At 37.0% G+C, this 251,744-nt stretch overlaps 4 protein-coding genes across 16 annotated transcripts; 2 read left to right on the top strand and 2 right to left on the bottom strand.

Annotated features, from left to right (window-relative positions):
• Positions 1 to 19,074: 19,074 nt before the first annotated feature.
• MTMR2 (myotubularin related protein 2) lies at positions 19,075 to 110,589 on the top strand. 6 transcript variants are annotated; one of them, XM_003923798.4, is made up of 16 exons: positions 19,076 to 19,314; positions 29,096 to 29,166; positions 63,846 to 63,951; positions 80,950 to 81,025; positions 84,544 to 84,638; positions 84,808 to 84,918; positions 87,928 to 88,029; positions 89,266 to 89,349; positions 95,330 to 95,479; positions 96,203 to 96,391; positions 98,477 to 98,662; positions 101,229 to 101,435; positions 104,054 to 104,146; positions 107,520 to 107,633; positions 108,366 to 108,542; positions 109,220 to 110,589. In XM_003923798.4, exons 4-16 carry the CDS (start codon positions 80,980 to 80,982, stop codon positions 109,379 to 109,381), a joined length of 1,716 nt encoding a protein of 571 aa, XP_003923847.1. In that variant the 5' UTR covers positions 19,076 to 19,314; positions 29,096 to 29,166; positions 63,846 to 63,951; positions 80,950 to 80,979; the 3' UTR covers positions 109,382 to 110,589. The 6 variants fall into 6 exon arrangements, with proteins under 6 accessions (XP_003923846.1, XP_003923847.1, XP_074256544.1 ...); XM_074400443.1 differs by lacking the exon at positions 19,076 to 19,314 and adding an exon at positions 22,578 to 26,021; XM_003923797.4 differs by lacking the exon at positions 29,096 to 29,166 and having other exon boundaries at positions 19,075 to 19,314.
• LOC101031417 (elongation factor 1-alpha 1) lies at positions 39,761 to 41,456 on the bottom strand. The gene has a single exon (XM_010349213.3). It carries the CDS (start codon positions 41,439 to 41,441, stop codon positions 40,053 to 40,055), a length of 1,389 nt encoding a protein of 462 aa, XP_010347515.3. The 5' UTR covers positions 41,442 to 41,456; the 3' UTR covers positions 39,761 to 40,052.
• On the bottom strand, positions 70,220 to 155,352 carry CEP57 (centrosomal protein 57). 4 transcript variants are annotated; one of them, XR_012518003.1, is made up of 12 exons: positions 154,702 to 155,189; positions 145,717 to 145,873; positions 138,577 to 138,756; positions 138,099 to 138,220; positions 128,095 to 128,211; positions 127,360 to 127,437; positions 124,312 to 124,419; positions 123,772 to 123,849; positions 118,448 to 118,689; positions 117,475 to 117,619; positions 111,867 to 113,770; positions 70,220 to 70,762 (listed from the first exon to the last, which is right to left on the bottom strand). XR_012518003.1 is itself a non-coding variant. In XM_003923810.4 (12 exons), the coding sequence occupies exons 1-11, from the start codon at positions 154,744 to 154,746 to the stop codon at positions 113,537 to 113,539; spliced, it is 1,506 nt and encodes a 501-aa protein (XP_003923859.1). In that variant the 5' UTR covers positions 154,747 to 155,190; the 3' UTR covers positions 110,842 to 112,008; positions 113,526 to 113,536. The 4 variants fall into 4 exon arrangements, 3 of the variants coding, with proteins under 3 accessions (XP_003923859.1, XP_074256549.1, XP_074256550.1); XM_003923810.4 differs by lacking the exon at positions 70,220 to 70,762 and having other exon boundaries at positions 110,842 to 112,008; positions 113,526 to 113,770; positions 154,702 to 155,190; XM_074400448.1 differs by lacking the exons at positions 70,220 to 70,762; positions 154,702 to 155,189 and adding an exon at positions 155,265 to 155,352 and having other exon boundaries at positions 110,842 to 113,770.
• A 27-nt stretch (positions 155,353 to 155,379) lies between these two features.
• On the top strand, positions 155,380 to 178,783 carry FAM76B (family with sequence similarity 76 member B). Of its 5 annotated transcripts, none has more exons than XM_039471480.2 (10): positions 155,380 to 156,025; positions 156,860 to 156,924; positions 157,753 to 157,807; positions 158,843 to 158,998; positions 161,524 to 161,723; positions 164,865 to 164,912; positions 165,107 to 165,187; positions 165,841 to 165,973; positions 168,814 to 168,915; positions 173,423 to 178,783. In XM_039471480.2, the coding sequence occupies exons 1-10, from the start codon at positions 155,939 to 155,941 to the stop codon at positions 173,510 to 173,512; spliced, it is 1,017 nt and encodes a 338-aa protein (XP_039327414.1). In that variant the 5' UTR covers positions 155,380 to 155,938; the 3' UTR covers positions 173,513 to 178,783. The 5 variants fall into 5 exon arrangements, with proteins under 5 accessions (XP_039327414.1, XP_003923860.1, XP_074256553.1 ...); XM_003923811.4 differs by having other exon boundaries at positions 165,838 to 165,973; XM_074400452.1 differs by lacking the exon at positions 155,380 to 156,025 and adding an exon at positions 156,036 to 156,553 and having other exon boundaries at positions 173,423 to 174,973.
• The last annotated feature ends 72,961 nt before the right edge of the window (positions 178,784 to 251,744 follow it).

Here is a 251,744-nt window from a genome sequence, read left to right as displayed (position 1 = left end):
TCTCATAATTGCTGTGGATCATGAGTCTTGGCAAGATTTGTATGCATGATAACAAAATTATCACAAAAGACTGTAAAAACTGCAAACATGCACAAAGGCCATCCCAATCTTGCACAAAAAATACTTCCGTGAAAACATCTGCCCAGCAACTGCCTGTCCAAACTCAGAATGATGTTATTGTTGTTGATCTTTGTAGCCAAAGACGTTATCTCAAAATAATTATGTAATCTTCCTTATCTTTTCTTCTTCTTGTCTTTCTTTTTTTTGAGACAGAGTCTTTCTCTGTTACCCAGGCTAGAGTGCAGTGGTGAAATCTTGGCTCACTGCAACCTCTGCCTCTCTGGTTCAAATGATTCTCATGTCTCAGCCTTCCCAGTAGCTGGTATTATAGGCATGTGCCACTACGCCCAGCTATTTTTTGTATTTTTAGTAGAAACAGGTTTTCGCCATGTTGGCCAGTCTGGTCTCAAACTCCTGGCCTCAAGTGATCCAACTGCCTCAGCCTCCAAAAGTGCTGGGATTACAGACAAAAGCCACTTCACCTGGCCTCTCCATATTTTTTCTTTAAAAAGCTTTGTCTTTCTTTACCTCCTTGAATTTGTACATAGTTTACTGTGGCATGCCTATTCTCGTTGCACTTCCCTGTTCCCAAGTAAATATTATTTCCTTTTATGGAGTTTCTCTTTGTTATTTATGCTGACACATCTTATTGTGCAATGTCTCTAGAACTTTTTCATCTTGCAAAACTAAAACTCTATACCCACTGAACATCAACTCCCCTTTTGCCCTTCTCCCAGCCCCTGGTAACCACCATTCTATTTTCTGGGGTTTTTTAATTTGTTTGTTTGAGACAGTCTTGCTCTGTCACCAGGCTGGAGTGCAGTGGCAAGGTCTCGGCTCACTGCAACCTCCGCCTCCTGGGTTCAAGCAATTCTTTTGCCTCAGCCTCCCCAGTAGCTGCAGATGTATGCCACCATGCCTGGGTAATTTTTGTATTTTTAGTAGAGACAGGGTTTCACCCTGTTGGCCAGGATGGTCTCAATCTCTTGACCTCATGATCTGCCTGCCTCAGCCTCCAAAAGTGCTGGGATTACAGGTGTGAGCCACTAGGTCTGGCTTTTTTTTCTTTCTTTCTTTTTCCATGAGACAGAGTCTTGCTCTGTCACCCAGGCTGGAGTTCAGTGGCACCATCTGTGCCACTGCAACCTCTGCCTCCCCAGTTCAAGGGATTCTCCTGTCTCGCTCTGCTGAGTAGCTGGGATTACATGTACATATCACCATGCCTGGTTAATTTTTGTATTTTTTAGTAGAGACAGGGTTTCACCATTTTGGCTAGGCTGGTCATGATCTATTTTCTGTTTCTAAGAGTTTGATTATTTGAGATACTTATGTAAGTATAATCACACAACATTTTTGTATATGCCTGACTAGCTTCTTTAACTTAGTATAATGTCATCCAGGTTGTCTCAAATGGCAGGATTACCTTCTTTATAAAGGCTGAATTAAATATTCCATTGTATGTATGTACCACATTTTGTTTGCCGCTCATCTGCCAGCACCTCTTGTCTATGATGCACAGTGCTGCTGTTAACACAGGTGTGCTTTCAGTTCTTTTGGATACATATCCAGATGGGAGATTGCTTGATCATATGGTTGTTCCATTTTTAATTTTTTTAAGAAACTCCCTACTGTTTTCAATACCAGTTTCACTGTGTAAAATTCTACTAACAGTGCACAAAGGGATTATAATTTTTTCCATGTACTCACCAACACTTGTACTTTCTTGTTTTCTTTTTTTTTCTTTATAGTGCCCATCCTAATGAGTGTAAGATGATATCTCATTGCAATTGTACTTTGCAATTCTATGATAATTAGCTATATTGAACATCTTTTCATATGCTTGTTGGCCATTCATATATCATCCTTTTTTTTTTTCTTGAGAAAGAGTCTCGCTGTATTGCCCCAGCTGGAGTGCAGTGGCATGATCTCAGCTCACTGCAACCTCTGCCTCTCAGGTTCAAGCAATTCTGCCTCAGACTCTCATGTAGCTGGGATAACAGGCTCCAGCCACTACACCCAGCTAATTTTTGTATTTGGGTAGAGGTGGGGTTTCACTATGTTGGCCAGGCTGGTCTTGAACTTCTGGCCTCAGGTGATCCACCTGCCTCGGCCTCTCAAAGTGCTGGGATTACAGACATGAGCCATTGTGCCTGGCCCATTTGTGTACCATCTTTGGAGAAATGTATAATCAAGCTGCCCATTTTTTAATTGGATTGTTTGGTTTTTGGTTATTGAGTCATATGAATTCTCTATGTATTCTAAACATTAACTTCTTATCAGGTATATAATTTGCAAATATTTTCTTCTATTGTGTATGTTGATTTTTCACTCTGTTTATTGTGCACAAAAGGTTTTAAGTTTGATTTGTCTCTTTTTGCTTTGGTTGCCTGTGCTTTTGTTGTTATAGTCAAGAAATCTTTGTCAAATATAATGTCATGATGCTTTTCCTCTATGTTTTTTTTCCTAGTTAAGAGTCCAACTTCATCTTCTTCTTCTTTTTTTTTTTTTTTTAATCTGGATATCCAATTTTCCCAACACCATTTGTTCTTTCCCTGTTGAGTGGTCTCAGCACCCTTGCTGAAAATTATTTCACCATACATACAAGGGTTATTTCTGGACTGTCTATTCTATTCCATTAGTCTACATGTCTGTCTTTTAATAGCACCATTCTGTTTTGATTGCTGTAGCTATGTAATATGTTTTGAAAACAGGAAGTATGGGTCTTCCAACTGTTTTTTGTTTTTGAAATTGTTTTGGCTATTCTGGATCGCTTGAGATTTCATCAGTATTAGGGTGAATATTTCTACTCCTGTGAAAAATGCTCTTGGATTTTGATAGGCATTGCTCTGAATCTATAGATCACTTTGGGTAATATGAACATCTTAATGATACTAAGTATTCCAAAGCATGATCACAAATGTCTTTCTCTTTATTTGTGTCTGCTTTAATACCTTTCAACATTGGTTTGTTTTCAGTATACAAATGTTTAATCTCCTCAGCTAGTTAAAATATTTAGTTTTATATTTAATATTAATTTTAATATTTAATATTAAATATTGTAATATTTTAGATATTAAAATATTAAATATCTCCTTGGCTAGTTAAAATATTTCGTTAATTCCTAAATATTTTATTCTTTTCAGTAGTGTTGTAAATGGAATTGTTTTCCTAATTTCCTTTTCAGATTGTTCATTACCCATGTACAGAAATGCAAAACATTTTTGTATGTTTTGTCATGCAACTTTGCTAATTTCATTTATTTGTTCTAACAGTTTTTTGTTGTTTTGTTTTCCTTGTGTTTTTTTTTGTTTGTTTGTTTTCTTGAGATGGAGTTTTGCTCTTGTTGCCCAGGCTGGAGTGCAATGGTGTGATCTTGGCTCACTGCAACCTCTGCCTTCCAGGTTCAAGCAATTCTCCTGTCTCAGCCTCCCAAGCAGCTGGGATTACAGGCATGCACCACCGTGCCTAGCTAATTTTTTGTATTTTTAGTAGAGGCAGGGTTTCTCCATGTTCGTCAGGCTGGTCTTGAACTACTGACCTAAGGTGATCCACCCACCTCAGCCTCCCAAAGTGCTGGGATTACAGGCATGAGCCACCACACCCGGCCTGTTTGTTTGTCTTTTGAGATGGAGTGTCACTCCATTGCCTAGGCTTGAGTGCAGTGGCACAATATCAGCTTACTGCAGCCTCTGCCTCCCAGGTTCAAGCAATTTTCTTGCCTCATCCTCCCAAGTAGCTGGGATTATAGGTGTGTTCAACCACACCTAGCTAATTTTTGTATTTTTAATAGAGATGAGGTTTCATCACCTTGCCCAGGCTGGTCTCAAACTCCTGACTTTAAATGATCCACCCTTATAGGAAATAAGATAAAATAAAAGGTTCCTTCTTAGTTCATTACAAATAGTTTCCTCAAAGGTTAATTTGTTTTAGAGCTTTCGCTAATAATCTTAAAGTAGCTGTTAGTCATAATGAAGAAATAAGTGTATCCAGTGTTCTTAGTTTGTACACTTTAGCCTAGCTAAATATTTGCCCAGACATGCCTGGACAAGCCCAGGCATGGCTTGTTTCCCTTCCTTATTTGGAAATGTTATTGTTTCTCTAAGCATTCCTCAAGTTACTTCCTCTTTCCTTTGTTCTCCTCTGCCTTTACCTCTTTAGGAAAATTTTGTTAGCCAACTGGGTGCAGCCTAGACTGTGAAGTCTAGTTCCAGCCAATGGAATCAGAAGACAGCAGTAGGGCAGATGCATTGGACATAAATGGCCCTACCTCCTTTGTTCAGGGTCCTCTTGTGGCAAGATGGCAAACAGGAACACCCTTTCTGCAGAAAGTAAAGTTACCTTGCTGAGAAAATTAAATTTATATTTGAGTGCAATTTATATATTCTTTTGTGGCACTGAAAATTCATATATAACAACTTGGGGGCTTGTCCAGGATTGCCATTTCCCTCTGGAGTGGTTTCTGGTCCTCTCTCATGAGTAGGCATCACACTGCCTCTTTGCAGTGGCCTTGGGGGTAGAGAGCAGGGTCCCACTGGTGCAAGGAATAAACCCAGATTCTCAGCAACAAAGTGGAAAGAGATTACAAACCATAGTGATGAGGGGCCTCGGCCAGGCAACCTTGTGCATGAGCCAAGGTAGGAAACATTGCAATGGGGCAACAAAGTACTTCCTTGGTGGTCAAATTCTGGAGCGTGGAGTGCGAATGCCAATGAATGTCGTGTTGTTTGTGTGAATGGTGACAAGTCCTACTGCTGAGGAGTGACCAAGGAGAACAAATGAGAAGAGCATAAGGGACCCTCAGAAGGAGGAAGGAAGGAAACAGGGCAACCTCCCAGGACAGCAAAGGCAAGAAATTCCTAGCTTGAGGAGTTCAATCTTCTGTAACCTTGTTTTTACAATGGAATAGGCAAGGGATTCCCAGCTTGGGGTGTTGAGCCTTCCATAAACAGAATAGGCAAGAGATTCACAGCTTGGTGGGTGGGGAGGCGATGGTGGTTGGGCCTTCTGAAAACAAACAAAAAATGGAATAGGAGAGAGATTTCTAGCTTGAGGTGTTGAGTCTTCCTTAACAAATGATAAAGTATTGCTGATTTATTTGGAGTCAAGAACTGATCCTCTGCCCAAAATTTGGGTCAGATGAGGATTAGGTCTGTCAACTCTTAATGTATGTCAACAACAAATGTCTTGTCTCATAAGAAGAAATAAACTATGCTGTCTGTTGGTAGCAGGGGTCAGTTCTCCTCTACCCATTAAGAGAAGAAAGGAAAACAAGAGTAAAGTCAGGAGCAGTCTAACTTAAAAAAGGTGGAGCTTTTACCTGTGAGCAATCTACATGAAAACAGGACCCTTTAGGCCATCTCTTCTCCTATCTGACTCCAGCTCCTGCTCCTTCCATCCCCAGGACACTGCCTCTTCCTCCCCAAGCCACAGCTGCTGTCCCGAACCCAACCCAGAATTTCCTACTCTCTTGTATAACTGAGGCTCTTGGGAGCTAGCGTCTCAAAGGCCTGATCATTGCCAGCTGGAGTCTTCTTCCTTGAAGAAAGGGCTCCGACGGGAGATAGAGTAATGCAAAAGATATATTCAAAGTTTTCCTTTCCCCTATTCTTACGAGGAATCAGCTTCAGCTCCAAAGATTTTTTTTTTTTTTCCTCTAAAGGAGATGCCTTGAGGAGGAGGCACAGTTAGTTTTGTGAAGCCTCAAGGAGGAGGTGCGGTTGGTTTGGGGAATGCTCCCTTAAGTGCTTCTAAGGTCCGGCGTCTAAAGAGAGAACTTAAGCCATTATTAGATGACCCTGATGGGGTAGCAGAACAGATTGATCAGTTTTTAGGCCCCCAGTTATATACTTAGACTGAGTTAATGTCCATTCTTAGTATTCTCTTTTCAAGGGAAGAAACAGTAGATGTAGAAAGCCAGAGAGAGAGAGAGAGAGACAGAGTCAGAGAGAGAGAGAAACAGAAAGTCAGAGAGAGAGAGAGAGAGAGAGAGAGAGAGAGAGAGAGAGAGACAAAGACAAAGAGTAAGAGAGAGAAAGAGAGAGTCAAAGAGAGAGAGAGAAGGAGGCAAAGAGAGAAGGAGAAACAAAGTAGATTAGGAGGAAGAGAAAGAAATATTAAAGTTATAGATATAAGAATACTCCTTTAGTAAGGAAAGTTGTAGAACAAAGTTAGAAAGTTAAGATTGTCTGTGATAGTTGTGAAAAATGTTATAAAAATAAATTTATGCAAGAAAATTATAATTTTTGTTTTGAAACTTTAAGCAAGTTTTGAAATGTTAATTGTAAAAGAAATTCTGTGTGTAAAAATATTAGCTAAAGTATCATCCAGCTTTTCCATAACCTGGACATTAAAATAAAAGCACAACAGGTTTTTTTTTCTTTAAGCACTAACCTACCCTTTAACAAAGATTATAGACGGTCTCTTAGCACAGGCACCACTCCTAGAAATCCAGCACACCAGCACCAGCCCGGAGACCACTCTATCTTGTGCTACTAACCACCAAGACTGCCATTCATACAGCAGAAAAGAGATGGACACATCACATCCGAGTCAAGAAAACACCATCACCGTTAGAATCGTGGTCTATTGTTCCGGGATCTGACCCTACCAAGTTAAAGCTAAGAAAACTTATCTGTCTATCTACCTTTTCTTTTTCTTTTCTTCCCCTTAACGACTCCTATCTTATTATTAATATGATTAGATCTGGCTCACCTCAGGTTGTTGCTTTTGATGTCTGTTTAGTTATGCCTTGTAAGGATTTGCATAACCAAGGACAGCTTGCTGCTTCAGAAGGATGTCTCTGTTCCTCTTAGACTTCCTCTGATTAGGAAGACATAATGAGTTCCTCTAAGGATACTAGTAATCCAAGGAATAGTAGCTGTATTAATTGGTAGGAATCAGACTTTTGTCCCTCTAAAACAGAATCTCTATGTTCTGCTTAGTCTAATGTCATATGGAACACTAAAGGTTTAAGATAGACTGCTTCCACAGGTCTTTGTCAGTCCTTAAAATTATATATCCATTTGACCAAAGGAATTAGTCCTTTTAACTGTCAATATAACTAGTGTAATCCTATGAAGCTTACTATTGTTATTGCAGCATCTGAAAACTCTTCCCTTTCATTAAGTCATGTTTACGGTATAAGAGTCGACATTTCAGGAAAGGATCCTAAAGAAATTATTGAAATATACTTTATTGCTCCTTCAGCCTCTTAATAGCTTAGTTCCCTTCCTTATTTGGAAATGTTTTTGCTTCTCTAAGCATTCCTCAAGTTACTTCCTCTTTTCCTTTGTTCTCCTCTGCCTTTACCTCTTTAGGACAGTTTTGTTAGCCAACTGGGTACAGCCTAAACTGTGAAGTCCAATTCCAGCCAATGGAATCAGGACACAGCAGTATGGCAGATGTGTTAAGATATAAATGGCCCTGCCTCCTTTGTTCGGGGTCCTCTCATGGCAAGATGGCAAATAGGAGCATGCTTTCTGCAGAAAGTAAAGTTGCCTTGCTGAGAAAATTAAATTTATATTTGAGTGCTACTTCTTTTGTGGCACTGAAAATTCACATATGACAACCCAGCTTGGCCTCACAAAGTGCTGGGATTACAGCCATGAGCCACTATGCCCAGCCGTTGTTGTTGTTTTGTTTTTCAGACAGGGTCTCTCTCTGTTGCCCAGGTTGGAATGCAGTGGCACATAACAATTCACTGCAGCTTCAACCTCCTTGGCTCAAGTGATCTTCCCATTTCAGCCTCTTGAGTAGCTGGAACCACTAGTGTGCAACACCATGCTTGTTGAATATTTGTATTTTTTTGTAGAGATGGGGGTCTCACCTTGTTTCTCAGGCTATTCTTGAACTCTTATACTCAAGCAATCTTCCCAATTCAGTCTCACAAAGTGCTGGGATTACGTGTGTGAGCCACCATGCTTGGCCCTAACAGTTTTATTGTGGAATTTTTAGTGTTTTTACTTATAAGATAATGTCACCTGGAAGAAGAATAATTTTGCTTCTTCCCTTCCAATTTCAATAACGTTTATTTATTCTTCTTGCCTAATTGCTCTAGCTAGTACTTCTGATATTATACTAAGTAGAAGTGATTAGAGCAGGCATCATTGCCTTGCTTCTGTTCTTAGAGGATAAGCTTCAAGTCTTTCACCACTAAGTATGATGTTAGATATGGGCTTTTCATAAATCTTCATTATCTTGATGTAATTTCCTTCTATTCCGAGTTTGTGGGTGTTTTTATAACGGAGGGCATTGACTCTTGCCAAATGCTTTTTCTGCAATGTATTACTTTGATTTTTTCTTTCTTTCTTTCTTTCTTTCTTTCTTTCTTTCTTTCTTTCTTTCTTTCTTTCTTTCTTTCTTTCTTTCTTTCTTTCCCTCTCTCTCTCTCTCTCTCTCTCTCTCTCTCTCTCTCTCTCTCTCTCTCTTTCTTTCTTTTTGAGACAGAGTCTTATTCTGTCACCCAGGCTGGAGTGCAGTGGCATGATCTTAGCTCACTGTAACCTCCCCCTCCTGGGTTCAAGCAATTCACCTGCCTCAGCCTCCCAAGTAGCTGGGATTACAGGCATGAGCCACGGCGCCCAGCTGATTTTTTTTATTTTTTGTAATTTTAGTAGGAAGGGGGTTTCACCATGTTGGTCAGACTGGTCTTAAACTCCTGACCTTGTGCTCTGCCCATCTCGGCCTCCCAAAGTGCTGGGATTACAGACGTGAGCTACCCTGCCCAGCCTACCTTGATTTTCATATGTTAAACCAGTCTTGCATTCAAGGAATAAACTCCCCTTGATTATGAAATATAATCCTTTGAATGTGTTCTTGAATGTGGTTTGCTGATATTTTGTTAAGATTTTTGCAACCATGTTTATTAGAAAATGTAGTTCACCAGGTCTGTAGTTTTTGTGTGGTGTCTTTGTCTGGCTTTGGTTTCAGGGTAAAAATGCTGGCATCACAGAATGGGCTTGGAGGTACTCTTGTCTTCAACTATTTTGGAAGCATTTCAGAATTAGTGTTAATTTTTCTTGAAATGTTTGATAGAATTCACCAGTGAAGCCATCTGATTTTGTGCTTTTCTTTGTTGTTGGTGGGGGAGGGGTCTTTGATTAATTATTCAGTCTCTTCACTCATTAATTATGTATTCAGATTTCCTATTTCTTTATTATTTACTCTTGGTAGGTTGGTGTTTCTAGGAACTTACTAATTTCTTCTAGGTTATCCAATTTTTTGGCTTACAATTGTTCATAGTACTCTCTTATCCTTTTTATTTCTTTGGTATCACTTGTAATGTCTCTTCTTTCATCTCTGATTTTAGTTGAGTCTTCTATTTTTTTCTTTTTCTTTTTTTCTTTTTTTTTTTGAGATGGAGTTTCACTCTTGTAACCCATGCTGGAGTTCAATAGTGCGATCTTGGCTCACGGCAACCTCTGCCTCCTGGGTTCAGGCAATTCTCCTGCCTCGGCCTCCTGAGTAGCTGGAATTACAGGCATGCGCCACCATGCCCAGCTAATTTTTTTGTATTTTTAGTAGAGACGGGGTTTCACTGTGTTGACCAGGATGGTATCGATCTCTTGACCTCGTGATCCACCCGCCTCGGCCTCCCAAAGTGCTGGGATTACAGGCTTGAGCCACCGCACCCGGCCCTCTATTTTTTTAGTTAATCCTTGTGCTATTGATTTCTAGTTTTATTCTCTTGTTATTGGAAAATATACTTATTACTGGAAAATCATACAGATACTGTATGATTTCTATATTCTTTAATTTTTTAAGACTTGTACTGTGACCTAACATATGGTCTATCCTGGAGAACATTCCATGTGCACTTGAGAAGAACACATTCTGCTGTCATTTAGTGGAGGGTTTTATGTCTGTCTGTTAGGTCCAGTTGATCTGTACTATTGTTCAGGTCTTCCATTTCCTTATTGACCTTCTGTCTTGTTGTTCTATCCATTATTGAAAGGGAATTGTTAAAGTGCCCTACTATTATTGTGGTGCTGTCTATGTCTCCCTTCAATTCTGTCCAATTCTGCTTCAAATATTTAGAATCTCTGAGGCTTAATATGTAAGTATTTATAGTTGTTATATCGTCTTGCTGAATTGAGCCTCATTATTGTGTAACAGGCTTCTTCATCTCTTATAACAGTTTTTGGTATAGTCTATTTCACCTAGGACTAGTAGAGGCACCCCTGATCTCTTTTGATTACCATTTGCATGAAATGTCTTTTTTGCATCCTTTCACTTTCAGACTATGAATGTAGTCTTAAAGTAAGTCTCTTCTAGATGATATATACTTGTATCTTGTTCTTTTAATCCATTCATCCAATCTATGTCTTTGATTGGCAAGTTTAATTCATTTACATTTAAAATGATTACTGATAGGGAAGGACTTACCATTGCCATTTTGTTGTTTTCTGTGTTTTGTAGACTTTTTTCCCTTCTTTCCTCTTTTACTGCCTACCTTTATGTTTCATTGATTTTTTTTATAGTTATATGCTTTGATGTCTGCTCTTTTTGTGTATGTTCTATAGATATTTTCTTTATGAATACCATTACAATTACATAAAATGTATTTAAATGATAGCATTCTATTTTAAATAATAACCTCAATCATATACCAAAACTCTGTTTCTAGCTCCACTCCACCCCCACTTTATGTTACTTATATTACATTACATCTTTATATATGGTAAACCCATTAACATAGATTTATAGTTCTTAAAATGTCTTTGTAATTTAAATGCGATGCATCGAAAATACAGTGGGACAGGTTACCATGTTTGTTCATATATGTACCTTTATGGAAAAAGTTACGTTTTCATATGGCTTTGTATTGCTGTCTACAATCTTTTCATTTCAACTTGAAGGACTCTTGTTAGCATTTCTTGTTCTAGAGGTAATGAATTCTTTCAGTGTTTATTTACCTGAGAAAGTCTAAATTTCTCCATAATCTTTGAAGAATGGTGTAGCCAAACACAGTGTTCTTCTTTGACAATATTTTTCCTCAGCACTTTGAACATATCATCTCATACATTTATGGCCTGTAAAGTTTCTGCTGGAAAATCTGATCATCTTATAGATACTCCTTTATATGACAAATTGCTTTTCCTTCCTGTTTTCAAGATTCTCTCTTTGTCTTTGATTTTAGACAATTTGAGTATACTGTGTGTGGGGTGATTCCTTACTGAATTTATCCTAGTTGAAATTCTTTGACTTTCTTGAATCTTACTGTTCATTGTTTCTTTTGATGTGGGAAGTTTTCAGCCAATATTTCTTCAAATAATCTCCTTGCCTCTTTCTCTCTCTTTTCACCTTCTTTAATTTCTATAATGCATATATTGATCTACTTGATAGGGTCCCATAATTCCCTTATACTCTTGAGATAGTTTGGATATGTGTCCCCTCTAAAAATTATGGTGAAATTTAATTCACAGTGTCAGAGGTAGGGCCTGGTGGGAGGGCTTTGGGTCATGGGGGAAGATCCCTCATGGTTTGGTGCTATCCTTGTGATAGTGAATAGGTTCTCATGAAATCTGATTGTTTGAAAGTGTAGGCACCTCCCCCCTACTCTCCCTCTTGCTCCCATTTTTGTTATATGAGACCCCTGCTCCACCTTCACTTTCTGCCACAAGCAAAAGCTCCCTGAGGTCTTCCCTGAAGTGAAGCAGATGTGCACAATATGATTCCTGTACAGCCTGCAGAACTGTGAGCCGATTAAACCTTTTTTCTTTATAAATTACCCAGTCTCAGATATTTCTTTATAGAAATGCAACAACAGCCTAATACAGCTTTCTTTACTTTTCTTCCTGTTTTTCTTCTAGCTTTTCTGACTCAATGGTTTCAAATGACCTGTCTTCAAGTTCAATAATTATTTCTTCTGCCTGATCAAGCTTGCTGTTCAATTCCTTTAATGAATTTTCAGTTGTTTTTTCCAGCTCAAGAAATTTTTTCCTTTTTAAAAAAGCTTCTATCACTTTGTTGATACTCACATTTTGTTAATTCATTGTTTTTGTGATTCATCTATTGATATTCTGTATTAGCTCATTGAGCCCCTTTTTTTTTTTTCAATTTTATTTATTAATTTTTTTGAGATGGAGTTTCACTCTCATTGCCCAGTCTGAAGTGCAATGGTGCTATCTTGACTCACTGCTCTGCCTCCTGGGTTCAAGTGATTCTCCTGCCTCAGCCTCCCAAGTAGCTGGAATTACAGGCAGGGGCCACAACACCTGGCTAATTTTTTTGTATTTAGTAGAGACAGGGTTTTACCATGTTGGTCAGGCTGGTCTCAAACTACTGACCTCAGGTGATCCACCTATTTTGGCCTCCCAAAGTGCTTGGATTACAGGTATGAGCCAGTGTGCCTGGCGTCACTGAGCATCTTATAACAGTTATTGTAAATTCTTTTTCAGGCAACTCATAAATCTGAATTTCTTCAGAGCTTGTTTCTGGAGTTGTATTTATTTCTTTGGTTGGGCTATGTTTTATACTTTATTTTTATGATTTGTAACTTTTTTTATGGGATTTAAAAGAAACAACTATTTCTTTCAGTCTTTGCATATTAGTTTTGTGCAAGAGAAGACCTTGACTAATCAGCTGGGCTGGAAGTTCTAGGACCTTTAACATCTTTTCTTATCTCTGGCTTCTTTTGGTGTCTGCCTGTAGAAATGCAGCTATAACATGCTGCTCACCTCTATTACAGGCTCCAAGCTCTGGCATCAATACCATCAGTGGTCAGAGTCGGGCAAGACCAAAACCAGCCCCAGAAAGGCCAAAACATTTTTCTTTAAAAGTCCTCCTTCTTGCTTTCATCCACAGGAATAAGCCCTAATAAAGAGCATGGAGTGTTCCCCACAACTGTTGCTCCACAATATGCCTTCTAGGGAAAGGATAATAAACAGGTATGCCAAATGCTATAAATTTTTCTACCCTTTTCTCTGGAATCCCCTCTTGGTTTAACCTGCTTTAACTTCTCAACTGATCTCTAAAATTCTCACACAGGTTTTCTTGTCTGTACTTTTGTTTTGTTTTGTTTTTTGAGACGGGGTCTCATTTTGTCACCCAGGATGGAGTGCAGTGGCATAATCACGGCTCACTGCAGCCTTGACCTCCTGGGCTCAAGTAATCCTGCTTTCACAGCCTCCCAAGTAGCTGGAACTACAGGCACATGCCACCACACCCAGCTAGTTTTTTGTATATTTTGTAGAGGTGGGATTTTATCATGTTGCCCAGGCAGGACTCAAACTCTTGGGCTTAAGTGATCCACCCATCTTAGCTTCCCAAATGCTGGGATTACAGGAGTGAGCCATTGTGCCCAGTTTGTACATTGTTTGTAAGTCAACATCTGTGTGGGTAAAGAAGAGCCTACATCTTCCAGTTTATGGATTGTTTTTAAGTTGACATCTGTGTGGGAAAAGAAGAGCCTGAATCTTCCAAGTCTGGCCTCTTGTTGACATCACCCTATTTTAAGTAATATTTCATTTAGAATTTCGTTCATGTTTATATATGTTCACAAAGGAAAGGCCTATGTGAAACAGACCTCATAAAACGGGTTCAGCGGCTTTCTTTTTCTGTTTCTTAATAATTCATAATCTGTTAAGACTTGATCCATAAAAATATTTGAGGAAGAGGTTTTTATTATTTTTTTAAACTTTTTTTTTCAATTTCTTATTTAGTAAATTTTGGCATGTTTCTCTTTCAAAACATGTATTTATTTATTTATTTATTTAAGATTATAAACATTTGGTGTAAAGATGTCCATAAAATTATTCTATTTTAATTATTTCTCCCTGGTCATTCAATGTGTTTATCATTTTCATTTTCTCTCCTTTCTTTCAAGTTGATACGTAAGATTTGTACATATCTATGGGGCACATGTGATATTTTGCTGCATGCATAGAATGTGTAATGACCAAGTCAGAGTAGTTAGAGAATCCATCACCGTGAGTAATTACCATTTCTATGTGTTGAGAACATTTCAAGTCCTCTGCTCTATTTTTTGTTTTTTTGAGATGAAGTATCATTCTGTCATCCAGGCTGCAATGCAGTGGTGCAATCTCAGCTCACTGCAACTGCCTCCTGGGTTCAAGCAATTCTCCTGCCTTAACCTCCCAAGTAGCTGGAATTACAGGTGCTTGCCACCACATCTGACTAATTTTTGTACTTTTAGTGGAGATGGGGTTTCACTGTGTTGGCCAGGCTGGTCTCAAACTCCTGACCTCAAGTGATCCACTTACCCTTGCACTCCCAAAGTGCTGAAATTATGTGAGCCACTGCGCCTGGTACTCAGTAACCAACTTCTCTTCATCCTTCTTCTACACAGTCTTCCTAGCGTCTGGTGTCCATCATTCTACTCTCTACTTCCATGAGATTGACTTTTTGAGCTCCCGTATATGAGAGATGTTGAACATGTGATTTTTGTCTTTCTATGCCTAGCTTAGTTCACTTAACATAATGACCTGTAATTCTATTTATGTTGCTTCAAATGACATGATTTCATTCTTTTTATGGCAGAATGGTATTTCATTGCATATATATTTTTTCTTTATTCATTTGACCATTGATGGACATGTAGGTTGGTTCCATGTCTTTATGACTGTGAATAGTGCTGCAAAATAAACATGGGGTGCAGGTATCTTTTTGACAACTAATTTATTTTCCTTTGAATAAACACCCAGGAATGGGTAATGGTGGATCATATGGTAGCTCTATTTTTAGTTTTCTTTTTTCTTTTCTTTTCTTTTTTTTCAGAAATCTCCAGACTGTTTTCCATACTGGCTGTACTAATCTACATTCCCACCAACAGAGTATAAGAATTCCCTTTTCTTCACATCGTCACCAGCAACTGTTTTCTATCTTTTTGACAACAGTCATTCTGACTGGGATAAGATGATATCTCACCGTGGTTTTGACTTATATTGTCCTGATGATTAGTGATATTAAGCATTTTTTCATATACTTTTTGGCTATTCTTGTGTCTTCCTTTGAGAAATGTCTGTTTATGTCCTTTGCCTCTTTTTTTTTTTTTTTTTTTTTTGAGACAGAGTCTCACGGTCTCCCAGGCTGAAGTGCAGTGGTACACTCTAGGCACACTGTGACCGCCACCTCCCAGGTTCAAGGATTCTCCTGCCTCAGCTTCCCGAAGCTGGGATTACAGGCACCTGTCACCATGCCCAGCTAATTTGTTTGTTTGTTTCTTTGTATTTTTGGTAGAGGTGGGATTTTGTGCTGTTGGCCAGGCTGGTCTTGAACTCCTGGTCTTGAACTCCTGCCCACCACTGCTTCCCAAAGTGCTGGGATTACAGTCATGAGCCCCTTTGCCTTTTTTTTTTTTCTTTTTCTTTTCTTTTCTTTTTTTTTTTTTTTGACAGTCTTACTCTGTTGTCCAGGCTGGAGTGCAGTGGTGCAATCTTGGGTCACTGCAACCTCTGCCTCCTGGGTGCAAGACATTCTCCTGCCTCAGCCTCCCAAGTAGCTGGGATTACAGGCATGTGCCACCACACCCACCTAAGTTTTTTACTTTTTAGTTGAGATAGGGTTTCACCATTTTGGCCAGGCTGGTCTGAAACTCCTGACCTCAAGTGATCTGCCCACCTCAGCCACCCAAAGTGCTTACAGGCATGAGCCACTGTGCCCGGCCTGCCTATTTTTTAATGAGATTATTTGTTTTTATACTGTTCAGATTTTTTAGTTCATTATATATTCTAAATATTATTCTTTTGTCAGATAGTTTGCAGATATTCTCTGCCATTCAACAAGTTGTCTCTTCACTTTGTTTTTTTTCCTTACTGTGAAGAAGTTTTTTACTTTAATGTAGTCCCATTTGTCTATTTGTGTTTTTGTTACCTGTGCTTTTGATGTTTTAGCTGTAAAACATCGCCTAATGTACTGAAGTATTACCCTAATATTTTATTGTGGTTATTTTACAGCTTTAGGTGTTACATTTTAGTCTTTAATCCATCTTAAGTTGATTTGTGTATGTGGTAAGATACAGGGGTCCAGTTTTACTCTTCTGAATGTGGATAACCAATATTCCTAGCACAATTTATTAAAGAGATTATCCTTCCTCTAGTGTAAGGATAATCTTGATGTCTCTCCAAAGTCAGTTGGCTGTAAATGCATGTATTTATTTCTGGATGCTCTCTAATGTTTCTTTGGTATGTGTGTGTGTTTTTATACCAATACCCTGCTGTAGGTATAGCCTTATATTTATTTATATTTTGAAGTCGGATAGTCTGATGCCTCCAGCTTTGTTCTTCTTGCTCAGGATTGCTTTTGCTATTCAGGCTGTTTTTTTAGTTTGATGTGAATTTTAGAATTTTTCTTCTTTTTTTGTGAAAAAGGACACTGATATTTTGATAGACATTGAATTGAATTTGTAGATTGCTTTGTGTAGATTGGTCATTTTAATAATGTTAAATTGTTCTGTTCCATGACCATGAAATGTCTTTCCATTTGTTTGCATCTTCTTCAATTTCTTTAATCAGTTTTATAGTTTTCTTTGAGGAGGTCTTTCATTTCCTTGGTTAAACTTATTCCTGTGGGTTTTTTTTTTTTTTTTTTTTTGTAGTATTTGTAAATGGGATTGCTTTCTTGATTTTTTTTTTTTTTTTTTGGCCATTTCATTATTGATGTATAGAAATGCAACTAAGTTTGGATGTTGATTTTGTATTCTGCAACTTTATTATCAGATCTCAACAGTTTTTTGGTGTAGTATCCACACATGAACTGTTGTCAGTCTATGATGAGATAAAGGCAATATGAGAATAAATGTTTAGAAAGTTTTATGAAACGTTCATGGAGTAGTGTCTGTTAAATCTAATAAACAATTTGGCCTTGTATTTTGCATACCTTTTACTTAAATTTAATTTTCCTAGTACAGTTATTTCTTAGTATCTTCAGGTTATTGGTTTCAGGAGCCCCAACAATAGCAAAATCTAAGGATGCTCAAGTCCCTTATATAAAATGGCACACTATCCACAAATAACCTATGTATATCCTCCTGTATACTTTAAATCGACTCTAGATTACTTGTAACATCTAATACAATGTAAATGTTATATAGTTGTTACACTGTATTATTTTCTATGTGTATTATTTTTATTGTTAATTTTTACAATTTAAAAAAATTTTTCAATCTGTGGTTGGTTGAATCTGAGGACATGGAACCCATGGGTATAAAGGGCCAACTGTAATTAATTTTTCTTATATTTTAAAAAGGTATTGGTTGGTGATGGTTTAGAAATTAAAAAAAAAACAACAACACTGTTCCTTCCTGCAGATAGTTTGAGAAGAAATAGCCCAGATTACAAATTGAAAATTAATAACTTTTGGTAAGGTCTCCAGTTAATCAGTTTTTTCATTTTTCTTTCACTTACAGTTCATTAATTAATTAGAGTTCACTAACTAATTTTCAGCTGATATTCTTTGCTTGTGTTTTCATTCTGAGAAGTTACCATTTTACCAGCCAGGTTAGAAGTAAAGCAGTAAGTTCAGTGGAAAAACGAGTAATAATAGATCTAATTACTGAGACCATACTGTGCAACCGACTCTGTATAGAGGAAAACAACCTATTATATAGGTATTTTTATTCCCATTTTAGAGATGAGAAACAACTTAACCACAAACATACAAATACAGCAAATGTAGCAAATGTAGTGACAGAACCAGGATTCCGATGCAGGTTTATCTGGTTCCAACATCTCTACATTTTTAACTACACTGTTTTTTATTAATCACTAGGTAGAACCATACACACATTGTTACAACAGGCAGAAGTTTCTGGGGGTTCTATTAACACAATGCTAGGAATGAAGTGGGTAGAAGAAAGTACATGGGTCTCCCATTCAAGGGTTCATCAGTCTTCACCATACTTAGGAAATCTAAGTAGCTGACAGTGAGTCAGCATTTTGGAAGGCAGATAAGAGATGGTAAAGAAATAAAGAAATTATTCTATGAGTCATTACAGATATTTAAGTTTGTTAAAAAATGTTTCTGACTATCGACTCCCTTTGCCTACAGAGTACAGTAAACGTCTCTTAAAAATTATGGAAATAAAAACAATCAGTGGTTGTCAGTCCTTGCCAAACTGAAAAAAGGAACAGAACGGCTAAGCCTTTTGTGCTTAAACACATACTCATTCATCAGTAACTACTCTGGCTTATACTGAGCACAACTAAGCTAGGTTGTTCTTCTGGGGAATGTACTTGCAAGTTAACACTGCACGGCAACTATAAGGTTTCTTAAAAGACATCAGTTGTACATTGTAAATTAAATCTAATTTAAATTAATATAATTTTATTTATCCTAGCAAAAAATTTTTTTGTTTTAAGGATGAGATTTTTTTTTTAAAGGAATAATCTTAGCATAATTTTACACCCCATACATGAAACGATTGGGATCCAATCTCAACCAGAAAAAGTCTTTTATTGTGTTCCTAGGGCCTTCCTGTGTCCTCTGTAACACAAAAATCCAGCAGAAGCATTTCCCCTTTACCCAGTTCTTTTTCTCTTATCACAGTTCTATCCCTCCACACTCCCTTACTGCTAGGCAGGGAATTTGAAAGGGCAGGGAAAAATCGGTAAAAGTTTGCCTTCTACTTGGGTAGTATATCCAATGCCACCGCATCCTGTAGTATATGTGTATAATTCTTTTTGTATCTTTATCAGTTTCCTCCCCATTCCCTCTTCCATACCTGTTTCCCTCACGTTTCTCTCATTATCCCGTCCTCATGTTTTCCTTCATCTCCACATTCCTGTCTCAATCAGCCTCCTGGCCTCAGGTCTTTATCTCCTTCCTGAGACCCTCATGCCTAATGTTCCCTCATTCCTCTTACACCTAGGATTTCTCCTCCTTCCCCAAGGGTCTGATCCTCCATCCCTCCCGCTTCGCCAGACGCTCTCACTCTGGAAGCCCCCACCTCCCTTTCCCCAAGCCCAGAGGTCGCGCGGCCGCACACAGCGAGTACCGCGCGTCGGGGAAGGCGTCTGAGCCGCGCCGTGGGGTCTTCCCGCTCCCCCGCAGCCTCCAGGCGCGGTGCACTCTGGGGGAACATGGCCGCTTCCGGTCTCCTTCTCTGGCCGGCGCTGGCTTGACTGCGGTCCCTGCCGAAGCACTCCGCCCTCTGCTTCTCCCGCCCCGCAGACGCCAAGACCGCTTCAGCCTTCTCCTCTGCTGCCCCTGCCGCGCCATGGAGAAGAGCTCAAGCTGCGAGAGTCTTGGCTCCCAGCCGGCGGCGGCTCGACCGCCCAGCGTGGACTCCTTATCCAGGTAACCAGGACGCCCAGGGCCCCGCCCAGCAGCCGAAGGGGATGGAGAGGGGCCGGGGACCCGCTGGACGTTGCCCCAACTCGCGGATTGTGGTTTCTGAAGGCTGCGCCGGAATTCCTTTCCCGGGACTTGGGAACCACTTCTGCTCCCCTCTTTGGGGCGTGGAGGCTGAGGAAAAGGAGGTTAAACTCGCTGCTTCTCTGTAGATTCCTCTACCTTTCATATTCCGATCTTGTGTTCTCCCCGATGGAGGTGGTCTCAGTTAATTACTTTCTCCTGTCTCTCATTCCCTCTCAGTGTTTTTTTTTAGACAGCCCCCCCCATCCTTTCATTCTTTCCCCCTCATTTCCTGTCTTTCTGTATCACTTTTTCCAAAACCATCCTTCAGTCAATCTCTCTTCTTCCACCCTTTCTTATGTCTTTGGTTTCGGGGTTCATGCCCAACCCTTTTCTCTCTTTCATAGCTTCACTTTCTTAATTTCTTTCAAGCTTATCTTCACACTCTGATTTTCTTCTCACCTCTCCTTTTGCTTAAATATGTAAATAAAAGTGTCTCCTGTGCTTCTCTTTCCTAATTCTTCCAGCTGAAAGTCAGTATCAAGGAATCTGAGTGGTTTGCATCCCCAGTGATAGGTTTAAGAAAACAAAATAAGTGGTAGTTTTCTTCCGTCTTGGGCTACTGGTTCTCCAGGTTGTCATTTCTCTTGTAACAGATGGGAATTGTATCTTGGAATTTTGAGGAGGACTTTATGTAGCTTTGCAGAGAGCTTCCACGAATATTAACTACACGTGTTTTGGATGCAGTCTTTTTCTTTGATTTTAAAATAATGATTTAAAATTTTACCAAAAAATAAGACCTGTGTTTTGCTTTTTATACAACCACAATGCAATCTGGTTCTTTTCCACTGAAAAATAGTCTAATTGTTATTAGCGAGTTATTCGATAACTGCTGTGTGAAAACGCAGTTTTCATTTTCTCCTCGAATCAATTGAAGTGGCTCCACTATAATTCATTTTGGACTCTGCTAAATATGGGTAGTTATTGCCTTTTTTTCCTATTGTTCAGCACCTCATTGGGGAACCACTGTCTGATCCCATCATTCTAAATCTCTATCTGCATCCATAGGTTCCTGCCCAGTCCTTTTTCAGTCCCTAACAAGCACACTATAATTGTTAGCTTAAAGTTTTTTTCCTCCCAGGCTATAAGCTATTATACTTGAGGGCAAGGGCCATGTCTTAATCATCTTCATATCTCCAGCACTTAACATAGTCTCAGCATGTGATAGTTGTAAACTGAATTATCTAGGAGAGGAGGATTTTTCTTTGCAGTTTGATTATATATATTGCACGTGTGAATCAAGTGTTTTTTAAATTTTGTATTTATTGCTTGGAAATTTAGAAAGCTGAGGATTAACATGTTCAGTTGTAAAATTATTCATTCAGAAAACAGGTTGGAAAATTCTAATTTTATGGGAAAGTTACAAATGACAGCTATGCCTCAGAATAGAATAAGAGGCAACCAGTACGCTCATCCAAGGCAGAGGAGTTAGAACCACAAGAGGCAGCCTACTGTTAGAAGGAGGTACTGGACGTTAGGAAGCTCCCATGCTGAAGTCTCTTGCTGAGCTAGCTCTTTGGCCTTTATCATTTAACCTTTTTAGTCTACAGTTTTCTCATCTTTTAAAACAAGAGGCTTGATTTAGAAAATCTGTAAGGTCCCTTTGAACTCTAAAATTCTTATTTTTTTAATTTTAATGAAAATACATATTAAGATAAATACATTCTTACTAATTTTAAAGATAATTCCTTTGCAAATAACTTTGGTTTGGATTTTTGCAATTACACTAAATAAGTGCCTTTTGTTATTACAAACGAATATACCTAAAGGTGCCACTTTTGCATACTTACTTTCTAAAAAAGCCCAGCAAGTTTAAAGTTTATATATGTATATTAACTTCTTCATAAAAAATTATGTTACTCGCGTGAATTTGAGAAAATTAAGTATTCCTCAAAAGAATTGTGACTATATTAGATTAGCCTCATCCTCTCTGGACAAAAATATAAGTGTGTCTCCTATTTTTCATAACAGAATGCCAGCTTGCATTACTCTTTTCTGGAAGGTAGAAAATAACATTTACTTAATGTCAACTGTATCGAAGTTTCCCTGCTAAATTCTATATATCTCTTATTTCATTAATCATCATACCTGTTTGTGACACTTTCTTTAATCAATAGTAATAGTTACATTATAGACACTAATTACAAAGCTTAATTTTAAACTTATATAACACTTCATCGCAGGTGATTCTAATGCATTGCCAGTGTGTCTGTCTAGATTTTTTAAGTTATTTCTTTTGTTTTATTAGCCTTCGAGAAAGCAAAATTATTGCTGTTTGGCCTATAGTGTCTCAGTCTTTGCAGAAATGATGCCCTTAAATTGTAGTTTATTTTTATGCTTGCTGTTTTTATACAGAGGCCTAATTGAGAAACTGCCTTGTGAATTTGTTTTGATGTCTCTGGCAAAATAATAGTTAATTATATTGCTAAATGTGTCACAGAAGGTTTTTCACACATGGATTGACATAAATTTCTGCTGAGTTTAGCTACAAGAAAAATTGTTTATGGAAATAATTATGTATGCTCCTTGTTTGTTAGTAAATGGTAACTACATAACTGCATCTTTCTCTGTAGCTTAGTAAAACATTTTAGTCAAATTTTTATCTGAAGTTGGTAATATACTTATCTCTAATTTCTTTAAGTCCTTTTATTATTACATGAACTCAAGTTAAATATTATGTGTTATGTTTAAATGTATTGATTAGATGTCTTAAGCCCTTCTAATACAGTAATCTATGTCATTGCCCATTGTTTTTTGAAAATGGCATTGTTGGCTGGGCACCGTGGTTTGTGCCTGTAATCTCAGCACTTTGGGAGGCCAAGGTGGGAGGATCATTTGAGCCCAGGAGTTTGAGACCAGCCTGGGCAACATAGTGAGACCCCCCATCTCTAAAAAAGGAAATGTTTTTTAAATAAAAATTTTTTTTTAAAATGAAGGCCCGGTGCAGTGGCTCACGCCTATAATCCCAGCACTTTGGGAGGCCAAGGTGGGTGGATCATGAGGTCAAGAGATCGAGACTATCCTGGTCGACATGGTGAAACCCCGTCTCTAATAAAAATACAAAAATTAGCTGGGCATGGAGTCGTGTGCCTGTAGTCCCAGCTACTAGGGAGGCTGAGGCAGGAGAATTGCTTGAACCCAGAAGGCGGAGGTTGCGGTGAGCCAAGATTGTGCCATTGCACTCTAGCCTGGGTAAAGAGCGAAACTTAGTCTCAAAAAAAAAAAAAAAAAAAAAATAGAAAATGACATACTTCATTGAAGTTGGATGAAAGGACCGTTGTGCAATCTGTGGTTCACACTAAACATGTGAGTCTTATTAAGTATCTGTAGTCATTTCAGAGTTGCTCTTGTTTCCAGTTACGCCTTCTAGGTCATCATAGGCCTAATGCCTTTGCCCACAAAAGAGCAATTTCATTCTTCATATGATATACAGAAAGTAACTTCCTAATCAGCTATATTTATTTCATCCTGCATCTTTAAAAAACAAAAAAGTAATTATCAACTGGGTGTGGCGTGTGCCTGTAATTCTAGCTACTCGGGAGGCAGAGGTACAAGAATCACTTGAACCTGGGAGTCAGAGGTGGTTGCAGTGAGCTGAGATCACACTACTGCACTCCAGCCTGGGCAACAGAGTGAGACTGTGTCTCAGAAATAGAGAAAAAGAATTGTTCTTTGGTGAGTCCTGCTTAATATTGCCATACTTTAGTAAAGTGTTCAGCAACTCTTATATATCTTGCTGTTGGCCATTTTTCATGCATGTCTATCCCCACAGAAAGAGGATGTTATGGAAAAATTCACTTCAGCATCCTGATAATCTACCTATAATCTGTAATTTTATTCTCGTTAGGTGTGCTGTGATTCTTGATATAAGTGTGACTTTATAGAATATAGATAAAATAATACTGTAGGTCAGATGTGATAAGAGTAGGCCTGAGCCTCAGAACTGTAATGAGTTACACAGCAGAATTTGACCTTATATTGGTAATAATTTGCCATCTTAGTCTGGTTTTCCATTTTTCAGTTTATACACTGTTATGAAGTGTACTGCTTTAGTGATTTTCTTTGATTATTTTGTATTGTGCGTAATCAAATGGTAAGATATCTAGTGCCAAATAAGTGCCCAATGAACAACTAAATAAAAGAATGTTGACAGAATGTTCACCACTGGTTTTATTTGTTGTTCCCATTCAAAGGATTAAAAAGGATTTCTTCTGTTGAATTTGGCCTGAACATTTGGAATTTCAGGTCTAAGCTAAAGTTATTTTTATGGGAGACTCTGGACATCTTGAGCTGATTTTACTGGCTGCATTATCTGTTCTGTGTCCAGTCCTATACATATTGAGGTTATTACATCCTCTGCAACTACCTATTTATCCATCTGCTACTCTTGATTACTTTAGACCCTTTTGCTCTAACTTAGGTTGTTAGTTGTTTTATTTAATGTATATTCCTGTCATCCTTTATGTACCCTCAGGCTTTATTTATTCTGGGTACCATACTTGTTTATCCCAGATTATTTTGGTTCTGTCAGTTTCTAGTATATAATTTCATTAGCATTGATGAGCATCTTATAGTTACATTTAAATTCCATTAAAAAAAATCAAAGGGGAGGTACACATACTCAAAGTAGTTCTCAACTAAATGAATTTCTAAATTGCATGCCTGCCTTAAGATGATCATCATTTGAAAACAGCAGTTCCTGGATTTCTGTTTCCATGGATTTTGATTATACTTAGCCTGAAGAAGTAGAAGTGTTTTGTAGATTTCTAAAACACATTTTGTTGCAAGGTCTCATCTTGAGTTTTAGCTTCAAGGTCACTTAAGAGTGATGTGTTGGAGACCAAGAGCAGTGGCTAAGGCCTGTAATTCTAGCACTTTGGGAGGTCAAGGCTGGAGGATCGCCCAGGAGTTCCAGACCAGCCTGGGTCACATGGCAGAGCACTGTCTCTACAAAAAATAAAAAGTTAGCTGGGCATGGTAGTGCATGCCTGTAGTCCCATAGTCCAAGCTGCTTGGAAGGCTGATGTGAGAGGATCACCTGAACCGGGGGATGTTGAGGCTACAGTGGGTCATGATGGTGCCACTGTACTCTGGCTTGGGCAAGACAGACCCTGTCTCAAAAAGATAAAAAGTGATATGTTGGTAGGAAAGATGCTTTTATGTTGTTTTTCTAGTAGTGGTGATGGATTTGTGTACAATCACACGTTTTTACCCATTCCCTTTGTCATTCTTGGCATGTCTTCTCAGCTGGCAAGATTAGAGGTAGAAATTATAGCTGTAGAACAGAGTAATGCTACCAGGTTGAACCTATAATCTTGGCATTATTAGTAGCACCTTGCATCAAACATTAAACATGTTAGACTAAAAATGACTTACTTTGGATTCCATTATTTAAAAACCATCAAAGATCTAAGTTCTTTTAGATAAGAACCAATATTGCTCTGAAATAATTAGTAATTGTCTAGCTTTTCAGAAAGTACATGTTTAAAGAAAGCAAGTTGATATGGAACCTGAGATGGGGTCCTGTATGTATTTTTCCTTATGCTATTATCAATAGTTTTCTATTAATGTAGATCAGTAGTTCCCAAAGTTTCATCTCCAGACCAGTAGCATCAATGTCTCTTCAGAATTTGTTAAAAATGCAAATTATTGGGCCCTTCCTTGAACCTAATTGAATTAAAACTTTAGGAGTTGAGTCCAGATGTTAATGTTTTAGGAATCTTTCCAGGTGATCCTGATGGACACTAACGTTTGAGAACTACTGCCTTGGATCTTCTGCTAATTGGTGCCTTTTATAATGCAATCAACATTAGTTAAAACTAAGTTAAGGTCTGTGTTAGAGCTACTGTAAAGCTATTACTTGAGAGCATTTTTGTAAAACTGTTGACTAAAGTAGTACAAGTAAAAGTCACCTCCTGTAGATTTATTATATTTGATTTCTAGGCCATTTCCTAAGGCATTTTTCTTTCTCAGCCGTAAGTAACACAAAACAAGAATACGTGTTTTAGGCTTTTTCTTAAAAATAGATTCTTAGAAAGATTAGTGGAAACAAGCATTTAACAAAGGTACAGTTGACCCTCGAATCACATGGGTGTGAACTGTTTGGATCTACTTTTGTGTGGATTTTCTTCTGCCTCTGCTACCCCTGCCACAGCAAGACCAACCTCTCTCCTCTTCCTCCTCAGCCTGTGCAACACAGTGAGGATAACAAACTTTATGACCCACTTCCACTTAAAGGGTGGTAAATATATTTTCTCTTCCTTATGATTGTCTTAATAACATTTTTTTCATTGTTAGAATACAGTATATTGGTGTGCAGCCTGAAATATGTTTTGATAGACTATTTATATTATCAGGGAAGCTTCCAGTCAACAGTAGTCTATCAGTAGTTAACTTTAGGGAATAGTCTGGAGAGTTAAAATTACATGTGGATTTTCAACTGCAATGAAGGTCAGCACACCAACTCCTGTGTTGTTCAAGGGTCAACTGTATTATGAAGAAGTAATTCCAGGAGGCCATCACCTGAACTGGTAAAGCTTGGATTATGCTCAAGGGAAGGAGATAATCTGGATACAGATGACCAGAAAGCAGTAAGTTTATTTTGGAAAGCTGCCAAGTTAATGCTGTTCTATTCAAAATCACCAGAGCCAAAGATTGCATGTGATTCAGGATTTGAGTAATGGAAATTCTCCAGATTTTAGTGTGGAATATTTTTCCTTTGTAAGGAAGATGGTTTTGAATATGTAACGTACTTGCTATCTTTGTGTCTACTGCATGATTTAGTTAAATCAGTGGATAATAATTAAACACTCTTAGAGGCAATAGTCAAGGATAGGAAACGATTTTATAAACCTGCTTTCCACAGGAAGTCAAGTTAAAAACGGAACCGTATAAGAAGATAAGCTTGGTAGAAGGTTATTAAAAGGGACTGTGGAACATGCCTTCTTGAAAATAATAATTTCAATTCCCTTTCCTGTAGCTTTATTACACAAAACTAATTGTGCCTGTCCCTCCTAATATGTTTCTGTATATGTACCAATGTTGTCATTAATATAAACTATAAATAAGCTTTATAATTCTTCCCTTCCCCAAGTACGTAGGACCTATGGCAATAATCACTGGTGAAGATTCATTCTTTCAAAGACTCTTACTTTGTATGAATAACTCTTGGGCTCTTTAAATATTTTTAGTCTTAAGTAAATAAGAGCAGATGCTATGTATTAAATGTATTAAAATTAACTGTAAAATATGTTTTACAATATATACTTAAAAATGTAAACACTGTTAATTGGAAAACTCTTTTTTTTTTTAAAATTACACTTTAGGTTTAACAGAGCCTCACAGGAAATCCAAACTGACAGTGGCTGAATACAGGAGATGTTAATTTTTTTTTCCCACATACAAGCCTGGAGGTAGTTAATACAGATCTGATATGGTGGATCTGAAATATCAAGAACCCAGATTCTCTTACATTCCAGGGTTATCCCATGAACCCAAATTATTGTTGGAACTCTAGCTATTATATCTTCCGGAGGAAGGGAAGAAGAAAAGTATACTCTCTCTCTTTAAAGGAAACTTTTTGACAGTCACATGTCTTTTTTTTTTTTTTTTTTTTAGCTTACATCCACTTGGCTAGAAGATGGTCCCATGGCCATACGTAGGTACAAGAAAGGCTGGGATAGGCAGTCTCTTCTGTGAGGCCTTTGAGATGAGCTAAATTTGGAGGTCTGTCACTAAGGTATAGGAGAGAATGGGTATTGGAGACATAGCAGCTTTTCCCATTGTATACACAAATGTATTATTGAAAAGAAAGCTATTTTCCACTGAAAGTCTGCAGTACTTCACTATGCCAGAGACACTTCTTAGAGTTGCAAATGCAATGACCAAAATAGAAAACACTGAAAGAGAGGAGGTAATATATTATTGCAGACCCAGAAAGAGAACTGTATCTTGGAGCACTCTGAACTCTTAAGTTTAACTTTCTATTTTTTTGTGTCTTGTCTTGGATCAGATTTTTATAATCTTAATTTAGAAACATAAAATCAAAGTGATACATTTAATAATTTCAGGATTATTAAGTGATGGAGAAATAGAAATCAAATGAATTATTTTTATGCTATTTTATTTTATATTTCACTTGAAGAGCTCAAGGAATTACATGTTAAAGTAGTAGTGGTAATGAGATTGATGGCCTACTCTGCTTACTTCCAGTTTGACATCTAAGCCATGTATTGATGTATTTTATCATCTTCTAGAATATTGCATCAGGTTCTACTTAGGTATTTTCTCTCATTTCAGTTGTAAGGATGTGGTTTCCATAAGGGAAATAAATAAAGCTGACCATTTTAGTTTATGAATGCTTTTGCCAATATTCATTTTGTTTTTTATATCCTTCACTGAAACATTTTATTAAAAATCCAGAGATATTTGTCTTACATAATCTTTTTTCACCTAACTTAAATATTAATATTTTAAGCATATAATTGCAAACATAAGGAGCTTGATAATTTGGAATTGAATAGAAGGGGGTATGTATATATGTCTCTGGATTGCTAAAACATTTATTCATCAGGCTCAGAGGATTTAATAGGCATTAAGTCAGAAATATATCCATTTCACTTCTCGGGAGAATTGCTTTTATTGATAGCAGCAAATGAGCAGTTGTTGAGGTAGGGAGGAGGCCTTGTCTAGAAGTTATGCATTAGCAAAAGGGAAAATAACTGGCTGATGATGGGCTGGTGATTACAAGTCTTAATATTCTTGAGCTGAGCCAAGAAACCCAGTAAAGTTCAAAAATAAAATTTTGTATGGTACAGATGTTCTCTGTTACCAGTATAAGATAACATTCTTATGTTATAACCCAAAGCATTTCCTCAAAATAGAAACACCTGAGACAAGCCTTGCTTTCCTAGTGGTAGACAGTTACAGTAATAAATTAATAGTATTAATATTAAACACAATAATAATATAAATAGCACAACATTTGTTGCATGCTTACTATGTGCTGGGCATGCTGCTCCATTTCTTCTATACATTTTCTCATATAATCCTTATAACTGTATAGAGAGTGTTAATGTTTTCATTTTACAGAGAAGAAAACTGAAGATTAAAGAGGGCACCTTGGCATTTGAATTCAAATCTGTTTCACTTCAGGTTCTGTGTGCTATAAAGAACACACATGCCTGAAGGTCTGGTGCCTCAGGTCCAGACTAAAGCTTTGTAGTTAGAGGGCAGTCCCAGGGTAGATTGATTGGGTGGTAGTGATGAGGGCATGAGTGTCCTTGATCTGCTATTTTGCTGGAGAAGGATAAAAATACACTGTACATTCACCAAGTGAGAGTGTTTGTATTTGGAGAGAATTTTCTTTACCTTTGAATGCTTTTTTCCTTCTGACAGAAAATAGGGTCTTTTTTTCTTTGCCTAATGTTTCAGAGGATAGTATCATTTCATTCATTGCCTGATGACTAAGAGGGTAGTATTGGTAGTATCATTTCATTCAAAAGAACAATTTAAAATTTTGAAGATCATATAAAATATGAAGCAAGTAACTGCCAAAGCCTCTTCCCCACCACTCCCTTCCCTACAACTTTGCACAGTGATCTACAATACTTTAGGGTTCCTTAAATTTCCGAATTCCCCTAAGTTCCTTTGTGTTTGTTTACAGTTAATGTGTTAAGAGCCATTGACATTTGAAGATCATCAGAAGTGAAGATAAAACACCTCAAAAATTATAATGTAAGTGAATGGGAAAATGCAGATAAAAAATGGACAAAAGTTAATATTGCCAACAATATTTCTGGATTATTCAAATGAATGAAATTTGCACGTATGAGTAACCAGTAACTTCAAACTTCAGTTCCAATTCCAAATCCCTGTCTTTAAAATTCTGTGTGTTATCTTCTACTTGGGGAAAATAGCCACTTAGTTTTAGTCATCCAGTATCCAGTAGTTTTCCATTAGAATTCTCTTGGCATCCATATTCTGTTTCCTTCCTTTTTCCTTCTTAGCATTTTGCAGTTTGACTTGAGAAGAGGATAAGGGTTCATGTTATATGCAAAATGTAATAGATACTGAGGTCTTTGTTTTCCAGCTATTGATGTGTGTTGTGTATGTTATTCAAGTATAATTTTACTACTGTTTCGTTTCTTGGCCAAAAATATGACCAGTTAGCTAGCTGCCTTCCTTCCCTTTCTCTCTTCTTTCTTTACTCTTTCCCTCCTCTTTTCCTTCCTTTCTTTCTTTCTATAAATAATTGTTTAACATCTATACCCTGCACACTGTGCTACATTCTGAATTCCTAAAAGCTTGGTGCTGAAATGAATCATACCATTTTTTAATACTCTTAAAGGCATTAGAGATCATCCAATTAGTGTTTTTCAAGTGTTGCTGTGGACCACCTGTGTATTTCAGTTAACTGAGCTTGGTGAACTTTTAACTTCCTAGTTTACAACGTGGACATTCTGAATCACTAAGGGTGACATTAGAAGTCTGCATTTAAAAATTGGAGAACCACCAATCCAGATGCTTTTGGATTCTAGTCTAGTTCCAAAAATTTTCAAATGTGGAAATAGATCTACAGAACTCTAATAATTTACCCAAAAGCACAGTAAATGTCAGAGGGCCAGGAAAGGTGGTGGTTTCCTCTAAGATCACAGAGCTGTTTAGTGTCAGAGATGATCTCCTAATTCCCAGTTCTAGACTTTACCATAATAGTTTCAAGCTTTTTTTGCAGGGCCATATATTTTCACTGTATTTCATGTCTATAGAACCCTCTGCTTATAGCATATATAAGATTATAACCAATCCATCGCTGTTCCTGAAAAAAAAACAACTAAGAGGGCATGTGCGTTATGTAAATGAAAAACATACTGTTTCTTCATATTTAGTCAGATATGTGACTGATTCCGGTTTTGAAATCATTGGATGATAGACTTGGTGAAGGAAAGAAAAAACTTTTTTTATATCCACGATATTATTCCTACCTGTATTTAAGTTTTATGCTTACAAAAAGGAGGATCTGATTTTATTTTTTGAATGAAATAGTAGGTACAAGTTTTACCGTGTTTTGCATATAGTAGGTGCTCGATAAGCTATACTATGAGCAGTTTACTGTTAAAACTTTTATTTCTTTGAATTCTGTGAAGTACACTAGTTAGGAGTCATTTTATTTGCTTTGTACAGAATCTGATGCTTTATATACCAAGCCAGAAACTTTAAAAAGTTGAAATAATTTTATTATATTTATAATACTATACAGTTGATATTCACAGTGTCTCTGAGGGACTGACATTTAAAAAGTATTTTTGAACTATATGAATTTGAATTAATTTTAGTATTGTGTATATTTCATATTGTATTGTGTATAGTATATTGATAGTTACTGATTTGTAACTTCATATTAGTAAATCTAGTTATCTTAATTTTGGAAATACTCTGTAATTCTCAAATTACTAGAAAGTTTAATGATGCAATGCCATCATTTTTTTTAATAATTTGAGATACATTTTAATTATATGATTTTTTAAAAGGTCATTTTAAAATAGCTTATTGATTTCTAATAAATTTATTATATTTTACAATTATACATTTTCTTTCCATTAAAAAACTTTGTTCTTTACATAACCATGGAATCAAAATTGTATCTATAAATAGCTCTGAAAAGGAATCTTTTATGTGGTTTTCTAGTTTATGATTTCTAACAACTGATCTGGTAAATAGGGAAGAGTATTCAAAATTAGGGACAGATTGCCCTTGGCAGGCATGGATCACTGAGTAATATCAACATTTTGATTTTTAGCTTAAGCTTTCTCGACTACAAAGAGAAAGGCATTGAATGTTCTACCTTTCCTACTGAGTGTTTTAACTTAGTAACTGAAAAAAACACCCCATCTGTGTTAACTTCACTTATATGACTTTGAAGTTTGTGCAGAAAAATTGCATCCCATTACTTTGAAAGGGTATTGAAAGATTAATTGTATAATAATCAGTTTGCTTGTCTTGGAAAACAAAATATATTTATCTAGAGAGCAAAAATAATGGATTTATGACTTTCTAATTTTAATAATGAACTCAGGTTTGCAAGGTAGAGTGAGAAAATTACATGAGAGATCATTTTTCAAGTATAAATTTCCATGTTTTCTATACTGGTCCAAGTAAAATGTTTGTTGAGCAAGTATTTAGGGAATAAATACCTCCTCTCAGTGTTTCTGCCGGTATACTTCAGTTTGGGATCAAAGTGTTTATTTCAGAGCTCTAATAATCTGACAAGTTTTCAGTTTAGTTTGATTCTTCTCTCAGTTAAGTGATATTTAAATAACTTTTTCCCTCTAGGCTACTTGTGAATCTATATGTTTTAATTTGAGCTATCATCTTAATTTGAATGGGAGGTTTTTGAACAGATTCTGAAAAGCTTCTTAAATGGGATGCTGTGGCTGTGGGACTGGTGCTGGAACTCAAGGTCCTTCCTGCCCTCCAGTCCTCACCCCTGTCTCCCAGGGACACATTCATTTTGAGCAGATTGCTTTGGCTTTCATTTGTTTATTTATTTAAATTTCCCAGTAAGTTCTTTGAAGAAGCAATACTCTGGAGAAAAAGACATAGGTAAACTATTTTCTATAGAAACTGTTTGTCCAGAGTTTCTGCTGCATTATTAAATCATATGCCTGTGTTTTCGTTTGGGAAATGTAATTGGTAGACCGGAAATAAATTGATAACTGTTTCCAGGGTCACATGTACCTTAGAACCTTGGGATTTTCCAAACTAAGTGCCAACATGCACCAGTTGGAAGGCTGTCCCAGAGCTCAAATCCCCTTTGTTTCTCTGAAGAATACATGTCTCTCATTTCTGTCAATCAGATGCCGTGATGATCGTTTATATTATCTTTTTTATCTTATGAATTGGTTAAGTTGAATGCAGGGTTCTGGCATAGCATTTTTAAACATAATTAAAAATTATAAATTAATTTGTTTTGTGGGGGTTGTTTTTCTGTTTTGGGGATCCTGCAAATATTCTGACAGTAAGTCTTTTGTGTCTCAAATGCTTTATACACACTGCAGGCATTTTATTATTTTTTAAAATAAAATCTTCAACAGAATGACTAATAGAGCATGAACAGTGCTTATGATACTGTAGTGCATTGTGTAAGTATTGAGAGCAAAATTTGCATTCCTAGAAAAGCTTGTTCACAGTCAGAATATAGAAGGCATTCTTTAATGTTCTTGGGCAAACATGCTGTGTATGTGCTCAGGACATTACTTACAAGAAAATAACTTTTTAAAAAGAATCTTTTCTTTCTATGGAACACTGAAGAAAAGTTGAATTGGCGGTCACAGTGAAACAGTTTAAGGCAAGTGGTTTAGATCTTATTGTAATGGACTATGGTCAGTAGAAATGTAGCCTCTCCTAAATCCTCTAGAGGCATTTGTTTACTGGGATATGTGAAAAGGTAGATTATTTGTTTATAAATTTCTAGCTTGCTTTCACTTTAGAGTATATACTGTTGGTATGTTTATCTACATCTTTAATTTTCAGAAATACTTTTTTTCACTTTTACAAGAAATATTTTTGTTGAATTATAATATTAGATTCTGTTGATTATTGTGAAGTACCTTCAGGTGTTGGTATGATTGACAGTAAAGTAATGATACTTCCATTAACGGTCTAGCAAACCAGTGGAGCCAGAAAGGGTCAATACTTTTCTTTCTAACAGTTCCATTGAAAAATACTGGTGGTGAAATTGGTTTTGTGATTGAAGTTTTGTGTCTGGCTTCTGATTGAATATATAAAAAATCATGTAGGGGGTGTGTGGGTGTGTGTTTATATATATGTATTTTAATATTTCTCCCCAATATTTGTGTTATGTGATTCATCACTTAACTAAAACGTTTAAGTTTAAAAGTATGTATATTCAATTTTCCTAGTGCACATGAAAACATTTTATAGTATAGAGCTGAATGAAAAGTACTTATAGGGCCTGATGCTTTGCTTAATTTTAATTTAATTAATGGATGCCTTCTTAAAAGTAGACCTCCTGTTCTATTCTTGTATTTTCACAATGCTATTTGTTGAACACTTTCTACCTGTTCACTATTTAACACTAAGAACTTTCTATAGATCTTGCTTTTTGATCCTTATTACAATCTTGTATCATTATCATTTTATAAATTAAGAGAGAACTCTATCCACAGTATTTAGTTCATTGACAGTATCAGTAAATGTTTGTGGAATGGAGGGGAGGTTTAAAAAAAAAAGGTGATTTAGAAGTTCCTGCTCTGCAGAGGGCAGGAGGGAAGATGGCTGAGGCCTTTAGTTGGAGGTGGAAGACCTCAGTCTCTTCTTCCAAGGAAGCTTGAGATGTGGAATATTTGGATGTGATAATTGATCCCCTGCTATCTGGAGACAGATTTTTCTGCCTTTGTGGCATTAAAAGGGATTTTTATAACTCCAGAGTTTGAGTCAAATTATACTTCTGTAGTAGGTACCAAAATTCATTTGTTTAGACAAAATCTTCTTAATTTGCAAGTTTTTAAGAAATATTTGTAACTAAAAACAAAATCTAAATGAAAACAACAGCAAGAAAATAAACAAGAGTGCTTTGTCTTATTTATTGGTTCTGTGTTGAAAAGCATATAGAGAGTAATTCCTTTTCCCCCACCAATAATTAGTTTGTATTACTCTGTTCACCTAAATGCTATACTTCTTTGAAATAATAGAATTTTTGAGACCAAATGGGTGAAGCGTTATTTTTAAGCATAGTGTAACCAAGGAGAAAAACCCTTTGTTATAATAACAGCAGAGAAGTAAATGTGTGGGAATGACTAAGAATCAGATGGTGGGATTACTGTTTTGATCTTGTGGTGGAAAGATACCTCTTTGGCTGAGATGGTGGCAGGGCTTTTAGAAAACCAAGGCAGACTAGTGCTGCACTATGTTATTCTGTTACTGTAAACCTAAGTCTTATTATTTCATGTGCCTGCATGTATGTATATATTTCAGAGTGCTGGTTATACTCTGATAAGTTCTGTTGTTTTTGAGAAAATATTTTCTTTATCACCACTTCATTAATTTGTAAGGGTTGTGTTTTGTTTATACATATCTTTTCACATAGCATATACAACTTATTTGGATAAAGATGTTAATGCTCTTGAGGGAAGGTATGATTGTTTTTGTTATAAGGTACATTTAATTCTCCATTATTTTGAATCTTATTAATTCAGGTTATCCTGAAAGTAATTAATATTTATTTATGGCTTAGATATTTGAGCCTTGTGCTTTTCTTTTTTTTTTTTTTTTTTTTGTACCTCTATTGAAGAATTCATAGGAACAGACGGGAATAGTGACTGTAATTTAATTTCTTAATGCTGGTTAATGGTTTGGGCAGAAGTGTTCATGCTAATTGAGAATGAGGAAAAGATTTTTATGATGTGGCTATGTAAGAGGCCTTTCTATGGGAAAGTTTACGCAGTATAATTAAATGATGTTGAAAGGCAAGACTCTTAATCACATTTTTTTTTTTTGAGACGGAGTTTCGCTCTTGTTACCCAGGCTGGAGTGCAGTGGTGCGATCTCGGCTCACCGCAACCTCCGTCTCCTGGGTTCAAGCAATTCTCCTACCTCAGCCTCCCTAGTAGCTGGGACTACAGGCACGCGCCACCATGCCCAGCTAATTTTTGTATTTTTAGTAGAGATGGTGTTTCACCATGTTGACCAGGATGGTCTCGATCTCTTGACCTCGTGATCCACCCATCTTGGCCTCCCAAAGTGCTGGGATTATAGGCGTAAGCCACCACGCCCGGCCAATCAGTATTTAGAACTGCGATTCTTCACTCATCTGGGATTGTAGAATTTTGTGTTTGTACTCTGAGTCGTAGCATCTTAGATTTGAACTTTGAGACCATCTTGTATAGTGATTCCACCTCTCAAGTCTTCCTTATGGCCTTTGAATGTCATCATTTCTTCTCTGCTCAAAACTTCCTGCTCCATTTTGGAGACCATTCTCATGATGACAGAGGCCTCATAGGACATAAGAAATAAGTATGTATGTAGCCTATCAATTAAATGAAATATAGATACATAGCTGTGTTTCTTAGTTAAACATACATTGAGAAAAATCTGTTTTTGGCAGGAGAGGTGGCCTTATAGCGATTTAAAAAGTATATTTGGACCATGAACCATGTATTTTTATATATAATCTTTTCATTTTTGTGCACAAATTCTATCCAGTTAGGCTTTTGTGAAAAATAAAATTATGTGGGCTTTTTTTTTTTTTGACATTTTTTGATTTTTCCATAAGTCTTTAATTCTTTCTAGTGATTTAATATTTTCAAATATTTCTTTCTTTAATGTTTGTTCCCTATAAATAATTTATCTCCCTATTGTATTTATTTATTTTTAAACTTTTAGTTTCAGGAATACATGTGCAGGTGTGTTATATAGATACATTTTGTGTCATGGGTGTTTGGTGTACAGATTATTTCATCACACAGGTAATAAGCATAGTACTTGATAGGTAGCTTGTTCATACTTGCCCTCTTTGTACCCTCAAGTAGGCCCTGGTATCTGTTGTTTCCTTCTTTAAATATACATTGAGTTCCATGTGTACTCAGTGTTTATAAGTGAGATCATGTGGTATTTGGTTTTCTGTTCCTGCATTAGTTCACTTAGGATAATGAACTCTCCAGGGTCCATCCATGTTGCTGCAAAGGACATGGTCTTGTTCTTTCTTATGTGTAGTATTCCATGGTGTGTGTGTACCGCATTTTCTTTATTCAATCTACTGTTGATAAGCCTCTAGGTTGATTCCATGTCTTTTCTATTGTGAATAGTCCTGTGAAGAATATACATGTGCATGTGTCTTTATGGTAGAATGATTTATATTCCTTTGGGTATATACCCAGTATGGGATTGCTGTGTCAAATGATAGTTCTGTTTAAAGTTCTTTGAGAAATTGACACACTGCTTTTTACAGTGGCTGAACTAATTTACATTCCCACAAGCAGTGTATAAGCATTGCTATTTTTCCACAAGCTCACCAGCATTTGTTATGTATTGACTAATAATAGCCATTCTGACTGGTACAAGATGGTGGTATCTCATTGTGGTTTTTATTTGCATTACCCTAGTGAGGTTAAGCATTTCTTCATATGCGCTTGTTGCTGTGTGTATATATATTTTTTAAATGGTGTCTAATCATGTCCTTTGCCAATTTTTTTTTTTTTCTTTTTTGAGGCAGAGTCTTGCTCTGTCACACGGGCTGGAGTGCAGTGGCATGATCTCGGCTAACTGCAACCTCTGCCTCTCAGGTTCAAGCAATTCTTGTGTCTCAGCCTCCCTAGTCACTGGGACTACTGGCAAGTGCCATATGCCCAGCTAATTTTTGTATTTTTAGTAGAGACAAAGTTTCACCATGTTGGCCAGGCAGGTCTCGAACTTCTGACCTCAGGTGATCCACCTGCCTCCGCTTCCCAAAGTGCTGGGATTACAGGCATGAGCCACTGTTTCCAGTCCTTTTCTTACTTTTTAATGGAGTTGTTTGTTTTTTTGCTTAATTTGTTGAAGTTCCTTATAGATGTTGGATACTGGACCTTTGTCAGATAGATAGTTTACAAGTATTTTCTCCCATTTTGTAGGTTGATAGGTTTTGTGTGTGTGTGTGTGTGTGTGTGTGTGTGTGTACGTGTGTGTACGAGCGTGCTGTGCAAAAGCTCTTTAGTTTAAGTAGGCCCCATTTGTCAGTTTTTGTTTACGTTGCAATTGCTTTTGATGTCTTCATCATGAAATCTTTTCCAGGGCCTGTGACCAGAATAGTGTTTCTGAGGTTTTCTTCAAGTGTTTTAATAGTTCTGGGTTTTACATTTAAGTCTTTAATTCATCTTGAGATGATTTTTATATGTGATATAAGGAAGGGTTCCAGTTCCAATCTGCACATAGGTAGCCAGTTATCCCAGCACCATTAACTGAATAGAGTCTTTTCCTCATTGCTTGCATTTGTCGACTTTGTTAAAGATCATATGATTGTAGGAGGGCAGCATTATGTCTGGGCTCTCTATTCTGTACTACTGGTCTGTGTGTCTGTTTTTGTATCAGTGCAATGCTGCTTTAGTTACTGTAGCCTTGTAGTATAGTTTGAAGTTGGGCAATGTGATACCTCCAGACTTGTTCTTTTTATTTAGAATTGCTGTGAGTATTTGAGTTTCTTTTTGGTTCCAGATGAATTTTAAAATAGTTTTTTCTAATTTTGTGAATAATATAGTTGGTAATTTGGTAGGAATAGCATTGAATCTGTAAATTTCTTAGGGCAGTATAGTCATTTTAACAATATTGATTCTTCCTATCCATGAACATAGAGTGTGTTTCAATTTGTTTGCAACATCTTTAAGTAGTGTTTTGTAATTCTCATTGTAGAGATCTGTCACCTTCCTGGTTACCAGTATTCCTAGGTATTTTATTTTATTTTTGTATAGGTATTATGAATGGGATTGCACTCTTGATTTGGCACTCAGCTTGGATTTTGTTTGTGTATAGGAATACTACTGACTTTTGTGCATTGATTTTTGTATCCTGAAACTTTGCTGAAGTTGTTTATCAGATCTAGTAACTTTTGGGCAGAGACTGTTGGGTTTGCTAAGTATAAAATACATCATCTGCAAACAGAGATGGTTTGGCTTCCTCTCTTTTTATTTGGATGCTTTTTATTTCTTTCCCTTATCTGTTTGCTCTTGCTAGGACTTACTGTGTTATGTTGAATACGAGTGGTGAGATTAGGCATTCTTGTCTTTTTATGTTTCTTAAGGGGACTATTTCTAGCTTTTACACATTCAGTCATTCAGTGTGATATTGGCTATAGCTCTTATTATTTTGAGGTATGTTCTTTCAATCCTTAGTTTGTTGAGGGTTTTCAACATGAAGGGATGTTGAATTTTATTGAAAGCCTTTTCTGCATCTATTGAGATGATCGTATAGTTTTTATTTTCAGTTCTGTTTATGTAATGAATCACAATTAACTGCTTTGTGGACCAGCCTTGCATCCCAGGGAGAAAGCCAACTTGATCATTGTGAATTAAGTTTTTGTTGCACTGCTTGATTCGATTTGCTAGTATTTTGTTGAGTACTTTTGCAGCTATGTTCATCAGGGATATTTGTCTGAATTTTTTTTTTTTTTTTTTTTTTTTTTTTTGGTTGTTGTTGTCTTTCTGCCAGGTTTTTGTATCAGAGTGATGCTGGCCTCAAAGTGAGTTAGGGAGTCCTTCCACCTCCTTTTCTGGTGGGGGGTGGGATACTTTTCATAGGAATGGTACCAGCTCTTTTTTATGCATCTAGTAGAATTTGTCTGTTGCCTGTGCATTCATATGGTCCTGGGCTTTTTCTTGTTGGTAGGCTTTTTATTACTGATTCAGTTTTGGAACTTGGAATTAGTCTCTTCAGGTTTTCAGTTTCTGGTTCAGTCTTGGGAGGTTGTATGTTTCCAGGAATTTTTGTTTGTGTCTAAGAGGAGGTATTCATAGTAGTCACTGAGGTTTTTTTGTATTTCTTTGGAGTTGGTGGTAATGTCCCCTTTGTCATTTCTGATTGTGTTTATTTGAAGCTTCTCTATTTTTATTAGTCTAGCTAGTGGTCTATCTATATTATTCTTTCAAAGAACTAACTTCTGCTTTCATTGATCTTTTGTATGTTTTTTGTGTGTCGCAGTTTCATTCAGTTCAGCTCTGATTTTGGTTATTCTGCTAGCTTTGGGGTTGGTTGCTCTTGGTTGTCTAGTTCCTCTGGGTGTGATGTTAGGTGGTCAATTTGAGTTCTTTCTCATTTTTCAATGTGGTGGTATAGTGCTATAAAAACTCTTAACACTGCTTTAGCTGTCTCAGAAATTCTAGTATGTTGTATCTTTGTTCTCATTAGCTTTAAAGAATTTCTTGATTTCTGTTTCAGTTTCATTGTTTATTCAGGAGCAGGTTGTTAAATTACCATGTCATTGTATGGTTTTGAGTGATTGTCTTACTATTGATTTTTATTTTTATTGCACTGTGATCCAAGAGTATGGTTAGTATGGTTTCTTTGAATTTGTTGAGTATTTTTTTATGGCTCATTGTGTTGTAGATTTTAGGGTATGTGCCATGTACATATGAAAAGAAAGTTTTTGGGTGAAGAGTTCTGTAGATGTGTGTTAGGTCCGTTTGATCAAGTGTTGAGTTAAGGTCTTGAATATCTTTTTTAGTTTCTTGCCTCAGTGATCTAATATTGCCAGTGAGGTGTTGAAGTCCCTCACTATTACTGCATGGTTATTTAAGTCTCTTTGTAAGTCTCTAAGAACTTTTTTTTTTTTTTTTTTTTCTCATTAAACTTTTTTTAATGGGTCTCAAAATTCTGTGACAAATTTTTGGTCAAGTTGTTTCCATTAAAAAGTACTGATTTTAAAAACTAATAACTTAAAACTGCCACAAGCAAAAAAGAAAACCAAAGTGGTCCACAAAACATTCTCCTTTCCTTCTGAAGGTTTTACGATGCATTGTTATCATTAACCAGTCTTTTACTACTAAACTTAAATGGCCAATTGAAACAAACAGTTCTGAGACCCTTCTTCCTCCACCACTGATTAAGACTGAGGTGGCAGGTATTAGGGATAATATTCATTTAGCCTTCTGAGCTTTCTGGGCAGACTTGGTGACCTTGCCAGCTCCAGCAGCCTTCTTGTCCACTGCTTTGATGACACCCACTGCAACTGTCTGTCTCATATCACGAACAGCAAAGCGACCGAGAGGTGGATAATCTGAGAAGCTCTCAACACACATGGGCTTGCCAGGAACCATATCAACAATGGCACCATCACCAGACTTCAAGAATTTAGGGCCATCTTCCAGCTTTTTACCAGAACGGCGATCAATCTTTTCCTTCAGCTCAGCAAACTTGCAGGCAATGTGAGCTGTGTGGCAATCCAGTACAGGGGCATAGCCAGCACTGATTTGGCCTGGATGGTTCAGGATAATCACCTGAGCAGTGAAGCCAGCTGCTTCCATTGGTGGGTGGTTCTTGCTGTCACCAGCAACGTTGCCACGACGAACATCCTTGACAGACACGTTCTTGACATTGAAGCCCACATTGTCCCCAGGAAGAGCTTCACTCAAAGCTTCATGGTGCATTTCAACAGATTTCACTTCAGTTGTAACGTTGACTGAAGCAAAGGTGACCACCATACCAGGTTTGAGAACACCAGTCTCCACTCGGCCAACAGGAACAGTACCAATACCACCAATTTTATAGACATCCTGGAGAGGCAGGCGCAAGGGCTTATCAGTTGGACGAGTTGGTGGTAGGATGCAGTCAAGTGCCTCAAGCAGTGTGGTCCCACTGGCATTGCCATCCTTACGGGTGACTTTCCAACCCTTGAACCAAGGCATGTTAGCACTTGGCTCCAGCATGTTGTCACCATTCCAACCAGAAATTGGCACAAATGCTACTGTGTCGGGGTTGTAGCAAATTTTCTTAATATAAGTGCTGACTTCCTTAACGATTTCCTCGTATCTCTTCTGGCTGTAGGGTGGCTCAGTGGAATCCATTTTGTTAACACCAACAATAAGTTGTTTCACACCTAGTGTGTAAGCCAGGAGGGCATGCTCTCGGGTCTGCCCGTTCTTGGAGATACCCGTTTCAAATTCACCAACACCAGCAGCGACAATCAGGACAGCACAGTCAGCCTGAGATGTCCCTGTAATCATGTTTTTGATGAAGTCTCTGTGTCCTGGGGCATCAATGATAGTCACGTAGTACTTGCTGGTCTCGAATTTCCACAAGGAGATATCAATGGTGATACCACGTTCATGCTCAGCTTTCAGTTTATCCAAGACCCAGGTATACTTGAAGGAGCCCTTTCCCATCTCAGCAGCCTCCTTTTCAAATTTTTCAATGGTTCTTTTGTCAATGCCCCCGCATTTGTAGATTAGATGGCCAGTAGTGGTGGACTTGCCGGAATCTACACGTCCAATGACGACAATGTTGATATGAGTCTTTTCCTTTCCCATTTTGGCTTTTAGGGATAGTTTTCACGACACCTATGTTCTGGCGGCAAACCCGTTGCGAAAAAGCAGAACTTGTTTTATCAACCTAGATGAGCTCCTGTGTTGGGTGCATATATATTTAGAATAGTTAAGTCTTCTTGTTGATTTGAACCCTTTACCATAATATAATGCCCTTCTTTCTCTCTTTTGATCATTGTTTGTTTAAAGTCTGTTTTGTTTGTTAGTTTTTGAGATGGAGTCTTCCTCTGTTGCCTAGGCTGGAGTGCAGTGGCACCATCTTGGCTCACTGTGGCCTTCTCCTCCGCCTCCTGGGTTCAAGCAACTCTTGTGCCTCAGCCTCCTGAATAGTAAGATTACAGGCGTGCACCACCACACCTGGCTGGCTTTTGTATTTTTAGTGGAGACAGGGTTTCACCATGTTGGCCAGGCTGGTTTCAAACTCCTGGCTTCAAGTGATCTACCTGCCTCAGCCTCTCAAAGTGCTGATATTACAGGTGGAACCACTATGCCCGGCAAAATCTGTTTTGTCTGAAATTAGAATAGCAAGCCATAGTTTTTTTTTTTTTTTTTTTTCTTCCATTTGCTTGGTAGGTTTTTCTCTATCCCTTTACTTTAAGCCTATATATTATCCCCTTACTTTAGTACGAATAGATCTGGCCTACTATTTTTATTGCTGTTGTTTTTAATATGGTGGATATGTTGTAAATGCTAATCTCTAAAAGAGTTGTGATTTTACTTGAGAAAGATTTCTGAGTAAACAAGTATTTATTGAGTCTGTATATTTTACCAAACTAGAAAACATAAATTTGCTTGAAAACATTAGCAAAGAACTAGTTTTAAATAGCTATGAATTAAAGATGAATGTGCTGAGGGAAGTGTATATCCAGAAGGAGTTGGAATAATCTGGAAAGTTTTCCTGCAAAAATTACTGTTGTTTCTTAGCCCAATACATATTTGTTTTTTGCTCCGAATTTGCATCTTACGCATTTTAACAGTAACTTCATTTATTTCATTTTAGCACTATTGTCAATTACAGGACAATAGTGGTCCCCTTTACCCAACCTGCACTTTTGTTTTTAAGCAATGGTATGTGTTGTGGGGTGTGTGTGTGTGTACGTGTGTGTGTAAGAATATTACAGTTTAGACAGCAGTTTCACATCAGAGAACTGTGAGGCTGGGTGAGATTATTAAGGAGAGGTGGAGTACATGGAAAAGATAAGTTCATGGACTGAGAGGGTTTAGGGACTCTCAAGTGTTACCAGGTTAAGGACTTGAGAAGGATTCATTACCGGAGACCTGAGAGGATTGGTTAGGGAACAGGAGAAAAACCCTGAGAGTATAGTGTTCTGGAAGTCAAGTGTAGAAAGTGTTTCAGGGAGGAAGGTATGATCAACTATGCTAAATGCTGCTGATAGATGAGGAGGAAGTATTAATAGGTTTAGTAAAGTGGAGATTATTGATAACCTTGACAGTAGCATTTTTGTTGGTGTGATGGAGGCAAAGGCCTCACTGAAGTGGGTTTAGGAGAAAATGAGAAGTGAGGAATTGGAAGCTCTGCATATATGTTACTAAAAAGGGGTCCTGATCCAGACCCAAAGAGAGTGTTCTTAGATCTTGCTCAAGAAAGAATTTGGGGCAAGTCTGTTAAGTGAAAGCAAGTTTATTAAGAAAGTAAAGGAATAAAGAACAGCTAGCTACTCCATAGGTAGAGCAGCCCCAAGGGGCTGCTAGTTGCCTATTTTTATCATCATTTCTTGATTATATACTAAACAAGAGATGGGTTATTCATGATTGTCCTGGCATTTGTAAACTGTCATGGTGCTGGTGGGAGTGTAGTAGTAAGGACAAGCAAAGGTCACGTCTTATCTTGGTTTTGGTGGGATTTGGCCAGCTTCTTTACTGCATGCTGTTTTATCAGCAAGGTCTTTAAGACCTGTGTCTTGGTGCTGACCTCCTATCTCATTCTGTGACTCAGAATGCTTTAACCTCCTGGGAATGCAGCCCAGCAGGTCTCAGCCTTATTTTACCTACCCCAATTCAAGATTGAGTTGCTCTGACTCAGACATCTCTGACATATACGTAATCATTTCTTTTTTTTTGAGATGGAGTCTTGGTCTGTTGCTCAGGCTGGAGTGCAATGGCGCTATTACAGCTTACTGTAACCTCCACCTCCCAGGTTCAAGCAGTTCACCTGCCTCAGCCTCCCAAGTAGCTGGCATTACAAGAGCATGCCGCCATACCCGGCTAATTTTTTTATTTTTAGTAGAGACGAGGTTTCACCATGTTGGCCAGACTGGTGTTGATCTCCTGACCTCATGATCTGTTCCTCTTGGCCTCTGAAAGTGCTGTGATTACAGGCGTGAGCGACTGCTCCCAGCCATAGACATCTCTTTCAGTGAGTTTTGCTATAAAGAAGCTCAGAGAAATGAAGCACTATCTGGAGGGATTAAGATGAGAGAAATAATTTGTTTCTGTGCCAATTAGAAAGATTGAGTAGAGGGGGAAAACTTTATGATGCGGTAACTGGAGGGAAGAATTGCTGGACAGATTTTCTTGTGTAAACGAGAGGAGATAGAGTTTAATAAGGGGTTTTTAGATAACAGTATGGATGATTTCTCCATAGTAGGAGAAAGCAAGGCAGAATATGTGTACACAGATGCACACAGGTTGTATTTGGAGAGCTAGTGGAAAACCTTCTGTATTTGCTTCTGTATTTTTGAGTGAAACAGGAAGTCAGATCATCTAGGAAATTCAGGGTGGAGAGGGTGATAGAGGGTGAGGAAAGCAAAGAATATATGAAATAGTTATCAAGATAATGAGAGAGTGAATGAACTAGAGAAATGTGTGATATCCAGGCAGTATTAAGGGTCTAGTTGAGGTAAGTGGCCATGAACTCAAAGTGTGTCCATGCTCTGTGGTGGTGTTTTTCTCTAGACTCATTCAACTGTGTGGGTACAGGTCTGGAATAGCCAGAAAGTTGGCTTTAACCAGTTTCCATGTTGCCATTTAAATACTATGAAGTAAGCAAGAGCAAAGGAATGATTGTAGTAACAGCCATGGAATTTTAAAAGCCAGGAAAAGCAAGAAGTGAGGACATGAAATAGATACAATGGAGGGTAGTAGGAACACTGGAGGTTTTGGTGAAATTCAGCAATTTTAGGTGTTGGTGGGGGTACTAGAGAAAGTGAGCTGGTGATCTGACAATAGAGTGTTTAAAATTTAAATTAGGGAATGATTGTAGTTAATTCCAGTCCTGAGGGTATGATCATTGAGGTGAATGACTGAGGTAGAATGGAAGACTAGATCATTGCAGAAGAAGAGTTCAAGGAACTGAATAGCCAAGGTGTTTAAATGCTCATTTATGTGAAATTGGAATCAGTAAGAATTACAGCAGTTGGTAGTACTAGAAAGTATGATGGTGTGCCTGAAGCTAAAGCCTTAAGGAGTGAGAGTGACTTAGAGACAGATAAATGACCTCAGCAAAGAGGGTGGTACATGCCGTAGGCTGATGGCATGAGGTCGAATACTTGGGGTTTCGAGAGACAGAGGTGGAAGAATCTGAAAGTGGCAGTGAGGGACGAGGCCTGGTTTCTAGGCCTAGTAGTGGAAGAGGAGTATAGGAGAGAAAACAAAAAGGCTTATTTTTCTGTTTGAGAAGGCTGTTGGGGAAGTGTCCTGAGGTAAAAACTAGCCTTTAGTAAGCATAAAAGGTAAAAAGACCATTTCAGAAGAGCTAAAGGTCATTTTGCTGATGATTAACCTTAAAATCCAGAAACAAAGGAATAGGGAGTAAATGGGAGGTAGAGGCAAAAAGGGGATTAGAATCTGGTAGTTCTGATTACTTGTGAGAACTGTTGAAAATAGAGATAAAGGGTATAATGATGTTAGCCCTTACAGTTTTAAACAAGGACTGTGGTAAGATTGTCCATGTTAAAACACAAATGATGTTGAAGGGAGGGAAGGGTAATATTGTACAAGGGACTCTCACAATCTGGGGACTCCACTTTTGCTAGTGGTATTGGAGAGGCTAACAGAAATATGGAAGGATGGCCTTAATTCTTCAGAGCACATGGATTTCCAATGCCCTTTTTAAACTCCTGCTGATGGAGGCTTGGGGATAGGGAAATGAGTTGGCCTGTCTGGAGCATAAGGAGCTAAGTAAATAACCAATTATATGAAGTATGTATTTCATTGCCATTTTACATATAAATAAACCGAGATTCAGAGATGTAGAACACCCTGCCCATGGTCTTATAGCTGCTAAGTAGTGGGGTAAAAGACAATGAAGCAGTCTTTTACAGTGGATGAGGAGTCAAGGAACAGTAAAATTCTATGAGATAATATCATATTGTTATGAACCCTTATCTTCATTTACTATCAGATCTTATAGTATCACATAGATAGTGAATTCTAAATGGGGGATTAAACTGCTAATCCAGCTTTCTCATGTGGATCGCATTCTTTGTTTCTTATTGTTCAAAAACTATAAAAATATTTATGGGAAATAGGCTTAAAGATAGTTACTGTCTGGTATTTCATTCTTAATCTGTTTCCAAATCCAGTTAAGCTTTATCTGCTCCAAGGAGCATTCTCTTATTGGTCTCAACTGAACTTCATCTTGATGAAGTGAGTTTATATAATAAAAATAAATATTGGGGTATATGTTTGTGTTCTGTCTCCTCAGTTAGATTATAAGCACTTTGAGGGCATTTCTCCCTTTTAGTTCTGTACTCCATATTAGAAGCAATATGAGTTAGTCAAAAGGAGATCCAAATCTGTATCTGCTTATCTGTCTGTCTCTCTCTTTCTCTCTCTGGCTGCACCACTAATTTGATACTATATTTGAAACCATTTACTTCACTTCTCTGGGTTATACTTTATTTGTAAATAGGGAAGGGATGGAGTTTCACTAGCATGATCTCAGAGGTCCCTTACATTTTTAATATTCTGTAATTTCTTGATTGGCTGTCAGGATAGCTGGCTACTAATGCTATAGTTGCATGTGAAAGGGACAGTTTTAAAAAAAATGTTTGTTATAATTCTAGGTATTTTACAGCTTAGTGTCATTGAAAGATGTGGGCAGTAGCCAAGCAGAATCAGAGTGAGAAATAAGGCTGGAAGGAGAGTGTGGGGCCAGTTAGTTGAATGCTTTGACTAGTAATGGGTATTTGTGAATGTGGGACTGAGAAGATTAAAGATAGAGGCTTGAAAATCATTTGCACAGATGTGATAACTGAAGCTGTAGGAATTCATGATATTTCAGAGAGAAATTAAAAAGAGAGAACAGGGGCAAGATCAGAGCTTTCAAGATCATCTATATTTAGGGAGCAACTGGAAGAAAAAAACCTAGAAAAGGAGAGAGTAAAAGCAAAGCTAGTACATCTTAATGACAAGGGAAGCTTAGAGAGCAAAGAATTTCAAGAGGGAGGTAGTGATGATAGTATCAAATAATGCACAGAGGTTAAGGAAGGTGAGAACTGAGAGAAACAAGGCCCCTGGATTTATTTCTGAGGTCATTAATCACATCTAGAAAACAGTCAATAGAGTAGTTGAGGGTAGAGTTCAATTTGAATGTTACTAATAATTCTCACATAGATTCAGGTAATCACTATTGAGTTTCTACTAAATGTCCAGTATTGTGTAAAGTTTATGCATGTGAGTGTGCATGCATGGGCACACACACACGCACACACGCCCCTCTTCCAAAGTAGAGGAGACGGGTCAGAATGATGCACATGAGACTGGCTTTGAACCTGAACAGGGAAATGTTATCTATAATAGGAAGGAGGGGTGCCTTTGGATAGAGTTAAGTGTATTGAAGAAAGGGCAAGAAGTTGAGGCGGTTCATGCCTCCATACCTTAACTTTTTCAATCATCAAATATGTATTTCTAAAACATTATAGAGACTGTGTTGACATTGTAATTAATTTAACATTTTATTAATTAGCCCAATGGAATTTTCTCTTATTTTCCTTGACTGCTTTGTAGTATTAGGTAGTGTTAACTACTTATTTTGAATAGTTCCATTTGCTAAATCTTAAATCTTATTTTATATCCTGTCTCTGGGCTACATAATTCAATTTTATGGATTTGATTTAGCTGTCACCTAGCTGTAACCTCTCCATTGAATTTTGAAGCTGTATTTCTGCTTGCTTAATGAATATATCTACTTTGATATTTTGCAAGAACCTCAAATTCAATGATGTCAAAATATTTTGCACTATTTCCACATACCACATCCTAGTCAAACCTGCTCACTCTTCTGTATTTTCTATCTTTGTCATTATGTGGCCTCATTCTGTTGTCTATTACAGTAACTTATTAACTGACCCAAGTTCCTCTAGAATTTTTCTCCCAGTTGATGCTGCATAACCTGAGCAAAATGTTTCTGCCTATAGAACTATTTGACACTTCTGCTCAGAAATGTTTGATGGCTTCCCATTGTCCTCAGAATATTATACGAACTTTTAGCATGGTATCTAGGTTTTTTCACAGGACATAACTTGAACCTTTCTTGCCTCCACAAAGCCTAGTCACATAGGTTTCCCCAAATGATTTATTTAAGCTGTTCTCTGTCAGGAATGTTTTTTTTTCTTTTTTCTTTTTTTTTTTTTTTTTGAGACGGAGTTTCGCTCTTGTTACCCAGGCTGGAGTGCAATGGCGCGATCTCGGCTCACCGCAACCTCTGCCTCCTGGGTTCAGGCAATTCTCCTTCCTCAGCCTCCTGAGTAGCTGGGATTACAGGCACGCGCCACCATGCCCAGCTAATTTTTTGTATTTTTTTTAGTAGAGACGGGGTTCACCATGTTGATCAGGATGGTCTCGATCTTTTGACCTCGTGATCCACCTGCCTCGGCCTCCCAAAGTGCTGGGATTACAGGCTTGAGCCATCGCACCCGGCCAGGAATGTTTTTACTCTTCTGCTTTACCATCAAATCCTACTAACAGGTCACTGGCCAGCAAATATGATATCTTTCAAGTTTGTGTAGCTTTTACCAGTCATCATATTTATTACTTTTCTCCTCTGTGCTCCTGCATTTTTTTTCTTTTTTGAGCATACTGTCTACAAAGTTTTATCTTTGTATTTTTCAAATAATATGAGAAATTAACCTCATTTTAAAGACTATTGTATTTCTGACACAGTTTAGTTTTTTTTTTTTTAAAGAGAGAAAAAAAAAAGAATAATAAGAAAGAATAAAGAAGAGGAAGAAAGAGAAAGAGGAAGAGGGAGAAAGAATGGGGGTATTGCTTTATTGCCTGGGCTAGAATGCAGTCTAAATATGGGTATGCCTGTAATTGTGCTTAATAATGGAGACATGAAAGAAAATGAGGGAAGAGAATAACAAACAAGGAGCCAACCAATATTTCGTTTAAACTTCTAAGTTGATATGATGTGGTACTCATAAGAGTGTATATTTTGTGTATTTAAAGTGGAGCGTTCTATAAATGTTAATTAAGTTTACTTGCTCCAGATCTGAGTTCAAGTCCTGGATATCATTGTTAATTTTCTGTCTCATTGATCTGTCAAATATTAATGTTGAAGTCACCCACTATTATTGTGTGGGAGTCTAAGTCTCTTTATAAGTCTTGTATGTCTGGGTATTCCTGTATTGGGTGCGTATATATTTAGGATCTTTAGCTCTTCTTGTTGTTGCATTGATCCTTTTATCATTATATAATGTCCTTCTTTGCTTCTTTTGATCTTTGTTGCTTTAACGACTATTTTATCAGAGGCAAAAATTGTAATTTCTGCTTTTTGTTTATTTATTTTTGCTCTCTGTTTGGTCGGTAAATCTTTCTCCATCCCTTTTGTGTATCCTTGAATGTGAGATGGGTCTGGATGCAGCATACCAATGGGTTTTAGTTTTTTATCCAAATTGCCTGTCCATCTTTGGATTGGGGGATTTAGTCAATTTAAATTTAGAATTAATAATGATATATGTGAGTTTAATACTGCCATTTAATATTAGCTGGCTGTTTTGCCCATTAGTTGATGTAAATTCTTCATTATATTGATGCTCTTTACTTTTTGGTATTTTTTAGAAAGGCTAATACTGTTTCTTCCTTTCTATGTGTAGTGGTTCTTTCAGAAGCTCTTGTAAAGCAGGCCTGGTGGTGATGAAATCTCTGAGTGCTTGCATGTTCACAAAAAACTTTATTTTTCCTTCACTTATGAAGCTTAGTTTGGCTGGATGTGAAATTCTTGGTTGAAAGTTCTTTTCTTTAAGGATGTTGAATATTGGTCCCCACTCTCTTCTGGCTTGTAGGGTTTCTGCTGAGAGATCTGCTGTAAGTCTGATACGCTTCCCTTTGTGGGTAACCTGACCTTTCTCTCTGGCTGCCCTTGGTATTTTCTCCTTCATTTCAGCCCTGGTGAATCTGACGATTATGTGCCTTGGAGTTGCTCTTCTTGAGGAATATCTTTGTGGTGTTCTCTGTGTTACCTGGAGTTGAATATTATCCTGCCTTACTAGGTTGGGAAAATTTTCCTGAATAATATCCTGAAGCGTATTTTCCAGTTTGGATTCCTTCTCTTCGTCACATTCAGGTACACCTATCAAACGTAGATTAGTTCTTTTCACATAGTCCCGTATTTCTTGGAGACTTTGCTCGTTCCTTTTTATCCTTTTTTCTCTAATCTTGTCTTCTCGTTTTATTTCATTGTTGATCTTCGACCTCTGATATCCTTTCTTCTACTTGATCAGTTCGGCTGTTAAAACTTGTACATACTTCACGAAGTTCTCGTATTGTGTTTTTCAGCTCCATCAATTCACTTATATTGCTCTCTAAATTGTGTATTCTTGTTAACATTTCATCAAACCTTTTTTCAAAGTTCTTAGTTTCTTTGGATTGGGTTAAAGAAGTTCTTCTAATTCACAGAAGTTTCTTATTATCCACATTTTGAAGCCTGCTTCTGTAATTGGAACACACTCATTCTCCATCAAGCCTTGTTCCATTACTGATGAGGAACTGTGATCCCCTGCTGAGGGACAGGCGTTCTGATCTTGGGTATTCTCAGCCTTTTTTGGCTGTTTTCTTCCCTTCGTTATAAATTTATTCATCTGTGGTCTTTCTATTTACCGTCTTTGTAATTGGGTTTCTGAGTGGACGTCCAACTTACTGATTCTCAGCGCCGAAATCTGAGCAACCCACTGCACTGACTAAATCAGTAGCGTTAAGATTGATGGTGCTTTTCTGACTCTGCACCAAGAACCGACGCTCCAAAGTGCCAGCAAAACTGCCTTGCTGGTTACAAGAGTTGCGCTGGCAACCCGTGGGGCTTCTCCGCTGGGAATCTCCTGGTGCGTGAGCAACAAGAATTCATGTGAAGGTGTGGCGTCCTCTCGTTCTCTGAGCTTTCACTGAGAGCTACAATCCCGAGCTGCTAGTGATCAGCCATCTTGGATCTCTCTCATCGCTCCTGCATTTTTTTAAAACCACTCTTACAGCATGCATCACAATCAGATTCATAGACAGTTAAAAAGGAGTCTGCCTCTCCCATGAGGCTGTAATTTGGGAGCACATATAACGTTGTATTACATATATATCTTGTTTTTTTTTGGGGGGGGGGATGGAGTTGCCCAGGCCGGAGTGCAGTGTGGTGCAATCTCAGCTCTGCGCAACCTCTGCCTCCCGGGTTCAAGTGATTCTCCTGCCTCGGCTTCCCAAGTAGCTGGGATTACAGGCATGTGCCACTACACCCGGCTAATTTTTTGTATTTTTAGTAGAGACGGGGTTTCTCCATGTTGGTCAGGCTGGACTCGAACTCCTGACCTCAGATGATCCGCCAGCCTCAGCCTCCCAAAGTGCTGGGATTACAGGCGAAAGCCATTGTACCTGGCCTTACCTATATATCTTTATAAAGCACTCATATAACACTGATAAGCAGTAAATTAACATTACCTAAATGAATGAATGAACAAATATATGATCAAGTAAAATCTAAAATGCTTTGGCCTTGTACCACCTCAGTTTTAAAAAAAATTTCAAGACAGAAATCAGCAGCTCCTGAAATGACCTATTTTCTTCTTTACTGTCTAATTTGGCATAATGATTTCTCAGTCAGCAAGATTGGGTATCATATTTTGATCCTTTCTTCTCCCTTGTTTTTCATGTCAAGTCAGCTGCTAAATTCTATTGATTCTGTTTCCAAAGTGTCCCATATGTCCACTCCTATTTTATTTTTACTGCTATTTTAGGCTCTCAGTACCTCTGACTTGAGAAGATCTCCTAATAGTCTTCTAACAGATTTTCCTTCTCTTGTAATCCATTCTTTGACTTATTGTTAAAAGTCTTTCTAGAATCAGGAATTTTCAGAGGTCTGTCAGTGCTTACAGAAATATCAACTTATTATTCAGCACTTTCTACACTGTAATCCAAACCTACCTTTTCAGGCTTATCTTCTAATTGTGCCTTTTAAGTACTCTGTACTCCAACAAAAGTCATCTGACTCCTCCAGTAACTTTAACATGCTTTTAATTTCCTACTTTGTCCTTTTTCATGCTGTTCCTTTGGTTAGTGAAATTGTTGAGAGGTGTTGACCCTCTTTTATTTTCTGGCTAACATCAGATACTACCTCTTTCATAAAAGCGTTTCTTGAGCCTCTTAAGTAAAACTTCATATGAACTTTTCATATACAGTATTGTTAGGTGGTCTGTCTCCTTGATATTATTATGGATATATTTTGAAATGTAAGATATTTAAGAATCAATACTTAGCTAAATAGATAATAGTTTCCGGTAAAATCACATAATATAAACAATGCCCAAGGGTCATATTTATCTCTGTATCTCTAAGGGTTCCTAGATGAGTAATATCTTGCATATTGTAGGCACTAAAACATTGGTTAAACTGAGAAATGGGGTAACCAAAATAATATGCTGCTGAGGGGAGATGAGCATTTATAGAATCAGAACTAAGAAAAAAAACATTTTTTTAAAAAACCAATCAGTTTATTAATAATTATAGAAAGAACGATTTCAGGGCATCACTTGATGGTGGCAGAAGCTAGATTCCAAGATATTAAGCAGTGATTGGGCATTGAGAAATGGAAGCAATGATGATAGACACTTTGCCAAAATATGGAAGATGGCTAAACTCTAAGAATGAAATATAGTCTACAGATTTGAGAAGAGACTTGTCAAGTAAAACCATATGTTATATTTGAAAGAAAAATGAGTTTGCTGTAAGAAATGCAAGTACCAAGATTACTCCAAGTCAAGTGTTTCCATTTTTTCAGGTTGGAAGAAAAGTACTCCAGGTGAGTCAGGCAGGCCACTGAAGCAAATAGCCAGCTCCAGTGTGCTGTGGTCACAAGGTTAGAGTAAGTATGTGAATTACAGAATAAGAAGACTTGTAAACATAACCTTGTTGAACACCGGCAAGGGTGATATCCTGGAGTCATTTGAGTTTATGTTAATCTGGTCCAGTTTAGTCGGATTATTTATTTAGAAGAGTTACTGAGCCAAGTGTATATGTGTTGTTAGGGTATCTCTCTCCCCAGAATTATTGTGGATATATTTTGAAATGTGAGACATTTGAAATAGAATCACTAGTTAGCTAAATAGGTATAGTTTCTGGTAAAATCACATAATATAAACAATGAAAATATTTAAAGGAATTGTGGCTAACATTTGTTGATAGATGTCATTTCTATTGTAAGTAAGGGTGTCGAATTTGCACAGCGATAGTCCAGAGCTCCTGAAATATATGTAGTTGTTGGATTTAGTTTCCCTTTGACTCTATTATACATAAATATTCTCTTAAAGACTTTATTGTAAGAAACACAATATTGAATTCTGTTTAGTCTTTGTGTCTTAACTTTATATTTAAGACTGTGATTACATACTTAAAATATTAAAAATGTTCAAATATGAAGCTATTTTAGCACACATGCATGTGTGCCTGTGTGTGTATATAAAAAGTTTATTTAATTTTTTTTTAGCATTTATCTGCATAGTGTATGGATGTTACAAAAGATAGAAGAATCATTTCAGAAGCTCTGGACCAACCTTAGAATTAAAAGGGATCATCCGGGCCAAGATTCTTAACCTTCAAATCCCCAACATTATGAGCAATTCAGAAAATAGCTTCATGAGATTTTCAAAGAGGTCTATGACTACCAAAAAAGTTAAGAACCACTAACAGTGTAATTGGCACTTTTCACAGAGTGACGATGTAATGGGCCAAGGATACCGCTGTTAGCTAGATAGGATTAATCCTGGTTTCTCAATTCCCAACTACATATTTAACCACTTCAGTGGAAATAACACAGTCAAAAACCAATTCCCACCAGTTGTTTTTTTTTTTTTTAAAGATTGTCATTCTTTTAAGCTGACCTCTTAAAATAAATGTTTGTCTCAATATCTTAGGAAGTCTTTTGATGAGAACGGGACATGATATATGGTATGCAGAATAATATGTACACAATAACAACTCCAGAAGGAAAACTAGACTTTCCATCTTCCCCTACCCATGTTTCACTTCTCTCCCTTCTTTAACAGATTTTTTTGTTTTGTCTTGTATGCTGTAGTGATGACCTCTAGTGAATTTCATTAGAATAATTCAATCTTCTGATGATTCTCATGCAGTTCTTAACAAATATTTCCTGAGTGTCTACTTTACACCAGGTGCTATGCTAGGTCCTAGGAATAGAATGTTGAGCAAAACCAATAGGATCCCTTCTACTTGAAGTTTGATGTCTTAGGAAGCATGGTTGTTAATAAGATAGGCATGGTGTCTTGTGTCTATAATTCCAGCTTCTTGGGAGGCTGAGTGGGAAGGATCACTTGAGCCCAAGAGTTTGAGGCTGCACTGAGCTATGACTGCACCACTGCACTCCAGCCTGGGTGACAGAGCAAGACCCTGCCTCAAAAAAAAAAAAAAAAAAAAAAAGACATTAGTCAAACATTTGCAAAGATATGTAAAGAAGAGACTGGTGCTAAGTGGAAAGAATAAAAAGCACAGAGTGCTATAAGAGTGGCTATGGGGACACTGGTTTTGTTTGGAACATCTGATTGGATTTTCCCAAGGAGGTGATATTTCAGTTGCCAAGTTTGGCAGAACCATGCTCCCTGCAGAGGGCCAGCTAATTTTAGAATCTCTGAGAAGACTAGTGTGGTTGAACTGGGCAGAGCAAGGGGAGAGAGAGATACACAAGAGGAACTGGAGAAGGCAGCAAGGATTAGATTATGTAGCAACTCGAGGCTGTGGTAAGGTACTCATCTTTATCTTGGGAGCAGTAGGGAGCCATTGAAGGATTTTAAGTAGGGGAATGACATGGGTTGTTTCCACTTTTTGGCTATTGTGAATAATGCTGCTGTAAACATTCATGTACATATTCATGTACATTCATGTGATATATATATATATATAGTTTTTCTCTGGTAAATCAAGTGTGTTTGTGTGTGGAAAAATATTTTCATTTCTCTTGGGTTTATTTTTAGGAGTGAAATTGCTAGGTCATAGGGTAATTCTGTGTTTCACCTTTTAAGGAACTACCAGACTGTTTTCCAAAGTGGCTATAGCATTTTACATTCCCACAAGCAGCCCATGAGTGCTCCAATTTTTCCACATCTTTGCCACCACCTGCTATTGTCTGTTTTTTAAAACGGTTTATTATAGACAGTATAGTGTGTGTGAAGTAGTGTCTCATTGTATGCCCCTTGCCTTTTATTAGCCAGGCTTTTAAGCCTGGCATTTAGAATTCACCAAATTATAGCCTTTTATCTGTTTAGTTTGCAGAAACTACTTATTTACAAAATATGCCTTGTAGTTTCTCAAGCCTTTATTTTTGCTTTTTTTTTCCTTTGCGTTTGTGTGATTTCCAAAGCCTTGATCTGATTCATTCATTCATTAAAGGCCCAACCTCAGTTTTTTCTGTTTCCTTCATTAGCACGTGGAACCATCTAAAACAGTTGATATTTGGCCATCTGACCTATAAAAATAGCAATTTCAAATGGCTCAGCTTTATACATTTCTTGGCTTCCTCTAGTTATAATTGTTAACCATTTCCTTTGTCTTTTTTTCCCTCCTACTGGCCCTTGTTTGTACCTCTTGTGGTATTATTGATATGTGTGTGTGGTATAATGTCTCTTATTGGGGAGAAATTTCAAGTGCAGAGATTATTTCATAACCCAGTGTTTTATATATAGAAAGGAGTAGTAATTGTTAAAATTTTTTTCAAGGAATATATACACTGCTATATAATAAATCAATATAAACATAGTGAATCAATGTAAACATCACTACGGCTGAATACAAATGCATAGGTTCTTGAAATGACTAAATTCATTAGAAAGAATCAGTAACATTAACTTGGGACTGGTTTCTTGTGGAAAAAGAAACTGTAATAGATGTTTTAGGTGGCAAAACCACAGTTGGTCCAAAGGGAAGAGTGTTATGGAGACTAAATTAAATGACTTTCAAAGTAGAAAGTAAGGGGTTTGATTCTCAGGGCCAGTAGTAAGGGACAGGTTTACCTAGTAGGAGTAAAATGTAAGCTAGAATTAGGAAATGGTGATCATTAGTGGGGATCCTTGTCACTCTGAAAGCTGTGATTATCACATTTCATTTGATTCTGAAGCAACTGGGTGTCAATACAAGTATCTTCATCATAATCAGTACAAGTGCTAAAGAATTGTTGGTATGATGCTTGAAAAAAGTTATTCTTGTATATTTTAATATAATTGGTTAGACCTGAGACTGAAATTCCTGAGTGAATCCAAGTAAGAGCTGATTTTGGCCATACTCAGTCAAGTCTTGTTGAGCTAGAGAGAGAAGAATTAGACATGAAACTGGGAAAGCAGAGTGATATTCAGGTTTCAAAGAAAGGAAAGGAAGAAGAAAACAACATGAAAATGGTTTCTTGATGGAAATTATCTTATGTAATTGGAGTGTCTGTCAGTGGGAGTAAACAGTTTTGGGAAATGTAATGTAGAAAACAGTAACAGGCAAAAGGAACATTCAATTTCTATTCTTATTTTCTCAGAGAAAAATTATTGATGATATAATCATGTACCCTCTTCCATTGGTACTATCTTCTTTTTTGTCCTTTTTAGAACTTAAGAGCTTTCTTTATATAGAAGAAAAGTAATTTTAAGCAATCAATTTCAAATTGGAGTTCTTTTTCCTTAAAATTTCAAGAGAAACTCTCTTGATAACTTTAATCTTCTATGATAGTTTCACTTTTAAACTGCATTTGCAGTGCCAAGACACATGCTTCCATAATGGGAATTTCTGTTTTCTTTTCTTTTTTTTGAGATGGAGTCTTGCTCTGTTGCCCAGGCTGGAGTGCAGTGGCGCAATCTCGGCTCACTGCAACGTCCACCTCCCGGATTCAAGTGATTCTCCTGCCGCAGCCTCCTGGGTAGCTGGGATTACAGGCACTGGTCGCTACACCCAGCTAAATTTTTGTATTTTTAGTAGAGATGAGGTTTCACCATATTGGCCAGGCTGGTCTTGAACTCCTGACCTCATGATTTGCCCCCCCCTTGGCCTCCCAAAGTGCTGGGATTACACGGGTGAGTCACCACGCCCTGCCAGTATTTCTTTTTCTAATACTTCTAACATAATGCCATCCAAGAGACATAATTTTTTGTTTTGTAAATGTTAGTCCACAAATTATAGTTCTTGCCTTCAAACTTTTGCCATTAAAATTTTATTTATGTAACTAATGTGACTTGAGGATAATATGTGTGCAGTAACAGTTGTCATAAATAAATAATAATAGCTATATGTGCCACATTTTTTTTTTTTTTTGAGATGGAGTCTTGCTCTGTCACCAGGCTGGAGTGCAGTGGCTCGATCTCACCTCACTGCAACCTCCACCTCCCAGGTTCAAGTGATTCTCCTGCCTCAGCCTCCCAAGTAGCTGGGACTACAGGTACTCACAACCACAACCAGCTAATTTTTGTGTTTTTTAGTAGTGACAGGGTTTCACCATTTTGGTTGGGATGATCTCAATCTCCTGACCTTGTGATCTGTCCGCCTTGGCCTCCCGAAGTGCTGAGATTGCAGGCATGAGCCACTGCACCTGGCCCACATATTCTTTTTTCAATGTTTTACATGTTTTATTTTGAGAAGGTTGTTTCTTCACAGAAGATTATAGTAAAGAAAGAATCTTGAAGTAGTAAATAATAACAAAAATATGTTGGGAGAGGAGCTTTTAGGTGAGTAAATGTAGTAAAAAGTTACAGGTATTATGATAGAAATATGTACAGTATACAGTAAAGGAGGCAGTAGTTATATCTACAAGATAGATGAGACAAAGGGCATGGAAGATGATGAAGGACATTAGAGGCAGAGACAATAGGGTTATCAGGCACAGAGGCATGAAATGGCTAGAGAACTTAAGAAATCTGCAGGCCATTCCTAGTGGCTCCAAATGAGTAAGAACTGCAGCTGGATATGTAGAACAAGGACCAGATCTTGGAAAACTGAGTGTTATACTGAGGAGTTTTGGCTTGATTCTGCAAGCAGTGAGGAATCAATGAAGATTTAAGCAAGGGATTGATATGATCAGATTTGGGTTTTGGAAAGATCACTTTGGTTTTGGTTTGGGATGATATAGTGGATGAGTAGGAGAAAAGATACAAGTAATTTGCAGTAGTCCAGAGAAGAGGTGTTAGGATGGTAAATATTGAGAGAAGATACACCCAAGGGATAGTAGGGAAGTAGACTGTACAGGACTTTGGATTGATTGGTTGTGATAGCTGTGTGTGTGGAAAAGATGGTTATTATTTTAAAAAGTCACTTAGGAAATGGGAGAATCATTGAGTACTGTGTTGGGCCTAGGTGATGTTTTTAATCTTAAGTGGCCCCAGTTTGAAGATTAGATTTACTAGTAGCCAAGAAGGATGGTTATGTTGGTCCACATTTAGGGATTAGCAGGGCAGTTGTGACTAATGGATATGGATATAAGGACACTGATGGTTAGGAAGTGAAGTAGGCAAGGGAGGGCAATGAATCATGAAGGATAAGAAAAAATGGAGGGGTTGAGTGTCTGGGTATCTCTGTTAGGTTGAAGATGAGATGTAGGGGAAGTTAAGAAAGTTAAATATTTAGAAAGAGTCAGCATCTGGTCAAAGATTAATTTCCTCAATTTTAAGATTATAGTGGCAGGGTAATTCCCAGAAATTTGGATAAAGTCCAAGGTGTCATGACAAGATGCACATTGCTGAAGTGGGAATATGTATGAGGGATGTAAGAATTGAGGAATTTTGAGCTAGGTTGTTGATAGTTTATGGATAATAGAATTCTCGTAGAGATGGTAGCTTTGGAGTAGAAAGAAATGTTGGAGAAGAAAGTAAGCCAAATGAAAAAACCCTTAGTGAGTGAGGAGGAATGATTAAAGGTGGGTAGGTGATAGTAACAATGAGGCTGTATTCTGAGAAGCCATGAACCTTAGAGGAAGAAGTCTTTTATATGTGAAGATGCAAAAATAATACTAATATAGAAGCCTGAGGGTTAAGCTGGGAAAATGCTTATTTCATCTTTGGGCTTTGTTAGATGTGGGCAAAGAAAAGAGTCTTTTATTAAAGGCTGCAGGGAAGTGAATTCCTGTGAGGGGAGGTCAGCTGAGGCAGAGGTGAAGGAGAGAATACTGTTGAAGATGTAGGAGAGTTTATTCACTGTGGACTAAAGAGTTCAGATAAAGATGAGGAAGAGAGTTAGTAGTTGAAGAAAGACTTAGAGAAAAGTGGGTATAGGAAACACACATAACATGGTAATGAACATATGCGACAGAGTTGACTAGAAGTTTTAGCATTTGGAAGAGAGGCCCAGTTTGACAAGGAATATTTGGATGGACTGGGGTGAAGTGTGTAGGCATAAGAAATCTGAGGACCAAAACGGTATTGGTTACTTACTGAGATTAGGGACTGCATACTTTGCTCCAAGTTCAAATGCCTTGCCAATGACTAGATTCTTATTCTTTAGCAGTTTGTAATTTACAAAGGAGGTGGCCGTGTAACCAAAGTTCTCTAGTCTAATGTGGAAAGTGTTAAGTGTGGTTATAGACAAAGTCTTATGAAAGTGTAGAAGACTGAGAGTTTAGTTCCAACTGGAAGACCTGGGGAAGACTTCTTAGAGAAGCTAGTTTTTTAAACCAGGTCTTAAAGGGTAGGTAGAATGGTATTAAATAGATTGGGGTAAAGGAACATTCTATTTTGGAAAGGCCTGAAGCAAATCCATGAATTTTGGGAAATTCAGAGCTTGTTTGTGGAACAGTTCATAAAAAACAAACAGAGAGAGCTTGACTTCAAGATGAGCAGGGAGAAATGGAAAAAAAGCAATGGAAATTAGAGTGTGTTATACCAGTAGCTATGGTGACTACAAGCATGCACAGAGCCAGTATGACAGAAGAAAAAAAAACAACTACGGAAAAGAGAACTATGCATCCTAGTGTGCCCACGGCCACCTTGAGTCTGAGTTGCTGCTAGAGGCAGCATTTACATTTATACCAGAAGTTTTAACAGGTCTACTGCGTTCTTGTATGCCTGTGTGCGTTCTTGCTCAAGGTCTTGCTTTCTCTTTCTTGCTCTTGCTCTCTTTCTCTGTCCCTCTCTCCTGTGCACTCTCTCTCCTTCCCTCTCTCTCTTCTCTCTCTCGCTCTCTCTGTTACTGCTGTAATCACAAGAATCGTACTGTGATGTATTCCCACTGCTGTGCCCCTCAGCTCCTCAGTATTTGCCTAGAGAGTAAAACCGTTTGTAGACTGGTTATATGGAAATATACATTAGTGCTTATTCAACTGTAACATTGTGGATCATAATATATACTTATGTTTGTGTGTGTCTGAAAAGCGAAGTTAATAATTAAAGGCTATTTACCACATTTTTGCTTGAAAGACTGATTCTTTGAATCTGAGACTGCAAAGCTTAAGGTTCAGTACCTGGATTTGTTTATTTTATTTCTCTTAGATTTATTTACTTTATACTTTCGTGCTAAAGAGCCATTTGGTTTCTTTTTTTTTTTTTTGGAGACAGAGTCCCACTATCTTGCCCAGGCTAGAGTGCATTGATGCTATCTCAGCTCACTGCAACCTCTACCTGCCAGGTTCAAATGATTCTCATGCCTCATCCTGTCAAGTAGCTGGTACTACAGGCATGTAATACCACACCTGGCTAATTTTTGTATTTTTGGTAGAGAGGGGGTTTCCATGTTGCCCAGGCTGGTCTTGAACTCCTGGGCTCAAGCCATCTAACCCGTCCTTGGCCTCCCAAAGTGCTGGGATTGCAGGCATGGGCTACCACATCCATCCAGAGAGCCATTTGGTTTCTTGATGCTATGTACTACAATATTCTTTCTGTCAATATTATTTTTAGAAAATACACTATTTATAATTTCAAATTATACTTGACTGCCTTTTTCTCTTCTCCCAGAAGGGCATATGCATATAAAATAGCATTATACATTTGAACTTGCCCTGATAGACTTCATGAGATGTTGATTGCTATATTGTGTTTGACTGTATAGAACAGACTCTACTGCATTGATTTAAAAAAATTAGGTTCATTTATTTTATTTTAAAAAACTTAATTTTATTTAATATTATTAATTTTTTGAGACGGGGTCTTGCCATGTTGCCGAGGCTGGTCTCAAACTCCTGGGCTCAAGCGATCCTTGTCTCAGCCTCTCGAGCAACTTGGACTACAGGCACACACAGCTGTGCTTAGCCGTTTATGTTACATAACAAGAATTCCAGAGGTAGACAGTTGTTGGCCAGTGATGCTACAAGAATGTATGCTCATCCTATTCTTTGGCTCCCTGTCCTCAGCAGGCCTAATGTTGCTAATGTTTGTAAGATGGCTCTTGTATTTCCAAACTTAACATTCTTGTTTCAGGCAAGAGAAATGGGAAAGGATAAAGACTTCCCTGCTGTTTCTGCCCTTACTTTATTAAGAAAATAAAAGGTTTCCATAACCATTAGCAGACTTTCCACTAAATCCCACTGACCAGAATTGACTCACATGGCTCTCCTAGCCACAAGGAAGAGAATAACAAGCCTCTTATCTTTGTCAGGGCACAAACTACCCTGATCAAAGTCAGGGAGAAAGGGGAATCATTTGAAGTAGGGAGCTAACAATGTCTGTCAAAGTACTGTGCCTAAAGTTTAATTATTTTACCTGTTATTTTAATGGAAATGACATTCAATCAAAATTTAGCTACAAAGAAAAAGGAAAATATTCACAGCCTGTCACTTTTTCTTTCCTTACATTATAAAACTATGTAATACAATTTCTTATGGAGTACATTGGAGTACACTGGAGTACCATTTTCTGTTCATTTAAATGAAGTGACAGTTTCTTTTTTGGGGAGACGATTTTCACATTGTATAAGTAGTTTAGTTATTCTTGTTATAGACAGGTTTGTAGTGCATATATGGAGTTTATTTTAAAGGTAAATGGGTCTTAAATATCACAACTCTAAGGTAAAGTATTTCATCAAAATCTAGTGAAAAAATTTTGACTTCTGGTGTAAGGAAGACTCTTTTTTTTTTTTTTTTTTTTGAGACGGAGTTTCGCTCTTGTTACCCAGGCTGGAGTGCAATGGCGCGATCTCGGCTCACGGCAACCTCCGCCTCCTGGGTTCAGGCAATTCTCCTGCCTCAGCCTCCTGAGTAGCTGGGATTACAGGCACGTGCCACCATGCCCAGCTAATTTCTTGTATTTTTAGTAGAGACGGGGTTTCACCATGTTGACCCAGATGGTCTCGATCTCTTGACCTCGTGATCCACCCGCCTCGGCCTCCCAAAGTGCTGGGATTACAGGCTTGAGCCACCGCGCCCGGCCCGTGAGGAAGACTCTTAATATGCTTTAGAAAAATACATTTTTAAAAATCTGAACTTTAAGACTCAATTCAAAATATTTGACCTTTTCCCACCATTCATCTACCTTAATTAATTTTAACTTTCTTTTACTAAGAGGAAATTATATCAATTATTCAGCTGTGGCATACTGTCATCGTTTTTTTTTAAATTTAACAAACATAACGCCTTTTAACAGTGTACACAGGTCCTGAAATAGATTTTGTGGAAAATAAAAAAGAAGTAGGTTTGTGCATTGTAGCCCATGTGTGAAATCCCAACACTTTGGGAAGCTGAGTGAGAGGACTGTTTGAGGAGGCCAGGAGTTCGAGGAGAACAGCCTGGATAACATAGACCTCATCTCTTGCCCCCACTCCCCACCAAAAAAAAGGCATAATTTTTGTTTTTGGGACACTAGTTGATGAGACAAAATAATAAAAGATAGTATGTGATCAGGTAAAAAAGTTTGGTTGGGCATGGTGGCTCATGCCTGTAATCAGCACTTTGGGAGGCCAAGGCAGGTAGATAACCTGAGGTCAGTAGTTTGAGACTTGCCTGGCCAACATGGTGAAACCCATCTCTACAAAAAATACCAAAAAAATTAAGCGAGATGTGGTGGTGGGCACCTGTAATCCCAGCTACTTGGGAGGCTGAGACAGAAGAATTGCTTGAACCTAGGAGGCGGAGGTTGCAGTGACCCAAGACTGCACAATTGCACTTCAGCCTGGGTGACGAAGAGTAAAATTCTGTCTAAAAAAAAAAAAAAAAGTTTTATAGGAATTTAAGAAAGTAAAACTGCAGATTGATTACTTATAATGGAAGAAGTAGATGTTCAACACAGGGTTGTTTGATGTGGTAGGAAGGTACAAAGAAGAGCCTTTCTTTCCATCCTCATCTGCTGTTTTATTCACTCACCCTTGTTCAACTATTTATAGTGTCTGAGATGTTCTATCGACTTTGATACTTCCATACTTGCCTTTTGTTTGTTTTTGAAATTTCCTTGTTTGTTGGGTCTAATAATCTCCTACCTTTGAAGACTCAGTTTGAATATCATCTCCTCTTTCAGTGAAATCTTCCTGAACTTCCTGGCCAGAGTTGGCTGCTTCCTTTTCTTTTCTCCCAAAGATGTCTGTATGTATGTGGGGTTTGTGCGTGAGTATATGTGTGTGTGTATGTGGGTGTATTTAGAGTGATCACATTGCACTGCTTATTTACTTGTCTGTCACAAGCTTTTGAGCTTCATGAACATGGGGAGGCTATCATATTTATTTCCAAATCACAGTGCGTGGTGTAGTGGTTTTGTACATTGGCCCACTCAATGAATGTTCTTTGGATGAATGGATAAAAAGAAGGAATTAGCCTGGAGTGTCTTCATGAGTATTGGGAGTCTGTCCAGAGGGAACTTAGATCATAAGAATACTTGACCCAGCAGGAATCGTTTATAATTTGTTAAGATTTAGAGATAAGATTGAATAGGCAAAGCAGAATTTAGGTGGCAGTGGAAATTCTAATGAATAATGGAGTTATATTAAATACAATGTCTGAAATTGGTCTTTGATGCACCCATTTTTCCAACATACTATCCTTTTGTATTTTTGTAGTGCCTCCACTTCTCATTCAGAGAATTCAGTGCATACAAAATCAGCTTCTGTTGTATCATCAGACTCCATTTCAACTTCTGCCGACAACTTTTCTCCTGATTTGAGGGTATGTATACTATTTTAAATTTCTGATGAAGTACTTTCTGTTAGATATTTGTTGCCAACACTATCAGTATAACTAATTTAGCAGGAAATATTGATGGAGTATTCTCATAGATCCCAGTCTACAAAATATCCCAGAATAGGCCAGCAAATTTGGAATGCTTACTTATTTGTAAAGAAAAATGTGTAATTCATCTCTGAGGCTGATCACCTCTAAGTTCTTTGCCAAAAGATGATTAATGAATTTTTTTGTGGTATAAAGGATTTTTATGATTATTTATGTAACAGCCAATAATAGCTAACATTTATTGAATACATACTGTGTGCCAAGCATTGTTCTAAGTGCTATACATGAATTATCTCTTGTAAGACTCTCACCAATTCTGTCAGCATTCTACAGATGATAATAACTTGTAGAGATTAAGTAATGTGTCCAAGATCTCATAGCTAATAAATTCTATTGCCAGTGTTCCAGCCCATGCAGTCCAGTTCGGGAGCTAAGTCACTTAAACACTGTGTGATAGTTCCTACACATCTCATTGTAGTTTGTAAGTATTCCTCTATTTATTAAAGGTCTCATTTCTATGAAATTAACCACATTAGCAATACCCTGTAGAACTCTGCATTTCTGGATTCATCTGCTTTTCTATAACTGCTTGTCCATGAATGATTGAGAAAACGAATTATATGTGTAGTGCCAACCCTTTACCCTTACTTCATAATCATTATTTTTCTAAAAAACACAAAACAATAAACATTTATATCTCATGTTTCTGGAAGGTGGGAAGTCCAAGATCAAGGCATTGGCAAATCCATAATCTGATGAGGGTATGTCTTCTTGTATTCTGACATGATGGACAGCATGTCAGAATCTTTTTATTCCAAACAACTGGCTGATTTCTCACTGGTTACACTTACACAGTTTTAGCTAAAACATTATGCAGTCATTTGCTGTTGAGCATATGTTGAAGATACTTATATCTTTTTCAGCCATTTCATTGTCAGAACAACAAGACAACATCTGGAAAATCTTCTGCATATTTCTTTTTCTTTTCATTATTATTATTTTTTATTTCTTATTACCTTTTGTGATATTTCATAAAATATTAGATGGGGAATATCGTGGTTTAAAACATCACTAAAAATTAGAAGGGCTTATCCTCATAATCTGAATATATATTGTGATAATTATGAAGGCTTCATGATATCATTAGACATTATCTTGAAGCATACAAAGAACAGGGTTCATTGTTAACAAGAATGGTTATAAATCCATTGTTGCTTCTCGGGTTGTTACTGCTTTAAAATATATGTATGTATCTAATATTTCCTTATTCATTACATTAATAAAAATCCACCAAAGGCCTATGGGCTTCTTAATAATTTTGAAATGTCTTGGCCTAATTTTGGTCAGATTTTATTAGGTAAAAGCGTCATTAAACAATGACTAACCTCATACTGTGACTGAAAGAATTTATACTAGGAATGAAGGAATGTTACTTTTGCTAGTTGCTTATGCCTGTATCTTATTTTCTACCTGCTGTTTCTTATCTGAAACATTTTAAACCATTTATGTATAATTGTGAGTGTTAAACTACTTAACTCGACATACATGTGAGGTACAGTATATTACAGGGTGCTGAAAATGGGCAGACGAAGGAGGATTCTCCACTATCAGCTTATCTCTGCGTGTAGACCTCCATCTTTTCCTCAGGACACCTGAGGAAATAAATAAATATTGAATGACTGGCTTACATTTGGACAAAATGAGGGCTATAGTACATCTGTTAATCTGTATAGAAAATATTGTAAGGTTTTCTAATTTTTCTTAAACTTTTAATTCTAGAACAATTTTAGATGCATAGAAAAATTGCAAAGATAATAGAGTTCTTATATACTTCACCTCCAGTTTCATCCATTATAACATCTTACGTTAGTATACTACATTTGTTCCACATAATGAACTGATATTGATAGGTTAGTTTTAGCTAAAGTCCATACTTTATTCAGATATCCTTAGTTTTTACCTAATGTTCTTTTTGTTCCAGAATCCCACCCAGCATGATGCCATATTACATTGAATAGTTATGTCTCCTTAGGTTTCTCTTGACTGGGACAGTTTCTCAGACTTTTCTTGTTTTTGATGACTTGATGGTATTTTATAGACCATGTGACATTTTACTCATTCAAGTAGTGTTATGTGTTTTGGGTAGGAAGATCACAGAGGTAAAGTGCCATTTTATCACATTTTATTAAGGGTACATATTACCAACATGATTTATCACTGTTGATGTTAACCTTGATCTCTTGGTTGAGGTGATGTTAGTTTTTTTCACTGTAATTATTCCCTGTGCCCCTCACCCATCCACATACTGTACTTTCTGGAAAGAAGTTGCTATGCATAACCCAAACTTAAGGAGTAGGGCATTATACTTTACCTCCTTTAAGGTGGAACATCTATTAACATTTTTTTTTCAATTCTGCATGGGAGATTTTTTCTCCCATTTATTGATTTGTTTAAGCTTTATTTTATTATGGACTCATGGATATTCGTTTTATACTTTTTGTTACAACCATAACTACTTTATTGATTCCAGCTTCAGATTGAGAGTTCTTTCAGTCAGTTCTTTTGTTCCTTTGCCATACTCTCATCACTGTGCTGTTTTTTGAGCATTTCCTTACTTTCTGGCATGACAAGATGTTCCTGACTCATAATATATGTTTCCTCCCTCAGTTCTCGAATCATCATCTAGTTTTCATGGGAGTCCTGGTTCTTTTTTTTGGAAACCAAGATCTAGCCACTAGGTATGTTTAGTTACTACTTTTTTACGAAAGAAAAAGTAAGAAAGCCTTTTCCTTCTGAAACAAAAGATCATTTTGCACCTGTACAATTTGGAGATAATATGATGGGTAGGGTGATTATAAATACAAATTTTTTGGAATAGACTTATTTATGCCTGTCCCTTCAGGTTAAATGTTAGACATAAATGTCCTCAATTACATGACTAGCTTAGCACCAGGTTACAAAGGGAGTCTGTCAAATTTATACATCACTTCTGTTTGCAGGAATTGTTTCAATGTATCCCATTAGTACCTTACCTAATTTAGCATCTTTCACAATTTAGGAGGACCCTCAGATAATTTTTATTTGCTGAATAAGCAGATAGCTATTAAATTAAGCAGATGGTTTTAGGCAACAAAGGTTAACTGTTCTTCCCTAGGACAGTGCCTAAAGGGGCAGAGAAAAAAAGAAAAGTAATATGGTGTTAAGCTGCATGTTACCCAGTTTACTCATTTTTAAAGGTATCTTTAATTGTTCGATATATCTTTACTTGAATTACAGTCTTCAGCTGCTAGAGGGAGATGAATGACTAACATTAAATTAAGTGTTAGTATCATTTAAAAATGCAGCCTGATTTCAAATCTATTAGGTAGATTTCTTTTAGAAAGAAGGTTGGGTTAGACGGCATGTGCTTCTAATAATTAAAAAAAAAAAAAGTCTAGCCTGCTACTGTGATAGATATTCATACATGCCTCATCTCTTTTAGCTTTCTCAACAGTCCTGTGATCCAGTTATTATTCCCATTTAACAAATGAGAAACCTGACAGTCAGAAAGGGTGAGCTAAATCATATACTTAGTGGCACAGTTGGCTGTTGCCCTTATTTTATCTCAGGTCATTCATACTCTTGTAAGGTACATTTACAAGGAGAGACCCCTCCCATGATTTAAAAAATTTTAAAAATTTAGTATTTTTTAAAATACTAAGTGAGATTTTCTTAATTAATAAGGAATATCTTTTATATATTTGGGGAATGAAAATAGTAGATTTCAGTATTACTTTCTTAATAAATATTTGAGAAGTGCTTTTCTAGTAACCAGAAAAGGAGAGTTTTATAATAAAATTTGATTTCCTCTCTCAATTTTGTTAAGTGATGATGATTGCGTTTCATGTGTGTATCTTTAGCAACCATAAAATAGTAGTGTTTGAATTATAGGCAAAACTAACTACAGACAGCTATGTGTTGCATTTTGACTATGGTTTGGCTGCTAGGTGTGGATGAAGGGTTTGGTGTAGTGTTTTTGAAAATTATAATTCACAGATGATTTAAAGCTGGTTAACCTCTAGAATTCCAGTTCTTCACAAAGCCTCATTGCTTCTTCACATCCTGAGACTTCACATTTTAGAAGCTCCTTTTTAGTAACAGCTTTTACATAGAAAGTATGGAGAACATTATACATTGAAAAGCTAATCCAGTTTCATTTAAAATATTAAATTGTAAAGGTTTTTTGCTATAGGTACTGTAAAATGGCACTTTCTAAATATGAAAGCTTTTTCTATAAGGAATTTGGTATTCAAAAAAGATTTGTTGCCTCTGCATCAGTAAAGCAGAATGGAAAATGGGCTGGGGAGAGAACTTGTCTAGATGTATGTTGAACTTTGATTTTTCAAGTGGAATTCTATTTGTTTTACTTTTTTGCCTTGTTATCCTTGTTTGTTATGGAAAAAGTCTTACACAGATGTAATCCTGGAAAAATTGGGCACAAATCCTGGCTTTGTAAATTGAATTGTGCTTTTCTAGTGACAGAACTGTAGTGTTTTCTCTTTGCTTCATTTGTTCTTCCCCTGGAAGTAAAACTCACTTAATTTCAGTTTTAAAACTTACCAAATTCTTTTATATAGAATTTTAAGTAATGCAATTTAAGGAAATAACTCATTTGCAGTTTTTAAAATTAGGCTTCTTTTTACTAGAACATATTTCTGAAATTTGCCACTTAGCAGAATTAGAACTCAGGAAACTTATGTCTGGTTGTTTATTTGCTCACTGGAGAATCAATCCCATAAAATGTAGGATTTTAAAATTCAAATGTACAACTCTACTTATTTATTAGTTATAATTTGTATAGCACTGGGTTTTAATTAAAGTATGTGCCTCAAATGGTGGTGATTGAAAAATAACAGTCAAACTATGTAGCAGTTCCTTTCCTTTGTGAAGCCTGTGGTTTTATACTAATGTTTGTCCATAATTCAGAATTAAATATTAAATAGAATTATGTCTTTTATGTCTTTGTTTTAAATGTCTTATGTACATGTATATTATAAAGGATATGTTTTGTTCTTAACCATCTGTCTTGCCTTGAAATATTTAATAGGCTTAATTCAGGCAAATGTGCTTATCTCTTTAAAATTTGTGTTATGTTATGCATATTTTCCTTATGAATCAAACTTGGATTATTTTTTAGCTAGACTGTGTTTGTAAATGTGATATTGACATGTACTGTAAACATGCACATCTATTTAGAATGAGTTAAGGAGTCTCACAGAGCATATGTTAGCTAGTGAGCAGTGTCTATCACATAGTAATTATTTTAATAGAGAAGAAATGATTGTTAGCATTTATTTATGATTAACACCTTCACCTCCCTTACCAGCAATATCAACTCTTAAGAACTTAGCAATTGAAAAAACCAACCTTAGCCAGAGAAAGGATATCCATCAGAACTCTACAATAAGCCTCATCTTTAATGATGAAATAGTAGAAATATTTTCTTTTTTTTTTTTCCAAGCCAAACTGTATCCAGCTTTATTAAAGATACTTTCCATAAACAATCATGGTATTTCAGGCAGGACATGGGCAGACAATCATTAACAGTATACAACAACTTTCAAACTCCCTTCTTTGATGGACTACCAAAAATCAGAAAGCCACTATAAAACCCAATGAAGTCTTCATCTGATGCTCTGAACAGGGAAAGTTTAGAGTGAGGGTTGACATTTGGCATGTTGTTTAACAACTTTTCACGAGCCGACCCTGACTTTCAGGAAGTGAAATGAAAATGGCAGAATTTATCTGAAGATCCGCAATCTAGAAATGGAACCACTGCTCTTTGACAGGTGCCATCTCAGTGGCATTGCTGGCAAGTCCAGATTGCCTGACACACTGGTAACCAATGACTGGGAATCAGGTCCCAACAGATGTCTGGGCTTAAGGGAGTTAAGTCTATGCCGAAAGGACGGAAAGTGAGAAGAGGACATAAAAGCGAATTTGTGTTTCCATACCACAAGGCTTTTGTGTGCCAAGGTGGCCATGTGTGTCAAAGTCAGGGAATCCCTCCTCCTGGGAGCCAAGAGGAAGTCTCTCAAAACAAGAAGGGAAAGGCGTTTCCCCACATCAATCCAGCTTTGGAGACATTCTGTTAGTGACATATGCCCCTTCCCCCAAAACAGCAATGAAGTGTTCTGTGTGCTAACAACATAGCTTAAAAGAAAAGTAAAACAAAATTCTGCATTTTTATAAAACTTGATAAAAAATAGTATTTCAAACTGTACAGTCACCAGAAGTACACAGTTATCAAAAATGCACACACTTCACTTGGCATCTCCAGCACCTTCGGCTTTCTGTGCGTGGTCTGTTTTGGCATCTCCATTTTCTGCAAGGTTATTCCCTTCCTTGCCAGCATCAGCTTTTCCCTTTTCCCCTTTGGGTACCTTCTCTCCCTTCTTTGCAGGGGCCTTTTTAGGCTTGGGCTCTGGCTTTGGAGGAGCAGGTTTAGCAGACAACCTCACGGATCTTCTCTGTGGTTCGTCCTTCACCTTGGCTTTATCTCCTTAGCATCCCCTTCAGCCTTTCTCTTGGGCATGGTGGCGACGGCGGCGGGACGTAGGCGCTGAGCGCGGGATGCAGCGGCACGTGGGCTTTGGCCAGTCCAGGGGTCGCTCTTGCCTCTTCTTCACACTGCTCCGAAATATTTTCTTTAAGCTTAGCAACTTGATGATTACTGTCTCCACTTTTATCCAGCATTATGCTGGAAATCCTAGGCAGTAAAATAAGAAAGAAAAAATAATAAATGATACAAGAAATGAAAGGAATAAATAAAACTTTCATTATTTGTAGATGATTGTCTGGAAAATCTGAGAAAAATCTATATACAAACTACCAGAATTAATTATATAGCTTGGCACTGTTGCTGGATACAAGATAACATAAAAAAGATCATGCTTCTGTACCTTAGCAAGAATTTTCAAAAATGTGATTTAAGGAAGATTTCAGTTATTACAGCAACAAAAGTACCTTACTTAGGAATAAGTTAAAACGAGATTTAGAAGAACTTTATAGAAAACTTTGTTAAAGAAGCTAAAAGAATATCTAAATAAATGGATGAGTAAATTCAATAGCCTAGAGATGTAAAATATTTTCAAATATATCTTGATTGAATATAATTTCAAAAAAATTCAAAAATTTGTTTTGCAGAACGTGGCACAATTTTAGCTGACTCTAAAATTTATATGCAAGGGTAAAAGGTCAAGATTAACCAAGAGGAAAAATAAAGTGGGCAGATTCACCCAGTGAGACATAAAGCTAAAGTAAATCAGGATACGAATAAATCAGTCAAGTTTAGGAACTCTGTATATGACAGATGTAGTAAAAAAAAAATCAGTGTGAGAAAGAATGAATGAACTATTTGTTTAGCAATGCTAGGTTAGCCATGTTTAAATTTAAAAAAAGTAAGAGGTTGGATTTTCAGCTCACACACACCAACTGAATTCATTAGATTGAAAACCTAAAACTGAAAATAAAAACTCTAAAATTTTAGAAGAAAATATATGACAATATTGTTATGATTTATGGTATCAGGAAGAATATTTAAAATAAGACTCTAAAGTGTTACCTTTAAAGAGAAGATTATTATTTTTATTGTGCTAAAATGTACTAATTTTATGTGACAAATTCCATATGTGAAGACTGGAAAGACAAATCACATTTTGGAATAGTAGACTTGCAAAGAATATGTGTAATTGATGAAGATTAGTATCCAAATATGCAAAGAACATCTACAAATTAATAAGAGAAAATGCAACCCAATAGCAAGTTGAGAAAATCTATGAACAAGAAATTGAAGGAAAAATATATACATAATATTCAATCAATATATTTAAAAATGTTAAACTTCGCTATAATCAGGGAATCAGGGATATGTCATTTTTAAAGCAACTGAGAAAAATTATTTCACATTTGTTAGATCAAAAAAATTAACAAGTATGATAATACCAAGTATTGCTGGAGAAGTTGGTTAGTGGGAATTCTCACACAGTGCTGAAACAGCCACAGTAGAGACAAATATAGCAATATCTACAAACGCTCATTATTTTTAGCAGTTCCAGTTTTACCCATAAGGAAAGTCCCACATTTATTCCAAGAGACTGGAATAAAGATATTAATTGCACATTATTTGTGAACATGATAAGTATAAATCATTTGATAATTATTAATTGTGTTATATTCTATGACAGAATGATATCTATCTAGCTAAATGGGTTTCAATACACAAAACTACTATATATTGATTATAGACATATATGCTGTTCAGAAAATACAAGCTGCTCCTAAACTACACGTGTAATCTATCAAGTATCTTAACAGTTTCCCTCCTGCTTCACCACATCACCAAAGGCCTGTTTACCTCAGTTCTTTTTATCTAGTACCTTTTACATGTCTGACTTCCAACAAAAAAATTACAAGGCACACTTGTATAAAAGGCAAAATTTATATATAAGAATTATAGCTTTCTATTATAAAAATACATATAAAACATAAGAGAAAGAAAAATCATATTTATAATAAAAAATGTAAAATATCTAGGAATAAACTTAAATATGCAGAAAATATATGAAGAAACTTTTGAACTCTGCTGAGTGATAAAGATGAATACTTAGACATACCTTGTATTTGAACAGAAAAGCTCAATATTTTTAAGATTTTAATTTTTGCTTATTTTATAAATAATATGGTTAAAATTTGACAAGATAATTCTCAAGTTTGTAATCACAAGTCTGGAAACAATATAAATGCCTTTCAGTGGGGAGGATGATTTTAAGATTATATGTTTACTATTGAATATCTGCAGTATGAAATGAATAGTGGATCTCCATTTGTTTTTCAAGATAGATTCAAAATCCAAGGACAGAGCATTGTGAATAATAGTAGATGGTGTGATAGAAGAGGCTGTGGGTACATAAACAGGTGATACTAGTTAAGAGCAGGTTGAATGGAACAAATGAGACATGTTTGGAAGCTATTGGAATAATTCTAAGTAAAAGTTGCTAAAGGACATGTACTAGGATAATGGCATAATGCTTGGTAAAGAGCGAATCTTAAAAAAAATGATAGGTGAATGTAGTGTACACAAAGCTACCTTAACATTGCAGATCATAGGGAGAGAGGAGTCAAAGATGATTCCAGGTTTCAAATGTGGTGACAATATGTGGTTCATTTCTCATCTGCTCTCCCGTTCTCTGTATCTTTGCTGTTTCTTCTCTTATTAGTGGGGTCATGCTAAAGTTTTCTTCATCCCTTGGCGTCCTCCACTCTCTTCCACATCCTCTTTCTTCTTCATGGTTTCAGCTGTCATCTCTTTTTGGATGACTCCCACATTTTTACCTTTGGTTCTGATCTCTTTCTCAGCCTCTGGTCCTTCATATCCCTTGCTTGCTTGGGTTGCTATCATGTCATGATCATGGCCTTAGTGTAAGCAGACATCTGTTTGATTCCAGCTGCTGTTGGGAGATATATGTCACCTTGGAAAAGTACCCTAACTCCTGTAAAGATCAATTACCCCATTTACAAATGGGCATATGAATACTACTTATCTTTCAAGGGTGATACGAACACTGAATGAATAATGATCTTCTAAAAATAGTACATAAGCTGGGCTCATTCTCCTTGGTATGAGACAAAATGAAAGTAATTTAGATAATATTATGTCTACCTATCTTCTGTTTTATTTTTTTTTGTCAGATAATCTATTATGAACCATCATTTATTGGAAAGGACTGCCTGTAGTATAGCTCAGAAGGACACATCAGAAGGCGTGGGGCTAGTCCTTAATGGATGGAAAAGTGGGACTATATTAGTGGTGTGGGAAATGAAGAGACCTGCCAACATTTAGAAATAGATTAAATATGAGAGTCAAGAAAGCATTAAATTGTGACTTAGCTCATGTATAGAATAATGTGTTACCCTTTAGAGATACAGGATTTTTTGTAGAAGTTTTTGCAGAAAAGTGAAGGAGTTGACAGTTATTCCATTGAATGTAGCTTGCATGGTGGTGCATTTGTTACAATTGATGAAACAATATTGATACATTTTTATTTTAATACTAAAATACATAGTTTGCATTACGGTTCATACTTTGACGTGTACATTCTATGGGTTTTGACAAAAGTATGATGGTATATATTCATTGTTACTGTATCATGTAGAATAGTTTCAGTGTCCTAAAAATCCCTTTTGCCTCACCTCTTTCTTTTTCTCCTCTCCATGAACAGACAATCACTGATAGTTTTCTTTGTCCACGTTGTTGCCTTTTCCAGAATGTCATGTAGTTGGAATCATCAAGTGTGCAGCCTTTTCAGATTGGCTCTTTCACTTAGTAATATGCTTTCAAGATTCCTCAAGTCTTTCCATGGCTTGATAGCTAATTTATTTTTATCACTGAATGATATTCCTTTGTATAATGTACCACAGTTCATTTATCCATTCACCTACTAAAGGTCAGATTGCTTCTAAGTTTTCACAATTGTGAAAACTTGGATTTTAAGATGAAAATCTGAAAGTTTTTATTGATATTAGGCATACTAGTTTCTTAGTACTGCTATAAAAACAGAGTACCACAAACTAGGTGGCTTAAAACAACAGAAATTTATTCTTTCATAGTTCTGGAGCCTAGACATCGGAAATCAAGGTGTTAGCAGGGTTGACTCCTGCCAACCAAGAGAGCTTTGAGGGAGAATCTATTCCATATTTTTCTCACAGCTGTTCATGAGGGTCAGCCATCTTTGATGTTCCTCGGATTGTAAATGCATCAGTCCAATCTCTGCTTCCATCTTCATAGAGCATTCTCCCTGTTTCTTCACATTGCTGTCTTCTTGTGAGGATACAAGTCATATTGAATTAGGGGCTCACCCCATACCAGTATGACCTCATCTTAACTAATTATATCTGCAACAACCTGTTTCCAAATTAGGTCACATTCTAAGGCACTGGTGGTTAGACTTCAACAACATTATTTGAGGGCACAGTTCAACCCATAGCATGAAATGATGTTTTCTAGACATCCTTTTTGTTGTCGTTGAATCATGGATGGTGTTGTAACATTGTCCAGCTTTTGCTAGTTGTGGTTTCAGCTGAAAAGCCAAAGTGTCCTTGAGTGTGTTATAAAAAGAAAGGGCTTCCCTGTGCTTGAACTTGGTTGTACTTTCACATGTGTAACCAATAAGATCTATCCCAGATGCCAGTCTGTGGCTCTACCTTGTTAGATTTTTTGTTTGCATGGTTCATTTGCCTACTTTGTGGTTTGTCAGTCAAGTTGTAGGAAAAAAAGAATAAAGTATAATTGATACAATTTTCTTTAGAAGCATTATCCAACAAAAAATAAGTTACTAAGAAAATCCTTTTTTCCCCCATCTGGGTTTTAGCACAGTACATTAAAAAATCTGGAGGATAGTTCATAACTATATAGACACATTTTTCCCTTTCAGGTGATTATTATAGTGTTTTGCAGATTTCAGACAAATTATTTCCTGTTTTTCTACTGTCTAACTGTTCTACATGAAAACTGACCCTTACATTTGCCAACTTCCAGATCCAGTTTATAGTAATTTCCTAATTGTGTGTGTGAGAGAGAGTGCATTTTTGTGTTTATGTGCCTGTGTGTGTGAAAAAGAGAGAGAGGGAGAATAGAAAGGGAGGGAGTGAAAGAGAAGTTAAAATCACATGGAAAATTACTGGGCAGTTTGGAAATAATTTGATGAAGCAGGCATGGAAGAAAATCAGGACTGGGAAGGGAGCAATACCAAACTGTTTAGTAGGAATAAAAAAAAAGAATTATAAATTTGAATCTTGTGTTTTTTGATTTCAAGTAAGATTTTTAATAAGATTATCAGACTTTTCTTGATAATAAAATGATGAAATAGTGTATTAAATGCTATCGAAGAGCACATTTTATGGAATCTTACCAGCCAGAGCATCAGAGGCAGGCAGGGTTCTGATGCATCTAATAGAAAACATGTTGGATAGCCAGTTAGTGACATTATTTTGATTCAGTAAGAGAAAGTGCTAAATGTATCCTTGAGGATTTCTCTAGGAGTCAATTTTCCTCCCTCAAGTCTGAGGGTCATGTAACTTATTCTCCACTAAAGATATTTACACGTGAAGGCAGAAAAACCTAACACCAGACTGGCTTTGCTCTCTTGGTTCCCAACTCCCATTGTTTTTCTTTCTTTTTTAAAAAATTTCTTTAGGTTCTGGGGTACATGTGCAGATCATGCAGGATTGTTGCATAGGTACATACATGGTAAGGTGGTTTGCTGCCTCCTTCCCCCACATCATCTATATCTGGCATTTCTCCCAATGTTATCCCTCCCCAACCTCCCTGTCCCTCCCTTAGCCTCCTCAACAGACCCCAGTGTGTGATGCTCCCCTCCCTGTGTTCATGTGTTCTCATTGTTCAGCACCCACCTATGAGTGAGAACATGCGGTATCCTAACCCCCATTTTAAGAAGATAGGTTCCTGATGTTTTTGAGTTGCTGCTCTTGTTTTGACCTCACTTCATTTATTCATTGAAATCTGCTTTTTCTCTTCTTCCATTGCTGACATATCTGAGATGCAATTCTTCTCAAGTAAAATCATCAAGTATTATTCATATAATTGCTTCTATATGTTTTATAAGCCTAGGGTCAAAGTTGATCACTTTTCCAATGTATCGTATTCCTCTTTATTTCTACCACCATAGACTAATCCAGGATTCTCTTTCTTTCCTAGATTATCATCATTTCCTCTTCATTCTTTTCAGTTCTGTACCCTCCTTGACCATGCCATCTGCCCCTATCAAAGGCCTGCAGAGATTTTCTTTCTTTTTTTTTTTTAACATGACTGGTCAAGCTTAAAATCGTTACCTTCTCCCCAGTATTTTATTATAAAAATTTGTGAACAGAAAGTTTACAAAGGACCCTGCTGTATCCATTATTAGAATTCTGTCATTAACATTTTGCCCTACTTCCTTGTTATCTCCCATATATCATCTGTGTATCCATCTATCTATTCATCTAGCTTACCTTTTGATGCATTTCAAAGTAAACTGCAGACAGTACTTTTCCAACTAAATACGTCAGCATGCAAATAAATATGATATGTAGTTTTTCTTTTGATATAAAACATATCTATTGAAATACAGAAATCTTAAGTGTACATTCTGTGAATTTAGAAAAATGGATACAACTATAGAACCCTAATCCCTGTCAAGATATAGAACTTGTCACCCCGGATACTTTCATCATGCCCCTTCTCAGCCCACACTGTCATTCTTATCCCCATGGCAACAACTGTTTTGAATTTTTTCCTACTATAGTTTTGTCTTGCAGTATTTCATATAAGTGGACCCAAATGATAGGGACTGCCTTCTGAAGGTATCTTTAATGTAATGTTTTAAAGTCCTTATTCTTTTTTTGAAACCCTTCACTAGGAAACCCTAAGCTTTTACTCCATTTTTATCTCCCAACCCATCTCCTTTATTCTCTCAGGTAAAGATTAATCTGTTAATTTTCCCAAGTTGTGTCAGACCTGTGGAGTATTGCTGCTGTCTTCAGTCCTCATAAGAAATGAAAGGGAAAAGATTTGCTGCTTTCCTTAGAGCAGTTAGATGCTTACTATTCTGTAGCTAAATCTAGAATATTATAGTTAGGAGTCAGAGAGAGATTGATTTGTGGTTCCCTATATAACATGCCTTCTGGAATATTAATCCCTTTGATGAGCATTAGAGAAAGTGTGTCATATAGGGAATCTCTTGAGCAGAGAAGAAAAGCACCATGTGAATATGCCATTTTGGTAAAAGACAGTGAAAACTTCTGTTGACGCTTCTATTAAGTGAATAATAAGTACAGATGCCTCTTGACCTATGATGGGGTTATATCCAAATAAACCCATTGTAAGTTGAAAATACCATAAGTTGAACCATTGTAAGCCAGGGACTGTCTGTATTTTTTTTTTTTTTCCATTTTCACAGTATTTTCCAGATCTCTTTATGGTGCAGTTATCTTGATTTCATAGTTGCTAACTTTTCAGGTGGGTATTAATATCATGTTAATAATATGAATTTGTTACTAACTTCATACAGATTTTATTTCTGCTATTACATTTTTAAATGTCCTTGCAGTCATTCTCACTCATTTCTCTTGTCTCATTGTGTCTCTCTCCTTATGGTTTTCTGTTTCTACTCTCTCTCTCTTCCTCCTTCCCTCCCTTTTTCCTTTTATTCCTTTGTTTTTCCTTCCTTCCCTCCCTTTTTCTTTTCTTTCACCCTTTCTGTCTCTCTTCCTCTTTCTCTCTGTCTGTCTGTCTGTCTTTCCCCTTCCCTTTCCTTTGTGGCAGGGCCTCACTCCCATTTCCCAGGCTGGAGTGCAGTGGAGTGCATCATGGCTCATTGAAGCCTTGACTTCTGGGGCTCAGAGTAATCCTCTCACCACAGCTTCCCTAGTAGCTGAGACTATAGACCCACGATGTCATGCCTGAACAACTAATTTTTTGCATTCTTATTAGAGACAGGGTTTCGCCATGTTGTCCCGGCTGGTCTTGAATTGTTGATTTCAAGCAATCCACCTGCCTTGGCCTCCTAGAGTGCTGGGAGCACAGGCATGAGCCACTGCGCTGGGCCTTCTCTTTCTGTTTTTTAGAAAATATGGCTTACTTCCTTTTGTTTATGCCAAGTACCTTATGCATGTTTGTACAAATGCCTATAGAGAATTATTTTTCAGAAGATTGCTTTTTTGTTTGTTTGTTTTTTAAAGCTTTGGATTGATACTCTCTTGTCTTTGTAATTCTTTTTTTTTTTTTTGTGTTTGGCCTTTTTTTTTTTTTCCTAGTCTCTTTTCTGTTCTGTTTGATTAAGGATAGATTTGTGTAGAATCTGTTTGTCAACAAACACAGGATCTAGATTGCCCCTGTCCCTGTTCTGTTCACTTGAGTTCTAGTTGAAGTTGCTTTTCCTCTCTCCAGTGTAGAATTAGTTGTTTATATACAACCTTTAGCATATGCCTATTTTTAAAAAGCTGTCATCTAGAGCAGCTCTGCTGGACAAGAAAAGATTTTGTATTGCTTCTTTTCATCGCCTTGCTCTTTGACATTCTAGTCAGAGAGAATATAAGAAAGCCTACGTGTGGTTCTCAAATGTGCTACTTGCATGAGGTTTCCTGTCTCTTTTCTGACTTTATGAATCTTTAAAAGGATTGCATCTCCTATGTTTCTGTGTGCCTTTGCTGGAACTACCCTCCTCCCTTCTATACAGAACATAAATATTTTCCAGGAGTTTCAGGTCCCTTCTGAATGTAGAAATGTAGAAAAAGAGGAAGTCATGTGGATGTATACATATGCAATATGGGAACTACTGCCCAGCTTTATAAGTGACACATACTTTGTATTTCTGAGTGAGGTGGTAGACTGGGGGAAAAAACAAAGCATCTTCCTTTCTATAATCTTGCACCTATTTGATTTTTTTCAGTATACACTGCTATTTGTTTTGTATCTTTGGGTCTAATTTTGTTGCTTTCATAATTAATAGAATTATTTGCAGATTCTAGCAGTCAATCAGTTGTCAGTTTGAACTATTATTAATAATAGACAACACTTATTAATACATCTTATGTGTTAACACTGATATAAGTGCCTTAAATGTATTAACTCATTTAATTTTCATAGCAACTTATGTGTGGTACTATAATTGTCACCATTTTATAGATGGGGAAAATGAGGCACAGAGAAGTTGAAAACCTTGCCTAAGAGTACCAGGTTAGGGTGTGGTGCAGTCAGCATTTGAACCCAAGAGGTCTGTATTTTTGTTGATGGCAGTTTTTGCCTTTTTAACCCCATCTTCATAGGCTGGTGCTCCTTTCCTCCTCCGTCGTCTTTTATGACTACGTAAGACTATTTAGGGACTGGCAACTAGATAGCATTTTTAAAAGATGACCTTTAAAGATGACCTTTCTGAAATTTAGATATGGTACATAAAAAATACATGTGTGTTACATTATGAAACAAATTGTTAAACTTTCAAAAGAATGAATTTGTTTAGATTGCAAATTTATTGAAAATAAGTTAACTTGTTCTTTGTAGTTCTTAGTTATTGGTCACAGGTGAGCCAGATTGTGGAGGATGGAGGAATTAATGGGGTTGGAGACAGAAATTTACTGTTTGACAGTTAAAGACATGGGAGGAGGTAAGGAAGGTTTTCGGTAGTTAATGGAGGATATATTTAGCGTGTAACAGTTTGGGTTCTATGTGTATATCTTTGTGTTCTCTGCGTTGAAACTCCTTTAGAGAACTGTGTTTCTATATCCACATTCTTGGAATACAGTGCAGCATCCTTCACAAGGTAACTACCTGGTAACATTTGTTGATCATGATTTATTTAAACTCTTTTTCAGTAAGATTCTTTATCAACATCATTTCTAAATTCTCTAAACATTAAATCTACATTAGAACTTAATTTTGTCTGAGTTTAAATGTGCTGTGGCCCTTCAACATGGCTTAATGGAAAGGGAATGGGCTTTGGAATCCATTCAACTGTAGTTCAAATCTACACACTGGCACTTTAACTATGTGATCTTGAACTAATTAGTTACCACTTTCAGCTGCTTTTTCCTTATTGTAAAATGAAGATATAATACCTCCCTTATCTTTAGGCTGTCTTAGGATTCAATGCAAAAACATGTAAATTTTTTTGTGCAACAAATGTAGACTGCTTTGATATTATTTAAGCACTCAGTAAATGTTTTCTAGAAAAACAGCAACTTCACATATTATACATGCCAACACTACAGTTTGAAAAACTTGATTTAAAATAGTGTATATGATATGATGTTTTAACTTCAAGAGCAAGCATACTCAGTTGAAATATGAGTGAAAAAGTAGCCTATGAATAAAAAGTTTTTTTCTTGTCCTTCCTACCCCAGGTCCTGAGGGAGTCTAACAAGTTAGCAGAAATGGAAGAACCACCCTTGCTTCCAGGAGAAAATATTAAAGACATGGGTCCGTAATGGTATTTTTTGCTTAATGTCCTTCTCTGTTCTGACTGTGCAGACTGTTCGGTACTCTCAGCATACAGAGAATAAACTGGCTGTCAGAGACACCTCCTGTCTGGCAGCACTCTTTACCTGCAGCCTTCCCAACATCTTAGTGTGTTTTACAGACCTAGGCCTATATCCGCTGCGAGTATTTCTGTTTGGACTACTGGGAAACGTGCAAATTGAATTATACATTGCCTCTTCTCTTGTTTGCTTTACTGTCTTTAAATGTAGGGGGCTTTTTTCTAAAACTTTTACTGAATTCTGTGAAGGAAAATTCTAGCATTTTGAATTATTGTATTCAGATACTGAATTGCCTAGATAAAAACATTGAATTGTCACCTTACACAAGTAATTTTTCTCAAAACACATTCTCTTCTGTTTGCCTCCTTTATGTCTTCTCTGAATAAACTCAGGTTAATTTTTGGATGAAAGATGTCATCTCCACTGCATCTGTTTGTATGTAGATGCCTTTCTCTGCCCAGCCTAATATTTATAATATGGACTAGAAACTGAAAATGAGCTTCTAAGCTATTCTTTTTTCCTCATGATTTTGCTTTGTTTCATCCATATGATAATCTGCAGATATCTGCTCATAAACTCTGAAATAAAGTAATATGTTAGAAGAATGAAGTAAATGATTTCTTAGTTAATATAGCTACCATCTTTCATTTTGGTACTAATCACAATTTTTAAACAGGATTTTAAAAAATGCTTAATTTTACTTGGCTAGATGTCATTTCTGTGTGTAAAAATAAACCCAAGGGAGGACCTATACGCTAGATGGATTATTATTTACTAAATTTAGCTTCCCAGTCTTTAGCATGGTATCTGTCTTTCCTTGCTCTTGACTCTTAACTGAATAACCTCTTAGTCGTTTTCTTTTCCCCACTCAGCCTTAGGTATACACTAAGCTCCCAGTCTGAACTACTTACTTACATTTTTTCAGCATTGGCTATTTTATAATGACAGTAATTATTATTATTGAGTGCTTACTATCTCAGTCATTCTCAAAGAGTATATTCTTGAGCACTATTTTATAATGACAGTAATTATTATTATTGAGTGCTTACTATCTCAGTCATTCTCAAAGAGTATATTCTTGAGCACTATTTTATAATGACAGTAATTATTATTATTGAGTGCTTACTATCTCAGTCATTCTCAAAGAGAATATTCTTGAGCACTATTTTATAATGACAGTAATTGTTATTATTGAGTGCTTACTATCTCAGTCATTCTCAAAGAGTATATTCTTGAGAATAACATTAACCCCATTTTGTAGATGAGGAAACTAAGGCATAGAGAGATAATCTAGCTAATAAGGTTATATCTAGCATTGTGACAATTTCTTTTTTCTTATTCTGAACTTAATGCTATAATTGCAGCTCCCATTATGAAATACGGCTTTATTAAAGACCTTCAAGTTACCACTCAGTCTCATTTGTTGGCTCCTCTTTCTTTAATAGCAGCACGCCCTAGGACTTCATCCTTGACCCACTTCCCCTTTTCCTCCTATATACTATTTTCGGTTTACCATATCTAAATTAGTAACGTCACTTTCCATATATTGGCTGACGACTCCAAAATTTGTATCTCCAGTGTGAACCTCTGTCCTAATGTAAGTATACAGATGCCTGTGCCTTAAACACGCATCCTTTAATATCTTATAAGAACCTTATACCCAACATCTCCAAAATGGAAATCATTATGTTTAACGCCAAACTTACTCTTTCTTTTTACTTTCAGTTGACGTCAATACCAGCTGTCCATTTACTCAAGTCAGAAATCTGGTTATCATACTAAAATGCTTTTTTTTTTTTTTTCCTGGACTCCTAACATCCAGTTAGGTAACTGACCTGGAGGAGTCAGTGTCTAAGGATTTCTTGTATTTATCTTTTCTCCATTTTCATGATCTCTTGAGGAATGATAGATGGTACAGAACAAAGCAAAGACTAATGATGATAATAGTAACATAGGTATAAACCCTTGTATTTTTGTATTGTACTTAGAATTTTAGAAGCACTTTTATGTATATTATCTCATGATTTTAGAATAAAGGGGAAGGTGTTAACAGAAAAGCACTGGCCTGAGAATGACATTCCTGTGGTGGGATATAGGATAATAAGGCTGATTTTTCTTACACCAGTAAGAAAACTGACTCTAGGAGGAATCCAGAAATGTCTTTAGTAACCTTGAATAAAGCTTTCCTAGATGAGGTAAAACTTCATAAGGGAAAAAAAATATTTGTACAAAGCAAGTTTGTGTATTTTTATGATAGGTTCATTTCCTCTAAATGAAAAGCTTTCCTCTAAATGAAATGTGCATTGGAAACAACGATACAATTTAAGTATATGTAAATATGCATTTAAACAATTTTAAAAAGTAGTTTATACTTAAATTGTTCCCAAGGGAACTATTTTGAAGGTTAGAAATGACTGTTAAAAGATCAGTCTCATTTCCGACTCCATACAAAGCAGGCAGTTCTTCAAAGTGTTGAATGAGAACCAAAGTCAGGAGGTTGTAATACCTTATTAAATATGTTTGATGGCCCCAAGTTTTCCCAGAAGCCCCTTGAAAGGGTCTTGGAAAGTTGTTGCTCCGTAGAATTGCTCCTTACTTTCTTGGAATGATGAAGATACTCCTTTATCTGCTGATTTGCTATAATAATGACATGCTAGTAATTTATAAATATTTTAAGATATAAAAACCATGTACTGGACATTATAAACTGTGGCATTTTAAATAATATTTTGAGATACTGATTCCTAAGTCATCCCGCATAATCAGTTAATGCATGTTTTACAAAACATAATGCCATGTAGATTCATCATTTATTATTTAATAAAACATTACTTGTGATTATTTCTTTAAAAAGTCTGGCATTGGTTGGTCATCATTATAATACCCTCTTCTTATACTGTTATCTTTCTAAGAAATTGTATTTTAAATGTGTGTCATTTCACCTATGAAATTTTCCCTGTAAGTGATCAGATCAGGAGTTTGTGGAGTAACATATGTTTTGGATATTACATCTTTAGAAGAATGTTGACAAAGTGGACTGTGGGCAACAGGAAGATCAGGAGATTGTGAGGCTGCATAGAAACTGCAATGAGATGATGGCGACTGTGCCTGGACATGCGTATTGTTGATACTACCATTGCCAGCATTTCGCCCTTATCTGCTGCAGCTACCCACACCTGTTTTATCTAGCCAAGCTCGTAGCCCCTTTGTTTCCTTACATTCCATCTCATGGGACGAGAAGTCCCTCCACCTCTTCAACCCATCCCATTTAATTCTGTGTTTCTTCCCCAGATTAGTGCAGGGATGGAAGCTTGGATTTTAGGATTCTTAGGTCTTTGGAAATCACTGGTTCTGTGATTTTTCAGCATAAATTAGTCTAGGAATCATAACAATTTTACAAGATAGTAGGTTTTAATAGCACACCATGCATAGTAAACTGTGGACTTCTTGCCTTTTCAGCCAAAGATGTAACTTATATATGTCCCTTCACTGGTGCTGTACGAGGAACTCTGACTGTCACGAATTATAGGTTATATTTCAAGAGCATGGAACGGGTAAGACTTGGATTAGATTTTTGTGTGTACATGAGTGTGCTGTTTGCAGCTAGTTTTGTTAATTTCTGATCATTTCTAATTAAAGCATTTCTGATTCAGATTTTGATCAGCTGTATAATTGTACAGTATTAATTGCTCAGTGTTAATTATTTTTTCTTCCTTTCTTTAGGATCCTCCGTTTGTTTTAGATGCTTCTCTTGGTGTGATAAATAGAGTAGAAAAAATTGGTGGTGCTTCTAGTCGAGGTGAAAATTCTTATGGACTAGAAACTGTGTGTAAGGTAAATGTTATGTTTGTGATTTTCTTTGGTTTGAAAAGCTTTGTATTAAATAAAACCCATTTTGAAATTGCTTTCCAAAATATGAAATTGATTTCCAATTAGAAATTTTATTCTAGTATGACATTGACAGAAGAAAGCAAAATTTAGCAGTAACAGAAAAGGTGATTGATGAATTAGACTTAATTCTTTTGGGCCCAGTTCAGTCTACATATTTTGATATGTTCACAAATTTCATAACATTTTTAATAATGACCATCTTGGCTGGTTGCAGTGACTCATGCCTGTAGTCCTAGCACTTTTGGAGACTGGGGTGGGCAGATCACTTGAAGTCAAGAGTTTGAGACTAGTCTGGCCAACATGATGAAACCCCATCTCTACTAAAAAATATAAAAATTAGCCAGGCATGATGGCAGGCACTTGTAATCTCAGTTACTAGGGAGGCTGAGGCAGGAGAATTGCTTTAACCTGGGAGATGGAGGTTGTAGTGAGCCAAGATGGTGCCACTGCACTCCATCCTGGGCAACAGCAAGGCTCTGTGTTAAAAAATAATAATATTAATAATAATGACTATCTTTAATGCACATAGTACTCACAGGATACCAAATACTTCCACATTCGTTATTTCACTTTGAGCCTTATAAAAATCCTATGAGGTAGGCACAATAGACATTATTACTTTTAATTTACAAATTAGCAACATAAGGCTCTGAGAAATTCTGCTACTTTATAGTGGAAAACTAAATATGATATATTCATCATTACCTATCTTTTCTATTTCTAGTTCTCATAATTTTTCTACTTCTAAAACAATGGTGGGGAAAAATTGATACTGTAGAGTTTTCCTATGTTCTTATCTATTGGCATTCTTTAAATGCATTGATACTAGAATGAAATATAGATAGTTACATTTTTACCATTAAGTTATAGATATTTACCACTTCTCCAGGTCACTGTTATTAAGGCCTATTCTATATCACATTGTTCCTTTCTTTTGCTTTTCTGAGAGGGCTGAAAGAAACAGCATGTGTATATATAATTCAAGATACTTTCTTCTGCTAATCTTTGAAGTTTTGTGACTCTGGTATTAAAGCTAATGACTTAGTAATTATTTTTGTACTTTCCTCTTTCCTTTCCTTTTCCTTTTCCTTTTTCTTTTTTCTCACTCTGTCGCCCAGGCTGAGTGCAGTGGTGTGATCTCAGCTAACTGCAACCTCTGCCTCCTGGGTTCAGGTGATTGTCCTACTTAACTCTTGAGTAGCTGGGATTACAGGCACATGATACCATGTCCAACTAATTTTTGTATTTTTGGTAGATATTGGGTTTCACCACGTTGGCCAGGCTGGTCTAGGACTCCTGGCCTCAAGTGATCTACCCACTTCAGCCTCCCAAAGTGCTGGGATTACAGGCATGAGCCACTGTGCCTGGCCTGTAGTTTTCCATTATAGTTAGAAGGGCTCTGTGAGTGTAATCACTGTCAACCATGGGTCAAGCACACTGTTTCTTGATTACTTTTCTATAGTCTAATAGTAAGTAGCACATAGAATGTAAGAGGAAGTAAAAAGATAATTTTGAATCTTAATTATTTTAAATACTTTTTTTTACAGGGAACAGGATCATTATCAATAAACACAAACATTTATAAGGCCCCTGACGTGGTCCTCTCAGAGAAATCTGTGCTCAACAGAATAATTCTGAGTATCTCCTAGTTATAAAGATATTTACTGAGGGAAAACAAGATATCAGGTTAAGTTCCTGCACATGCTTATTTTAAAAGATAGTAAAGCTAGCATTATAGTTTTGGATCAGATTTATAATATACTGTTTTACTTATGTATTGTGGGTACATCGTAGTGGAGTGGCTTTGTGTGCGGTTCTACAAAATGAGGCATAATAAAGCTATTTTGAATTCTGCCTAGGTTAAAACATTTAAATAAAATGAATGGTCTTAAAATTATTATTTTCTTATGAATTTATTTCTTAAATTTTTTGTAGAGACAAGCTCTTGCTGTATTGCCCAGGCTGGTCTTGAATTTGTAACGATTTAGGTTTCATTCAAGTTATCAGTGCATTTAAAGAATGCCAGTAGATAAGAACATAGGAAAAGTCTGCAATATCAGTTTTTTCCCACCACTGTTTTAGAGTCGAAACGCCTCAAACGTCACTGCTGCGTTGGCCACCCAAAGTGTCGAATCACAGGCATGAGCCACTATGTCTGACCCTTAAAATTATCTTAATCCCCAGTTTTTTTCTAAGTGCTATTAGGATACCAGTAAATCAGAACATAAATATTTGCATTCAGCCTGAGCATAGACAATTACTTAGGGACAAATGGAAGGGAACCTTGGTCTTTAGACCTGACTATAAAAGCCTGGATAATATAAAGCAAACTATGCAGAGTTTATGATTATCAGTAGATGGTGGAAGAATGTGGTTATGGAATAAAGGAAGGAAGACCTTTAGGCAGGGTTTAGTTCTGTTAATTCTAGTAGCAGGGCACTTAGGAAGAGAAGATACAATGCAAATGAACCCTGGGAAGGGATAGTAGGAAAATAATCACCAGATATAATGGAAATGAAGACCCATAAGAAATGTAACAACTACTAATCAGGTTTTATTAGTAAGGAAATTTATGACAGAAAATGGGCTTTCACAGGGAAAACATGCTGATAATGTCTATCAGTCAGGATATTAATCTTCAGATGTACTATTTTTAATCTCCAGTGCCTACATCAGATACTACCTTTTCACTAGCCTATTTTGAGTCCATAAACATAGGTAAATTTCCTGCCTTCTATATTCTTCTTTGTAGTAGAGTACCTTGTGTTTCTTTCCGTTATTCCCAATAAACCATTAGAATTCACCTGTATCCAGGAGCTGTTGTCTGTTTATTTTTGTATCCCATATTCATAGATCTTAACATTTTACAAGATAGTTCCAAGGAACCTTGTTTATTCATTTAAGTAGTTGGTGAACAAACAATTATTAACTTGGATTCTAAATCTTTTCTAGGATATTAGGAATTTACGATTTGCTCATAAACCTGAGGGGCGGACAAGAAGATCCATATTTGAGAATCTAATGAAATATGCATTTCCTGTCTCTAATAACCTGGTAAAATATTTCCTGCTTTTGGAAAATTCGTGCTATAATTGTTGATGTAGTATAAAGAAAGCTGTCTAGGCTATCTAGAATCTCCACATTTACATCCTTGCTTTTATAGTTAATCAGATGTATAGTGTGGGTGTAACCTAGTCTCCTGGATCAATTTCTTTAGGTGTGAAATAAGGAAGCTGGACTAGCTGATTTTCTGAGGTCCATTCCAGCATAACATTTTATAATTATATGATCTTGCTATTCAGGGTGTTTCCATGATGAAAAGCTATCTGTTATCTTCATTAGGATTTGAAATCTCCTTTAAAAAGGAGGGCCAGTTAAGACTTAATTGGGAGCCAGTTAAGACTAGCAATTTGGGAGGTAAGAGTAGGCAAACCCTGAGTTCCCATTATGTGCTATCAACAGTGTTAGACTCTCACATTTATGTCACTTCACTTCTATGTAGCCTATTATGATGGATATTATTTATCACTGTTTTAGCAATGAAAGAAGCATCAGATAAGCAGTTATCTCAAGGGCACAGTTAGTAGGAATACAATTAGGAATGATTGTTGGTCTTATGTTCAATTTTTTTTTTTTTGGCATCATAGTTGTTTTTAAATGTAATGTCTTTCTTTATTTGAAAGTAAACCTACAAAAGCTACCAAAGATAATATGAAGGAAATATAATGACATGTTAGTATTTGATAAATTTGTTGGCAAGTGTCTGCGCTTTTTTGTATGCTTGAAAAATACGTTAAAAAATAAATTTTCGGCCGGGCGCGGTGGCTCAAGCCTGTAATCCCAGCACTTTGGGAGGCTGAGGCGGGTGGATCACGAGGTCAAGAGATCGAGACCATCCTGGCCAACATAGTGAAACCCTATCTCTACTAAAAATACAAAACTTTAGCTGGGCATGGTGGTGTGTGCCTGTAATCCCAGCTACTCAGGAGGCTGAGGCAGGAGAATTTTCTGAACCCAGGAGGCGGAGGTTGCAATGAGCCGAGATCACGCCATTGCACTCCAGCCTGGGTAACAAGAGGGAAACTCTGTCTCAAAAATAAAAATAAAAATAAAAATAAAAAAATAATTTTTCAAAATTATAAAACAAAAACTATAATACAAAAAAGGATGTTAATACAAACTATGCTTGCAGATAAATAAATGAAAACTTTGGATATATGGATACATTTCTGATTCATTACCTTTGTGAATATCTTTTTTAGCTCTTAACCTTTGTTTACTTTTTTGTAGCCTCTTTTTGCTTTTGAATATAAGGAAGTATTCCCTGAAAATGGGTGGAAGTTATATGACCCTCTTTTAGAGTATAGGAGGCAGGTATGTACTTTCTTTTCTTTCAGTTTTAGTATTCTGTATTTTTTTTCATTACAAAGAAACTGGGTGGAACCATGTATGAAAACCAGTATATCTCATACCACAGTAATTCACCACATCAAGAGATTAAAGCAGAATTCACTCTTGAAATCTGTGTTTTAGTGTATCATTCTTCCTATTCTTTCTTCAGTATACCACTTCTCAAAGAGTCTCTATACTGTATTACTTAAGCTCTGCCTAAAATAGTCTTTTATTTTTAACTTTCCTCCTGTCCAATGTGCTTAACTTTCCTCCTGTCCAATGTGCTTACTTGAGAATTTAAGACATATCAATTATTTCTTGTTCATCGTTAGATTTGTCATCTAGAGTATTTTAGAATTCAAATATGAAAATTCTTGAGCTTATACATTTATATTTAGGTTTCAAACATAGCATTTTAATTTGAACATTTCTAATTTATTGTGGTTTTGTTTCACAAAGGCAGGTAGAGTAAAGAACCACCACCAGAGAGCTAAGGACACCTAAATGACTTAAAGTGGAGTTTGTTACTACACTCGCATGTGGAAAGTGAAGTTGAAATTTCCTCATTCACTTATACCGTTAATCGGCAAAATAGGAAATAAAATACAAAACAAATGGGAATCAACTAAAAGCCATAGTTGATAAAAAGAGTATATAAGAAACATGTTAGATTTGTGGTAATTCAAAAATCTAATGTCAGAAGAAGATGACTAAGCAACCAAAAAGTCTAGCAGGCGTCTTCAGAAATTATAAAAATGAGGACTACTCTTTGGGAATCTGGGAAGAAATTGCTGTCCCAGGAGCGTTCAGTGTAGAACTTTGGAAAGCAGATGAGGTAACTGTCTAAAGAAAAGAAGTAAATTATTATTGAAAAGAAAAAATAACTGTAACTGAACAATACACCCATACAGAAAGAATTATGAGATTAGAAACTGTGGCAGTAAGAGTAGAGCATTTGCATTTCTCTAATGACCAGTGATAACGAGCATTTTTTCAGATGTTTGTTGGCCTCATGTAAAGTGTCTGTTCATATCCTTCACCCCCTTTTGAATGGACTTGTTTTTTTTTTTGTGAATCTGTTTTAGTTCTTTGTAAATTCTGGATATCAGCCCTTTGTCAGATGGGTAGACTGCAAAAATTTTATCCCATTCTGTTGGTTGCCGATTCACTCTAATGACTGTTTCTTTTGCCGTGCAGAAGCTGTGGAGTTTGATTAGGTCCCATTTGTCTATTTTGGCTTTTGTTGCCATTGCCTTTGGTGTTTTGGTCATGAAGTCCTTGCCTACGCCTACGTCCTGAATGGTTTTGCCTAGATTTTCTTCTAGGGTTTTTATGGTGTTGGGTCTTATGTTTAAGTCTTTCATCCATCTGGAGTTAATTTTAGTGTAAGGTGTATTGAGATACCGTCTCACGCCCATTCGAATGGTGATCATTAAAAAATCTAGAGACAACAGATGCTGGAGAGGATGTGGAGAAACAGGAATACTTTTACACTGTTGGTGGGAGTGTAAATTAGTTCAACCATTGTGGAAGACAGTATGGCAATTCCTTAAGGACCCAGAAATAGAAATTCCATTTGACCCAGCAATCCCATTACTGGGTATATATCCAAAGGATTATAAATCATTCTACTATAAGGACACATGCACATGAATGTTCACTGCAGCACTGTTTACAGTAGCAAAGACCTGGAACCAACCCAAATGCCCATCGATGATAGACTGGACAGGGAATATGTGGCACATATACACCATGGAATATTATGCAGCCAGCAAAAGCGATGAGTTCGTGTCCTTTGTAGGGACATGGATGGACCTGGAAACCATCATTCTCAGCAAACTGACACAAGAGCAGAAAAACACATGTTCTCACTCATGGGCGGGTGTTGAACAATGAGAGAACACATGGACACAGGGAGGGGAGCACTACACACTGGGGTCAGTTGGGGGGAAATAAGGGGTGGGGAATTGGGGAGAGATAGCATGGGGAGAAACACCAGATATAGGTGAAGGGGAGGAAAGCAGCAAATCACACTGCCATGTGTGTACCTATGCAACAATCTTGCATGTTCTTCACATGTACTCCCAAACCTAAAATGCAATAAAAAAAAAAAAAAGAAAAGTCTAGAGCCTTGCATTTGGTATTGGCAGTTTATTTGCAGACTAGAATCCAGCCATTCCAACTACCAGCCCAGTGCTCCTTCTAGGCCCTCTGCTCAGTTTCAGAGCACTCACCTTTCCAAGGGATTGCCTAGTGCAAGTTCTCCCTGGGGTGTTGTTTGTAGTAACTGGAACTGAGAGATGCTCAAGAAGAAAATGAAAAAACAAAAAGGAACTTTTTGCAAAGACCTGATAAATCTTAGAAACGTTTCATACTACAGCTCCTCCAGAGTATATCTGGTCCACATTTGCATATGAAAGGGACGTAAATTCACTGAAATTAAAAGTGCAGTTAACAAAAAAGACAAAAAAGAAATAGAGCATTGGCTTCTACATTAAATGGTATGGATGCTTTATGGTCTTTGACTTACTAGATGAATTTGTTGGCTTCTTTTTTTTGGCAGAGTGAGAAACTCTCTCTGAGTCAAATAAAAGGTCTAATGGAGAGGACACTGTATTTGTAGCTGGAAGTAATAGTTTTAAGATTTTTTTCTTGGATATATTTTAAGTTTATTACAGAAGAAAATGAAGATGATCTTTTAAAATTAAAGACTAATAAAGTATCAGAGTATTCAGTTTCCTCCTTTAAAATAAAGTATTCATTTTCTCCCTTGAAACAAAAAAGGAAGTGGTAATACTTGCATTCTGTACAAAATTCAAAAGGTCCTGCAGGGTGTAAGGACAACGTTGTGTCCCCCACAGCCATCCCAGTTCCCCTCCCTTTAGGAAATGATATTATTGGTTTCCTGAGTATTTTTTCAGAGGTTTCATGTTTACAAAGCTTGTGTATGTATGTGTGTATATTGTTTATTGTTTATTTTTTTAAATTTAAGACTGGCTCCAGTGAAGATTTGAACCAGCAACCTTGCAGTTGCAGGCCTTATACTTTAACTACTGTGGTAACAGGCCACTTTTATTTTTATTTTTTGCGATGGATTCTCACATTGTTGCCTGGACTGGAGTGCAATGGTGTGATCTACTCATTGCAATCTCTGCCTCCTGGGTTCACATGATTCTCCTGCCTGAGCCTCCTGAGTAGCTCGGATTACAGACACACACACCACACCTGGCTAAATTTTTGTATTTTTAGTAGAGATAGGTTTCACTATGTTGACCAGACTGGTCTTGAACTTCTGACCTCATAATCTGCCAGCTTTGGCCTCCCAAAGTGCTGGAATTACAGGCGTGAGCCACCATGCCTGGCCTAAGTGTATATTGTTTTTTTTTAAGCATATGGTAGCATGCCATGTACACTCTTCTGTGCCTATTTTCATTAATATACTTTGTTGATTGTACCATCTCTAAACATACACATCTTCCTATTTTTTAAAATTGAGATATAACTCACATACCATAAAATTTACTATTTTAAAGTATACAGTCTGCTTTTTAACATATTCATGAAATTTTGGAATTACTACTACATTTTAATTCTAGGACATTTAGAAGACTTGGTTTTAAATTTTAGCTTTAGTTCTTACTCTCACACTTAGATGTAGGCCCTTGAATGAGTTATTAATGTCACGATGCCTTTATTTTTTACTTGGTGATAGATACTACTTTATGGGATGGTTGAAGGATTAATAATATATAGAAAGATAGTTGGTAAACTGTAAAAATCTATCCAAATCATGATTATTATATTTGTTATATTGTAAGGCTCTGAAAACAGGTATCATGACTGGCTTTGTCATATGCTGCCACTAAAAAAATGAAAGCCACATTCATTCAATAGATCTATGTATAATAGTGCTGAAAAAATTAGACTGTATCTTTTCAAAAATAGGCAGAGGCTGGGCACAGTGGCTTACGCCTGTAATTTCAGCACTTTGGGAGGCCAAGGCCGGCAGATCGCTTGAGCCCAGAAGTTTGAGACCAGCCTGGGCAGCACAGTGAAACCTCATCTGTACAAAAAATAAAAATTAATCAGGTCTGGCGTGCACCTGTAGTCCCAGCTACTTGGGAGGCCGAGATCAAGGCTGTGGTGAGCCATGAACATGCTGCTGCACTCAAGCTTAGGCAATAGGTTGATACCATGTCTCAAAAAATAAGTAAATAAAATAAAAATGGTCAAAGCTATTAATAACCATTTAGGTGTGTCATATAGGAGAATGTTTATTTAATTTACTCTTGAAGGACATATACAGTATGTAGTGATTATAGAGAGGACTATGGAACTTGTGGATAGGATAAGGCCAAGAAAAATCAAGTCATAAGTCTGGGCACAGTAGCTCACACTAATCCTAGCACTTTTGGAGGCCAAGGTGGATCACTTGAGCCCAGGAGTTTAAGACAAGCTTGGGCAACATGATACAACCCCGTCTCTACCAAAAATACAAAAATTAGCCAGGTGTGGTGACACATGCCTACAGTCCCAGCTACCCAGGGGGCTGAGGCAGGAGGATCAATTGACCCTTGGAGGTCAAGGTTGCACAGTGAGCCATGAGTGCACCACTGCACTTCAGCCTGGGCGACAGAGTGAGACCTTATCTCAAAAAAAAAAAAAAAATCAAGTCATGGGTAAAAAATCTGTATAAAGATAATGAGCAGCCCAGTACAGTGGTTCACAGCTGTAATCCCAGCACTTACTTTACTTTGATAAACCAAGGTAGGAAGATTGCTTGAGTTCAGGAGTTCAACACCAGCCTGGGCAACATGGTGAAACCCCATCTCTACAAAAATATACAAAAATTAGCCTGGCATGGTGGTGCATGCCTGAAGTCCTAGCTACTCTGGAGGCTGAGGTGGGAGGTTTTCTTGAGCCCGGGAGGTTGAGGCTGCAGTGAGCTGTGATCGCATAGCACTCCAGCCTGGGTCAAGAATGCAAAGACCCTATCTCAAGAAACGAACAAAAAAGATAATGAGCATGGTCTCCTGTAGAAATACCCAACAAAAGGTACATGCATTACTTAACAAACTTGGAAAACAGTCACTTCAGTCAAGGGAAACAGAATTTATCCTTAGAACTGTAAAGTAAGTAACTAAGAAAGCCATATCCTTTCAATTTTGTTGTATAATAAATTGAATCTGACAAGTGGTTTTTCTTGAATTTTCAGAGATCATAAAATTTAAAATAGATTTTCTTAGGTCATTTAATATAATAGCTTTATTTTCTATACAGTGAAGGATGGAAAATTTCAGTTGTTTTACTAAGTAATCCTGTATGTGATGTAGTATACCATTTATAAAATAGCAGATATTGAAGGACCACATGGGAGCTCAATAGAGTATGTTTTTAAAAAGTTGTTTTACGTATTTGTTACCTGTTGCCACTGTGCCTTCCATTACTCCCTTGCTTTTCTAATATATTTTAGATTAACAACATCCCATTAGTAATATAATGCCTGAGTGAAAAATGTACTTAAGGTATGTGATAGCTGTGTATGTACCACTCTGGTGGATACTTGGTGCCTGACCTCTGATACTTCTTTGTATAGATGAATGGCAACAAAGTCAGTCATCCAGTCTAACTGAATGAGACCTTGTTCTCTTTCAAGAATAGGAACATTTGCAGTCTTAACTGTTTCCTTCCTCCCCCTGAATGTGCTTAGCACAGGCCCACACTCAATTTAGTGAATTAATGTCTGTTATACTAACATCAAATTGAGTTCCACAAATGAATACATATCCCTACATTAGAATATCTAATCTTAAAAGCCTGGTACCACAGGCAGACAACAGCTATCCTAACACTTTAAGGGATGGACAGTAGAGGTCAGAGAGATTGAACAGGATGGCATCTGTCCTGGTGTCTTTTAATATTTTAGTTAGATAATTTGTCTTATGTTTCATTTCACATGTAGGGAATTCCAAATGAAAGCTGGAGAATAACAAAGATAAATGAACGATATGAACTTTGTGACACATACCCTGCCCTCCTGGTTGTGCCAGCAAATATTCCTGATGAAGAATTAAAGAGAGTAGCATCCTTCAGATCAAGAGGCCGTATCCCAGTAAGAAGTTTTGATGAGCCTTTGCAAGTGCTTTTTTACTCATTGCTGAGATTACTGAGTGGGAGAATGGATTCAAGATACAAATAGCTACAGCAGCAGGTCTTTCATGGGGATATTGGAGATTGATTTATTTAGTAAAAGTTAAAACTGGAGGAAAGACTTCAAAAGGTTTCTGGAGAGTGTGATATGGGTACTAGATAAATGCACAGAATTGCATGATTCTTTACTGAGAAAGTTTGCTTGCTGTATTAGTCCCTATTTCTTTATCTTCTTGTACATTCTTTAGTCATGGTGATAAATGTTCTTTTAAGTCCTAGAAATAAGCACACCTTACAAATTTATGATGAATAATGGGATTTTAGAAAGATGAGCTTAAATAATTTTAGGTACAAAATTCATATATTCTAAAGACTTTTAGAACTGAGCAGTTTGACTGTTAAGTGTTTAATTAGCCCTGTTTCAAAGTATGTTTTTCAGGAGATAACATTTCCCAATAACCAATGACTTTCTTAAATCAATATCTGACTAAAGAATTAGACCAAGTTTTCCACATGCCAGACTTGGATTGAAAGAAAGGTGATGATTTTTCCTAGCAGCCGCAGATAGCCTTTCATGGCCAGGCTTTGGATCCAGTTAGAAAACAGAGCGTTATCGAGTACTGTTTTTGAGGATTATAAACAGAGAAGTATGTTAAAGGTATGTTATTTTTTTTTCCACACTAAGGTTTTATCATGGATTCATCCTGAAAGTCAAGCCACAATCACTCGGTGTAGCCAGCCCATGGTTGGAGTGAGTGGAAAGCGAAGCAAAGAAGATGAAAAATACCTTCAAGCTATCATGGATTCTAATGCCCAGTCTCACAAAATCTTTATATTTGATGCTCGGCCAAGTGTTAATGCTGTTGCCAATAAGGTCAGATGGTCTTTTAGTAATTATGATTATAATCATGGTTTCATGGATCAGCTGAGTTTGGCAGGGCCGCAGTGTAGTAAAAAGAGCTCAGGCTCTGCAGTGGTAAAGATGCAGGTTCTAGTCTTGGCTCTGCAACTTGATGGTGTGAGTTTGAGTTAAATTATTTAACCTTTTTAGACCTCAATTTGCTTACTGGTAAAAATGAGAATAATAATAGTTAACAGTGTTTGGAAGCAAAAATCATTTAATAAAAAAAAGCATAACTCCATGCTTACTTACATAATAACTAGGTGTTCAGTTATTCTTAGTTTCCCACTTCTCCAAATTTGACAACTAAGTGAGCTTATGACTGACTGAAGTCCCTGTGTAGTACTGCTCTAGGAATAGTGAACTAGAGTTCTCAGTGACTAGTGGTGCCCTCTTCTGACCGCCCTCCACCTGAACAGGTTATTTAGACTGAAGAATTGGCAGTTAGCTGTAGTTGATTGTTCCAGTAGAATAAATATTAACATTGTGGAAATTGAAATTTTGGTTCAGCTGACAAAATCTATAGAAGGAAGGAAGGAGAGAGAAGACATAACAACGTAACTACAGCAGCAGGAACTATTACTGAAAAGTGCTCATCTTTTAAAATGTACATTTCAGTGCTTTTAGTATATTCACAAAGTCATACAACCATCACTGCTACCTGATTCTAGGGCATTTTCATTCTGTGTGTTTCTGTGATAGGTTCTGTATAGTTGTTACCACTGCTATCTTTCTAGAATGTTGCAACAAATTTGAATCGAAAGTCCGTCTTATTCCCACTCCTCAGAAGTAATCCTTGTTAACAGGTATCCATTGAAACACTTATTTCTATTATTGTGCCAAACGATTTCCCAGACTCTCAGTGTCAGAAGGGAAGCTAAACTTCTGTTCTTTTGGTAATCTGTTGCTGGTTATGAGCTGATAGGTTTTGTTGTTTTAAAAGATATGGGTCATATGATCACTTAATTATTATTTTTTGAGACAGAGTATTGCTCTGTCACCAGCTGGAATGCAGTGGCACAATCTTGGCTCACTGCAGCCTCTGTCTCCCGGGTTCAAGCGATTCCCTGCTTCAGCCTCCTAAGTAGCTGGGACTACAGGCACATGCTGCCACACCAGGCTAATTTTTTTTATTTTAGTAGAGATGGGGTTTCACCATGACCAGGATGGTCTCGATCTCCTGACCTCGTCATCTGCCCACCTCAGCCTCCCAAAGTGCTATGATTAACAGCGTGAGTCACCACGCCTAGCCGATCACTTAATTTTATATAATTACATTTGTTGCTCCAGTATTTTTCTATTTTGTTTCTATTAGGGTTCTAAGAAGTATGATCTTATACATGAGTTAGATTGGAGATAGAATATTTTATTCATGAAATTTTATAAAAAGATTAAGTCCAAAAAAGTGAGATGCTTCTTTCTAGCCCATAGCTTATTTTGAACACCAAATATTTCCTCATTTCATTCTGTAGATGTAGATTTAAGTCTTTGAGGACACTGATGATGATAGTATTCTGTGCTTTTATAATTCTTCCATCTTTTTATTTAAAAAGAATTATGTGGTTAAAAAAGAAGTAGGTCATTTTGATTGCAAATAATTTATTTCTCTGATACGAAGATTAAAATGAGGTGAAGAGGCAGGGAGGTGGAGAAGCATAGGTGGACCAGGCATGTGGTCCCAGCACATGAAACTTAACAGTCTGGTAATTTCAGTAAATATGAAGGTAAGTCTTCTGTAAGAAATTATGCTTGGGTAGGACTTGAAGTATAGGCAGGGAAAATTTAGTGCTTTACAATGTTTAAATACCTTCTTATGTATTTCACATTTAATTTTAATAATGGCCACATGAGGAAGTCAGAGTTAAGTGTATATTCATTTTGCAAAGAAGAAGATGAGGTAGGAGTGGCTGTGCTAAATAAGTTGTCCTGAACTACCACAGTTTCCTGTGGAGTTTTCCTGGTTTCCAGTAATATGTATTATCTTTTATGCTATTGGAAATTTTGTCACTTGTTTACAAGTGCATTCATTTATTTTCCATGATGTGTGCTTTTTTCTAGGCAAAGGGTGGAGGTTATGAAAGTGAAGATGCCTATCAAAATGCTGAACTAGTTTTTCTGGATATCCACAATATTCACGTCATGAGAGAATCATTACGAAAGCTTAAGGAGATTGTGTACCCCAACATTGAGGAAACTCACTGGTTGTCTAACTTGGAATCTACTCATTGGCTAGAACATATTAAGGTATGTGTGTGTTACTATATCCCAAACAAAGACTTTCTCTACCCCTTTGTTTATATTAGCTTTTTACTTATAATTGAAATGAACATGAAGATACCTTTCTCAACAATGAAAAATGGGTAAATGCTTTGATAATTGGAACTACTACTGAATTTTGATGTTTGAATGAATTAGTTTTTTATATTGTGCATTTGGTTCTGTTGTACTTCTTTTGTTTCCTTTTTCCCATCCTATCTGAATTCTAACCATCCTTCAGATTCTACTTCATATTTTATTTCTTCTATAAAGTCTTCCCAGATTGCATCCTTTTCCATTTTCTCTGAACTCTTTACTCTGTCTTTCCATCTAATCAGGTACTAACCGGTACTTTGTTGCCTTTTGTGTGTCCACCAGTGTACTTTATGGAGACCAAGACTGGATAAATCCTATATGTATTTTTTGTCCCGAGAGGGGTGAGGGTACTATGTGAATCAGTACCCAATAAATACTAGTTGCATGATTTGTGAAGTTGAAACCATTCTGATCAGGGAAATGAGGTAGAGTAGTTGCATGAGCCACACTGAGTGCTAAATCTTGTGGAGAGCATGTTAGTGCTAATTTACCTAACCTGCTCATTTAATGTTTGAAGCACCAAACTGTTATTTCTGTTAACATAGTTATGATATTTTCAGATATGGTCTGTCAGTAACGTAACTCACCAAATATATATACTTATGTAACCACATGTATAAGTATTATGAGTTAATGGGAAATACAATCTTTCATGTTAAGAAGGAGGATATTTCTACTCACATTAAAATATCCAAAGTTCAGACAGAATTGAAGAGAATACCAAACTGAACTAATAAGAATTTTAATTAGATGATTTTGACTACTGATTCTGTTTGAGGAGCTTAGAAGCTTGAAAATCACAAAGTATAAACACTAGTTAATGGCTCATTTATTAAATTAATAAATGTTCATGTGGCCCATTTATTAAATTATGTGATATGTAAATATACAGCCTCAGGCTTGATTTGGAACTAACATAAATGGTCATGTTTGATTCTGAAAACTCCAAATATTTAATTTGCAGGTACAACATGCTCTCTAAAAGGTTGGCTATAACAGAATCAAATTTCCCTAGACGTATAAGACATATAGTTTGGCAAAACTACTTTCTTCTTCTCCAGTCTTTACCATACCAAGAAAGTTTATTCACTCATTCTGTTCTAGTCTCTGCTCAAATTACCTTTGTGAGAGAGGCCTTTCTCAGCTGCTTTTTTTTACAAAATGACAGTTCTACCAGCACTCCCTGTAACTTCTATGGAAAGTTTTCACTTATTGCCATCTGATATACTGTATATTTCCTTGTTTGTGACTGGTGGGCCTCACCCAAATAGAATGTAAACTTGATTAAGCAAGTACTTTGTTCACTGCTATATGGCCCATACCTAGAGCAGTGTCTCTCTAGTAAGGGACTTCTAGTAAGGGACTTCATAAATGTTTAATAAATGAATGAATGATTTCTAATCAGGAAAACTCTTCGTGATCAGTCTTAACTAAGCTGATTCTTAACTCTGTATATGTACTTGAATTATAGGTGGAATTTATTTAAAATACTGAATTTAGGATCACTGGAGAATGTGGTCTAGGTGCTTCATGCTTACATGACTCTGATACATGTCAAGATCATCATATCACCCCATTTCCAGGATATGCTTATAACTATGATCAAGGAGAGATTGTCATATTTCCATATTTAATCTGTTTTCTTTCAATCTCATCCATGTATGTAGAACTATACTATTTTTTAAGTATTATATGATATGGCTATTGCAGAGAATAGGGGCTGTATTGTCTTTTTTTTTTTTTTTTTTTTTTAAGATACCATACTTTTGTGTGTGTGTATGTGTTTTGGTTATATCTCATTCTGTTTAGTTTTAACTCAAAATGGATTTCAGAAAAGGTAAGTTATTTTGCAAAGGATTTCTGCATATTTAAAAAACAAGAGCTGAAGTTATTTCAAATAACAGGTTGGCATTAATCTGTGAATTTTCATGCATAGCGTTACAGAAAAGTAGCTCACTCTAAAGTATATACTGTACATAAAAATCTTCAGTCAAAACAATAAATGCTACTGAATGTTTTAAAAGAGATCCAGTATTATTGCTTTCAGATACTTATCCCAATTTGGTTAGGTAAGCATTGTTTTAAATCATAAAAAGGCTTCGGTTGCCATATCATTTATTTTTATTTAAATAGATTATGGAATATTTGATGATTCTTAGATCTCTTTAGAACCTTACTCTTCTAAGAAGAATCTTACACCATCATTTATTTAGCACCCAAAGGTACTTTTCATTTGGCTATTTCATTGGGCAAATTAGTAAGAGTCAACAATGAGGAGGTTTTTTTAGTTTTAAAAGCAAAATTTATATATCTTCTACCATTTAAAAAAATTCTTAGGAAGCGACAAATGTTTTTCATGTTATTGAAATAGTAATCCCTCATAAAACTGTATTATTAAATTTTGAAGAAGGAAGCATTTAACTTTAAAAACCAATTTATTAAAAAATCTGTTTTCCAGCTTATTCTTGCAGGGGCTCTTAGGATTGCTGACAAAGTAGAGTCAGGGAAGACGTCTGTGGTAGTGCACTGCAGTGACGGCTGGGATCGCACAGCTCAGCTCACTGCCCTTGCCATGCTCATGTTGGATGGATACTATCGAACCATCCGAGGATTTGAAGTCCTTGTGGAAAAAGAATGGCTAAGTTTTGGACATCGATTTCAACTAGTAAGTGAAGAACCTTGACTTCTGATGTATTACATGCATCTCATGCCAAGGCATGTGAAAATAATGCATTTTTAAAAATGAGATCTTCATCTAAAGTTGATCATTTATCTAGCAGGGTAAACATTTTTTGCTTGTTTTGGAAAGCATTAGGATATCCTAACATGACTAGTCTGGAGCCAGAGCTGGCTATTTATCAGGCGTCTGACCAGGTCTTTCCTGTGATCTCTACTGGGAAACGTCAGTGATGACCATGGGTGTTTCTGGCCAGGTATTTTCCTAAATAATTGAAAGACTTAGAAGGTATTTACCCAGATGCTGTCTGTAATGGTAACCTTTAATATACAGTAGTTACCAGAGTATACTAGCAGTGTTTATACAGTTGTCCCTTGGTATATGTGGGGGATTGGTTCCCAGACCCCATGAACAGGCCAAAATTCACACATAGTCAAGTTTTGAGGTTGGCTCTGAGGGACCATGTAAAGTCAGCCCTCTGTGTATGTGGGTTCTGCATCCTACATGTGGCTGAAACAAATCTGCATATAAGTGGACCTGTGCAGTTCAAACCATGTTGTTCAAGGGTCAGCTTTAACTTGAAAGGAACAGACATTTAAAGTTAGTCTGCTCTTTTCAACTTGAACAGTAAAATTGGGCATCTGGGATGTTTATTCAGATGGCTCATATTTTGCAGTTCTCTACAAAATGTACTTATCATGAAAAGGCCTTTTAAAACAAACTCTTACTTCAGAGAATAAAGTTCTAAATCACAATTGTTAATATCACCATTGATTTTGTCAGAAAAGCCTTCAAGTATTTTTAAGCTCATTGTGGTGGCCAAACGTTTTCTAAACGTTGAGTTTTCATTCAAAAGCTTGAATTTTTTCATTGACAACAAATACTGTCAGTTGTTTTCAAGTGATAATTCACATTGTACATTTAAAAAAAAAAGTCTAACTCTTACTAACCACAGTGCATGCATGTATTGTCTTTCAAATAAAAATGATGAAAAAGTGCCGTCTTCTACCACACTACATGCAGCAGAAGTGAGTTATATATATTTCCTGTTTCGTCACACAGGCAATTTAAAAAAGTGTACTCAAGGGATGAGATTTAATAAAACTAGTAATTTTTATTGCCTTGTTAAATATACTGGCAAAAGATAAATTGACTTTTTTCCTTTCTTTTATTTAACTGTGAGGATCTGGTAGGGTAGAATACAGTGGCTACAAGTGCAGGGTTTTTCTTTTTTCTGAGACGGGAGTCTCATTCTGTTGCCCAGGCTGGAGTGCAGTGGCATGATCTTGGTTCAGTACAAGCTCCACCTCCCAGGTTCAAGCGATTCTCCTGCCTCAGTCTCCCGAGTAGCTGGGACTACCTGTGTGTGCCACCACACCTGGCTAATTTTTTGTATTTTTAGTAGAGAGGGAGTTTCACTGTGTTAGCTAGGATGGTCTTGAACTCCTGACCTTGTGATCCAGCCACCTTGGCCTCCCAAAGTGTGGATTAGAGGCGTGAGCCACCGCACCTGGCTGACTACAGTTTTAATAATAAGCATTGCCTTGCTTGATGCCTGGTAAGGCACCAGAATTTTTAAATTTCATAATTTCTGCATCATTCGTGCAAATGCCAACACACTGAAAAAGGTAAATAATGTCTTATTATTAGGAAAATAGTTTTGACCTCACAGCCCTTGAATGTTTGTGGACCACACTTAGAATTCCTGCTTTGGGGTAAGAAGCAGGATTCTGTTTCAGTTATCTGAGTGAAAGGTCATCAGAGGAAATAACTGATAAACTAGGTAGATGACTGCCTGCTTGGAGGGTTGATGTCAAGCATTTTTAACAGGTTTTCTAAGATGTGTGCTAATATGGTTCCTCCTGATGAAGACACATTAGTGCTAAGACAGGATGGGGTACCTTTCACTAAGTGGTCAAGGTATTAACAGAGAATGGTGCCGAGTCCAGTGTCCATGGAACTGTTATTTATTGGAGAGACATTAAAATCTCCAGGACAAAAACCTGACCTTTGAGTTCTGACTGCTTCTGTCTTTCATTATCAACCTTTTAGGATCAGGGTTTCATTTATTAAACAGTACTAATTTGTATTACAAGCACTCATGCAAAGAATATCTGAGCAGTATGCATGCCAAATGTTAATAACAGATTTCTGCTTGGCAGGATAACAGGTGATTTCTACTTCCTTTTCAATGCTCTTTAAAAGACTTTCTGAAAATTTTTATGTGTATTAGACAGGGCCTCACTTTGTCACCTAGGCTGGAGTGCACAATACGTAGCCTTGTACTTTTGGGCTCAAGCCAGCCTCCCACCATAGCCTTCTGAATAGCTAGGACTACAGATGCACACCACCATGCCTGGCTTTTAAAAATTTTTTGAAGAGATGGGATCTTGCTATATTGCCCAGACCCACCTCGATTTCTTGGCTTGGCTTCAAGTGATCCTTCCACCACAGCCTCTCAAAGTGTTGGGATTACAGGTGTGAACCACAGCACCCTACTTTGCAAATTTTTAGAATACTGACCAACTGTAATTTTTTAAAAAAATTATTTCCATCAAAATATGAAAAATCCCCCTAAGTTCACATATTTCACCTTTTTGCTTCAGAGAGTTGGCCATGGAGATAAGAACCATGCGGATGCAGACAGATCGCCAGTTTTTCTTCAATTTATTGACTGTGTCTGGCAGATGACAAGACAGGTAACTTATCTGGGCTTTCTATTCTTACACATCTCCTTTCAATTTTCCTGTCAGAGTTGGGAGATTTGGTCACTGATTATCCTATAGATCATTAAATGGAAATTCTTGTACAGTCTTCATGTCCATGTGAGAGCTATTATTTATTGTCATGTTATGAGTCAGGTTAAAGGTTGTTATTTGGGGGTATTATTAAACACTTGACAATTTGATTCTATTAGCATTCAATGAGTAGCATTGATAATAACTCCTGAGAAGTTTGCTAGAAGCCATTTTTGTATTGCTGAGAGTGGAGAAAAATAAGCTAGAGAACATAAACAAAACAAAATCTTCTAAGTAACTTTAACTGTTATTTTGTTTCATCTCAATCTGTTCCTTCTGAAAATTTTTAAGGGAAAAATATATAGAAAGTATAGCAAGGTAGGCACATACTACATTTAGTTCTTAAAAATTTTTTTAGCATGGAGAGAATTATGACTTTTAGAACTTCTAAAAATTAACTTGAAATATTAATATAAATGAATTTAATATTTTGGAAAGAAAGGGGACAGAAAACACCTCGTTTATCATGGGATCACTTTATTAACGAGGCAAAGGGTCACTGACTTAAAAATATGATTTAATACTAGCTCGAGAAAAATGATCTCAAAACCCAGTTGAATGCAGCTTATTAGGAAGTAAGTTCATTATTTATCCAAGAGTTTATTAGACCCCAAAACAACTGGAAGTCTGAATTGTTTTTATTTCGATTGCCACATGAATTTAAAGTAGAGCAAGTGCTGGCTCTGCTTGGCTTTGGATCATATTAGGAGGCTATTTTTTTTAGCTTCAATAAAATGCTATTTATTTAAATAAAAGAAAATTAATGGTTATCATCAGGGGAAATAATTCTATACTTAATAGTCCCCTGCCTCCATAAGCATTTCTACTTGGGTGAATTATTTAGAAACATGTTGGGTTAAATGAAGCATTTCGTAGATATGACTACAATATGAGACTAGTATTTCTGCATGTATACTGAACAGGTGTGTACAATTCAGTTTTGTTTTATAAATCAGACCTTTGGTGTGTTGTGCGGTAGGAGGAAGGAAAGGTGCTATATACTTAGTTTAACAATGTTTAATACTTTCATGTATTATGTTTGACTTTTTCCTTTGGAATTGCCTTTGAGAGAGTATTTCAACTACGTGAGTCTCTCCCAATCCTTTTTTGAATGTATGACCCAAAACCCTAGGACCCCACTTTTGACTATTACCATATTCAGTTTTAAATAACCTTTGACTATTGGCAAAAATTAAATTCGCCATCAAAGGAGTAGGAAAGCTCTTTGAAACCTGGTATTTTGCTGATGGTTGTGTGTACTGCTTTCCAAGGTGAGTACCTTGAAGGCAATCAGGTGCTTGAATATATTAGTTCTGATATGTTAGGAAAAAAAACACATTTACCAAAAAAACCCACATTTACCAGTTACCAGTTTACTCTTGCAAAGAAGAGTACATGGTAATCTACAGCCAACCACCCTGCATTTGTCCATCTCATCTGATTTTGGAAGCAAAGCAAGGTTGGGTCTTGTTAGCACTTGGATGGGAGAATACATCCTAATACGTTTCTTCTTAGTAATTTTAATTTTGTTAACTTTTTATATGCTCTATATCTAAAAGCAGCCTTAACTCGAATTTTGAGCCCGGCACTAAATCAAAGAAAATCAGTTTAAATCTGTATTTTTGATAGAACCTAAAATACTTTATAGCCATCTGTATTTTATACACCTGATGTTTTTCTGTATATTTTCTTCCCAAACATCAAGCATATTAACTAGTCATAATGTGTGTTAGTAATCATCAGTTTTATAAATACTGGAATGCTAGTACAGAGACTTGAATAGCACATTTGTCAAAACAGAACCAATTATGTTATGATAGCCAGATTCCATACCTCTTTCCTATTTGCATCCTCATCTGTCACCTCAGTCCTGAAATCAGGAAGCAGTTGTTGAAGGGCCTTTTAGATTTTAAGCATGTAAACAAAATAGTTCTCTTCTGCTTATAATTTTAAAAGCAATAGCTGCAGTTAATGCCCTGCTATTTTAGTTTCTTTGTGAGGAAATGCCTACTGATTAAGCTGTCTTCTCATAACTGAGCTAATAGTTTTGCCAAGAAGATGGAAAAATTAATCGCAGGCTTAGATCCTTGAGATTGCTATTTAATGATTCAGGATGCATTCATATTTGGCTAATAATAAGGCTGTTAAAAGAGTGTGAACAAATACAGGAGATGGGACTTATTTTTTTAAAGGAATAAATGGGATTCGACAGTTTCTTACAATTGGCTTTTTGTTGTGGCAATGCTTGATCATCTGTTTCATTCAGCTTCACAGCCACAAAAATTGTTCAAGACATAGTTAAATGCCCTTTCTTGTTTAAGAAATCTGTCATGTTACCCTGTGTATACTTGCTAAATTTTAGGAAACTTCAAGGCAAAGTTGTTTTCATCCTTATTCCATTTCCATGCTGTTTATACTATTTTCCTCCACTATAAAGGAAGGGAGCTAAGAAATAAAAATTTGGAAGCAATGTATTTTCACAGTCTGCAATTCAAGTATTTATAGAATTTATCACACACAGCCCTATAATTGGTAGAATCTTACATGGAAGCTTCCAAATAATTCTGAAATATTAGATAAGGTGGATTAAACTAAACCTTCTAATTTTGGGGGGTTTGTAATTTTTCATTTGATTAGTCCCCTAAAATTGTGTTACTTGTGTAAAATTAACATCCAGTCAAGTTCCTGACTTGGGTTAGAGAGTGAATTTTCTTTTTGTTAGATGCAGCCAAAATAGTAGCTTACAAGGAACTCTGTTTTGATGGCATGGATGGTCCTTGAAAAGTTTAGGTCGGTGCAAAAGTAATTGCCCTTTCAGTGGCAAAAGCTGCAATTACTTTTGCACCAACCTAAATATGTAATAGGCTGGTTGACTTGTAAATTATGTGTCTTACTTAAATGTTTACTTTAGGGTATTGCTGACATTTTCTGGAGAACATTATTGGCATTTTTTTTTTTTGTAATCCTTAAGAAATCAACTATGGTGTTGAAAATTTAGAGTCTTGATGTTTGTGGTCATTTTTGGCAGAGAATGCCTAGAATTGCCTAAGTCAAAATTCAGCCTGCAAGTATAAGGTTAGCAGATACAGCATATACAGAAACATCATGGTCAGAAAAGTGATAAAGCAGTTTTTGAAAAGAAAACCATACAGATAATGCCATAATGGTTTGGGATAATGTAAATTTGAATGTTTAACTTAAAGAATCTACCCATGAGAGGAATGAATATGCCTAAAGAATGTCTTAATTTACATTTGTGATGTTCAATTTGCAGTTTCCTACCGCATTTGAATTCAATGAGTATTTTCTCATTACTATTTTGGATCACCTATACAGCTGCTTATTCGGAACATTCCTCTGTAATAGTGAACAACAGAGAGGAAAAGAGGTAAAATATGAACTGTCTGCTATGAGTTCATGGGTGGGAAGTAGTTTCTGCTAAAGAGAACTGAAGAATGTGAAATCTAAGGAGCACCAGTATACCAATTTTTCTGTGTAGAATGGAAATCCTTCAAAGCAGGTGCAGAAAAATTTAGCAGAAAATGTACATTTGAGTGAATAGGCGTTCAAATTTCCAAGTATATTCTAATCTTATAAATGAGACATTTTAGGTTAAGTTTTGTCTCTGGATTTGCCTCTGGACATTTCATATAAATGGAATCATTTAATATGTAAACCTTGTGTAAACATTTAATGTGTAAACCTTGCTCCTTTAATATATCCAAGGTTCATACATTCTATAGCATGTATTGGTTTTTTTTTTATGGCTGAATAATATTCCATTGTGTAGATATATTCTACTTATCCATTCATCAGTTGGACTGACTTTGGGTTGCTCTCACTTGTTGGCTATTAAGACTGGTGCTGCTTTGAACATCTGTAACAAAGTTTTTGTATAGACATATGTCTTCAGTTTTGTTGGATATGTAGAGGAGTGGAATTGCTGGGTCGTATGTTATGTCTCTGAGGAACTGGAGACTGTTTATATAAGTTCGTTTACCACTGAAGTCTGTTCCTCTAAAGAGATTTTAATGACTACAAAATATTTCTTTACAAAGTTCATTTAAAGTGTAAATGGCTTATGTGGTGGAGAATCTTTACCTATTTTTCCTGCCTACAGAATCTTCCTAAAAGGACTGTGTCGCTGTGGTCTTACATAAATAGCCAGCTGGAAGACTTCACTAATCCTCTCTATGGGAGCTATTCCAATCATGTCCTTTATCCAGTAGCCAGCATGCGCCACCTAGAGCTCTGGGTGGGTTATTACATAAGGTGGAATCCACGGATGAAACCACAGGTGTGTACTGTACAACATACAATGCGAGTTTTCATCCACGCAATGCAACTTTGTTTTGTTAAAAGCAGCTACAAAGATTATAAAAGTTTACCCACTAGTAGGTACAATGGTATAGTAGAAAATGTACTATACTGGGGCAGGATAATCAGTATACCTGGTTCTTAGGACTGCTTGTATGACACTGGACAAATCACCTATCTGTTTGTTTGCATCTTCCCTCCTCTGTCTGGATAACCTCTAGGGGACTTGTTTTAATAAGCTGAAGAAAGTAGCTTTAGTAAATTAAAAGCTGAACATAATTCTGGTGTACTCTGAATATATTATGGAATATTAACTACCTAGAACTGTTCAAGGCTAAAAACCTACAACTAATTGATAGGGAATCTTCTGACTACTATTTTTTAATTGTCTTAAATATTTGTTTTATTTGGTAAAGTACCAGTTTCAAGAGCATCTACACAGTAGGTATTCTCTTAGAAGTACTCAGGGGCACTGGGAAAGCAAGTGAAAAGAGTAGTGGTGTCTGAAGTCTCTGTATTTAACTTCACTGATGGATTGGAAAGGCATCACTGGTTCCAACAGCTGAAAAAGCATACACTGCAACATTTAGGGAATGATCTGACCTTGGCTTTGGGCAGGATTGCCTAGTTGAATGATTCTATGTTTTGCTCTTACAGGAACCTATTCACAACAGATATAAAGAACTTCTTGCTAAACGAGCAGAGCTTCAGAAAAAAGTAGAGGAACTACAGAGAGAGATTTCTAACCGATCAACCTCATCATCAGAGAGAGCCAGCTCTCCTGCACAGTGTGTCACTCCAGTCCAAACTGTTGTATAAAGGATTGTATAATGAGGGGCATCATTGCTACACACTCTTGTTTACAGTGGCAGCTCTGAGTAGAAAGTCTTCCAAATTTAGAACCCATCTATGAGAGAAAGTTCAGTCACTTTATTTATTTTAAATCTCTCTAGGATGAGTTTAGAACTATAACAGTGCAGGTGGCTTAAGTGAAATAACTCCATATGTAATTACATGATTATGACACTAATCTTTTAAGTATCCAGAGAATATTAAAATACTTCAATCCTGGATCCACAGTGGGAACAAGTTTCTATTATTAAAAGGAAAATACTGTTATAAATCTTACCATCTGGTAATATTAAATAAAACCATTTTAGAAATACACTCTGGTCACTATGCGGAGGAACAGTTTTCAAACCAACACTGAAATTCTGTGGCATCATATATATTGGGCCTTGATACCATGACAGATCAAAATCATTTGATATCACTTTCTCCATTCTACGTTTTCCTTTTTTTTGCAGTAATTGATTTACCTTGACCAATTTTTTTTTTAACTTCCATATTCTTCATATAATAAAAGGCAGAGTGTTGAAGATATTATGGCATAGTCGTAACTGGAAAATTACTGCTGTCATTATTTACATACTTAAGGTGTATTAGAAAGTTGATACAAAATGGGAGGCCTTGTAGATATACTTGGGGGAAGATAAAGGGGAGAAAGTAGCCATACAGGAGTTCAGAGAATTCCACGCCCATGCCCTTCATACTAGCCCAGTTACCAGAAACATCATGGAAGGTAAACTAATGATTTACTCTACTTCATTTCACTTGTTCTGTGTGTCTAAACACACACAGAAGCAAACTGGCAAGTTTTTAAAAAGTATTTAAAAATCTTACTAGGACTGACATTTTTTTTTTTCTCAAGTCTGTATAAACAGCTTATGGTGAGAAGTACTATGCTCAAATTTTATATTACATTTTTTTTCCTTTGCAAATTCTGTAATTCCACTGAATGATTAAGTCTACCAAAGAACATACTGCATGTAAAAGATGTATTACAATCTCAAAGCCAGTAAAAGAAATCTTGCCTCACTGTTCACCTGCTATAAGTAAGAGTTCAGTGCTGGTAGAAACATTTGACTCTGATGTCTGTTTTACTCTATGTAAGAGCCATATGTAATGTACTGTAACAAAGGAGCTTCTTGTCCCTTGGTCTTTTAATTAAAAGAAATTCCAACTGACTTTTAAATTTTGTTCTTGTCCAAAGTTGCCTTAATTTTTTTCCTCCAGAAATATCTGGAAATTACTGGAGGAATATGTAACCCCCAATCAAAATGTTCAATTTGTACTCATTTTTCCTTAACCAATATCCATTCAAACAATTAAAATATACAGCGTTTTTTCACTCACCGATTCACTATACAGGGAGTCCGAACCTTAGCCTCCATCTTGGTCTTGCAATGAGGAACTAGTTTCTATCCAATTTAGCAAAATTGGTACCAGAATGATTTATTTGGCAATTGTGTGAAATAGAAGCTGTTTAACAAGGCATTTATGGGTTAGCAAATCAGTATTAAAATTACGTTTTCCACTCCAAACATTTCACAAACACATCTGCCATTTTCCTCATTAAACCCTTATTATCTTAGTCTGACACCACATAAAGAATGTAGAAGGGCTGAAGAGATCAAGAATTTAAATCTTGTAGTCTTAATATACTTGCATCCACTTCAAATTCCTATCAAAAGCCAGGGAAATCTAAGTACAACCATATCACTTCTCTGTTGAGAACCTTCCAGTGGTTGCCCTCACCTTTTGCAGAAGTCCCCAGTACGGAGTACATGCACTTGAGCCTTTAAGACATACCACTGGTATGTGTGGAAGGGGGAATACTAGCACTTTTACATATTTACACAAACAAAACTTTAAATATTTGAATTGACAGTTACGTGTTTCATAACTTTATGTGTCTATTGGTTGTGCTGGTCTAATTTTTTCCCTTTATTCTTAGGGTTACAAAATCCAGAGACCAGTATGATTAAATTGAAGCTCCTTAGCCTCCTTCGACCTAGTCTCTGCATAACTCAACTTTTATGTACCAATGCTATTCTGCTGTTCACAATTGCCTCATGTAATCTGCAGATTTCTACTTCCCCACTTTTGTTCAATCTATCTTGTGCACCTGGAACAACTGTTCTCCCTTGAGACTACTGTCTATTTTCTAGAGTTTAGGCATTTCTTCCTCTGAGAAGTTACCTGATTCATGAATGCCTTCTCTGACATCCCCACCTTCCTCTGTGCCCCCACAGCATTGTGTATATGGCTACTACCACTGCAGTTCACCACACTGTATTGGAATGAATAATTCACATGTCAACCCCAAGTCTGTAAACATACTTTTCTTATTTGAAATGAACTGCAATAAAGCTCCGTTACAACCTAAGTGGATGGATGACATTCCTCTACTGTAAACTTGCAGAGAAGAAAACTGAAACAGTATTTTGTTTTCACTTCTCACCTGAGAGTACAAAAAACTGGAGTAGTTACATCAGTTTGAATCCTAGTTGAGAAACAGGGTGGGCTTTAGCATCATTCAGTCACCCTTCTAATAAGGACTCAGAGCCACTACAATTCAAATGACGGTTATACAGTTTAGTGACCTGAAATTCAAACAAGGAGAGAACAGCAGTTTTTAATAGTTGAAATGGTGGTTAACAAATATATTTATCATGTCACCAGAGCACTGCTTCTCACTTTCCTTGTGGCTATGGGGTCATGAAGTTACAAACCTACTCATTAGAAAACTGGAAAAACAAACCCAAGTTTACTATTTCAGGAGAGTCACAAATAAGACCCCAAAATCTATTTAAGGATCCTAAATTAAAACCTGTTACCATAGAAAAGCTTGACATGCCTGGTGCCCAGGAAGCCATGACAATTCATGCTGGATGTCTGAATATAATCTAAGAATTTTAACTCAATTACAGGGGAGGCATATGAAAGGAATTCCTCTAATATGTGGCTAACATGTTCATTCGCACTCTTGGATTACCTTGTATCATGAAGAAATCTATATTCTTCGGCTCTGTTTCTATGTAAGCATGAGAATGGCAACTAAGTACTAGGTTTTTCTCGTCATCAATACACTGATGTCCTATTTAGAAATGCATTTTTTCAGAGCTTATCACAAAGCCCTTATTAACAGGCTGTTAAGGAAAGTTTCAGTGCTTCCTTAAAAAAGGTGCTTTATTGACTTCAAATTTATAAAAGGTTAACATCTTGATCTAGTTGAAATTATATGAATAGCATAACAATTATGTGCACAGTTCATACTCCACTCATACTGTACACCTGTAAAAGCAAATAATTCAGAGGGTTCTGTGAGTTTTGAGATTAAAAACCACTATGCCTTGAGTGAATATCATGATTACAGAACAGGTATTATTTAGGAACTGTGAAGGTGTATGCTTACAGCATACCCCTTTCTCTCTCCCACTCACTTTATTCCAAAATCTCAATTATTTTGCTGATAATTTGTTCATACTTTCAAAAATTCTTTTATGATTTTTACAGATGTAACTTAAAATTGCTTGTTTTTAAAAAATTAACAATACATTAAAAAGCAAGTCCACTTAATATGGATAAAAGTCAAACGCCAAAAAGCAAAATTAAAATCTTGTTAAATAAAAATTTTAAATATAGTAAAACTCCACCAATAATAGAAACAAAAAGTATGTTTAATGGTTGCTTTGGAAAGGGGAATTGGGCACTTCATGCCACGGAAAGGTTTAAAAGTGAGACTTTTCAAGCCCTGCCTATGGCATAGTCTCATATTTTGAAAATTTAATTTTAATTATAAAGAACTATTTTTTAAAAATCACACCCACAAGTAAAAAACTGATAATCTGTTTACAAAGTGCAATATACCAGTACAGCAAATTCATCTCAACAAAACAAGATAATGTGTGGTTTCTCAGGCTTTCTTAACTCCCCTGGTTTCTGCTTAAATGCGTTAACACTGAGTCATGCTGCATACACAAAAAGCCTGTGTAATGAAGTCTGGGTCCCTTAAACACCTGCTATAAATTAATTCCAACATAAGTTAGTATAAGACCTGGGAAGTAAATTGTTAACATCTGATTGATGAGGTACGGATTATCTGAATAAAATTTATGACCTGGTTATAAGTCAGTAATCCCAAGACAAACTACTGCTTTGTAATGAATTCTGTATGGTTTGCATGTCCTTCAATAACTGAAGGTTTTTTCTGCGTTTTTCTCCAGGTCTCAGTTTGGTAAAATCTTTCTTATTTGTGGTTCCTGTGATTCCAGAAGAACGGCTGTTGCTGTTTCCTTCTTCATCAAGAGTCTTTTTGGTAGCTTTTAACTCCTTCTTCTGCTTCTCTAACTTCTGTTTCTCCAGCTATATCAAATAACCAAGGCAGGAAGGAAAAGGAGAATTTAATTAACATTTTTTTTTCTGACAACAAAAAGGACAAAAAGGTACCTTCTTTTGGTAACTCTCATGCTAGATGAAACTGAAATAATAACATTCTAGGTTTTTTTTTTTTTTTTTTTTTTTTTTTGAGACGGAGTTTCGCTCTTGTTACCCAGGCTGGAGTGCAATGGCGCGGTCTCGGCTCACCGCAACCTCCGCCTCCTGGGTTCAGGCAATTCTCCTGCCTCAGCCTCCTAAGTAGCTGGGATTACAGGCACGCGCCACCATGCCCAGCTAATTTTTTGTATTTTTAGTAGAGACGGGGTTTCACCATGTTGACCAGGATGGTCTCGATCTCTCGACCTCGTGATCCACCCGCCTCGGCCTCCCAAAGTTTTTAAGACTTCAAAATCTGCACTAGTCATTTAAAATTTAAACATTAATATAAATAACAAATATATGCTTAAATATATATATAACAATATACAAAAAACATGAGTAAACAGATAAATTCTAGTTGTCCTAAATTAAAGCAATGTTGCCAAAGTACAGAACAGGGTGAGTGAGAAACAAGGAGAGCTGAAGGAAGGACTAATGAAAGAGGCAAAAAATCAGACATGGGAATGAAGAACGGGAAGGATTTTCACAAATTGCAAGAGGAGAAAGGCATTGTGGAAACCAGCCTGAGCAGGCAAAGAAGCAAGTTCCAGATGGATGAAGAGATGTAACGGTAATGTATTAATACTATGAAAAGAATTTTATTTTTGTTCCATTATTTTTAGAATAATTTAAAATAGGTGAGCTTTATTTTTACTTTAGCCAAACTGCTGTGGGCATGTTGGTGTTCCAAGCAAGAGAACTGCTTGAACCCCGGAGGCAGAGGTTGCAGTAAGCCGAGACTGTGCCACTGCACTCCAGCCTGGGTGACACAGCAAGACTCTGTCTCAAAATAAAATTAACGAATAAATAAAATAAAAGGGATAAAATAGGATGAAATATATTTTGAAGTTAAATTACATTTTCTATGTGTATCTTCCCAGGCAAAAGCTGTAATTCCAGAGAGACTACTAGAACAGGTAGTATCTATTTTTCCTCCATTATTTATTTCTAGAAACTCATAAAATGGATTGTATTTTTCGTTAATAACAAAATATTAAGGTATAGATGACTGACCAAGGGCTTAATCAAATAAAACGACTAACAGTATCTATCATAAAGCCACATAAGCCTTATATTCTCATCTCAAAAATGTGACAGCTTTTTAGTGCTTTAACCATATGAAAAGTGGCTGATTTTATTAGACTTTTAAAAACTTTCATCTATGCCGGGTGCAGTGGATCACACCTGTCATCCCAGCACTTTGGGAGGCCTAGGTGAGTGGATCACTTGAAGTCAGGAGTTCAGGACCTGGCCAACATTGTGAAACCTTGCCTCTACTAAAAATACAAAAATTAGCTGGGTGTTGGGGTATGTGCCTGTAATCCCAGCTACTTGGGAGGCTGAGGTGGAAGAACTGCTTGAATTCTGGAGATGTAGACTGCAGTAAGCCGAGATTGCACCACTGCACTCCTGACTGGGTGATAAAGCAAAACTGTCTCAAAAAAAAGAAGAAAAGAAAAAACTTTCATCTAATCCTTCTGTAGCAAACAGGCATTCAGAACCATTCCACTGATCTTCATAGTGCTGCTCTTTACTGTTTCTAGCCAAAATGAGGCTTCCAATCAAACCATTAGATTTTATACTACAGATAGTCAGCTTCACCAAAGCCACAGAGGAAATATGTTCAGATCAGGTATCCCGCTTGATAGTTTCTTGACTACCATTAAAACAAAGATAGGGCGGTGATGAAAGTCATTGATAGGCTATTAGCATTTTAATCTTTTTTTTTTTTTTTTTTTTTGAGACGGAGTTTCGCTCTTGTTACCCAGGCTGGAGTGCAATGGCCCGATCTCGGCTCACCGCAACCTCCGCCTCCTGGGTTCAGGCAATTCTCCTGCCTCCGCCTCCTGAGTAGCTGGGATTACAGGCACGCACCACCATGCCCAGCTAATTTTTTGTATTTTTAGTAGAGACGGGGTTTCACCATGTTGACCAGGATGGTCTCGATCTCTTGACCTCGTGATCCACCCGCCTCGGCCTCCCAAAGTGGCATTTTAATCTTTAAAAAGGTCTACCCTAAACCATCTGCTGTGGATCCATAATAAGAGGCCTGTTGTATATGAAATTATCTAGAATTCAGGTGCAGGTCTTTGCCAGTTAAGTAAGGGAGCACCATGCAAAATGGAGGAGGAATGGGGTACACTCATTTGCTTCCTCCTCTTTCCTGATTTAACCAGCATTTTTCAACCCTGGGAAAATTTGCAGAATCTAAGTTGATCGTAATGATTTTGAGCTGCAGTGGCTTTAACTCTTACCCTTTGTCTACGCAGTTATGGTTTGTGAGTTGGAAAGAAACAACTGTAGGTAGCTCCATGTACATAATTATCTGTTTATTCACAAAATACTAAAATTGATTCTAAATGCTAACATGCAAAATTTTTGGATTAAAATGTATTTTTCAAAGTGTAAAAAAAAAAAAAAAAAAAAAGAATAAGGCCAATTAGTTTAAGTAACAAATTAGACCGTTACTCCTTACTCCTACAGGAATAATTTGCTGGTATTTTTTTTTTTCATACATTAACTTTGGAGAAAAAAAAAAAGAAGCCCAAGTTTAGAGTTGAAAAGGCCCATTTCATCCCAGCTCTGCCCTTTCCCAGTGAGCTGAGACTTGAGCAGGTTATTTAACTTCACTGAGGATATATGCATACTTCCCAGAAAATGTGGCCTTGCATCCTCATCTATAATGTGAGAATATACCCACTTCATAAGCCTTTTGTGAAAATTAAATGATATGCTCAAAGCACTTAGCACTGTGTCTATCATATGGCTACCAATCAACAGCCAAACAAACCTGTTCTGCTCTCAGAACTTCTCAGCCTTCTCCATTTCAGTCAGTGAAATCACCATCCTGGCTAACTCCCTCTCCTGCTACATGATACCCAGCAGCAAGTAACCCCAGTATTTATTTTTACTTCCAAAACATACCTCAAATCTGTTTACCTCTGCCCAACTGCAACTACCATTTTGCTGACCACCTCTGATACATCTATAGCTGGTCTCTGAGCCTCTCTGCCTTGATCCCATCATCCTACTTCTTTCTAAGTTACCACAGTAATCTCTTAAATACATGAATCATGTTTCTCTCTGAATGAAAATCCTTCAGTGTGATGTCACCACTGCATCTAGTAGATAGCACATTGTTGGCTGATATAAAATGATTAGTAACATAAATATATTTCACATATTTAATGTGTGACTTATTCCTTTGGAAATAGAATTTTCCAGGTGCTTTTTAAAAAGACTTATTTGGATAAACTCAGAACTGGTTAAAGCTTATTCATAAAGAATATTAAATATAGTCAGTATTTGAAAGATGTATCTCAGATGAATATGCTAAGTGACTAAAAGACAGCATCTTCTCTAATCCACTTACCAATTCCTGATGAACAAATGTCTTCAGTAAAGAAGTATCTCCTATAGATATTTATCTTTAATATACTTCATGTCATCATTTTTAATATTTGAATTAAAGAGTTTTTTTTTCCACCCCCTTAATCATTAGAAACTTGAGTGAAGGAAAACTGAGTTACCTGGGCTTGGTATTTTCGAACTTTAGTTATTTGGTTGGCTTTTGCTTCCATCCTTCCCACTAATGCCTCCAATTCACACTCTAAGTTCTCTTTCAGTTCAACAGTTGGTGACTCCTGGATAAGTTTTGTAAGCTGCTGGTGATCACTACATACAAAGCAGAAGTAAAACGTGGTTAAGTTTTCTATGTTTCATGGTTAGGTCTATTATACCTTACTCATTATGGGGTTACTGCTCAATTTTTAATTGAAAATACGAAATAAAAAGTTCAAGAAAGGCACTGGAGGCAAATTCAAGAGTTCTTAATTTCAAAGATAATTCTTTAAATTCATATTTTTCCCAAAAGAGTATTGTATATGTAAAGCAAAGTCTAGAGAATCTTGTTGTTCAAATACTCACATCCTAACTTACCAGTTAAGTTTAGCTAAAATGAATATAATGCCAGGTACCCAATGATGATGTAGTAGTAAACAATAGACCACATATACATCAGTGGTCCCATAAACTTTAATATCATATTTTTACTGTAGCAAGATATGTTTATATACACAAATATTTACCATTGTGTTACAATTGCTTATAGTATTCAGCAGTAGAGTTAACATGCTGTACAGGTTTTTATAGCCTAGGAGCAATAGGCCATAAGCTTAGTATACTCTTACTGTAGCTCAGGGAGAAAATAAATCATCTATATATTTCTCAGAACACATCTTTGTCATCAGTGATGAATTACTGTATATCAAGTTCTCAAAGAAATAAAACTTTAGTGTAAATCTTGGTCTTCAAAACATTTAACAGTATTTAAAAAGAGATTATACCCTTATTAGTTGTGTTTGTTAAAGTCTCAGTAACTTGGTTGGTATAAGGATTGTGCTCAACTATACTTGCTGAACAAAGGAAAGTAAGATTAATAAAGTCAACAAGTTTTTTAAAAATGAGGTTTTAGAGCTAAGTTGAATTTAAAAACCAACTCACAAGCTCATTTGCCCAAATTCATCCTGTAAAGTCTGTAAGACTTCTGACAACTCCTCATTAATACCGTTGGAGGAGGAAGGTGTTACTGACAACTTCTTATTTTTACCACCTCGTGAAGATACTTGCTTTGCCAAAGGAATACTGCTGACAACTCGATCATTGCACAAAACTTTACTGTGTTGCTTCATTAGATGCAGGACAAGCTGAACGTTGGCTACCACAGCATGGCTAGGACTTGTGGACTAAAGGAAGAAAAATGATGAAATAAATAATTGAAGCTATATTTTCTACACCACTGGTAAAAAGAACTCTCCACCCCACAAAGTATAGTATATAAATCCAAAAAATATTACTCTGATCATGATGTTCTTCTATTTGAAACCCTTTGATATAAATCCACTATGCTTCAGAATGGAAAATAAGGCCCTACATACACATCGAGCTGCAACCAACATTTTTTAGCTGCATGTCCTATCGTCCCCCACTTCTCTCCATTTTATGAACAAACCCTATTTGCAGATGACCTTTTTTTTTTTTTTTGGACATTTATATTATCCTTTAAAACCCAGTTCAAATATGTTATTTTTTAAAGGCTTCCTTAAAACTGCCAGGTAATTAAGCAGTCCATTCCAGATCACCTATAACACTTTTTACATATCTCTCTCATAGCATTTATCACAATATACTGTTACCGCTTTCATATATCTATTTCACCTATGAAACAGTGTACATCCAGGTGGTAGAGACTATTATTCATTTCTCTATCTCGGAATAATAAGAAACACTAAATACATGTCTATCACATGTGTAAGAAAAACCTGATAACTTCTTAAAAATATTTTTGTTTTAAACACTAAACCAACAATCTCAATGTGCTATTCCATTTTACAAATAGATGGCTGGGCTTACTTGGCTCCATACATATCATTAGACAGCATATTTAAAACGTAGTTTCCTAAGCAGCACACAAACTCACTGCAGAGTTAACAGTTTGGAAATTTGTGTTTTTCAGTCCTCCAGTTGATTCTGACTAGCCAGATTTGGAACCACCATTCTAAGCTAAACACATGCTTTCCTTCTAATCTTAGTTTCTATTGTTAGCTAGCAAATTGAATGCAGCAGTGTTATATATCGCATCCAAGTGGGGTTTACTACAGCAATGCAAGGCTGGTCCACTATTCGAAAATCAATGTAACTGCTATTTTGCCTGTAATTCGCAGTATGTATTTATTATACTAATTGCCTACAAGTATACTTTCAATATGCAATTTAAAACATTCTCTAATTCTTGTCCTGATTATATTTATTAATAGGCAGTTGACCCTTGAACAACGGAGGGGTGAGGGGCACTTACCACCCATGCAGTCAAAACTCTGCTATAATGAAACTTTTGTTTTCCTTCAACTTTTAAAGTTCTGGGGTGCATGCACAGATTTGTTACATAGGTAAATGTGTGCCATGGTGGTTTGCTGCACAGAATAACCCATCACCTAGGTACTAACGTCAGCAACCATTAGCTACCCTTCCTGATGCTCTCTCCCTGCTGACCAACTCCCTGACCAAAAAGGCCCCAGTGCATGTTGTTCCCACTATGTGTCCATGTGTTTTGGTCATTCACCTCCCACTTATGTAACTGAGATCTATAATAAAAGTTTTGAATGCCCTAAAATGTAACTAATAGCCTGCTGTTGACTAGAAGCATTTATATTATGTTTTATGTATTATAAACTATATTATAGATATAATGTTAGAAGAAAATCCTAAGGAAGAGAAAGTATATTTACTATCTATCAAACAGATCACCAAGGCCTTCATCCCCATTATCTTAACTGTTGAGTAGGCAGAAGAGTAGGGTTGGTCTCACTGTATCAGGAATGGCAGAGGCAGATGAGGTAGAGAGGGTGAAGGAGAGGCAGGAGAGGCTAGCACATTCTGTGTAACTTTACAGAAATACACCATAATTTGTCTGACTTTTCTACCTTTTCATTTCTCTAAAAATGTTTCTGTATGACACCAATTCTTCTTCCACTATTGGCTTTAGTTTCACTGATGTATCATAAAAGGGTCTATGTCATCAAAGTCAAAAGCAGGCTGGGTACAGTGCCTCACGCCTATAGTCCCAGCACTTTGGGAGGCCAGCGTGGGTAGATCACCTGAGGTCAGGATTTTGAGACCAGCCTGGCCAACATGGTGAAACCCCGACTCTATCAAAAAAATACAAAAATAGGCCAGGCGTGGTGGTACACACCTATAGTCCCAGCTACTTGGCAGGCTGAGGTGGGAAAATTGCTTGAACCTGGAAGGTGGAGGTTGCAGTGAGCTGAGACTGTGCCATTGCACTCTAGCCTGGGTGACAGAGCAAGACTTCTGTCTCAAAACAAAACAAACAAGAAAACCTCAAAAGCAGTCCTGAATAATTAGAATCCTTCTGCCAGACTGTCTAATGTCAATTTGTTTTCTGACATTACTTCTTCATTGCCTTCCACTGGTTTGAAAGCACTCATATCCATCCCAGTTGTCTGTTAATTCCTCTGTCGTGGTTTCTATTAAGTCTTGAATTTCTCCAAGATTCGTATCTTGAAATCCTTCACCTCCAACCTTTTTTGCCATATCTACAGTCTCCTTCATGATTTCCTTGATTGGCTCTGCCATAAATCCTATGAAATTATGCATATCATGATTTTCTTCAGCAGGAATTATTTCAGGCTTGATGGCTTTCATGGCTCTTTCTATAAAAATGACGGTATCTTCAACTATGTAAACCTTCCAGATTTTCACAATGTTCTGAGGTTCTCTACCACAGCATTGAGAACCCTTTCTATAGCATATGTAATGTTCCTTAGAGGTTCTTATGCTCCCTGATTTAGAAGCTGAATTATAAACATAGTGTTTAGGGGCAAATAAGACTAATTCCATGATTTTGGTGTTGAACTTCCATGCTCCTGGGTAGCTAGCGGCATTGTCTAGTATTAAAAAGACTTTAAAAGGCAGTCTCTTACCAGCAAATTACTTCCTGACTTCAGGGGCAAAGCATTGATGGATCCAGGTTAGAAAAAGGGTTCTCAAAGGGGCATTCTTATTGTAAAACCAAAGACTGGCAGTTGGATATATTTCCCCTTGAAAGCTCAGGGATTAGCAGCTTTATAAATAGGGCAGTCCTGACTGTAAATCCGACTGTGTTTTCACAAAATAGTAGATTTAGCCTATCTCCTCCTGCCTTAAATCCTGGTGCTTCCAACTCTTCCTTACTTACAAATATCCTTTGTGGCATCATGGTCTTCTAGAATAGGGCACTTCTGTCTGCATTAAAAGTCTGTTCAGGAAGACACCCTTTCTCCTCAATGATTTTCTTAATGGTATCTTGGGACTGATCTGCTGCTTTCTGATCAGCAGAAGGTACTTCTCCTATCCTGACATTTTTAAACCCAAACCTCTAAAATTATCAAACGATCCTTTGCTGGAATTAAATTCTCCAGCTTTATATACCTCACCTTCCTTTTAAGTTGTCATATAATGAGTTTCCTTTTTCTCAAATCATATTAGCATCTGCAAGTATGCCTTTCTTATAGCAATCCTGCATTCACATAAAAGTTGCATTCTCAATGAGATAAAAAGGTATTTTGCAAAAAGCACAAGGTTTTGGTACCTGCTAGAGTATGTGCAGTTGGTAGTTTCACAAATTTCCTTTTTTTTTTTTTTTTTTTTAAAAGAGACAAGATTTTGTTCTGTTGCCTAGGCTGGAGTGCAGTGGTGCAAACATAGCTTACTACAGCCTCAAACTCCTGGGCTCAAGTAATCCTCTTCTCTCAGCCTCCTAAGTAGCTGGGACGACAGGTGCACCCCACCATGCCTGGCACCGCTTTTTTTTTTTTTTTTAAACTATGATCCTTCAGCTGGATTCATTTATTTTGAAATGGTGGACAGCCACAGCTGCAGACCTCAATCTGCATATCAAGCAATGCAACTTTTTCTCGTCATGTCATGACTTTTCTCTGCTTCTTGGGAGCACTTCCGCCATCATTCTATGGTATTAATCAAGGTTTACTGTTTTGCGTTAAACATGATGGAAAATATGCAACTGCCTAGAGAACATTGTTTTAATGCTTATTTAAATATCTACCTATATCTAAATATAAGATTTGCATCACACAGCATTTTAAGTGAATACTTCCAACCCTTGAACTCATCACAATGGCAACACAAGGTAGCTACAAAAATCAGGGTTGTACAATATGTACTACAGTTAATTTTATACAGTTATGATTTAATAGTGCAACTTTATCTCTGTTTACATTTCTCTGGACTGTGAATGGTGCCATGTAGTCTGTGTCTGTGTGCAAATTGTTTTGATACATTGTAATTTTAAAAATAAATTTGTGTATATTTTATGGTAGTAAATGAAAAAATGCCCTAGTACTGACAATTTTATGCATCCATGACATACCAACTTTTTAACTTCTGATATTTCTAAGCTACAGTTTGCAAGATTTTTCAAACTGCTGCAAATCTCCAAAAATTTTTCTGATATACTTACTGAACAAAAGAAAATCAGCTTATAAGCAGACCTACACACAGTTCAGACTCATGTTGTTCAAGGGTCAACTGTACTTTTTTCAAATGCCTGTCACCACTAATGTATTCTATTCCCTATGATTTCACTGAAAATTTACTAGGGGTTTAAAACAAATAAATATAAACAAATATAAAATGAAAAAGAACATTTACTTCCCAAGATGCTAGAATGACAATCTAGCTGCAATCTAAACATAAAACCACCAGCAACACAGATAGCTTATATAGTGTCAACTAACATAGTTTTAGGCATTTCATTCAGTACTTGTTGATATATGACACTATATCTTTATATACAAGTGCTAAAGAAACGTAAGATTCAAGTGTATGTATGACTGCTTCTTCGAGAATTAGTCCTAGAAATGATGTGGATGTAAGGACAAGCAGAATGTGCTATATACTTATTTAAATATCTATATCTAAATATAAATCATCAGGATTGATACTAAAATTCCAATGCTACAAACATGTTATTTCTTATTTCCTTGACCCCTATCTGAAGCGACACCTTCTTCAGCTTCAAATTCTTTCCTTCCACATATATTTTATCTACTTTAAGGTACCCTCCCCATCTCTTCCTTGCTTCCTCCATTCCAAAAAACCTCCCTGCATCTCATTTTCATATAATTATGATCCACACTGGTAAAGGGACAGAAAAATGTTCCTACCATGTATAGACAAACTTGCAGATGCAGGGATTTAATTCAAGGATCAACACTGTATAAGGAGGACTGAGAATTTGACCAACTCACCTTCCCAGCTACAAACGGCATATCACCCAAGCATAATCTATAATGTGGTTGTGCACCGAAATAGTTCTTAGAACTTTTCTGAATGAAAAGAAAAGGAAAATAATTTTATTTTATTCACATGATAATAAACACTGACTATACAAGAGTAACTTGAAACTTCAGTTAACTACTGGGCTACTACTTGCCTTATCTATAGCTGGCATTTTGGTCATGAGCCAGCTCCTAACAGTTCTTATCAAACGTGTCCTAGCCTAGGAAAGGCTGGGGGGAAAAAAGCACTTGACAAAGCAACAGTTACCCTCTAAGTAGAAAATCAGTACACATATACATAAAACATTGTAACAGCACAAGATAATGCAGTACTAATAATGCTACTCTTGTATGGACAGTTGGTATAACTTATCTCCACCTTCTGAATGAAGAAATTGAGAATGAAAGATTTACTCTCCCAAGGTTGTAGTACACCAGAGTTTATGGGTGTTCTGACATAAACTATACCAAGTAATCAGCACTTTGCCTGATTTGGTTCTGTTTTCACACCTTTTCTGGTGGTTTTGACTTCTTTTTTTTAATTCTTCTTGCATTGCGAACACGTGGAGTTGCCTTATCTTCAAAGATAAGTCTATTTGTTTCTAGACCAGTCTGCAACTAGGAGAAATGAGAGCCTAAAGTTAATGCTGTAGAAATAAAAGCTATGACTCAAATTTGAGATGTGTCATGTAAAAAGCCTGTAAAAATCAATGGTGGTATCTAACTGAAAAACATATTATAGCTGTGTAACTATGTCTTGAGCCAAACAATCAACATTTGTCAATTATTTTAAATCAATACCAGTCTCAACTACTTTGTTATAATTTGTCCTTTCTTTAGCGTGGAACACATTACCCACAGTATTTGTAGTGACTCCATAAATTCTATCAAACGAGTTAAATGCAACGTATCTAACTCCAAACCATTGCTTCAATATTTTTTCTTTTCAAAAATGACATCTATTACATTGCCAGGCACAAAACAGCCGAAGAGCAGAATACATTTCTTCCTTTTCTAAAAAGCCATGCGCTTACTGTATAAGAAAAAGGAACTGAAAACTTATATCCAAAAAATCCCAAAACAAAAAACAAAAAACAACTGGAAGCTCTCAGGCAAATATTACCAAGCCCTTTTCTCTAGAAGCTTAGTAACTATACTAATTTTAAAATATCCTATCTTCATGGTACAAATTCCACAAGCACTTGCTAAGAATTTCAAAAAAGGACTGCTCTTTTCACTAAGACAACTTTCAACTTTCCTTTTTTTAAAAAACACCTGTCTAGAATAGTTGTTGTTTCAAATCGGCCTATATGTACCAAAACTGTCTGCAGTTTATGACAACAATCTGGATTGCTAGGCGCCTGTTCGGACCTCATGACTTTGGGCCTTCCAGGTTGAGGAAATTCATATTTTAAAGTATATTTTAAAGTTCCCCAGGAAATTATAATGGAGCTGAAACAAATACTCAGAACCAGTGGATTCCGTAAAAACAAATGCTGAGATTATCACTAATACTTCCCACATGACTGCACGCTTTGGGGAAAAAAATCTATTCTGTGAAGAAGGAATACAGGAATCTCTACCCTCAGTAAGCAACTATACACTCCCGATACATCTAACATTGCTTTATACATAGTAAACTGACTAGACATAATTCAAGGAACAGGAAATTACTACTCTAGAAGACTTATGATGTCAATGAGTATAAATAGTATACAAGAATACTTTGAGTATTATCACTTCCAGTTTTTTTAGCTCTTCCCAGCAGCTGCCTTATTGTGTGCTACAGTTTTAAAACATTTTAAAGCACTTTCATTATTTTTTACTCTCATGTGATCACCCCAACACCAAGAAGATGTAAAATGTGGAACACTCCTTTTTGTTTTTTAGATACAGAGTTTTCCTCTTGTTGTCCAGGCTGGAGTTTAATGGTGTGATCTCGACTCACTGCAACCACCACCTTCCAGGTTCAAGTGATTCTCCTCCCTTAGCCTCCAAAGTAGCTAGGATTACAGGCATGCATCACCACACCCGGCTAATTTTGAATTTTTAGTAGAGACAGGGTTTCACCAGGTTGGTCAGGCTGGTCTTCAACTCCTGACCTCAGCAGATCACTCTTAATCAATGGTAAAAATCCAGGCTCTGAATAATTACATGACTTGTCCAACGCTAGAACTGGAACCACATATCTATCCCATTGCTCTTTCAGTACAATAATGTTCAGAACTCAAAATATTTACTGGTAATATATTATTAGCAACAACTAATTTGGTCCCTATGTGTTGCCTGGTAAATGAAGGAGAAAACTGAAGTACCATAAATTATTTTAAAAATTCATTAAATAAGGAACTTATTAAATTTTGTATTTCATATATAATGTAATCAACACCACAATGCATATAAAGCAGAACCCATTTTTGTTTGTTACAAGTATAGACATGAAGACAGTGAAGTGGCCACCAACTCTAAAGAGAAAATGGGCAAAGAAAATCTGTTGGTCAAAAATTAAGCCATGTGGCTATATAACTCAGAAAGCACATTAAAAAACAGTAAATCTGCAAACTGATCTGAAGGTAAAAATATTTGAGAAGGAAATATATCGGGTTTAATAGACAGAAATTAAGTCAAAAAATTTAGAGAAGCACTAGAAGAAATAGACAAGATAACAAAGATGAGATAATGTTTATATTCCTGTAATCACATATATGAAGTGAGCCCAAGACACTGTAGGCCTTTGATCACAGACCGAACTGCAGAGGCTCTACTTCTTTGGAATCAGGACCTGATGCTTGTGTTCATATGAAAAAAGATACATGCAAACGTCATAAAAATAAAAGACCCTGGAAGGGGCAGGGGAGTATCTGGAGGAATGTGAGCAATAAGCTCATAAGGAGAGTGTCTTCAGTTAAAAACATGAAAATTTTATTTTACTGAGTCTGTAAGTCAGAGTTACTTCAGTGTCTTGCTATGTATCTCCTAGAAATGCAGTTCTGGTTGGTACATATAAATTAAATGCTTTTGTGAATCCAAACTGCCTCACCTATTCTATCTGATGGCCACTGCATGGGATAAAATCCAAAACAGGGAGAGAGTAGAGTCATTTTCCTCATGTGATGGCTTCTGTTAACTGGTCTGGGTCATTAGCTACTGGGGCAGCCCACTACCTCAACTTCTGTCCTGGTGTCTTGAGGCCACCAAAGAAAAGAAGTACCTGTAAGTGAGATACTGAAAGATAGCTTTTAAATATTTCTGAAAGTGGCCATGATAAAAAATTTTACATGATTACATACCTTATGTGTATAGTCTCGGATTTTTTTGTAGTCTGTTATTTTTTAAAATGTTGAAACTCCACAATTACAAACATGCTAAAAAATTGTTCAAATTTTACTGTCTATAAAAATACTTGTTCGTAATTTTCCGCATTAATCTACATCTGAAAATTTATGTTGGACTATTTTAAAACATAAATAATGTAAGATACCCAAATATGATTGTTTACTTGTACATAAAAAAGTGGTAAGAAATATGAAGAGCCCACTTTCTTACATTTTAACTTACCTCGGCTGCCTTAGCTTGCATGCGTTTCCTTTCCTGCTCTTCTTCATGGAGTTTTGCTTCTAACTCTTGCATTTTTTTCTAATGATAAAAATACCAAAAGGAATAATAGTGAAAAATTTTAAGTGTCTATAAAATTTTTCACTATTTATTATAGCAGCATAGGAACATGTAAATTTTATCCTAGTCAACATAAGGTGGTTAGATCACTGTAATAATGGGGGGTCTGAGCTGGACAGCATCCATGATGCTCTCCTCCTTTGTGTTCAATTATTTATCATCTCCTCCTTTGTGTTCAAGTATTTTGTCCATTTAGCTGGACAAAATTATGAGTAAAATCTATGGCCAAAGAACACAGCACTGTATGAATGTAAATAGGGATATAAAGGCTAAATCTGGAACTTTATTCTCAGTGGTATTAAATATTAAATATCTCCCAAGTGAAATAATTAAAACTAAAATTCGCTCAGAGAGCAACTTAACTTAAACCTAGTGATGCAAGCCTTAAAAATACTCAAAAACATTTAATTTTTTAACAAACATTTTCATAAAGAATTCCCTCATGCCCACAATTTTAAAATGTGAACATTCTCTCCAAATTTATATTTTCTTTTTAAAACTCCAATAGATTTGATTTTAAGATCATTTTTAACGCTATAAATATCCAGTGATACAAAATAATTAACATTTAAAAAATACCCTCATACATGTTAACAATAAAAAGATACATGCACTGACTTCTGCAAGGGCCTGCATTGTGGTAAGTTTGTTGTACTCCTGTTCCAGAAGATCCAATTTTTCAAGCTGGCTCTGAACATGTGTTTGACCATGTTGTCGTTCTCTTTCTAGGGAAACCTGAAAAACAATATTCAATACAACTTGATAATTTGACAATCAAAAAACAGAAACACACTGACACAGCAGACTATGCTGTTATTTGTCTGGCCTTTCACAGAACTACTTCTAGGAAAATAACATTAAGATGAAACCACAGGGGGCATCAATAAATGACTGATATAAGTAGATACTATTTTTACCTCAGTTGCCTTAGATTATAGCTATTTACCCAATTTGTAGTTTTATATAGTGATATTATCTTTATGCTTGGGGATAGCAGGGATATACTGGACATCTTCTAGACTGCATACACAGACAATACTTTTAATTTGGTCCTCTTAAGTAAGTGAATCTCTTACTTAGGGTAAAAATTATGGTTTTGAAATCTATCTTTTCATATTTTCTCTGAATTCCATGTAAAATATCCCTTTAAACTTTTTTTTTTTTCCCCCAAGTTTAGAGTCAAAGATTTGTAAAGACTGCCTCCTATATAGGTTATTTTTTTGAGATGGGGGTCTTGTTCTGTCACCCAGGCTGGAGTGCAGTGGTAATACCCTGGCTCACGGCAACTTTTACACACTGGGTTCAAGCAATTCACCTGCCTCAGCCCCCCTAATGAACTGGGATTACAGCCATCTGCCACCACATCTGGCTAATTTTTGTATTTTTAGTAGAGAAGGGGTTTTATCACATTGGCCAGGATGCTCTCGAACTACTAACCTCAAGTAATCCACCTGTAAACCATTATACTAGGATAAGTTGAAACAGACTAACTCAAGGTCTATTATTGGTAGAAAGTGCCTGAACTGTGTCATAAGGCTATAATAATAGGTATCATATTAACAGGAATTTGATTATGACAAATTAATATGAAGCAATAATTTAATCAGGAATTCATGTCAACTTACTCTCTTCTATCTATATCCTAGTAGATATTAACAGCTCTTGACATCTATTATATATAACTAATAGTTGTCTCTGAGATATATATTAGGCAAAACATCTTAAAGTTGTCTTCTTAAACTGACCCCTTTCTCCAGCCCAACCATCACAGAAATGTCGACAAACACAGCAGCAACAATAATATGATTACTGATGTGGTCTGGCTCTGTGTCTTCACCCAAATCTCATCTTGAATTGTAATCCAAATTGTGATCCCCATGTTTTGAGGGAGGGATCTCATGGGAGGTGATTAGATCATGGGGGTGAGTTCCCCCATGCTGTGCTTGTGATAGAGTTCTCAACAAGATCTGATGGTTTTATAAGGGGCTTTTCCCCACTTTGTGCTGCACTTCTCTCTCTTGCCACCATGTGAAGGACATGTGTGCTTGCCTTTCCACTGTAACTGTAAGTTTCCTGACAGAACTGAGTCAATTAAACCCCTTTCTTTTAGAAATTACCCAGTCTTGGGTGTTCTTTATAGCAGCGTGAGAATGGACTAATACAATTACACAGCTATTTTGAAAGCAAGAAAGGAAAACCTTCAGATAAAAAAAAAAAGAAAGAAAGCAAATGAAGGTATACTGAAATCAAGTATCACATAAGGCAATACTGGAATCAGAGTATGTAAAATGTGCAGGAACACAATATAAAACTTTAGGTGATATATAATCTACAATTATCAACAGTATCAAGCAAATATAGTAACATAAATCTGGATCAGAACCAGTGATTTTATTTTATTGACTGACTGATTGATAGATTGTAGAGACCTGGACTCGCTCTGTTGCCCTGGCTGGTCTCAAACTCCTGTACTGAAGAGATCTGCCTGCCTTAGTCCCCCAAAGTGCTGGGATTACAGGTGTCAGCCACTCCGTCCAGCCAGAACCTGTGAAAACTATAAAGTCTAACCACAGGGAAATTTACAACTGGCTCATAAGGCTGCCCACACAACCGAGGAGTTTATTGTGGAATTTCCACAATATAAAAAATGAGATCACCATATAACTTTTCCTCATTAAAAAAAAGTTCTGCTCTCTGGGCAGTGCATCTCTGCAAGAAAGGCAGCAACCCCAGTCAGGAGTTCATAAAACTCCCATCTCCCTAGGACAGAGCACCTGGGGGAAGGGGTGGCTATGGGCAGAGCTTCAGCAGACTTAAATAACTCTACCCGCTAGCTCTGAAGAGAGCAGCAGATCTCCTAGCACAGCACTAAAGCTCTGCTAAGGGACAGACTGCCTGCCTCCTCAACTGGGTCCCTGACTCCAGTGCCTCCTGATGGGAAGACACCTCCCAGCAAAGGTCGACAGACACCTCATATAGGAGATCTCCAGCTGGCATCTTATGGTGCCTCTCTGAGACAAAGGCCCCAGAGAAGGAACAGGCAGCAAGCTTTGCTGTTCTGCAGCCTCCACTGGTGATACCCAGGCAAACAGGGTCTGGAGTGGCCCTCTATCAGGCCTGCAATGAAGGAAAACTAACAAACAGAAAGGAATAGCATCAACATCAACAAAAAGGCCATCCACTCAGAAACCCCATCCAAAGGTCACTAACATCAAAGACCAAAGGTAGATAAACCCACGAAGATGAGGGAAAACCAGCTCAAAAAGGCTGAAAATTCCAAAAACCAGAATCCCTCTTTTCCTCCAAAGGATCACAACTCCTTGCCAGCAAGGGAACAAAGCTGGACAGAGAATGAGTTTGACGAATTGACAGAAGTAGGCTTCAGGCAGTAGGTAATAACAAACTCTTCTGAGCTAAAACAGCATGTTGTAATCCAATGCAAGAAAGCTAAGAACTTGAAAAAAAAAGATTAGAGGAATTTGACTAGAATAACCAGTTTAGAGAAGAACATAAATGTCCTGACAGAGCTGAAAAATACAGCACAAGAAACTTTGTGAGGCATACACAAGTATAAATAGCTGAATCGATCAAGCAGAAAAAGGATATCAGAGATTGAAGATCAACTTAATGAAATAAAGTGTGAAGACAAGATTAGAGAAAAAAGAATGAAAAGGAACAAACAAAGCTCCAAAGAAATATGGAACTATGTGAAAAGACCAAACTTCAGACTGGTGTGCCTGAAAGTGACAGGGAGAATGGAACCAAACTGGAAAACATTCTTCAAGATATAATCCGGGAGAACTTCCCCAACTTAGCAAGACAGGCCAACATTCAAATTCAGGAAATAAAGTGACCACCACAAAGATATTCCTTGAGAAGAGCAACCCCAAGACACCTAATTGTCAGATACACCAAGACTGAAATGAAGGGAAAAATGTTAAGAGCAGCCAGAAAGAAAGGTCAGGTTACCCACAAAGGGAAGCCCATCAGACTAACAGCAGATCTCTTGGCAGAAACCCTACAAGCCAGAAGAGAGTGGGGGCCAATATTCAACATTCTTAAAGAAAAGAATTTTCAACCCAGAATTTCATATCCAGCCAAACTAAGCTTCATAAGCTAAGAAGAAATAAAATCCTTTACAGACATGCAAATGCTGAGTCAGTCTGTTAAGACCAGGCCTGCCTTACAAGAACCCTTGAAGGAAGCACTAAACACGGAAAGGAACAACTGGTAACTGCCACTGCAAAAAACATACCAAACTGTAAAAACCATTGACACTATGAAGAAACTGCATGAACTAATGGGCTAAATAACCAGCTACCATCATGACAGGATCAAATTCACACATAAACATATTAACCTTAAATGTAAACGGGCTAAATACCTCAATTAAAAGACACAGACCGGCAAACTGGATAGAGTCAAGACCCATCAGTGTGCTGTATTCAGGAGACCCATCTCACATGTGAAGACACAAACAGGCTCAAAATAAAGGGAAGGAGGAATATTTATCAAGCAAATGGAAAGCAAAAAAAGAAGGAGTTGCAATCCTAGTCTTTGATAAAACACACTTTAAACCAACAAAGATCAAAAAAGTCAAAGGGCATTATACAATGGTAAAAGCATCAAAGCAACGAGAAGAGCTAACTATCCTAAATGTATATGTACACAATGCAGGAATACCCAGATTCATAAAGCAAGTTCTGAAAGACCTACAAAGAGACTTAAAGTCCCACAAAGTAATAGTGGGTGACTTTAACTCCCCACTGTCAATATTAGACAGATCAATGAGACAGAAAATTAACAAGGATATTCAGGACTTGAACTCAGCTCTGGACCAAGCAGATCTAATAGACATCTATCTACAGAACTCTCCACCCAAAATCAACAAAATATGCATTATTCTCAGCACCACATTGCACTTATTCTAAAACTGACTACATAATTGGAAGTAAAACACTCCTCAGCAAATGCAAAAGAACAAAAATCATAACAGTCTCTCAGACAACAGCGCAATCAAACTAGAACTCAGGATTAAGAAACTCACTCAAAACCGCACAACAACACAGAAACTTAACAACCTGCTCCTGAATGACTATTGGGCATATAAAGCAGAAATAAGTAAGTTTTTAGAAACCAATGAGAACAAATACACAACGTACCACAATCTCTGGGACATAGCTAAAGCAGTGCTTAGAGGAAAATTTATAGCACTAAATGCCCACAGGATAAAGCAGGAAAGATCTAAAATTGACACCTTAACATCACAATTAAAAGAACTAGAGAAGCAAGATGAAATACATTCAAAAGCTAGCAGAAGACAAGAAATAACTAAGATCAGAGCAGAACTGAAGGAGAGAGAGACATAAAAAATCATTTAAAAAAGCAAAGAATCCAGGTGCTGGTTTTTTGAAAAGATCAACAAAATACATAGACTACTGGCCAAAGTAATAATGAAGAAAAAATCAAATAGACACAATAAAAAAGATGAAAGCAATATCACCAATGATCCCACAGAAATGCAAACTACCATCAGAGAATACTATAAACAAGTCTATGCAAATAAACTAGAAAATCTAAAAGATATGGATAAATTCCTAGACACATATACCTGCTGAAGACTAAACCAGTTTGAAATCAAAACCCTGAATAGACCAGTAACAAGTTCTGAAATTGAGGCAGTAATCAGTAGCCTACCAACCAAAAAACGTCCAGGACCAGACAGAATCACAACTGAATTCTACCAGAGGTATAAAAATGAGCTGGTACCATTTCTACTGAAACTATTCCACATAAAAGAAAAAGGACTCCTCCTCCCTAACTCATTTTATGAGGTCAGCATTATCCTGAAACCAAAACCTTGCAGAGACACAATTTCAGGCCAATATCCCTGATGAACATCGATCCGAAAATCCTCGATAAAATACAGGCAAACCGAATCCAGCACCACATCAAAAAGCATACCCACCACCATCAAGTCAGCTTCATCCCTGATATGCAAGGCTGGTTCAACATACACAAATCAGTCAATGTAAACCATCACATAAACAGAACCAATGACAAAAACCACATGAGTATCTCAACAGATGCAGAAAAGGCCTCTGATAAAATTCAATACCCCTTCATGCTAAAAACTCTCAATAAACTAGATATTAATGAAATGCATATCAAAATAATAAGCGTTATTTTTGACAAACAGCCAACATCATACTGAATGGGCAAATACTGGAAGCATTCCCTTTGAAAACCAGTACAAGACAAGGATGCCCTCTCTCACCACTCTTCTTCAACATACTACCGGAATTTCTGGCCAGGGCAATTAGGCAAGAGAAAGAAATAAAAGAGTATTGAGACAGGAAGAAAGGAAGTCAAATTGTTTTTGTCTGCAGATGACACGAATGTATATTTCGAAAACCCCACTTTCTCAGCTCAAAATCTCCTTAAGCTGATAAGCAACTTTAGCAAAGTCTCAGGACACAAAATCAATGCGCAAAAATTACAGGCATTCCTATATACCAGGCGTCCCCAAACTTTTTACACAAGGGGCCAGTTCGCTGTCCCTCAGACCGTTGGAGGGCCGCCACATACTGTGCTCCTCTCACTGACCACCAATGAAAGAGGTGCCCCTTCCTGAAGTGCGGCGGGGGGCTGGATAAATGGCTTCAGGGGGCCGCATACGGCCTGCAGGCTGTAGTTTGGGGACGACTGCTATATACCAATAACAGACAAACAGAGAGCCAAATCATGAGTGAACTTCCATTCAATATTGCTACAAAGAGAATAAAATACATAGGAATACAACTTACAAGTGATATAAAGGACTTCTTCAAGGAGAACTACAAACTACTGCTCAAAGAGGTAAGAGAGGACACAAACAAATGGAACAACATTCCATGCTCATGGACAGGAAGAACCAATATTGTGAAAATGGTCATACTGCCCAAAGTAATTTATAGATTCAATGCTATTCCCAGCAAACTACAATTGACTGTCTTCACAGAATTAGAGCCAAAAAAGAGCCCATACCGCCAACACAAGCCTAAGCAAAAAAAATAAAGCTGGAGGCATCATGCCATCTGACTTCAAACTATACTACCGAGCTACAGTAATCAAAACAGCATTGGTACTGGCACCAAAACAGATACATAGACCAATGAAACAAAACAGAGGCTTCAGAAATAACACCACACATCTATAACCATCTGATCTTTGATGTACCTGACAAACAAAAACAAGCAATGGGGAAAGGATTCCCTATTTAATAAATGATGTTAAGAAAACTGGCTAGCCACATGCAGAAAACAAACTGGACCCCTTCCTTACACCTTATATACAAACTAACTCAAGATAAATTAAAGAGTTAAATATAAGACCTAAAACCATAAAAACCCTAGAAGAAAACCTATGCAATACCATTCAGGACATAGGCATGGGCAAACACTTCATGACAACACCACCAAAAGCAATGGGAACAAAAGCCAAAATTGACATATAGGATCTAACTAAAGAGCTTCTGCACAGCAAAAGAAACTATCATCACAGTGAACAGACAACCTACAGAATGGGAGAACATTCTTGCACTCTATCCATCTGACAAAGGGCTGATACCCAGAATTTACAAGGAATGTAAACACATTCACAGGAAAACAAACAACCTCATCAAAAAGTGGGCAACGTATGTGAACAGACACTTTTCAAAAGAAGACATTTATGTGGTCAACAAACATGAAAAAAAGCTCATCATCAGTGGTCACTAGAGAAATTAAAATCAAAACCACAATGAGACACCATCTCACGCCAGTTAGAATAGTGGTCATTAAAAAGTCAGGAAACAACAGACACTGGAGAGGACGTGGAAAAATAGGAATGCCTTTACACTGTTGGTGGGAGTGTAAATTAGTTCAATCATTGTGGAAGACAGTGTGGCGATTCCTCAAGGATCTAGAACCAGAAATACTGTTTGACTCAGCAATCCCATTAATGGGTATATACCCAAAGAATTATAAATCATTTTACTATAAAGACACATGCACACGTATGCTTACTGGAACCAACCCAAGTACCCATACACGCGACTGGATAAACAAAATGTGGCACATATACACCATGGAATTCTATGCAGCCTTAAAAAAGGATAAGTTCTTGTCCTTTGAAGGGACACAGATGAAGCTGGAAACCATCATTCTCAGCAAACTAACACAAGAACAGAAAACCAAATACCACATATTGTCACTCATAAGCGGAAGTTGAACAATGAGAACATATGAACACAGGGAGGGAAACATCACATACCAGAGCCTGTCAGGGATTAGGGGAGGGATAGCTATCGAAGAAATACCTAATTTATAAGATGGGTTGATCAGCAGACCACCATGGCACATGTATACCTATTAACAAACCTGCACGTTCTGCACACGTATCCCAGAACGTAAAGTATAATAATAATTTTAAAAAAAGGAAAAAACAGTTCCCATAAAAAAACAAGGTATCATAAGGGAGAATCAATAAACACAAACAAATGAGGATTAACAATTTGAAAATATCAAATAATTTTAAAAAAACCTGAGAATTGTTTATAGTGTTCAAAGAGATAAAGGGAAGGAATAAAAACCACAGAGTAACAGTACAATCTAAGAACAAAACTAAGTGGATGGAAAAAGACCCAAATAAAATAAAAAAATATAATCACTAAAACCCAGTAACGTAGTGAAGAGACCTGTAACACACATGAGAATTAATTACTGAGGCATTTTCTCAAATATTTTTGTATGATTGCTCAAATATTTAAGTCTAATTCTCTCCAACAAGGACTGAAAGCTGATTGAGGGTAGAAAACACATACGGTAAGCCCTCTGTATCTGTGTGTTTTGCATCCATGGATTCAATCAACTGTGGTTTGAAAATATGTGAGAAAAAAACAAAAAAGCATAGTTGAGTTTCTACTAAACATACACAGATTTTTATTCTTAACATTATTCCCCAAATAATATAGTATAGCAAGTATTTACATAGCATTTACACTGTATTAGGTATTATAAGTAATGTAAAGATAATTTATAGTATATGAGAGATTTGGTGTATGCTATACACAAATACCACACTATTTTATAAAACACTTGAGCATCCTTGGACTTTTTTTTTTTTGAGACATAGCCTCACTCTGTCGCCAGGCTGGAGTGCAGTGGCATGATGTCGGCTCACTGTAATCTCTGCCTCCTGGGTTCAAGCAATTCTCCTGCCTCAGTCTCCAGAGTAGCTGGGACTACATGTGGGCATCACCATGTCCAGCTAATTTTTGTATTTTTTAATAGAGATGGAGATCCACAGTGGTCTCAAAACCAATTCACTCATGAATACGGAGGGACAAGTGCCTGGTATTTCTTTCTTTTATTACACTGCAAAGCGTCTAGCATAAACATTAAGCTTACAAACATTCAAATTTTGCAAAATAGAGTTAAGATGTCGACAAGCTAGCATTGATAATGAATTCAAATTCTAGATTTGTAACTGGAAAAGAAGTTTTTTTTTTTTTTTTTTGAGACGGAGTTTCACTCCTGTTACCCAGGCTGGAGTGCAATGGCGTGATCTCGGCTCACCATAACCTCCGCCTCCTGGGTTCAGGCAATTCTCCTGCCTCAGCCTCCTGAGTAACTGGGACTACAGGCACGTGCCGCCATGCCCAGCTAATTTTTTGTGTTTTTAGTAGAGACGGGGTTTCACCATGTTGGCCTGGATGGTCTCGATCTCTCGGCCTCGTGATCCGACCGCCTCGGCCTCCCAAAGTGCTGGGATTACAGGCTTGAGCCACCGCGCCCGGCCATAAGTTTTTAAAAACACATGCAAGGCTGGGCACAGTGGCTCATGCCTGTAATGTCAGCACTTTGGGAGGCTGAGGCAGCCTGATCACTAGAGGTCAGGAGTTTGAGACCAGCCTGGCCAACATGGTGAAATCCATCTATACTAAGAATACAACACAAAAAAGCCAGGCATCGTGGCAACCGCCTGTAATTCCAGCTACTAAGGAGGATGAGGCATGAGAATCACCTGAGCCCAGGAGGTGGAGGTTGGAGTGAACTGAGGTCATGCCACACATTCCAGCCTCAGTGACAGAGTGAGACTATTTCTAATCAACCAATCAATCAATTTGAGACTGATGTTGCAGATATCTTCTCACAAATGTGCAGGTTACCTAAATACAAAGACCTCTGATGTAAGAAAGCACAAAAATCCCATGCTAAATAACACTTCTAAAGAGTTTTAGAAAGTATAAACAACTTTCAAATCTACTATCTCCCTTGAGTCACTGAACAAATTTCAGAGGTACAGAGGTATATGGTTATTTACACTTTTTATAATGTAGACTCAAAGAAGCTGACGTAACTGTAAAACACCTCACAACTAACTGTATTTTTCCAGTTTAAGTAAAACTCTATCAAACACAACAATAACAACAAAGAAAAGCCAATCACCTCTTTAGATTTCATAACTGATGCCAAAAATTTCAGTCCTGGGCTGTAACAGCACCATTAGTCCTCACTGAGAGAAAAAATAAGTCTTTATTCAATTAGTTTTCCCCTTAACTAACTATTCTTGAGTATCAGTCTATAAGGAGTTTTACTTACTTGTTTCTCTAAGACAGATGTCCTCTCCATTTCTGCATGCTTTATCATATTTCGCATGTATTCCAATTGTTTTTCTAGTAGATTGCATTTATTTTCTGCAGCTAACAACTGAGATGTCAGTTCTAAGAAGAACAGAAAAGAAAAGCAGAAGTCAACTCACAAATAAAATAGTTTTAACTGTTAACAGGAATTGAATCTATGGTATACACCAAAACACCTTCCACACACCTAAAAGCCTTTTCAGATTACCTAAATCATTCTCTTTCTACACGCTAGTCAGATCAGCCTTGCATTCAGTAAGTAAATACAAGGTATGATAACAGCACTTGCTCCTCAAAATGCACCCGAATACAATGCAGTTTTGTAGTACCTGAAGATACCACTAGAAAACACTAATGTAGTATTTTTTTTTTAGAATACTTAATACTTCACAACACTTATTTTGACAGAATTTAATTTTCTTCATAATTAAACAAACCTTGATTGTGCTTTGATTCCTCATTCTTTGAATTCTCCCTTTCCTGTATCTGTTCATTCAGTACTTTCTTGTATTCAATTGTTTCTCTAGATAAGGTTTTCACACTTTCTTCTGCCTGAATCCTCTCAAGTTCCAAGCGACGAATCTTATCTTGAAGATTCTTAAGAGCAGAAAATATGGCTGCCAAATAAAACACAAACATGAATAATACAATAGCATATATAGACAAAGTATATTTAAAAAGAATAAACTCATCTAAATAAAAAATAAACTGATGGGTGAGTCTAGTGGAGGATTACTCTTGGGGGAACAATAAAATGTTAATTATCTCATATTTGTTTTTTAAAAAATCAATTTAAAGACACTGAGTATTTGAAATGTTCTAGTTACTCAAGTAAAAAAACCCTTATTATGATAAAAAAAAATTTCAAAGACTTTTGTAAAGTGCCAAAAAATTTAGCCAGTCATACAAAGTTCACATAACAGTCCTGAAGTACATTACTATCTTAATCATTTCATTTTATTCATAAGAGCACCTGTAAAATCCAACTGTTAAAAACAGTCAAGCACAAAAAAATACTATTTTCAAAATCTCCATTTTAAGTGCATTCTAACCCCCCCCTTAAATTTGATTATAAAATTATGTTAACTGCAGTATTGTAGAAGACAGAGAAAAACACACTGAAAAATAACCAATAATCCCATTATCCAGAGGTAATGACTGGTCATTTGGTTCTTTAAATTTTTTTCTGTATGTGTAAAATAAATTGAGACAGAATACATGTAGGTTTTTTTCACTTTGGCATTATTGTATAGTGAGAATTCCCTCATGTTATCAGTCTTAAAAGATTTTCTAATAGTAATTAAAAACTAAAAAAAAAATCAAGTTACTGGGTCAAAGAACATTCATAGCCATTCTAATGAGAAAAATACACTACTTCCGGTGATTTCCCATTTCCACTAAAGTATAAATCTTTTCGTATACATTACTGGCCGATTTTTTCCCTTTCATGAATTTCCTTTGGCCATTTTTCTATGGGAAAAAGTTTTCTTCATTTAATTATCTGCCTTTAATTCTAGTTTTGATGTATAGATGTTATGATTTTTTAAAGCAGTATATCTAACATTGTTTCCCATCATGTTTTCTTTCTTGATATACTTAGAAAGTTCTCTCAAACTCAAGATCAGATAAACATTGTATTTTTATTTATACTTATCATTTCATATGTTTACATTTAATTCGTTAAGTCATAGGAAAAGTATTTTTGAAGGAAATAAAATCTTGAAATGTCAAATTGATCATATACTAAAATCACAAATGTATATATTAGATACTATAATTCTTTGTTACATACATACCCTCAGACAGTTTCAGATCTTTCTTTTATTCTGGATTCCTTAATAATATTAGGGAATTACTGCCAGTATTTCAATTATTAAAACTTCATAAACACTGATTCTGCCAGTCACCTATATCAAATAAATCTTAAAATGTTTCCAAACTATTCTTGCCAACTAACTATTCAGAATCATTTTGCCTAAGTACTAATTTAAACTATACACTAGATTGGGGAGCTGTTATCTTTTAAGAATTGAGTCCTCTTATTCCACACAAAGTACTCTTGTCCATTTATTAACCATAATTCATTCCTTTTCCAAATTTTTTAGTGCCTAGGATATCACAGGCCTCAAATAAGACACCATTTTATTGTAGTCAGCTTATTCTTGCTGGTATGCAATGAGACTACAATCTAACTGGAAAAAGACAAACATGAAACACACATACAAACAAATAGAAACCTGAAAAATCAACTGAAAAGATAGAACTAAAAGAGAAGTCTAGATATAAGATTAATGCTAAAGGGAACAATTCTTTTATATACCTGCAATCATCAGATAAATATAATAAAAAAATAAAATTTTAAATGTCCTTTAATGTTGAGTTTTTTTTAACCTCTTCTAAACCAGAGGCAAATTTACTAAACACTTTGCAATATCAAACACTTTTTGCATTCCTTCATTAAATTATACCCAAAAGTACACAATTTTGCTAATATTTTATTTCTACATCTATATTTATTATTGAAACTGGCTGGAACATTTCATTTTTGTTCTTTATGTCAGCAACTGTAGTATCACAGGGATATGCTAGGTTAACAAAAAGACCCAAGGTGGGGTGTGCGCTTTCCTCTTATGTATTCTTGAATGGCTTATATATCCCTGTTTAAATGTGTAATGTTTTATAGTTTTATCAAAAAATTATTGAATAAGTGCAGAGAATAATTTAGAAAACACGATCGAAAAGGAAAAAAAATTACACCCATAATCTTACCATCTAGGTGTAGTAATTACTAAGACTATTAAAATCCTTTAGATCTTAAAAATGCTTTCATATGTAAGATTTCCCTTTGTTCCCTATGTCATATATTTACATATAAGCACACTTTAAGTGCAATTTATAATATTAAGCGTTTTCACTAACACTGTAATAGCTCTCATTATGTATTCAAGTCTTCACGTATGCACCTCAGTGAGCACATAAAATTGGGTTGGATTGACTTGTCAGAGGTAACTTTTTTTTTTAATCCACAGTCTCTTTCCAAGACCATGGGCTGCAGTGTTCCAGTTCTGCTTTAACAACTCTCATCATGCCCAGCTTTTCAAAGAAGTATTCCAGAACTTGCCTCACGAGGGCCTAGAGCTTTGTTCTCCAGTCCCTACCCACATTTAAAATTTTATAATCTCTGCTACTGTACCCCAACACTTAAAAGGCTTATACCTAATGCCAAGACTCCTAATACTGTCCCTAAAGTTTTTGGCTTTAGTTCCATCCTTACTGTCCTAGCTTGAAACTTGTTTTATTTCTGTACTTAGGTATTTTTCCTTCTCACTTTTAAACTAGGTATTATTTGCTTTTATTTATTATTACATGAAGCTGCTATTTGTCTATTCTGTTTGACAGTAGTGCTGTCTTCCATTCTTTTTATTTGAATGGTAGTTAAGTCTCTTTGTCGGCTATTTATTTTTTATGTTTCATTTTATTTCAGGTTTTACTTAAAAAGCATTTATTGGCTTTTGAGGTGACATTATCACATTTGTCATACCTGATTCATTTCATATTTTTCATTATATATTTCCTAATTTTGTTTCCTTGAATTTTTCTTATATTTTGCTATATGAAGTATAGCATATATCTTTGGAACTGTTTGCCTGACTTACCTACCTCTTGTTCTCGGAGTTTCCCCTTACCTCACCAGGCTATACCTACAACTTTATTACCCTTTGACAAATCTGGCTAATTGATCCACAAGGGACAACACTGAGGCCTAGACAATGTTTGTCTTCTTGGGACTTTTGTCCGAAACATCAAATCCAGATCTGGTTCAACTAAAATAAAAATTGTTAATAATGTTTCCTGCTAGGCAGAAAAAGCTGGTTTGTAGCTAGAAAAAATGAAGTTAGTTACAAGCCAAAAAAAAAAAAAAAAAAGATGGACAAAGAACCAGCCATGTTCAAGTCTCTAATGTTCTTCAAGTCCACCTGGATCTATTTATTGCTTGGGACGTTTCTGCCATTAACATAAACACAGGTTAGTCGTAGATTAAGAGCAGGGAGAAACCCAGATCCATAGTATGCATTTTGATTTCTCCAATATTGCTGTCTTGGTAGTTCTCCACCTTTCTGACTTTTCCTACTTTTTAGTTTACTGTTTAAATGGTGGTATTTTCCAAAGCTCTTTTCTCTCTCTGCTTTCTTTTTCTGGAGAACCCCTCTATACTCATGGGCTTCATCCACTACTGTATCCTTGATGATGCCTGAGTTCATCAGTGCAGCATTCTCTACTACACTTCAGACTTTTCACTTGCTTATTATTCATCTCCATCTAACTCATAGGCATCTCAAATTTGATACAGACAAAATTATATCATCAAGTATGCTTTTTTCTGTGATCTGTCTTAATCACACCACTAATCATCTACACTAGAAATCTCAGACTCAAAGATTTCTCTACCTTCCTCATTCCCACAACAAAATATACATAAATCTTATCTTAGTCTCCTGTTCGGTCTTGCTGTTTCAGTTTAGAGTTACTTCTGCTGTAAACCTCAGTCCAACAAACATACAGACCACATACGATGTGCGAAGCACTCTGCAAGGTGAAGGAGATAATATAATGATAATGAAGGCAGCCTTTACCCTCAAGGAGCTATCATCTAGATTCTGGAACAGATGCTGCTATCTACATTTTTCTCACATCTGGAAAAAAAGTAGTTACATGAACAAAATACTATTCCGGACATACTCATATCCTTAATTATAGTGGTTCTCAAAATGTGGGGCATAGGCACATTGCGGGCAGCACTCATGAGGCCTTTCCCAGGGTCTGTGAGGTCACCACTGCTTTTATAATACTACTAATATTAAAACTTTGCTTTTTCATTGTGTTGAAGTTTGCCAATGATGGTGCAAAAGCATTGTTGGGTAAAATTCCTAATTTTAGCTCAAATCAAGTTAGTAATTATTAAACTATAATTTTTGGCACTGTATTCTTCACTTCAGGCATTGTCATAAATTCCCAGTAAGAAAAAACTAAGCCACAATTGTCCTTGATGAAGCAATAAAAATCTTATCAGGTTCATAAACCTTTCACATGCTGTACTCTTGATGAAATTTTCTTCTTACAGAACTGTACTCATTCTTTAAAGCTCAGATTATTATTTTGTTCTTCCTCTGAGAGGTTTTCCTCTCTTCTAACCTCCCCAACACACACTTATCCCTGTCCCCGGCAAATGTCTTTTCAGAACTCTCTTGGTATTTGTTCATATCTCACAGCCTTTACTTTTTTTCTGGGTGAGAAGGAGATGGTGACTTCTGTGTTTTCCCTTCCCATTTGGAAAGAAAGTATCGTTGGATTAAAACACACACTATAAAAGCATAGTGGATTGTAATGACCATCCTGGGACACTGCTTAAACAGTTCACACCACCATGTTCTAAAGACATAAAAGCTTATTTACTGTCTTGAAGGTTACTTTTTATCTTGTTTATTTCTCCTCTCCATCTCCTCTTCTCCCACTTCTCTTTTATTTCTTAAGACCACTGATGTTGCACTCAAGCAGAATTTAGCTGTATTAGTAACATGCTGTGCTAAAAATTTTGACTCTGTGAATATATCTGCCTTCTTAATTTTTCTTATTCTTGTTAGTAATTTGTCATTTTTTGAGCTTTTTAAAAATTTCATGAGTGTAAAGACCAGAACTAGATACAATATTGTATCTAGTCCACGGATTAATATCTAATTGTTAGATTTTGTGTTTCTGTTAGAACTTTGTTAAATGGATATTTTGCTTTGTGCTTATTTTTTAATAAGAAATTTACTGAAACTGATTTTTGCTCTACTGTGGGCTTCAGTTATTTTATTATTATTTTTTGCTTTTTAAAATCTATATTGTTTGTCATGCAACTTAATTTTCTTAAATTGCCAACCTGCTATACTCTGATGTATAGAACATTATAAATTGCTTTAATCATTAATTAAATTAAAATTTTCATTATCATTGAGACACAGTAACTTATAATAAAGAGGCTTCTAGTTTAGTGATTATAGAGTACTGAAATTCTTAAAAGACATCACACTATTTAGTTACATTTATTTCAACAAACACTTCCCAGCACCCATTATAGGTTAGGATTTAAACTGGTATTTGGTATCGTCACCTACTTGGTATGTTACCGTGCGATCAGTAAAGTTTACAAAACAGTTTCATTCTGAGATTTTTAGGATACTTACAATATACATCCCAGTTGAAATAAAAAAGTTCCTCAACTAATATACAACTGCCTGTTTAGCATATGGTGCCAAAAATAATTTCTTTTACCTAGAGAATCATTGACACATATAACTGTTGCAATATTAGTGATTAAACACAACTTTTTAAAAAAGGAAATGCTGTAGCATCCCAAATAAAGCAGACATTTCATTTAAACTTCACACATACGCAAAGTATAAAGTAGGTATATTTTTAAAAATACAGATGAAGAAACATCAAAAAGATTAACAAATTCAACATAAGAACCATCTTTTCATTACCTGAGTGGGCCCAATCTGAGAACATGACCAGAAAATTTTCTCCAGCTGTGGCTAGAGAAATGTAACAGCAAAAGTCAGAGATTTGAAACACAAAGAGACTCTACCTACTGTTACTGTAGGAGACCATAAGAAAAACATGAAGGAACAAGGACAGTTTCCAGGAGCAAAGACTGTCCTCAAGTAAGAGTATGCAAGGCAAAAGAATCTCAGTCCTGCAATGACAAGGAACTGAATTTCGCTAAGAATCTTAATGAGCTTGGAAGCAGGTCTTTCCCGGAGCCTCTAGTAAAGAACAGAACCCCAGACAACATCTTGATTTCAGTCTTGTAAGGCTCTAAACAGAGGACCCAGATGAGCCTACACAGATTTCTGACCCACAAAAAACTGAGATGAAAAATATGTGGTATTGAAAGCTAAATTCATGGCAATCTGTTAAGGCAACAAGAAAATTAATACATATGGCAGGTTCCAGAACAAACATATTTCAAAGTAGCCAGAAAAAAGGATGGGAAAGGTAAAAACAGAAGACATGTTAAGGATGAAGCTGGTGAGGCAGATGGGGTCTAGGTTATGAAAAATTAGGAATTTATTATGTCAGCCATGAAGAGATGCTAAAACTTTAATTCTGAGGAAGCGATGCGGAGGAGAAAATGGGCAAGGAGATTAATGAGGAATGTATTATCAACATGTGGGTGACAGATGATGAAAGCCTAAACCAAAGCAATGAGAACATAAGAAGGCAAAAGAACCAATAGACTTTTGGTACATTTCAGAAGCCAAAAAAAGGTGTTTATTCCAGACTAGTAGTGGAGATGACAGAGCAGTCATTGATGACTAAAAAGTATTTTAGCATCAGTAATTTGGTGGATGATGATGTTTAACAGTCAATATAAGGAATACAAGAAGAGCATAATATTTTGTGGGGGCTAAAAACTGAAAGCAAAGGGGAAACACATTTTCCTTTAATTGCAAAATAATACAGGACAAAATTAAGAAATTTTAAAGCAGCAAGTAAACACAAGTAACATCTATTTTGTTAGGCTCGATTACCTCTGCTGTTGCTTTCTGGATAGGCAAGTGTAGGCTTACTTGGGGAGCGTCGTAGATCACTATTAAGGAAAGGCTTATCCGATGGATACACAACATACGGAGATGAAGAATGCCGAACCATACTTCCATTAGACCTTGATGGTTCAGCTAAGATGTTCTGAAAAATAAAGACACAAATTACCTTTCAAAAGTGTGAACCACAAATAGCAGATTTAAACCACAAATATTTATGACTGAGAATTAGACTGTCCATATAGACAACAGAAAAAAATCCACTGACTATAAACAACAGAATTCAACCATTATTTATTTTAAAGAAATACAACTTTTAAAGTGTTTCATATTAAAGGTAGACACTATAGAAAGGAAATAATGTTCACACAACTTGAATACAAATGCTGTGCAGAAATACTTAAATGATACAATGAATGTAAATGCAGTAGTTAAAAATATGTACTGTGAAATATACATTCAGAAAAATAAATACATAATTTTACAGGACCAGAAACTGCTACAAATGACTGATTACTTCATTCCCCATCAACAAAATACTACTTAAATATTTACAGTATTCAAAACTCCAGAAAGAAAATAAGGCACTGTCCTTGCCTCAAATAATTACATTTAATTAAGAAAAAAGAAAATTATTAGAAAACATTAAGGCCCATCAAACACTCAAATACAAAACTTTATTTCCACAGTATATCATTCTGTCATGAATGAGATTCTATTAAATTTAGGATTCCAAATAATAATTTCAACCCAGGGAATGCTAACTGCAGAGTTTCATTTGTTGTAGGTGACTTCATATTGACAGATGGACCTAGACTGGGGGATGTATATAAGAAGCTGAGGGCTAAGGTGGAAGATAGTAACTGCCAGCTGTTCAAAATTTTCAGCATCCATTTTCCTTCCTCAAAAGGCCACAGCAAATTGTTTCTCAATTCTTACCTTTACAAAGTATCAGAATAATCTGTGTTCATTAAAGTACAAGAGCACAAAACAATCTCCTTAAACAAAGGCTATCAAAATACCTGCACTGTATTTAAATCTTATTTAAAATTAAAGCTTTTACTTCCATGTTAAAAATTATGCAAATTTCCAGTTTATTTTAAAAAGCAAATATAAAACATTTTCTATTTATGTAAATATAAAACACACTATGGCTATGAAAATCAAAAGTGGAGACAAAAAGCTTAGCAGAGGAGAGACAAGTCTTAAAAGTGGTACTCAAATAAGTGCTAAGTCTACTATAGTGTGTTCATATACCACAAAGACTAATATTTGTCATTTTCCAAACTTAATGGCAAATTGGTATCTGGTTTTAGAGGTAACTGGAAAATAGGATGAGTTTTCAATTCTTTATAATGTGGTCAAAGGTCTTGCAAAGCATCCTGAATTATTGCATAGCTTAATTTAAATATGTCATAGAGAACCTCAGGTCTTCAATGGTCATTTACAACCCACGAGAATCCTATCTAACATTCAAAAACATCAAGTGACTTGCTGACCATCCTCTGCCCAGTAGGGAATAACATTAATTATGTGATTGGCTGAATCATAAACTAGTTCCAAAACAGAACTACCTCTGCTCTACATTTTATGTTAGTGCACTTGCCCTTTACTTGCTATTTTATATCACCCCTCATGACATATACATGTTTTATTATCTGTATGTCCTGCGGTGTAACAAAAAATGTATTTTATCTTTTGTCCTTGGTTTCAGATACAGATTCAAAAACTCCTAGAATTTCTTAAGTGATAGGGGTGTCCTTGTTAGGCTGATGAGGGGACTCAAGGTACAGGCCCCTAGGATAGCTTCAGGTTTGAAGGTATCTTCTGGGAAGTGGCTGCCAGAAAACCCAACCACTAGATTATAATGAGCTACAAAGTTCATCCAGGAGTGGTGGCTCTTGCCTGTAATCCCAGCACTCTGGGAGGGTGAGGTGGACGGATCACTTGAGGTTGGTCTACAATTCGAGACCAGCCTGGCCAACATGGTGAAACTCTATCTCTGCCTAAAATACAAAAAAATCAGCTGAGTGTGGTGGTGTGCCTTGTAATACCAGCTACTCAGGAAGCCAAGGCAGGAGAATCGTTTGAACCCAGGTGGTGGAGCGAGAGTGCACCACTGCACTACAGCCAAGGGGACAGTGACACACTGCCTGGCGAGGTGGAGTGCGGGGGGGTGGGAGGGGGAAGGAAGAGTTACAAATTTCAGCCCTACACCCTGACCTCAAGGGAGGTAAGAAGCTGAGACTGAGCCCAATGACCAGTCAATAATTTACTCAATTATGTATATATGTAATGAAATCTCAATAAAAACTCTTTAAAGAGTTTTTGGGAGCTTCTGGATTGTTGAACATACTGATATGCCAGAAAGGTGCTGCCCCACAGAGGGTACAGAAACCCTTTCACACCTTGCGCTATGTCTCCTCCATCTGGCTGTTCCCGAGTTGTGTCCTTTATAAAATTGAAATTCCTTAAGTATAGTCTTTCCTGAGTACTGTGAGCTGTTCTTGGAAAGCTGCAGAAATCCCTTAATTTTTAGTTAGCTTGGCAGAAATGGAGATGCTCTGGGAACACTCAGGACTTTGACTGACTTGGGGGTGAGCAGTCGTGTGAAATTGAGCCCCTTAATGTATGAGTGTCTCAGCTTTATCTGGGTAGTGTCAAAATTAAAATAATTGTAGGACACCCAGTTGGTGTAGGATTTTTGCTGGAGAAACTCTAACAAACAAACTTTATTCTACTCAATAAATCTGCTGAATATTAATTACACATTTCCTCCCCAAAACAGGAAACTGAATATTATTTATAAAAGATTGTCCTTTTCAACCAAGTTACTATAATGCCTTAAGAGATCACCAAAAGCCTTTAGGCTTCTTTATGTTTAACAAATAGCACAAATATCATAGGAAGGCTGTGTACAAAGGAGTCCAAGTCTAACTCCCAATCCACTACTCCTTCCATGACTCTAAGCACTCAGTAAAAATTATTCCACCAAAATATGATTGTAGGAGAAACTTTCAGGATTAAAGGAAAAATGTTTAACCTGATCACTATCTTTTCTGCAGCCTTTAGTTGTTAGGGCAAATATCTCATTTAGGAACACAAAATTCAAGTATTTATTTAACATCTTTTTATGACACTGTGTGAAGTATGAAGCATAATTTAAAAATGCATATAATTTGCTGTCTTTATAAGTGGAACATGCAACACAGCTGCAAGGTATTAGATTAAATACAAATACAAAAGAGTAAGTGGGAACTGCTAAACTTGATGTAATAGAGGCTAAGCGTAAATTAAATTCAGATGCATTCAACAGAACATTGCTTCTTATCAGTGTGGTAAAGGAAGGTCTTTATTAGTGTTGAAATCGATACTGGGTCTTACAGATTGATATGTATTCTGATAGGCAAACTAGAAACGGGTATGAAAAGCAATTGTTTCCATGTTAATGAATACATTAGCTTAGTGGAAAAAAAGAGTTTGTGTACACAAGTGGAATGAAATAAAATTGGGGAAGTCAAGGTCCAGTGATGGAAGAATGTGATGTAGAGCTCTGAGCAGTGCAATCAATGCAATAGTTTCCAAGTTTCATGTTTGAAACTAAACAAAGTTTCATGTTTCATAGTTTCAATATCCTAAACGTATCAGTTATACCAAAAGTAAAAATCAATATGATCAACAAATATAAAAAAGCATTCAATAAAATGCAACATCCAGCCATTATTTAAAAACAAAAAAAAAAAGAAAAACTATTTCCTTACAATAATATGAAGTTTTATTAAAAAAAACATGGCCAACATACTTAATGGTGCAACACCTGAAATACTCCTCTTAAAATAGGGAACAAGACAAAGATATCTACATCAATTCTAGTCAACACTGTACTTCATTTCCTAGTCTGCACACTAAGATAAAAAAAGAATAAGATATTAAGGTTGAAAAGGAAAAATCCCAATTTTAGATTATGACCATCTAAACAGAAAAAAATTCTCAATTATGAGAATTAAGATTGCTGAATAAAATAGACCCATAAGAGTCAGTAATTTTATATATTAGAAAATGCAACTTACGAAAATATGTATCAATTAAAAACTAGAAATAAAATGAACAAATAACATACAAGACATGAAAGTAAACACGTACTGAAAAATGTTAAAATTCTAAATAAATGGAGTAACATAACATTCAGACAGAAGGGTCAATATCCTAAACATACCAATTACACCCAAATTAAGCTAGAAATTCAATAAAATATCAATCAAAATTCCAATAGCAGGTTCTAGAATTTCTACTGAAAAAAAGCAAAGGACTGATTAATACCTAATATTTATCTTGAGCAACAAGGAAGGTGACTGACCCTCCCATCTCTGAGTGATTCTTAGGAGAATCACTAAGACAGTGGGTGTCTAAGCAGGAGAGACAAATACAACAAAGAAACAGTCGGCTAACACACCCATACACATATGGAAATGAGTATATTGGAAAACATTGGGGAAAGGATAAGTTTCCAACAAGTAGTGTGGGGACAATTGTGTATTTTAAGTAAAACCATTAAACTGAATCCCTATCTCACAGCATACAAATTAATTCCAAGTAAATTAAGGACATAAAAGGCTCCAACTTTAAAATATGTAGGGAAAAAATATAGAGTACAACCAAGGCCTTGGAGAAAAGAAGAATTTCTTAAACAGAAATCACCATAAAAAGACTAACACATTTTACATTAAAAGTAACAAAAACTATTAAAAGGTATCAAAGACAAGTCAGAACTGTCTTAACAGATAACATCACAATATGTTAAAAAATGCCTATAAATCAATTAATAATAGGCAACCCAATTGAAAAACAGGCAAAAGACATGAATAGGTATTTCACAGAAGAAAACATACACAAGACTAGTAAATGTGTGAAAAAAACAGGGTGCATCTTCACCAATGATGAGAGGAGCACAAATCAGGAAAAGGATACCACTTCACACACAAAGCAAAAATTTACAAGTGGGACAATACCATCCATTTAAGAAGACATCGAATAAAGAGGACTGCTGGTATAATCACTTGGTAACAACAATTTAGTATGACTGAGTAAAGCTGAAGACGCACATACTCTGTGAACCAGATAATTCACTCAGCTGTATATGCTCAACTGTTTTCACTCCCTCCTTTCTTGAAAATGATATGGACTGACCCACAGTACATATACCATGACCGACTACTGAGTTGTAATCCAGAGCCCAGCCTATGGTTTGGGGGAAAAAAAAAAAAATCATTGCTCTACAGTTGCCGCTTGCAAACTTTTTCCCTCAGGACCCCTTTATACTCTAAAAAAATTTAGTGAAAAGAATGGCACTATTTTACTTTTCTGCTAATCTCTTTAATGTTTGGCTTAAAATAAGGATTCTCTTATCTAGTTCTATATTTGCTCTGTTGGATATATTATTTTGCTTGATGTATTAAAGAAAATCTAGTCTACCACAAACGTGGTCATTACACAAGGATCTCGTAGACTGAGTCTTGGAGATCTCCAAGGATTGTGAGACCATACTTTGAGAACTGCACTGGAGAGAAACATTTGCCACGTACAGCATATAAGAATGAGAACAAGATTGTTTACAGTATCTGGCAAATAAATAACAAAACCCATTAACTCCAAAGCCCATCAAGATACTGTCATTTACTAGCTAGACAACTTTGACTCAACCTCTCTGCCTCGTTTTGCTCATGTGAAAAAGGAAATATTAATGCCAATCTCAGAAGGTTATTGTGAGGATTAAATGAGTTAACGTATGATAAGGGCTTAAAGTGTCTTTAAGGACTATGCCTGCCAGATAGTCCTATATAAATACCATGTATTATAATCTTGAAATGTGTAGTGGGGGCCGGGCATGGTGGCTCATGCCTGTAATTCCAGCACTTTGGAAGGCCAAGGTAGCCGGTTCACAAGGTCAGGAGTTCGAGACCAGCCTGACAACAGGGTGAAACTCCATCTCTACTAAATATACAAAAATTAGCCAGGCATGATTGGCACATGCCTGTAATCACAGCTACTCAGGAGGCTGAGGCAGGAGAATCACTTAAACCCGGGAGGCAGAGATCGCACTGAGCTGAGATCACGCCATTGCACTCCAGCCTGGGCAACAGAGCAAGACTCTGTCTCAAAAAAAAAAAAAAAAAAAAAAAAAGTGTAGTCAGTGGGTGTGGTTAGGAAAAAGAAGAAAACAAAAAGGAACATCGAGGTATTCATTTTATTATTCTCAAAAAGTAAATCTTATATTTAATATTATAAAATGTATAAGGCAGCCATAAAACATTTTTAACGGAAATTAATATGGAGCTACTGTACAGCTTGGTTGAAGGACTTAACCAAAAAGTCAGAGAAACAAACGAAGAGATTAGCTCATTAAGTCCAAAGTGACAGGGTGTTTTCACCAGGGTTGTGAAAACATTACAAGGCTGACATGAAAGACACTCTTGTGTTTCAACACTTTGCTGCCCATACTATATGGAATTAATTTCATTATGCCCAATCATAGTTGCTTTCCTGCCTTTTCCATGAGTTGAGTTTATCAACTCAAGAGCAATCACTCAATAAATGTTACCTAGACCTAACTGAAACCTATTGCCCTACTTCCACATCATTCGAGATTTACACAGTCCCTACTTCCTAAAGATGGTTATTTATGAATCTACTTGTTAAAAAATCCTTGCCTATAAAGCATCTCGATGTACTTATAACTAGCTCCGTGTAGGTTTATCCATGTCAAAAACAGTTGAATATAACAGTTGTTAATTTTCACAACCCTGAAACCTGAATATAAGTTGCCTTCTCAGTTCATGGTATAGTTTTAACAAGTTTTCTTTCTTTTTTTTTTAAATGCTGCCTTATGTTAAGATCAGCTGTTTGTTAAGCTAAGTGCTTTTCCAATGCTGTTGGAAATGGCAGCCTTATTTCTGACAGGACATCTAAGCAGGACCTTTTATTATGCACCAAGAAAACAAAGTTAGTCATTTTTTTTTTGAGAAACGGTAACTTCCAAATTAGACATTTTGATGTAGCAGACTGACTTATGGTTGTTATACTTTGATTTGTAGAGGATCCTAGATGTTCTTAGTGTACCCCTGATACTTAGAATGTAATTAAAGCTGAGCTTAGCGGAAAAAAAATTTGCTTTCCTACTAAACAGTCTTTGGAATTTCTGTCAATGATACAGTAAGTACTAAGAACTGACTATATCCCAGTGCTAATGCCCAGGTAGGAGGCCTTGGCATCATGCAGCTCAATTAAACATTTATTTAATATTTTATTTTATAGAGACAGGGTCACTCTGTCACCCAGGCTGGAGAGCAGTGGCACTATCATAGCTCACCGCAGCCTCAAACTCCCTGGGCTCAAGTGATCCTCCCACCTTAGCCTCCCTAGTAGTTGGTATTACAGACATGAGCCATGGCACCCAGACTCAATTCAACATTTATGAGTATTCCTTATTCAGTCTCCAAGTGCTTAACTTTTGAAAGCAGTAAAAAGTCCTGTTCTCCCAAATTTAATCACATGTCCTATAAAATCTCATTCATCTTCCATGTGCTGACGCTTCTAATAGTTTATCTTACTTTTTTCTTTTACTGACCTAATCCTGAATAACCTTCAATTGTTGCTTTCATTACTTCTCTCAACTTCTCCAGACCTCTCCGCAAACTTCTAATTCCCATTCTGCTCAAACACCGTAATACTTCTGGTCCCATTATTACAAATTCTAACAAATCTCTGAAAGCTGAAACTGACTTCTCCAAGGTGGTAAAGCTTTCTTAGCGTTTCTCACTCTTTCCCCCTTAGATTCTACAAAATATCTTTGTCCTGATATTCTACTAGCTCCTTCACTCACCATCCCTTTTTTTTTTTTCCACTTTTTTCCCTATGTTTCCAATTTATCTCATCCAACTCTACCTCCATATTACTCCTCATTCCAAATGATCTCAAGTTTCCCGAAGGCACCTACTATCCTGGAACATACTCCAAAATTCCTGCAGTGCCGTTTTCTCCTTCCTCTACTCTTGGCACAAGCAATTACAATTCCTTCGACACGCATTTAGCTTCATCTTCCCTTCTAGGAAACCTCTAACCTACCCAAGCACTGCTAATCACTCCCCTCTAAATTACTTTAGTTCTACCGTATGGCGCAGTAATCACCTAATGACGTGCAGTTGCTCTTCAGTGGTTTGCGTCCTCAAAGCAGGGTTTCTACCCTATTCATTTGGACTCTCAGCCCAGGCAAGGGCTCCAACTTTGGCTTTGTCACATTTACTTCCTATCTCTTCCTTAGGTCGCGGTTTTTAAAAACCTAAACGTTCACTCCAATATGACAAATGCCAATGACGAAACTGGCTAGTGACCTTTCAGGAGGCAAAACTGCTATTTAAATTCAATCCCCCGTCGCCTCTCCAAAACTGCATTTCCACATTAGTCCTAGCAATTCTGGGTGGTGGCAAGAGCGAGCTCCGGCTACGAGGCTCACACAACAAAGTTAATGAGAGGATGAGAGTGGGAGGCACTGCAGCCATAAGAAACAGCATAAGCAATGGCTAGTAAGCGCTCGAGAGACGGCGGACCACTACTCGGTAGCTGTCTGTTAAACACACTGGCGCGTTTCCTAGAGGGGCTGCTGAAGCCACGTGACCAAAGGAACTACGATTTCGCAAGCCAGGGAGTGGGCAGTTGTCCCAGACAAGCCTTGGGAATGTTAGGCAACCGAGGTTGCTAGGCCGGAAGGTGAATGAGGGATGGGGAACAGACATGAGCCAGCCCAGTTTCACTGGAAGCCAGAGGGTGCAGCCTCGACAAAGGAACAGAGAATGGAAACTTGGGGAGCACGGGGCAATCCAGAATGGGGTCAGAAGCTGGACTGACAGCGCCCTAAAACGTGAGGAAACTCAGAGGCGCTCAGGGCCGACGTGGGGCCCACTCGCGCCAACTCCTTACCGAGAACTGAGAACCAGAAGCCGCAGAGACCGACGCCGCCGCCATGTTTCAGCCTGCCCAGGGGTTCTCGTGGTCTTCTTCAAGACTCGGGAGCCGCCCACCAGGGGCGACCCTAAGCTAAACCCCTGATGGAAAAGGGGAAGGGTGCTGGCGCTGGTTTTGGAAACCCCTGCCACAGAGACGCCTACGCTCACGGAGCACACAGAACGGCCAACACGTCCTAACGGACGTCTTCCCTAGCCAATCAAAACAGCAGACGTCTTCCGGTAGTAGGAGAGAATCCGCCTTTTCCCCCGTGACGTCACAAGGTAGCGCGTAGCGGAGCCCGCTGGGGGCCGACAACGCAGCGGGTTACTGGCCGGCTCTGCGGGGATTCTGTGGAGGGGCGGGCCTCCTCCAGTAAGAAGCGTGGGTGAGTCTTGTCGCCAGTGGCAACCGAACGGAATAATGGAGATAGAACAAAAGCGAAGGCGAAGTTCAAGCACTCCCCGAGTTCCCTCGGATTACACGCTGGAGGGAGCGTGAGTTTGCCTCGGGGACGCCTCTCCAGGTGAAGTACTTACCTTTCGGCCAATAACAAATAGGATGAGGAGGGACTTAATGACTTAGTCCAATAGAAGGCAAGGGAAAAAAGAGTTGCGGCACAGAGCGAGCCTTTCGCGAACATTTGCCCAATTGGATTGAGGCGCTCTCACTCAAACCTGGGACTGGCTGTTAATAGCCGCGACCGCAGACCTTTGGGCGGGGCAGGTTCAAAGCGGATTTCGCGCGTTGAGAGCACCCGGCTGTCATTGGCCAGCGACTTCCTCCCTTTGTGGATGCTCCCTGCGTCGCGGAAGTTGGGAGTTGGGAGGAGCCACCGAGTGACGCGGTGGCCTCCAGAGCCAATCAGGCATGGGGAAGGGAAGCCGAGAAGGAAGCGGATCCGCGGCCGCGCCGCTAAACAGCAACCAACTCTCCGCTTCGTCTCCCTCCGCCGCTATCGGAGCCTAAGCGGGAGCGGCTGGCACGGCGTCACTGGGTGGGCTGGGGCGGAAGTGGAGGCGGAGGGAGACGGTGGCGTCGTCCGCGGGGCCCTGGGCTCTCACGGCGAGGCTCTGGTGGGCGCGAGGCAGGGGGAGGGGGAGGAGGAGGAGGAGCCGGAGCCCGCGGCCCGGGCGGCGGCAGCGGCTCTCGAGTTCTCCGTAGGGCCCCGCCTCGGAGCGGGCGGCGGCGGAGGAGGAGACTGAGGAGCAGGATGGCGGCCTCGGCCCTGTACGCTTGCACCAAGTGTACCCAGCGCTATCCCTTCGAGGAGCTCTCCCAGGGCCAGCAGCTCTGCAAGGTCCGTGGGCTCCGGGAGGCGGGCGGGATGGGTATCCTCCGCTGTAGTCTGATGGGGGCCGGGTGACCGCTGCGCTGCAGCCCCTCTCTCTTCGCCGGCGCCTCAGGGGTTTGGGAGTCTGGAGCCCTCGCCTCCCCACTGGGGAACCCCTTTTTCCGGGGGCTTGAGCATCAGTTGGGAACGGTCCCTGAGAGGGAGGCAGAATCGTGTCCTCTTCCAGGCGGCCCAGGACGGTGCCGGGCCCCGTCAGCGTCCGGGGGTCTCGGGTGGGGTTGAGTGAGGCAGCCACCTGTCTATGCCGCAGAGACCCTGGGGTGGAGATGTTTTCATCTCGGTTTTCTGCCTGGTCTGTCCTCTTCTTCCACCAGGAGGCAGGGGACGGTTTTTGCACTTTCTTGCTAGGAACCCGAAGCCGCAAACCTGATGGCATCCTTCTTCCCTGTCCAGGAAAGCGAAGCGACTGGTTTGGGAACAGAATGCTCTATGATTTGGAGCTCCTCCCATCCCATTAAAGCCAGGATGCTGTCTGTGAGCAACGGTGCAAAATAATAAGTAGTTTCACATTTAACCAATTCTTGGAATCGGCCCTGACAGCTTTCTTAATTTGTCTGTAATATATCCCCACATCTACCAAAGACAAAGACACCTATGCCTTCCCTAAGGAATTATACTGTGATTGGCCACTTATATGATAAAACAACCAGTTCTTTACGTTGGGGCCACGTTTTATCAATGTTTTAGACATTTCACTAGGTTGGGTAAACAATTTTCTACTAGAAAAGTGAGGTTTGGGACTTTGAGATAGATACTGATTGATGTATTGTCTTATTACAGGAATGTCGGATTGCACATCCTATTGTAAAATGTACTTACTGCAGATCAGAATTTCAACAAGAGAGGTTTGTATATTAAACAGTTTTTGACTGTTAAAGAGAAGTGTTGTCTGTATAGAATACCTGGGGGTTGTAATGCCATATATTTATGAAAGTATTTTTTTAAAATTGTTTAGCCCCAGAAATTTTAAGTTGTAAACCTTTTATACATGGTGGGAGAATGTTGCCAAAAAACTGGTGGCTGTTAATTTACAGTTAGATATTGTATGAGAGAAAAAATAAGTTACTACATGGAAAATGTATAGCCTTGCTAATGAAAATGCAAATGTAAACAGTTACTATTAAACTAAAAAAAATATATGGTAAAACAATTACGGACCTGAGGAAAGGTCTGTAGTGTTACCAATGGTCTTCGAAGGGTGAAATCTAGTAATTTATTACATGGAAGAGTAGTACATAAGTTTTTTAACAGTGAGTTCCACTCTGACAGTACATACAGAAAGTAGCCTCAGAGAAGAACAAATAACTTCTTCATAAGTAGGTGTGAGCATTATAGTGTTAGACAGTAGTCAACTGGAAGGCTAGGTGTGCATTAGTATTGTAGTGCTGTGCATTAATGGTGGCAAGTGTAAAGATTTTGAAGCTACGTATGAAACATTGAGATATTTTCTTTACAAAAAGAAATACACAATAAAAATGTATTAAAACATTTGTCTTAATCTGGGTGAAACAACCCTGAAAAGATTCTTGTATTTTTGAAAAAATTCGTGGTCCATATTAGAGTTAAGTTTTAAGCCCTACCAACCTTTGACTCACTCATTTTATTTTGACATTGTGCTAATTACCTTAGAAAGCTAAGTAAACATGATCATTTATATACAATTTCTTTTTCAGCAAAACTAACACAATTTGTAAGAAGTGTGCTCAAAATGTGAAGCAGTTTGGGACGGTAAGTATGTCTTAGGTTTTCATTTCATGTCATTGTTACTAGTCAGTTAATATTTTTCACGAAGCTGGACCTTTTAGAAACTATGTATTGTTATGCTCTTAAATATTTTACCATATGATATTTTATGAAAGAAATTTTCTGTACACATTTTGATGGAAAGGTGACAATATTTAAAAATAGTTAAATTATATGCATGTTTTACATATATTCAATATCAGTGTGAAATTTGTGGAGCTGTTAAAGATTCAAATAGAGCAAATTCTTATCCATAATATTTGTGTGATCAGACTTTAGCCCACTTCAGAACAACCTCCTCAGAACTATTTTTATAAAACAGCACAATTAAGATATTTATTCACAGAAGTTATGACACAATCCTAGTACAAATTGTCTTAGATGTATTCTACAATCATTATAGGTATGTTATACCAATATTATTTATTATTGGTCAGAAATGCTAACGTTAATGTTCTAAACTGTCCTGAATCATGTTTTGAGTATCAAAGAAAATCAAGGTATGTTTTTATGGTTTATGTTGAATATGCTGGTCCCCATTTTTTTTTAAGTTGAAAACTTGCCTATAGTATATATTCCTTGTATTACTTATGCCTATATATGATGAAAAGTTAATATTTTTTGAGTAAATGATACAGTCACTAAGCTAACTAGGATGTTAAATTAGTAGAAGGACATTTCCTCAGATTCTTTGTTCATGAGATTTCTATACATGTATATCTTTATTTTCATTCTTTGAAACTGTTTTTATGTGTAGGTTTTGTATTATCTAACAGACTGTGCAAATCAGAAATCTATTTCTTAAAATCTTAGAGTAATAGTTTTATGACTAGAAGTAAATATTAGTTGAATGCATGGAAATACAGTATAAAAGTCATTTCATATGACAGGATAAGAGAACAAATTTCTTACCTGTGGGTTTTCTTAATTCCAGAAATATGTCTATAATGCTGGGTATATGCTGTGCAACAAATATTTAATGTTTTTAAAAGTCTCATATAAAATGTATATGTTTTTCAGCCCAAGCCTTGTCAGTACTGTAACATAATTGCAGCATTTATTGGTACCAAGTGTCAGCGTTGTACAAATTCAGAAAAAAAATATGGACCACCTCAGACCTGTGAACAGTGCAAACAACAATGTGCTTTTGATCGGAAGGAGGAAGGAAGAAGAAAGGTATGCTTTATTATGTTATGACATTTTCTAGAAATTAAATAAAATGCCAAACAAGGTGGAAATTATAATTAATACACTACTGAGACATGATCTCTTTGGGTCCGTGAAAGCAAGTAGTTAGATGAACATGCAGGAATAGTGAGTGTCCTCCTTGTGTGATTCATATACTACAAAAAACACTCTGTGGTAGCTACTCTGTACTATTTGGCTGTCCCACATTTGGTTCAGGAGATTTAACTAATTACTGTTAAATAACTTCTTTTACTTTACCGCCTTGCTGGTTACTTGACATTGCTGGTGTGAAAAAAATACCTGATGGCACATTGGCACCTAAAATTCAGGTACTCTTGTGCCTTTTGATACGGGCTCATATTTGAAACTACTGTTTGTTTTTGCTTACCTACAGTGACTTACTATAATAAGTATATGTGTTCATGTGATATTCCTCTGCCAGTCAGCATTCACACAGGCCTTCTGTTGCCTATCAATTTTAGCTGATTTGGAGAAGTCCGCTTTGAGGGGCTTCCTCAGGTCTCCCTACAGCAATGTATATTCCCCGTTATAAGACCTGTCCCTCCAGCACGTCTGGTACATACATACCTTGGAGTACTCTGGATGGAATAGATGTGAACAAACAGATAAAAATTTGATTTTATTTTTAAAGGTTTAGTCAGTACTTTTGGAAACACTCTCTCTCTTCTCTGAGACAGGTACAGTTGATTCTCATTATTTGCAGTAGTTCTTTAAACTTCCCATAAAACAGTGAATACAGTAGTACCCTCCCTTATTCATGAGGAATACCTTCTAAAACCACCTGGATGAAACAGATGCCTGAAACTGGGGATAATAACGAACTCTACTGTGTTTTCTCCTATACATACATGCTTAGGATAAAGTCTAGTTTTTAAATTAGGTATAACAAGAGATAAAAATAATAGCAAAATAGAATAATTATAATAACATATTCTAGTTACAGTTATGTGAATGTGGTATTTCTCCCTCAGAATATCATATCATATGTAACATTTTTAGACTAAGGTTGACCATCGGTAACTAAAACTATTGGTCAGGGGGACTACTGTACTGAAACATTGCCCAAGAGAAATATAGGAATAAGTTCACATCTCCAGTAATAACATGTTGGTCAGTTGATCAATATATGAACTTTTTTGTTTGTGTTACTGTTTGAAGACAACTTATTTAATATACACTGCCAATAAATGTAATTGAACTCATGGCCAGCAGCACTAAGAGTGCCTGAACATAGCTTATGTAACACACATATTTTCTCTGTAAGGCACATCACAGCCTTCTTAACTTTCCTTTTTTATTTTTAATGTTTTTTTTTTAAGTTCAGTGGTACATGTGCACGTTTGTTATATAGGTAAACTTGTGTCATGGAGGTTTGTTGTACAGATTATTTCATCACCCGGGTATTAAGCCTAATACCCATTAGTTATTTTTCCTGATTCTTTCCCTCTTCTGCCCTCTACCCACTGATAGACTCTAGTGTTTGTTGTTTCCCTCAATGTGTTCATGTGTTCTCATCGTTTAGCTCCTGCTTATAAGTAAGAACATGCAGTATTTGGTTTTCTGTTCTTTTGTCAGTTTGCTAAGAATAGTGGCCTCCAGCTCCATCCATATTCCTGGAAAGGACATGATCTTGTTCTTTTCTATAGCTGCATAGTATTCTATGGTGTATATGTACCACATTTTCTATATCTGGTCTACCATTGATTGGCATGTGGGTTGATTCCATGTCTTTGCTATTGCACATTATAACCTTCTTGAGCCTAGAAACACTGTATAGCACTTTGGCAGTACTCTTTGGGACTATAAAAACTTGAAAAACATGTCACTAAATTGACTGTGAAAAGGATACCTGTTTGAGAGGTAAAACAAGGCAGAGCATCACCTTGTTACATCTCAGCTGGGAACGTGCAGTTGGGTGGCAGAGATTTTTCACCACTGTGTATGTATGCAGTGGCCGCAAAAAATGCTACAAATACTGACTTTTGGCATCACAGATAAATTTTGCTGAGTAGGCAAATACACAGATAGGAAATGAAGAACAATGAGAGTCAACTGTGTATATCATTTAGGCTTTTCTGTTTTTTTGTAAATTTACAATACTTACTGTAGTGGGAAATACTTTATCAGTAATTGCGCAGTGATTTAAGAATTCAGGCTGTATTTCTTGGAAGTATATCAGTCAGTTTATACTTAATCTCCTGGAATAAGAAAAAAGGTAACATGTTTTTTTTCTTCAAATTAAAAATGCCTCAAAACTAAAGGAAATCTGTATGTCTTCCTCATTAATTTTATAATTTTCCAACCAAGTATTTTCCCAAGTTTCAGAAAAGTCCAGTTTTACTTCTGTTTTGCAAAACAACTTGTGAATATGTGCATACATGCATTTGTGCATGTTACGTGTGGAATATAGGTGAGTCGTTTATCTTGCCTGGTTTCATTCACAGCCAGTTTATATGGGTACGTTTAATTTAATACACTTATTTTCTTAAAAGGTTGACGGAAAGTTATTATGCTGGCTCTGTACTTTATCATACAAAAGAGTTTTACAGAAGACAAAAGAACAAAGGAAGAGCCTGGGATCATCACATTCAAATTCATCTTCTTCATCTCTTACTGAGAAAGACCAACATCATCCAAAACATCATCACCACCATCATCACCATCACCATCGTCACAGCAGTAGTCATCACAAGTAAGTACTTTGAAGTCATATTTTCTAAAATTCTTCCTGGCATTTTAATGCCATTTATTGGTGTTTACTTTGTGCAAATATTTACTATGTGCTAGTCTAGATTCTGTTGTACACAGTAGGCTTCTTGTGTGTCTAAGGTCATGTCTCCATTTCATTCAGTGTATAATATTGCACACATGGAATATGTTTAGCTATTTACCGTAATACAGGTAAGACACTTAGGAAATTATAAAATTATAATCATAGAAAGTCAAAATAAAAGTACATCAGTTAACACTTAAATAACTTATCAAAATCCTCAGTTTTCCCTCAGTATGCTGGAGGGATTTGATGGGGAACCCTCTCATAGACCAAAATTTGCATATACTCCAGTTGGCCTTGTGGAACCTGCCTGTAGGAAAAGTTGGCCTTCTATACATGCAGGTTTCACATCCTCCAAATATTGTACTTTTGATCTGTATTTGCTTGGAAAAAAAAAAAGTTCTTGTATAGGTGATCCCATGCAGTTCAAAACTGGGTTGTTCAAGGGTCAACTGTACTTGATTTTTAAAGTGACCTGTTGGGGAGGAGTTATGTTGTAGTAGTAGTAGTACCTTAACCCTTGATGTGTGTAGTATAAAGTCTTTTTAAAATGCAGTTTTAGGCTTCATGGAACAAACAAGAACATTAAAAATCAAATTAAACTCATGTAAACACAAATTAAAATGGAAAAAGCAGGAACATATTGCATGCCCATTTTCAGAAGAATTTATTGTTTGTTTATGAGTCTTTTAAGTTTCAGATAATTTAAAACTGAATTTACAAGAAACTGATGCCCACCACATTTTGGAACAAATGCAGTATTTTTGGAATGTAATATAGCTCTACTAATTAGTAAGATTTGTTCTAAACCGTATTCCATCACCTTTTAGATGATGAGGTTACGTTGAGGTTAGTGGTGGTTAATTCTACCGTTGGGTAGACTACAATGCAATACCTTGTCTTCTGGTTGTTTTGAAGAAATCTTGTGATCTTTATATCAGTATCTTAAGGAGCAAAGGAATATAAGATTACCTTGGTTTTGCTTCTTGCTTTAAGAAACAATGTGACAACTATATACTGTAATAGGAATGTCAGACATACTCCTAAGACTGCCAAAATGTCTCCTTTCTCTATTCTTTACAGATAAATTTGTCTTAGCATGATGTAAAAGGACACAATCAGATTATTTTTGTGAAGATCGAAGTATGTGACAGCAACCAAATTTTTGAAAAAATGACAGGTTTCAAAAATAAAGGGAAAGAAGACAGTATTGAAATTGAAAGTCTTCAATTTTTTTACTTTTGGTTACATAAGAAATACAAACACTATTTTCTTTTTTTGTTGTTTTTTTGTTTTCTTTTTTTGGGAGATGGAGTCTCGCTCTGTTGCCAGTTTGGAGTGCAATGGCACGATCTTGGCTCACTGCAACCTCTGCCTCCTGGGTTCAAGCGATTCTTTTGCCTCAGCCTCCTGAGTAGTTGGGACTACAGGCACGTGCCACCATGCCTGGCTAGTTTTTTGTATTTTAGTAGAGACGAGGTTTCACCATGTTAGCCAGGATGGTCTCAGTCTGACTTCGTGATCCACCCGCTTCTCACAGTGCTGGGATTTATAGGTGTGAGCCACTGTACCCGGCCACAAACACTATTTTCTATTTGATGGCTATTGACCATTTGATAACAGTTAATTTGTAGGGTCCTATCTTAAGTTCGATAGATTAGACTGAAAATGAGGAGCATACATATTGTGATAGATGGTGATTGGCTAGAGTAGGGGATGTGGTTGTGTGGGTGGCACTAAGGTGGATCTGAATCTAGGAATGGACAACCCTCAGAAAACTAAGATGGGAATTCCAGATGTTTCTATCAGTCATATTAATGTGATTATTTGAGATACGGCTAGTGCTGTTAATTCATGTATGGCTTGTTACGCTCGCTTATAATGAAATTTGTAAAAAAAAAGACAAGACAAGACAACCGCATCCCTCAATAGGATTTCCATTCACAAATAAGAAGAACTCAGGTTGATGGAGTTATTGCTGTTTTTCCCCAACTTGGTATTGGTTTACAGCTGAGTCTTAAGATCTGTTTTTTTCTTTTGCTTCAAAAACTTCTACAGCTGAACCAATAGTAAATTTTAGACACATGTATGCATATATCTGTTTTGTATATGCCAGCACTATACTAAGTGCTTTTATGTATATGACTCATTTAATGCTCATATCAGTATAAGGTATGTATTACATCCATTTTACATATGAGAGAACCAAGGCTTCGGGATGTTAAGTAATTTGCATGAGGTCACAGCTTAGGTCTTCCAATATCTTCTAAATTGTATAAATACATGGCATCTGGTTCATAGAAGATAATCTATATGTGGAGTGAATAAACTAGGGGTTAGTGAAGGATTGACTGATGTGCCAAGTATAGGAGGGAAAAAAATGTAGGATTCATAGAGAATTACAAAGTGATTATTAGTATTATGCCAGAATAGAAAACTATTACAGTATTAAATTATGAGTAAAAGTAAAATCATTTGTTACTATGAAATTTCCCAGTAGCTTCAGCATAACATCTCCAGAATACTAAAGAGAGATCTAGGGACTTTGAGGAGGATTTTTGAGAAAATTGGGAAAGAATCAAATAAATCAACGTATTTCCCCATTTAAATAGACATACTATTATGAGCACCTTGAGTTACTCCAAAGGAAAAATCTCCACTTTAAATTACTAGGAAAGCCTTAGCTTTAAAGATAAAAATTTTCCATCTGAATTAGTAAGGGCAGCCAAAGTACAATAATAACTAGACTTTATAATTTTAGAATCTTCTTGTGGTAGTTTTTGTGCTTGTATACTCCACCCTTTGTATGATATTAAATTGAACTGTGGATATGCTGATTAAAAAGATTCTTAAAGAACTTAAGATGACCAGTAATCGTTTGATTAGAATTTGTCTCATCAGAATGTGGTTTATTCAATACTAGTTTAGTCTGAAAACTTAAATATACCTTTCTCTGAACAAAAGATTATAAACATATAATTTGTATCCATTGAGAAAGAATGTTAAATTTAGGTGTATTAAATGAATGTCGTTATTAGATGTCATTTATATATTTTTCAGAATCAGCAATCTAAGTCCAGAACAAGAGCAGGGACTGTGGAAACAGAGGTAAATACATTGCTGTATTTTCTGAAGTATTTTGAAATGTATTTTTATAAGTGTATGTTACTCCTTTAACTTTGTTACTTAAGCCTTACAAAAATCAATATTTTCAGTAATATTTTAGGGGAAGATGAATAACTTATCATTTGGTTCCTCTGTCCTTTTTACTCTTAACTATTCTTATTAATTTTTTATTTCAGCCATAAATCCTCTGCAGCAATTCAGAATGAAACTCCAAAGAAAAAGCCCAAGTTGGAATCTAAGCCATCTAATGGAGATAGGTAAAAATGAATTCTTTTAGTGTTGTGAAAATTCAGCTCAGTTGCATAGTTATGTTTGATTGCCAGTTATTACTAGATAAAAAACTAGAAACATGTATTTTCTACATTGACTTGAGTCACCTAGAAGAGTAAACATAAACCAGTTTAAAATTTTTAACTTAATTTTGGCAATAAGAAAGTGGCACTGAACTATGTTGTTCTATTTGGGAAGTAAATTTGGGTTTTGAAAAAGAAAACAAATCTGAATGGAGAACATTATTTTTATCTTTATTCTTCAATGAAACACAAATCTAATTGTGATATTTTAAATTGACCTGCTTAGAAAATGTTTCTAGATTAAAAATATGAGCGTGACTTTGTTTTAGTTCATTAGCCAAAAGTTTGCTGATGTTACTGTACAAATTGGCTGCCTATTGCTTTACACTAGAAGTATTGACCCCCTAAAAGCTAATACTGAATTATATTTCTGCAGGTGTATGTAATGTGTGCCATTAGTAAGGTAATTTGCCAGTTGCATCCATTTCTGTCAGGTACATATTTTTTTGCATTAGCCTTAAGGATGTTTGTGGAATTGTCTAATTTATGCAATTTGAACACCTGCTAATTTTCCTTCTACTTCATTTAACTGTGTTTTACTTTTTTCTTTTTAGTAGCTCTATAAATCAGTCAGCAGATAGTGGGGGAACAGACAATTTTGTCCTTATAAGTCAACTGAAAGAAGAAGTGATGTCACTTAAGCGTCTCTTACAGCAGAGAGACCAGACTATTTTAGAAAAAGATAAAAAGGTAAGAATATCGTTCATTGAAGCCTGATAAGAATTATGTCTTGACTGTAACTTAATAATCACAAATTTTAGTAGTCTTCTTTTAATAATTTGGTAATGTTTGTTATGCATGATTTTTATAAGACAAATTACAGAAGCCCTCCCGCCACCCCCCAAGCCATCTCATGAAGATAGGTAAAAAATTGTCTTTCAGAATTTTAGTTCTAAGAATTCACTGAGAGCTTAATTAGGATATAGTTTCTAAACTTTAATTTTCAGTAAACATGTAATTTAAAAATAGGTCTACTAATACTTTAAAAATGAGATATAAATGGAATATTTTGTAAACTTTGGTGATTTAAGAAAGTAGTTTGAACATAGTATTTGATATTCCAATCTTGTATTTATATGAATTCAGATCAAATAACTGCTGAAAAGTAACAGTATGGGAATTTCCTGTGGTAATCAGTAATTTGCAGTAGATGTCTAAAAGGTCATTGTGTAGGAAGTAAATGTATTTATTGGGACTTTATCAGTTAAATCAAGAGGAATATCAAATGTGTTATCCATTTAGCAAAAACAGGAATATTAACAGAATTATGGACAGATTTAAGGTCTGCTATGAAATCAGGATGGCATAATAGTGGTCAGTCGTGGAACAGTAAACAGTTTTGAAGTTATTTAGCCATACTTAAATTCAAATCCCAGTTCTAAGATTTTCTCTGTAACCAGGAACAGAATGTGGACATTTTTGGGCCTCAGTTTTCTCTTTTAAATGAGAGCATAATACTATTTCAAGTGATGGCTATGATGATTAAAGAAAATGCAATTATTTATTATGGCTCTTGGCATGTGAAAGCACATAAGGGTTATTACTGATGTTTGATCATCTTTGTACTTGTTTATGGTCCCAGACAATGTAGTTTGACCTGGATCAAATTTATTATGCATTAGAACACTAAAATCATTTCTTTTTAAAAGAATAAGACCTTATTATGGATACATATATGAATCATATCCATCTCTGAGTACCTATAGCAGCAGACTTGAATCTGAGCTAGCTTTTACTTCTGGCATTCAATAACATTTGTTACATCTTCCCACACCTTGATGGTTAGTAGACTTAATTTTTAATACATTTGTACCTTGCTTTAAGCAAATTCAATATATAAAAAATAGGAGTGACATACAAGATAAAAGTAGGATGGTTATGGGTGTCTTTGTCTTATGGTTCTTTTTAATTGACAGCATTTTTTAAATTAATGAGCTTTTATGGAAATTTGTTCTATGACAAAGTTGTAGAGACAAGCCAGGTATGTCTGCATTAACCTTGAGTAAAGTTAAATAAAATGCCAAGTTTACTGCAAAATTGCAATGATTTCTAAACCAAGTAGTAATCAGTTACAGAATATTAACTGTTAGATTTTTCTTTCCTCTCTAGCGTAAGAGGTATTATACTAGATTTTTCTTTCCTCTGTAGCATAAAAGGTATTATCTTTGCATTGTGCAGTTCAAGTTTTCTGCTTTTGTTAGTATTCCTCTTTTAAAAAACCAAAATACTAATGGGGAATGAAATTATCGTTGTTGTATAAGAAAAATTCTAATGCTAAACCTAAAATAGCTACACATTTGCAGCTTTTTCTTAGAAATCTAAGACAACCAAGTTATTTTCCTGAATTGATTTTACAAAGTTATTCAGTGACTTCTAGAGCCAGACACTGAACTAGTTCATGAGGATACAAAGATGAATAATTAAGACATAATTCTTATCTTCCAGAAGTTCATAGTTGGGGGCAACTCACAGTATAGTGAATAGAATAATTGTCTTAGCTGATCTGGTGTGAATTGGCATTTCAGAACAGAAAATCTTTTGTGAATATAGAAAGTTGAGAGAGAGAGGACTTAGTTATACTTTGAATTTGACAAAAGCAAGGGCTTTTTGTGTGTGTGTGGAAAAATAAGTATATAAGACTCCATGATTTTCTGTTTTTGCTATTGTGCATCTTTCAGTTTACTAGCTACTGGGTAGTTACAAAAGAATGTGTAAACCTTTAAAGCTGACATAATGAAAAACGTTAAAAAATAACTTGAAGCTGCTTCTGCATGGTTCTAATAGTGAAATTACATAATAACTTATTCTTTGGTTTGAAGTCATGAGATGTTATGCTTTCATGTATGTCATTTATGTTTGTGAAAAAATTATGTAGCCTTCTTTCTCAGAGCACTGATTTTTTTCTTACATTAGCCCAAATTTTATAGTACCCCTCTTTCCTTTCTCATTCTATGTAGTTGTATTTCTGTGCGTTGTTTTCTGTTTTTACCTCAAGTGTTAGGTGGTTGTGTACATAATCCTGGACTAAATTTAAAAATTAAAACGGTGTAGCTTTTGGCTGAAAAGACCATCCCTTTTTATATTGCCTAGTGTGAAATTTCTTTCTTTAAGCATTGAAAGATTATTTTACCCTTAAACTAGTTATTAAAACTAGTTTGTTTATACTGTTATGTTATTGAAATACCTTTTTGAATGAGACATTTTCCAAGTTATTAGCCGCTAAGATTTTTTTTGTTGACATACCAGTTGCTAAACTATTCCCAGTCAAGCTACGTTTAGAAAAAAAAGAAAACTCAAAAATTTTACTGATGGTCAGGTATTAGCATTAAAATCACACTATTGTAAATCAGATAGAATTCATCATTTCACAAAACAAATTTTAGATAGGTTGTACAATTCAGGAAACTAAAAAGAACAGCTTCCACTTTTATAATGAATTGTGAGTTTATTGTGAAAGTTACATAAAATGGTATGTGTTTGTGTGTGTGTGCAAATACATACATATGTATCTTTTTTCTTTAATCTCTCAGTTAACTGAACTAAAGGCAGACTTTCAGTACCAAGAGTCAAATTTGAGAACAAAAATGAACAGTATGGAAAAAGCTCACAAAGAAACTGTGGAACAACTTCAGGTAACTACCATCATTTACATAAAATGTTAGGCAAGGAGGGCTGAATTTGAGTAACAGCATTCATTGACTTAGATTGTTATTGGTAGCCCTGGTTTTGCATAGTTGGTGCTTTTCACTTTTGATTTTGACTTTATATTCATTTTTAATCTTGATCCCATTAGTTGTTGTTTGAAATTACTTGAAAGGTGATTTAATACATTAGTCCTGAAAACTTTTGCCTAAACTTCAATTGGGGTTTTTAGAGGAGGATATTATTAGTGTATTTTTAATTTATTATTGGGCTTAGAGCAAAAAATTAAAAATCAGACTCATGAAACTAAGGTGAAAAGCAGGTCTTCAGTAGCAGTCATTCTTCGTATTAATATTTCCTTCCAGATAATGGGAAGGGAGGTGGATGTATAAAACCAGTTCTTAGGACAATGTATACAAAGCAAGAGTTTACTTAACCTACATACAGTGGTTTGCCAAGTGCCAAACAGGGTTCTACTGAATGCTAACAGGTAGTGATCCACCTGAACCTCAGAGTACTACACAATAGCATTTTAAGTATACAGAACAACTGAATGGTGAAGTCAGGTGTCAACACAGTACCAATCTGATTGATGTATGTCATGCAGAGATGGTGAATATCCAAAATGAATACAGATTGCTACCATTTTAAGCTTGTTCTCAGCTAGGTTTTATAAATTTAGAAATCAGACCACACTAAGTTAATTACATGTTCTCTTTGATTTATATAGTCTCACATTTGTAAAATTAATCTTTAGTAATGTTTAAGGTTAAGAAGTTTTAAATCTTAAAAGAATAGAAGATGGATGCATATAGACTGCAGACTTAGGAGAGTACAGCTTCAGAAGGAAGGAGTTAATACTGCCCTGTTTCATTTTGTATTTTTCACATTGTAACATCAAGGGGTATTTGCTGTTACTTTCTTTTGATTTTGTATTGATATGTCTTTGCAAGTAGCTTAAATTAGTACAATTTAGGAACTTGCCGAAAATTCAAGGTACAGATTGGTCTTAATTGTGATCATACTATTACAAAGATGGTTGAAAAAGAACCTCAATTAGAACCTGGGACATAGTAGGCATTCAAATGATTTACTTGAATAAGTGGTGATTTATGGAAATCCCCATCTGCCCTCCATTCTGAAAGATTGCCCATATCGTATATCAGATTCTTACATATTAGTTAATGTTTTTTATCTACCAGCAAGTATTATTTTTAGTTTTATGTTATTTCTATTTTTCTTAATCAGTTATTAATGCTGAATGATTGTCTTGAACAGAATCTTTCACCTGATGGTCTTTGATTTAATGTGATGTAACCAAAGCTCTGAAGTAAATCCAGAATGAGATAACAGAATAACTGCAAGAGGTACTTAGATATGTTTTTAACTTAGTACTTCCCACTGTTCAAAAGAGCAATTTGTGTTTTGGTTTTTATTTTTTAAAATAGTTGCAAAGACATGGGGTCTTTTTTGACTTAGCCTGATTGATATCTTAAGCCTACCTCCTCTCAGTTGGTAACTCATGTTTCACGTAATATAAAAGTAACTACTATTTATATGAAAATATAGGACATTTTGACATGATTTTACATATGCTGTCTTGTTACAAAAACTGAGTTATGTGATATGCCCATTTTACAGAGGAAACTGATCACACAGTAAGCAGTGACATATCTTACAAGTTTCTATCTTCTTACTCCAGTTGAGCTACTTTTCCCTGTTATACACTGGCTCCCACCATTTCAGGTCACTCAGATTTTCTATTTCATCCTTCCTATCAGACGACTTAACCTGATTTTTTTTGTGTGTGTTATGGCTACAGGCAGTCTGTCATACTTGAGTGCCATCTTTTTACATTGCTTCCTTTAGCAACCAGTGGTACTAGTAGCATTCTATACTGAGGTGAGGAAATATAGTTAATTTTTTTCTTCTCTTTATGTAATAAGGAATTGAATCCTGTGACAAAAGATTGATCTTAGAGCTAGTAAATATTTTTAACTACCAAACTACAACAAAGCACTGAACATAACAAGAAAAAATTGTCCAAAATGTAACCCCAGAATACCCCAAATATTGAAAATACTGAGAATGTTAAGTAAAAACTCTATAATTCACTTAATTAGGTAAGTGGTTAAAAGGGAAAGGGATATAACATTTGAGTGCCTTCTATGTACCAGTAACTGTGTTTGGCTAAGTGTTTCATATATTTGATAAGTTCTTTAAACTCATTTTGAGTTTGGATGGTGGAATTACTGTGTTACAAATGAGAAAATATTCTCCAGGTTATGTAGCAGGTAAGTAAGCCAGGATTTAAAGCAGGATCTATGTAATTGTTAAACCTGATACTCTTTCCTTTAGACCAACATATCTAAACTTTTAAACTTATCTTTTATCTTAAGAGTCTGTAAAGAATATCACTGATTTTTAAATATTTTTGCTGGGAGCAAAAGGAATTAATTTTAGGATAAAAAATGTAAATGTACATATATTGAAATATTGCATTATAAAATTCATTTTTAAGATATTCAAATTAGAATAAGATAAATTTGGACTTGTACTTAACAATTGTGTTATTTATTTATCTTAAAAGATGTATGTAATTTATCAAGAAATAACTGTATTAGTGATACAAATATATTAAATGCAAACTGGAAATTAGCTTCTAAAGCATTAAAAGGAAAAACTGCTTTAAATACCTAATGTTCAAATTACTGCATTTTGTACTTAAAATATGAAAATTATGAATACTTTTTTTGTTTCCTTATCGATGATTGAGGAACTAATTTGGAGAGTCACATATTAACTATTTAGTATATCAGTATAAACATTTTTACACAAATGTAACTTACAGACCTGGTAAAGATGTTTTTGAGTCAAATTTGCATACATATGTTCCTCAAACTTTTTATTTTTAGCTAGTATGTTTATTATAGTTATAAATTAAATAACATGTAGCTAACAAGTAAAGAAAAAATTTAAACTACTATATTGACAGGGACTGGTTAGCTGAGTAATGAACCAATTGATGATAAATGTGCTTCTTTATTTCCCCCGTCTGCTAGGTATTCTCACTTAATTTTTCCTGTGAGTTTCTCAAGCTGTTTAGTTTTAAAGGAAAGTAGAAATCCTTTTCAATTCTTGATGGTTTTCTAAATTTGAAATAGATATTGAAGTTTTTCATTACCACCTTAGTTATTAATAATGACTGAATAGGAAAGTCCTATTAATCATGCATCTGAACATAAAAAATGATTTGATTTGCACACATAAGATAGTACTGAGAATGTTTGCATTTTAGAGGTCATGGGTGTTAATTAGCAAGAGTGATTGGAGAAGGGTGAGGGAATGGAAGTAGAAAGTTTGAAAAAGGTTATTTCATGAAACCTCTATAAAATGGCATACAGAGAAGTTATCTGGCCATAGAAAGCTAAAATTAGAGTAAAAGATGAAGTACTGGGGTTAAAAAGTCTGTCGGGATAATAAAAATTCCTCAAACCTGTGAAGGAAAATGATGTTGAAATGTAAGTCAGAGAGTCTCTTTTTAAAACATGTTAATTTTAGGATAGTGCTCAGGTTTCAAACTTATTTTCATCACTTTCCCCATTTTGACTCAGACTACAAAAATGCTTGATCATTAATGTATTTGTATAAATAGGAATCCTTACTATCTAAGTTTCCACATTTAAGAGACTGAATAAGGTGGCAAAGGCAGTCAAATGTGAAAATATTCACTGTACTTACATATTCCTCCTCACTAAACTAGTGATGGATGGACATTTAATAATGAAAGTCAAGTCAGATAATGAAATGAATTTTGAATCTTTGCAAAAATTTAAGCTTTCATGAAATAGGAAATGTTGATGTGGAACTGCTCAAGTCACACTAAAATCAGTGTCAGATGACTATATGGTAATTAAAGATAAAGAATGAGTGATCTGATTGGGTGCTTTAAAAAATTGACTATCATTGAGTGCCTTTGGCAAAGTGACACATTCTGAGTATTTTTTGCAAAAATGATCTCTTACACTTGTTATACAAGAGGGTAAACATAGAAAAAAGACCTCATACAGCTTGCCAGGAAATATTCCTCTCAAATCTTGATTCATTCTTTGATTTTGTTGGTTGTAAATAACAACTTATTTTTATAGTTCTCATGTTTTTAAGATAAAGGTCCAGACATTTTTCCCCTATTAAAATTTAGACCTTCTTTTAAGTGGATTCACTTCATCTCCTATTTTGTAACCAATTGTGTATCTCTGGACAACAGTTTTATTTATAATATCATTTACAAAGGAGGCTGATGAGACAATCTAAAATTTTTCTTCTGCATATTCATTCTTAAAGAGATGAACGTAAATGTATCAGCTCTTGGATTTAATGTAGTGCTTCGGTGAAATAATTATATAAATGAAAACCGTATTAAATAAGTAGTATTCTCCAGCATGACTTAATGGCATTTCAAACATTTTAAATCTTGAATGTTTTTGTCTCCCACAGGCCAAAAACAGAGAACTACTCAAACAGGTTGCAGCATTGTCAAAGGGTAAAAAATTTGACAAAAGTGGAAGCATATTAACATCTCCTTGAGAAAGTAATTTGTTTAGCATTTTTTCTTACAATGTAAATTTGAGGAAAAAAATTCTGTGAAGCCCTAAATTCTGTGTAGTAGAAAAATATTTTTGCACACCAAATGAATTGGTGTGTTTCCTATTCACTTTTGTAATTGATATACAGCATTTTTTAAGTTGTAAAACATTCAAATAAAACTTCAACTGGTTTGAAGTAACTTTTTAATTATTTGATATCCAGGAACTTTTTTGCCAGCAATAGTATTAAACAGTTGTAAAGGAGTGCATGAGTAGTGCTCTTTATAAAACGAAACATGCAATAATAGAGTAGGTATGGTTTAAGAAGTCAGAGCAGCAGGGTTTTTTGTTCTGTTTTTTGTTTTACACCATGCTAATTTCAGACAAACAGGTTTCGATTTAGAAATACAAAAACTTTTAAACTCGAAAAATGGTGAACACTGGTTTTTTGGGAATTGTGTTTTTACTTTGCATCAACATGAATTTAGGAGAAAATCATGGTGCTTTTATTAAATGAATTTCAAATATATGTAAATTTGTTTTTTAAAATTATATCATTAATGTTAGTAACCTAGCATTTTCATTATTAGTATAGGAATTAATGTTTATTGTACAGTATCTAAGGTAAAATGTGTTTCTGTTTTGTAAAAACGACTGTAGATTTTTACTTACAAGTGCCTTTTTGCCACCTAATGTTTTTATTTATAGGAATGCTGATGTTTTGTACATACAGTTTGTTTTAAAATCATGTTTAATAAATGTTTGTATATAAACGCATATGTACAGAAGCCTATTTCAAAAGGAAATCAAAATTGCTAGTAAAATGTTTGAGTTTGCATTAAGAACTAACTGATAATGCATATAGACTTTAGAAAATTTTGTGATTTGTTTCTGTGTGATAAGGGAAGCTATTGGTCTTTGAATTCATTTATGTCAAAATAGTTCCTCAAAGATTTAATTTTAAATTGCTTCTTAAAGAGTAATTTTATTTTTTATGTCATATGGCTTCATATTCATATTTTGTGAGTTACATGTTTTGCTTTATTATTTTTTATAAATTGTCTTTAAGGTTTAATGTTTCAAAAATGATCCATATATCTTCTTTCCCTGTGTGTGGTTATCTAAGTTAATATTTATGTACACCATACTTAATTTAAAGCAAATCTGAAAAAAATTAACCGTTTAATCCAATCTGTGATAATCTTTGAATAAATTGGAATCTACAGTGAGATTCAGGAACTATAAGTAAATTGTCTCAAAGTCTTTAAAATTATCTGTAAAAGGTTAAGGTAGGGTGGGATAGGTTATGTGAAGTTATTGACTAATTATATTCTGATCCAGTGGTTTTCAGCCTGAAATGGAATTTATCTCCTAGTTATTATCATTTCAGCATTTTAGTTTGATTTTAGTATTGTTGGATACACTGTGTAGAGTGAAAGAGTTGCTTCTCTTAGGAATTTATGGGCAAAGATAAATTTGATTCATGTAAACTGTTAACGTATATCAGTTTTAAAGGTTTTTATACGAACATTGATTATGAATATCATATCAAAGATTGGCTTTCTTAATACCATTGTAACGATTTTTTTTTAACATGACATGTTTCGGTAGAATATTCTTGTAGTTCATTATAAAGTGATACCAAATAATTCTTTGTCCACTTTGAAAGCGTAATATAGGGTAATTTTCAAGTGGTAGAAAAGATTCAGTCAGAATCTTGTAAACTAAACAGTTTATTTTTATGGGATCTTCATGTAATAATAATCTTAAATTTAGTACTCTCAACCATGATAGACAATGCCTTAACATGGATTTTAACATTTGTAGGATTTGCTAAATTCATAAAATAGTTATTACCTTTCTTTGAAATTTGTAATGTGTTATGTTTCTGTTTCATAGCCATTTGTAATCCACAGTGGTCATTATGGTTTTACTTTGTGATAGTTCTTATACCTTGTAGGAGAAACTACAAAAGAAAGTTGTCCTTGTCCTTCTCCTTAGCTAACATTAAAATTAAAAATAGTTTAATGTTAGCTAATATTAAAATTGAAGGCAATTGAGTTTTAATGTTAGCTAATATTAACAGTCTTATAATTTAGCTTTGTAAATTCCAAGGCTAAAAACCTTTTATGGGCTTCACAGCATTTAGTCCTAATTAAATACCCTCTCTTATTCCATGACCTTATAACTTAAATTTTTTGCAATTGTATAAACTAGTAAATCAGTCCCAGTCCTGGATCTGTACTGTTTTGACATAAGAAACTCATATTCTTTAAATGTGGACCTGTAAGAGATAATATGGTGTGGTGTATTGTGCTTTTAGCCTGTTTTCCACTATTAATTAGCATTAACCAGTGAGGGTCATTTTGGCTCAAGTTATTTATGTATTAATAGCCTGTGAATATTACAGTCCTTTTTAGATTATATTGGTCTAAATAAGCATTCTGCAGTGAACCCGTTAAGCTGTTCACATGTATAGACTATTGAAATACTGTACTTGTACACATCTGACTGTTGACATTTTGTACTTTTTTCTAGATCCAGTATTTCACAATAAAATCTTGTCAAAGGCCTTGTATTAGTTTCCAGTGGCTGATGTAACAAATTTCCACAAACTTAGTGTCTTAATACAACAAAAATTAATTATCTCATGGTTCTAGAGTCCAGAAGTCCAAAATCAGGTTCACTGGACTAAAGTAAAGGTGTTGGTAGGGTTTGTTCTTTCTGGAGGCTCTAGGGGAAAATCCGTTTTCCTTGCCTTTTCCAGCTTCTAGAGCTGCATTCCTTGCATTCTGTGAGTTCATTGACCCTTATCTTCAAAGCCCAAATTGTAGCATCTGAAGTCTGTCTCTGCTGCTGTCATCATAACTTCTCTCTCAGAGTATCTCTTTCTTGTTCCCTCTTATAAGGACCTTATGAGAAAAGTATTGGCTCCACCTGCATAAACAAGATAGTTTTTACATCTCAAATTCTTAACCTAGTCAAATCTGCAAAGTCCCTGTAGTCACATAAGGTAATGTATTCACAGCTTCCAAGGGTTAGGGCATGGACATCTTGGGGGACCATTATTGAACTTACCATAGCCTCATCTACATTTTGCCTCCTTTTCCCAGTATGAAGTCTTAAACAACAGATAACGTGAAACTAGGGGTTTAGGCCAAACATTAGAAACGATTTTCCTGTCTGTTGATTCAGACCAGTTCAGTGCAATGGTTATTTTCCTGGAAGAAAGAAATTTGCATTTAATTGAGTAAGTATTTCAAGCTATATGTAGTTAAATTTTTGAAAACTTTGGAACATGACTAGTACCATGCTAGGTTCTTTGATACTTTAAAACTTGAAGGTGTAATTCTTTCATTTATAGACTAGTTGGGCAGATAATATACTTGGGAAAAAAATCCAGAACCTAACTTTGGTTTTACAAAGTGTAGTAAAAGCTAATAGCGTTTAGCAAGGGCATTCCAAGACTTGTGGGAAAGGTGTAGTCACTTGTTTCCCAGACTTTAATATACATCAGCGTTATCTTGAGGACATGATAAACACATGTTGCCGGACTTTATCCCCAGTTTCTGATTCAGTAGGTCTGGGATGGAGCCTAAGAATTTTCTAAGTTCTCAGGTAATGCTGCTTCTGGCCCAGGGCTCACATTTTGAGAACTATCATTTTAATATTTTTCCTGTATTTCCCATGCAAACTATACCATTGGGTAGGCAAGTAGTAGATGGAGGGTAGTGTCTGTAAAACATTCTGTTCTAATGAAAAAGGAAGGATGGAATTGCAACATTGCTATTTTGCAACTTCTCATGGAGATAAGGATTGGTCAGCAGCTACTGACAAAACACAAATACATTCTTAAGTGCTTTCTGTTGGAGGAACACACTGCTACCTATGAAGTTTTGCCAAAAAGAATCAAACCTAAATCTGACAAAGCATCTACCAATTCACCTAAAATAGGATGGAAGATCATGTTGAATGACACCAAAAGGATGCAGTTGGCACAATTGTTCAGTAAGTTGCAAGCAGGAGAAACCTATAGCGTAAGAGTTACTTAGATATCAATCAGAATATGTGAACCTGATATGGATCTTAAATTAAAAGTTTTTACCATATATGAGAACTGGAAATTTAAACACTGGTTATGTAATGATTTTAAGGAATCACTGTTAACCTTTCAGATGTGATCATGGTATTGGAGCTATCTTTTTAGAGTCCTGGAGACACCTACTAAAATACTTACAATGAAATGGTGATTATTGGTATTTGCTTGAAAATAATATAGGGAGGGAGGTGGATGAGAATATAAATGAAACAGGGTTGGGTGTGAGCTTTAATTTTTGAAACTGGGTGATATGTATATGGTGGTTAATTATACTATATTTAACTTTTGTATAAGTTTTTTTATAATGATACCACCATCACCCCTGCCAAGTTACACTCAAACAATACATGCTCATTGAAAAGAAAAATGCACAGTACAAAAAACCAGAAATAAGGGGAAATAAAAGACCACTCACAGTTCTCCTGGGGACATATACTTGTTTCTGTTTTAGTTTTCTTGCAGCGTTGTGAGTAATGGCTATGATCATGCCACAGTATAATTCTGGTTCCTGTTTCCATCCTTCCTTTCTTTCTGCTTAACAAAAACAATTTCCACAGTAAAACAACAACGATTATTTGTTGTCATTTCAGAGCTGTACATGTGAGACATTTTAATCAATTAAAAAATAACACATAAAGGTAATATAAAGGCTAATTTTCTTTTCAACTTTCAACCATGTTCCTTGATGCAGTCAATTAAAATAGAATATTAGGGTTGATTAATGGCATCATAGTTTTCAGCCGTGGAAACTTTATTTTTAATAAAATCAGGAGTCCCAATATATGAAACAAAAGTTGAGACACTGGTTGAAGTTGACACAAGGTTTGGTATCCCTTTCATAGTAGGATCAAACGTGAGAGATGCTGGTGACTGTGTCCTTGATGATGTGACATAATTTAAATGTCACAGTTATTTGAATTATATATGAGTTTTTTTCTAATCGAATCTCAATGAGTGATATCTTCCTGTAGGACATTTTTATTTCAGGGAGGTGAATTTTTTGTTAAATTTCATTATCAGTTGAACACATGTTATGTGCTATGTACCAGTCACTATGCTAATTGCTACAGAGATGCAGAGAGAAATCTTATTCCCAGGAGCTCACAATCTAGAAGAGACAGCCAGGTAAATAAATTATTGTAGAAAGTATAATATAGTACAGATATTCAAAAATGTCTACATTAGGGAGGGACTTACTAAGATGAAACCATTTTGTGTAAAGAGAAAAAATGTGTGCAAAGGTTCGTGACTTCTAGAACATCACATTTGCCTGGTTTTGTGTTGTGTTGTGTTGTGTTGTTTTTTTTTTTACCCCCTACCTTTCTTGATGCTTTTCAGTTTCTTTCGTTGGTTCCTTCTCATATCCCTTACAAGGAATGGTTGGAGTTGCTCAGGGCTCTTTTTATTCTTTAATTTTAAACATATTTGCTTTCTAGGTAAACTCATTAATATTACCTGTAAGCCTAATGACTCCCAAACTTAACAGTCTAGACCCCTCCCCCTAATTTCCAGACTTTATATTTAGCGAAACTTGGTATCTCTTGCAAAGGCTCTCAGTTAACACGTTTAAAATTATGTGCTTCATATTTGCACTCTCCAGTCCAAATACTACCAAGCCAGCCACTTTGCTGTCTTCCCATCTCTGTTAGTGGCAATTCAATTTTAGTTTTTCAGGCCAAAATCCTTGATGTTATTACCATGGACTCTTTCTCTCACTTCATGCCTGTTCTTTGAAAATTTCTGCCAGCTCTAACTTCAGGATTTGACCTTTTTTGTTGTTGTTGTTACCTCCATTCCTAAATGGTATCCCTCTTGCCTGCAGTCTGTTCTCAATGAGTGATCCTATTAAAAGATGTCATATCATGTTATCCCTCTATTCCACTGGTTCTCAACTGAGGGTGATTTTGCTCCCCAGGGGACATCTGGCAATGTCTGGAGACATTTTTTATTACACTGGTGGGGTTGGGGAGGGGTTGCTACTAGAATCAAGTGAGTGGAGGCCGGTGATGCTGCTAAACACTCTACAATACACGAAACAGCCCTATGCAGTAAAGAATTCGTTAACTGAAAATGTCAGTAGACTCGGCTGGCAGATTCTGTGTGTGGTGAGAGACCATTCCTCATAAACAGGGCCTTCTTGTTGTGTCTTTATATGCTGGAAAGGGCAACACAGCTCCCTGGAGCCTCTTTTATAAGGGCATTAATCCCATTCATTGGAGCAGATTTCTCATGACATAATCATCTCCAAAAGGCCTCTCTTTCTAATACCATCACCTTGGTGATGAAAATAAAACATGAATTTGGGAGGGAACAGACCAAACCAACTCCTCTATCAAAACTCTAAAATTGTTTTACATCTCAGCTCATATAATAGCCTAAAATTCCTTTAAGGAAAGTCTTTATACCACACTGCAGCTATTGCCCTCCTCTTTTATTCTGTAAATATTAAGAGGAAATAAAACGTATGTAGATTTTACCCTTTTTGTTAAAATTCCTACCTATGTCCACTAGGGGGAGGGCTTCACTACTAAATAATACAGTATTTTCATTCGCCCATTACAGAAATCACTGTAAGAAGAGCAAGCATTCTCGTACTCTTTGTAACAAAATGTTTTCTGATACATGGTAACCCATTTTCAGATGCGATTGGTTTTTTACAATTCTAGTGTATATTTTTCAGTTCGATAAAAATTTTAAAATGTAATTTTGTATTTGGATGGATTGTTTTTGAATTTGCAAATACTGTTTTAAGGAATTGCTTTAAAGATTTCCATATTGGATTTTTTTGTGCATGTTTCTTTCCCTCTAAAGCCAGTCCTACCAATGCACCAAGTGCAACATTTATTTGGTCTCTCCATCTATCTGTGAGGAAGTTCCTGCACACAGTATACCTAGGGGCAACATAATAGGTTAGGAAATCGTCAATTCTACGTCAGAAGCCCACTATCTCCAACTAAGCCATTGTCTCCTAGAGAGACATAACATGGGCACTGCATTATTGAGCTTTTCGTTGTCAGTGCACCCCTGGAGGCCTGGAATTGTACAGTACACAACCTGTGCAGCCGTGAATGATATAGCCTGAGGCTTCGATTACCCACTGGGCTAGAAATGATATACCTTGAATCAAGCCACTACATGTATTAAATGCCTCCTAAATGATCATTCTTTGTAGATTTTGCTCATTTTTGCACATTCTATGTGACATTAATTTTTCTTCAAGAGGGTTATTAGGCTTCCCCTATTATTCATGGGACAGTGTCTAGTGAGACACCAAGGGTTCATAAGGGCTGGGCCATTCACCTTCTGTTGTGACCCCCTCTTTTAGCTTTATCAATGCAGCTAGAAAAATTGTACAGTTTAGAAGATACCTTAAAACTAATGAGTGAAACTAAAAACAATGATGGGGTGATACAGCAATGAGGAGGTAACCTGAGAAACCTGGAAAGAAGCTGAAAGGAAGTTGGGGCTCTGGGAAAAGTAGAGTTTATCCAACAACAAAACACCAAGCCAGCATCCAACTTTTGTTTAGATTAAAATGACCTTATACAAGTGTGACTTAGTCTGGGATTATGGCATTACCATTCTTTAGCTAGGTGCTTTTATAGTCAAACTAATGGTCAAAACTCATAACCAGTAAATATGTATACAGTATGTGTGCATGTGTGTGTGTGTGTGTGTATATATGTAAAATGAAATCTGCATTCTTTTCAAATTAAGTTCTTTTTATAATATACATTTTATTAATTCAAACTGAAGGTATAAAAATGGCTGCAGGAATTCAGAGACTTCTAGAAATCATTTCCAAGTGCCTTTCAAAAGGAGTGAAAGGTGTTTAATAGAGTGTTTTCCTTATATCACCCTCTGCTTTTCTTCAGCATAGCAGCTCTGAGCACGCAGAAACCGCAATGCAGGCCTCTGATGTCATCAGCTGCCTGCTCCTATGGTTACCGAGATGGACTCACAATTTCTGATCATCTCTGTCAATGAAGTGGCCTGTTTCCTAGACTGTAAGTATGTGAATAGTTGTGTAGAGTGGAGGGATAAAAGGACATTTGTCAGTATTTAATCTTTCCTTTGGGTAAAGAAGTAGGAGGATTTTGTAGTATGACTTATTTTAAAAACAAAATGCACATTTTCTATGTTACCTCAATAGCTAGTTTCTCCATATGCCTATCTCAAAGTACTAGAATAAGAAAACCTTTAGGAGCATTTGCAAAGGAGTGAAAAACAAACATTTTATTTGGAAATAGGGCTGTGAATTCAGCTTGGTCATACAGATCACTTATCACAGGATATGAGATGGAAATTTATGATTGAGACACCAAGGTACCAATAGATACCAAAGTGAGGTGGGCCACCCTCAGGCACTTGTGAAAAGGAGGTAGCTGAAACCTCAGGACACAATTCTTATTTCCTCACCAGAATTGAGGGACTAAAGAGGTCAGGAGTGGTATCTAGAAAAAGATTTTGAGAGAAGTGAGATGTAAGCCCTTCCTATCTGTCCATGAAGACAGGCTTGCGGTGTTTTCCCTATCAGAAGTGAAGATTTTCAATGAATTCACTTAAAGAACTTGGTAAGTTCCCTCCCTTTAGTGGAGGACAACATGGACTGGTATCCAACTGCCCCTGAAAAACTTAAAATCTGGCAGAGCTGGCCAGCTTTTCTGATGGTACCAACAAAGAAAATGCTATCACATTGAGATCATCATCCATCCTCAGAGATTGTTGAGTTAAGGATAAATGGGTATAGCTGGCTTGGAGTTATTCTAAATTTTGTTGAGATTCACTCAGGGTGGCTGGCAAAATATTATGGAAAATATCAGGGAAAGTTATAGATTATTCTCAAACATTTTGGAAGGCTGAAAGGTTTTATTGGGGCAGGCTGAAAGTAGCTGATCCATCACTAGGGAAGAGATAGGATGATAAAAGGCTTTCCCAGTGTAAGTCTATTTACCCCACATCCCTTTGTCTCTACTCTGTTTACTCATATAAACTTTGTGCTGGATGGTCCTCTCAGGTGGAGATGAAAGGGGGATTACTCACTAATAGTGTTTACTCTGGGCCCAGAATCTACAGTTTTTATAATTTGTAAAACCACTTTTTAAACCATGTTAATTATCCATAACCATGTTGACTTAGAAACTCTGTTATGAAATATTTTGCTGAACAAATGTGTGAATGTACAGGGGGTCTTGGTCAGTTGGCTGCAGTCATCCTCTGAAAACAGCTGATGACTATCCCTATCCCACTTGAATCACTGTAATGGGTCATTGAGTCAGGATCTGCAGGCCAGACCTCTGCAGGTGTTGATATCAACATCTCAAACTTTTGCTTAAGGTGACGGCTTTGGGTGGGTGGGATATGAGCCATGAGGTAGTTCCAGCAGAAAGTCTTTATTGAATAGTTGAGATAAAACCTGAGCTTTCAGGGAAGTGGTAAGCCATAGGAAAATGTCCATGCTATGGAAAGTACAATAAAAAGTTCCCAGTGACTTGGAGGGAGATCTCAAAAGAGCGCATGAAAGCACCAATTCAGCCACCTGTCCCATCACAAAAGAGGGAATCAGCCCCAAACATTTGCCAAATTCAGAGAGTGAAGCTGTAGTATAATAACATCATTTAAGTAAAAACTCCAAATTCTCTTACTGCTCCAGCTTCCCCCTGCTTTGGCACTAGCTGGGCCAGAAACTGACAAGCTGGAGGAAGAGTACAAATGCCAAGTGGGGGAAGATAATGACCAGGACCTCTCTGCACCTACTGCAAATGGCTGGCCTTCAGTAATCCTCAATTAGGAAAGAGAAAATATCTTAACTTCAAAGTTTTAATTCATATACAGATATGGTATGAATTACCAATCTCCCCAAATTACCTCACAAATCATGCCTTCCAATATTCCCACCATGTGTAGTTCCCTGCTGCATTGACCTAGGCTGGCCTTGTAAGTCTGCCTTTAACCAGTATAATGCAAAGGAAGTGACACTGTGTCAGTTCTGTGCCTAAACCTTGAAAGGATCTGGCAGCTTCCAATTTTGTACTCTTGGGAGACCTTCATATACAAAGCCTAGCTGTGCTGCTAGAAAGGCCACATGGAAAGACCACATGGAGGGGAAAATCTGAGGTTATATGGAGAGGGCAAGAAGACCAGCTGTCCTACCCAAGCTGAAGGTCAATTTTATTTCATCTGTATCCATACCTAACTTCCCACAGTTATCTCCGAGGAAATCCTAATCATCATATAATTTTAATGTATGTTTCTAAACAAAAATGTTTGTTCTGAAAACATAATGGTAATTTCGTTATCTCATATAATTTCTTAATATTATCAATTGTCAGGGTTCAAACTTCCTTAAGAGACCGTGTTTTAGTTTGTTAAATTAAGATCTATAGGAGATCCAGCAGACATTATGTCATTTAAATATCTTTTCATCTCTAATTTCTCCTTCCTTCCGTTTCCCTTTCACACCCTACATCTCAGGGATAAGAATCCTCGTTTTTTATTTTTATTTTTATTTTTATTTTTGACAGGGATTCCTGTGTGCCACCCAGGCTGGAGTGCAGTGGTGTAATCATGGCTCATTGGAACTGCAAACTCCTGGGCTCAAGTGATCCTCCTGCCTCAGCTCCTGAGTAGCTAGGACTATAGGAGCACACCACTATGCCTGGCTAATTTAAAAAAAAGTCTGTAGAGATGGGGTCTTGCTTTGTTGCTCAAGCTGGTCTCAAACTCCTGGCTTCAAGCAGTCCATTGTCTCTACCTCCCAAAGTGCTGAGATTACAGGTGTGAGCTACTACCAAGGACATGCACCTATCCAGTGGGGCTGGCATTTAGACAGAAGAAGATCAGCAGAACAAGTTACACAAGCACAATCACCTAAAAATGATGTTGAAGAGAAACGAGCACTTGAATGGGAAACAATAAAAACCACTCGAAGAACTACACACATACAGGGGAAAAGAGATTTTCTATACCTAAAAAGGAGGACTTTTCCACCAAACATTTAGTAAATAGAGTAGTCATTGCTGAAATTGGAATAGTGGCCTGGAAAAATAATAACAGGAAGTATATCCCAAATGCAAAGTAGATGTGATGAGAAAAGATTTTTTTTTTTTTTTTTTTTTTTGCTAGATAGATCAAGGAGTCCAGACAAGCAAAGTAATAATAATCTAAAAGAAAACATTAAAAATGAATGGAAGGAGTGGAGGCATTAATTATATCAGAAAACATCCTAGAACTGATGAAAGGCTTGTATGCATATTAGACGGAATCAATGTTTCTAATAGGATTTATTTTTTAAGAAAAAGATATATCCTGTATTCTAAGGCTTATGATAAAATTCTGATAAGCTTCTGACAGAAAAAAATAGGTTTCCTGTACAGGAAAAGGCATCAGATTTCTCATCTGTAACACCGGAAGTGACAGTGAACTAATATCCCACAAACTGCTTAGAGAAAAAGACCTGCCACCTCAGAATCCTATACCAGCCAAATATCATTCTCCTGACAAGATGAAAGAACTTGAATTTTTGATATGGGTATCAGCAGAGAATATATCACCCAAGTTGTCTATATGAAGAAAGTAATCTGGAAAGGACACCAAGCAAGCGAACTAGAAAAGAAAACTTCAATGTAGAGATGTAGTGGACAGCAAAAGTGATGAACAATGAAACTTGCAAGCTATATTTATTCTTAAATCTAAAGAATATCAGACTAGGATTTTTTAAAATCAGGAAGGTTAAATGTGGATTCTTCAAAAAGGAGGGACATAGCAAAGGATTTTAATGATCTCAGCCAAATCTGTTAGAGATAAGAGAGTGGACTAGATTTGTGGAAAAATAGAGGGCATATTTGTGTGGGCAAGGCAGCCCCCCACAAAACCGTATTTTAAGGGTTTAAACAAACTGGGATGAGGAGGAAATAGAAGACTAGAATCCTTGGGGTGGGAGAAATAGATGGTATTATTTTTTCAAATAAAATAAGAAAACATGAACATGATCATGAGGGCAGGAAAAGATGGGCAGTCATTAATGAAAAGGGGCTAGAATATTCAAAATGTCAGTGGAAAGCTGGACTGGAAGCAGTTTGATCTTCGAAACAGCAGCAAAAATCAGAAAGAGTAAAGAATATTGAAAAATAATAACAGGAAGGGAAAAGTGGCAGGTAATGTAAGTAATTGGAGAGAAACGGAAGACAAAAACAAAGACCAAAGATGGTGCTATAAGAATCTAGCAAGAGGCCAGGTACAGTGGCTCATGCCTGTAATCCCAGGACTTCGGGAAGCCGAGGCAGGTGGATCACCTGAGGTAAGGAGTTCGAGACCACCCTGGTTAACATATAGTGAAACCCCGTCTCTACTTAAAAAAAAAAAAAAAAAAAAAAAAAAAAATTAGCTGGGCATGGTGGTGGGAGCCTATAATCCCATTCTGGAGCAAGTAGGGAAGCTGAGGCAGGAGAATTGCTTGAACCCGGGAGGCAGAGTTTGCAGTGAGCTGAGATCACACCACTGCACTCCAGCCTGGGTGACAGAGTGAGATTGTCTCTCATTTAAAAAAAAAATTAGCAAGAATATAATCATATTTATACATATGTAAAAGTTAGATGGGTGTGCATTTTTAAAAAGTACTGCTTAAGACCTTTTTAGTTTTAGAAAAAACCTTCACCTTGTGTAAATAGAAATAATTCTACAATAATAATAACTTTAGCATGGATATACAAAGTAAAAGTATGATAACTTATACATCTCGAATTGGAGAAACAGTAATTTCAGGAAGGTCATTTCTTTTGATCACTAAATTTTAATTAAAAGTTGAATTGCCCACGAATATTTTAGAAGAGCAAAAGTGAGTGGTTCCGACTTGGCAGAGTGAATATAGTGGAGATATAAGTATTTGCAGAGGAGGACGCCAACAACGAGGCAACCATCTGACTTTGCACGTCCCAGGAACTTGAGGCAGGGGTGAGGATGGGCTGCACGAAGGAAGACTGATTGAAAATAGACTGTTTGAACTCCTCTGCCTTCCTCCACAAAACTAAGCATCTGGAGGTTTATTTGCCAAGGAAATTGAATCAAGACCCTCTGGGCTTAGTGATGACAGACACAGCCAAAGGCCAGAGTGAGTTACTTCATTAGAAATGAGGATTATTTTAAATTCTTCACGACAAATGATTAAGGTCTCTCAGTCCACTTTAGCTGGATGCTGAAATCAGAGTAACTTAGCATGGAAGCTGGGGTTTGGGGCTTTTAGTCCTCCAAGGAAATGGGCATGGCAAGAACGAGGTTCATTATGTATATATTTATTTGCAACAGATAATGAATTTATCTTGCTGTGTCTCCCAGGCTGGAGGGCAGTGGTGTGATCTCAGCTCTTTGCAACCTCTGCCTCCTGGGTTCAAGCAATTCTTGTGCCTCAGCCTCCCAAGAAGCTGGGATTACAGGCATGTGTCACCATGCCTAAGTTTTGTATTTTTAGTAGAGATGGGGTTTCACCATGCTGGTCAGCCTGGTCTGGAGCTCCTGGCCTCAAGTAATCTGCCTGCCTCAGCCTCCCAAAGTGCTGGGATTACAGGTACAAGCCACCATGTCCAGCCTAGGGTCATTACCAATGTTGTATAGCAAACCACCGCAAAATGTAGTGGAATAAAATATAAACCATTTTATTATGCTAAAGGTTTTTATTGATGAGGATTTCAGACAGTGCCCTATTTAAGTAAGGATGCTTTTTCTCTGTATCAACTAGGATCTCTATTGGGAAGACTCAAACATCTGGAATAACTCATGACTAGGGACTGGAATCATCGGGAAACATTTTTAACCACAGATACGTTGCCTGGTGATATACCATGAAGACTAAGCTTAGTTGGGACTGTCAACTGGATTGCCTACATATGGCCTCTTCATGTGGTCTGGGCTTGCTCACAGCGTAGTGGACTGTTCCCGCCAAAAAGATAGATGCTCCCTGATTACTCATGGCCCAGCCTTGTAAATCTATCTCTCACTTCTGTTGTACTTCTTTGGATAAAGCAGTCAAAATCAATTTAGATTCAAGTAGGATACAGCCAACACTTCTTAATGGGAGGAATGTCAAATAATTTGTAGCAAGGTGTTAAACCCACCACATGTAGTTATGAAAACAGTCAAATAGTCAGGACTCTGCAGAGAAATCAAGGCAGAAACCAAAAGAAAATCAGGCTGATCTCTGTTGATATGGGTTATGATAACAAAAATCATTCCTGGATCCAACTGCTGATGGCTGAGGCTGGTGCTACAATCTCTGGCATGTTACTTAGGAACTAAAAGGAAGAGTAGTTAGGGCCCTAGATGGGATGATCTGGAAAAGTAGAGATTGAGTTAACCTCTGGAGCCCTAGCAACTAAAAGCTCAGTGTGAACCTTGTTTCGATACTGCTTCAAGACGACCGGGGAAATTTGGACACTGATATTATTGAGGATTTACTTAATATTTGGGTTTGATGATAGTATTGTTGTTACACTAAAAAATGTTAATTTTATTTTGTTTTAAAACGGTCTTTATTTGTTAAGAAATACCCTAAACAATGTGTGGATAAAATGATGTCTTGGATTTGCTTCAGCATAATCCAGTGAGGGAAAGAGGAATAGATGGGGTTATAGATGAACAAGATTGAATATATTTTTGATATTATGAAAACCAATGAGAGGTACCGGAGAGTTCTTTATATAATTTTATCTTCTTTTGTGTATGTTTGAAAACTTTCACTTGGAAAATTTTTTGAAAGTTTACAAGCACACACACACACACACACACACATGGATAGGTATTAACCTCTAGAATTTGCCATATTTAAGAGTAATAAGGAACTTCCAATAAATTGTATTTGCATTTATTTAAGTAAATTGTTGTCTTTGTAGATAGCAACTGTGTAGCACTTCTTATTTCATGAAACTCTTTGACCTTCACAATAATTCCACAGGTAGGCAGATAAGTTTAAGCATAGAAGGATAAAATGACATGTTCAAGGTCACACAGCTAGAGCATGGAGGATGCACATCTCAAATTTGAGTCTTTTGCTTTAATAACTCATTGCTATTACATGATAAGTTACTATGCAGGAGCAGTTCTTAATATTTAGGGGCTGTGTGCACTTTGATGATCTGATCAAAGCTATGGAACATTTTCCTAGAAAAATGCATATATGCACATATCCAAAAATGTGAAGACAATTTCAGGGATGCTGAGGTTCATTTCCTCCAATACATCTGAAGCCTATTCACGAATCTGAGGTTAGGCATTACTGCTGTATTAAGAACATGCTCGTTAGTCAATTCTGTTTCTCCTTTGTTGGCTATCGTAACTCAGCCTTCTAACAGAGTTCTGGCTTGCTCCCTCAACCAATTAACTACATCAAATCTGCTCTCTTGCCTTCTTTCTTTGTCTCTGATAAATAATCTGAGCACTGAGCTGAGGGTATCCTCCTTTAGCTTTAAATCAGCAGTTCCTCACAGGCTTCAGAGATAGTCATTTCATTTTGAAAGTTTTATTCAATGCTCCTTGTATCTCTTACAACATTACTAGTTCAAAACGATCTCAATCCTGAGAAACTCAGGTATACTGTCCATAATCTATTACTGAAATGGTACCTGGTCTGGGAAGCTTTTGATTAATTCTCCATAGCATGGAACATTTATCTCTCTTCTGTGCTCAGATAGCTTTCTAAGCATGTCTCTATCAAATGAGTTCACACTATATTATAATGATCCAGTTATATCCTTTGCTCCTTCAAGAAGTCGTGAGCTCCTTGGTGACAAAATTCATCACTAGGGAATGGCTAGCGCAAGCATGTGAAACAAAGTAAGAGTGAAATAAACGTTTCTTGCATTAATAAATTATTTCAAACATTCAATTTAATGAAATACTTAAAATAGTAAAACAGAAAAACCTGTAAATACTTGCCACATTCAACTGCATCATCCTCGGAGGTCAGTTAGATTGGAATTGTTTTAAATGCTTCCTTCTATTGCTCTTCCAGATACTAGAAGGAGAGACATGTATTTTGGTTAAATGTTATTAAAGGTTCTCCAGTTTGATTAACTTTCTTCCTGAAGACTTATTTTAAAGCCTCATCTGATTAAAATGTTTAGTCTCAATGACTAGCCAAGAGGAGTGATTATTTCTTTACCTGAATTGCTTAGCTGTTTTCTTTTTGGTTAAACAACAAAGGCAGAACTGTTGTCTCTAGAAGGCATTTGCTGAAAAGAACAGGTGTTACCTTGATAAAAGCAATAAACCCTGAGTTGAGCTAGTCTTCCCATCACTGCTGGAGCCCATCTATATAGTCCCTGAATAGGGAGTTGGACGCTGAACAAATGAATAATTAGGCAAGAAATTCTTTTGAGAGATATTTTGGAAAAAGTAGGAGCACAATGTATTACATGGGAGTCCAGAACCAAAGATGCAGGTGAGGAAATGTGGTTAGGCAGGAGACTGCTGCTGAATGAAAAGAGTACAGAAACTTTTATTATGAAAACCTTGCCAAAATGAACACCTTTGACCATTTGTTCTTTGTGCTTCCTCAAAGTCTGTTTAATGATAAAAAATGATTATTATGGTCTTTGAAGGACAAGGTTGTCCTTCGTAGATTAATGTGAATTTTACTTAAATCAGAAACTATTTTGTCTCGAGTGTAACAGTAGTCAAACCACAGTGTTTGACTTCCATAAAGTAACTGAAATTGGACTTGTCTTCCTACCAAAAACACTAGAAAATTGTCCAGAAATGAATTAAACCACTGTCTTCAGACTTTGAACAACAGTTAGTACAAGGCTGTGATCCTCAAAAGAAGATAAATCAGCAATATGGACCCTAAAATGATCTCAGCTTTCTGTACTTTATGGACAGCACAAAGCAGGAGAACCCAAACAGAACTCAGTGGCCTTGTTGTGTTGAAGACATAGAAACTGCGGATTGGAGAGGCTGAGGTAGCTGTAGTTTGTAGAGCAGGGAACTGGAGTTAGGGAGCCATGCAGAGAAAGGGCACCAAAAATTTGCATATAGATCACTTAGACCCTGGAAGACTCATACCTTAGTAGTAGGCTCAATAATTTTTTAAAAATAAAGTTAGTGAGGAAAGAAATAAATATTTAAAAACTGAAGCACATGGAACTTCCAGAATGAAAAATCAATATAGAAAGTGAAAATATTGCAGACGTGACCTAACAGATAAATACTGTAGAATAAAATGTCAGTGAAATGGAAAATGTAGCAATAGAAACTATACACATGGAAGCAGAGAAATAAAAAAAAAGTAATAAATGAACAAAGCTCCAGCAGTCTTTGGAACAATTTCAAGTGATCTAAATTTATGTAATTAAAATCCAGGAAGAAAAATGGGGGATTTTAGAACTATTAGATCAAATAAAGAAAAAAGAACTTCTGAATTTGATAAAAATTATAAAATTAATATGCAATCATACAAACATCGGACAAAAATCCACCAAGGCATATATTAATCAAATTTCTGAAAACCATGATAAATGATAAAGATCCTAGAAATGGCCAGAGGAAAAGAGAACTGTACACTATGTAAAGGGGAACAAAGATAGGAATGATATCAGACTTTTTGGTCCGAAATTGTACAAGCCAATACATAGGACAACACAGTTAATGTACTGAAAGAAGAATAAAAAAGATATGTTAACGCAAAATTTTATGTTAAGCAAATTTTTCCCTCAAAAATAGGGAGGGAAAATATCTATTCCGACAAATGTAAACAGCCCATAGTAAGATCACAGATTTAAACCCAACTGTATTAATAATTCATAAAATTGAAATGCCTAAAGTCCCTAAATAAAAGTCAAAGATTGTTAGATTGGATTTTTTAAAAAAAGCAATACTCAGCTTTTTGATACTGCAAGAAAATTTGGTTAAAAGAATGAAAAAAAAAACCTGAAAATGTCTAATTAAAAGAGTGATTGTATTAATATTAAAGTAGACTCAGAACAAAAAATATTATTAGAATAAATAAATACATTATGATTAAACTTCTATTTTAAAACAATGCATATTGTACACTATAAAGCAAATTAATCTCAAAGTAAACAGGTGGAAGAGAATAATACAGATAAGAACAGAAAGTAATTAAATAGAAAGTAGAAAAACAGATAAAATTAATAAAACCACAAGATGATTATTTGAAAAGATTAATACAATGGATAATCCTCCAGCCAGAGTAATTAAGAAAGAAAAGATACAAATGAAATGATCAATATCAGGAATAAAAGAGAAGTCATCACTAGAGACCCTGAAGCATAGAAAGGAAAATAGAAATATTATAAACAATTTTATGTCAAAAATTGATAATTTAGATGAAATAAACATTTCTTGAACAGTGTAATTACCAAAATCCACACAGGTAAAAACAGAATATTTGAATGGTCCCTTCTTTAATTAAAGAAATTTTATTAAAAATCAAAAGATTTCCCACAAAACTACAAATTTTCTAGGTTGCTTCACTGGTGAATTTCATCAAATATTTGAGGAATAATATGAGTCCTATACAAACTTATTCAAAAAACAGTTGCAGAAGAAAACTGCTTAGCTTGCTTTATGAGGCCAACTGTCTTAGTCTGTTTTATGCTTCTGTAAGAGAATACTTGAGTGTGTAATTTACAAAGAACAGAAATTTATTTCTTACAATTCTGGAGTCTGGGAAATCCAAGATCGAGGTGCTAAAAGGTTCATCATCTGGTGAGGGGCTGGTTTCTGCTTCAAAAATGATGACTTGAACATTTCATCTCTGAATAAAAAGAACGTTGTGTTCTCACATGGCAGAAGGTGGCAGGACAAAAAGGGAAATTTTTGATGAACAAGGCTAGGTTTGTCAAGCTCTTTCATAAGAGCGCCTAATCAATCGCCTCCCACAGGCCATGCCTTCCATTAAGGTTGCATTGAGTATTACATTTCAACATAAATTTTGAAAGGAACAAAAAGTTAAACCACAGTATCAGACTTATCTGATAACAAAAGCAGACCTGTGTGTGTGTGTGGTTGAGTTTCCTTTGCACCCCATTTTTTCCACAAATGACTTTCCATACATTACAGGAAAACTATAGACCCATGTCCCTCATGAACATTGACACAAAATTACTCTATGAATTACAAGCAAATGAAATCCAGCAGTACATTAAAGAAATGATGTAGAATGGAGAAGATTCATCCCAGGAATGCAAAGTTATTTGCATTAAAAATCTAATTAATATTATTACCATTCACCATATCAATATAATGAAGAAGATCTTTATGAACATCATTGGATGTGGAAAAGGCATTGGACAAAATATAACACATATTCATGGTAAAATAGCTCAGCACACTAGGAACTGAACGGAACTTTTCAACCTGATATAGGACATCTACCCAAAAAAACCCAAACACATAGCTAACATCCTATTTAATGATAAAAGACTCAATTTTAAGACTGGGAGTATAACAAATATGTTTGTTTTTACCACTTCTATTTAGCATTACAGGAGTCGTAGACCATGGTTCTAATTCATGCAAAAACTGAGGCAAAGAAAAAAAGATACACAAATTAGAAAGGCAGAAATGAAGCTGTCTGTATTCACATATGATATGATCATGTATCTACAAAACTCTAAGGAATTTAAAAGAAAGCTACTAGAATTAACAAGTGGATTTATTAAGGTTACAGAATACAAATCAGTAGACCAAAAAAATTGTATTTGTATGTTTTAGCAATGAATCACTGAAAAATGCAATTAAAGTGACTCCATTCAGTCTAGCATAAAAGATAAAATAATTAGAGATAAATTTAACAAAAGGTATTAAGAATGTACAGTATAAAACCTCAAAACTACAAAACCTTGCTTAGTAATGAAAAATGACAAATAAATGGTAAATATATTCACGGATTGGATGAGTCCATGTTGTTAAGAATGTCAATTCCCCCTGACATGATGTAGAGTTTTACCTCAGTCACAGCATGTTTTTTTTTTTTTAGAAACGTCAGTTGATTCAGCAATTTATATGGAAATGCAAAGAACCTAGAATGACAAACACAATTTTGAAAAACAAGAACAATATTGGAGGATTTAAACTACCTTCTTTTAAAATTTATAAAAGCTAACACAATAAACACAATGTAGCATTGATGAAAGGATAGACATATAAATCAATGAACAGAAGATTTTGTGTGTGTGTGTGTGTGTGTGTGTGTGTGTGTGTGTGTGTGTAGAATTGCCTTTCACCCACTGTTTTCCACAAATGATGCTAGAACCACTGGGTTATCCATTAAAAAAATAAACACCATACACACCTTACTTCATAATTTGAAATGGCTTATAGGCCTAAACATAATGATAAACCTATGAAAGTTTTTGAAGAAAAATATGAAAAAATAGTTGTGACTTTGTGTTGGCACGGATGTCTTAGGCACACAGAAAGCATTAAACATGAAGAAAAATGGAAAAATAGAACTTTATCATAATTAATATATTTTGCTCATAAGACCATTAAGAAAATAAAAAGGCAAATATGAATGGAGAAATTTTCAAAGTTTATCTGACAAGGGATTTGTATATAAACATATAAAGAATTCTTGGACTTCCATAAGAAGAAGATAAAAAACTCAGGTAGAAGGCGGGCAACAGATTTGAACAGATTCACCATAAAAGAAGATACATAAATGGCCAATGAGCACAAAAGGATGCGCAACATCAGTAATCATCAGGGAGTGCAAATTAAAACACAATGATACAATCTCACATTCACTAGAGTTACTAAACTTAAAGGGATTGACAATATCAAGTGTTTACAAAATGTGGAGCTACTGTAACTCATAAATTAGTTATGGGAGTATAAAATGATAGAACACTCTGGAAAACGTCTGGCATATTCTTATAAAATTAAATACAATTACCATAGGACCAGCCATCCTGTTTAGAAATCTACCCAAGAGAAAGAAAGCATATATGTTCACATAAAAAATTTTACATGAATGTTCATAGCAGCTTTATTCCTAACAGCCAAAAAAAAAAAAAAAAAAAAAAAAACCACAAAAACAAAAACAACAAACCCAGCAAACAATAAACAAATAAACAAATTATAGTATATTCACACACTGGATTACTACTTAGCAATGAAAAAGAGCAAAGTACTGAAACACGTAACAGCATAAATGACTCTCAAAAATATGCTGAATGAAAGAAAATACACAAAAGCAAACGTATGAAATTTTAGCAAAGGCAAAACTCAACTGAAGTGACAGATGCGTGGTTGCTTGGAGACTACCATGGGTATAATTTGCTACCAAAGGGACAAGGGAACTTTTTAAGATGATGAAAATGTATTGATGACTGTGGTTACACAGGTTATACATTTGCCAAATCTCATTCAACTATACATGTAAGAAATAGGTGTACTTTATTGTATATAATTTATACCTTAAGTTGATTTTTTAAAAAGTACTTTTTCAGTTCGGGTGTGATGGCTCACGCCTGTAATCCCAGCACTTTGGGAGGCCAAGACCAGCAGATTACCTGAGGTTGGGAGTTCAAGACCACCCTGACCAACATGGAGAAACCTCGTCTCTACTAAAAATACAAAATTAGCTGGACGTTTTGGCTCATACCTGTAATCCCAGCTACTCTGGAGGCTGTGGCAGGAGAATCACTTGAACCCAGGAGCTGAGATCATGCCATTGCACTCCAACCTGAGCAATGAGCAAAACTCCATCTCAAAATAAAACAAAATAATATAAAAAATATATATATTTTTTCCTTTGGGAAAAAGAAAAGACCACAACAATGCATGACTCCCTGACAGATCAAGGAGCAACTGTTAACATGACAAAATAGTTGCTGCTAGCACTGGTCAGCTAGCAGCAACTATTTTACTAGTCATATAAATTTATGTTACACTGATTCACTATTTAAGTTAGGAGGAGAATATAGCTCCTTTGGTACAGTGATGGGGGTTTTGTATGGCTAGAATTTATTATGACCTCCAAGCAGTGGGAGATGTGATGAGCTAATCCCAGGATGAAGGAAAAGGAAGGCAAAAGTGCAAAAGTCTGTCATGTGGAAACTCATGTTCTTGGCCAGACAACAGTTCTATAGGTCGCAGAGAAATCTGAGTAGGGGGAAAGGCCAGACAAATACACGCTATTCCTTGTCAGGCTTTTAGCCCCTCATGCTGCATTTACATTGTGAGAAGTGAGTTTTAAAAGATGCAAAAAGGGAACAAAGTATTAAGAGACAACAATTTACATGGGAGCAAGAGCTGATGAACTCCTTAGTGTTCTGCTCTCAACCTATCAGCCTTAAAGAGCCCAGGCTTACATTGTGTTCATTGTGTACTACACATTTCTTTCAGATTATTTTTATATATGCACACACATATGAATATGTATGTACCATATATTTAGACACATGCTGTATACAGATATTTGTGTGTGTGCACAGATGTATATATTTCACATATATAGTTATGCATTATTTAATGATAGAAATGTCCTCTGAGAAATGGATTATTAGGCCTATCTGTCATTGTATGACTATCGCAGAGTGTACTTACACAAACCTAGATAGTAGGTTATATGATGGTCTAGCCTATTGTTGCTGTGAGGCTACAAACCTGCACAGTATGTTGCTAAGCTAAATACTGTAGGCAATTGTAACATAATGGCAGGTATTTGTGTATCTAGACATATCTAAACATAGAAAAAATATAGTAAAAATACAACACAAGAGAGATTAAAAAAATAGTCAACCTGTATAGCACAGTTTCATTATAATCTTATGACTATAATTGTATATGCAGTCTATTGTTGGCAGAAACATTGTTATGTGGTGCGTAGCTGTATATAATTTATTTATATCGCATGACAACCTTGATTATCACTCCTATCTGACAGTTCGGTCATTGAGGCACAGAAAGGCTAGCTAGCCTGCCCAAAGTGACACATCTACTAAGAGACAGATCTAAGATTTAAACCTGTAGAGCAGGCGTCCTCAAACTTTTTACACAGGGGGCCAGTGCACTGTCCCTCAGACCATTGGAGGGCCGCCACATACTGTGCTCCTCTCACTGACCACCAATGAAAGAGGTGTCCCTTCCTGAAGTGCAGCGGGGGGGGCAGATAAATGGCCTCAGGGGGCCGTAGTTTGGGGATGCCTGCTGTAGAGTATGGTGCTTTCCACAGTTCTGCCAGTTGAGCTCTGAACGTATCAGCACTTCAGAACTACTCCCCTCACAGGTAAAATCAAGCAAAGAGTGCCTTCACCACCCACTTCAGACTGAGAAATGTGAAAAAGAACCCCATTCTTTATGTTTGTACATACGAATGTGTGTATTTGCTGACAGCGCCTGCCTACCATCACTTATTTGATTTTTCATTTAACAAATATTTGTTAAATGTGTGACTTCCATGTATCTGATATTATGCCAATCATTAAGGATTCAGAAATAAATACATTGTAATTCCCACTTTCAAAGGACTGGAAATACTTCCAGGACGACTTTGTGAAAGGCGCATAGTGCAGATGAGAGTTTAGAACACTGACCACACTAGCTGTAAGCTGGCTATTTAGGCCGTGCAACATCCATGGATGTTATCAGAAGACTGTCTGCACTTGACTCACTGAAGGTCACACCTGGGCATCCCTGGGGGTCCTCTTATCTTTACCATTAAGCAATGTGAAGCCATAAAATGATTAAGGATGGTAATGCTTTTACAGGATTAATGTTCTAACAAATTGGGTGATTTTACTCAGCTTAGCTATTGAGGATAACATATTGTGAATTTACCGAGCTCATCTGTGACCAGATTCCTCTGCAGGGTAATTGAAAGTGAGTGGAAATGGCTATTTATGTGTTCTCAGCCATTAGATGTTGCTTTCATCTCTGATTTCTTTGGCTGATAACTCAAAATACATACTGAGATCATTGCCTGTGGGTGCCACTTTGCATGTTCAATTAACTAAGGCCTGTGCTTAGTACTGGACATTAAAAGACAGATGGTGAAGGGAAGCTGGACTCAGACTTCGGAAGTGACCCACCAACCAAACGGGAGTATATTTCTGAATTGCATCTTCCTTTAGGGCTTGATGGTCACTAGATGTGTGTGTTGTCCTCGGCTAAATTCGCAGACTTGTGGCAGTGTTGCCCAAAGTGTTTGTCTTGATGTTAAAAATAATTTAAAAACTCAGAGGTGCTGCATTGAACAATGGTTGTTCAATGCAACAAGGTTGAATGCATTTCTTTAGTGCAGGATTTTTCAGCGTCCTAGGTAGCCTTACACATATTGGTACTCTCTGAGAGAGGAAGGTAATCAAATTATCGAGCTTATGTAAAGGAACCAGCACGTATCGAGCACCTATATATTATTTATTACATTAAATACTTTATGTAGATTGCTTTATATAATCTGCATAACTGTTCTAAGACCTGTCTTTACTTTTGGGAATGATGGCACCGAGGGCTGGAGTGCTTATATAGCTTTGCCAAGGTCACAATGAGCAAGTGACTTTGCTGAGATCTGAAGCTCAGCATTTTGGTTATAGAACCCATACTCTTGAACACAATGCCCTATTTCTTCTTCTTTTGTTTCTTTATTTTTTCCTCAGACAGTACTGTTCCAGTGGAGACCCACAGATTACACTTTCGGAAGAAACTCCTAGGATAAAGATATCAAGTGTTGTTGGGATGTGCCCCAGCTCAGGTTACACACCTGAACGGTGTAGTGGAGGCAGGAAACAAAGAGCCAGTGTTAGACATTTTCCCCTCACCCTCGCCTGAGTCTGTTCTCTAAAGCATCCAATAAATTAATGACTCCTGGAGTTTGGGGATGAGAGCTGGTTCTACATTTTTTCAAGCATTGGAGTGACCTTGTCATGATCTAGCTCATTCTTCACTTTTTCATTCAAACATCGCAAGGACTCTGATAATATCATTTCATTAAAGTCACCCATTTTTGAATGCACATAATGAGCCAGGCCGGCCCTGTGCTAGTGTTGCATTCAAGAGTAGATGCAGGAATCTGACAGAGATGTAAAACTGGCTTTTTTGGTAAAGCTGATTAGAGAGTGTGAAAATAATTAAAAAAAAAAAAGAAGAAAAAGAGGAGGAAGAAGAAATAGGGTATTGTGTTCAAGAGTTTTAGAACCAAAGTGCTTAGGTTCAAATCTCAGCAAAGCCAGTTGGTCATTGTGACCTTGGCAGGGCTATGTAAGCATTCCAGACCTCAGTGCTGTCATTCCAAAAATGGTATCCTCAATGGGCCACCTAAGACTTTACTACTGGATTAGGCAAACTCATCTACCCACCCACCTCTTCTAGGCCCTGGAAGAGCAGTAGAACCCCTTCACTCTCCAGCCCCCTCCATACATTTACCTCATGATAGTTGCAGAGAATATGGGTGTCCTGCAGGCAGGCCTGGTCCAAAAGGAGAGGTGGATGTAACGGAGGTGAGTATGATGGTTTCTTGTCCCACATTTTCCAGTGAAGCAAGCCATTGGAGAGGAGTGAGGCAGTGCCTAGAGAGACATTACAAGCTCCTCCCATGCTTTTTTCTCTTCTGAGGAGGAGATTAGAAATTCCTGATCCTGTGTAGCTGGAAACAAGTAGTGGGGAAATAAGTGTTCTCCCACCCCGAATATTAGTAACAGGAGATAAAACTGCTAAACATATCTGACAACTCAAGGATTTCAGAGTCCAGTGGCAGAGACAGGCAGATAAAATGCCAAACAGCATGCTGTGAAAGAAAAGGGTGATGAAGAGGGGATAGAGCAGAAGGTCCTAGGAGAAATACGGTCCCAATACTATTTTCAACCAATTAAATACAAAATAGATATTGTTCGTTCTCTTCTCTCTGTCTGGATTACATTTTCTTATATTAATATTTCTCTTCCATTCATTCATCCATCAAATGTATATGAGTACTAACATGTATTAAGCCCTGGAGATAAAAAGCTAGCTAAGATGAAGCCAGAAACTCCCTTCCCTAATAGAAATTAAAATTTTTCTCTTGTATTAATTGTCAGTGAATTAATTATGATGAAACACTTTTTTTTTTGGTTATATGAAAATTCCTCAAGGTAATGCCACATACGGTGTAAACTTTGAGTAGGGCAGACACACAGTGCAGGTCAGGGAACAATAGAGCACTATCAACTGGAAGCAAAGAGGAAGAAATTCCTGTAATAAATGAGTTAAGAACCTGAGAAATGAATTGTGGAGCAGCTCCCACCCCATTTTCACCTGCTTTGCAATTTTTCCCAGAGTCAGTATGTGTTTTATTAAAATAGGATTGTACCCACGGAAGTTCAAATGAGGTCCAGGGAATCAAATGAAAGTCTTAGAATTGAATTACTGAAACGCAGAAAGTGGCTGCACTGTTCTGACGTCAGAGGACATGAGCTGGTAATTATTCTGTTTGTGAAGGGAAGATGGAGAGATCGAGGACTTGGGGAGAGAAAAGCTAAATTAGCCCTAATGGAATTTAATGCATATAGAAACCAGGGTATCCTAATATGTAGCTCCACACAATCAGATGTGGAAATTAAAAGAGTAAAAATTGCTATGTATAATTTCATTACTTGTTTGAATAGGAAAGAAACAAAGCTATTCCTCGCTAGTATGAAACCCTGTTTCAGGAAAAGGGCTGTGTGCCTTCTCAGAAATCTAACTCTTTGGTGTGCTGACAGTTGGGAGGACACGAGGAACTTTTTACTTCTCTCACCAATGCCGTCGTTTCAGCACTCCTAGAACTGCTCCATGGTTCGTTGTTTTAAGCCATAATACTTATCACTTCCTAGCACCCTGTGTCATCTACTTCTTGTCTGTTTCTTGTTCATTGTCTGTCTCCCTCGCTAGAATAAAAGCTCCATGAGTACAGAGATCTTCCTCTGTTTCTTGGTGTGCCCAGAGTGCCTAGAAGGGAGCGTGCGTGGCATGCTGTAGGCCTTCAGCAAATATTTGTTGGAAGATAAATTCTTGGCTAAATTTCTCCAAAGGACTAACATGGAGGTGCTTTCATGGAAAAGAGAAAAAGTAGTTTTATGAATAAAAGGAGTCTCTGGGAAGAAGAGTGGGTGGGTTTGCAATAGGTCATTTTCAGGGTCTGACTTAGGAAAGCAAAGCAACTCAACTAAAACTAGAACTGGGTGGAAAAACTGCCTCCCTGGAGGCATTTGATTGAGAAAACTGCAGCAAGAAACTACTTACAAAGCTTATCTTTCCCCACACCTTCTGTCAATTATTTTAAGGCAAAACTGCCCAGGTGATTTTCATTTCTTCTTCTGATTATTTAGTCCACTGTTTCGTAGGAAATCCTTGTTTAGCTTGTTTGAATGCCTCCTAGACTCAGGTGAACCCCATACATCTGGAATCCTCAGGGCTATAAAGATGCAGTCATGCAGCTGGGGGCCATAAGTGAGTTTGATGGGTCTTCTTTCATCTGCTGCATTTGAGAAGGCATAGAAAATTGTCTGTGTTTTTCCTGCTCTAATCCCGAAATTGTTTTCTCTTCTCAAGACTCCGGTAATTATATAGTAGCTATTTTCGGGTTGCTTCTGACTACATAATGTTTGTGTTTGGTGTTTCTTCATCGGCTAGAAGGAGGGCTTGTTCTTGGGTCCCCAAAATAAAAAGGAAAACAACAGAAACCAAATGTTTGTGCTGTAGCGCCACCAAATTTTATTTTATTAAATCATCACAATGGCTTTCTGGAGTGGTACCATGACTGTAGTTGTTTTATTTCAAATCACTGGAGGCTCAGAGTCAAGTTGTTTGTCCAAAGATATACAGCCAGAAAAGTACTCCAGGTAGTACTTAGACTCATGTCTTAGAACCAAAACCCTGGGCACTCTCTACTGCCCATTAAGTTATCACAGTGCTTATGCAACAATGATCTAATTGTTAGTCTTGTCATAACATTGTGCCTAGTAAATTACAGACTTAAGTATGTGAACACTTGAATTTAGCAGCACAACCTTTTTTTAGGCTGAATTTTCTTTTTGTTAAAATAACTTTATGATGTCAAATAGAAGAAAAAGAAACTTTACCTCCCAATTATGTTTACTGGTTTCATGTCTCTAAAAATACACAAATCATCAAGATTAGTATCAAGATAAGATCTGAACTATTACTATTCATCTTTTTTGTTCTGTGCTGCAACTGAAATAGCCAGAAATAACATGGAAACTTCTAACGTCTTTTCTCCACTTCACTACCACTAATCTCTGTGCCATAGGAGGCCAAGAGAATAGGATTGTGGTGGGACAGAATAAAACAAGACTCCCTTTTTCAAGCTTTGCCTGAGTACTGATCTATTTTATTCATATTTACCATTAAGTAAATTATTCATTTTCTTTCTTTCTTTCTTTCCTTCTTTCTGTTTTCTCTTTCTTCTTTCTTTTCTTTCCTTCCTTCCTTTCGTCTTTCTCTCTTTCTCGTTCTCCCTCCCTTCCTTCCTTCTCCCTCCCTTCCTTCCTTCTTCCTCCCTTCCTCCTTCCCTCCCTCCCTCCCTCCCCTCTCCCTCCATCCCCTCTCTCCCTCCCTCCCTTATATTCCTCCCTTGCTTTCTCCCTCCTTCCTCCTTCCTTCCTTCCTTCCTCTATCTCTCTTTCTCTTTCTGAACCTAATAGAGCATAAGCCATTAACCCTTCCTGATGCTAATACATGTATTTTGAAATGTTCTGAAATAGCACCATACAGAAAATCATCTATTCTGATAGAAGTTTTTGAAGGTTTTTCAAATTCTGCTCTGTGTGTTTATTCTAGCCTTGCCACAGTGCTGATTGCTGCCCTCAGACCTATTCCTTGCTGTTGGCCTGCTTAAAGGGCTGATTCCTGCAGGCTGATTCCCAGGCTCGAGTGTCAGTGGGCTCCGGACTGTCTGTGGACAGTGGGAAGACCTGGAGGAGACTGAGCGGTGACAGAAATGAAGGTACCAGGGAATTTCTCTTCAATTACACATTTTTGGGGTTATCTCTGGCTAGGCTGTGTATTTTCCATGGCACAACTCCTGTCTGACAGACCTGCCTTGGAACTGGCTTCTCTTGAGAAACCCTGACACCTGGACTCTGGTAACTTTGTCATCTCCCTTTGTCTAGTCAGCACAGAGAGAGGAGTGATTCCCTAATGCTGCTGAGGGTTTCCTCTCACAATTTCGTTTGGCTTCTCTGCTCCTTTATCATCTTTAGAACCAACTTTCTGTATTATGCATCCTCTGTTGTAAATACTTAAAGTGAATTACATTTTCCTGGCTATACCCTGACCAAAACAGGCACTGATATAATCACTTTAAGACTACTAAGACAAGCAGCACTGTTAAACTGTAATAAACATCGACTTACTTGATGAGAGAATTGGCTTACACTCTGAATGAGTTCACATTCACTTTAGTGGACCAGTAAGAAAATGAATGGGCAGTGATTTTTTATTTATATGAACTCACAGTTATCTTTGAGTCAGAGCTATCATTACTCCTTTTGTTTTAAGTTAATAAACTTGTCTCTTTTTAGAGCAGATGTATGGTCACAGCAAAACTGAGGAAAGAATAGTGAGTTCTCAAATAGCTCCTGCCCCGACAGGTGCCCGTTACCTGTTTCTAATTTTCTCAAAAGTTGAGGGCTTAATCAGTAAATAGCAATCCTAGTTTTGCCATTTTATTCGTAAGGGCTTGTATTAGAGGGCAAAAGAAATGTAGCTTTCTAGAATTTTCTGCCAGATTATGTCGCAAATAATAGCTAATTCTACATAGTAAATGCTTTGAAAAAAAATCACAAGTCATTGGTCTGTTCAGCTGGAAGAATTCTGGAAATGGAGCATATGAATGCCTTCAAGGTCTGAGGAAATGGAGGGTGGGGTTTGGGTTTTTGTGCTACTTATGGGACCTGGAAAGAAGCTTGAAACTCCCTTCACAATTGGGTGGTGTGTGTTTGGAGGAGGAGAAAAGAGAGACCAGACAGACACATCTGGACACACTAAATCAGAAGCCAAGCAGATTAACTGCTGATGGATGAGACATTTTCCTAACTCTATGTCAAAGTCAAAATACAGAGGCTTTTTACACAAGAGAAAACCTTGTATGTGCTGAAGAGGAACAGGTTGGAAAGCACACAAGTAGCACACATGGGACGAGAGTGAGCACTAGAATTTACTAGGAACAACTGGGTACTACCTCTGCAGCCATGGAGACCTGAGGAGTCCCATAGAACATCTATGACCTGGCATTCTGAGAGACACCACAGACATTGCCCCCTTGCTTCTCCTTCCTTCCTTCCCTCCCTCCCTTTCTCCCTCCCTCCCTTCCTCCCCGTCTCCCTCCCTCCCTCCCTCCCTTCTTTCCTTCCTTCCTTCCCTCTTTCCTTCCTTCCTTCCTCCCTCCGTCCCTTCCTTCCTTCTTCTTCTTTTCTTTCTTTCCTTCTATTTAACAATATTTATGGCTGTCTACTTAAATGTCAGGCACTGTTCTAGGCAATGTTAACACATTAATAAACAACAGAGATTTTTTTAAAAGCCCTTTTGTTCATTCTGGTGGGAGAAAAAAACAATAAATAATAATGTATTATTATATAGCACAATAAAGGGTGAAGATTGCTACAGGAAAATCTGGAAACAGTGAGAGTGCTAGGGTTGAGATGGAGGAAAGAGTTGGACTGCATAGGGTAGAGCTCATTTAAAAGGTGACTTTTGGCAAAGACAAGGAAGCCAAGCAGTTATCCATGAGATACTAGAGGAAGAACGTTCCAGGTAAGGGAAACAGCAAATGCAAAGGCCAGAAGGCAAAATTTCTTTATAAAGTTAAACATGCATTTAGCCTATGGCCCAATAATCTCAATCCTTGGTATTTACCCAAGAGAAATAAAAACATACGTGTACACAAAGACTTGTACACTATGTTCATAGTATCTTTGTTCATATTAGACCCAAATGGAAAACATCCCTAATATTTATCAAGAGAAGAATGTAAAAATGAACTGTAATATATTCATACAATGAAATACTAGTCATTAATTGAAAGAAGAAAGCTATGAATACATACTATGACATGAATGAATCTCAAGATTATGTTAAGTAAAAAAAGCTAGACATAAAACAATATATACCATTTGATTCCATTTATATTAAGTCTAAAAACCGGCAATTCAAATCTATGGTAACAGAAATTAAGATTGTAGTTGCATGTAAGTATGGACTGGAATTGACTGGAAAAGAACCTGAGGTGACAGAATATTGTTCTCTATCTTCATATGGATGGTGGTTACATGGGCCTGTAGAACTGTCAAAACTACGAACTTAGCGCTTAAGATTTGCCCATTTTATGTAAATTATAACTGAATTATAAACAAACAAACATGTGACTGTAGTGTTTATTGAGGAAATCAGGGTACTTGGTGGTACTTGGTGTGGAGTGAGCAAGGAGGGCTGTAGCGTATAATGCAACCAAAGATATAACAGGGAATGAAGTGCATCGTGTAAGGCATGTCAGCTGTCACAGGGCATGAATTGGTATGATATGTGTTTCAGTAAGATCACTCTGGTTGCTGCGCTGAGAGACTATGGGCAGATCCATTGGAAAACCACTAGAATAAGCTGGTCTAGAGCTAGTGATGGTTGACACGAGGGTGACAGTGGTAGAGATAGGAAGAAGAGGATACACGTCTGAATAGAGTTGATGGGACTTGTAGAAAGATGGAACATGGGTTAAGAGAGGAAGAGAGGTATAAAAAGTGACTTTAAATTTTGTTCTGAGCAACTAGAAAGACGGAATTGTCATTAGCTGAGAGGGGAAGATGGCAGGTGGAGAAGGCTTTCTGGGCATTGTAAGTTTGAGAAGCCTGTTGGGCATGCAAGGAAAGATGGTGATTAGGCAGTTGGGTGTTGGGAATTTTTAGTATATATATGTTATTAAAGGCCACCAGATCGGGTGAGATCAACAAGGAATAAGAGTGTAAATAGAAAACGAGGAATTCCACAGATATTTGGATATTAGCCACACTGAAGGGATTGCAGGCCCGCCCATATTAAGCGGGAAAGGAGAGGACACCAATAGAAAAGAGATGAAAACCTCAGCATGGGCAGGTACAAGAGAAGAGATGTAGGCTCTTCTGCCTTTTCTGCCTCAAGGCTAGAGGAAGATAGGAAGCAGGACGGAGAAGGGTAAAGAAGAGAGACATGACCTTGTTTTCTCTCTTTGCTCTCTCAAGTTTTTAGAGTCATGTGTTTGGCTTGTGCTAGGATGAAAAGGAAGAAGCTTTGGATCAAATTTGAGATTGCAGCTAAATGAACACCACTGACTTTTAAAGATCCAAAATGTGACTATTTTTACAACTGAAAGTGACTACTAAAAAGTCATGGGGCCAGAACGATACCTTAAGAGATCCTGTTTCTAAGCCTGGAAAACAGTAAAGACTGAAGTATGGTATTGAGGGGCTGTGTGTGCAACAGAGTATAGGGATACCCCTTATTGGAAAAAAAAAACAAACAAAGCTTTTACTGTTTATTTCCCTGTGAATTGAGATAGCTCACAAAACTGGGCATGTCGGTATTTGATGCTGTGAGACATATGAGAGTGATAGCTTTTGGCTTTAAATTGCACATATTAAAATAAGTACTGTATGTTGGGCAATTTGATAGTCTATGAGATCATTTCTAAATCTCAAATTCTGTCATTTGATTTGATGTACTTGAGATCAGTGGTGGCATGTTGGCTGGTGCTACATTGAAATTTTGGTAAAGTTTGATTTTTTTTTTTCTATGAAACTACATTTGGAAGAACAGGATGGAACTACGTAAGTTGTAGTGAAACTAACGAGCTTTTTAAAATCAAGTTATTAAAATACTTTTAAGATTCTGCTTTTAAGGAAAGCATTACCAATAATAAGGAGCAATATAATTTCAATCTATATACAGAACAAGCATATCAATGAAATTTCATTTTACGCAGACGCCTGCTTTACTGGATTTAATGAGAATCTAAAAATAAGAACTAATGTCCTATGTGGCAATAAACACTCTGACAGATTTGTTTGACACAAAGAGTTCCCAACATTGAGTAACATATCATGCCAACTTATGTTTCAGCCCCTTAAGCTTTCAAACAATCTTTTAGCAAACTTAATGACAGATGTTTTCCAGAAATGATTCCCTATAGTTCTTCCACATTAATGTAGAAATTAGCTAAGGTCACAGAATGCAAATCAGTGATTTTGCCATACAAATTTATTCTAATTTCCTCTTTGGAAAAACTTAGCAATTGACATGCATTGGTTTTGAATAGATTTGGGGCTCATTTATCAATTGCAAATATATCAATATTAAACCTTAAACAGAAACTAATGGTGATATCATCTATGTAACTACATATGTTATAAAAGAGGAAAAGCCATCAGAAATTGACTCTGGGAATTCATTGCTTTTTTGAGCAAACTTGTTTTTAAAATTTAAAACATTAACACAATTATAAAAAATAGAATTTTTAAGGAAGCTGGTTATATAATTCCAATGAAGGAAAAAGCTCTCAATAAAATCTTATCTGATATGTTCATTACAGTCTATACCCTTGGTGGTTATTAACTGTGCATTTCATTGGTGTATTGGTTTGTTTTCACACTGCTATAAAGAACTTCCCCAATACTGGGTAATGTATAAAGGAAAGAGGTTTAAATTACTCACATTTCCATCTGGCTGGGGAGTCCTCAGGAAACTTACAATCATGGCGGGAACTGAGGGGGAAGCAAGTCACATCTTACGTGGTAGCAGGCGAGAGGGAAAGAGAGCAAAAAGTGGGAAGAGCCCCATGCTTATCAAACAACCAGATCTCAAGAGAATTTACTCACTATTTCAAGAACAGCATGAGGGAAACCACCCACAGGATCCAAACACCTCTCACCAGGACCCTCCCTCAACAGACACCTGGGGATTATAAGTCGAATTACAATTCAAGATGAAATTTGGATGAGGGCACAGAGCCAAACCATATAGGGTTTTCATAGGGATGAAATTGCTGAATATAAAAAAGTTGCATCTCATTCATTTATTCATTTAGAACTGAAGGGAAGCTGTGAACCTTAAGCAGTAATAAAATAGTAGTCTAAGATGCTAATTTCAGTAAGATTTGAAAATGGTTAAAAGTATACATCTAATACTTCTTATCCAGAATATTAGAATTTTTGGTGTTTGGCTTGACTGTGTTGCATATTTTTTTAACTTTTATTTCTGTATACATACTTGAAAAATTCTAGAAATGTCATTCTCTATGGAAACAAAGAAAGATGGTACTGTATATATATATATATATATATATATATATATACATAAAGATGGCTAGATATAGTTGTAGGGACATATGTATACACACACACACATACATATATGTCTCCTATGTTGCAGATAGCAGGGACTTTATAGCTAAGACACCTGCAGTTTGATCTTGGGTCAATCACTTTTCATTGTAATAACTTTAATTCAGACTTTAGTATCTCTGAAATTATTTCATCTCCTATAAAGCAGACAATGATATAATTTTATGAAAAGGCATTAAAATATAGTCTATAAAATATGAAGTATTAATAATAAAAATAGCAAACAAAAGAGCATTGAGAGTTTTGTCCCAGTATCTCTCTCTATATTTACATAGAGAGAGAAACATGTATATATATATAACACGTCCTCTATATCTATATCTAGCTATATCTATCTACTATGTACAAGTTCTTTACATGATTCCTAACAGTAAGTTGTGAGATCAGTAATAACCCTAGATGAGAAAACAGCTCAAAAATTTGAGAAATGTGTTCAAGCTCTCAAAGCTAGTTAATTATAGACAAAGATCTATTAGTCTATTTGGCTTGAAACCCATGTTCTTTTCACTCTGCTATGTTCTATGCTTTTCTGCAGACCTACTGTGGAGGCAATACAAATCTACAAAGAAAATTAATGAGAAGTGATTATTTCATTTCAAATGAATCCGCTACAGACTATTTTTTTTTAAGATCAGTGTTTAAATACCATCTGCCTTTATATACATTTCATTGCAACGTATCAACTTTTTCAGGAATCTAAGTATTACATAACATGAGACATGTCTTTTAAAATGAGTGCCAATCAATGTGTTCTGGGCTTCAAAAGATATTTGTTGCTATCTTCCATATGTTTAACTTCCTGACATCTTGACTAGTGTCATGGGTAGAATCCTTTAGTGAAAGTAAAAATGACATGGAAGGGATCACATGTTTGTGAGGCATCAGGACTGTCATAGATAGATATAATTTGAATTACTGCATTGTGTCAGAAGGCATTCAGGAAAGGGCAGACAAATGCACAAAACAACTTCCCTACCATTGAGTACCATGACATAGTATAGTAAAGAGGTAATACTCAGAGAGCTCCATGGATAGAGAGATAGAAAGATATTCACATATATCTAGTGATATATACAGCAGGTTTCCTAAGCCAACAGCATCAGAATGGCAGTACAAATATGATATTCCTTTGGCTTTGCCTCGTTCACACCAGACTCCTTTAAAACCTTTACTGATTACTTCTGAGTTATTCTCAGAATATTTCACCAGAACATCCCCGCCCCCAGACACTATCATTTTACTTCTTTCCAGCCCAGCTTTGCTGCCTAGGGTAGGGTCTGCTGCCAAATATCTCAGTGCCAAAGAAGCAGATGCTGCTGCCCAGGGCTCTTGCCTTGGCTCCCTCCTGCCTCCTGCCCCCTGCTTTCCCCAGTATTAAAACGATCTCAATCGTGCCAAAACCACTGATGCGGGCAGCTTTCTACGGAAATCTCATGTTGTGTTCTTTCCACTGGTGTGTGGAAAATTCCCTCTCTCTTTTGTATCACACCCCTGATATCTGTGTAACCCATGTCCTCAGGCCTCACCAGTCTGCTGGTAGAAATGGAGTCATGTTAACATAATGCCCAAGATGGGCTGGCTTCTTTCCTCTCCTTTACAAAGCAGGAGTGATTTACCAATTCCCATCCTTGCCCAAGACTCCCCACTTAAGTGGGAATCCTTAGAGAGCATCTCTGTGCATTCAGAAACACATCTGTTAGCTCTTTCTACCCACTGAGTCCTTTGAGCTGTTTCTTCTTTCCTCCAGTATCTTCCCTTTCTTAGATTCCTGCAAAGAATGCTTAAAAATAGCCTTTAGCATCTTGAGCCCCAGACATACGATCCTTGTAATACATTTCCATGTTTTGCTTAAGCAGGCTTAAGATAGTGTCTGTTACTTCCAAGGAAAAGAAATCTCAACTGATACAAATATAGCAGGAAGGGGTGGTCTATTTGTCTCTGATGATAGTCACTTTTTTATGTTCTGAATCATTTCATTTCTTCCAAATACCCAAGATTGTCCCCAAACACTTCATTTCTAGTTCTCTTCTACACAATGAAGCTCTTTCAGATTAGTTAATGTTGAGCGCTCTACTCATTTCTCTGATGTGATTTGTTGTCCACATTGATTAAGTGAACAGATTGGTAATTTTCCTCTGATATTTCAAAGTTTAACATTCTCAATCTCATGATTTGTTTTATATTTTATAAATATGTAAATTTAAAAATGTCATTTAGATAAATTACTCTCTTTGCAGCTGTGCTGTTATGTTGCAGACGGCACAAACTTCACAACCGGACCTGCAGTCTGGTCCTGGGTTTATCACTTTTTGCTGTATGACTTCAATTCAGACTCTTAGTATCTCTGAAATTATATTATCATCTATAAAACAGATCAATGATGTAGTGTTATGAAAAGGCATTGAAAAAATGAAGTCTATAAAATGTAGTATATTAATAGCAAAAATAGTAAACAAAGGACATTGTGAGTTTTGTCTGTTTTTCTATAGGAGTTGGGTTTGTAACATTTTTAAATTTAAATTCTTTCCACAGTAATTTTGGAAGTACTCTAAGAAAGAATTTCAAATTACATTTAAGCTAAAATTGATAGAGAAAAAAATGATATAATTGAATACAAATTTATAGTAGAATAAAAGATATATTCATTCATTTATGAATGTGATAAAATGTGTATTTCCATCAGAGTCTTCTTTGTAGTCTTTTTAGCATTTGATACAGATGATTTTTTTTTCTGGATATACTACCATTATAGAAAGCTGATTTCTAGACTCATATTATGAATAAATATCCAAATTTATCAGTGTCAAACCTAGATAAATAGTCCTTAACTCAGCCAAATTTCAGAATGGAGAAAGGAGTGACAGAGGTAATGTTTAATTCTTCCTTTGCCAAGGGCTAGGGAAGTTATTAAAACATCCATTTCTTCAACAGGTGCTAGACAGCATCAACTGAACTAGACTAAAATTAAGATTAGACAGGCAATGCTGGCTTCCTGACTACAAAACAGTGTTTGGATTTTGGACTTAAATATATTTTTATGACTTGCTGGTGATTGCTCACACAAGAATATCCTCTTATTTGGAGTTCTAAGCACTGTTTCGTCTTTCATTTCTATTCTAATGACATTGTGTTTAGCATTATTTTATACACAGTTATTTGTGGCAGGCTTGGTAATACTAATACAATATAAAATCATGTATCCAGAGAGACTGTGTCTAAATTAGCCAATACATAAAAAAATCTTAAAAAGTATGCTTTTATATATTAAATATAATTTGACATAGGCTTGTTTCTATCAAGTTAATTAATATAATTAGAATATACCACTAAATATATTGCTTTGGAGTTGCTAGGTTTTATTTTTATTCAATAGAACCATAGGGAATTCTCTCTGAATTGTCAAAAATTCTGAATTACTGGCGTACAAATTAAGATAGCATCTTGTAGATTTTAAATTTAAATGTTCTCTCTAGTTTTTTCTCTTTCTCCACAGCATATTCCCTGCTTCCAGAAATAAATTGGATGAAACTTCCTTTCACCCTCCACAAGATAAATTGAGTTTCCTTGTGTGAAAGCAAAGCAACTAGAAACATCATTTTTCCTGTCTTGTGAAGATCTGTTGAGTTACAGCATCATTGTACACAAGGCCTTTACTGATAAGGAAGTGAGGTATGGAGAGACAAGACCTCTTAAGGAGAGAGAGACATATTTAGGGGGAGAGGGGAGACCATACAAAACAAGCTGATAGTTTGTGATCTTTCTGAGAAAAGAGAACACAGCATACTGGAGTAGAACATGTTCTGGAATAAATAACAAGATTTGTGTGAGGTTCTAGCTAAGCCGCTGAATGTGGACATTCTATGTGCTTGGCAGTTTGTACAATCACATTTAATCTTCATACCAATTCTGTAGGGTGGTTATTATTAGCTAAATTTTACTGGTGAAGAAATTGTGGCTCAGAGAACTAGTATGACAAATAGGAGACAGAATATGAATTTGATATTGAGTGTTCTGATTCTAATGTGTTGATTCAGTCTTACGAGCACCACCTTCCACAGTCTCTTTTGTCATCAACAGGCAGTGTCTGCTGGCTGAGTTCAAAGGCAGCCTGTGGCTCTGAGGCCTAGGGTCAAGAATTTGGAATCAGTCTCAGGAAACCACTTCAGCCTTTACAGCCATTAGACTTCATGAACTCCTCAACGTGGGTTCAGTCCTTCTATCTTATTTAGTTGCTCAGTGTCACTGCTTCAAATTAGACTATAAGCTCCCTGAAGGCATGGACCAGGGTTGTTTTACTCATTGCTTTATGTGAAGTGCAGCCCAGCATAATGCAAAACCATAACAGCATTTGTTCAATGTAGAAATAATAACTTTTAAAATACACTTTTTATTTCAGAAGTTTTAGATCTGTAGAATTATTGTGAAAAATAGGTCAATCTTCCCACATACCCCACACTCAATTTCCCCAATTAAAAATATCTTGCATTCACATTTTCACAATTCATGAACCAATAATGATACATTATTACTAACTAGACTGGATACTGTATTCAGTCCTTAGTTTTTTTTACCTTATGCTCTTTTTTTCTTTTGTTCCAGGATCCAATCTAGCATATCATATTACATATAGTAGTCATGTCTTCTCTTAGCTATGACAGTGTCTCAGATTTCCCCTGTTTTGAGGACCCTCGTAGTTTTGAGGAGCACTAGTTAGATATTGCTACCATTTAAATGTCCCTTCCAAAACTCATGTTGAAATTTAATTGCCATTGTAGCAGTATTAGGAGGTGGCACATTTAAGACGTGATTAGGTCATGAGGGCTTCCTGTCATGGGTGGGATTGGTGCCATTATAAAAGGGTAAGCTTCACCTCCTCTTGCCCTCTCTTGACCTTCACTGTTTCACCAGGGGAAGATGTAGCTAGAAGGCCCTGGCCAGTTGCCAGCCCCTCAATCTTGGACTTCCTAGCCTCCAGGACTGTGAGCCAATAAATTTCTGTTCATTATAAATTACCCAGTCTCTGTTGGGGCATTCTGTTGCAGCAGCAAAAACAAATAAGTCAGGTATTTTGCTAAATATCCCACAATTAAGATTTGTCTGGGTTTTTTCCCCATTGTTACACTGGGTAATGTGTTTTGGAAAGGATGACCACAGAGGTAAAATGCCATTGTCATTATATCATGTCAAGGGTACACAGTATCAGTATGATTTATCACTGTTGATGTTAACCTTGATCTGGCATGGTAGTATTTTTCAGGTTTCTCCACTGGGAAGTTGTTTGTTTATGTCTTTTTCCTTATTGTATTCTTGAGAGAAAGTCACTGTGTGCAGCCCACATTTAGTAGCTGTGTATTGTGCTCCCTCTCCTTTAGAGTGGAATATCTGAAAATTATTTGGAATTCTTCTGCTTGGGACATTTATTTCATCTTTCATTTATTTATCAGCGTTTATATGAATGTGTAGTCATAAATATTTATTTTATACTTTGATTTAGAATCTAATCCTACTTTATTAATTTTATTGCACATAAGAGTCCAACTTTGGCCATTGGGAGATATTTCAGTTGCCTCTTGTATTGTTTTGACATGTCCCCATCACTGCGGGGTTTTGTTTTGCTTTGAGCACTTTTTTACTTTCTATAATTGCAAGGTGTTCCAGGCTCATCTTGCATATTTTCTGCTAAAGTTCTGGAACCAGCCATTTTGCCAGGGGGCCCTAGTTCCTTTTATTGGAGAATGGTATTAGAAACCAAGATCTGGGAACTAGCTGCACTTGTTGCAACTGGGGTGTAATGGCTTCTAGGCCATCTCAAGACAAAGCAAGGAGAGACATGTGTATACTCAATGGCGTATATGCACATATCTATAAACATTTCTATATGTAACAATCTGTGAGTTTATATTGATATTTCCAACTCTAACTGATCACACATGGATCATTCTAGGCTCCTCCCTTTGCTTATCTGTACCCTCTACTCCAACAGTAAGGAACCTGGCACCTACCATACACCATCCATTTACTTAATTGTTCAATTCCAATATTCATGTATATTAGTTCCAGAATTATTGGCCCACACTCTTGAGGGAAAATACTTTGTTAACTAGAGTACACAGAATCTCTTTTGTCATTAGACTTACACACTGTACTCATTTCCAAAGTTATTTAAGTCACACCTAATCCCCCACCCCATTTACTGAGGTCGTTTCATGCATTTAAAATATTACAGACCTTTGTCATATCTGTATTCAATTCCGAGATCCTCTGACTTCCTAAATGATTTTTTAAAACATTTTTGTAATTTATAGTGACACTTTGTGCTGTAATGTTCTATAGACTTTGAGGACTACATGGTGTTATGTATACATCAGTATAGTATTGTACAAGATAGGTTCATACCCCCCAAAATCCCACATACTTCAGCTGTTAAACCCTACTCACCCCATCTTCTGCTGGAACATATGGCATCCACTGAACTATTTACCATCTCCATAGTTTTACCTTTTCCAGAATGTTATGTCCTTGAGATTATCCATTGTGTAGCATTTTTAGACTTGCTGTTTTTACTCAGCAGTATACACTTACGAGTCATGCATGTTTTTGTGGCTTGATAACTCATTCCCGTTATCACTGAATAGTATTCCGTTGCATGGATATAGCAAGGCTTGTTTATACATTCATTTATTGAAGGACATCTTGATTACTTCCACTTTTTGGCAACTGTTAATATTATTAATAACCTTCACGCACAGGTTTTTGTGTGTACATATGTTTTCAAATCAGTTGGGAAATACCTAGAAGCATAATTACTTTTAAGACTGTATTAGTTGCCTAAGAAACTGCCAAACTTCCTTCAAAAGTGGCTATACCATTTTTCATTCTCACCAGCAATGAATGAGAATTTCTGCTGCTCTGAATGCTTGATAGCAGTTAGTATTAACAGTGTTTTAGATTTTAGCCATTCTAATAGGTGGTAGTGGTCTATGTCTCTCTTGTTAAATGGATGAATTTTTCACAGACAAAGGTATAATTCACTCATGCTCCCTTGGAAATGTATACAGATCATCTTTTGGATTAAACCCTTGTTTTACAAGTAAGTAAACTGAGGATCAGAGAAGAACAGTAACTTTGCCAAGTCCCAATAGAGTTTGGTAGAATGAGAAATCACACTGAGGCCATCGGTGTGACAGTTGTTCCTTTTTCTTAGCATTGTTATTTCACAATAATGGAGCAAACTTTACTGGGTAGGGTTGGAAAAACTTACATTGGCAAGAGGTGTTTTTTAAAAAGTTATGAGTCTTCAGAACCAAAGGCAGATACTGTGAGCATGAGCAGGTCTTTGGGGGTCCAGGCACTGTGGGAATCATAAGCTCAGGCCATGCGGGGCCATGTTTATAAGGCTGGGGTGGAAGTCATTCTATGTCCAGCTCTGGTACCTTTATACTAAAAGCAACCCTACTTCCTGACCATGAGATTACAAGATTACATCTTTTAAATGCTTACAATAATTAGAGCAAATCTATGGATCACTGGAAGAGAAAGTGTACCTTTTTATTTATTACATTTGCTGTTTGCAGAACACAGAGCTCGGAGAAGAACATCTGCTGCTCATCTATCCTTTTTGTCTAGATTCCAGAATCTTGACTGTGAAATTTAGTGAAGTTTCATCTCAGGCCAGAAATCATTTTAAATACCTGGAGGAATTCTTTAACTTTGATTTTAGTAAGAACATAAAAGAATTAATGAATGGTTTGTAAATCTATATTATAAAATGAAAAGTGTATGAACTTTACTAAGTAGTTAGCATGAATAAGATCACAGTAATATGTAACAAACCTAAAATCCTATATTCTTGTATGTATTTTGATTCCTCCATCCCAAGGAACTGGCAAAATCCTCTGCCAGACATGACCAAGGGAAATACTTCTATTTTGGTTCTTTATGCAGGGCTTGACTTGCCTACTCTGCTGTATCTCACAATGTTTATGTCCCAGACTCACTGTGCAGATAGATTACTTTCTTCATGGGATTTCACCTAGTTGTATAGAATGTTCTGTATTTCTTCTGCTAGTTCTTAAATTTCAGATGCAATTTTGAGTTCGACGATGTTTATTATCTCTAGCCATCTTTTTAATATATAATTTCAGCTATAATCAAAGCTCTGCAAAATACTGTATTCAGCTTTCTGTATCTCTGTTCAGCTTTCTGTATCTCTGTTCAGCTTTCTGTATCTCTGCACCATGCTTGCAGTTATCTATGCTGCAGTGATGGGTAGGGTATACATTTTTGCCTTGTGGAGGGAAGGGAGTGGTTGCCCAACTAGCTATGACCTAAAAGTGTTCCCCAAAGGCACAGAATTTGTGGGTTCTCTAGACCGATAGACATTTGTGGTTTTCTGATGTGGCAGTTGAAATGGGTGCTCCCATTGTCATCTTTTTTCCTGTCCAGAATTGGCCAAAGGTGGCTCTGGGCCCCAGCCTCCTCTTAAGGGCAACGCTGTCAATTTTAGTAGATGTTCTGCTGAAGAGCGCACTGGGCAACACTTTCTAATGGCAAAGTACGCCAGACCTGCTGGATCACATTGGCATCTGTTATTTCTGTGTACTTGTCTGTGTACATGAGATAGATCTCAGAAGTTTAGCTACAAGATTTTCTGATTTCGTCCTATTCCCTTTCAACAAATGGGGAACTGGGGTGGTAGCAGTCCCAAGAGTGTTTTCTGCAAAGATTTATCTCTGTTTCAGGGTTCTCAGGTCTCTTCTGTTCAGCTCCCCTTTCTACTTTATTCCCCTAAAGATCCCTCAGAGTCAGGCAAATATTCCACTGTTACTGTCACTCACCAGCCGTCGCATGAGAGCTGTCAGTAAGGTCAGCAGAGTGTGCCATGAACAATATTCCTGGAGGATGAGGAAGCCCTTACCTAAAAGGCATGGTTAAAGAGATTCTAAAAACCTGTTTGACTTCCTAACTCAAGTATTCCCCTTCTTGATTCTGCCAAAGTGCTTGGAATTTCCTACAGTTCCTTATCCCTTGGATTTAGACTCTAAGGTCTTATGTAAAGTATAGGTGCTGTTTAAGTACAGGAAACATAAAAATTTTAACTCAGATTAATTTATTGGTTGAGCTGCAGTAATTTAGTAGAGGAATAGGATTTTCCTGAGAGAGTAAAACATGAGACATATGAGATTTGATATGAGAAGAGGAGTTGTTCTTATCTTTGGTGGTTATAGGCTCCTTAGAGAGTATTTTAAATGCTATAACCTGCTTTTGAGAAAAATGTGTTATAGTAGAGGTGACCTTTTGCAGCTGGGCATGTTTGAAAGTCAAAACTAGAGGAAAATTTTGTAGCTCCAAAAGTTTGCAGAGACAAAAATTTTTCTTAAAAGCCCTTAAATCATTAGTGGGGCTTGGTAGTGCATGCCTGTAATCCCAGCTACTTGGGAGGCTGAGGCATGAGAATTGCTGGAGCCCAGGAGGTGGATGTTGCAGTGAGGTGAGATTGCCCACTGCCCTGCAGCCTGGGTGACAGAGTGAGACCTTGTTTCATAAAAAAAGAAAAGAAAAGACCTTAAATTGTCTATGAATTATAGTGTAAATGATTTTGTGATATCTGCTATTCAGTAATTATTAAGCATATTGAAACTTGATTACCATTGATCTAGACCAAAGGTAGAATAAAAAAGTGTATATACTCGTGTCTGATGCTTTACAGCATTCCACCTTTGCGGTAAGTATTAATTCTCTGGAGGAGAATGGGGAATAGTGTTCATTCTCAAGTTTGCCTGCCAGTTATCATCCAGTCTTGTTTTTATGATAGCCTCAATACATGTTAATAGATTTGTTTGTGGTTGAGGATAAAGAAAATTAGTGGTAAGCCTAGGTTCTAAAATCGGAATTTGAGTTATACTTGTGCAAAGCGAGGCTCTATTGTAAACACGAAAGTAACTCTTGGTCTGGAGCATTTGTTGTTTCAGGTGGATGGGAGGATGGAAATGAGAGGAGCTGGGGAGGGCTAGGAGCTGAGGGGGATGAAAAGACTGTAGAGAATAGAGAGGGGGCTGGAGAGGGTTATGACAAAGCCTCTCTGCTGGCTTTCAATTTTTTCCTTGAACCAGCCCTGTCCAGAGACCTTTCCTCTTTTAAAAATTCCCTTTGCGGCCAGGCGCAGTGGCTCAAGCTTGTAATTCCAGCACTTTGGGAGGCCGAGGCGGGTGGATCACGAGGTCGAGAGATCGAGACCATCCTGGTCAACATGGTGAAACCTCGTCTCTACTAAAAACACAAAAAATTAGCTGGGCATGGTAGCTCGTGCCTGTAATCTCAGCTACTCAGGAGGCTGAGGCAGGAGAATTGCCTGAACCCAGGAGGCAGAAGTTGCGGTGAGCCGAGATCGCGCCATTGCACTCCAGCCTGGGTAACAAGAGCGAAACTCTGTCTCAAAAAAAAAAAAAAAAATTCCCTTTGCTCCCATTTCTGTTCTCTCCTTAGCACCATCCTGTCTCTCTCCTACGTGCCCTAGTGCTCCTCCCTGGCCTCTTAGCATTTAGCAAGTGGGGCCTAAAGGAAGTTGCCATTTCAGTAAAAGGAAAGCATAAGGTGGCCGTATCATCACTTCCTTGATTCCTCTGGGGTTTATTGTTTTAATTTTCTTATGCAGTGTTCCTGTGAGACAGCTGTATTTTCACCTGGAGAACATTTTGAGACCTTAAGGACAGAAAAAAGAAGAAAAAAAGAGGAAGGATGCTCTTAAGAAAGAGAGTGGAGAATTTTAAAAGCCAGGATTTCTTTATATAGTATCAACTGCAGCCAGTTCCCATTTTTTCTACAAAATCTTCCCTGGGTGAATTAGAAGGTAGATGGCCATTCTCTTTGGTCTAATGATTTCCCATTTCTTTTTTGGCACAAGGTTATGAACAACAAAATTCCTCAGTATCTAGTGAGACCATTTATTCACTTGTTACGTCAGCCTATAAATTTTTTAGGGAGTTAATTAGTGATTTAGGTGCTCTGACCACTGCAAAAGCCATAAATCTCTCTATAGATACATAAAGTTGCATCTCTACCTCTTATCCTATTTCCTCATTTGGTAGATCATAAAAAGGGGGGTATAATGTACTTTATTGTTTGTTTATTGCAAAGATTTACAAAGACAGTGCATGTGAAAATGCCAATCATTACTTAGAACACCAAACAGTTTAATGCATGTTATTTTCACTTTTCTTCTTTAGATGAACACTCCCACACTCCAGATGTTTCTTTCTTATTAGAACCTGGTGCCTATTCCTTCAGGGTCCTTACAGGTGGCAAAAAACAATAGGACATGTGAATTTATGCTGAAGCTATTGGAGAGTTTGTAATGTCAGACAAAAAAGGTGGGCATGGAGTGGAACACAGCTAGCTTTCGTATCTATTACGACAGATTTATATATCTTTAAGTTGTACTTCAATTAATTTAATTAAGAGGTAAAATTCTGGTTTTATGGAGACAATCCCCACCTGATTAAGATAGAAGAAAACTTGTGAGATCCTTAGCAATGTTTTTTAATTTTAATTAACTAATTTATTTATGTATTTGAATTTTTTCGAGATGGAGTCTTGCTTTGTTGCCCAGGCTAGAGTGCAGTGGCAGATCTTGGCTCACTGCAACTTCTGCCTCTTGGGTTCAAGCGATTCTCCTGTCTCAGCCTCCCAAGTAGCTGGGATTGCAAGCATGTGCCACCACTCCCAGCTGATTTTTTTTTTTTTTTTTTTGTATTTTTTTAGTAGAGATGAGGTTTCATTATATGTTGATCAGGCTGATCTCGAACTCCCCATCTCAGGTAATCCACCCATCTTGGCCTCCCAAAGTGCTAGGATTACAGGCGTGAGCCACTGTGCCTGGCTGTTTTTTAATTTTTAATTTTATTTTATTCTACAGACCCAGGAACTTGAGTTATCAGTGTTAGGTTATCTGCAAACAAAACAATTTTTGTTGTCAAAGTACTTGGGTTTTTTTCAATTTCTTTTTAAAATATAGTGATGCTAACATGCAAACCCCATGAGGATGGGAGTTTTCTTTTTCTTTTCATTATAGCCGCCTGGTCATTTAGAGCAGTGACTGACATAAGAGATAAACCCCAAATTTTGGTTGAATAAATCAAGGGATGAACAATCTTGTTCAAATAGCCTAATGAAGACAATCCTCTGCCTCTCTGGTATATCCGAGTATGTCTTGTAGGTATTCTCAGGAGTGCTGAGAAAAGATGTTTTTGAGAGTTCTGTGTGTCTTGCATTATGTTTGGACTCTTAGGATTTGGTGGTTAACGACTTAGTCATGCTCCCTGCCATGAAATGAGCATATAGTTTAGTTGGGGAAGAAAAAGATTTAAAAAGTGAATTTAAGATAGATGGTTTTTATGGGTTAAAAAAAAAAAAAGGTGCAGAAAGCAGAGCAATGAGAGCACTGTAGGGGACCCAGAATGTGAACAAAGGCAGCATTCTGAAAGCAAGTCTCAGAGAACATGAGAACATCTTAAAAACTAAAACATAAAACAATAAATTTCAAATGAAAATTTTTGTGATCAATTCACTGCTCTATCGCTTTCCTGGGATACAAAGTGGGGAGAACAATTGTCTCGGTAGTTCTGATGTGTGCAGGACTGTGAGATGCAGTTAAGGAATCAAGCCTGAATAGGTCAGCAAGCCACTTGTTCTAACATTCTTCTTGGAGGAAACATCTGTCTCTTTCAGGATGCCAACCATCACACGGGTCTTTCAACATGAGCATGTTTCTCAGCCTTCTGTGGCGGTTGCCTCGCTCCCGCACAAGCTTAGTCACTGCACACAAACATACGCCTCTGTCCAAACTACAGTACCAGGCTTTACAACGACAGACTCTGTAGTATCTCTGTGGAACCACATTGCCCAACAGCGCTGCATAGCTATTTCACTTGCAATGCATTTATCACTTTTTAGCTCATTTGAATTCGTGAGAAAACACAGAAGACTGTTGTCATAAGTGGTGGTGGTTTATGGTTGTTATTGTTTTTCCTTAAAGTCATAGGCTAGAAGAAAGCTTGAAATGTCATTTGGTTTCATTTCTTACCAGGCAACTAGGTAGACCCACTCTGAAATAAAACCTCTAATTCAATATCCTCTCATTTTCAACCCATCTATGGTGATAAAACTCTACAGGTTCCCTATGTTAAATTATTCTTGAGTTTATAAACCTTGTTTTTGGAAATTTCTTTTACTTTTAGCTGAAGTATTTTCCACTGTCTCTGGAAATAAGTGTTAAGTTTCAGCTTATGATGTAGTTAAGAGCAAAGGCCTTGGAATCAGGCAAATGTAAGTTCAAATTTGACCTCTGCTTCTGATGAATTGTGTGATTTGAGGCAATTACATGACATTTTGTATGCCAGTTTCTTTTCCTTCATCTGAAGAGACTAACACTCATATCAAGAGGATAATGTCTGTGACCATGACACTGACCCAGTTTTTCCCATGTAATGAGTATTTGATATATAGCCATGATCATTATTACAGTGTTTAAAGCATCTAATAATAATATTGGGAGCAGGAACCATGAATGTTTTGGATTTGTACCTTTCACAGCCCTTAGTGCCATAGATATGGTAGGTACTCAGGGTTTATGCATCAATGATTAACAAAAAAGTAAGATAGTAAGAGTAAAGAACAACTTGCTTTTCTATTAACTAGCTTCATGCCAGGGTAAATCATTTACACTTCCTGAATCTTAGTTTCCTCATCTGTAAATCAGCAGTTTTATAAATGACCCTTCACACTTGGATATTTATGAGGAGTATTTAATTTGTTCTTTTAGGACTCCAGAGAAGGAAGTTCTTTGGGCAAAATTTCTGGGTTTAAGAATTATTTCTTAATGATAATCTAATTTTTCAAAGCTTTCAGGTGTTCTCAGCAAACTAACACAGGAACAGAAAATCAAACACTGGATCTTCTCATTCTTAAGTAGGAGTTGAACAATGAGAACATACGGACACAAGGAGGGGAACATCCCACACTGGGGCCTGTCATGAGGTTGGGGGCAAGAGGAGGGAGAGCATTGAACGAATACCTAATGTGTACAGGGCTTAAAACCTAGATGACAGGTTGACAGGTGCGGCAAACCACCATGGCACATGCATACCTACGAAACAAACCTGCACATTCTGCACACATATCCCAGAACTTAAAAAAATATCTTTGAGAAGAGATATCAGAAACATTGTCGTATTTTCTTGATTAGAGTCAAGATTTAAAAAAGTAAATGTTGAGTTTCTGCTCCCTTTGGTATTATCTTTTAGACCAATTAAGACCAGAATTGAATCCCGAAGACCACAGGGAAAGGAGAGGTGGAAAATGAAGTGAAGGAGCCAAATTCTAGAACAATTCCATTTCATTTGATATTCTAGTGATTAATGTCTTCAGCTTTCTCCCTGGAGTGTTTCCAAAGCTTTTTACTGGATGTTCACCTTGACTCTGCCCGATATTCTGAACCTTAGCTAAATAAAATTGTAGTTTTCAGCAGCTAAAGAAATGGAACTTATAAAACCTGGGCATAATTCTACTTGAAGAGACAATGATAAACCTATACTTACATTCACTTAACTGCATTGATTTTTTTCTCAGAATTTAAGTGAGTTGAGACAAAAACTTATATAACAGGGAGGAAGGGGAAAATCTTTTGGATGTCTTATATATACTCTTTAGAGTTTCTTTCTATACCTAACTCTTTTCTGGGGTTCTAAAGGTTCCAAAATGAATATAATTACATTGCAAAATTCTAAGAAGACGATTTTTTTTTTTTTTTGGTCAGTTTCACCAATGGCCACCTTGGATTCCCAAAGAACACAGTAAACTTTAGTTAGGTGAATAAATCATTAGGTGAAAAAGGAGTGTTTCAGTATCAGAATAATCTTGTCATCTGATCCACAAAAAAGTGATACAGAATCAACATACCAATGTTGACTGTGATACATATTAGTGAGAATATATAAATTGAAAGGGGTAAACAAGTCTATGTCTCTAGATGTGTAGGTGGACTTACAGAATCCTAGTTATAAGGTGGTATTATACAATGGAATAATGTCACATTTATTTATTTTTGATGGGCAGGTTGCACTCCTTAGGCATTTAGATAGACTAAATTGTAATGTGGGAAAATTATTTGTCCAACTTCATTAATTGAAAGCACCAATGACAATAAAATTCAGGTTGGTTGGTACAGTGTAACAACTTCTCTATTAATACTGGAATCATATCTTTATATTCAGTAGTTTTACTCTGAGCCAATGACATCAGCAAAAAGTTTACTCTAAAGGAAATTTCCATGTTGAATTAAATAATTGTAAGAATGTTCTTTCTTCTTAACTTCCTAAATTTTATGCCAATGATTTCATTGGATATAGAGGAAAGAGTCTTTCCTTTGAGAGCATTCTTTCCACAAACATTTAAAACATACAGTCCAGGATATCCTTTTAGTACAAACCAGGGGAAGGTGATATAAATAAAAATAAGATGAAATAAAATAAAAACAGTGGGTAGACTCTAACATACTTGTTTGCTAAAATAACATAGATAGTTGTGAATGACACAGTATTATTCAGATTTTACTAACATTTAATATCAGTATCACATAAATAATCCTATTAATGTTTAAACTTGGGAATAAGCTCTCACTGTCCCCCCTTTCCTTGAAGACTAGGAAATGGAGCAGAGAGCTTAAACAACTGTCTGAAAGAAAGAGCTAGTATAAGTGAGAACCCAAATTCAATTCCAGTTCATTGGACTGTAGCCCAGTGGTTTTTCCCATTTTGCTGATAGTTCTAAAATTTTTTCCTCTCTCAATGCACCTGATAGTTTGAGTCTATCAGTAGCACTGTGTCTCTGGAGGGGTGGGAAGGTGGGAGGTTTCCCTTAAGGGCCCAGAATCTGTGGCTGGGTGGGTGTGTGCAGTTTGGGAAAGACTCCAGAGGTAATTCCATTTTCCCACTACCCACCTGGATTGACATTCTTTGCATTATCCCACACTCTGTACCATTTTGGTTTGATTTTATGCTGTTGACTTTAGCACAGAACTTCTCCCAGCTTTCCTTTTTAATGTCTCTGTGTTATATGTTTTTGTACACATTTATCAAGCAATTAGTTTTGTGGAATATTTCTCAGCACATTTCCTTTGTTCAGAAGTATATATCAGAATATATGGGGCAAGAAACTCTTACAACAGAGTTATATTAAGCTTTAATTAGGATAAAACATCGTTCCAGGGGTTGCTGTGTGAAACTGGAAATCTCTCTGTCACATCTCTGTATTTCTCCTCTTGTGAGAGCCTTTGACCTTGCTTGCCTATAATGGCTAAATATAACAGGCATCATTCTGCTTGAGCTCATTCTGATACTCGTGGCTCCACTGCTCCCTAATATACTTTAGGAGAGGGATTTAATCGCTTTCACTACCTCCTACCCATGGTCTTTTTGTTTTCTGGCCATAGTCATTTCTGGTCTCCTGTGAGGGTCTCTACCCAGCCATTTTCAGCATCCACCACAACTCCACCCCCTTGCCTATGATAGTCTGGTGTCTCAGCCAAGTGACATCCACACTTAATATTCTGTTGTGCTTTTTACTAGTTGCCTTAGTTTTCCTTCATGGTCCCCTCTAAGTCATAACTCGTTTTTTCTCATTAGCAAAATGAGCTGGTGAATTTTATGATATTGGATTGGACATGAGAAATACACAATATTAGACTATTAGGACCATGGAGCTTACTGAACTTGAGTGCTTTTAGCCCCCTGGAAATAATAAGTATGCTGAATTGTATACCTTTATGTCCAGTATTTATGTGCCATATTGCTGCCAAAAGGGACATTTCTGCTTTCTCTCTGTGTTGGTGGTTTCAGTATCAATATTCTTTCAAAATCATTGGCCAATTTGGATTTTACAGAGAGCACAGGCTTTTCAGGTTTTAGCTAAGGAAAGGAGCTGTTACTTTTCACAGAAAAACTGCTGTCTGTTGGAAGCCAAACCATTAGAGGATTTTTCACAGCTGGACTTGATGGTTCTAAAACTTTCTTGGAGCAGCTGGGAGCCAATGACTCTGCTTCTAACCTCAGAGGTCATGTGAAAGAAGAGAGCTACATATTTTACGTACTCACCTCGATCATTCTGTTTCTTACTGTCTGCTTTGTCTGGACTCTAACATTCATGGAGGATGGAGTAAGTGAACCATAAATGATGTAATTTCAGAGACAGATGTAATTTTCAACTTTTTTCAAGATATCTGAAATCTTACCCTGAGAGTCATTCTTTGGGGGCTTTCTTTCAATAGTCTCATATAAAAGTGTAAATACCATCAGGAGGCATTGTATTTTAAGCCTTAGACATTTTTTGCACTTAAAACACCTGAAGGCAATGTCAGTCCACACCTGAGGGATATTCACTGACAACTGGCTGAAAGCAGAATAATAGGGAAAGCAGTGAATCTCAGAAACAGTTTGCTAGGGAATGGTGTTAAAAGAAACCAAGGACAAGCTTCAATAAGTTCACACCTTTTTGGTCCTAAATATGTGTGTAATAATCATTCCATTGCAAGAGATTTTGGTATATCATGTCTGTAGGATGTGTATTATGGGTTGCGTTCAAGATTTAACAGTAGTGAACATTAGTCTCTAACAGTGGACAGGTGAATGTACAAGATTAAAATGTGGAATACTTAATTTTCTAGCAACCAGTAAAATTATGATTACAAAATTGAATATGTATTTATCTCTTAAATTGATGACTGATATTTTTGCTTTTCGTAGCTAGTTAACTCATTTGGATGAGTGTGGCCCATCTCTCTCTCTCTCAGTGAGATCAGAAGGGCTTCCCTGGACAGAATGGGAACAACCTTCACCCAGAGTCAAGAGTGTGTGGACCCAGGATATGACTGACTGTTTGACTGGGTCTAGGAGCACAAGTGTCAAACCAGAGGGAGATGTTCCACTGTTTAATCAAAGCAGAGGAGACCAGGAGTGGAAACTGGGGAAAGAGTTTAGAAAAAGTGAGAGAGGTGAGAACAGGAAGAGCAGGTTATCCTAAGTGGACAAATGCTGGACCTCAAAAACCGAGCCCTAAAGATGAATGTTTACATATTCCTAACATCCATTGCTTAGTCAGACTAGCTCTGTTTATGGGGTCTGGGATGGGATGGAGCTATTCTCGTCTCTTCTATTTTCTTTTAACATGTGTTTATATACTGAGCCCTTCCTGTGGGCTAGCTCCCTGCTAGGCCTTGTGAATCTAAATGCTACTCCTAATTACCCTTACTACTAGGCACTGTGATGAATGTTTTACACATGTTACTCACTTAATCCTCACAAAAATCCCATTAGGTGAATGTTATCTTGATTTTGCTGTTGAAGAAACAAGTTCAATAATACCAGGAGGCATGCTTAAGGTTACATGAGACATAAATGGTGGAGTGGGAACTGAACTCCGTTCTCTCTTTCTATAAAATATATGATCTTAATATTTTGTATATGTTTTATATATGGCTATATTCATTAATTTGTTGCTAAACATTAATGAAAACAAGAAATTCAAGAATTTCCATATATCGGGGTAATTGAGATTAAGCTCAGGGTTATTAATGGTGAAGAACCTCTAGAAACAAATAAGACAATTCTTCATGTGCATCAGCTCTTCCCACTTTCGCCTATACTTACTCCATCAGGCCAGGCACTGCATAAGGCATGGGAGGATACAGTGGTAAACAACTGGATATGATTCCTGCCCTGAAGGAGCTCACAACGGATTAAGGAGAGAAGCAATAACCAAATTAATAAATAAACATGATAATTTTGGATTGTGATCATTTGTATGAAGGAAATAAAGAGAGTGATATGATAGAAAGGAGGCATCGAGAAGTCTCTTGGGTGAGGTCTTATTTGAGCTATGAGAAGGAACCAGCCATTTGGAGAGCAAACACCACTGTTTAGTGAGGCTAAAAGAATACAGGATATGTGACTAGCAACCAAATTAAGAGCTCTCTTATAGAGGTAAGTTCCTCTGAGGAATTACACAAAATGTAATGAAAGAAGTCATGGAGTAGAAATGATCAGATCAAGAGAAAAGCCTGTTAGATCCAAGGCTGTGTTCTTGGTGCTGTATGATATGAATAAATAACAGCTGTCACTGCTTGTCCTCCAGGAGCTTAAAAATCTGCTGGAGATGTTACCCTCAAAGCATGTGACTACTTAGAGAACCAGCCATGAATGAAATAGTAAAACTTATAAGAGAAATAAATCAATAAGTAAACTTACAATTAAACAACTAGGTAGTTTAATTGATGAGTTACTGGTATTGACCACGAATGATATGAAGCATTGTGAAGACTCAAAAGTAAGCGTGCCAGAAGAGAGAAAAACATTCTTAACTAGTCCCTTAAAAATACATGGCTTCTGGGTAAGTCATGAAGCCAAGCCAATGAAAATGGAATGAGCAAAACTGTGAGAAACAATATAGGAGATGATAAGGAATCCAACTTGGTGCAGACTTTGTACAGAGGATTAGTGGGAGATAAAGCCCAGAAACTGGAATGGGGTAGAATGTGCTGGGCTCCAAAAGTCATGGCAAAGTATTTGAATTGCTAGGAATTGTGAAGCCATTGCAGCTTCTTAAAAGAAAATATATCCTTAAAGGACATTTTAGGAAGATAAAGCAGCGGAGGCCGGGCGCGGTGGCTCAAGCCTGTAATCCCAGCACTTTGGGAGGCCGAGGCGGGTGGATCAGGAGGTCAAGAGATGGAGACCATCCTGGTCAACAAGGTGAAACCCTGTCTCTACTAAAAATACAAAAAATTAGCTGGGCATGGTGGCACGTGCCTGTAATCCCAGCTACTCAGGAGGCTGAGGCAGGAGAATTGCCTGAACCCAGGAGGCGGATGTTGCGGTGAGCCGAGATCGCGCCATTGCACTCCAGCCTGGGTATCAAGAGCGAAACTCCGTCTCGGAAAAAAAAAAAAAAAAAAAAAAAAGCAGCGGGCGTGTGATAGGTATTGAAAGAGAGCATGGAAGAGGAGGATTGTGCTCCAGTTACGTGCTAAGCTCTTCCCTGCCTATGGCTTTTCATCCTGCAGTTCTCTGGCTGGAACATGCTTCTTCTCGCTCTTCAAAGGGCTGATTGCTTCTCATAGCTCAAATAAGACCTCGCCTAAGAGATTCTCCTTGATGCCTCCTTTCTACCGTATCATCTTTATTTCCTTCATAAATGACCACAATCCAAAATTATCATGAGTATTTATTTGTTGATTTGGTTACTGCTTCTCTCACTTAACACAATGTGAGCTCCTTCAGGGCAGTAATCATATCCAACTGTTTACCACTGGACACACCCCAACCCCCACTCCCCAGTGTCTTAAGCAGTGCCTGGCTGGTGTTAGACAGAAAAATAAAATAAAATAAAATAAAATGACTTATGAACAAAACTGTAACCTGGACATGATTTTTGATGGCTTTAATATTCCAAGCAGGAGGTAATAAAATCTTAAATGTGATTTATTAGGAATAGAGCCAGAATGGAAAAGATAATCATGTGCATTTTCAAAAAGTAGACATGAAAAGTAAAAGAAAGATTGATTCGTTCTGTCATAAGTCTAGTTAACTCATTGCTTTTTTCTCTCTCTCTGAATAGGACTGTATGTCTCAGTGTCTACCAGAATTAAGAAGGCCTTATTTTTTCTGAGTAAGACCTTTATAAATTTTTTTAAATAATAAGAACATTAATAATAAGATACTGAAGAACATACATTCATAAAGTGTTTTACTCTCCTTTATTCCAAACGATTCAGTGCCAGGTAGATCCAGCTATGGTATGGTTCCCTGCTCTCTACCTAAGGGTGAAACTTTTCTCCTGTCTAAAAATCTTGGTTGAAAAGCTGCCGTGGCTTTTTCTGCAATAGCAGGAGGTGGCAGGGAGGTTGCCTATGGAATAGCTGAGTGTCTGAGCCTGAAGAGGCAAGTATTCTTAGGGATTGAAAGTACTGCCATCACTTTCACTGACTTGCTCAGCACTGAAATTGTGAAGTCCACAGTGATAGTCATTCTTATTCTTCTTGTACTTTATTTGAGATATTGCCAAGATGTTCTTTAGTAGGGTATTATACACCTAAACATATAAATATGACAATAGGTAATATGTATTAAACTCTTAGTGTACAGAATGGTTATATGCACTATTCATTCATCAGTTCATTTAATTCTTGCAACAACCTTATAAATACTATTACTGTCCTCATTTTTTATATGAGTGCAACACAGAATATTTAAAAATTTGCCCAAGTCCTCAGTTAGTAATGGCAAAGCTGGGCTTTGAAACCTACAAGCAGTTGGGCTCCAGAACTGACACTCTTCACCCTATCCTGCTTGTCATGACACTTGTTACAGGCTCTCTTCCTTGATGTGCATGTGCAGTCTAATTCTAGCAATGGGTGAACAGACCTCAGTGCTGTTGTATGCTGGAGCCAGCTTGTGTGGGCTCACAAGAGCTAGCTCAGTACAATTTTCCCCAGTTCTGCATTCAGTGATGTCATATCGCTAGCTTATACTTTGCCATGGTGGAAATATTCACACCACAGAAACCAGCAAACACTACATAGGGCTCCCATATTCCCAACAGGGAGCTGCCTTATCAGCACCTCACCAGCACCCTACTGCCTTAGTGCGCTTTGCATAAAAAATGATGTCAGCTGCTACCCAGGAGAATAAAAAATGTCTATTTTCATATGATTTCAGAATTTTTGTAGGCTGGTTTCCAAAGGATCACTCACAACACTTATATGCTAGTTATGGTTACACGGTAGTTTCACTCCGTCTACATATACCTTATGCAATTTCGAGTACAGGTACCTATTAAAAGGGAAACCCAGAGACATAATAATTTCAGCAGTGTGAACAGTTCTACCAATTCTTGCAAGTGGGGAATATTTCTCTTGGAGTGAGCCTAGATTGGCAGGGCTACAAGAGCTCTGGGGCAGTGGAATGTAGGGAAAAGAATGAGCTTTGGGATCCACAGGTTCAAATCCTGTTACTTACCAGCTGTTTGACTCTGGACAATACTTTAGCCCCTCTCAAATCCATATTTTATTAGGTATATTAAATAAGAAAACCTATGATGTTCTGTTCCTCAATTCCCTCAATAATTTTTGTTACCTGCCCCTTTCAAGAATTACTTGGAAGGGCCAGACTTCAACACCTCACAGTGCTTCTTTAGAGGGAGGGAAACCTGTTTAGGTCCTGGTCCTGATAGGTAGTCTTGGAAAGATGTCAGTGCAGCAGTGTGAGCAGGGACATGGATCCAGAAGCTGAAGACAGACAGCAGCAGAGCTGCTTTGCAACAAAACACAAGCTGATGATGCAAACAAACAACACAACGCCTCAACGATGACGTGCAAATAGCAGCGCAAAATCACACAGAAAGGAACACTGACAGTGAGCCTCAGCTCCCCTGACACCCAGCCCACAAAAGTGCTTAATTCCGAAAACTGTAGCAACGGTAAACAAGTGCGCTCAGAAATTTTTGAATAAAACTAGGTACTCCTTAGAAACATCGTTTTAAAACGAGGAGGGAGCGAAAAGGAAATAAAGACTACTGGATTGTTTCCTGCCTCACTCCTTTTCTGTTCTTCTCTCCACTTCTTTTCCTTTTTGATTCTTTCTCTTGGTGTCTCCTTTGCTCTGTATCTCTGGTTTGCTCTTTCCTTCCTTCTGATTGTCTCTTGTTCTTACTTCTATGTGTGATCAGGGGTAAAGAAATTCTGCTGCTAGATTCTTCTGCTCTTGATCAAGCCACGTCTGATCTTCCTGGAAGGCATCCTAGGACCAGGGGTCTGGGTGGTGAGGAGAAATTCAAAATCCTCCTTCCAAACCTCCAATATGATCCTCTTTGCCCAGCTCCAAGGCTGGCTCTTTCTTCCTCTCAATTTATTTCACAGTCCAGGACACGCTTGTCCAATTGGTGCTTTGTAACTGTGAGTCGGCCTGGGTATTGGCATGCTTGGAGCTGACAAAGAGGAGGAACAGTAGGGGGCGCTCTCTAACCAGGGCGGGAGCGCCAGTGATGCCTGACTAGGCAAGGTCAGACTGCGGCTCTATCCTTAAATTCGAAATCAGGAGCTTCTCAGCCGGTTAAAAGAATTGCCATACCTCAATTCCTGTATCACTTGCCACTTTCACTTTGTTTAGCTCTTTCATGATGTTTTGAGGAGTGACGGCTGGGAAATTTAGGTCCTCAATATATTATGCCAGCTGATCTTGGCAAATGAAATTGAAAGTTTGATTAAGAGCTCTTGATATTCTGCTCAGATGTCAGATGGATGTTTGTCTTTCAAACAAAAACACCTGGCATGCCCGATGAAGGTATATTTTCTTTCCTAGCATTTAGGTTTTGCATAATATTGCTAAATAAATAAATAAATAAATAAACAGAGTCCTTTCTTAGAAGTGTGAAGAAAAATCTATTTCTGCTTGAGAGGAACCTTGGAAATATTTAGAAGACTCAGTGTAAGTGGGGCATGAGGTGTTCTCAGTAGCATGCTGCTATGGTAACATGTGCCCAATAGCCTGGTCCTTGGCCCAGTGCAGGGATAGCACCTGGCACAGGGGTTGACACTGAGAAGAAACTCAGGAAGTGTTGGATTGAACATCAACCCTTTCCTTATTTTATGTTCAAGGGCGTAGGATCTTTTATCTTTGTTTACTTTTCCTTTACTATTTTTCCCCCTGAAGAATGCAGTAAAAATATTCAGGGCTAAATGGAAACATTAGGGTCACCTAGGGCAGCCCTGTGACATTTTGTTTTTCAGAGGCAGCTGTTTTCCTGTCCTTTCCTATCTTCCCATTTCTCTGTGAATTCCATGATGCTCTCTTGCAATGATGGCCTGAAGTATTCCATTCCACCTGGATCCACTGCCTTTCCTCCCTCTCCCCTCCATTAGAATAACACTTGTCCATGCCTGTGGGAATTTCATATATCAGTTCTTCTGCTACTGTTATGAGTTCAAAAATTTTAAAAGTTCATAATTACATTTTTACTTGTCCAACCACTTGACCCAATTTTAGATTTGTAAAATGTGCTCACTATATTCAAGATCCCCTGGTACCTAATCTGAAGAAATGTTTTCTTCAGTGTTTGAGTAGAAGCTAATGGCTAAATTCTTAGTCACCCCTTTTTCCTCTAATTGCATTTTAACACACTGCTTGCTTTAACAAAGGGAGCGAAGAATCTCAGGCACATGGCAGCCTGATGAAGGCGGTGATTTGAGGGTGGGGAGGCCGTTTAGTTTGGTCAAATCACACCCTCTATGAGGAGAGTTACATACTGCAGCAAAATCTCCTGGGACCCTTCTTCTGCAGCCTGGTGGCTTCTAGTATATAGTATGGCATATTCATATAGGAATAATCCTGCTAAAGCAACATGGTGGAAGGGCTATCGCTAGTGTGGTTTGCTTACTCTGATCACCAGAATCTTGGTTGTGATTTTCCACTGGGCAGATCCAGTACAGATAATTATTCATCAAGATATTTTCTTGGCAGGGGGTTTGGACAAGATGTTACACAAATGAAAGACAATAATTAAACCCATACCAGGAATGTACTAGGTTCAACTAAATAGTTAACAAGCAAATACACACACACACACATACAAGACCAGCCACCTACAAATAATATCTAATCAAGCAATTATAGTATTTCCTATCTTAAGTTATTACAGAACTGACAAAAGATTTATCCAGGGATACCTAAAGGAAATATCTCTGTCTGACCCATGTAACTTCCCATCCCCTGTTCATCTAATTCTAGTATGTGATTTTATTACTTTTTATGTGACACTATTCCATGTTCTCCATAGGTCTCTATTGGAATGGTTACTTTTTTTTTTTTTTTTTTTTGAGACGGAGTCTTGCTCTGTTGCCAGGCTGTGCAGTGGCATGATCTCTACTCACTGCAACCTCCGACTCCCTAGTTCAAACAATTCTCCTGCCTCAGCCTCCTGAGTAGCTGGGATTACAGGCAAGCACCATCACGCCCAGCTAATTTTTGTGTTTTTAGTAGAGAAAGGGTTTCACCATGTTGGCCAGGATGGTCTCAATCTCCTGACCTTGTGATCTACCTGCCTCGGCCTCCTAAAGTGCTGGGATTACAGGTATGAGCCACAGTCCCCGACCCAGAATGGTTATTTCTTGAATCAGAGCTCTTAAACTACTTGAGAAGTCTGAGGCTTTCTGTCTGCAATTGCTTCGAGTTTACGCCTTGAGTTTCTATCAGCTGTATCTCTTTAGTTCTAATTACTCTTCTTCCTAAGTACAACTGCCTGAACCTGTGTCATGCTCGAACTTTTAGAGATTTTGTTTTTCTCAGTCAGCTCACAGCACGGGTCACCTAGGAATGACTGAATTCCTTCCTGTGCTTCACTTCATTTTTTTTAGTTCTCATTCAGTGGAGGCACGGAGAGTAGTTATAGAAATAACTCCAGCTTTTAATCGAGAAGAGAACACATTCCAACACGCCTAAAAGTCTTTCTGTTGTGAAAATGCTATCAGCTTAGGCATCTTCCTCCATCTCTTTGGTGTGCATAGAATAACCTTTTTTTTTTTTTCCCTAAAAAATGCAGTTGTGCAGTTATGCAAACCTGGGACAAGATCTTTTCTCATATGAGGGTGGGAATGAGGCCAAGACAGCAGGCAGTGGAGCCTGTGTTGTTCTCTGTCTGTTGAATGTTTGTAGCTATTCTAAAGAGAAACCAACACAGAGAAAACAGGCAGTACTGCTAAAAAACAATCTGAATAGTGCGGTAGGTCACAGGAAACAGAACAGCTTTTGGGGCTCCCCCACCCCCACAGAAAGAATGCAAGACTTGGGACTATTCTATAAACCCTTCAGCGCCTTAATGGGTGGTTGCTGCGTACCCTGGGAATATAATCCAGTAAGTTTTCTCACTTATCCCCTCCACACCAAATAAACAAGTTGCACTGATTTTCCTAAATCTCTCTCTGAAGATTTGGTTGAAATTGAAGTGGTCAGGATTATGTTGGGTCAGAGGTTAAATTCTGGACTAAACTGGGGAACACAGAGACTTAGCAGGATTGAAGACAAGTGAAAACGTTTTTGTTAAACTGCAAAATGCATTTAGCATTTAAGCACCGTTGCTTGGAAAATGCCATGATTCAAGTTGACATGAAAATGTGTGTGTGTGTGTGTGTGTGTGTGTGTGTATTCATATGGCTCCTTTCCCATCTCTTAAAACCTCCCCATGACTCACTGCTCTCTTTTTCCCAATAAATAATAATCATCATGAATTGAATTAACTGGAAATAACAGATAGTAATGTTTTATTTTATTATTACTATAAATCAGTAGTAGCAAAAGGATGTTGGCTTGGTAGGTCTGGACTCTTTAGTTTTTGAGTTTCCTGAAGGTCAGAGGTTTTAAAAATCACAAGGGTATTAAGTGTGGGTTCTGAGGTTCTCTTTCTGTTTGCAAGAGAGACAGACTAGAGATAATACTTCCAAAATTTCTTTTCTTTTTTTTTTTTTTTGGAGACGGAGTCTCACTCTGTCGCCCAGGCTGGAGTGCAGTAGTGCAGTCCCGGCTCACTACAACCTCTGCCTCCCAGGTTCGAGTGATTCTCCTGCCTCAGCCTCCCAAGTAGCTGGGATTATAGGCTCATGCCACCACACTCAGCTAATTTTGTATTTTTAGTAAAGACGAGGTTTTGCTGTGTTAGACAGGCTGGTCTCAAACTCCTGACCTCAGGTGATCCATCCAGCTTAGCCTCCCAAAGTTCTGGGATTACAGGCATGAGCCACCATGCCCGGCCTAAAAGACTTCTTATAACCCAGGAGGATTTAAAACTTTTTTTTTTTTAAGTAAAGGACTTCTTATAAAAAGTGTTTTTTTAGTAGAGCCATCGTTTCGCCATGTTGATCAGATCGGCCTGAAACTCCTGACCTCAGGTGATCCACCCACCTCATGGTGGTGAGCACCTGTAATCCCAGCTACTTGGGAGGCTGAGACATGAAAATAGCTTGAACCCAGGAGGCGAAGGTTACAGTGAGCTGAGATTGCACCATTGCACTCCAGCCTGGGCGACAGAGCAAGATTGCATCTCAAAAAAAAAAAAAAAAAAAAAAAAAAAAAAAAAAAGTTTCTTTTGGTTACTTTCAGAATGAATGACTTGAGCATTTAGGTTCTTTTTGACAGGGAAAGTTTTCTTTATTGCAGTGAATGAAGTTAAGATGCTTCAATAACTGAGGCTGCTTTATGTAGCACTTAACACGGTAGTAAGAAAGTACTCAGGATGCATTTGTTGATTAAATGATTGAAAAGTCAGCTGCTCGACTCCTTTCTCTATTAATAAAAACAAATGTAATCCTGGCATGCAAACTGTAATCTGAAAATGGGTTTTAGAAATCCACTTTATTGTATAAATGGGCCATTAGAGCCCTTTATTATTGAGGTTAAGAAGGTACATTAGACTAGATGGAGGTGGGAGAGAGGAGGGGGAGGTATGCTGAACTATTTCTAAATGTTGATAGAGAAGAAATTTTAGCTCCCAAGTTTTCATCTTCCTAATATTCCTACTGACAGTCTAAAAAATCATAATGTCTGGAAATTATCAGGAGCTGTGAAGGGTTGAGATTTTATCCTATTCGTAAGTTAATACATTAGCCTGCTACAGTTTCATAGATGCTGACATAAGACTCCTGAGTTGGAAACAAAGAATTTTATTACTCAGAGCGACAGCAAAAGGCAGAGTATCGATTTTCTTGTGGCAATTCCCTGAACCCCAGTTTCCACAGGGTGATGTGAAGAAGGCCAGGTGACACCTGCACGTGGGCCACATGACAAGAGAGGAACTCTGAAACCAGGGAACTCAAATCCATTACAATGTGATGAGCAGTAAGCACGCCTGCCCTTTGTGCTGGAGGTGAATTCTGTATCTTGTAAGTCTACTTTCTACGCAGAATCCTTGGAAAGATATTCCAGAACAGTAGAATTCAGTGCCTCAAAGGAGGTACATTCTGTATATTTCAAGGCTACTTTCTTGATAACATATTCTTGATAACATATTCTAGAACAAAAGAAGTCAGTGTCTCTGATTATAAGATTTTCAGAAAGTGAGGGTCCTACAGAGAAACCGTCTTCCAACAAAGTTCTTGAAAGAGTGTGTTATTTATGGCCAAAGCATGCTGTTTCTTTTTCACTGCTTTCATTAAGCCACCATCTTAAATGTAGTCGTTTTCTCTGTCTTCAGTTTCTGCTTTCAGATCTGGTTTGAAATTACCCTGGGTATCTTAATTTTTCTTGAGTCTTACCCTTAAGGATTCCCAGGAATCTTTGCAATCGAGGAAGGTAACAACTCAGCTCGGTCTCAGGAAGGAGGAAGTACCTTTTTCTGGGGCCAGTAGTGACACTTGATTGACCTAGGCATGCCATAGTGGCACTTGATTGATCTAGGGAAGAATAGACAGGAGGGAACAAATGCAGTGTGGGTTAGAATGGGCAAATAAAGGAAAAGAGAGAAAAGGGAAGAAGGATCAAATATGACTCTTCCTTCTCCTGTAAAAAGGCTAGACAGTACACTGAGGGGGATGAGAAAGGAAGAGAACAGAGTTATGTGACAGAGCTTGACAACCACTGTTTATGACAAGCAGGTTGGTGAGCAGAAAACAAAAAAGAAAGAGAAGGAGGGAAAAAAGGAGACATGAGAAATTGATGGAGATTTGCACAGTTCAAATCTAACTGCATTAGTTAAAATTTTTCCTTGAATATTTTTATCTGCCATTTCCAGTAGAATCAGGGATGGTATTTAGCATCTCTTTATGAAAAGTAACACAGTGAGTCATAGAATACTGGTAAGGCTAAAGCCCCAGAGGAAACTGTGTGGGTAGCAGAGAAATCAAGCTTTCATACACTGAAGTAGCTGCAAAAGATAAAGATTCCTTTTTCTTCTTTTTTTTTAAAGTCCTTCTATTTAGTATAGTGAACAATTTAAAGGAAACTTGAAGAAAACATGTTATGTAAGTAAAAAGTGAACATTTGATTTCTACAACTTACAGAGAAATTTAAATGGATGCGGACTTTTCCATAGGTGTTAAGTGGAACTCCACTAGCACCACCAGACTTTGTGAATGGTGTCTGTGTCCAGAAGGCACCATCTTGCAATCAAGCTTTTTAATCTTCTCAACATCCATAAAGACTTCACTAAATCTCTTTAACAGCAAAGCAAACAACTGGCCCATCAATGGGACAGAAACATGAACCAGATTGCCTCACTGCAAGCCCAGATTTGGACCCACAGTGTTAAACTATAATGAAAATTAATAATGTAGAAAATCAAGAGAGAGAAAACATGCCATTTCCTCCTCTCTCTGTTTGATCAAAGTTGACCCTCCTCTCTAAGATAGTGGGTGGTGATATGACAGGTAATTCTTTTCACATTGACTCACAGAACTGCTCTGTGTAAGAAACAACTCCCTCTTTGTGAAATCCAGGAACATTATGGCTGAGACAAACAGAAATGTGTGAGTATAGGGATGTGCTTTTCAAATGGGCAGAGATGAGCAGCCTACTGTGTGATCTTTCATACAGAAGGACTTCTGTTTGTGAAAGGCAGGGAAAGAGAGCTTGCTGAAGAAGCTGCCCTCACCAACAATATTTTTGGATTCCTACATGCCGATCTTTTAAAAAGTAGCTGAATTTCTTCATGAAACACTGTGGTGTTTCTCATCTTCAAGTGACTCAATCTGGTGTGCCGAAGATTTCAGTTTGTGGCCCCGCTTTCCTGCAGAATAGCTACATGGTCCTGCACAAGGTTTGCAATCCAAGGAGAAGATAAGATAATGGGTATAACGTGCTAAGTCCTAGATGAATCAAAGTAATAATTATGATGTCAAGAGTTCCCAAATCCATTTTCCTTCATAAGGAGATGACTTAAATTAGTCCTGTCCAAAAAATTTTCTTCTTAATTTTCTTCTTATCGCCAACCACCAGTATCCTGACCACAGGTCTTAACCTAGCTCAGTCCTGCCACTTTCTTTGTTTCTTCCTGTAGAGTGTGAATACTGCTTTTAATCTTATGTAGGTATTATTCAATGATTATTCTTCTACTCTTTCTGTTCTCTATGTATTGATCCTGTAAATATTGACTGTTTCAGAGTGGAAATCTCTCAAGGGCATGGAATCTGTGTCTACAAAAGTGACAAACACATTGACTAATACTTTGTATTAACTTGAAGACAAGGTTGTAGATGATAATGCTGACCTTCACAACTTACTAAAAGTAAGAGAAGTGGTAAATTTATTTCCAAAAATCCCTCAGAGAAAGATCCTAAGGTGTATGCAAAAATCATGGAGAGAGAAGAAAAATAATGAAAAAAAGGAAGAATGACCTAGTCTTGCCCTTTTAAATGTATAGAGAGCATTTCCACTTCTACAATTCATCATTATGTGAAATTCAACATGTCTTAAACCAAACTCTCTCTTTCCTCCCTCAAAGCAGCTCTCCTGATTAGCGTCCCCATTTCAGATTTATTCTCATAGCTTCCTAAGCTCAAAACCCCTGAGTCATTTATTACCGCTGCCTCTTCCATGCACTCATATCCAATCAGTAATCAAGTTCGTTGTTTCTGCCTTCAAAATAATTTTCGCATTTTTCCCCTTCAGTTGCCATGGATACCATAAAATTTCCCTTTCTGCCTCATGCCCGGACAACTGTGGTAACTTCCCGAGTCTCTCGTCTCCAGTCTGCCTTGCATGCAGTTGCTGCTGGAATAATTTCTTTCGCCACGTCATACCCCTGCCCAGAACCCTGCAGTGGCTCCTTACTGTTCTTACTTCAAATCCAAATCCTTTAAAGTAACTTGCATGGCCTTCCATAATCTGACCACATTTAAAGGATCCTTGCTAATGTACATGATGCCTTTGTGCAAAATTGAGAAGGCACCCCCTCCAGGCATAGGAAGCCTTGTGATTTAAGGCTCAGCTAAAGAATCAAGCTTTTTGCGTTCTAAAGGGTGGTCTCGTCCTTAGGGTATATGCTGTTCTGCTGTAGAGTACAGAGGGCCCTCAGAGAGCAGGGCAAAGGCTGTTTTTCATTCTCCAACCACTCAGAGGCCCTAGCAGTAACCCTCCTGGCCATAGGCAGGCCCTGCAGCCTTCTTGTTCAACCTGATTTCTCTCTGCATAGAAACTCAGTCCTTCTCTCAGACAGCTTTGCTTTCCCTGGACAAGCTGTACCTGTTTACCACTGTCCCTTGACTCATGTTTTTTGCATTTCCTGAAATACACTTCTGCTTCTTCATAGCTGGATAATTCCTGCTTGCCCTTGAATATTCACCTCTAATGTTACTCCTGTGGGAAGCCTTTTCTAACTCCATAGGCTGAAAAAAACTGACCTTGTTAGTTCCTACAGCAGTGTGCATACTCAGTTGTAGCACAGAGGAGTCAAATTTGATAACCTATGATGCAGATGAGCCAGAGTATGTACTTTTCCATTTTTGGGTGGCTGATTTTATGTGGCTCTGCAATTTCTGGCAACGTTGGAAAACCATATGCGTGTGCATTTTAAGGTAACTCTGTCTCTTTTGGATAAATAATCAGACACTTCAAATGTTCTAACTGCCTTCTCTAAGGAGTAGATGGAGTCTTGAAGAAAGGGGAGGTTTGGGTGAATGAATGCTATCCAGGACGCCGGGGAGAGCTGGGCAATTTGTGTGCTGTCCTTTGCTTGCCTCTGAGGTTCTAGTTCAGCTCATCTCACCTGGTCTTTGGGAATCAGCCTCTACTCACATTAAAGCTGCTGCTGAGAAGTGTCTGGCTGTTGTAACACCACTCAGGTTGCATTCCTCCAGGATGGGTGAGGCATGATGATGGCTCCTGTGATACGATGCACACACACACACACACACACGCACACACGCACGCACACACGCACACACACGTTTTCGTACACGGTTCCTAGCTCACAGGCCTCATAATCCTTGTTACAGTCCTTTGTCACAATGTTGGGGTGCTTCAGGCCTCAGGAGCAGGCCTCAGAAAATGGAATTCTCTCTCTCTGAACTTCTCCTGTCCTTTTCACCTGCCCAAGGCAGGACTCTCATCTGATTGTGGGTCGTAAGAACCTCATTCCAGAGTGGGTTCTACCCCATACTCTGCAGGAGGGAATGCTGCACACAGAGCTCCAGAAGCCCCTGAGCAGCAGGCCTTGCCGGGTTTATTCAGGTCATATCCTTTGTGTACAATCACATTTCGACCCAGTTGTCCATGCTGCCAGACCTTCCCTATGTTTCGCTTCATTTGGCTGTTTATTTGTATCTTTTAAAATATCTTTCAGAACATACCAGTAAATACCTCTAATGTTTCCCTGACTTCTGTGAGCTACTGTAACAAATTAATCAAACTCACAGATAGGGTCATGGGAACCCCCACTTGAAGCTGATCGGTCAGAAGTTCTGGAGGCTTGGACTTGAGGCTGGTGGGAAAAGGGGGCAGTCCTGTGGGACTGAGCCCTCAGTCTGTGGTATTTGGTGCTATTTCCGGGTACATAATGTCAGAACTGATTAGAGAACACCCAGCTCGTGTCCCCTGCTTGGCATGTAGGGAAAACCCCCCATACTTTGGTCACAGAAGTCTGTGATTGCTGCTGTGGTGTGAGAGCAGAGGAAAGCATGGTTTGTGAGTCTCTCGGAAACAGCTCCTAAAGTGTTTGGCCATCGTCTCCTGTTGATCAGGCCCCACACTGGCTCTTGCTGTACTTCGGATTCCTGGTGACTCCGTTTCACCCCCAGCTTGTCCTGTTACTGTCTTGCGTAAGTTCACTGGCCAGCATTCACGGTCCACATTCCCTGAGGCACCCCGGAGCTTTTGGACTCCTTCCGCGTCGTGTAAGCACCACAGAGTCAGCTGTCCCCACAGCAGGCCTGTCTCTGTGGTCACCTCCCTTTGTTGTCCCACCAGTCCAAGGCCGGCTTGGATAGCCTGGGAAAGCAGGGCGCTAGCGTGGAAAAAATGCTTGTGGCTTCTGTCCTAATGTGCCTGGGGTTTTGTGGCCATTTCTGTTACTATGAAATCCTCCATTCTCTGTCTACTTGGCCCCTGTGCTGGGGATAAACTCAGGGAACCATGATCAGTTTCTCCCGTGTCTAGTCTTTTTTTGTTCTCCCTGTCTGATTTCTATCAGTCAATTCGGAAGTCCTTACCACTTTATTTTTACTCTTTGGATAGATGGCAACTTCCCTTAAATCGGAATCCTTAAATTTCTCCAAAGAAAAATTTTACTATAAGCTTTGCTTGAAACTCAGACAATTAGGAGTTTTATATTTCGTATCTAAGGTTTATAGAGAGAGTAAAGATAAAAGCTTTACGATATGGTAATATAATACAATACAATATAATACAAGCTTTACTATCTAAAGCTTTTATTAAAATTACAGGTTTCAGATTTCAAGCTTTGCTCCTGATATGGAAAGGGAAGCTGTTCCCCTTTAGACATACCTCGATTTCTGAGCAAACCCTGGCCTTCATGACCACAGCTTTGCCATGAACGTCAAGATTTTCTGATGCAAATCAAATGCTGAACGGCGACCTTTTCTTTGCATTCTAGTTATAAGAAAATCTTCCAAAAGGTAACAGTGTATCTGGTGTAGAAGAGGACAGCCGTATGCAAGGAAGACTGAAAAAAAAAATCATTACTAAATTTTAAAAAATTATTCACTGCCATATCAACTCAAACTTTTGTTGTAACCACAGGTTCACTGTACTGTCATTCCTTCTCCCAGGGCCTATGTCTCACTCAATTTTGTCTCCCAATAGAAGAAAAACGAAAGCAAGGTTTAGGGCCACTTTCTTTCCTCCTTTGGCCCAATGGAGAAGACAAGAGAAGATCCCAAAGAGAAATAAAGTATTTACACCCCTAGGCAGGGAATAGCACATACAAAATAGAGAGGATGGATGAGCATCATTCTAGAAGTTTCTGAGTTCCTGAACAATTGAGTTCTACAGTGATTGATGAGGCAAGGGTGTCCAGTCTTGCACGTGGATCTCCATAAAGGCAAGGACTAGATGTAGGCTGTGTTGCTTTAGGCTGCTAAGAAGAGAAAACCAGATAGCTCTTATTTTTATGGAGCTGGCTAGGAATAGTGCTGGCCCTTATGGATAATATCCATACATTTAAGGATTGGGATGTCCGTGGATAAGTAATAATAATAGTACAATAACTATCAATTACTGAGCTCAACACTGTATACCAAGCGCTCTTCAGAAAGCTTCACATATATTAACTCATTTAATCCTTATCACAGCACTATAAAATAGCTTCTGTTAATAACTTCATTTTACAGATATGGAACTAGAGGTACACAGAAGGGAACAGATTTTTCTAACGTCATACAACTAGAAAGTAGCAGAGCTAGGATGTAAACACAGGGAGTAGAACTTCAGAGCCACTTTTCTGTAGCTCCAACCCATCTAACGATCCTTCTGAGACAATTCAAACATTAGTTGTGCCTAAATTCAAAGTATTGCATTTTAATAAAATTATCAAGCTATTTTCTGTTTCAGGCTTATAGTCCTCAATGAGTCTCAGAAAGAATCTGGTTACCAAAATAACAACTTGTTTTAAGTAACAGATGCGCAAGGAGGGTTCACAAGGAAATTTCTCAAAAGGACAATAGTTCATACAAGGATCATAGAAATTCACTTTTATAAATAGATTTCAAACTTTATTTAAAGTAAAACTTTTTTCCCAAATAACATATTCCAAGGCAGTAAGATAGATCAAAGTGATGCTGCAAAGCTTGAAATGGGGATGAGAGCTCAGTCTTAAATGCTCAACCAGCTGCACCCCCATGAAGCATTTGATAAATTCACTGTACTTCTTCTAGTGCCCTTTTTATGTATCATTCTGACACCAATTTTAAAATTTATGATTAAAAGAAAGAGCTGCTTTTCAAAATAGAGTCTGAAACTAGCTTTACGGTACTTCATTTGAACATTCACATGTGTAAGCGTCAGACTTGCTGGGAAGGTAACTGTTTGCTTCCTTGACAAGGTATGCACATCAATTCTTGGGAGAAAGAGAAAAAAAACATTGATTTAACTTTTTAAAGAAATTTCAACTTTTATTTTTAGACACAAGAGGGTACATGTGTAGGTTTGTTACATGGAAATATTGCCTGATGATAAAGTTCGGAATATGGATCCCATCATCCAAGGTAGTGAGCATAGTACTTAATAGGTAGTTTTTGAACTCCCCCTTCTAATGGTTCCCAGTGTCTTTTGTTTCAGTATTTATGTCTATGTGTGCTCAATGTTTAGCTCCCACTTATAAGTAAGAATATACAGTATTTGGTTTTCTGTTCCTGCATTAATTCTCTCAGTATTAAGGCTTCTAACTGCATCCATGTTGTTGCAAAGGACATGATTTTATTCTTTTTAATGGCTGCATGGTATTCCATGGTGTATATATACCACATTTTCTTTATCCAGTCTACCATTGATGGGCACCTAGGTTGATTCCATGTCTTTTCTATTGTGAATAGTGTAGCAATAAATATATGAGTGAATGCATCTTTTTGGTAGAATGATTTATTTTCCTTTGAGTATATACCCAGCAGTGGGGTTGTTGAGTCAAATAGTAGCTCTGTTTTAAGTTCTTTGAGAAATCTCCAGACTGCTTTCCACAGTGACTGGACTAATTTGCATTCCCACCAACAGTGTTCCCTTTCCTCTGCAGCCTCACTAGCATCTGTTGTTTTTTGACTTTTTAATAATAGCCATGTTGACTGGTATGAGATGGTATCTCATTGCGGTTTTGATTTGCATTTTTCTGATGATTAGTGATGCTGAGCATTTTTTTCATGTTTGCTGGCCGCTTGTATCTATCTTGTTTTGAGACTGTCTGTTCATGTCCTTTGCCTGTTTTTTTTTTTTTTTTTTTAGTAGAGTTGGGGTTTCACTGTGTCGAACTCCCGACCTTGAATGATCCACCTGCCTCGGCCTCCCAGAGTGCTGAGATTATAGGAGTGAGCCACTGTGACCAGAACCTTTGCCTATTTTTAATTGAGTTATTTGTTTTTTGCTTGTGAAATTGTTTAAGTAGGATGTTTCGAGAGAGTAATAACTAAGCTAAAATTTGAAGAATGAGTTGGTAATCATGGATAAGTGAAACATGCCCAAAGGAATGGAGATAAGAAACACTAAGTTGGTAAGAATTTAGTATGTTCCAAGTAGGTGCAAAGACAGAGGGATGGTTTGTGAATTAGACAAGTGCCATGTCTTGTAAGGCATTAAATACTAAGAGAAGAATTTGAGCTTTATCCTGACCAAATGCAGAGCTAGTAAGGAATTTAATGAAGAAAATTGCATTTTGGAAAGATTGCTCCAGGATGGAGAATGAATTGCAGTTGGGCAAACTGAAAATATGGTGACAATTAAGGAAATAAGAATACAGGAAGTAATTGCCATAATCATTAGATCGTGAACTAAGAAAGTGACAGTAGATACAGAAGGGTGGAATGGAGGTAGATTCAAGAGACAGTTTGGAGGTAGAATCTCTCAGAATTGTGGAAGTGGATTGTGGCCGAGATTTTGAGGGGCAAAGATGAGTACAGACAGCACCTCTTTTCTTCTAGTTTGAGTGATTAAGTTTGAAGATTAATATTCATCAAGATGTCAAAATGCAAGAAAAGGTGCCACTTTGGTAAGGAAAGAATGATTTAGACATATTAATTTTAAGATCTTCAGAGTTTTTAGGTGAAGATGCCCCATACATACTTGGATACACAGATCTGGAGTTTAACTAAGAGGTACAAGCCAGAGAAATATGTTTGGAGTCAATAGTAACATACATAGGTAAGAGTTGAAGTTGTGAATGAGAATAAAAGTCTCCAGGAAGAATATATGAAGGAGAGAAGCTAGGGTAAGTAAAAGAGCCCAGGAGGACAACAAATTTGAGACTTAGTTGGAGACAGTAAAATGTACAAAGGAGATCCGGAGGAAACAGCAAAAGAGGTTAGAGAAACCAGAAGAATGAGTTACAGAATCCAAAGGAGAAAATGTTTCCTAAAGGACAAATTAGGAGCATTAAGTATCGCAAAGGTCAAGTAATAGAAAATGTTTAGAATGCCCATTGGAACTGGGAACTAAAGAAAGTCACTGATATTTTGGGGGAAAGTATAGTCAATGTAAGAGATGAAGTTGACATTGAATGTCAAATAGTATATCCGTAAAGGAGAAATGAGATGGTAGCTCATGGATGCGGGTGGCTTGAGGTTAAAACAAGGGATCTTTTGGCTGAGCGTGGTGGCTCACACCTGTAATCCCAGTACTGTGGGAGGCCAAGGCGGGCGAATCACGAGGTCAGGAGTTCAAGACCAGTCTGGCCGACATAGTGAAACTCCATCTCTACTAAAAATACAAAAAAATCAGCTAGGCATAGTGGCGGGTGCCTGTAATCCCTGTTCCTTGGGAGGCTGAGGCAGGAGAATGACTTGAACCTGGGAGGTGGAGGTTGCAGTGAGCTGAGATAGCACGACTGCACTCCACCAGCCCTGGCTACAGAGTGAGACTCTGTTTCAGAGCAACAACAACAACAAGGGATCTTTTTTTTTTTTTTTCATGGTGTAAAATGTCCATTTATTTTCTCACAGATTTGTGTATTACTCAACTGTGTTTTCTGCTTTGGGTCTCTCAAGGCTGAAATAAGGGCGTCAGGCTGGCTCTCATATGCAGAAGCTGGGGAAGACTACATTTCCAAGATCTTTCAGGTTGTCACAATTCAGTTCCTTATAGTTTCTTACGTTTATAGGACTGAGGTTCCTGTTTGCTGGTTGAACCCATCCTATAGAGGCCATGTGATTTCTTCATTCTGCAGACTCCTCCATCTTCAAGGCTGGAGTGTGTTGAATCTCTTTTATGCTTCACTTCTCTCTGACTTGTTCTTTTAGCTTTAATAATTAAAAAAATTCTAAATTGTGATTTCACGTATTTGCCGTCTTAATCACTTTTGAGTGTACAGTTCAGAAGTGTTAATTATATTCACATTCTTATGCAACCAATCTCCAGAACTTTCTCATGTCACAAAACTGAAACTCTATTATTTTAAATAACAATTCCTCATTTCTCTCTCCTCCCAGCCCCTGACAACCATCATTCTACTTTCTGTTTCTAGGAGTTTGACTACTCTAGGTATCTCATCTAAGTGGAATCATATAACATTTGTCTTTTTGTTATTTATTTATTTCACTTCATGTGGTCTCCTCCTGGTTCATCCATGTAGCATATGTCACAGTTTCCTGGGGAAGGGAATTTTTAAGATGGAAAATATGAAAAAACAATGGACAGAGCAGGCCACAGGAAAGGAACGAGCCCATGTGTTGAGATTAGAGAGGTCCTACTTAAACTTGTACCAGCTGAGAGTTATTTATTTGATCTTCAATATCTTTTGCCTCTTCAATCTCTCAGGTAAAAAGCAAATATACCTAGAGATAAGTAAACTTTTAAACATCCAAGGGTTGACTGACAAGGTGGCTTTTGGATGAAATCAAGACAGATAGGTTTCTCAAAAAGGAAAATAAAGAGTGCCAGTGGGGGATGAAGAAGAGGTGCAGACTGGTGAGAGTCAGTAGGTCAGACTGTTGTTGGAAACCGTCCTTCTTAGGACTTCTGTAGATGTCCTCTAACTTGTCTTAGAATGTAATTTATGATCTCACTTAAGAACATTCGCAACTTCATTCAGTTTGGTGCAGGTACCTATTCTCTTTACATTTAAGAAGACACTGGCAACAAAGGAAGACAGCTTATAAAAACCCCATTTAGAGGGAAATGAGATGGAAACTAAGTACTTTCATGGATAATTAATACTAAGAGTAGATCAGTTAAACCCCAGATTTCAAACACGGTCTTTCCCACTTTTCCATTCCAGTTTCCCATTTGGAAACTGGGAAAGACTGATTTTGAAATCTGGGGATGAGCTTTGCAAGGGGTGTGCCCTCAGGGATCTTATGAGATACTCTCCATATCTTTAGCTATGAAACTCTTTTTTGACCTCTTCTACACTCAGCTTCTTGACATCTCTGTTTAGATGACTAATAGGAATCTCCAAGTCAACATTTCCAGTACTTCACTCGATTTCCCATCTCTCTCCCAAATCTGGTCTCTCCTACTCTTCCTGAGTTCAGAAAATGTCTCTAGCATAACAATCCAATTCCATTTTTTCTCGTGCAATTTATGAGCACATTCTGGTTGTTCTATCTTGAAAGACATTTACTTCCTCCCATCTCTGTGGACTACCTAGTCCAGGCATTGTAATTTCTCACCTGAACTACTGTGGTTGCCCCTAACTGGTCTTTCTGCTCCATTTTTGCCAACCTGTAATCAACTCTTCAAACAGCAGTCTCAAAATTCTTCAATGTCTTTTCACTGTAGTTGGGATAAAATTAAAATTCTCTACAACAGGTGCTGGGCTCGAGTAGCATCTCTGACCTCATCAACTGTTTTCTCTTCCCTTACCTCTTTCCAGCTGCATCTGCCTCCTTTCCATTCCTCATCCTCACTCTCACCCCACCAATTTTGATCTCATCTTAAGGATCTTCTGGGATTCTTTTCCTCCAAATCCTGTCATTGCTGTCTCATTATTCTAGTCTCAGCTCAAATGTTTCCTTCTTAGAAAGCTGTTCATGACCACCCAGTCTAAAGAGATCTCTCACCTGACTCACTCTATGCTATGTCACCCTTTAAAATTTTTCTTCATGAGTCTTTTCCCTATCTAGAATGATTTTTTATTTGTATGTTTATCATTAAAGTGAAAACTCCAAGGAGAAAATATTGCATCTGTCTTATTTCTGTATTCTCAGAATATAAGATCGTGTCTGGTACAAAGTAGATGCTCAATAAATGTGTTGCCTGCATAAGTGAATTCTTTCCAGACAGGTTGGTTGAAAATTGCTGGTGAATGAAGCAGATGGTAAGCAGGGAGCCCTATTCTGAGAATGGATTTCTACTCTTGTGAAAAGATGAAACATGAACACTTTATTCAACGAATTAACAAAAACAGTTCTGGACTCTTCCGGTTACAGGGCAAGTGTGTTTGAAGGTGAAAACAATGTGGTCTTGATCTCTTTTCCTGGCTTTGCAAAGAACAAGGAAGATGAAATCAGTGATTTCAAAATGAGTCACTGGAAACAAGTGTTTTTCAAAGAACACACCTTGAAGTTTAAACCAGGTGACAATGAGAGAGGAAGAAAAACATGATGGTATTCTAGACCTTGTAAACTTTTCGGCAGTTCAGAGGAGGTTTGTCATTTAAAATAGGTACACTAAATCATGGGCTATGGCACCCTCAAGGAAGAAGTGATTCTGGGTACCTGTGGATGGCTGTTTTCCTGATAACTCATGGTTAATTTGCAATTGCTGTAACTGATTTTTTTTTTAATGGAAAACATTCTAAAATTTTTCCCTTGATTAAGGGAGACAGTGGAATAAACATGGGCTTTAGGGCAGGATAGACTTGGGCTATGTCCAAGTTCTAAAACTAAAAAATTCTATGACGTTGGCACTTACTCATGCTGAGACGCCAGTTCTTTATCTGTAAGATGGGACTAATGATAGCTCATTGAAGGGCTGTGTGATGAAATAAAACAGTGATTGTAAAAATGTCATTATACAAAATAGAAAATTTTAGACATGGTAAATATTGAAGCTACTAGAAAAGTGTGCTCTTTAAAGATATTGATCAACATATATCCTTTTCTAATGCCTCATTGTCAACTTCATGAACAGATAAATTCTGCAGTGTTTTGTTAAAACAGCTGTAGATCCATGTGATGTAAAATATGAGCTCAGATATGTGCCAGCACCACTAGCAGCATTAAAACTGTGCTTTTCTGAAAATATTTCTGATGTCAGATTGTTTTCATCCATTTGCCTTTCTTTCATGACAGTTGAGACATGGTGAAATTCATGACTTCCAGGTCAGCTTTCCATGGGCACTTCCATGCAAAATCAATTAGTCAATTAAAGAGTGCTCTTTCAGAAGTAGATTTCTGATCCCCCCAAAAAGCCTCTCTTGTCTGTGTTGATGCACTCTTTGACAGGATTGTGTTTTTTAAGTTTCTTCCATGGATCCAAGAGATATTCCAGTGGAAAAGGATTCCGTGATAAAATACTCTTGGGAGTTAGAGTCACAGTGCACAGTGACAGCTTCAAGATTCTGAAATGTCATAAAGCAAGACAAAACATTTAATTTGGAACTAGTATTTCTTAAACAATTAGACTATAATTTTTCTTTAACAAAACACCTGTTAACAGGAAATTCGCTTGCTACAGAGCACATCTGAAATAACACTGCTGTAAGAAAACGTTCCATTTCTTAAGAAAACAAAACCAAGCACTTTAAGGTTGTCTCTGGAAGGAGAAGCCCTTGTAGAAAGGAAGAGACATCGTTCTGATCCTGAAGTTTTATCACTTCCCAGGGTAGGAAAGCGCCGTATCATATAGGGCATTGCATACTGTACATTCCCTGGGGAACATTTTGAAAATGTGGAGGCACTTTTGTCTTCTAGCATGATCATACTTGAGCATCTACTTATCAAAGATCATTATCATCAACTATTTTCCTTTGATAATATAGTTTAATCCTTACACTGATTTCTTCATATGTGCAGATAGGTTATATTATCTTTGAATTTTATTTTAGTACAGCAAAGTGAGGATCACAAAATATTTGTTCTAAGAAGGTGTTGTTCCTGTAGTGGGGGTGGGAATCACTCATTTAGGGATTTCTTGTTTTTTTCTACTGTCAGCTTCACACAGGTATGCAAGTGTCAGGAGGCTCTTGTCCTTCTTTTAATTTTGTCCCTAGGAAAACAAAACAAAATTTTGCTAACTGCTCAAGGAGAAAAGCAGGGAAATAAATATGGAGATTTGGAAGAAATCACACTAGGAAGAATCTAAACAGTCTGGCCCATAAGATGTGACTTGCTGCAGCATCTTACAGAATCTGTCCCAGCCCCTGTGTGTTAAAGAGATAAAGAAATGACTTATTTGAATCTCTAACTTTCTAGTACTTGGCTTATTTCTGTGAGTTGGTTATTAATTTTTAAATGTATCATCCAAAAAAAAAAAACTTTCTTAGATATTGATATCCGCCAAAGCCCAGGTCAGCAACATGAGACAGTCTTACTTTTCCCCTTGTATTTATTATAATTGGGTTCAGTGTCTGGTGGAAGAAAACCCAAATATGGCAGCTTAAGTCAGAACGTTTTGTTGTCTCATGTATAACCTGGAGGTTACCATCCAGGAGTGGTATGAACAAACTGCCTCCGGTTTTCTTCTCTGCTATCCCTTGAGGGCGTTGCGTATGGTCCAAGAGGTTTGTTGAAGCTCCGGTTGTTGCCCATAGCAGCTAAAAGAAGGAAGAAAAGAAAGGAGAAGATCATGCCTTTTCCCTTTTTGGACACTTTCCAAAGATGTACACACCACTTCTTTGACCAGAACTTGGTCGTATGGTTGCACCTATCTGCAAAGATGACTAGGAAATGTAATCTTCATTTTAGGAGCCCACAAACCCAGGTGACATTAGTGGGTTCCATAATAATTGGGATATAATGTCACCCCCATTTTCCAAAGTAGCCTCATTTGTTCTGGATTGCAAATTTCCAGATTTGCCTCTTACTTAGATGACTGACTTTAGAATTGACTTCAGACACTTCAGGTGTGACCAGTCCCTTTTATAGGTATAAAAGTTATGCAATAACTTATTTTCATATAATACGAGCATTTATATGATAGAAAATGTTTCTGTACTTTAATGGTTTATGAAATGTATTGTCATGTGAGTACAACTTACTTTTCCTCTGATTTCTCCACTGCTGACAGTGAAAACATCTTCCAAATATTTGTCTTCTACTTGCAGCTTTTCTAATGAGATGTGAATTAATAATTCTTTTCCAACTATATTTAGCCTTTTGATGCCATACCTTTGTGTGAAACATCAAAATTAGCCCTGATAAAAATGTACATGATTCAGTCAGCTTCAATTATTCATAAAACATTATAATTTTCCATTGAGCATTGAACCAGAAATGGAATAATTATGATGTTATATGGCTGAAAACATAAAAAAGTAGTGTAAATTTTTGTTTGTGGAAGATGCATCTTTACTATATGTCTGCGTGCTCAGAAAACCTGTTGTAGCTTCCTCGTCTGGGCATCAGCGTCATAGAGGTCGTATTGCTGGATTGACTTGCATGTGTCTGTGTTCCTCTGGCTTCTCAATGTACACTTTATGTCCTCAAGTTCTCCAGCCTTTAAGGCCACACTTAATCTGAATAATAATACTAATGATAATAATAATAATAATAATAATAATGTGGGAATCCTTTCCACATGCACAGAAAATGTAGTATCTTCTCATAACCCATCCCACATTTTTCTGAGAATCCCCGAGGAATGCTCACGTGCCCCACAAATCTATCCTGATTGTGGTGTCTCCCTTCAACTGGTTATTTTGTTCCAGATGACTTCTGTGCTGGGCAGCCTTTGCTGTTTTGTAAGCAACTTCTCATGGCTTCTGCTGATTTCCTTGCACTGATTCGTCTCATCACAGAAACAGGCCCCTCTCTTAATTCCCAGAAGGCATTGGCTGGGCTGGAATAGTTAACAAAAGTGATCAATGACTTGGGAAATACAAAGAAAAGTGAGAGAGGGAAAGCTTAAGCTTTTCCACATGCACTGCTACTCCTG

This window comes from Saimiri boliviensis, chromosome 6 (genome assembly GCF_048565385.1).
Source record: "Saimiri boliviensis isolate mSaiBol1 chromosome 6, mSaiBol1.pri, whole genome shotgun sequence".
In the NCBI taxonomy this organism is placed as follows: domain Eukaryota; kingdom Metazoa; phylum Chordata; class Mammalia; order Primates; family Cebidae; genus Saimiri; species Saimiri boliviensis.
Note: the sequence above shows the minus strand (reverse complement) of the source record. Positions and strands in the feature narration are given on the sequence as shown.

Excerpts from the sequence above, each read along its gene's own strand:
- MTMR2 (XM_003923797.4), top strand. The coding sequence starts at position 19,235 with ATGGAGAAGAGCTCAAGCTGCGAGAGTCTTGGCTCCCAGCCGGCGGCG. Across the intron at positions 96,392-98,476 it reads TTAATGCTGTTGCCAATAAG|GCAAAGGGTGGAGGTTATGA; the intron begins GTCAGATGGTCT and ends GCTTTTTTCTAG. Across the intron at positions 108,543-109,219 it reads ATCCACGGATGAAACCACAG|GAACCTATTCACAACAGATA; the intron begins GTGTGTACTGTA and ends TTGCTCTTACAG.
- LOC101031417 (XM_010349213.3), bottom strand. The coding sequence starts at position 41,441 with ATGGGAAAGGAAAAGACTCATATCAACATTGTCGTCATTGGACGTGTA.
- CEP57 (XM_003923810.4), bottom strand. The coding sequence starts at position 154,746 with ATGGCGGCGGCGTCGGTCTCTGCGGCTTCTGGTTCTCAGTTCTCG. Across the intron at positions 118,690-123,771 it reads TGCCGTTTGTAGCTGGGAAG|TCCACAAGTCCTAGCCATGC; the intron begins GTGAGTTGGTCA and ends TTCTTCCTTTAG. Across the intron at positions 117,620-118,447 it reads GAATTTGGGCAAATGAGCTT|TGATCACCAGCAGCTTACAA; the intron begins GTGAGTTGGTTT and ends CTTTGTATGTAG.
- FAM76B (XM_074400450.1), top strand. The coding sequence starts at position 156,449 with ATGGCATCCTTCTTCCCTGTCCAGGAAAGCGAAGCGACTGGTTTGGGA. Across the intron at positions 161,724-164,864 it reads CACAGCAGTAGTCATCACAA|AATCAGCAATCTAAGTCCAG; the intron begins GTAAGTACTTTG and ends TATATTTTTCAG. Across the intron at positions 168,916-173,422 it reads AAACTGTGGAACAACTTCAG|GCCAAAAACAGAGAACTACT; the intron begins GTAACTACCATC and ends TGTCTCCCACAG.